General features: G+C 39.0%; 2 protein-coding genes across 2 annotated transcripts; both read left to right on the top strand.

The window, feature by feature from the left end:
• Nucleotides 1-78,903: 78,903 nt before the first annotated feature.
• Nucleotides 78,904-226,539, top strand: DMD (dystrophin). Its single transcript, NM_001132294.2, is given in 16 exon segments — nt 78,904-79,058; nt 84,846-84,907; nt 123,140-123,214; nt 136,621-136,822; nt 139,673-139,758; nt 142,247-142,404; nt 162,797-162,963; nt 165,216-165,327; nt 166,905-167,041; nt 172,115-172,180; nt 173,306-173,371; nt 176,120-176,278; nt 198,293-198,536; nt 199,397-199,520; nt 211,637-211,729; nt 223,892-226,539. Coding segments are annotated over 16 exon segments (1,869 nt in total). The 5' UTR covers nt 78,904-79,038; the 3' UTR covers nt 223,990-226,539.
• Nucleotides 226,540-273,644: 47,105 nt separating this feature from the next.
• FTHL17 (ferritin heavy chain like 17) lies at nt 273,645-274,470 on the top strand. The gene has a single exon (XM_002831500.2). The coding sequence runs from the start codon at nt 273,767-273,769 to the stop codon at nt 274,316-274,318; it is 552 nt and encodes a 183-aa protein (XP_002831546.1). The 5' UTR covers nt 273,645-273,766; the 3' UTR covers nt 274,319-274,470.
• The last annotated feature ends 13,888 nt before the right edge of the window (nt 274,471-288,358 follow it).

The raw sequence follows: 288,358 nt of genomic DNA, 5'->3' as shown, positions 1-288,358 counted from the left end.
AAAACTGCCTTATCAAAATGGTACCGATAGTGGTTAAGCGTAAAAGCTGTAAAATCAAACTGACTGGGTTCAAATATTGACTCAGACACTTTATGCTTTATTCTTTTTCTTTATTCTTCATCTTTAAAATAGGGATAATAGTAACATATTTGGTCAATTGTAAGACACACTTTTCCACCCATGTTTCAACAGTTCTGAAATCAGAATGCACCTTACGACCAATGAGATATTGAATTCAGTGAAATATGGTTGTATTATTTCATAGGGTTACAGTGAAGATCAAACAGTTAATATTTGTAAAACCCTTAGAATAGTGTCTGGAACATAGTAAGTGCTATTCAAGTGTTGGCTATTAGCTTTAGCATTAGTATCATTATTACTATCAGCTTGATAGTATAACTTAATGCATGCCTGTTAGAGTCAAACTAGTCATGAAAGTTTCATTCATTCTCTTGCATTTAATGGTCAGTATAAGTAGTTCCTCTCCTTTCTGAAGATGATTTCCAAGGATCTAATCTGAAAGTCCAGTGTTTTTGCACAATAGAACGGCTCAATAGTTGTTTGTGTAACTAATGAGTGATAAATAATCAAAAAGATAGACCTTAATCCCTAAAAGGTCAGGATAGTATTAGTCTTGTTGACAGTTCTATTCTACAGTACCTAATGTGGTACATGGTACTTAGTAGATGTTCAGTAAATATTTACAGAATGAATTATGTCTTATACCCAAAAGAAGAAGAGGTAAATTCACTCTTGACATTGATAATACACAGAGGCATGAGATTTAGCATAGTGGCTATCACATAGTAGACACTCAATAAATAATGTGACCTTTTATGTTGCTTCTCAGCAAAGACTAATAGCATTCATAACTTTATATGGTCGTTTTTATCAAAGTCTACTGTACTATGTAATACATTAAGTGAAAAGGCTGACTTCACAATTACAGCATGATCACAACTATATTACAAAATAAAATAAAAATAACAGAAATGTATACATAAAAGAAAAATGGAAAATAAAAAGACACCAAAAGACAAACAGTTATTGCATCATTTCTTTCTTTTTACTTTTACAAATTTTCTGGTAATAGCATGTACTACCTTTGTAATGGAAAAAAACAATAAAGGTAACATTTTATACTCTCGCTTTTAACCAGTGACCTCTTGCAGTGGCAATGGGACTCTGAAAGACAAATTTCCATTTTACTATTTATTCTGAATTTAAAAGCTGTTTCATTGAGTGACCTTCTTGTTCTCAGATTATGAGACACTGTAAAAAGAAAGAACTGATCAATTATTTCTTGCAGGCTTTACAATCTTAACTGCCTTAATCATATCCCTGGTTAAGTCTTTTTCTCTCTTGTCAAAGTGACTCAAGCTTTTACAGTTTCTCCTTGATACATAGGGCCTAGCAATTTGTTTCCATCTTGAGGGTTGCTAAGCTTTCATCCTGGACATTGCCCACTACACATACACACTTAATTTTAAAAAATAGGGGAAACCTTCAAGCATATCTGATAATTGCTGACATTTCACTTAACAGTGCTCCAACCTATGCTACCAGTGTCCTCAGGGGACAGATAATTTGAAATATGAGTGGGCCAATAATTTAAAGCTTCAGAGTGGCTTAAATAAGCCATCATGAGGCCGGGCGCGGTGGCTCACGCCAGTAGTCCCAGCACTTTGGGAGGCCAAGGCGGGCAGATCACCTGAGGTCAGGAGTTCAAGACCAGCCTGACCAACATGGAGAAACCCTGTCTCTACTAAAAATACAAAATTAGGGGGGCATGGTGGCATGCATCTCTAATCCCAGCTACTCGAGAGGCTGAGGCAGGAGAATCACTTGAACCCAGGAGGCAGAGGTTGCAGTGAGCCGAGATTGCGCCATTGCACTCCAGCCTGGGCAACAAGAGTGAAACTCCATCTCAAAAAAATAAAAACATAAAAAGAAGCCATCATGATAAAAGTCAGAAAGAATTTTGCAGGTCCAATGTGAGATGATTTGCAGGCTAAAATTCTCTTTCAAGTAAAATCTCAGGGTGAAATGATTTGAGCCAGTTTCTTCAGCAGTCACGTGTTGTCCCAAGTGTTAGGAATTTGGGACAAATGCCATGTGACCTACCAGTGATGCTGACAATGCCCCTATAAATTCAAAGACAGCCTTTCCAATGCCCACAAAAAGCAGCTACAGCGGTAATAATTATATTCTCTTCTTAAAATGTATTGTCATGGCCCTCTTCTCCTTTAGCTCAAATGTATACTCCCCAATAAGCTCTCAGATTTATTTGCTTTACAGTATCATCAGCAACGAGATTTTGCATCGTTGACCCTATATATCCCAACAATTTGAACACATGAGGAAACAGAACATTTTTGTTTCTGCTATGGGAATTTCTGTGCTGGGACTGGCTTACAATGGCTCAAGAGAGCCAATTGTAAAATATACAGGAATTGTGAGCTAGTTATTAAACCTACCTTTGGTAACTCGAAATCAGGCATAGTGGGAAGATTTATCTCATGGAAATTGGCAAATACTACAAATTGGGGCGCTGTTTTTTTTTTTTTTTTTTGCATAGATGGTTTCCCAGAAATTACTAATTTATCTATGTTATTTGGATCACTCAAGTCCCTGTATACAAAGAATCTTCTTAAACTTAGCAGGAAGGATGCTCAGGATCCAAATATTTATCTGCCTTGCAGAGTGACCACTCATCCTGGTTTGTCTGGGACTTCCCCGGATTTAGCACTGGAATTCCCGTTTTCCAGGAAATCTCTGTAGTCCCAGGCAAACCAGGATAGTTGCTCACCCTAGCCTTAAGTAAAATCCCTAGAAATAGAGCCCTATTTAGATAGATGGGGCTTCTTGTAGAAGTAGTTTGTTCAGGTGAAAGGGAGTGAGGGAAGCAGGATAAAGTAAGAAGGATGCTGGTCAAGGAGTTAAGTGGGAAGGAAGAGACTCACTTCAGCTTGATCCCACACGGAGCTCTGGAGAACAAATTGTCCCTACCTTGAGATAAGGGGGCTGGGCTTTTTGTTTGTTTGTCTTGAGACAGAGTCTTGTTCTGTCACTCAAACTGGAGTGCAATGGCGTGATCTTGGCTCACTGCAACCTCCGCCTCCCAGGTTCAAGCTATTCTTCTGCCTCAGCCTCCCGAGTAGCTGACTACCACGCCCGGCTTTTTTTTTTTTTTTTTTTTTTTTTTTGTATTTTTAGTAGAGATGGGGTTTCACTATGTTGGCCAGGCTGGTCTCGAACTCCTGATCTCGTGATCCGCCTGCCTCGGTCTCCGAAAGTGCTGAGATTACAGGCGTGAGCCACTGTGCCCAGCCAGGGCTGGGCGTTTATTTTCCCATGTGAATTAGTCATTGGCTGTGGATTTCTGGGGAGTAGGAGATAGCAAAGCGGTTCCCGTTTGGCCAAGGGAGGATTTCTGGTGAAAGGAGCAATGAGGCCTTAGCAACCAACACTCACAACAATTGCGGCTGGGTGAACCAGCTCAGTAAAAGGGATCTGAGTGGAACAACAATAGTATTAACCTCTCCTAGACTTTATGAAGCTGCTATCATACCCCATGCGTAATCTGGCTTTAGAGCTGAATGGGCTCATTTAGCTGGATCACTAACCACCACTCCTTCGTCACGTACTTACATGGAAATTAGCCCGGTGGCATGGAAGAGATGAGACAAATGTCTGTTTCCTTCTTATTTCATCTTCCTCATTGTGACAGATTCTTCTGGGCCTCATGAGGACCTAGGGCAAGGAGACCAGCACCAGAGTTCGGAATCAGTTTTATAACATGGGCACTATTTTGGTGGAATGCTGGCTCTGAAAGGTGTATTTTTACACTACCCAGAAAATGAAGGCATTTGTGAATTTGGCCTGGGGTAGCATTTTGTCATCTGTCCAAAATACAAAGCTTTGCACAACAGAAATAGTGGGATCACATCCCTGTGGGCAAAAATCATTACTTTCATTTTTCCATTTGGATGTTTTCCATTTTCAGAACAGAACCAGTTTGGGATTACAAAGTACTTTCTGGTGAGAACTTTGAAGTGAGGACAAAAGGCATTTTGTTCTTTTGTAGACTTACATAAACTGTTCCTGGTTTAAAAACCATTCTAGATTTTTAAATAGACTTTCAGATATCTGCAGTAAAAATCATCTTGATTTCAGTCTACTGCAGGTACTGCTCTGTTATGTGCTATGTCTCCTTAAGGCTGTAAGGGACAGGGATAGGCTTAGGTGATAAGGAACATTTTCAGGATACAGAGAAGCATAAAGAATAACATGGGCTGGGCGCGGTGGTTCACACCTGTAATCCCAGCACTTTGGGAGGCTGAGGTGGGCGGATCACGAGGTCAGGAGTTCGAGACCAACCTGGCCAACACGGTGAAACCCCATCTCTACTAAAGATACAAAAAATTAGCCAGGCGTGGTGGCACACGCCTGTAATCCCAGCTACTCAGGAGGCTGAGGCAGGAGAATCGCTTGAACCCAGGAGACAGAGGTTGCAGTGAGCCAAGATCACGCCATTGCACACCAGCCTGGGCAACAGGGTGAGACTCCATCTCAAAAAAAAAAAAAAAAGAATAACATGGAACAACAGACACCATGAAACATGTTTGCTTCTTTCTGTATATGCATTTGCTGCCATAGACTTCAGACTGTTACAGTATCATATCTTCTCTCTTCTCTCCACCTAACACCTTCTACTTATAGTTTCTACTTTCTTATGACTTCCATTTTCTTCCTTTGTTACACGCCTTTTTAAACTTCCCCACCTATCTGTCATCTCTGTTTATCTCTGTGTATTACATTCAAGCTCTCCAAGAAAAAGCATCTGATTGGATTAGTTATTTATTATTCATCTAAGGGTAATGCCACCTCACAGGCCACAGGCCAGACTGTAAACTAGGCTTTCTTGACCTGGGCACTACTGGCATTTGGGCCAGATAAGTAGTGGAATGCTAGCTCTGAAAAGTGTATTTTTACACTACTCAGAAAATGAAGGCATTTGTGAGTTTGGCCTGGGGTAGCATTTTGTCATCTGTCCTAGAATACAAAGCTTTGTGCAACAGAAATGGTGGGATCACATCTCTGTGGGCAAAAATTATTGGGGGCTGTCCTGTGCATTATCTCTGGCCTCTACTCACTACATGCCAGTAGCACTCCCCTCCCTTAGTTGTGACAACCAAAAATGTCTCCAGACACTGTCTGTCTGATGTCCCCTGTTGGGTGAAATTGCCCCTAGTTGAGAATCACTCCTTTATACCAATGCCTGCACAATTTGTAGTAATGAAAGTCATGTGGAACACTAAATACAGTGACCTATGCCTGAGGAATTATTTGAAGTTGCTTTTCTGCATCCTTAGGGACCCTTTGGTCTCTCGATGAAAGGGAGTGTCCTCAGCAGACAATCTTCAGGAATTGCCTCAGCTGCCTCACCCAAGATCATACCCCTTATAGGGGCAGCTCTTCCTGATCAGTGTAGGAGAATAATGACCTGGCCATTTTGGCCCAACTCAGGAGAACATTAACATTCTAGCTCAAGAGCTCCCATGGGGTTGAATGAGACTGTCACTGGGTCTGCATTCACCTTGACTTCTCCCTATTTCTATTCCTGTTTCTTTCACTTCCCTTCCACAGTTGTCTATCCTGCTCTCTAATCATTGCCTTAGAGTTGGCTTCCTGGAGGAAGCCAGTCTGTGAGGGGGCAATGAAATCGACAGGCATTTAGAAGCATCCAAGAAAAAGGTATTATAATAGGCCCATTACAGTCACTGGGTAATTTGATTTACTCTTGCTTTCATAATGAGGTTGATTATTTTGTGCAGGGTAAGTAGTGATTATTATTATTTAAGGTGTCCAGCCTCATGTTCTCCATTAATAGGTGAGGACTTTGGGGACAGCATAAAATTACATGAATCTCTTACCTTAAGCTCAGCAGCATACATGCCCATGACAGGCAAGAGTTAGAACGTAAGATGGTCAGTAACATAGATCTTGAAAGGAAATACGTTGGAGTGTGAGCACTTTAAGGGCATAGGGCCTGCATTACTTTTTTATTAAAAATAATTTTGCATCTAACACAACATCTTGCATATTAGATGCAGGATATGCCTTGATTGAATGAATAACTGGGCACTTAAAACATTGTTCCCAGTCTAATAAAATGAAAGAACTTAGCCTAGTGCTTAGTCTAATGTCCAGAAAGAGTTAATGAACTTCACTTTATTTTCAGTCAGTTAAGAATTGATTCACTTTGTTACTCAACAGATGTCTATTGAATGACCAATATAAATCAAACTGTGATCTAGGAACTGGGGAAACAGCAGTAAATAAAACAAAGTTTATTTATTGTGGAGCTTACATTTTAACAAGAGAAGATAGACAATCAGGTCATGATAAGTTTGATTTAAAAACAAAGAATAAAGCAGGCTAAAGGGGCTAGAGGATGGGAGAAGGGGACCCTTTTAGTGGAGTGGTCAGGAATGGTGACATTTCAGTAGAGATGTGAGGAGGTACACCAGTCAGATATTGGGGGACAAAGTGTTCCAGGTGGAGGAAACAGTAAAAGTAAAGGATCCAAGATGGAGCATGCTTAGAGGGTTTGAGAAATATTAATAGCAAGGAAGCCAGTATGACTGAAGCCAAGGAAGAAAGATGGTGAATGACAGGAGGTCAGTGAGTGACCAAGGGCCGGACAAGGAAGGGTCTTATCAGCTATGGTTGGCTATCATTAAAAGCCTTTGGCATATATGCTTTGTGAGAAGGGAAGTCATAGAATTCTGAGCTAAGAAGTGACATGGTGCCTGTAGCATTCTTACTTACTGTGCCTGTAGTATTTATTCATTCATTCCTTCCTGTATTTATTCACAAAAACGAGTCACCTGAAATATGAAGATAAAAAAGAGAATTATCGCCTTGGGACATTTAAATACCAATCACAAAAGACAGACCTATAAAAAATGACCTCCTACAGTGGTAGTAAATAGTGGGTGCTATAGGAGTAGAATGGAAGGAGGAATCCATTCCACAGTGAGGGAAAGGAGATGTTCTATCTAGATGAGTATTCATGCATATTGTCCCTGAGGCTACATGCAAATCCAAAGTAGAGGGTATTCCTCTTGATAGGAACTTAGCAAAGAATGTTTATAATTGCTTGGTCCCTGATCTCACTTAGCAAGAGTCACAAGATGCATTCAGTGATGAAAAATCAGTTTCTCCCTTCTACTTAGCCATTCTGATAAGATGAATATCTCGGGCCGGGCGCAGTGGCTCACGCCTGTGATCCCAGCACTTTGGGAGGCCGAGGTGGGTGGATCACCTGAGGTCAGGAGTTCAAGACCAGCCTGACCAACATGGTGAAACCCCATCTCTACTGAAAAATACAAAAGTTAGCTGGGCATGGTGACAGGTACCTGTAATCCCAACTACTTGGGAGGCTGAGGCAGGAGAATCGCTTGAACCCAGGAGGCGGAGGTTGCAGTGAGCCGAGATCGCGCCATTGCACTCCAGCCTGGGTGACGGAGCAAGACTCTGTATCCAAAAAAAAAAAAAAAGATGAATATCTCCCTTTCCACTTTCGTGTGTAGTCTCCTTATAGCCCTTCTGTTCAGAAAAGGGATTTCTTATGTATGTATAATGAATATAAATATAGGTTTTAGAGAGCGCTAATGTTTTAATGAGATAGAAATAGGCAGACGAGAGAGAATAATTGAAGGATTAGTCAACATGAGGGCAATTTGATATGGAAAGAAAAAGTCTGAGCAGGAAACGTCTGTGAAAAAAAAATTCGAAGAGGAATGGAATTAAATGAGCTCATTTATGGTGTGAGTTAGGGACAGAAGGGAATTATTCTCAAGAGGTGAAAAGTGAAGGAGTTCATGTTATAGAATTTGACCTAGACCAGCTATCAAGGGAAAGAAAGTAATTCAAAAGACTTGGTCCAGGAGATCTGGAGCAGATACATCTATTAGAGGAAGAGTCAAAGTTTTGAACTGCATCTTCAGTTATTCCTGGAACCCAACACAAAAGCTCATGACAACCGTGTTATCTTCAGGCCAAAAAAAAAAAAAAAAAGGGCAGCAAGGCTTATGTCTTAAACAAGACAGCACATAACTTCAGGTCAGAGAATTCCATTAACATGAATCACCCACACCAATTTAAATAGGAAAAAAAAATATTAAGTTTGGTAATGTAAAATTTAGTTTAAAAATCAGAACCAACAATTGAAATTAAAGCAAGAATGTTTTATTTCTTAAAATATTTAGCTATTTGTTTTGAATTCTGAAGTAATACTAATATAGTATATAACGATAAAACACACTTGATTTTCATAGTAAACATCAGCATCAGAATGCCAAGAGGAAGATTTGTCTCTGTTCATGTTTTATTACTCTGAGAACCGCATATCATTTTTTAAAGAGTCAGAAAATGGCTAGAAAAAGAGGAAGAAAGGTTATTTCCTTAACTAGTTCCCTGGTCCCATTCTTTGGTGGTTAACAGTCAGTTTAACTCTAGAACCATAGAAAGCCTCTGTCATTTTCCTGGTTACCCTGGGATTCCTCACATTGGCAGTAAGTTAGTGAATGAGATAAATATCCTGATAACTAGCTACATTAATGATGTAAATAATAATAAATGTAGGAGTTGGAATTTTTAAAAAGTATTGAGCGCTCTGTGCTCTTAACACAGAGGAAGCATTTTGCATAGATTAACCCATTTAATCCTCACACCAACCTTGTAAAATAAGGACTATTATTGTCTCCATTTCACAGAAGAGAAGACTGAGACTAGAACAATTTACTAACATATTCAAATTCATACTTGTAACTATTATGGATTATCAGCCTTAGAAAAGGGGTTCCAGACACCAGTGAATAGCAACCCACAAGTCTCAACTGCACAGACCAAAGAGGATGATAATCCGCATTAATCTTTGCATGTTAGTAGAGGCAGTGGCTAGTAACAAATGGGAGAGACTTTGGCTGGAGGATATTTTTTATTCTTTAATCTTTATGACACTGTTTCCCCTCTCCCCTTCTCTCTCTGCTCCTCTCTCTGTCAGCTGTATCCACAATAATGCCACAATATGACTACTATACAAGAATACAAAGCTTCTATTCTCATGCTTATGGATCTGCAGGTCAACTGTAATTCAGGTGATCTGGATAAAACTTGACTGGAAAGCTCTACTTCATACTGTAGCATGCCTGGGTTTGCCTCTAGGCTGTGAGTTCAGTTTAGATGGTCTCTAAATGTGTTGGGTTGTGAGCCCCAGACTAAAGGATCAGAAGCAACCTGGGGCATGTTCTCATGGCAGATTGCCAGTGTGACAAGCCTCTGTTCACATCATATCTGCTAAAGCAAAGTCACATGGTCGAGCAAGCGAAGGTCAAGGAGCTAGGAAGCACACTGTGCTCACCATGAGGCCATGGCTAAGGTATACATGTTTAATTCTTTCACAACTGAGTGAAAAATGGGCCCCAAATTCAATCTCTCCTATACTCTTTTTGTTTTAATTGCTGTCACAGCTTTAGTTCTTTCTCACTCTTCTCGCTTCCTAATGGATGTACATCCCATCTATAATCATTTGCTTTTTAATATCTGAGTTGCTCCCTGCTGTCTCAGGTTTCAAATTTTACTTTCCTTGAAATTTCCCTGGTGCCTAATACAATACCCTTCACACAGAGAGCGTTCAGCAAATGGTGTTGACTGCCTGCCGCCTTTTAAAAGCACATCTGCAGAGACAGTAAAGGCACCTGGCGATATTGCATTGACTTGTTAGTAACCTGACTTAACCCAGATGGCCCAAAGACTGTAACCACCATTACCTGGAGGAAAGTTCCCTGGTAATGCAGTCAGCCAATTATGTTCAAATTTACTCAAAAATTCCTTGAGCATAAATTATTCATGGCTCTATTTATGTAGGTATCTGTCTTCCTATATCTGACCTTAGGAAGCTTGATTGCTTTCTTACTCTTCTGATAATCACCATGATGTTTTTGAAGTTTTCTGTAAGTCGGTTAGAAGAAGCTTTTTTTTTCTTTTTTTTTCCATGAGTAATGCCACCCAACTTTGGCTATTAGACTTTGTGTGACTGTGCAGCCATCAGCACTGGATATTAGATATAGTTTTATCTCTGCAACTCAGTCACCTTGCCAAGAATTTTAGTATGAACTCTTGACTTCCCAGATCAAATGTGAGCCTGATACTCTAAATGACTTGGCAATCTACTGACAAATCCCATGGTGTGGTATTCTGTTCACCATGTGCAACGGTCTCAGAGCTCAGCATTATCTGTCTGACAGCTCATATAATATTTACAGGTTGTTATTCGTGAGGAATTTTAGTTAGCCATAAAGATTTTCACAGCTATGGCAGACATTAGAGGTCTCATTCATCACTCTTGTGACCTTCCTCTCTGGAATGTAGCCCATCTGTCTCTGCTGTTGAAATCTTTATGGAAAATCTGCCCATCTTTGAAAGTTTAGTAAGTGATCTTAAAGTTTTCATTGAATCTTTACTTTTGATATACGATATAGACATATAAAGCACTATCTTTATTTTAATTTAACGTTTTGAAAAGTGTTAAATTTAACTTGGCCTTTCATTTAAATGACAGAAAACTTACTCTTGCTACAGGAACTATATGTGTCACATCAAAAGAAAATAGAAATCATACAGAAAAAAATTGGAATGGGAAAAATTACACATACATACATATACATTCAACACTAATAACTACATGAAAGCTTAAATACTATATTATAATCTTGATTATGACTTTAGGAAATGAAAAAGGTAGAAATACATTTTGCATATAATTTAACATTATGAAGAAACCCTAAGCAAATTCAGTAATGAAGTGAACTGAATAGGCTGGGTTACAGAGCACAAGAGAGGGATGACCAACAATCAGATGTTGCCCCTTTCCGTTTACATTTTCCTCTTTTTATACGCAGCTTCTCAAATGCTTGCTTCCCCTCCATCTACTCCCTCCTTCAGCCTCTGATCACTAGTGTGAAATTGCCCTTTTGAGGTCACCAGTGATCATGGGATCAAATACATCTTCTTCTTCTACACCCTTAGTCTGTCAGGCTCAAGAATTGTTTATACTTCACCAGCTAGGCTGTTCTTGTGTTTCATCCCACTTTATTCTAGCTTCTGTATTATTTTTCTTTGACAGCAGTTCTACTGCCACCACCATTTGGGGTGCATTTGCCAGGGTACATTCCCTTTTGTTTTCCTCCACTGTACTCATCTTTTTTTTTTTTTTTGTACTTTTATAGCTTTCTTGGGGTATAATTGATATGCAAAAATATGCATATTTAATTTATGTAATTTGGTAAGTTTGGACGTATGTATACACCCAAGATACTATTGCCACAGTCAAACTAAAGATAATTAACATATTCATTACCTACAAAAGTTTTGTGTCCCTTTGCTTTTGTGTGTGTCTGTGCATGGCAAGAACACAATATGAGATGGACCCTCTTTTTTTTTTTTTTGAGATGGAGTCTTGCTCTGTCGCTAGGCTGGAGTGCAGTGGCACGATCTCACCTCACTGCAACCTCCACCTCCCAGGTTCAAGCGATTCTCCTGCCTCAGCCTCCCGAGTAGCTGGGACTATAGGTGCGCGCCACCTCGCCCAGCTAATTTTTGTATTTTTAGTAGAGATGGGGTTTCACCATGTCGGCCAGGATGGTCTCAATCTCTTGACCTCGTGGATCTGCTCACCTTGGCCTCCCAAAGTGCTGGGATTACAGGGGTGAGCCACCGTGCCCGGCCGAGGTGGACCCTCTTAATCCCCTTAAGTGCACAACACAGTATTGTTAACTATAGACACTATGTTGTACAGCAGATCTCTAGAACTTACTCATCTTGCATAAGTGAAACTTTATACTCATTGAATAACAATTTCTCATTTCCCCTGCCCTGTCTTCTGGCAACCACTTTTCTATTTACTGCTTCTATGAGGTTGACTATTTCAGACACTTCATAAAAGTGGAGTCATACAGCGTTTATCCTTCTATGACTGGCTTATTTCACTGAGCATGTCTGCAAGGCCCATCCACATTGTCACCAATGGTAGGAACCTTCTTTTTTTAATGCTGAATGATAGTCCATTGTATGAAAATGTGGTGTATACATGCAGTTCTCGTTGTACGATCTTCCTTCCTTAAAGAGTCCAGCCATTCTCATAGCATCTGCTATGATTCTAGTACTTATGGTCTTGTCCTTTCACTTGCATTTCAGTGAAAAGAACCAAACTTATGCTGATGCAAACACCTGTACACAAATGTTGATACCAGCTTTATTCATGATTGCCAAATGCTAATCAGTCTTTGGGCCTCTGATTTTCACTGCATAAAATATAAACTAATCTGTTTATCATTCATGCTGATGAATGGTGGATAAATGGTCTAGCTAAGAATGAAAGATCTGTTGTATAGATGTCATTGGTCTAGGAAGACAGAGATGTAGAAAGAAGTGCCATAAGCCCAGGCAGTTAGATACTATTCAAAGGCATTTCTCTCTGCCATACTTTATACTACACGTGGCACATTAACAGTAGTTAGGAGTGGATTCAAGGCCAAAGATAAATGCTGCCCAGGTGAGAGAGAAAGAATTGATTCCACAATTACCATCATTCAGACAACACATCATAGCTATGTGATTACAAACATTATTTGTGGGGTGATTAACATTTTGCAAAGCAATTTCATATTGATTTTCTCATTTTATCCTGACAACATTTTGGTGAGGGAGATATCATTATTCCCATTGGAATATAAGGAAAATAAGGCTTAGGCAGGAAAAAGACTAGCTTAAGATCATGAAGTGATAGGGGAGTCAGGACTCAAATCCAGTTCTTCTGAATCTGTACTCTGGACATTTTCTGCTTTATCCAGCTCCCTCTCAAGATGCTGGATTGGGCTTTGAAATAGAAAGCCAACGTCCTGACTGCCTTTCTAAACTCTGAGTTTTACAGTCTATCAGGGGAAGAGGAGAGTGTGAGAGGAATGTTCCCAAATAATCTACTGTATCAAGCAGTATATCTAACTTGCTTTGAGAATTATGCCAACTAAATACTATTGACCTGCAGAAAATTGATTTTTCTCTTTACACTTATATCAATAAAGAGAGGCTTCTGCTGCCATAAGTGTAATTTATGTAAAATGTTTTTAAAACATTCATAGCCTTTAATCAAGTAAATATACTTCTAGGAATTTTGCTTTAAAAAATTAACTAAAATATGTGCAAAGATTTATCTACAAAGATGTTCACTGTGGCCTTACTTAGAACAGTGAAAAACTGGAAACAACTTATATGTTCCCAAAGAGGGAATTTCTTCAATAAATCATGGTAGATCCATAAATGGGAATTTTTTAGCAATGAAAAATCTGTTGCAACCCTACAAGCCCACTCTTAAGCATTCACCTTAGAGAAATGAAAACTTATGCTTATGCAAACACCTGTACAGAAATGTCGATACCAGCTTTATTCATGATTGCCAAATGCTAAAAGCAACCTAATGTCTTTAAACAGTTGAATGGATAACTAAGCTGTAGTACACCCATATAATGGCATACTACTTAGCAATGAAAAGAAACAAATCGTTGATACAGCAATATGGATTATGCGTTATGCTGAGTGAAATAAACCAGTCTCAAAAGGTTACATACTGTATTTATATGACATTCTGGAAAACACAAAACAAATCAGTAGTTGCCAGGTTTTGGGGCTGGAGGAGGAGTTGACTACAAAAGGATACTATGAGGAAATTTTGGGCATGAGGGAACTGTTTTGTCTCCTGATTGTGATGGTCATCACATGAATCTATACATGTGTTAAAAATCAGAACTGTATATACGAAAAGTGACTTTTACCATTTGTAAATTTTTAAATAATAAGTCAATTACAGAAGAATATTTGAGCATGTAGAAAAATTGTTCATATTATATATCCCATAATATATCTTGAGAGAAAAAAGGCAGTGTAGAAACCTTTGTCTATGATAGGATCTGAATCTCACAAAGTAAATATGTGTATATGTGAAATAATGTATATGAAAACGTTAACAAGTTATAGCTGATTGGCGGGAATACAGAGGGTTACAGGGGATTTGAATTTTCTTCTGGGTGATTTTCTACAACCATGATATTGTTTTTGTAGTCAAAAAGAAAAAGAAATATTATTGAAAATTAAAGAAAAAATAAAAGAAAATTAAAGAAGGGCCAGGCACTGTGGCTCACGCCTGTAATCCCCGTGCTTTGGGAGGCTGAGGCAGGTGGATCATGAGGTCAAGAGATCGAGACCATCCTGGCCAACATGGTGAAACCCCATCTCTACTAAAAATACAAAAATTAGCTGGGTGTGGTGGCGCACGCCTGTAGTCCCAGCTACTCAGGAGACTGAGGCAGGAGAATCGCTTGAACCCGGGAGGCGGAGGTTGCAGTGAGCCGAGATCATGCCACTGCACTCCAGCCTGGTGACAGGAAGAATGAAAGGCATGATGTAAGGGATGGTGTCCAAGCTGAGCCAAGAATCATGTGAGCAGCCATATGGTTTGCTAGTGAAGGTTGGGTCAGGATATTTCAATTAGAAGCAGGCTTGGCTGCACCTAATTAAACTAAACAATGGCTTAAACAAGGGAGGGGTTTAATGTTTCTTGTATAGAAAATCACAGATAAGCTGGAATGGTGACTCATTTTCATCAGGAACTCAAACATCTCATGTCTTTCTTCTGAGCCACTCTCTTAGTGTATGGCTTCTGTAGCATAAGTTGTCAGAGTCCTGCCCATATGCCCTCTGGCATTCACCGTGCTCACAAACACCAAGCCTAGACTTCCATCTACAAACACCTGCAACTCTGACTTTAGGCCTTTGCTGGCCATTGGGGCCTGCTCATCAGCACAAGGAGCAGGCCAGAAATGCCAGGGATTTAATGACTACCCCCTCCATACTCCAGGAGCAGCCCTCAAGCAATAGTAGATAAATAACCCAGTTCCCTCATCCCTTGAGTGAGATAACTCTGAAGTGTGCTCTGCACTGAAGTGCCCAGCTGCTCCGAGCCCCAGGTGACCCCAGGAGCAATGCGTCGTTTATCAGCTTTCTTACCTTTCTGCCTTACTTCCCAACTCCTCTACCAGTGCTGCCTTGAATTGCCACCAAAACTACTTACAGTCACCTTCTCTCTCTTTTTTTTTTTTTTTTTGAGACGAGTCTCGCTCTGTCACCCAGGCTGGAGTGCAATGGCGCAATCTTGGCTCACTGTAACCTCAGCATGCCAGGTTTAAACGATTCTCCAGCCTCAGCCTCCCAAGTAGCTGGGACTACAGGCGCATGCCACCGTGCCTGGCTAATTTTTGTATTTTTAGTAGAGACAGGTTTTTGCCATGTTGGCCAGGCTGGTTTTGAATTCCTGACCTCAAGCGATCCACCCACCTCTGCCTCCCAAATTGCTGGGATTACAGGTGTGAGCCACTGTGCCCAGCCCCACTCACCTTCTTGTCTCATCTACTTCTGGAGGAATGCAACTAGATGGCTTCCATTATCCTGGTTACTATAGCTCTTCCCGTCATCATATCTGTGTTCCAGGCAGGAAGAGGAATGGGAAAAGGGCAAAAGCTGCCTCTCCGTTGGGTCAGCCACCTTTAAAGAACTTTCCCAGAAGCCTCACACAAATACCCTTTAGTTGACGTGCATAGTCCTTGGGAACATGGCTGCATCCAACAGTTAGAAATTCTGTTACTAAAGAAGAAGGAGACTGGGTATAATACAGGCAGCCTGTCTCTGTCATGGAGCACAGGGGTCTGAAAGCAAGGATAAATAAAACCATTAAGGTCATGTAAGGAAGGACTGGGATAAAAAAGTGAGGGGGAGTCAGGATGTAAAGGGCCTTGAATACCAAAGGAAGGAATTTTAAATTTAGTTTATTAGCTTACATATATGAGTGGCTTAAAATTAGTTTATAAAATATGGAAGGTTTTTGAGTAAAAGCAATGTGCTCCAAATAGTACTTTGGAGAAATTAATCTATTAGTGCTACACTGGATTAGCTGAGCAGCTAGGGGAGAACCTAAAGACAGCTATGAGGCTATCGCCATGACAGCAGCATGAGAAAGTGTCTGCACTTTGTCCTGTAGTGTGGGTCCACTCTCCACACTTCCCTGCCTTGCCCTGGGCCTTGTGAGGTTGACCTGTGTGGGCTGCATGAATGGAATCTCCAGCCCTCCTAGCTTCAGGCTGGGCTCAGCCACTGGAGCACCATGGTGGGAGACAGTGGGAAATGGAGAATGAGGTTGGAATGCTTATTCCCCTGACTCCCTCCCTACCTACTTCCCTTGACCAAAGATCCTGTCACATGACCAAAGATCCTCTTTACCCTATGCACATGCTCAGTGGCTCCCTTTTAAAAATATTACCCCTTGTGATCTCCCTACACTCTGCAGACACCTTTGTGAACAGCCCGTCTACTGAAGTCTCCTCAGCTTACCCAACTTGATTGTGCCATCTGTTTCCTGCCAGGACCCTGACTGATACAGTCCCATTATAATGTATGTTCTTGTGAAACCTGATCCCATTTGAATCATAAGGCCTTTAAGGGTGAGGGACATGTTTGGACTTCTTTCCCCAACCCACCCTTGCCTGCCAATACCTAGCATGGAGCTGAGCACATCATATGTGTTCGGTAAATACCACTTTATTGATTTTAATGCTGGAGTGGCAGATGTGCTCGTTGAAAGATATCCTCAGAGACTAAAATTAAGAGCAAAGTAGCAGGAGCTGTGTCTGTCTTACTTACTGCAACAGTGCCAGAACTTTGTACAATGTGTAACACAAACAAGGCGCTCAGTAACGAAATGTTGCATAATGAGTGAAATGATGTTAGTTACCTTTTTTCATTGGGAACTGGGGCTCTGTTTTTGTCTTTATCAGGTGAAAATAAGCCTCATCTTAGCTCTTTTGAAATTAGCATCTCTGAAACTGATCAGATAATGTATTTGGGACATTTGAAACAGGAGCTATGGTGGAGATTACATATGACAGGGAGGCAGTTTTTGACCAGAATAAAAGGAAGCTGTTTCTAATCATCACTAAAGCTATGAAAAATTCAAAAAAAAAGCTCCTCCATAATGTGATGGCAATCAAGTTGTTCAAGCAGCTCCTGGAAAATCATTTGGTGGAAATGATGTAGAGAGTAAATGTGGATATCAGATATAACGTAGCAAACTTGGACTAGACGATATAATAATCCTTTTGAAGATGTATGTATTTACTTGGCTTTTTGGCAAAATATTTATTATCGGTTATGTACCACACATGATAAAATAGAGTGAAGTTCGAAGGCTAAACAGACTTCGTTGTAATCCTGGTTGCCCTCTCTACTAGCTGCATGACCTGGATTAGTTTACTGAACGTTTCTGAGCCTCGGTTTCTTCATCTGTAATAATGGAATAGCATGATCTCACAGGGTGCTTGAGAGAATTACATCAGATAACATACAGTGCAGGGCACCTAGTAGAAATACAATATATTTGTTTTCCCCTTTATTTCCTGGATCATCTATCTGATTTCATCTTGAGTCATAAATCAAAATTAGGATCTAATTTACGACCTTACTAGCTCATTTGATCTCATGTGATCTAATGTGATACTTCAACATCTGCAAAATAAAAATGACAATACCTACCTCACAGGTCATTATGAGTATGAAATGAGCTAGTTTAGGTCATGTTTCAGGTACATAAGTGGTTTTCAATAACTCCTTGTTCCTTTCTCCTCTGCCCACCTTCCCCCTCACTTCCTCTAGATCAAGCATTCTTAATGAGTGTGATATTGCTCCCAAGGGGGTGAAAATTGTTTCCTGGAAAATGAAAAAAACTTACTCTTTTTATGTGTAAAACACAGATACACATAATCCATAAACAGACATACAGTACATCTATAGTATTAAAATTTTATGAGGGATAAGATGACTAGAAAAAAAAATGTCTAAAAAGATTCCTAGGGTGTGGGGTGCAGAGATAGTGGGGAAAAGATTAAGAAGCATTGCCCATTTTATCAATATGGAATGTGTCCATAAGACCATTATCAGAATTCGAGTACTTCTGAGGAGCTAAGTGCCAGTGGCTAGTAGATCCTCCCTAATGCCTTTTGTTCAACCCCAGAGGTGAGTTTTCTATTTTACCCCCAGTGATTGCTGTATCGGTTATTTATCTAAACTGCCCCCACTTTTTTGTCCCACCTATGTTATCAAACTCCAAGTCCACCAAATATGAGAAAAGTACAGAGATTAATGAATGTGTTTGTGTTGGAATTCCAGAAAGTGCTCTTTTGGCATGTCTTAAAATAACATTAGCATTCTTTTTAATTTTCTGGTTAGGCCCCTGTGTTGATTAAAATATGACTTAACACCAGGGTGCATCGCTTGGAACATTCTGTTCATCATGCATTTAAAAATGGTCGAAATAACAACTTCCCCTAAATAATGTGGCCTGTGCTTGTGAGTTTCAAATCTACCTTGGGCACAATATTGAATCCTGTCACCTCAAGGAAGGAAAAGCATTTGAAGGTAGAATTGCTACCCTTTCTTGCTCTTAATAACATACTGTATCTGTAACACAAAAGGAAATTCAGAGGTTGGTTTTGCAATAAATAAATGCATGTGTAGTTTGCTATTTAAATTCAGTGGACAATACCCCATGATGCCGGTGCCGTATGATAATGGATGATTTGTACATTCAAGAATCTGAATCACAAAGCTGCCCTGGAATTACACGTAGTGGTTATAGACACATCTGTATAAGAAAATACCAAAGGACAACCCAGTGTCGTATAAAAACTATTTGCCGATAAATTTGCTTTTGATGGGCTGCTAACAATGGACACATCAGGTATAAAAGATGTGTGTGTCTATTACATAGGCTAGCTTTATGAAGAATGACAAGCTTCCACTGGTACACTGAGATAAGAAACAGCTGTTGTAGGCGTCAGTACTGCTACAAGAAATGAAAAAATTCTGTGGCACACTTATGAGCACTACCACATATTTGATCAACTTTTGAATAGATGGAAGACCAGAATCATCTGGCAGCCCCGAATGAAATTGCCGACAACCCTTAAGAATCTCTTGAGAAGGAGCACTGAACCCAATTCCATAGAACTATCATCCAATTGTGTGTTATTTCTAAAGCAAGTAGTTCCAGTGTGTGTGTATGTGCTTATGATGGGGCAGGGAAAGAATGAGGGGAGGCTGTTGTTATTTTCCTTTTCTTTTTTTTTTTAATCGTGTCGAGGACATTTTTGAGCATAAAATTGTAGGGTTTCAAACAATGACTGCAAAGCAGTTGCTTAGGTGAATTTATAAACTGTGAATCAAAGGGGAAAAACATCTTTCAGAAAAAAAATACGCTGAATCTCACCATTGGACCTATTTGACGGCTACACATTAGACAAAAAGCTTTTTTTAAGGAAAATAAATGAACACTTAAGAACTGCAATTACAAAAGCTTGAAATTTCATATTGATCTAGAATTTATAATATTTTTAAAATTCTTTAAAAATATTTTCAGCTATTTAGTTCCAGCATATTCTGATAACTTCTCTGACATTTAATTGAAATTTTTCCCCTTTTAATGTAAACATAAAAAGTCAACTCTAGATACCCTACGTAGGTCTTCCCATTAGCTCAGCCAGGCAACACCAATTTTCCTCTGTCTCTCGCTGCTTAGAGGTTGTTTCTTTCAGGCCGAAAGCCCCTAAGCCAGGCCAGGCAACCAGCAGCCCTCTCCAGCACACTTCTTTCTGAGAGACACCTAAGAATAGTGTAGGAAATCCAAAGTGATTCTTCTGCTATCAGAGGATGGTCTAGCATCCTCCAAATTAGAAAGAATTTCTGGACCACTAGAATGATTAAAAAAAAAAAAAAAAAAAAAACCTAGAAAGGTAGAATAAGAGAAATTGTGAGGCCTCAGCCCATAGATACCTTTAAGGAAAGAATAGCCATTCTCTTCTCAGTTTAGGTATTCACAGGCTTAGCATTCACAGCCACTGAGGGCTGGACCAAGAGCTCTCTGGAGTTCTCTTCTTCCTTTTATGATGCTGGTATTTTAAGAAGAAGGTACACTGAGCAGCCAGGAGCTATAATTTCTGGCTCTCCACCATGTTTCCTGCTATAGAGGGCTAGCTTTTTAATATTAAATAGGTCAGGAAGTCTAGCCCATGGTTGGTTGGTTGGTTGGTTTGTTTTTCAGACGGAGTTTCGCTCTTGTAGCCCAGGCTGGAGTGCAGTGGTGCAATTTCACCTCACTGCATCCTTTGCCTCCTGGGTTCAAGCGATTTTCCTGCCTCAGTCTCCTGAGTAGCTGGGATTACAGGCACCTGCCACCATGCCCGACTTTCTTTTTTTTTTTTTTTGTTAGTAGAGATGGCGTTTCCTCATGTTGGCCAGGCTGGTCTTGAACTCCTGACCTCAGATGATCTGCCTGCCTCAGCCTCCCAAAGTGTTGGGATTACAGGCGTGAGCCACCACGCCTGGCCTTAGCCCATGTTTTTAAGTCAGATCTTATTTACTCTGTGAACTTATTTGGACAGGAGAGCTGTATCCTACAGAAGAAAAAAGGACAAGAGAAGAGTTGGGAAGAGAATGAGAAAGGCAAAGATGGAAAGGGAAGCAGGGAAGGCAGGAGGAAGGGAAAAGAAAGGAGTAGAGAAAGAAGGACAGAGAGAAATTGAAAGTCAGAGACTACTTCAAAACAGCAGCTAAATGTCTTTTTTCTCCATATTAAAAATTTCCTTCTGCCAAAATGAAAAAGCATAATTACTGGCCAAATACAAATCCATTTCCTATATCGTTTAAATGACATATCTCCAAGGTACAAAACAGCATGTCTGGTTAAAGGTTGGGTGATTTGATCCCTCTATTACTCTATATAAAACAAAGAAGCTGGAGTTTCATTACGCTTAAATTGTCTGGCAGTGGGTGAAGTTAACTTTTATTAGAAGCTGTTCTTTCATATTATACAATGTAGTCAAGAATATATTAGCTTTGACGTTTTCTTACATCTCAATACACTGTGGAGTGAATTTACTGTGACACTAATTTAAAAGGGAGTTTTTCATAGGAGGAAATAATGGTCAGCATCAGCTGTGCTTCAAATTATTAGCAGAATGAAAATTCAGGGAAAAAGTATAGACACATAAAATTGCTAGATATTAATAAGAATGCTTCTTTTATTTCTGTTTCTGATAATATTCTGTGTTTCTTAAAGCTCCAGTGTCTTAAAACTATATTCAGGAGGAAGATTATATTGTTGAGGAAACATTATAGTGCCTCCTCAACAAGATTATGTTGTCTTAAAGAAAGAAAAAAATCATCAGATCAAACAGTGTATAAAATATATTTGTAGAGGTTCAGCTTTAGGGAAGAAATCCTACAACTTAAGCCTGAAAAAAAAAAAAAAACAATGCAAAGATCATTCATTTGACCAATACACAGTGAAGTCATAATAAAACAAATTCCTAGTACGTGAAATGAAATTTCACGTATAGGATTCATCACTCATAACAAAAGTCTTATTACGCTCTGATATCAGTAGACATTCCCTCACTTTTGGTCACCTTTTCTAATAAGATCACACTGGTCAGCTGACATTTTGAGGCACCAAATTAAGCATCCATTTGGTAAGTGAATTTGGATTCTCTTTAAACCAATAAAGATAAAAACAAGCATATCAGAATGATAAGCATGTTACTTTAGCTTCGATAACTTAGAATGTAAATATATCACAGAGGGATATTTCAGCTACTGAAATAATAAAATCCAGTCAATCAAATAGTAAAAAATATTGAGAACCAGCAACAGGAAGTATTATTTAAAAAAAGCACTCAAGGGAGACAAATACAAGAAACCCCGTCAGTCTACTCATTCAGTTTCTTATCTGTTCTATAGGTTTAGCAGTGGAAATGTTTGTGGGTTTTTTTTTCCTTTGCATTTATCTTTGTGCCTGAATGAGTTCAATTTCACTTAGATTAGGACAGAAATTTCAGAACAGCAGGTTAATCCATCCTGTCTTCATGGGCAGCTGAGCAAACAGACCAGTATCAGTGTAAAGTTGTAATTCTGGAGATTAATGTTGTCTTTCCTGTTTGCGATGAATTTGACCTCCTTGCCTTTCTTTTTTTCCTCCCTCCTTTTCAGCGTCTGTCCAGGGTCCCTGGGAGAGAGCCATCTCGCCAAACAAAGTGCCCTACTATATCAAGTAAGTTGGAAGTATCACATTTTTAAAAGAGCATTTATTGTGACTAATCTGTATATTCACAAGTGAGTTTATTTTTAAAATGCGACATTAGCCTGGCCTACAATACCTATTTCTTTTTTTTTCCTGAGGAAGCTTGGATAAAAAACTTATTCTAAAATTACCATTGTAAATTTGCTGATGCAATGGGGAACCACTTTTAAGAAAAGTTTATTTAATGCAGGATATATGGTGTGTTTTGTGACAGAGGGGGCAGATTTTTCACAATAGAACAAAAAGCTCCAGATAATTTTATTGATAGTGGGAGTCAATCTTTGCAAGAACAATTTCTTTTATTTAGGGGTTTTCTCACATTTCTTCTTCCGTCAGAGATAGAAGATTTCCGCAGGTATATGTACACAACTGTCTTGGGTGAATGAATACTTCATGTTTCCAAGAGGCAGAAAGCAGCAGTCCTCGACTCGTAGGGCTTAGTTGTTCATTCTTGATACATAACACTCAGTATTTGTCACCTAACAACAACAGAATGATACTGTTTTCTGGAAACATTTGTGCCAGTCAAAAGAATACGAGTGCTCGGAAGCACCTTCTGTAGTATTTTGCATGAAATATAAATGACAATACATTGGGTCAACATGGAAGAGACAGGAGAGAGGATATTGAGTGATTACAATACCTTCACAGTCTCTCATCCATTGTGCAGTAGAGTCTAACTTAAATTTAACTTTGAATTGGAAACCTCAAGAACAATTACAATTTACTGGGTTCATAAAATAGTCCTCGATACCATCTGAAGTCTTTGAACTTGCTTCTGCCATGAGTCTGACTAAAAATATTAGATGTTTTCCCATTTTTTTCCGCCTGCCATCTTTTATCGAATCTGTTTTTATTCTTTCACTGCCCATCAATTCTTCTTAATTCAGTTCTAAAGCAATAACAGCAGTCCTAGATCTTCATTACTACAGTCCTCAAGAAATTTGATTTTATGCCTCTGTTTTGTTAACTCAGAAAATTGGGAGTGAAGGTAGTCTTTTGACTCTTTCAGGAGAGATATATATTTTAGGAAACGGTTTACCATTTGTCTCATTACATTTTTCCAGATGAAGTATCTCTTAACTTGAAAATTCTTTTTTAGTATGCTTTGATTCTGCTTTTTAGTTTTCTTATTTTCTGAATTTAATTTTATTATTGTTATATTTAATTCATTAATTTAGTCACTCAAAACTGTACATTTTAAATACCTATTTAAATCACATGCTTTATTAAATAATATATTGCTGTAGACATGCACTGTATATTACCTTACATCCACTGTATATTTTATGGAACAATTTTCTTCAAACTCTAGACAGTGATTTCCTACATCAGTGTCTTTGTCCTCACAAATTTTTATTTCTGACTAAGATGTTTGAGACCTGCTACTTCTTCAACCAATTCATAAAGCTCTCACTTTTATCCAATTCCTTTATGAGCTGAAATAAAGGCTCTTTTTCTCCTTTCATAGATGAGGTTTTAGGATCACTGGCGAATTCAAGACACCTTTAAGCTATTATTCTCCAAATGACTACTTGTTTGGGGCTCACTAGAGGTCTCACATGGATTGCTAGTGTCTCCCCGGTCCCATTGTCCTTTCCCTATATATTCATCTTCTTCTCCCTGATGTTACTTCTACTACAGGAGATCCCAGTACATTGCTGTGAGGGAATGGAGATGAACTCCGTCCAAAAAATAAAAAAGAGACAAATTCCAGAGAAGCGGTATTCCCTTCTGTGTATTAGTCTCTTGCTGTTTCTCAGTGGAATTAGAGAGCAGCTACATGTCCTATTTGTCCAATGCCCCTTCATGTACCTAAAGACCGTGGTGATGGTATTGATAAGGGCACAGATCTATGAATAAGAAAACTTCAATTTTAGTCCTCCAGTCTAGTCTTAGAGGCTCTGTCATTAGGCGATTGTATGGCTTTAGGCAAGTCACTTAACCTATAAAAATCTTGGTTTCTTTCTTTCTTTTCTTTTTTTTTTTTTTTTTGAGATGGAGTTTCACTCTGTTGCCCAGGCTGGAGTGCAGTGGCCCGATCTCGGCTCACTGCAACCCCTGCCTCCAGGGATCAAGCAATTCTCCCGTCTTAGCTCCCAAGTAGCTGAGACTACAGGCACCTGCCACCACGCTTGGCTAATTTTTGTATTTTTAGTAGAGACAAGGTTTCACCATATTGGTCAGGCTGGTCTCGAACTCCTGACCTCGGGTGATCCACCCGCCTCGGCCTCCCAAAGTGCTGGGATTACAGTCTTGAGCCACCATGCCCAGCCAAACCTTGGTTTCTAATTTATAAAATAAAGAGTTGGACTAGATGATATTTAAGATCCTTTTTAGCTCTAAGACTTAATGAACATGACTCATTCAGTTGTCCTGTCCAAACTTAAAAACCGAAGATCTCAGCTTTTGTTCGATAATATCTTTATTTTTAAAATTCATTATTTTAATGAACATAATATAAATTCTTACTTTAAAAAATAGGAATTTTATTTTTCCACTGTTTAATTAGCTTTAGATATGCCCTATCAACCCACTTCAATTTCACCACACACCTCTTTAAAGAGCTCAAATCTTGGTATATAATTTAAGACTATTATTCTTCCTGGCTCATGATAAGAGAGATAGAACAATAGGCAGGACAAATTTGCCGAAAGGTGAGTATGGAGACCTTAAAAGCCTCTGAAATAATCAGTTCCTTGGAATGAGGGAATTACATAATTTCTCAAAAATATCTCTGAAACCTTATGGAGAGCAATTCTCTCTACAATTATAATCTCTTTGAAATTAGGCATGGTATAATTTCTCAAATATAAGTGTAAAATGTTAAACTGCAATATAGGGAACACATACATGTTTATAAAATGAACATTGTCAGTAAGCAGATGATTAATGGCACTTGTGTCTTATTAGCCATTGCTATTATCTAAAATGTTCTATTGAAACCAAATTAATTTGATGTACAAGGTTCGGTGGACTTTATGCACAGCTTAATGCCGTTCGTAATCTGAGATGCCGTATTGGTCTAAAAAGAACAAAAATAAGTTTACAATGACAATGCTTCAACCAGTCCTCATTTTTCCTCTTTTTTATCTTGTTTGTCTTGACTTCCAGTCAAGAGTTTTTACCACAGATACCCAGCTGCAAAACCAGGTGTCTTCTCTGGCTATGTTTTTAATGCTTTATAACTTTTTCTTTTCAATGCTGGGATAAAGGGATCGCCCACATAACAAGAGGTTTCTATACCAATGGCACAGTTCCTGTTGGTTGTTGAATTGTGCACTCATTCTTGAGATTTTAAGTCATTAACATCTTTTGCTCCAGTTTGCAAATCAGGCAGTGTTTATGCCTGCATCCTGACATCAGCTTTTCATATGATGCTAAGAACCTTGATTTTGATACTTCAAACTATGGGTTTGTCTAGTTTATTTGTCCACAACATACATCATTGTTACAGTTTACATATTCCCTCTCCCTTGGGGCTCCCTTATTCCTGCCAGCATCTCTTTCAGGTTATTTGATTACAGTTTTCATTGCCACTGAAAAAAATAATCACCAACAATGTTCAACCTGTTACAACTGCCTTTTCTACTCTCCGCCATTTTGTAGTTTTTTGGCCTACTGTCAAACTCATGAAAATTTCAATATAATAGCCTTTAACCAGCTGCTGCATTCTGTTAGGATTTCTTTCACCTTTTTATGTTGCATGCTCCCATATGGGTAAACCAAACAGAGCCAAGAGCTGGGACTCTCTTGCTTTCTTAATGAGTTAGAAAATTATTCTTCTGTATTCTGGACTGTCAAAAGAATTTAGGAATCCCAAACATGCATGCAGGATGTTCCAGCATAGATGTCATAATAAAAGCATAAGAAATATCACACTGGGTCAGACCAACAGGGCAACTAGCCCAGAACTCTGTCCCAGATGAAGATACCAATGGTTGTTTTGTCAGGTAACCTAGCACATTTTACCTTAAAAATTCGGATACATCGTGACCACTTCTTAAGAATGCATTGTAAATCAACTGGCAGTGAGTTTATCCAATGGTGTCAAACTTTTCCTATTCCCCACTTCAGCTTTGTCTTAATAATATGTTCCATAAATGTACCGACTTCTATATAAATATAGGCATTTTAATTTCTCTTGAATCTGCATCTTTTAACCCCAAGGAATGGCCTCAATTAAATTCTTTGAAATTCAGTAAAGACATTTATATTTATCCAGAGTCGACTTTAGCCTCACATCCCCCTACTAATGCTTTTCATTTTCATCTTCCCAGTCTGAGAAATTCTAATCCTTTTTAGTCTTTTAGTCTGTCCTTGACTGAAAGATAAGCTTTCCCCTTGATTATCTTAGTTGTTTTTCCCTGGATCTTTTCCAGCTCTGTTATATCTTCTTTGGGAATGTCGTGACTAGACTGGCCCAAATATTGGTTATGAAATTTGTTAGCATTGTCTCTAGTTTCCACTCACTCACGAAGAAAGTAAATGTTATTTGCTGTCTCCCATTGGTGCAGAAATGGAGAGATCAATTGAGGTCATAACCTCTTCTACATATATTAGTTCTAGTCGAAGGTTGGTTTTCTGCTACTTTTCTGTTAATACCAGCAGAAGTGTTTGACCTTATATTTCTGCCAGCTGTCCCTTAGGAAGGATTTGATTTTTAGACAAGCTGGTCCTTTCCTCCTTCAAAGATGCTGTGGTTGCTAAATATTGGGAAGAATTCACTAACGAAACTCAGGAGTAAACCTGCTGACTCCATCAGCAGTAATGCATTTCATCAGGTTCCCTTTCGAAATATCTCTGAAGCCCTTCACAGAAGAGTGAAAGATGGGGTTCTTGGGAACTTGCTAACTGCTCAGCTTTTTTTTTTACATGCAGTGCTCAAGAAGCAACTCATGTCCAAAGGAGTGTTTATCTTTTCCTGCTGGTAATTTTGAATGTTGTATATACATTGCTGTATATGTTGCCTGAAAACCTTGATCGACCCTTCTCTTCACTCTCAATCTCAGGCATGTTTCCACAACCATTTATTGCATCTGAGTTGCTCACAACTTTCTGCTGCTTCCTGCTTAGCAAAATGCGATATAAAACCTTACTGGATGAAGTTAACAGTTGCTTCAGTCAACATTTCTTATTACTGTTGCTGTGTGTGCTGACAAAATTGCTGATTTGGGTTCTGACTGACCTGTCTTCTTATGGCCTACCATTCCTATAGCTCTATTAGTACGAGTATTTGACTCTCTGCATGGAACTGTGGCCATCTGTCTAGGTTTACCTTTTGGTATTTGTGGCTGTCTGTATCCTGTTGGTCTACATTCTGGTTTCAACTCACGGATCTTGCTCTGGTTTTTAGTACCAGTGTTCCCCTAACTCCAGTAGCATCTGAATCTTGACACCACCTTCCCCTGCCCCCTACTGTATTGCCTCTATTACTACTTTCATGGCAATTTTTTCAGATTCCAAATATGTCCCATGCTTAAAGCATATCTTGCTCTCATTCTTGTTCTAGCCCCTGTTGGTGCCAGGCATTGCTCCAATTCAAGTTTTGGTTGGTTGATTTGTTCCTTCAAAATATTGATTGCTATTTCAGTACCTGTATTTATATACAGAGGGAGCAGTGCCTAACTACATCTTAGCCTTAACAGCAATCAACGTGTTAAATATCCCTGTGTTGGCTGGTTTGCAGTAGACACGTCTTCTGACGATGAGATGGGCTCTTATTATAAAGAAACCGGAGTATGATATCAACATAGAAAACATTTCCTCATTTCTCATTCCAGACACCTCACTCTTCTAAGAATGATACAAGTCTTCTGATGTTGGGTTTGAAAATCGGTTGAACTTTGTCATAATCTTTCATATAATATGAACACATCATGTAGTATATAATTTTGTGCTGTTTCTGGTAAGATCTTTCTTATGTATATTTTTCTTCAAAATATACCTCTTAGCAGCTAAGACAACATTAAATAGGGGAAATTTTAAATAGACTAGGCATCACAAGACTTGAATTCTAGTTCCAGCTTTACTGTCACCTAGCTATTAATACTTGACCAATGGGAAATTGCTTATTTTCTGTGGGCCTCAGTTTCTCCCTCTGCCATTTAAGGAAGCAGAATGACATGATATCACAGATCATTTCCAGTACTAATGTTTTCTGATTTTGTGAATGTTGACTTTGAAATAGAAATTGTTTGTGATCATTTTCCAGAGAAGTGAAAATGAATCTTCATATTGCCCTTGAGGATTCTTACTGCACCATCAATCTTATCAGGATAGAAAGGACAAATAATATTAAATGTTTCACTTAACTATTTAGCACTATTGATGATAAGAAGTGGATGCAACAGAGAATCAGCTGTCTAATTTGATCTGTCAGTCTTTGAGGATGCTGGTAAATATTTTGGGGTAATTAAATTTTTGAAATCACTGCCAAAAGCCTGATGCTCTGACTTTTCAAAAGGCTTTAGTACACAAAGATAACCCAGAGGTCAGTCTCCTCTGCTGTGTTTTCTCCTCTGCCATTTGATGGTTTCAAAGGTCACATTACCTGAGACTCAGTAAGCTCTGGAACCACAGTGAAGGAATAGTTGGTAATACATTATTGATGATATAATCCTGAAAACAATTCAGGTTAAGATAGTAACTGAAAGAGAGCGAAAGGGGTGCCATAGTGTTGTGCAGAGTACTGAGTCTGGTTCTGGTTTTATAGATCTTGTTGGGAGATGTAGATGTTGATATCATCTGTGTCTCATAGGTTCGTGAAAAAAACCCTCACATCCTTTTTTGTAGTTTCATAAGCTGATTTGTATCACCTTGACTGAAATAACAGACTCCAGGAGGATAGCTGTTGTTATCTCTTTTTCTAGCATAGTGCCTCACAGATAACAGGTACTCAGTAAATATTGGAATGAATTCATGAACATATGTCAGTAATTCTATGTGCTTTTTAGTTTGCTGACTCATTTCACCTTCAAAAAAATCTTGTAGTATTTGTGTGTCAGTTTAGATGTACCACTCAAATCCATCTCTCATGCCCTCTAGACATGAACTTTAGTGTTAGAAAGCATGCCGAGTGTTTGATAGAGTTTCTCATAGCTCCTACAGTTTGGTGCTTAAGGGACAGTCCCTAGCATGGATGTATGAATGGTACATACCAAAACGTGAGTTCTAGATTCCGTTCTATCTTAATCTAACAATATGATAAGGAGTATATAACTTAGCTCAACCTCAATGAGAAGGTTGAACTAGATGATGCCTGGGACCACTCTCAGCTCTAGCTTTGTTTCAGTAGAACTGGAGTCTGTTTTTCCTACATTATCATTCATGAGGCTTCTTCTGGTTTTCTAGTGGTGAATAGAGCTTTAAATTGATCAACTACTGTTTTTCACTGAGCATTGTGGACAGGACCTACTTTTTGGGCCAGGATGTAGTAGCCACTGAGTCTTAACAGAATGTCATCAATGATACATTTTTATTTTACAGAAAAATGTTGTAACATTCTATATGGCATATGTAATGTGGAAAGGTGACAACATATGTACATACACCTATACATGTGGCAGCTAAAATTTAATGTGTATATGGGCAAAATAATCCTCTATTATAATACACATGGTATAGCATTCCCTGCCTCACTCGTGGCACTTTTGGAAATGTGAGAATGAGCATAGAACATATTCAAGTTTTTTGGTTTATCCAAAAGAAGAGGAGGAAATTATTTCAGCTATTTCCCCATTTTCTTTTTCTAACTTTCTTAAACATGCACTTTCTTACATAACCACGTGTTAGAAAAAAACCAGTAGTCTCATCAAATAAATCTGCATTTGAAACAACTGTATCATATCCCAACTCTGTTCGTTTGAACCATTTGCTTAACGTGACACCCATTGTACTTTATGACACATAAGGAATATTACTTAAGAAATGTTAATTGGCTTTCCTTCTCTCCTCTGAAACTGGATTGAAGTCTTATTGACCTCTATTAGATACCGAGTGTTCAGGTTTTTAGGAAAACACTCATAGAGATATAGCCCCAGTGTGAGCTGCATTTTTAGAATATTTTCTAGAACCCAAGTATGTCCCTAATCAAATTAGTTTATTTTCATTCTTAGCGTTCCCACGTAATTTGGGGTATGTGTGAATTCCCAAACATTCCCGAGCCTCTCCTAGGCTTCTCTAATTGCTTCTTATTCTGTTCCCCTGGGAAGCAGCATCCTGTTCCCTTCACAAAGGTCAGCAGCAACAGCGCAGGCAATGTTTTAAAATAACTTAATAACCCTGAACTGCCTCTCTCTTCTTTGAATAATTTCCTTAGAGCATTAGTCCTTTGAACACTGACCTGGTTGCAGAAAATGCCCCTTTCTCAGTGGGAAAACTCCAAATCCCATTCAGTCTTCCCCTCCTTCATTCCAGGGGATAGGGTGGGGGAGTAGGGGGTAGGGAGAGGGTATTAAATACTTTTTTCAGGAAAAATGTTAACACGGTAACTCTCTCTCTCTCTCTCTCTGTGTGTGTATGTATTCTTTTTTAAAAGAAATAGACTGTGAGTGCATTGTATAAATCAGTGCTGTCACGTTGCAAATTTTTTAAACCGTTGTACAAGATAGAAAAACAGTATCTCTGGATATTGACTCTGGAAAGCTTCTAAGGGCAGGTCCTAGATGAGACTTAGCTCACTGTCGGCATTCGGCAAATGATCACGTTTTCTGTGATACCGTTAACTCCTGGGGGGATGAAACTGAGAAGCCTCGCTGCTCTTCCTGAAACTCTCAACTGCTTTTTTCTGTTTTTCTTTCTCAGCTTATCCACATCCATCTTGGTCCCCAAAGCCATTGCATGTCAGATGGTCAGTGCAATGTGTAATTTTTAACTTGCTTCTTTGTTGCTTTAGAAGGAATCGTTTTGTTGTTTTCTTTCCTTTTGGTCACTATTTCTTGTTCGTGAGTTTTCTGTAAACAGTGTATCTCATAGTTAAGACCATGTAATCTGCTAGACAGGAAGAAAAGCAAAGTTTAATGTGTGCCTACTATGTGCTAAATGACAGACTAAGTGTTTCATCTGTATCTTCCCATTTAATCCTTATAACACTCCAGTTATTATCCAATAAAGAAAAAAACTGCTATCAGCCGGGCGTGGTGGCTCATGCCTGTAATCCCAGCACTTTGGCAGGCCAAGGTGGGTGGATCACTTGAGCTCAGCAGTTCAAGACCAGCCTGGGCAACGTGGCGAAACCCCATCTCTACCAAAGATACAAAACAGTAGCTGAATGTAGTGGCTTGCACCTGTGGTCCCAGCTACTCAGGAGGCTGGGGCAGGGGAATCCCTTGAACCAGGGAGACGGAGGTTGCAGTGAGCCGAGATCACACCACTGCACTCTAGCCTGGGTGATAGAGTGAGATCCCGTCTCAAAATAAATAAATAAATAAATAAATAAATAAATAAAAGTTAAAAAAAAAAGACGAAACAGCTGAGATTCAAAAAAGTTGGAGGCTTATCCAAGTCATTCTAATAAAGGGGAGGGGGGAGAATTGATACTTAAAATCATCATGATAAGAAGGATAGACATTGGAGATTCAGAAGGGCAGTATGCTGGGTGAGGGGTGGATAATGAGACATTACTTAATGGGTACAAGGTGCGTTACTTTGGTGATGGATACACTAAAAGCCCAGGTTCACCACTACGCAATACATCCCTGTAATAAAACTGCACTTGTACCTCAGAAATTTATACAAATAAAAATAAATAAATCAAATAAAATCATCATCATCATCTCAGCTACTGCTTCCAGCTGTTTGAACTTTCTAATATTTTTGGTTGAAAACTGGCCATTTGTATAACCAAATGTGGCCAATCCACCACTGTGAGGCTGCCATCTTGGGCATCACCAAAACTACTTTAGTAGTCCTTCCTTGCACTGTTAGGTGGGTTTTCCTTGGCGTATCTGCCCAATCAAGTTGCAGAGACCTAAGTTACTCTTTGCTGCTTTGGGCAATAAAGGGGAACAAAAAACAACATGAAACAAAAACTTGGCCAGCCCTGATGTAAGCACTCTTCTACCTCCCTGCAGGCTGAGAAAGCAAAGTATTTCTTTTTTTTTTTAGATTTTTAAAATGTTTTATTCTGGTCTAAGTCAATTAAAATGAGATCTACCCTCTTCTTTTTTCTGTTTTTCTTCTAAAAAAAAAACACACACACCAAAAAACCGGGATACGTGTGCAGAACGTGCAGGTTTGTTACATAGGTATATGTATGCCATGGTGGTCTGCTGCACCTAATGACCCATCCTCTAAGTTCCCTCCCTTCAACCCCCAAACCCCAACAGGCCCTGGTGTGCATTGTTCCCCTCTCTGTGTCCATGTGTTCTTAATGTTCAAATCCCACTTGTGAGTGAGAACATGCAGTGTTTGGTTTTCTGTTCCTGTGTTAGTTTGCCGAGGATGATGGCTTCCAGTTTCATGTCCCTGAAAAGGACATGATCTCATTCCTTTTTATGGCTGCATAGTATTCCATGGTTTATATGTACCACATTTTCTTTATCCAGTCTATCATTGATGGGCATTTGGGTTGGTTCCATGTCTTTGCTATTGTAAATAGTGCTGCAATAAACATACGTATGCATGTGTCTTTATAGTAGAATGATTTATATTCCTTTGGGTGTATACCCAGTAATGGGATTGCTGGGCCAAATGGTATTTCTGGTTCTAGATCCTTGAGGAATTGCCATACCGTTTTCCACAATGGTTGAACTAATTTACATTCCCATCAACAGTGCAAAAGCGTTCCCATTTCTCCACGGCCTAGCCAGCATCTGTTGTTTCCTGACTTTTTAATAATCGCCATTCTGACTGGTGTGAGATGGTATCTCATTGTGGTTTTCATTTGCATTTCTCTGATGATCAGTGATGTTGAGCTTTTTTTCATATGTTTGTTGGCCATGTAAATGTCTTCTTTTGAGAAGTGTCTGTTCATATCCTTTGCCCACTTTTTGATAGGGTTGTTTGTCTTTTTCTTGTGAATATGTTTAAGTTCCTTGTAAATTCTGGATATTAGACCTTTGTCAGATAGGTAGATTGAAAAAATGTTTTCCCATTCTGTAGGTTGCCTATTCACTTTGATGATAGTTTCTTTTGCTGTGCAGAAGCTCTTTAGTTTAATTAGATTCCATTTCTCAATTTTGTCTTTTGTTGCAGTTGCTTTTGGCGTTTTTGTCATGAAGTCTTTGCCCATGCCTATGTCTTAAATGGTATTGCCTAGGTTTCCTTCTAGGGTTTTTAGGATTTGGGGTTTTACATTTAAGTCTTTAATCCATCTTGAGTTAATTTTTGTATAAGCTGTAAGGGAGGGGTCCAGTTTCTGTTTTCTGCATATGGCTAGACAGTTTTCCCAGCACCGTTTACTGAATAGGAGATCCTTTCCCCATTGCTTGTTTTTGTCAGGTTTATCAAAGATCAGATGTTTGTAGATGTGTGGTATTATTTCTGAGGTCTTTCGTGGATAGGAAGAATCAATATCGTGAACATGGTTATGCTGCCCAAAGTAATTTATAGATTCAATGCTATTCCCATCAAACTACCATGACGTTCTTCGCAGAATTAGAAAAAAAGAAACTATTGTAAATTTCATATGGAATCAAAGAAGACCCCGTAGAGCCAAGACAATTCTAAGCAAAAGAACAAAGCTAGAGGCATCACACCACCTGAATTCAGTAACCAAAACAGCATGGTACTGGTACCAAAACAGACATGTAGACCAATGGAGCAGAAAAGCAAAGGATTTCTAAGTCATATTCCACCACCTCCATCAGCGCTTCCCTAAGATAGAGAGTATGGCCAAGACCATACTTAATAAATGTCATAGAATGTGTTTCTCTTCATACCCTCAATTGTAAGTCTTTTTGAAAGGTAGTGCATGGTCAGTTTAGATGGACAAGAAGTGCTCTGCAGGAGCCTTTGCAACATTTGTGCGTGTCCTTGAATTTGACACCACCCCCGCCCCCCATTCCAGAGCAGATAATCTCATCCTTCCCTTAAGCCAGAGGCCTATTATGGTTCTAGCTTTACTAGGCAAATATATATGGTCTGTGGCTATAAGTCACAATTTTTCCCAAGCCTTGAGCACTGAGCCTGGCCATGTATTACATGCAGAACGTTTCATCTTATTGCAGAATGATACTTTATTCTTATCGCAGAATGATATTCATTATTGCAGAGTGATATTCTTTATTCTTTATTTTTTATCATTATAACTACATGATGCAAAAGAAGTATTTCTCATACTTTCTCTTATAATGACTCAAAATTACAAAACCAATCTGGGCAATTAATATGTTTTTGAAGATAAATAATGGCTTATGTTTTCTGAAGATTAAGAAAAATCTCTGTCTGAATATAGCCGGGCACAGTGTCTCAAGCGTGTAATCCCAGCACTTTGGGGGGTCAAAGCAGAAGGAACACTTAAGCCCAGGAGTTCAAAGCCAGCCTGAGCAACAAAATGATACCTTGTCTCTACAAAAAAAAAAAAAAAAAAAAAATGCTTGGCATGGTGGCATGTGCTTGTGGTCCCAGGCACACAGGATGCTGAGGCAGGAGGATTGCTTGAGCCCAGGGGGCCGAAAGTTGAGGCTATAGTGAACCATGTTTGTGCCACTGCACTCCAGCTTGGGCAACACAGCAAGACTCTGTCTCTAGGAAAAAAAAAAAAAAAAGAAAAGAAAAGAAAAATCTCTATCCGAAAAATGTAGGCACCCTGTGTTAATATGTAAATACAAGTGCTTTATCAAATAAAGGCTAGATTAATTGTTTTTTCTCACTCCTACTTATATCAATACTACAAGAACTTTTCTGCCAAAAAAAAAAAATCAAGTAATAGAGAAGAATGAACCCTAGGTAGAGCAGGAGGGGCTGAGCAGGCACAGCAAAAGTTCAAGGTGGAAATATCTTTATGCATCCAATTAAAAATAATTTGCGTACGTTTTACTCACGTATCTATATGTGTACATACACATGCACACATATATTATATATATGGAGAGAGAGAAAGAAAGAGGACGAAGAAGAGGAAAATAAAGAGAATAAAGGGTATTAAAAGCGGGTCTGTGACTTATTCCCTGGGGGATGTGAAGGGAATGAATGACCTTAATAGAACACTTTATAAACATGTTAATGACCTCCCGGACCTTCTTGTTAATCTTGTTAATAGTGGTTAACTAGAGGAAAGATACCTGCAAGTCCCTATCTGTAAAATGATTTTAGTAGGGTATACCTGGCCTGGCTAGACAGCTTATTGTAAATAAACCTGGAATGTTTGAATTTATGAGTCATGGCTGGCTGGAGAATAGGGCATAGCTACATGAACGTTTTTCTGTTTTTGTAATTGACAGATTATAAAATGGAAAACTTTTGAGACTGAAATGATTTCCTTTCAATGTTTCTGTGTAAATTTTTAAAAACACATCTGTTAATATGAAACCAAAGCACATCATAATGGGAAATAACATGGATGTTTTGGAAACACATGTCTGATTATTTCAGGTTCCCCAGGGAAATAATGTTCTATCTGTGCCCAGCACTTCCCTATAATTCTTTCAGTCATTAATAAAGATTGGTACTAGATAAGAATCTGGGATTTGTGTGAGTCTGATGTGAGATCCAAATGTTATACTTACACAATTTGTGTTTATTTTAGTTTAAAAATTATCTTCGCCTTGAGCCAGAGGGAAAAAAAGGAGGATGAGCGGGCCCACGTATTTTTCCCTAACATGTTGTCCCAAGTTTTAGGAAATCACAAGTCTAAGAAAAGGCCAGGGTCAGGACTAGGAAGTGATGTAACAGTTATACATGTCTACATTTAAAAATTATATAAGTAATAATTAATTTTTTAACCTCATTTTAAGCAGATCCTAGAAATAGCAAGAGCCTCTATAACGTCCCAGCTAAGACCCCAAGATTTCTTTCTTGTTTAACTCTTGAAATATTTTTTAATTTTCAGATCCCTTGTCTCCTCAGTTAGGCTGTAAACTCTCTGACAATGCTTGTGCCTTATGCATTTTTGCATCATCCCTAGCATGTGTTATATATCTCACATGTAAAAATAATAATAAATACTTGATTATTTGTTTTGATTTTGATGATTAAGCACTGGAAGCTGAGCTGTGATCCCAATAGGTATGCTTATTTAAAAAAAATAGATGGCATTCCAGGTGTGGTGGCTCACACCTGTAATCCTAGCACTTTGGGAGGCTGAGGTGGGCAAATCACCTGAGGTCTGGAGTTCAAGACCAGCCTGTCCAAGATGGTGAACCCCGTCTCTACTAAAAATACAAAAATTAGTCTGGTGTGGTGGCAGATGCCTGTAATCCCAGCTACTCAGGAGGCTGAGGCAGGAGAATCACTTGAACCCTGGAGGCAGAGGTTGCAGTGAGCCGAGATCACACCATTGCACTTCAGCCAGGGCGACAGAGTTGAGACTCCGTCTCAAAAGAAAAAAAAAAAAAAAATCACACACAAAAAAATAGATGGCACAGCACAGCAGCTTACGCCTGCAGTTCCAACACTTTGGGAAGCCGAAGCAGGAAGATCACTTGAGTCCAGGAGTTTGAGACCAGGCTGAGCAATATAGCAAGACTCCATCTAGAAATAAATAAGTAAATAATTTTAAAAAAATAGACAATAACAGATAAAGAAGTTCCATGTTATTTTTTTTTTTTTAATTCTAGATAGCCCCACTGGTATTACAGTTGATTAAATTATATTTGGAAGCAATTTTTTTAGCAGTTCATTTATTTTCTGTATTTCAGTTTGTTGAGAGCAGAAAAAATGCTTGATGGGGTTGATTGCCTGGCTAGATTATGCTATAAACTATAAATCTTTGAAAGTTACTGTTTTGAAGAAAGCATCTTTAAGTGAATATATTCCTTCAGTAGCTCCTATTACCCAAACTGTTGTGAGAATATCTCAGGAAAACACCTTAAAATCCTCTTCTATCAAAACTCCCAAGCTGCCTTCAGGAGCCAACATTGTTCAGTGAATGCATGTAAGCCTGTGTCCTAATAGAGGGACCCCCAACCTCTGGACCATGGGCTGGAACAGCAGGAGGTGAGTGGTGAGCAAGTGAGCATTACTGCCTGAGCTCTGCCTCCTGTCAGATCAGTCATGGCATTAGGTTATCGTAGGTGCACAAGCCCTATTGTGAAGTATGTATGCGAGGGATCTAGGTTGTGACCTCCTTATGAGAAACTAATGCCTGATGATCTGAGGTGGAATGGTTTCATCTCGAAACCATACCCCCACCCCTGCCTCCCAGTCTGTGGAAAAATTGTCTTCCAGAAAACTCATGCCTGGTGCCAAAAAAGGTTGGGGACCACTGTCTTAATAGATCTTGAAAAAAGTTGGAGTAAGGTAAGTGGTAAATCCTAAGACATACATGGAGGCAGAGCTGTAATGGTATCCAGTAGGGAAGAAAAGACTTCAACTTTAGGATTTAGTTATACTCAACCAGTTTTTGCCTTTCTCTGTTAAATATTAGATATCATTACCAGACACATACAAAAGATTTTAATTGCATGAATGCCTGATGTTGATACAAGAGAGCCGATTTTTTTTTCACAGATAGTTTTTTGGGGTTTTTTTGGTAGGGAGAAATATCATCTCATGGTATCTTTTTACAGGTGCTTTATTATCAAGGACCTTAGAGCTGTTTCTCTAACTCATATTTCATATACTCTTAGTCCTCAAGCCATTTCTTTTTACTGAAAGCACTATAAAGTAGCAAAAGGCATCAGTATATTGCTCAGCCTCATTCATCATCAACAAAATTGCCAATTATATTCCAAGTCCTTGAATGTATTGCTTAAAAAGATGTATAAGCTGCAAGGAAGCAGCTCAATGTTGAGGTGGAAGATGAAACATACTGGCTGGTAGATTCAGAGCATACTAATCTTGTTTTCACTTGTGAACTGGAAAAAATTAACATGGAGGGATGGAGAAAACATGTTCAAACTACAAAGTCATTTCTTCTGAGAAGTTATCTGACTGTAACTGTAACTGTAACTATAACTCAGGGTATATCAGAGGGCTCAAATGTGGAACACTTCTTTAAAATTAAAACCTAAAAGTCCTGATGTCTAATAGAACATGTAAAAATAGCAGCCTCTGAAGGATCTGAGATGAGCAGAGGAACACTGAATGATATAATCTGACAGTATGGGCCATACCCTTACAGTAGTTGCCGTGGCCTGGAAACTACAGAATTAATTCAGTAAAACATCAGAAAAAAAGCAACATAAATATAAAATATTTTAAATTAAAAAGACTGAATAAGAACAGAAAAAAATCCCCCAGCAAATCAATATTGCTTGGGGAAGCATGAATCCCAGACCAGCAATATTTTAATCCAAATAACTTTTAGTTCCATCGTGAACACCTTTATCACCAAGTTTTCCAAGTTTGGAAACACTTCTCAAAGTTGGTGGCTTTATTCAGAGATTCATGCTTGACTGTACCAACTTCTATTTAATTTATACATAGTACTTTGTCAATTTAGGAATTTGGTTTACTTGTCCTCTCCTAAATACGTGTATTTCAAAACAAAAAATAGAGAAATGATAAAATAATTACAAAGATGATTAAGCAATAGTGTTGGCTACAGTGAACAGATTATTGCCATTTTATAGAGTAATAATATACCTAAGGAAATCCGTGGGAAATTTAATTTGGGATATAAAACACGGAAGTCAGGCGGAGATGAAATAATAAACCAATAGGAAATTAAATTTAGGCATGAGAGTCCAAAGATGTAAGTTCTATAGATGTTATAAAATAATATGTATGCCCTTACATAATTTTATTACTCTCTGAACTTCATTTCTCAGTGAAATATGGGGAAATGATACTGAACAATGCAGCAACTCTTCTGCTTATAAACCAATCAGAAGATATATAAACAACTCTTAAGGGTTATACATTATAAAGATATAATTTAGTCTGGGTTTTTTTTTTAATTTGAAAACTGATTTTATATAAACCCTAATTGGGCAATTCTCCATTCTTTGACTTGAATATTATAGTAAATATGTTTTCCCAATTTCCGGGTTTCATGTATTCTTTTCAAAGAAAAAAGACAAACTTTTAAATGTCCAACTATCTGGGACTTCCTCTGATTATCTTTGAAGATAGTTCAAGTATATACAATTTCAAACAACAACAACAGCAACAGCAAAAAGTATTTTGCCAGACAATATGTCTTGTTTGTTTTTAATGTTCACAATGTAAGGTACTTATTGCCAAACCTCACTTTCAATGGTCTTACAAATTAGCAAAATATAACTAGTTTGTCAATACTAATAAGAAGGTTGCTGAAATTCAGCTCTGAATATTTCTTTTCTGCAACTCCAAAGAGGAAAATTTTTGAAATGAAACCTTGACCTTTATCAAAGCCTAGGTGAAGTTTGTTGGAGGTGTTTGGTTTTTTGCTGGTGCTTTGTTATAATGCAGTTTGAAACTAGACTAGATTGGCAAGACGTAACTGGCTGCTGTGTGGAGAATGCATTTGGTGGAACATGTGAGTTAGGGGCCAGAGTGGAAGCAGGGAGACCAGATAGTGGTGTGGGAAGCGCTGATGATAGATAAGATCTAGATAATGGCAGCAGTGCAGATCACGAGAGGTGGTTGGAATCAGGGAATATGGTTTAGAAACAATCACAGGTCTTGCTGATGCATTGGAGGTTGGGAGGGACAGAAAGAGGGCAATCCAGGTGTCTCCTCGGCCTTCAGCAGGAACAGGTACTTAAAGAGGAACGAATTTGGTAGGGAAAATCAAGTTTTAGTGATCCATTGCAGTGCATGGTAACCATGGCTAATAATAATGTCTTGTATATTTCAAAATTGCTAAGAGAATAGATTTTTAATGTTCTCACCACAAAAAGTAAATGATATGTTGGTGAGGTAATGGATATGTTACTTAGCTTGATCAACTTTTTCTACAATATATACCGAGATCAAAACATCACATTGTACCCCATAAATATACAAACTATTATTTGTCAATTACAAATAAATAAATAAAATAAATAATTTTTTAAAGAGATGTCTTAGACACCACGGACAGCACCAAAGGGTGGCTTGAAGAGCTTCTACGCTCCAGTAATAGCTGCCCATTAGCCATACTTTACTTCCAGCAACAACAGGAAAACATTTAATCTAAACAAAAAAAATTGCTTGTCAACTAGATAGCTACTCTTCCATGTAGAAACCCTAGAGCTGCTTGGGTTTAGACATGTTTAAGTTTGAGGTACTTATTGGGTATCTAGCTGTGCAGCTCAAAATCTGGATCTGAAGCTGGGGGAAGACGTCAGGACAAGAGCTTTAACTTTTGTAATCATCAACATATACATCCTTCTTAGAGTCACGGGGTGGGATGCCATCATATTGGAATGAGGGAGGAAACCCTGGGACTTCACAATATCAAGCTAGTTTCTGTTTTGCAAAAGGCAAATGTATTAATGAATTCATTACATTAATTAAGCAAACTATATTTATTGGGGGCTATTGTACCAGCTATTGTAAATTTTATGTTTTATTTTATATATATATATATATATGCCCATGAAATAAAGGAGCTAAGTCATAAATATGCATATGATTTACATAAAGGAGCTAAAATAAGGATCTCCGTTTCTATTTCAATTCTATATTAAAGATCTGTCTAAGACTATAAAAACATATATAACAAGGTACAGGAGGTAAAGAGTATTTTCTTAGGCATCTAAAAATTTTTCCTATGCTTTTGAAATCTGTGTGATTTACTTTCTTGAATCGGCCTGTAATATAGGAGTACAATATCATTGCAGAGATTAATTAGTGTGTTTGTGAACTGTTCTCAAATGCTAAAATGAAAGCATAAAACTATAAAATGGCATCATTATTCATTAAACAAGCGTAGTTTCCAAGGGTGTCTGTGATCATTGTCACAGCATAAATGACCAATTTCACCCATAATTAGCCAAGTTAGTATGAAGTTATTTTTTTACTTGGTATATTTTGTTTAACCTCAGTTATATTTGTAAAAGTAGAAACTGCTATTTGTTACTGCTTTCAGAATTTCTCACAAATGCTAAAATGCTTTTTAAATCTAATGCACTTAAACGGTTTGATTCTCCTTACCTAAGAAAAACATCAAGTAGTTTTATCTAAAGATATACTCTTGACTGATTCATTCATTGATTCATTTGTCAATAGATGTTTATTTATCAGAATATGTGCACCAGATACATTGCTAGATGTAAAGGGTACATTTGGTGAGCAACATCCATGATACCTCCAAAGTGTAGCCAGGGAATAGATAATGGAATTGACACTAAGAATGAATACATATTAACACAAAAAGAGAGAGAGAGTCATGTGTCAAGGCAATTTAGCAGGAGGGAACTTGTCAATACAAGGGATTAAAAGGACAGCATGACTAGTGCTGGAGGAGGTGAGGAGAAAACTCAAAAAGTCCTCTGGCTGATGCAAATGAATTGAATGGGGAGCCCATGAATACAAAGGTTTGAAGGTTACTGATGAAAGCCAGGTGAGAGATGATGGGATTTGGACCAAGATGATGATAGTTTGGATATGGTGAGAAAGGCATAGATTTGAGAGATTTTTAGGAGGTAAAAATCCTTAAGATTTGAGGATAGATATCATAGGAGGAAGGGCACAAAGAGAAAGCAAAACATGTCAAGGAATCACACCTAGATTTCTGAGCAATGCACAGTTGGTAATTCTTTACAGTGAGTTAGGGAACTCTAAAGAAAGATCAGATTTAGGGTGGCAATTTGATTGTAAATGTTTGGATTTCAAATGATTGGTGACATCCAAAAAGCACTGTAAATAGATAGTGTGCACCTAAAGAAAGAAGGAGGCACGTCTGGGTTGGAGTTACTAATTTACATATTATTTGTATATAGCTAGTAACTGAAACCATGAGTGTGAATGAGATTCTGATGCTAAATTTTGGAAGGTCAATTTTTAAAGTGTTTTGCTTTTTGAAGTACAGGTGCAATACTAAAAATAAAAAAAGACTAATTTTAAAAAATTAAATTAAAATGAAAAGCCTGGAAAGATAAACACCAAAGTTATCATACTGGTTGTAGTATAGGAGAGGGGGGCATCAAAGAGGATCGGAATTTCATCTTGAATGGTGTATTTTATTTAAAAAGAAGCTTTGAGCAAAGATAAAATGTTAATTCTAAGCATTAGGAGGAACACATTTGTTATTTTGTACTCTGGATCTTTTTGTATTTCCTAGAACTCTTAATCTAAAACAAATATTGCAAAATATATCACTGTAAACAACTGGATGGGCACTAGCTTATTAAATACTTTGTAGCAACTTGGTTGCTTGTCAGAGGTCCTCTTTGAGTAAAATCTTTAATTTGTAGTTCTTTGTACTTGATCAGCATAATTGCACCAAACTGTTACTTAATCTGAAAAATAGCTGTTTTCTAGAGCTCTACTTAATACTGAAAACCTACTGTGTTTGTATTGCAATTGCGTTTTTTGTTTTTACTTTTCCCCCCTGCTTTTCAGTTTGTATAATTTCTGTTACCCTATATTCAAGTTCACTGATTCTTTCCTTGTCTGTGTGGAATCTACAGATGAGCCCATCTAAGGTATTTTTCTTTTCTATTACTGCTTTTAATTTCTAGCATTTCCATTTGATTCACTTATAGTTTCCAGCTCTATACTGAAATATACTGAAATATAGAGCTGGAAACTATAAGAGTGAATCAAATCTAATCTTGCATATTGTCTTCTAATCCTACATATTTTCTATTTAATCTTGCATATTGTCTTTCTTTTCTCTCAAGAGTCTTTAAAATATTAATTATGGTTATTTTAAATTTCCTGTCTGATAGTTCCAACAACTGTTACATATCTAAGTCTGGTTCTGATTCTTGTTTTGTCTTTTTAGACTGTGATTTTTCTTGCCTTTAGGCATGCTTTGTATCTCAGGGGTAAAAATCAGGCATCTTAGATAGAGTAATAGATACTGAGGTAAATAAACCTTTGTCATGGTAATTTATCTTAATCTGACTGGGAGCTGGGCTGTGTTTGATGTTGGTAGTTGCTTTGGTTGTCATTGTTGAGTTTTGTTGCTGCTATGGCCACCAGAGACTTCAAAATCCTCTGGTAACTTTGTTTCCTCATTGAAAGCTTGTTAGTGTAGTGGTTGAGTGTCGGGCAGAGGCATTCTCTAATGTTTGAATTAATACACAGTTGGCCTGGGTCTTGGGGATGTGGTCTTTACAATTATTTCTTTCCCTTCCTCCAGAGGTAGAGTATCTTCAACCTCCCATTCCCTTCCTGGAGCTGCAGTGGATATCCACTAGTGTTATCAGTCTATGGCCCCAAGGCCCTTTCTCCTGCATAAGGCTGAAAAACAACAACAACAATAACAAACAAACAAAAAAAGAACAAAACAAAACCACACATAGATGAGATCTGGTGTTCCCTTCCCCTAAAATGCAGCGGTATTTCCTCAGTGCCTGATATGGTTTGGCTCTGTGTCTCCACCCAAATGTCATGTCAAATTGTAATCCCCACACGTTGGAGGAGGGGCCTGGTGGGAGGTGAATGAATCATGGGGGCAGATTTCTCCCTTGCTGTACTTGTGATAGTGAGTGAGTTCTCAAGTGATCTAGTTGTTTGAGAGTATGTAGGACTTTCCCCTTCACTGTGTCTATCCTGCTGCTGTGTGAAGATGTGCTTGCTTCCCCTTTGCCTTCTGCCATGATTTTAAGCTTCCTGAGGGCTCCCCAGCCATGCCTCCTATACAGCCTGCAGAACCGTGAGTCAATTAAACCTCTTTGCTTTATAAACTACCCAGTCACGGGTAGTTCTTTATAGCAATGTGATGTCTTTTCCTCTGAAGAGAAGGGTATAAGCAGATTCATGGTGACTAGCTACTGTGACCCTTCCCCAATCAGCAACACAGAGGGTATTGGGGAGGCTTGCTCTAGATTCTTCGCATCCTCCTTGTGAAGGCAAGGTACAGTTCCTGAAAGAAAAAGCTTGCAAAAGGTTGGGACTCCACCTATGGCTGTAGCCCCCAGCATCTTCACACTCTCAGGCTAGCTCCCACATGTCCCCCAACAATTTAATCTCCCTACTAGTTTATATGGCATCTGCTCCAGGGATCCAAATGCTCAGGCACTGCTTCTGGCTAAAGGCCAATCTCTCTCCAGATTTCTGGTTGTTCTATAATGTCATTTCTCTGACTGATTGATGAAAAGTCATTAATTTATCTGTTCAGCAGTTTTCTTGCTACAAGTATGGGAGCAACCTCTTTGCAGCTCTCTACATCTCCAAGTTGAAACTGGAAGTCTGAGCAATACATTTTAGAAATTAATATTTGTAAGTTTTCCGTCTCATAACAAAATAATAAATGTTCACTGTGAAAAACATAGAAAAAGATAAAAAATATTTAAGTGCCCATCACCACCTGGACAACCGCAATGAACATGTTGGTAATGCCTTCTTCCAGTTTTTTAAAATCTGGTGATAGAATACAAAAGATATTGTTTATATAACTTTGTATCCTACCTTTTCTTGAGCAATGCAAGTTTAAACCTAAATACAAAGAGACTCTAACTTCCTACTTTACATTTTTGACGGCAGATGTCAGCTGTCTTCCCAAGTGCAATACTCTTGGCTTAATATCAGGTAGACAAATAAGGCCACCACAAATTCACCTTTCACCTCAATAACACAGGTAATTTGATAGTTCTACAAACCCTATAATACTGCTTGACTGAAGACCCAGAATACAGGTCTTTCAAGGATTACTCTAGAAACTATATAAAGTATTGGTATCATCTCCCTTCATCATATCTTGCCAAATCCAACAGGTTTGGAACTTCTGTAGGAAGATTTTTGTAACATGAAAAATGCGTGTTGCACCTTCCATATCCAGCAAAAACACCATCAGTTTTTTGTTGGCTGCACCAATGAGATAAAATGATTTCACTGAATAGGGGGTGACCCAGAATGGAAATTTAGAGCATCGAAAATAAAATCAACCAACGCAGTCTTTGCAGCAAACCATGTGGAAACAAATTTAAATATGGAACATACTCTTGCCAATTCATCTTCAGATGAATTGCTTTAAAATTTGTGCAGGTGAAAAAAAATCTTTATTTTAAGGTAACTCAATCTTTCGCCATTGGAGAGAATAGAACTTATTTTTGTTTCCTCTTGTATATTCCCAGTTGTTTAAATGTTCTCTGTTTCCTTGTGTGGACACATAAATCCAAATATACCTAATAGCAAGGTATTTACCATACGCAGCACTTTTTCCTCAGATAGTTATTTTTTGAAATATTCAAATAGCTTACCTGTATCATCCCCCCCCTGTCCTATTTTTTTTTTTTTAAGAGGGAGTCTTCCTCTGTCACCAGGCTGGAGTGCAGTGGTGCGATCTCGGCTCACTGCAACCTCCACCTCCCAGGTTCAAGCGATTCTCCTGCCTCAGCCTCCCAAGTAGCTGGGACTACAGTTGCATGCCACCATACCCAGCTAATTTTTGTATTTTTAGTAGAGACAGGGTTTTACCAATTTGGCCAGGATGGTCTTGATCTCTTGACCTCATGATTCACCCACCTCAGCGTCCCAAAGTGCTGGGATTACAGGTGTGAGCCATCACACCCAGCCTACCCTATTTTCTAAACAAACAATTAGTTGACTTTTCTTCAGTTCTTACTCAGAAATATCAGACCCTAGGTTCCAACTTTTGTTTTGCTCTTTGCAGTTAGTTTTATGTGGACTGCTAGGGAGGTGTGCTTTTCTTTACCTTCAAATTTAAAAAAAACCGAGTTTTTAATTCCTTTTAAGTCAAAATACAACTGTTCTACTCTAAAGCTTTCTTTAAAAAAAGAAAAGTACCAAATCCTCATCCGTAGTAATTAATTTTGACAGTGTAGGCTCAGTAGTGATTCACAAACCTGTATTTTGTGCATCAGCATTCCTTATTATTCTAATTAAAGTGGAACATTGTGCCCTCGCTAATCATTAATGGGTTTTCATTTTGTAAATGACATTTGCAGAAGTTAAAACAGCGAGTTCATGTGAAGTCCACAGGCAACGGTGTTGAAATTAGCATCACCATAGCAACAGTCTTCCATCATTAGCATTCAGGGCAACAGGAGGTGTTTTGTTGTGTTTTGTTTCCCAAAAAAAGAAAAAGAAAAAAACTTCAAAGGTAAAGCCTACAGAAACTCTGTCAGAAGATATTTATGTTCCTTGTGTGTATGTGTACTGTACTAGATCTCTAAGTCTATATAGAATTTTTTTAAAATTACAATGTGGATCATCTCCTTTCCAGATTTGTGTTTTGCCTAGTATACTAGCTAAATTTCATGATCGTTCTCCAGCTGTACACGTCTGACCTGCTGAGCAGCATTTACTCATTGCCAACCCGCTGCTCACCAATACGGTTTCCTACGTGGATGAAGAGAGTCTGTATTCATGAAAATATTTGGTTCAGTCTAAAAGTATTATGTGCATTCATGAGTTTTTCATTTAATTCATGGAAAATAGATTTATGCTGTTAGATCCTCTGGTGAACTCATTTAGTCATGTTGTAGATATAGGTCAATGATTATCCTCATTCATCTTTAGACGGAATTAAAGAGGAGTCAAATAGAGAACAATATTATCTTAACTGAGTCTCTGGCAGTGGTATTACCACTATTACTCTGTGTGTGTGTGTGTGTGTGTGTGTGTGTGTGTTTGAATTCTAATATTCTGGGAAACTTTAAAAGTGGCATATCTAGCATTTATGTTTTTCTCAGTACTAAAATGCATAAAAGAGCACCATATTGACCTACCAGCTGCTTCTAAATCACACCAGTAGTAGGTAATTATGAAATTCAAATGAAGTTTAATTTTCATTTATTATACAAAAATGTCATAGCTCAAACCCAGAAGTTTTACCCCCAAGCTTGGATATAGACAGGTATGTGTGTACATTTTACTTTTGAAGATGAATCATAGCAGTCTTCTCCATTACATGTAAGGACTAGAAGTTGTACATTCCACTCAGGTGCCTAAAGGCAAGCCTGTGCTAGCCCACACCAACAAAACAAAATGAAGCAAAGGCTCTGGCTTTCAGTCAGGGATGCATCTATGTTATCATCAGCTCTGTCACATAATAAATGAGTCTATAGATAACTTGAACTACTCAGCCAATGGGCTGTAACCCAGTGATTCTGTGGTATTGAAAGGCAGCAACCCCCAGAAGCCACATGTCTCAGTGTGTACTCCAGTACTGGAGACCCATAGAACTCGTATGTATGCACACATGCATATGCATTCCCCACTTTTCTAATGGCAATCCAATCTATGCCTAATCCACAGCTAGTCCAGAAAAGAACTTTTTTAGGTTTTCTGTCTGCCATGACTTTGTTGAGAGGCAGTACAAGCCAATCAGGTGTCTGTATTTATAATATGAACAATGTTAGGATAACTCAAACTCATAAGGGAAAGATTAATGGCTGACTACTATGAAAATCACTTCTAACCTTGTGATACCAGCACCTACTATCTTCCTTTTTCTCTTATATGATGAAAAGATTTCAATGTTGGCTTTTCATTCTGATAGAATGTGCAAGCCAAAATCTAAATAAAGTCCAGTGGCAATGATCCCCTTAAACATTATATCTTTCTTCTCGATATGCTGATGTTTTCTCTTATAAAAATCTATATAAGTTTCAAGATTTATATGACAGACAAAGAAACCACACAAACAGGAGGTCCCTCACATTCACCACTAGTCACTTGCTCTATCACTCTGGGAATAGTGGTCTTCAGATTGCATCTCTACTCTACCTCTTGCTCTTTTCAACCCCTCTCCTCTTTTTTAGACCACACAGGGCATCAGACAAGGTTTAGTTTACCACTAAATTTTGGAATTTGGAACATGGTGTATAAACTGATAAAGGTAGTCCACTCACAGATGTAGTATATAATTACAGACTTGAGTTTCCAGGGGCTCTTCTCCAGTTTCCTATCAATCAATTTCCCTGGCTGAGACATTAGCATTTGTAAGTGACCATGCTTACTATATACACAATTGTATAGTTAAGTACGGGCTTTAGAAGAGATTATTTTTTCTTAAGAGTAGGTTACTCTATAAATGCCAAAGCATGTGTTATGACATAGAAATTCAAATACCTAAGAATAGCTAATTGTTTAGAAACGTCTTACTTGATGTCTATTGTTCCAAAATTTGATCCAATTTAGAGTGGTACCAATCCATGGTGTAGAATATAAAAGCTAAAGGATAACAAAAAGCCTAGGAATCTCATGCCAGTAAGAAAGTTCTACCAGTCAGATGAGATGTTGAGAGCATTTATGACTTGGCATCAGGAATATTATAAGTAAAATTCATGTGAGCAGTGATTGCAGCTATGAGCCATGTTATTTGTTCCCACTTGTCCAACTGTAATTCTTTCACTTAGCTCAGAGTAGTTCTTTGTAACATTAGGGCCCACTCATCTGCCTTTAGATAGGGTTTTAAAAGATGCCTAGAAAATAGTTCTGTGCTAGAAATCAGAGACTCTTGACCTACTGTAAAGGGAGCAGTAAGCATGTTTCCTCAGGAGAATCTTTCTATATACTGCAGATCCCCATAAAAATCTCTGTGACAAAATTGCCTTTACTGAAGCCATCATCCATTGGATTAAAAAATAGCTTACCATTAGCTTTTTGAAAATAGAAAACGTTGAGCCTTTTCAATGATACTTTCAATAGTTTTTTACAACTATGAGTCCTCAAGCTATCAGTCTTATTTTTAGATACCATACTTATAAGATAGTTATAGAATTTATAGAGTATGGTTTAAAAGACTATTCAATTATAGAGCAATCATTCAGTTTATTCCCATGGCAGAGGTAAATGGAAACCACTCCAGATCAACGAGAATCTACTCTCTTCTGATTCAGAAAGGAGATTTCCTATCTTTTCATGAATAATCCATGTTCAATGTTTAACACCTCAGGAAGATTTTCTTAATAGCTTCTTCTGGTCATAAATCCTTGGTCTGTCATCAGGGACATATTGAAGAGTTAGTTACCAAAGTTCTTAATGTCTCCCATTGTTAAAAAAAAAAAAAAAAGTCACTTTTTGGATTGTTTCTTTCATATAGAGTCCATGCTTCTGTATGCTTAATACTTTAGCTTTTGACTTCAAGCTTTAGGTAATGCAAATGAAGCTATTACATCACCAAAGTTAAATTTCTCTTGTAAGTATATTCTCAACATTCATAATTGAGAGCTGCCTCTTCTTTGGCTGGTATAAGGTTTTAATTTATCTTAGCACTTTCACCCTAGAATGGCAAAAAATGTTAGAATCAATTCCATATGTCACCAATACAAAGTACTAACTCAAGGCCGGGTGTGGTAGCTCACGCCTGTAATGCAAGCACTTTGGGAGGCCAAGGCGGGCAAATCACTTGATGTCAGGAGTTCGAGACCAGCCTGATCAACATGGTGAAACCCCGTCTCTACTAAAAATACAAAAATTAGCCAGGCGTTCATAGCGAGAGCTTGTAATTCCAGCTACTTGGGAGGCTGGGGCAGGAGAATCGCTTGGACTTGGGAGATGGAGGTTGCAGTGAGCCAAGATCATGCCATTGCACTCTAGCCTGGGTGACAAAGCGAGTCTCAACAAACAAATAAAACATTGAATTGTACACCTTAAATGGGTGAATCATGTGGTATGTATACTATATGTCAATAAAGCTGTTATATGAAAAAAATATGCTAACCCACACATTCTGAAAGTATATTAAAAGCAAACCTACGGCTGGGCGCGGTGGCTCACACCTGTAATCCCAGCACTTTGTGAGGCCGAGGTGGGCGGATCACAAGGTCAGGAGATCGAGATCATCCTGGCTAACACGGTGAAACCCCGTCTCTACTAAAAATACAAAAAATTAGCCAGGTGTGGTGGTGGACGCCTGTAGTCCCAGATACTCGGGAGGCCGAGGCAGGAGAATGGCGTGAACCCGGTGCCGGAGCTTGCAGTGAGCTGAGATCGTGCTACTGCACTACAGCCTGGGTGACAGAGCGAGACTGCATCTCAAAAGAAAAAAAAAATAAAAAAGCAAACCTACAATGTGTCTTACAAACACAGGCAACTATTCAATTCTGAGTTTACACTACTGAAACACACATGAATATGACACTAAGAGAAGCACGTAGATCTGCACTGTTCAATCAACACTACATCTCTGAGCACAAGAATTTTACATCTGATTTCCATTTGGGGAAATAGATTCAGAATGCCATAAACCAGATACTTCTTGCCTTCCTTTAGTGGTCATTTCTGTCATTATCATTTAAGAGAATGGGTCTCCTTCTCCCAAAACTGTTACCGTAAGATTACAAGCTTGTGCTTTAACTTATCTCTGATAGCACACCTCTATAACGGGTCATCAGTATTCAGTCAGCTAATTAGACTGCAGAAGTAAGTTTACTCAAATGTGAGGAGATAAAATTGTGAAATGTAAGAGGAAGAAAGAATGTTAAAGATAATCCAACCCAAACTCTTCATCTTACAGATAAGAAAATGGAAGCCCAAAAGGGGAAAGTAATTTTAGTAACATGGCTAAACTGGTCTAGAAAACCAGATCTTCTGATACCTGATCCCATGGTCTTTCTAATGCCATGGTTGTTCGGGTTGAGGATATATTCAGGTAGATAACTTACAGATAGCCCCATGGGTTTGTATAGCACTTTATCAAACACTTTCACCTCTATTATCATATTTGATTCTTACAGTATCCCATGGAAGGTTTGAGTATCATATATGACTATTCTTATTCCTACAGACTTGGAAACTGAGGCTTTGAGATGTCTGGATCTATCTCAGATCATTTGCTATGGACTAAAATCTGGGACTAAGTTGCTTTTGTCTAAGCTGAGTGCTTGTTCTGTTGTGCCATATTGTTAATTCATTTCTGTTGGTAAACAACACAAAGGAAAAACTTCTATAATTGTTTCTTTTTCATCCTCAGGTCATCTATCCTACTTTTTATCTAAGCTTTGGAAAATATTATGTGCTTTCCTTTTTTTGTATTTTTTTTTTTTTTTTTTTTTTGTAGAGATGGCGGCAGGGGGTAGTCTCACCATGTTGCCCAGGCTGGCCTCGAACTCCTTGGCTCAAGCGATCCTCCTGCCTTGGCCTCCCAAAGTGCTGGGATTACAGGCGTGAGCCACCCCACACCTGGCCTATTATGTCCTTTCTTTAGCTTGCTCGTTTAACCATTTGTTTGGGGGGTCAGAACTGTGTTTTACTTAGTCGATTAACTGATAGGACAATTTAATGTCTACCCTACACTGGCAGTAACCCCCATAGCCCTGCTCTGTGTCTCATTCTGTGCCCTGAACAACCTTGTCTTAAAAACATTTTAAAAGCAGCAAGTATGGGGAGATTTCTTATCTCTGTATAATACAGAGGCAAGTGTAGAGTATGGCTATGGAAAACAACCAGCAGGTGAGGCTGTGACATAACAATTTTAACCCAAGCCTCATTGCTACATTGAGGTATCCTTGTTCAATAAATGGATCAGAAAATATGGTATAGTTTTTCCCTAACGCTGTCTAAACAACAACAACAAAAAATCATTACCCATAGTATTTCAGTAATGTGTTGTACTGAATGCATTGTTTTCGAGGGCGTTTTCAAAAAATAAGTTGATTGAATCTCTGTTTTTTTTTGCTTGAAGAATGACACACATTCAGAAAGTATACAGATGATACATGTTCAGCTCAATGCAATTATCACAAAATGAATACACCTATTTTCACCATCTAGGACAGTAAATAAAACATTATCAGTAGCCCTAAACCAGACTACATACACACACACACACACAAAACACACACACACACACACACACACACACACACCGGGTTGTGGGGGTGGTGAGAGAGAGAGAGAGAGAGAGAGAGAGAGAGAGAGAGAGAGAAAGCGAATATTATGTTAACAGTTGGGGAGTCTAAGTGAATGGTTTAGGGGTGTTCTTTTAACATTTCAGTTGGTTTAAAATTTTCAAAATGAAAAACTTGAGGAGAAACATAGAATATAACCACTACCTCAGAAATCACCACCCTACCTCACCCACATTCCCTCTCCCAATCACTGTTCCTCCCTCATCTTAAAGGTAGCTGCTACTCTGCCTTATAACACTATGGTTGAGTTTTGCCTGTTTATTTAAACTCTATAAAAACGGAATTGTACAGTATATAACCTTTTGTATCTAGGACTCAACATTGTGTTTATGAGATTAACTCATGTTGTTGCATGAATCTGTCATACATTTTCATTGCAATTTGATATCCCATTTAAAATATATACTATAATTTATCCATTCTATTGTTGGGGAACATTTTGGTTCTTTCCAGTTTGAAGACATTATGAATAAGGCCTCCTATGAACATTCTTTCATGTGTTTTTTGGCACACATGTGTGTACAGCTATGTTTGGTATATACTTTGTAGTAAAATTGCCTACGTTGAGGGTAGGCATATGCTGAGCTTTAGTAGATACTCCCGGTTTTCCAAAGTGGTTGTACCAATTTACAGCATCATTAGCAGTATATGTAAGTTCTGGTAGCTCCACATCTTAACAATACTTGATACTTGTTAGTCTTTAAAATTTTCGCCATTGCAGTGAGTGTGTGAGTAGAATCTCATTGTTATTTTAATTTGCAATTGTCTGATTACTTATGAGGTTGAATATTTTTACATGTATTTATTGACAATTTTGGATATCCTGTTGTGTGAAGTATCTATTCAGTCTCTTGCCTATTTTTTTTGTTGATTCATCCTTCTTTTTCTTATTGATCTGTAGGAGCTTTTTTACGTATTCTAGTTTGTAGCCCTTTGTAAATTGTATGTGTTGCAAATATCCCATTTTATAGCTTTCCTTTTAATTAAATTGTTTCTTTTGATTGATAGTTCTTAACTTTAATATAGTCCAATATACAAATTTTTCTTTAGGGTTAATTCTTTTGTGTCCTCTTTAAGAAATCTTTCCTAATACAAGATAATGAATGTATCCTCTTGTATTATCTTCTAGAAACTTACTATTTTTTAACTTGTACACTTAGATACATAGTACACCTGGAATTGATCTTTTGTGTAATATGTGAGATAGAGATTAAGTTTTATTTTTCATAATATGGATATCTAGTTGGCCCGGTACTTGATGCTAAACATTCATTATTAGAATTCATTTGATAGTATTTCCTTTAGAGTTATTGCATCTGTGTTTATTAATTATATTGGTCTGCCATTCTTGTCAAGGTTTGGTGTGTGGATTATTCTGGTTTCATAAAGGCAAGTACGGAAGCATTGCCTCTTCTAGTCTCTGGAAGAGTTTCTTTAAGATTGGTATTTCTGCCAGTGATATGATTTGGCCTTGGAATTTTCCTAGTGGGAAAATTTACAATTAAAGTGTTCATTTCTTAAATAGTGCAGGGCTATTCCAATTTTCTATTTCTTCTTGTGTCAGTGTCAGTTGACTTAAAGCACACTAAGATACTCTAAGATTGCTATGGTCAGCCTTTGCTGGTCTAAACCAGAGGTTGCAAACTGAAATGCCAACAGGGGCTAGCCTGCTACTGTAACTGGGCAAGGCTAGCGAAGCGTAAGTTAATGGGAGCTGGTAGGGACTATAGAATACATGTGCCATTATGGAATGGTGGCTCCAGAAAGTTATTGTCATGCAAGAATAGGAGCCCAGCATGGACAAATCATTCCTTTTAAATGAGAAGTCAGAAGGTTGGATTATTCTGTAAAATATCTCTGAATATTTAAATGTTGAGTAATTCAGATTAAAAAAAAAAAAAAAAACTGTGTGGGCTAATCAAAACATTTGTGCATGCCAAATTTAGCCCAAAGTCTGCTAGTTTGCAACTTGTACTTCAAACTAATGAAAAGCATAATAGCACAGATATAATTCCATTTTCAAATAATATAATTCATTTATAGTTGACATTTATTTAATTTACACTTGAATATGAATTTGTCATTTAATTTACCATATTAAAAAAAGTTCAGATTTTAAGACATCCAAGTCTGCAAATAACTAGAATATTTTCATTTACTCTCATGTTTGTGTACTTATTTTTCCTTAAATCTTATTTTGTGATATACTTAGTGTCTTGTGGACATTCCAAAAGACTGATTTGACTTAAATTGTCCTCACTCCAAGCTTTAAAATGGCTTAGTTCATAGCCTACCTTTCCTAAAGCAACCCTGATAGTCTCATTTCAAGTTACTGGATTTTTTGTTTGTTTGTTTGTTTGTTTTTGCCTTGTTTCTTTTCAAGGTTATATAGAGTGAAGGAATATCAGACTTCTTTTAATTTTTGCAGGGAATTCAGATTGCTGTGGATTAAGATCCTATATATAAGATGCTTAGGATAAGAGGCATCATGAATGAAAAATTATTCATATGAACACACTTTTTAGAGTATTATTTTTATTCATTCAGCAAATAATCATAGCTGCCATACTAGGCAGGTAGGCACCATGAAGACTACTGTCCTTGTAGTCTAAAGTCTTGTAGACTAATAAGATATGCATAACTATTAAATAGTACACTGAAAATACAACCTTAAACAATCAAAATATTTGCAAATTGTATTTAGTTGACATGATTGCATAATTGTATTTATGTGACAATTATATTTATTGTTCACATATTTAGGGAGTCAATATGTACTTAAGGGAATCTTTGAGCTATTTTCAGGATGAGGTATTAGCTCATTACTATTAATACTACCATCACCAAATGCATTACCTACTTATCTGCATTTCCAGGAAAAATTCAAGAAATTAGAATTTTAAAAATAATAAAATAATAATAAATATGACCGGGCACGGTGGCTCACGCCTGTAGTCCTAGCACTTTGGGAGGCCGAGGCGGGTAGATTGCTTGAGGCAAGGAGTTCAAGACCAGCCTGGCCAACATGGCTAAACCCCGTCTCTACTAAAAATATAAAAAGCAGCCAGGCATGGTGGCGTGCACCTGTAATCCCAGCTACTCGGGAGGCTGAGGCATGAGAATTGCTTGAACCCAGGAGGCGGAGGTTGCAGTGAGCAGAGATCATGCCACTGCACTCCAGCCTGGGCGACAGAGTGAGACTCTGTCTCAAATAATAATAATAATCATAATAAATATAATAATAACCTAAGTGACTATATTTGATATATAAAGCGTTAAGTGATGTTTTTGTAGACTTTACTAAACTAAAAAATAAATTAGCAGTTATTTAATTTTCTAGTTTACAAAGTACCTACTTACATAAAGTTGCATATATTACTTCATTTAATTTTAAAAGAGTAACGTAAAATATGTAGATTTCCATTTTATAGTCAACAATACTTATTATTTCAATACATTATGTGATTTTTTTTCCCTCAGTATCACAGTGTGAGAGCCCAGGTTCAAACCAGAATTTTCTAACTGTAAGTCTGGAAGTCTGTCTGCTTATTCTATGTAAGATGCCTTATGAAGTTCATAGAGGAGACAGCTCAGTGGATTCAGGCCTGGTCTTATATTTTGCTGTTCATCTTGTTTTAAGTGTTCTGTTAAGCAAATGAAATAAAACATAACTTTAAATGTTCTATTTACTTTTAAAATTTGATTTAGAGCTAACAAAAATTAGAATTTGTACTCCATTTACAATGAACAGAACAACCAAATAAGCAAAATTGTATTTGCATTGTCAATTGCAATAAATAATTATAATGGTATATCAGAATGTTAAATTTTGATGGCTTTTTGTTTTGTTTTGTTTTGTTTTTGAGATGGAGTCTTGCTCTGTCACCCAGGCTGGAGTGCAGTGGACTGCAACCTCCAACTCCTGGGTTCAAGTGATTCTCCCGCCTCAGCCTCTCGAGTAGCTGAGATTACAGGCACCTGCCATCATGCCCAGCTAATTTTTGTATTTTTGTAGAGATAGAGTTTCACCATGTTGGCCAGGTTGGTCTCAAACTCCTGACCTTAGATGATCCACCCGCCTCGACCTCCCAACGTGCCAGGATTACAGGTGTGAGCCGCCACGCCCAGGCTAAAATTTTATGTTCTTATATTTCTTTAAGGAAAGCAAAAATGTTGACAGAGAGGGTTAATACTAGTTATACATACAAAAAACCGAAAAATAAGATTTTGGATTATTCTATTATATGATTATCCATTTATTGAAAATCATAAACTAATTGAATGAATAAGAGCAGCACAAATGTGATTACTTTGGTAGGAATCTGTCCTCCAAAGTTGTCAGTTGTCAGTTATTCTTAGCATTTTGAACAGAAGTCTATGTAATTAAGTCACCTGTTGTTTCTGACAAAATGAGCAAACACACATAAAATCTCTTGGTTCGTCTTCATGTCTCTGTGGCAGAGAACTGACCACATTATTCAGTTCCTTTGTCCTTTTTAGACAAAAGCCACCTCTACGTGGCCCTATAAGTCTTCAATTCAAGGATTATAGCCGTTATCTTAATGGGATTGTACTTGGTTATCTGATAAATTGTTGGCAACATATCCACATTGCTTCCTTTACCTGACATAAAATTTAGTCAGCTGGGGCTCAACGATTGACCAGCTTTATCTTGCATGTAGTGAAGGGAAGGACTTTCTTACTCCTGGATGCGCCTAAATTTAAGCCTTTGAAAAAGACTGAAGATACCAATTGGCCTACCTGCCCTAAGTAGATGATTCCCACCGACTTAACTGGTGAAGTGCTTGTCTAAGGTAGACAGAATTTTTTCTTTAGAGAGGAGCAAACAAAAACCCAGAAACACTGGCGTGTTCTTTTGATGTTCTATTTCCCAGTTGATTTCCAGGTTCACACTACTCCACAACATCTTACTGTCCCATTGCCTCTTAACCCTCTCTCCTCTCCTGCCCCCACTTTTTTTTGTTTGTTTCTTCTGCTTCCACCATTGCTTCTGCTCTGAAGCAATCATTTTCTCTCCCTTCAACCAAGGGTGGAATTGGCACACAGTCAATTGGCTTGGGAGACTTCTTACTGATCTGTCTTTTTTGAACACTGGAATCTTGACACTGGTTATCATTTTGAAGACAGCCTTGTTTGGATATTTATCTATTAAGAGGAATCCTTAATTGGTGTCTTTGACTGGAGTATTTGAAGGAGTCTTTAATTGGGAGGTTTTAAGGCACCAGAAAAGATTCATTAGGAATAACTGACCTCATGTTATATAAATGAGAAATATTTACCATTTGCTGTACACTTAATTGAAGCCTGATTATATATAAAAGCATATAATTAAAAATTGTAAATAAATACCTAAATAAATAAATGCCTATAACTAGCATGGCAAAGGATTCTGATATCAGCTTTCAATCTCTTTTAGTAGAGACTGGACAAATCAGAAAAAGAGGATTTATACCTATCCTCCTATAGATTATACTTTCTTCTCCCAACATCCAGTTTTAATTGAATCTCCTCTTTGTGCTTTCTTTCAATCTTGAGCTGCACAAGTTGTTTTCTCCTGTCAGAGCTTTTAATACACATTGACAAGAATTATTAGTCTCTGTCTGCATTTGCTCCAAGTGCGGGTTTGAAATAAGGAGTCGTCATCAATGTGCTAACGCGTGCTACTTTTGGTATTTATACAAAGTGCCTGCTGCCAGTTACTTGCCACTTAGAATGTGGTGGTTTTTTTTTTCCTCTCTTGCGTTGTGGGAGTAGAAGGATTCTCTATTTCTTTTGGCAGACAGAGAAATGTTCAGATTGGGGTCTAATAAAAAAAAAAAGGTTCCATTATACAGATGTACAGATGTTCTAAGGTCACGATACCTCCTATAATATTCTTATGTGAAACCTCCTCTTTATGTTCAACCTGTGTGCGTTACACTTATACATAGTAGGCATAGTAGCCATCAATATTAGTTGCTTTAAAACCCAGGCCTCCTAGGCTGTGGTTTGTACTAAAACATCATGTTCAAATAAAAGCATTCCAATACAAAGTGGAGAAACAGGGACAGGCATGGTGGCTTAAGCCTGTAATCCCAACAGGCTTTGGGAGGCCGAGGAGGGCAGATCACTTAATCCCAGGAGTTTTAGACCAGCCTGGCCAACATGGCGAAACCCATCTCTACTAAAAATACAAAACTTAGCCAGGCATGGTGGCGCATGCCTGTAATCCCAGCTGTAATCCCAGGCTGAGTTACGAGAATCACTTGAACATGGGAGGCGGAGGTTGCAGTGAGCCAAGATCACGCCGCTGCACTCCAGCTTTGGTAAGCCTTGGTAACAGAGTGAGACTGTCTCAAAAAAAAGAAAGAAAGAAAAAAAAGTGTAGAAAGAAAGAGAGGATCTGATTAAGCTCACAGGAACATTGCTTCTCAAATTTTAATGTGCATACAAATTGCCTGGGAATCTTGTTAAAATCCAGATTATGACCCAGTGGGGCTAAAATGAGACATGATGTTCTGCATTTCTAACAGGTGATGCTAATGCTGCTGATCTGTGGACCAACCACACTTTGAGAAGGAAGGAAGTAGACTATTATATTTACTCATTCACTTGTTCCATGATGACTCTTCAAACAGACTGGTGACTTTAATACAATTCAGAGCACCAAATAAAGATTGCCATATGCCTTATGTTTAACCTATCGTCTTATATCAAAATTATCTGATAAACTTCCCAAGTGTGCATATATATTGTCATTTTAAATAGGTTTCAGTAAAATGAAGATTCATGAGTAGGAATATAGGAATAAATGACATTAAAATTTTTCTTTATAATTTATATTTCTTCTTTCTTTTGAAAGAATTTGTAGTGGCTTAAACATAAGAGCACAAGATGAGCCAGTGACAGGAAAAACCAAGTGCATCTGACATCTTAGCTTATTAAGTCTAGAAGACAACCTCCATTACTTGGTAGCAAGCGACTGGGAATATTGGCGTTCAAAGCTGTGCTTTCCTGAAGGCAAAAACAGCATCAAAATATGAAAAGCTTTTTACTTCTGGCATGAGTGATAAAGATGCAGATCTGAGAAGCAGGTGAAAAAACTTAGCTGATACTTCTAAAGGCTAATTTTATGTAAGTGTTCTTGTCCAGCTGTTCTTGGTAAGTCCAGCTGCTAGTTGAACAGGACAGGTGGTAATCCCTGTTCAGTGGCTCATTATCACACGGAGGCTTTGATCTGGCTAATACATAATCAATCAGCTTCTGAATATTAATATTCTTCCTATTTTCATTTCACTTGTTTTACCTAAATTTATTTTCCAAAGTTCCAATATGTTTTTGTTTTTTAATAAGATTTTTGATCATTTATTTATTTTGACATAGCTAGGCTCATGATATGCCAGCTGGAGTTTATTACACCCCTGAATCACAAACTTTTTTTCTTCCCTCTTTATCTCCTTACAAGATCCAAATTGCAAAACCTAAGGATAAAGTTTTAATTTTGGAAGCACAAAAGACTGAAACTATTTTAGAGGAGAGCATTAATGAAAATCAATATCTAAAAGCCTCATTTTAAGACTGTGAGCCCTATAGTCTATACTTTTAGTCTCTTCAGAGTTGTGATGTGCATACATTAAGGACTAAGAAACATTTTTTTAAATAGTCACAAATGTGAAAAGTTAACTCTCTTCAACTACTTATGTATTCTGTAGTGCATACATTGGTGGTCATTAATTAGAAAGGTAGCAATTAAGATATTTTCCAATGCTTTCTCCATCTGTTAACTTATTTTGTGTTATATAGCTATATGTGTTTATATGTAACATATATGTCCCCGTAGTTTTTCAAAATTATGATATGTTTCTCAGGTTGAAAGTACTAGCTGAGATTTTTGTCTCTTCAATCACAAGCTGAGAATTTGCTTCTTTTTACACAAATAGGAAATGTCTTGAGTTGTTTTACTCCCCTAGAAAAGATCTTCAAAATTGGAAGAACCAGGGGCAGGGCAGGGGTAAGTAAAAGACCCAGTACCCTAAGTAGGCCAAGGCAAATAGACTAAATCTATAGGAAAATTTTACATTATCCCACTGTATGATTTGGGAGCATTAGATTTGTTTGTAGGGGAAAAAATCAATTTATGATAAAAATTATTGACAATGGTTTAATTTGTATTAGTTTTGCCTACTTCCCTGTTATCTCAGAATGGCACCTCCATGGACAGTGGAATGGTCCTAACAGCCTAAATATGGTAAGCTTTAAAAACAGATGGCTTGGGGCCATTCTGTTTATTATATCATTGCTTTCAATAGCATAACTGTTCTTCTCCAATGGCCCTCTTTGTTTTTTGCTTCATTACTGGCACGTTTCTTTAATATGTAATCTATAACATTAACATGAAAATGGCTCTCAAATACTATTACTTTCTCCATCTGTGACCCAGTACTGTTTATCATCATCTAATGATCATTCTTATTGCAGATGGCCCTCTTTAAATGTTTCAGAATAGCATTTTAAAGACATTGAGGGTGCTTCCTACGTAGATTGGCAGACTGAATGTTTTAATATCTAAAATCTCGGTCTACACGATGTGTGATAAATGACTGGAGATGCAAGGCACCAGTCAGTTCCAAAGCAAGGTGTAAGAGGGACAGGAGGAGAGTGATAAAAAAGAATACATACTATGTGTGTGTGTGTGTGTGTGTGTGTGTGTGTGTTTAAGCCATTAGATTTATCTTTAAGGAAGCATTATCTTTAAGGAAAGTTGGAGTAGGAAGAACAAAATTTAATCAGAAGAAACAGTTCTTGGCCAGAGGAGGTGGCTAATGCCGGTTATCCGAACACTTTGGGAGGCTGAGGTGGGAGCATTGCTTGAGGCCAGCAGTTCAAGACCTGCCTAGTCAAGGTAGCGAGACCCCACCTCTGCTAAAAAAAAAAAAAAAAAAAAAAAAAAAAAAAAAGAAGAAGAAACAGTTCATTATTGCAATTCTTAAATAAGGAGTTTGTGTTTCCTTTCTGATCATTCACCATGGCAGTGATAGAAAGGAGTGATATCAAATTGATAAATGAGTTCCCTAAGGCTCAACATATACTAAATGCCTATGCTGAGCTTCCAGGTTTCCAAGTCCCTAGAGCCTCTCTGTCTGAAAATCCTATCACCAAGGATTCTTTGTCTTCATCTAGTACTTTCTTTCTCCTCTCTCTATTCTTTCCTCATTTGCAGATGCTTGCTGGGGTCTGTCAATCAAACATAGATGATCCCTGACTTACAATGGTTGGATTTAGGATTTTTTTACTTTATAATGCTGCAAAAGTGATACACATTCAGTAGAAACCATACTTCAGGTATCCACACAACCCCTCTGTTTTTCACTTTCAGTACAGTATTCAATAAATTACATGAGCTATTCAATGCTTTAGTATAAAATAGGCTTTGTGTTAGATGATTTTGCCCAACTGTAGGCTAATGTAAGTGTTCTGAGTACGTTTAAGGTAGGCTAGGCTGAGCTATGACGTTGAGTAGATTAGGTATGTTAAATGCATTTTTGACTTAGAATATTTTCAACTTATGATGAGTTTATTGGTACATAACCTCATCGTAAGTTGAAGAGCATCTGTATCTGGGGTGGAGCAGAAGTATTGCTAGTAATGCTTCCATGTGTCAACTGTTTGCTTAACTGGTATGCTACCACACATGTCTTGAGCTTGTTCATCCCATGGCTTGCCATTGTGTTGGAAAGGAAGGTGTTACAGCATTGCCATTAATAGCATTTCTAAATGGGGCCAAAAACAATATTTTCTTTATCTGCTAGATCTTTTTATTGTCTTCTTTCTCTGTATATGTGAGCTGTTCCCAAAATTTAGCACACATGTTTTATGATTCTCAACATAATGTTTATGGTCCTTAACATTAATCTCATATTAGAAAATAAATCATGATGAAGGTGAAATGTAGACCAAGCAAGGGCAGTTATGAGGACCAAATTGTCAGTATAAAACTTTTATAATTAATATTTTCATGAATTGATAGCACTTGCTTCAGAGAGCTAAAGTCAGAAAAAAGAGAAGTATTCTAACCTGAAAATATATTTTTAAAAACTCATTATTTAAGGTAGGGGGCAAGTAGATTTGGCCATATTTTGGGCTTTCTTCACCAATTCGGACACGATAATGACTTAATTTGTATCCTAGATTTAAATTTGCTAGATGGAGAAGAAACACATAAACCCAGTCTGTGCGAACATAACCATTCACATTCTTATGCAGGATTTTGGGGTAGGGGAGGGCTTTTGTTGTATTATAATATAGCATGTTAATTTTTAAGATAAAATGGAAATATTTTTGTGCTTTTGTTAATTTTTATGTTAAAAATGACATTTTAGGCACCTAATCAAATTCTCTGAGTTCTTTCACTAAAGAATTTTGCCTAATATTTGATTAAATTCATTATTACTAAAGATCAATGGAATTTCTTTCAGTTTGAAAAGTTGAAAAAATGAGTTGACACATTGATTCATAGAAAAAGTTATGAAATTTGAGAAAAATTTTTGAACCCATTTTATTTAAAATACATATAGATATTATGCGTATCTGCCTTCATTTTCAGGATAACGAATGTCAAATGTGAATGTTAAATGTGGAAACATTCTAAAATTGGAAATCAGACTCCACTTGGTTCAAAGAACACCTTATTTTAGATAAGCCTTTTAAAATAATGATTGAAATCCAGTCAATCCATACCCTCACACATAATCCTCATGCATGATCTTTGTTTTTCCCTATCTCTCCTCTAAATGTCCTTTACAAAGATGAGAAATGTTCTTCCCAACACAAAATTCCTTTGATTATATATTAGAAAGAATTGACACTTTGCAGCAAGGTTTAGGAAAAGCTAACGTAAGTAGAGCTTCTGTGAAAACTGTTTTACCAAAACATACTGGATTTACTGCTGTTAAATAATGGATTTTTTTTTTTTTTACTATTTATATTTGCTCTTCATTGAAACTTGTAAATGACTTTATTAGTCTTAGGCAACACATTTCATTTTGCATTGGATAAAGATGCTTCTTCAGTAAAGTGTTCATTTATAGCATTGAGAATCTTGAAATATAACCGGTGTCATCAAACGGTAGGAAGGTAGAGGCACAGAGAAGTGATTAATCACTTTTCCCTCCAATGAATGATCTACTGTCAAGTTCAATAATCATATTTCATCTATAAAGAGCACTTTGAGCAAAGCCTGTTTTGCACACATGTCATTACATTTGATTACAATTAAGTATAAATATATGCCTATTATTTAGCTCTAGTTAAAATCTGCAAAAATATAGAAGGCTTGTGGGTGATGCAAATTGGAGATTTGCATAGGTTTAGGGTACAATATTAGAAAACACTGTAGTTTTATTTTTGCTTTATGACTAAAAGGCACTAGCTGTGTTATCTTGTTTGTTCACCAAACTAAAAAACAACAGCTAAAAAGCAACGTAACAAATTTCCTCTAACCTTCTTAACCCATCCACTGCTGTCGCGTGACTCTCACAAGTCAGAAATAAAGAACCATTTCTCTACTGAAGGTCATCAATTCATTTGAGGGCCATAGATAAGTAAAAAATAACTTAGTCTGAGACATTCAAATCACTTGCTTTTTGGGTAAATATTTTGGCTTTTAAAATGACACAGATCTGACCAAAATATTATTCAGTTTTATGGGAATGGGATTCTTTTCTAGATAATCTTAGGGACGATCTTAACTCATATTGTTTTTGTTCAGAGACTAGGTCTAATTTGTTAGAAGTGCTGCCGTGGGCTCTCATTCTGCTCAACGGGAGTGCATTCTTCTTATCCAATATCCACTAAAACTCACTCCTCCTCCCATGAAAACAGTTACCGGTGGAAAACTCAGAGAAAACATGGGAAGGGATTGGTGATGTCATACAAGGAGATTAGAAAACATTTTTTTAACGTTTAAAAAATAAAGAGATGAATTTTAAAATTGACAAACCAATAAGTTTGATGTTGATGAGCAACAAAATCCTGGAAAATGACATCGTACTGATTATTAATGATTACATAGGATAACATGCTGCTGGGAATCAGCATAATACTCTCAAAATTTGCCATATTACATGCACCTCATTTTCATTTTTGTTACGTCTACTTGATGGTTAGATGAGAAGACTGTTACAGACGGCATAACTTATGATTTTATACCACATTGTTTAAGTTCTCTTTTGAGAATATTGGGTACAAGATACAGAACAGTGGGGCTGGGTAATAGGCTGAATTTGAAGCCGATTAAATAATGACATCTAAAGAATGTCAATTAATAGATCTAGATCAACACAAAATAGAGTCTGTGTCGTTGGCCCTGTATTTAAGATATCCATGCCTTTGCACATGGCTGTTTCTTCTCCAGTCATCTGTTAAGCTCAACTCAGCCCTCTGCCTGAAGACCTCATTTGGCCAGTTTTGCCCATTCATTACCACTGTGAACTCTCTTTTGTTATTTTTTCTGTTTTATTCTGAGAATGGATTGAGCCAGATATGTGGAAGTTACAGGAAAGCATATTTTGACTAAATATTAAAGAAACTTTTATAATCGAGCTCTCCAAAAAATAAAATCCACCACTTTGAAAAGCATTAAACTCCCTGTACAGTAGATATTCAAGACTGAAATGACTGTCTCACCCCTAAAGGCAATTTCTGTATTGGATGAGAGGATATAATTCATTAACCTTTAAGGTCACTTGTGAATCTAATGTTTTGATATTTTCGGAATTAATCAGAAGGGAACTGACAGCATGACCTGAATCTGTCCTATATTTATATAAACATCCTGTGTAGTGCACCTCATTCTTTGTGCAGTTGTATACATTTTTGAATGTTAAATTTGATTTTAGGGCAAACGCTTTTTTAAAAAAAATTTAAAAATAAACTTTATTAAATAATAATTTACACACAATAAACTGCCTCCGTTTAAAGTGGTTTAGTGATTTTTGGCAGATGTGTACTTGTGAAACCACCACCACAGTCAAATTATAGAACGTTCTTACTCCCCCAGAAGCCTCCTTGTGCCCCTTTGCAGGTCATTTTTCCTTTCACCCCTGATTCTAGGCAATCACTGATTGTCTTTCTCTCACTATGTATTACTTTGCATTTTCAAGAATTTTCTATAAATAGAATCATCCAGTACTTTTGTATGTATCTGGTTTCCTATATTCAGCATAATGATTTTGTTTCCAGCTTGAGGATATTATGAATAAGACTGCTAAAAATTGTATACTTGTTTTTCTAAATACCCTTTTTAAAAATCTTACTTTTGAGAAGCGTATTACTAAAATAACTTCCCAGGTTATATGTGTATTTGTTCTTTCTATTCATTTCAGCGTTATCTTATTAACAAGCAACTGGAGGACATGCACCAAGGATAAATTGACTAGGTGCTAACTGAATTTGTGAGAAAGTCCTAGTTTCTAACATTCTTTCTTGGGAGCAGATGTGTAACAGCTACTTTTGCTGTATAACAAACCAACCCCAAAACTTACTGGCTTAACACTGAGGTCAGCAAACATTTTCTGTAAAGGACAGCATAGTAAACACTATAGGCTTCGTGGAGCACTTTGCATCTTTGTTGCGCGTTCTTTTTCTTTTTACAACTCTAAAAATGTAGTCATACTTAGCTGAGAGGCTGTACAGAAGCAGGCCATAGACCAAATTTGAACAATAGTTCATAAACTCTGTAACACAACGGCCAGTCATTTACTTAGCTCACTATTTGATGGGTGGACTGGGCCATTTATGTGGTGTGACCAGTTGTACTACTGTTTGCCAGGCATGCTTATGCATCTGTAGTCAGCTGGCAGCTGGATAAGCTATCGTGACCTGACTCATATGTCTGATGGTTGGCAGGCTGTCATCTAGGAACAGATGCAACTAGGTCTGTGTGTATCTCATCCTCCAACATGCTAGTTCAGGCTAGTTCACATGGAAACTTCTCAGGTTTCTGCTTGTGTCATGTTTGGTAGTGTCCATTAGCCGAAGCAAGTCATGTCATAGGGCCATCCCAGATGTAAGGAGTGGGGAAAGACTCCACCTGTTGGTGGGAAGAGATACAAAGGCACACTGCAAGAGCTGGACACCAAGGAGAGGGCTAGAACTTTTGGCCATTTTGCAAGATATCACAAAATATTCAAGAAAAATTACACGAAGGTTCCTCTGTGGACTAAATTCTTTTCTGAATTTAGATGTAGGTAAAATGGAGTGTGCTGTTAAAATTCATGCTTTGTGAGTAATCGTTGCTAGGCTAAACTGTTTGTGGCTTCACAGCCAATGGTAGACAAACAGCATCCATAATCTAGTGCTTTTAAAAATATAAGAAATACTGATTACAAACATAGTTAACCACTTATTACTACTGGGAATTTAATGAAAGCTGCTGTGATTAAATACTGAAAAAAGAAAGATTGCGGGTTTCTTTCTGGTAACTTTCAAAGCTGGTCACTCTTTTGAAAGGAATTTTATTCTTAAAGCTGTTATTTTTACTCATAATATGCTTAATATCCCCATGGCTGTAGACTGTCTAAAATGTTCCTACAATTATATGAGAATACTTTTAAAAATCATGATAATTATCAGTCTTCATGGACACTTATTCAGATAAATTTCCCCAAGCACTTAATAGGATGAATTTATAAGCATTAAATAGAATGGGGACCATCCAGCCCTAAAATGTGACCATTCTGTCAGGCACACACTTGCCAATTTGTTGGCGTGGACCTGAGCACACTAGCAAGGACTTTGAATTAGGTCTCACTGCAAGACGGAAGCAGAAGGGCATTTCTCAGTTTATGTTTTGAAGTGTTTTGTTCAGACAGGCAACGTGCAGTTGTGTTTAGTAGCGTGAGCTACCTGTTACTCCCCTTAACAATACTTTTAGCAGCAATGTTTTTCCTCCTGCAATGTGACAATATCACCATGCCATTTGGAAGAAAACAAAAAGGCTGAGTGATTCCTGGTATACTCCCAAACAGCCACCCAAACGAACAGCTGGCAGAGAAGACACCCCCTAAGACTTGGAGCAGATTCTCAGCCCCTGCAGCATCTCATGTGGTTAGAACTTCAGACTTGATGAACGCCTCCCCAACTTGCTCCCCCTCCTGAATCTTTTCATCCTCCTCCAGTCTCTTGTAATGTTCCAGCCCTTACCAGGGAATAAGACTGCAAACTGTCTTCCATCAACTTCTTTCCAAATCCTAGTCTAGAGAAATTATAATGATGCATGATTGTCCAGTGGGCATGTATAGTTCATCCATTTCTTTATGCAGTAAAGCCTGTAGCTTTCATCTTTTTTGCCAATCCACTATAAAAATTACGTTTTATATGTCATCCTGGTACACACACACACACACACGCACACACGTATCTGTATCTGTAAATCTTTTTCTGTCTATTCATGCTTGTATGATTGAAAGAAAAGTTTCACAAAACATTACTTACCCATACCAAATAGTACACTTTCATATTTTCTCTCTTTTTTTTTTTTAATTTCAACTTTTATTTTGGATACAGGAGGTACATGTGCAGGTTTGTTACATGGGAATGTTGCATGATGCTAAGGTTTGGGGCTCATGACCTGTTACCCAGATTGTGAGCATAGTACCCAATAGGTAGTTTTATAACCCATTCTCCCCACTCCAACCTCTACACTGTCATAGTTTTCTATTCTTTTCTGTTTCATTAAGAACAATACTGGTAGTGATCCACTATATAGATTTCATGACGTACTAAGGGTTCATGACCTGCAGTTTGAAAAACACTGTACTTAGTTTTATCTCCACCTCAGGCCAGGCCATCAGAAAGCTGCATTCTTAGCCCACTTTGCCTTGGCCCCCGTTAAGATTGCCTCAACTCAGGTGTACCTCGGCATCGTGTTCCTGGCTTATGTCGAGGGGCACTGAAAACTGCGGAAGGGATTTTTCTGAAAGTCGACACCATGCAGTGTCTCCCACCTTAGATCCCATGCAGATCTGTTTATTCAATCTAAGTCATTCCAGACTTGGATTTTCCTTTGTTTCACTTACACTCTTTCCTCCTTATCAATAATCCAAATAATAAAATCTATCATATTTCCTTTTATATTTTTTCTTTTGCTTTGACACCTACAAAGGCCACAACCAAATTATACCCACCTTTTAAAACACTTTTTTACTGAAATATATTAGGCATATAGAAAATAAGGGAGATGCTGGTTAAAGGATACGAAACTTCAGTTAGGAGGAATAAGTTCAAGAGCTCTATTGTACACCATGGTGACTATAGGTAATGAAAATCTATTATATTCTTGAAAATTGCTAAGAGAGTAGATTTAAGTATTATCACCATAAGAAATGATAAGTATATGAGGTAATGCATATGTTACTTAGCTTGGTTTAGCCATTCCACAGTGTATACATATTTCAAAACATGTTATACATGATAAAGATATACAATTTTTGTCAATTTAAAAAAAATAGAAAAAAATGGCTTAAACTTAAATGTACAGTTCAGTGAATTTTCACAATCTGAGCACACTCATTTAACCAGCATCCAAATCAAGAAACAGAACGTTACCAGCCTTTAGAAGACCCTTTGTGTGCCCTTCTGATAGTTACCTATCCTCCAAGGGTAACCACAATCTTGATTTTGAACACCATTAAATATTCTGGCCTGTTTTTGTCCTTTATATAAATGAAATTGCACAGCATGTACTCTTTTGTGTCTGACTTCTTTAAACCTGGATTCATCCATGCTGTTGTATGAAGCGGTGGATTGTTCATTCTAATTGCTATGTAATATCCCATTGTGTCAATATCCTGCAATATATTATATACTGTACTGTGGATGGGCATTTGGTAGAAAAAACGATGTTATAAACATTCTAAGACATGCCATTTGATGAGTATATGTATGCATTCCTTTGAGGACTATATCAAGGGGTAGCATTTCTGGGTTATAGGGTATGTGTGTGTTCAGCTTCTGTACATTCTTCCAAACAGTTTTCCAGTGTGGTTGTACCAATTTGCACTCCTACTGACAGAGCATGAGAGTTCTAGTTGCTCCACATCCTTTCTAACACTGTATTGTTTGTCTTTCTCATTCTGGTGGGTATGCATAGCAAAATTTTCATAACCACATCAAGCACTGTGATCTTCAAATCTGTGTTCTGGCTGGGCACGGTGGCTCCCACCTGTAATCCCTACACTTTGGGAGGCCAAGGTGGGCTGATCACTAGAGGTCAGGAGTTCAAGACCAGCCTGGCCAACATGGTGAAACCCCGTCTCTACCAAAAATACAAAAAATTAGCCAGGCATGGTGGCAGGCACCTGTAATCCCAGCTACTTGGGAGGCTGAGGCACGAGAATTGCTTGAAGCCAGGAGGCGGAGTTTGCAGTGAGCTGAGATCACGCCACTGCTCTCCAGCCTGGGTGACAGAGTGAGACTCCGTCTCAAAACAAAAAACAAAAGACAAAAAACAAATCTGTGGTCTAAATTTTTCTCCCTTCTTAAAGTTTTATGCTATTTATATTTCCTTAATGCTGGGTTTTATTAATTTTTAAGAGTTACACATTGTTATAAGTTGCCCTAAAGCCTTTACAGAACAATGCACGGTATAAATATGTACATAGTATATACACAAATATGAATCCATGAATGCACAGCTAATAGGGCCATTATCAAGAATCCTACACTTTTCCTTTTCCTCTAGCCCTCACATTCAATTGGCTCAAAAGTAGCATTGATTTTATTCTATAACCTGTCATGAATTCAGCCTCTCCACAAATTCCCAGTGCTCCTTTCTTAGTTCAGACTTTCATCCACTCTTAACTGGGCTGTTGTCATCATCTACTTGGCATACATTTCCATTCTGATCCCTACCCTCTTTTCCACCCTTGTTTCTTCCCACCTCAAATTTAATTCTATTTTAAAAAGAAAGATATTCAAAAGTACGGGTGGTGCCAATTTTTTCTCCTCTATCCATCATATGCAAAGAGGCTTCCAATTCTTTGTGAACCTGTTTCTAAGAGATGAGAGTAGGTCAAGCTGTGAGGACTTCAATTCCCACGTGAAGGTCTTATTCATATTAACTCAATAATGTGCTTTGATGTCCTAATGGGAAAAGTAGTATTTTCTGCCAGTTAGCCTTCCCAAGGTTTCAAATCCAATATTGGCCAAATACATTTTTGAATTCCTAAAAAGCATAAACTGATGTCATAACACAGCTGTATATTAATATAAAAACTCTGTACCTTAGTAAATTATTAATATGAGCGATTAGCTCACAGAGTCAATGTAAGAAACTTGTTTCAACTCTTCATATTCTAGCAAAAAGAAAACACACACACACACACACACACAACCTGATTTAAGAACTAACTAGGTGATTAAAGCTTACTTAGTTTTTAATTGAAGTGCATATTGTCTAATCCCAAGAGGCCAAACTAATCACCTTTCCCTTTTTGCTGCTTTTTTTCTCACTATTTCTGTAATTATTATAATCTGTCTGATATTGTGTTTAGCTATATATAGGTCTATCTTCCCTCATTAGATCATAAGCTCCTTAAGGAAAAGGCCATATTTCCTTGGGATCCCACTAGTAAAAAAAAAAAAAAACTGGATTACAATGTTGAAATTTTTATGTATTTCCGTGTCATTCTCCAAACACTCCCCAGTTTTTAGCAACCATAAAGAAAAAATGAGAAGAGTTTAAATGATAAGCAAATACATATGTAAGTGTTCCATAAATACTATGTTTGAAGTTATTTAAAGAACTTAATATAGGATAATATTTAATAGAGAAACTTAGTCTAGATAGAGCACATAAAAAACATTTCTTGGAAATTTGTGGATAAATAAAAGTTTCTTGCATCTGTATTTTCCTTTCATCTTCAAAACATGCCTTGACAAAAGTAAGCCAGAGCTGGAGTACAAGATTCAGACATTGGTAGATCATTAATTGGTTAAAGTGGATTTTATCTTATTTCCCCTTTTATGGATCCCTGTCTTTGTGTGGAATTCCTACCACATGCTGCCTGTTCAAGGCTTGCCACCAGGAGACTTTCTCCATCAAGCTAGGGGATATTTCTCCCTCACTGTCCCCCACCAAATCAATATTCACTTGCTCTCTGGCTACTCCAGGTTTCTGCTGTCTGAGAATATGAACATGGATATACCTTTTAACATGCGTGAATACTATTCATATTTTAATCTCAGCCCCACTGAATGATAGCAAATGCTGTGAATTTTATGCCTATCTCAGGCTATAGCTAGTGCCTTATCTTGCAAAAAAAAAAAAAAAATCTTACTTTTCCTACTTGCTTCCTTCTTAAATGTAAAAAGCAAATAGAGGAAAGGTGCCTTTTGTAAACCGCTAAAGAGCAGTTTACAAAAGAGCAGTTTACTAAACTCAGACCTCTCATTTTCCCCTCACACGACAATCTAAAACAGAATGTTAAAGTGAATTTATTTGGTTCTGTATACCTAACTATTCCTGAACATACTGAGTTCTCTTTTAAGAAATCATACCTGCCTGACAGGCAGCTTTGCATGAACACAGCATTCCCCAGCCTTCAAATTGCTGTCAGAGTCATTGTGTCATTTTGACCCACAAAATGGCAGTATTATCCACATTCTATAGAGGAGTTAACAAAAGCTTCCAAGTGGTTAAGTGACTTGCCTGTAAAGGGTTAAATGACCCTCCTCTAAGGGGTGGAATTGGTCTGGACACTCGTCCCCTCTATCTTCATGCCTTTGCTATAATACACAGCTACGCTTGCTGAAGATTAAGGAAGCTGCTTTTGATAAAGCGTGATTCTTGTAGATATTCATCTCAGAAAAAAAAAAAAACGCTGGTGTCTTCATCTGTAGCATTTGATTATTACATTTTCTTTATCTGTTTCAACTTAGGATGACTTCCTTGTTCACTTAATTGACTGGTAATTCCTTTGTTTACTTTTTTCCAAATCTCAAGAAGCAAGTCGAGAGTATTAACAATGGTTACATTAGCATTTAAAATTTTTTTATGAAATTTGAGTATTTCAGAAAGGGGTAATTTAGGCAGGCATGTATGTAGAACTTTGCATTTTAATTAAAAAGACTCAAAATGAAATGAACCTCTGACAGTAACAGATGACTACTTCTTAAAGCTGCATTACTACTTGATATATGCTCAGTATTTTCTTGTGGATAAGTCCTATGACTTGTTTCAAGAAAAGTGACAGGACTAAAACAATTAAAAAAGACAAAGCTGCTGTTTTTTAATCATATGTTCATAAATAAAACTAGGTTGTGAATTGTTTCCAGAGAAGCAATTGACAAAGTATGAGTAAATCACTCTAAGAACTAAAGCTGCCTTGATTTTTTTTGATGTTCAACCAAACCTGTATCCTTGTCCAATGGTGAATTTTCTTTGACAAATGTAAATATTTATAAAGTATGAAATGTAGACTTTGTGCCTTTCCTAAGGCCAAAGCATACTGTTTAAACTAAAATTTAATTTTTTTTCTCACCTCAAATACACCAAAATAAGAACATAACTAAAAAGTAATTCTCTCTTGTAGTAGACTGTCCATTAATCTTTTGTTAGATGATATTGGCATTGTGAGTTTCAGGTAGAAAGAAAAACTGTAATTTCTAGATTGATCAGAAAAGCTGAGAGTATTTATGGATTTGAAGAAAACAATCAAGTCTGATAAAATAGAGTTTTCTGTAACCTCCCTTATGGAGTCAAGAAGGAGGAATCCTTCAACATCCTCCCATTTTGCAGTGAAAAGTCTTCGTGCAGTACATAGTTTGATTGCGTAGATCAAAGGGTTAATTTACTTCTGATTTGAGAAGAGACCCAGACTTCCCCGATTTTTTTACAAAAATGTGTTGTGTGGGAGGAAGGTACAGGCCTCAGAATGAATTCACTAATTGGGGTTTTCACCTGCTGTGAGTCTAATCGAATACAAAGCCTTATTTGTAGCTGAAGAGGAAGAGAGATTATGCAGAGTGTAAGAATTTCTGCCTAGTTTTGAAATTCCGCTTATTTGGCACAATCGGTGGGGAAAGGCAGACAAATAGTTACAAGTTTGAGCTGTTGTTAAGGTAGACCGGGAATGCTGTAGTCAGACATACTTGAACCACATTAACCAGTGATCCATTTTTAGCAGGAGGTGGTGTGGGTCATATACGTGGGTTATCGCTATAGCTGGCAGGCTAATAGGTACTCCAAATTCTTTCCCATGAAGCAACCGTCGGCCTGTGAGGTTAATGAAGTATGGCTTTATTTTAGTGAAGATGCTAAAATTCGCATCTTTTTAGATGTTCGGCTTGATATAGGTGGCTCTGTGAAGCTTTGAGAAATCTTATTAAAAGAAAACTGCATGAGAGTGAAGCAGAGCTCGACTTTATCTAGAACCTGTCTGGTGAAATCTCTGGTTTAGATGGCAGCTGGCTCACAGAGAACTTTCCTGAGCCTGGCTTACTCTGCCTCCCTAAAGAGACAGGGCCTGGAAAAATAGGCTTTTGTGTGGGTGTGAAGTGCTCTGTGTCTGAACGTAGAGGCCTCTTCATTTGCTGGTTAATGTGAACTGGCTGGATATTCTTACATCCAGAAGATGTTGGTTTCAGATTGATCTAGGGGGATTGTTATATATATTTCAATTAGTATGCTATAATATTTGCCCTAACCAGCAATGATTCACCATACGCCAACCCATTTGTTAGATGTCTGAATCACTGTTCATGGTTAGTACTTGTACTATGCAAAGAGGAACATGGAATTCTTATGTCTTTATTGTATACCCAAATGTTGACATTTTACTATAGAATATGTATTCTACTTAATTGAAGTGATACCTATACTCTAAATGCATTTTTATAAAGTGATGCGGGTTATACTTAAACTTAGGGCACACTATAGATAGAGAGAAGCTGAACCCTAGGAGTTGGTGAAGTCTCTCGGAACCATCCCTCCAGGCAAGTACCCAGTTCAAACCATTCCTTGTCTTTGTCCTTTCCTATGCCACTCCTCATTTTTACACAGCTAGCATCAGGCCAACATTGAAAGCACGTGCAACCCAGAAAGGAAAAAGATGTGTTTGTGGAAGGTACGAACAGCCTAGCTTCAGCTGTTGGCCCTTCACACCCTCCACTAGATGGGCTCATTCGAACCCAAGACCCTTCCAACAGTACACTGCAAATCCATAGCTCCAATTCAGACATCTTCCCTCTGAGCTCAAGACTCAGATGTCCAACTGTCTCTTCGATACCTGCACTTTTACATCACCACCTCCAATTCATTGTGTTCAAGACTGGATTCATCATCTCTTTCCTAACCCTCTTCTGCCCTCTCCTCCTGAAATTCCTAGCTCAGAGAATGCTACTCATCCAATCTTGGTTATCACTCAAGGACAATGGTCCTTAACCTTCACTGCATATTAGAATCACTTGGAGAGTCTTAGAAATCCTCATGTCCAAGACCAATTAAATTAGAATCTCAGGGTGGTGAGACCCAAACATCTAAATTTATTAACAATCCCTGAGTGATTCCAAAGGGCGGCCAAGCTTGAGGACTATTGCTTTCTTCTTCCCTCTCTTCCATTCATACATCCAGTCAGTCAAGACTCCTGTAGTTGGAACCTTATTGTATCATTTCTCCACCTCCTCTGCCACTGCTGTAATTCAGATCCTCCTCATACTGCAATCTCCTTGTACCTGATGTCTGAATTCCAGACTCTGTCTTCTGATCAAGCCCCCCCCCACACCATTGCCTGAGTGATTTTTCTAAAAGACAAACCTGACAGAGCCACACTCATGCTTTAATTCTTTCTTCCTTAAAAAGCTCCCTCATACCTTTCAGGATACAAGTCAAACTCCAGATTGTCACACTAAGCCCTTTCCAGTTGGCCCATTTCTCTAACCCTTATCTTGACATTCTCTCCAAAAGATCAAGCAGACCGTTGAAGCTCTTGTAAAGAACAAGCTGGTTGCATCCTTTTTACCCTCACACCTGCTGTTGTCACCATTCATAATTGTTGATTTGCCTTTACCCTCAAAAGGCCAGAAGCTCTTTGTGGGCCTACAGAGGAGGCTTCTATGAATATTTATCCAATGACTGAGTCTCATCTGCTTTTTAGCCCCAGTGTGGGGGGATCTGACTTTCTCCTCTATCAGTAGTCCCCACTCAGCATCCAGTCTATTGCCCCAGAGGGTGGCTTTGGCTGGATGGGTCTCAGTTTGGTCAGGGTCCTGGGAGAAACAGATGGTACATTCAGACCGAGCACTTGAAGAGAGTATAATGAAAAGGCTATTTACAAGGCTCTAGGCAGGCTAGGAGAAGAAAAAAAAAACAAGGAATGGTAAACTTTTGCCCAAAGGGGTAAAGGGAGGAATGGTTTGCGTAACTGGTGGAATACTGTTGCTGTAGGAAAGGACTGGCCAACAAGACTTGTGGCTGCAGGTCAAGGAACTCAGCAGCTGCCAGGCCAGAGATCAGTAGAAGGGAACCTGAAGAATAAATACCCAAACATCACTCTGCTCCTGTCCTTTCTTCTCCTTCTATAGGCCTTTCATCACTGCCTCCCAATTGGCTGAAAGCAAAAGGAAGCCAAACGGCAGGAAAGCCTGATTGATGTCCCCACAGAGGTCCGACCTCCTGGGGCACAGAGCAGAATGGAGAACGACAAAGAATAGAGATGGAGGGGAGAATGGGGAAGTATCCTGCACAGTCCCTTAGGTCAGAGATGCCCTTATTCTCTAAAGATACCCTCAAAGTTTAAGTGGTTCAAAGACCAGAGTTTTGGCTATGGGAAAATGTACTGGGTCGCCTTCTTTGACCTCATCCCATTTCATTTCTTCTTTATCTCTATTTCTAGCAAATTTACTCTTCTCTGCTCTGAGCCATCAGTGAGATTGTCTGTGAGTATATTAGAAAAAACACAGACCTTTCCCACAGGAAAAGAAGCCATGTCTCTTCATGGCAGCATAGCAGAATAGCTAAGCGCATGAGTCTTGGAGCTGGATTCCCCAATTCCAATCCTTGCACCATTCTAGACAGTGGTACTGGAAACAAGTAGGTCATGGCTGATTCTGAAGTCAAAATTTCAGCTGAAGTTTGTTCTGGTAGCAGAGCTGCAGGCTCTTTTCATGTCCGTGGTTCATATCAAAACAGTAATAATAATAATAATAATAATAATAATAATCAGAAGGAGGAGAAGAAGAAACATCTACTATAAACAAACAATATATTATCATACATGGCATCACTACATAATTTACATATGACACGAAGGTATATCAGTGATGTTCTTTTCCAAATGCTTTCCTCCAATAAGCAAAATTCATAATCTGACTGCAATTGACAACAAAACAGTCTCTGTGATGTCCGCGTCATTTCTTAATAGTTTCAGTATTTAATTATAATATGACATCAAGATTTGGGAACAAGTCTTCAAGTGCCTATAACTCCAGTCTAAAAAAGAACTTAAAGATGTATTTTTGAGGATTGCCATCTGTCAATTTAAAAAAAAAAAAAGTCTGAATAGTGATTTCTTATTCCATTCTTTTTTCTTGTCAACAGATTATTCTTAGTAGTTTTCTAATTGGACACTGAGAAAAGAGACTTAAGCATTTATAGAGAAGCGTGTCAGAACTCCTGAATTTTGAGCAGGTAATTTAAAAGTGTAAAACAAACAAACAAAAAACAGGAAAGGAAGAGAGTGACAAATGTCTTACTATCCAGGTGTTACAAATCCTTAGTTTATCGATTTGTAATATTTACAAATGTCTATGCTCTGAGCTTCTGTCTTTTAGTTGAAATAAACATAAACAGTAGTTAAGTGATTTGCCACACTGACACAGAGATTGTTGTCTCTGATTTACTGCAAAGGGCACTACTTCCTTATTACAGGACACTAATCCCTCTTCCCCAAAGATAGGAGCAGACCTAGAATATACTGTTAGACCAAGGGACAACTTCAGCCAAAGCAAATCTTAGTGTGCCCCCCTCAGACTGTAATAGCAGCTGCCTCCACAACTCACTAGCTAAAAATTGCTAAAGGGCAACACTAAGTAATCTCAGTGTATGAGCCAGAATGCCAGAAGAAGTGCCATATTTGCTTAAAAATAGCAATACCGATCATACTTATATGCACATATCTTTAGTGATAACATTTACCTTTATATTTGGTTTGTTAAAGGTAATAAAGAATCCTGGCATTCCCTTTTGCTTTTGTCCACATACTTTATTTTTGCCTCATTTGCCATGCTGTAGCATTAGATAAAGCAAAATGGGTGTCCTTCCACCTAAAACATTCTAGGGGGAAAAATGTTGAGCCAGAAAAGGATTATTTCAAAAGAAGCCGGACATGGTGGCATGCACCTGTCATCGCAGGCACTTGGAGGCCAAAGTGGGAGGATTGCTTGAGCCCAGGAGTTGGGAGACCAGCCTGGGCAACACAGTGAGACCCCCATCCCTTAAGAAATAAATTTTAAAAAGGGGACCACATTTAAACTGTAGACCGAAGTGGAATGAATCAATCAGAAAGGAGAGTGGAAAGCAAATGTTTGGAAGAAAATAAAAAGAAAAGCAAGCCAACAAAATAAATGGACAAAGAAGGACAGTGAAAATATCACTAACAGTTTATCGTAAGATGCTCTTCGGATGCTAATCTAAGGTGTTATGTGAAGTTTGCAGAAAAATCTTGTGCTAATGAAGGCTTTCTTCTTCTTTTGAATATTTCCAAGCTTGAAATAATTGTGTGTAGTTAACTTCTATCATCATATTGCAAACTCTAAAATTAGAATTATTTGAACTGTTCAGGCCCTGTAACTTTTCCAATAAAATATTCTATTGGAAACGAGTTCCTTCTAGATCTTCCTAAAAGAATACTAAAGGACCAAACCGTGCAACAGCACTGGTGGTATTGTCTTAATTTAGAGAGTCCATACCAAGTGACTCTCAAACAGTATGCTCAGAGTTTCTGGTTCAATAGGTCTGGGCCGGGCCCAGGGAATTTTCATTTCTAAGAAGTTCGCAGGTTATACTGATACTGCTGTTCCCAGGGACTACATTTTGAGATCCGCTGCTATGTCACAAATCCAAATACAAAGTCTTTTTAACAATCGCTTTTAGCCCGGGATGAGCCTAACGGCAATTTCACGTCCTTATCGCCAGCCACTTTAATCTAAAACTGAGGAGGAAGGGAGAGTGAGAATTATGTATATAATTTTTTTTCTTTTATTTTTTAAAAAGAAAACTCCAAGCCCACACTCTTAATTATCTGGGATGAGGTCATTTGCACCTGGGTCATTTATTTAGGCAACAAGTAGTTTTGCTAGAGGCTTTAAGGAGGTGTTAACAGAGCGGTGTGTGGCTTCCAGGTTCCTGGGTCTACCTTAAATCCCCATCCCCTTTCTTTCTTTCTTTCTTTCTTTCTCTTTTCTTTTTCCTTTCCGTTTTGAAAGCCCCAAGTGCCCAGTCTCTGGGTGACCGGGTTCCCAGGTCCCTAGGTGGGGGGCGGAGCTCGACACGGCCCCGCCCCGTCTGGCCGCAGCGCCCCCTCCCCGGCCCGCCCGCGCCGGCTCCTCCGCAGTGCTTTCAGCTGTGAGCTTGGGCGGCGGCGGCGGCGGCGGCGGCGCTCCACTTTCGGGGAGCCTGGCGGCTCTGGGAAGCTCACTCCTCCACTCGTACCCACCCTCGACCGCGGAGCCCTTGCAGCCATGAGGGAACAGCTCAAAGGGTAAGTGGATCGCGGCCCCGGCCCCGTCTGATCGCCGCAATCCGTGCACTTGTGGCGCGAGCAGGGGGCAAGCTGAGGCGGTCAAAACTTGGACCGCCGCGGCGGCTGGACCCGGGGCGCCGGGCGGCTGGGCGTCTAGGAACCTCTCCCGCGGGTTCCCGCGGCGCGCCTGCAGGTGCGCCCCCGGGGTTTCTCCCCAGGCGCCGGGCTAGTGGGGGAACCTCTTCCCTCGGCTTTGGGACGGGCTCGGGGAGAAAAAGCTGATTTCTCCCCGTCCCCAGAGGAGATAACGCGTTCCTCACGCGGGGATTGGGGCCGGGGGAGCTTTTCGCTCCTTTCCAGGCTGCCAGTGTGGACGTGAGCAAGGCTGGCTGTTGCTAAATCGTCGCTCTTACTCGCAGAAGGAAGGGGCGCACGCGGCGCTACCTTCCATTGCACTGCAAGTGCCAAAAGGTCAACTTTCTGCCTGATTTCTTCCGAGGATTCCAACTGACATTTCCCTCGCTGCATTTTCTACCGTGCTCATTCCATGCCCCAAGACCTGCAGAAATCAGGAAAGAAAGAACAACTAAAGCCCAGAAGTCAAAGATTTCAGGGGGGGATTTTTGTTTGTTTGGGCTTTTCTTTTCTTTTTTTTGCCTTTTGGGATTGGGTGTGGAGTCATTTCTAGGGTGTTCTCTCGCATTTCTCCAGGTGTCTGTGCTCATCTTCAAGCAAAGTTTGTCACTCCCAATCCGAGCACGGCAATAAAAAGGGCAGAACTAATATAAGCAGAATTTGCTTATATTAGTCAAATTCGAAGTTAAGTTTGAAGCTTTAAATTGAAGGGGTTTAGTTGCTTGAGGGAGGCATAATATTAATTATAAACTGTTTTTACATCGTGAAAAAAATCCATCCGATTTAAGTGGTGAACTTTTAAGTGGCGTCTTTAAGTGAAATCTACATTTTTCCTTGGGCAATAAACTCTTCTTGGTCTTCTGCTTTATCCCTGTCATCTCTCCTTGTCATCCACCCCCCCACACCCCCAATCAACCTTTCTTTTTTTGCCTAGATTTTTTATTGCCTTTTACTCAAGCCCCTCTTTGGAGGATACATTTGCTGTTGGAGAAGCGAGAGGAGCAAATGAAGCAACACGGTTATATGAAAGGTCTCTGACCCTTGAACACCGTGGAATTGGTTTCAGTCATCATTGTTTGATCTCCGATTGGACACGACCCTGAAAAGAAATTGCTTTGGCCAAAGTTGAGGGTGGGTGGGAGTTAAACCTTGAAAAGCAAATAGAACGGAGGACAAGTAACAGCTGGAACAACCACCGAGGCAATCATCTTTGCCCTGGCTTTAGTCAAACAGAATAAAATGGTAAATATCCCAGGGAACAAGAAATGGGAACTAGAATGGATTTCTGATGCTTATATTGATGCCCACCCCTCCAAACCCCTGCCCCACGGTAGCAGAAACTTTAAAATATATTTTACCATCCACACCCTGCCAGTATTCCAGCAATGCAAGCCAAGTTCAACAATTCAGCATGCAAATGCCAAGGTTCCTCTAGAAAAAGAGTCTGATCCTCAGATTAAAGGGAAATCATTTGTGTGTGTGGATCAATGGGCTCCAGATTATATATGAAACCAAACTCTAATCCTCTGCAGATCGCAAGAGAACGCTACCTTTTTATATTGCTGCATAGCGATTAGTTTTCTCCCTGGGAAGTAGTGGACAGATAGTTTTTTAAAAAGGCAACTGTTCGGAATATTTTCAGTACCAAATAACAATGGTGGCAGAAGAAATCTTATTTTAATTAGGCAACTGCCATTTTCCCAGCCACAGCAGTAGATATTTGTTACTTTTTATAAGTGTTTAATGTTTGTTTTTAAGAAACTAAAAAAGCAATTCCAGTAAGTCTGATTATTCCAGCACTGACAGCAGGAACAGCTCTGAGGCAGTTATAATAACCTTGCACACTACTGGAAACTAAAGACGGTGAGAGAAAATTTAAATTGTATGGTAGGAAATTAGGTCAGCCTTGTGCTCAGTAGAGTCATGCTTTAATTTCTTATTAATGACAAGTAGGTGTTGCTGGGGTCTTTTGTCATAGTCGATGACTTTATATTGTAATTTGCATCAGGGTCCTATCACAGCCTCAAATAAAAAGGAAAAGGAGAGATTACCATGGTTTGTACAAAGAAGAAGAAGAGGGGAAATCTTCATATAAATACTGCTCAGAGAGGCATATCTGATGCCAGGCTTTGGAACCAGCAGGGCCAAAATCAGTAACATTTTTTAAAGATGTAAAGAGCGTTTTAAGGATTATTTATGAAGCTGATCTCTGTGTTAATGTACATACAGACTTGTGATCTATGTTGAACATTATTGTTCTCAGAAAGGCCAAACAAAGATGTACCCATTAACATGTGAACAGGTTTCAGAATTTCCTTTTTGGTTGTTCATGGTATATGGGGAGTGTATTTCCGATGTGGAGAGTGAAATGCAGAAAAGAGGCAATTACCAAAAACAGTGCCACCCACCCTTCCACTTTCTCCTCCCTAGCACACCATGTTTTTCTATATTGTCTGCATATTCCAGGTAAATGTGGGCTCTTCTCATGGAGTTATTGAGAATTCTCTACTGTTTTTGAAGGCAGGCACAGAGTAAGAAACGAAACTGTAAAATCGGTTTTGATCACAGACAAAAATTTGGTGTGTCCTTCAAGGTACAAGATAGATATGAGTTATGCAGATTTGTGCTTACTGTTTCATCCAGTCCATATTCATAGTTCTTATCTATTTTGGAGGGTTAAATGTGTCCCAGTAGGGCTCTGGATTCATCACAGGTAGAAAATAACACGCCGTGAAGTGAATATTTGGTTCATCATATAGTTTCCAAAAAATCTGAAGGTTTTTCGGCTACGTTGCCAAGCATTTTTAGCATTAAATGATTAAAAGACTGTTTTTCTCGTTTTAAGGATTAGTCACACCCTTTATTCTTTTCTTCTTTCCACTTGTGCTCACTTCTTTTGCTTAGAACTGGTTTGCAATTGAAGTGAAACTAAGACTGCAAAGGTGAAATCTAAATCTGTTTTCCTAGTTCTTTTGCATTGCTTAAAAATAAAAGGTTTGTGTGTTGAAGGTGAAAAAGGTTAGCTTCTGGGATTGTTTGAGGAGTTCATTTATCTATGTTATTCAGGTCCCCCAGAATCACAGATAATTGGGAGAATAGTACCTATCAAGGACTAGCATCTTAACTCACAAATGGGCAATGGAATTGGGGGCTTAGAATTTCTTCCTTCTTCCAGTAAAGGAGATTTTCAGTTTTGCCGACGACTGATGGATTAAAAAAAATAATTTCTAAAACCCTTTTCATAATTCTAACCTTCAAAATAAATTCTTTAAAAAGGCAGGAATGTATGTATGCCAACAGTCATGAGATTTCTTTAGAAGATGGGGAGCTACATGAAGCCCTCATTCATTCTATGTGGGATTCTCCTGTAAATTGTATACACTGTTTCCCTTTCCTTTTAGAATTGTGTTTGGTACAAGTTTATTTCTTGCCTATGTTCCTCTAATTTGAAGTCCATTCCAGATGGTGACTTTTCTTGGTGGTTCCTGTCTCTGTCTGATCAGGCTTATCAGCTCAGCTAAATGTTTTTCTGCAGACCTATAGAAGATGCTACGGTCCTTAAAAATATCCTGGAGATGGGACATTGTTGTTACACAGTGTGACTAGTAAGGACCTGTGTGAGCCCTTGTACATGTGGGCACACATGTGTGTGCTTCCTCTCTTTGCTCTTCCTTTTTCCCTGGTGCTTATATCACATCTGGATGACCTTTGGAAATAGAGGAGGCCTGAATGCAGGGTGGTCTCAATAGAAGGTAACCTTTCCTTGCTCTGCACTTATATGCGGAATTGGTATACACTCACTTTCCGAGCTGAGAAATGCCTGAGAACAAGCAACACTTTTTCCATGAAGCTGCAAGCTGCAGCCTCCTTGTGCTGCGCATATAAAGTACCAGTCCTGCCTACCCCTTCTCCAGATCATAAACCGGCTTGGTCATGGGGTTTCCTAAAACCCCTTGAAGCATGGAGACCACATCTCCTGCTCTTCTTGCTCTCTAAGACTTGAATGTCACTCTGTTATATTCCCTCAACTGATAAGCCCTTGTTACAGTCCTCAAATGTGAGTTGTCTCTATGGAAAAGTAAAACAGAAATAAACATATTTGGAAGACAGTGAAACAGCACTTCACAAGTGAACATTTTCTTGCAAATTGATTTCAGTAGCCCTCACTGTTCAGTCACTGACTAATAAATATTACAGGGATGGTCTTTGAAGTTGTACAGTTTGGGTGATTTCCATATGTCTTTATGAGGTTTATGATTGTATTCCATTTCTTAAACCAACTTAAATGGTTGTTTTAACTTATTTTTTTTAAACATAGGTGATAACATGTAGTGTGTTGGTTTTGCTCTCTAGGAAGGGTCTTTCTTCGCCTTGATTGACTTAACTACAGTTGGATCCACATCTATATTGTAATCAACTAATAACAGATTTGCTTTTAATAGATGACAATTTGAGGGGCACATGATACCAAAAGCGACCACATATTGAGCACCAAATGGTGCCGGTCGCTTACCTATTTCAACTAATCCTTTAACCCTCCAAGGTAGGCAGGCTTGCTTTAAATTTCACCGCCAGCAGGGCACAGAGCCCTAAAATTCAAAACATACGCTAAGGCCATTTGACATTGTTGCCTCTCCAGACTCCTCTTTTTGTGTGAGGCCACTGTACTTTCTGGTCCTCTGGAAATGCCTCAATTTAAGCGATTTCTCTTTTTTCCTTCCCTCCCCTTCCCCCCAAAAGTTTATGAATAGGCTCTGCATATGAGTACCCAAATATCATTCAAAACTGCATTTTACTGTATCAAAGCCTGTCATGCAATCCTTGAAAACTGGAAATACGACGCTATGGTGATTTATGTAGATGGGCCAAAGTAAGGAAAAGTATATGTAGTTATTTCTCCAGGGTTTATTCATGTAATTGAATGAGGAACAAAGGTGTTTTGTTCTTTTTGTGGCAGGAGCTGATAGCCAGCAACCACACTTCAAGAAATGGAAGACAGCTGTGAATGCTTCATTCAGGCCCAAGTAAATATAGGAAGAGGTGTAGTGGTGTATAGCGTACTGAGTTTAAAGAAAAAACACTCTGAAAGTAATTGGGAAGAAGGAAGTTATGATATATTAGTCAGACAGTAGATATACCTTAAGCTGAAATGAAATACAGGTATCATGGATATGAGATCTGTATATGTAGAGGAAAGAGTAATGGAAAAATGTCAGGGGCAGTGAAAGCAAATGAGAAGTGGGATGATTTATATTTATTGAACTAATGTCCGATATCTCTTTGACAGAGTTGAATAATCATCAGTTGTCGGTGTCCTTTCTGTAGTGTTCCACATTGGATAGGTGAAGAAATCCTGATAGTCGATTATTGATCACATAACAAGGTCAATTTATCATAACTGAAGCGCAATCAATTTGTGGGTGCAAAGAAGAAACAAATTCTGGAACCGAATAATGTTTATATTGCTTTTCCCTTTGGAAACAAAGCAGAAAGGGGCCTTTCTGCTTGTAAGATAAACATTTCTTCAATACACTATGGAAGTGCTTTGAAATAAAGATTCCGAATGGTTCAAAAGCAAATCATGTTGTTGTTATTGTTGTTTTCTTTTTTCCTGTTTTCTTGACTACTCATTGTAAATGCTAAAGTCTTTATTTATGTTTTGTGTTTTAGCCACGAGACTCAAACAACTTGCTGGGACCATCCCAAAATGACAGAGCTCTACCAGTCTTTAGGTAAGGACATGGCCATGTTTCCTCCAAGTTAAATGACAGGTGACTTTTAGGATAGTTTGCAGTGTGAAAGTAGTTTGCAGTAGTTTGCAGTGTGAAAGTTACTTGCTATATAAATACATCACTAGATTGTTTCCAGGGTGAAAGCAGTGGCACCTTCCTATCCAAAACTGACAATCAGCTTTCTTTTTTTCAGAGGTTCCTTAAAAACAAGTTTTAGAAGTTGATTGATTCCTAAAAAATTCAATATACCTGAGAGGGCCTAAAGGTCTTTGTAGTTTTCTTTGGTGCCTAAAATGATGGAAAAACGTTGCAATTTACGGCTATTTTTTTTTTTTTCTTCCCACGAAGACAGAGAACTGTTTCAGGTGCTTATTGATTTCTTCCGTGTGAAACCAAGACAACCCTTTTGCCAAACCACAAATGTTGTGTAAAGGAATTTTCTGCCGTCTTTCCGGTGCTCACAATTCCTAAGGCCTGGCGGGTCATTAATGTGAACACTTAAATGATTTCTTTAGTATGGCTTGTTTTGTGTTTATGTAAGAGCCTGACAGTTGTGTTTTCTTTCCCCTCATAACTTGAATTTTTTTGAATAAGTACAGTGCATACAAATAAGGGTTTGAAAACACCAGTCTTTTTACACGGGACAAATGTCCAGATGTCTGGTTTGTCGTTTTAGATCTACAAGGAATATTCTGAAATGAATTATCTTAAGTTGCAGCTTGTTTTGGGTGTTGTTTTGGGGCAGGGTCTTGCTCTGTCTCCCAGGCTGGAGTGCAGTGGTGCGGTTATAGCTTATGGCAGCCTCGAACCCCTGGGCTCATGCGGTTCTTCTGCCTCAGCCTCCTGAGTAGCTGGAACTACAGGAATGCACCACCACACCCAGCTCATTTTTAAAATTTATTTTTATTTATTTTTGTAGAGATGGGTCTCACTATGTTGCCCAGGCTGTGTTTTTATATATTTTTTTAATAGAAAAACGTCATGTCTTTTCTACTTTTTCAAGCCTGCATTTCTGTGAATGGACATGTTGATAGACAAACACATAAGGCCATCTCTTTGGATTTAGGGTTATGTAATGAACACCGTGGGAATCAGGGTACTTAAACATAAATTCTGTGTAGGTATATGTAAGTGGGGTGTGCGTGTGTCAGGGGGTACGTAGCTATTACTGCTTTTGTTGTCATAGATTCTCACAAAATGAATTGCAGCTATAGAGACACCAAGGTCTAGAGAAGAGATATTAGCCAAAAAATGGTTTTATTAAACATTTTTCTAATTATACACGATTAAATTTCTTCTAGAAAACCTGAAAAATGTAAATAAAAAACTTGAAAAAGGAAAAACAAAGTCACTTATACTAGCCAGAGAGATCCAATACATTTCGAGTAATATGTCATTTCAGTCTGGTTATAAGTGTGTAAACGTTTAAAATTTTAAATAAAATTGGGATCAGCTCATTTTCAAGTGCTACATTTCCAGCCCCTACGGAATGTTTTTGGCTTATAATTGTGGACTGTTTATACCACAGGTGGAAAACGTGAATGCTTATCTTTTGGCAAATGAGAGAATGAAAAGGCTTCATCTGAAGTGGGCAGCAGCTGTCCTGAGCAAGCTGGTCTTTCTATCCCTGTACTCCCAGGACCCCTGATTGTACAAGAGAAAAACTAGAAATCTGTCCACAAAGAGCTAATTTAAATTTGTCTGTGGGCCTCCTGATCATAACCTGTGGTTTACACAGATTTAGCCCACTTCCAACATTTCCTACGCTAATTACAGTAGTTTCTAGTTGTAATATTTTAATTCAGTCTTATTTTAAAATCATTATTATTATAGAATTAATACCTATTCATATTTTTTAAGTTTAAAAATATAGACAGGCTAACAATAAAGAAGAGACAAATCATTCATAACCCCACTTCTTAGAGTTAGCTGCTGTTTAATAATCTAGGATCTTCAAAAATGTCTTTCTATACATATATTTTTATAGAAGTTGAATCATTCTGTCTTATAGCTTGCTTTTTTTTTTTTTCCACCGGAAAGTGATGTATTACCATGGCCATATTTCCATTTTGTTGTATAGTATTCTCTACCACTTTCAATTACTCTGTAATGAGAAATTGCAAACACGTTTGATGAAAAGCTAATTATGGACTATCAATGAATACATGTTTGCTCCTTTAATACAAATTAAATATACATTTAATCATTATATTTCTAAAATTTTCTCCATAGTTTAGATGTGGTGATAAACTCAAAACTGATAATCTCTCATGGCTTGTGACATTGGGCTTTTGTGACATCACTCAATTTTGAATGATAACAGAATTTTACAGTTGCAGGGGATTTTAGAACTCATTTATTGCAAAGTTTCTCTTTTATGAAATCAACTTTCAGGTATAATTTTTATATAATAAAAGGAAGTCATCGTAAGTGTGTGATCAATTCCAGCCCCCTTTGAAATTCTGTTTCTTGCTAGCCCAATAACAAACCATTTGCAAGTGAACTAAGTGTTGAAATTTGCTTTTCACCTTTCAGAGTTAATATTTCCAATAGTTTTGTAACAATCAAACATTCGTTGGGCTTTTATCCAAGTGGTGATTCATCAGATAACATCTCCCATTTATTGCGGGCCTATTGTATGTTTTCCACATGGGACGTGCCAGCAACCAACCTGCATGGTGGATGGTATCAACATCCACATTTCACAGGACAGCGAAGCCAGGCTCAGGGAGGAATTGATCAGGGCTACACAGCTATGTGGGGCTACACCTGGATTTGTCCTCAGTTTTCTGTTAGTACTTTCACTGTTCTCATTGATTTTATTTACTAGGTAGAGTATATTTATGTTGGTTACTACATACCTGCTACACGTATATAGGAATTGATAGTTTTACCTATGAATGGTAAGTTACTTGAGTGGTATTTCTGGAAATGGTATGGTGGGTTCCTAAACAGTGGGCACTCCTTTCACTGTTGCCTGGCACACATAGAATGATTGTTGTATGGCTACATCCTTTTTTGTTTGTTTGTATTTTGAGACAGAGTCTCACTCTGTCACCCAGGCTGGAATGCAGTGGCAGGATCTTGGCTCACGGCAACCTCCGCCTCCCCAGGATGAAGCGATTCTCCTGCTTCAGCCTCCCAAGTAGCTGGGATTACTAGGCACCCGCCACCATGCCCAGCTAATTTTTGTATTTTTACTAGGGACGGGGTTTTGCCATGTTGGCTAGGCTGGTCTCGAACTCCTGACCTCAGGTGATCCTCCCACCTTGGCCTCCCAAATTGTTAGGATTACAGTTACAGGCGTAAGCCACCGCGCCCAGCCTGCCTACATCCTTGAGATCCCATATAAGATTAACTACCAGCACTGCCTTTCCCCCTCTCCAAAATTATAGTGTTTCAAAGTCGAAACATAAGCATAAAATACTGAAAAGAAACTTTTCATTGATTTTTAGCTTTTACTCACTAGTTTATATTTTTCTTCTTCAAGAGGTATCCCTTTAGGTCCAAATTGCTCTTTGAGCTGGATGAAATGGTCGGAAGCCTTCAACCACAGTCAGTTCATGAAAGGTACCTTGAAAGCAGAAATGGTGTTGTGGTCTGGCGTGTCAAATGTTTGAGACCACATCTAGCCCCCTCTCCTAATCGAACCTGAACCTCATGTCTCTGGTGAGGTGCTGAAAATATCGAGATGTTGCTTTTTCCCTCTGTACCCCCACTCCAGACGTACTCTACTGTGGAAGCTACTACAGTATGCATGGTAGGTTACACGTTCCTAGAGACACCCACTTCTAAGGAGATTTCCATTCTCTAATTTGCCAAAGTTCCCAAGCAGCCTGTTCAACACATGTTTATGTTACCTGCCTTGCCCTCAAAAGCATTCAGGTGTTCCCCTGCACCCAGGGTTTGAACACAATAGGATTAGAAGCTGAAAACATTTTGTTAGAACTGAAAAAGTAGCAAGTATTTACTGATGAAAAGCTATAATATTGCTTGAGATATTACCATTGGAGCTCTCTAATACATTCTAGGTGGTTTTCTTTTTCATTCCTTTTCCACTGATTTTCTACAATGAATTTATATTATTTACAATTAGATGTTTGGTAAAAAAGTTTCTTCGTCAATACCCCCATTCCATTTCTTACTTAGTGTCTCTATAGCTACAATTCATTAACTAATGAGAACTTCTGACAGAAAAGCAGCAGTAGCCACATAAACACACACACACACACACACACACACACACACACACACACACACACACGCCCCACATATATGTAGATAATTTATACTTACCCTGATTCTCATGGACTTTGTCAGGTAAGCTTAAACTCAAAGAGATCATCTCATGTATTTTTAGTCTGTATGTCCAGTCGTGAAAAATGCAGATGTAGACATTTTAGTGGTAGAGAAAATAGAACTTTTTTGATTAAAAAATAGATAAAAAACTACATAAGATAATTAATTTCAGATTATTTCCAACAGATCTAAAATGGCTTTGCAGAGGAGGTTTCCATCAAGTGTTAGAAATATTGTGTTTCCCTCATTTTTCGGCTGTGTACCTACACAAAAAATTGAGAGAAAATATTGCCAGAGTCCTACACAAACAAAGCAAGACATAGCAAAGAAATAATTTAAAGGTTCACTATGATGACTGAACAGTCATTAGGAATTTGAGTCCCCGGAAAATTTTTTACATCACATTAATGGTTTGACAAAAGCATTCTCTTGGATTTTCACAGGGGAGAAATCACTAAAAGCAACTGGAAATCAGTTTTCTTTCAGCATTTGTCTGTGACTATCCCCAATAGTCATAGAATGCTAGTAGAGAATAGTAGTGGAGTAAGTGGGATCTAAGAGACCAAGTGTCTCATGTCTATTTTTTGTAGACCTTGGTGCTTTATCTTTAAAATGTGAGGATATTGGGGCTGGGCACGGTGGCTCACGCCTGTAATTCCAGAACTTTGGGAGGTCGAGGCGGGCAGATCACCTGAGTCAGGAGATCAAGACCTTCCTGGCTAACATGATGAAACCCCATCTTTACTAAAAAAACAAAAAATTAGCCAGGCGTGGTGGCACATGCCTGTAATCCCAGCTACTCAAGAGGCCGAGGCTGGAGAATCACTTGAACCCAGGAGGCGGAGGATGCAATGAGCTGAGATGGCGCTGTTGCACTCCCTCCTGGGCAACAAAAGTGAAACTCCATCTCAAAAAAAAAAAAAAAAAAAAAAAAAAGTGAGGATATTGGACAAGTGTCTAAGAATTTTGTTTTTCTTTTACTTTGGGCTGAGGGTGGGGGGCAGGCTGTTTCTAAACTTGCTGTGATCATTATTTTTCAAGAGGTACCTTTCAACTAACTCTGCAGACAAGTGGATTTCTAAAAGTGTAATCATTCCTATGTTTTAAAATGTACATTCTGAGAAAACAAACAACAGGAGAAGATCATGCCACCCATCCGTGTCTTACAGGCTGAGTGAGGCAAGCTGTTGTCAAATAGAGAGGCTCTTGAGATATTTCCCATTAGACTCCTCTGGTTCATTCATTTGTTATTGAGAGGGCACATTCTTCGTCACTCCCTAGAAGTAATAATATGTTTGATTCATGAGGTGAATTTTAGATTTCTATTAGCATTTTTACAAATGTAATGGAAAGACTGTTCCAATAGGTTAGCTTGGTGATTTAAAACTCTGAGCTCTTCAAGGCTCCAGAAAGCATTTACAAAATCAGTAGATGTTAGATAGTAATATGCTCTGGAATTTATTTTGAAATACTAATATAATATTGATTTACATGAAGTGCAGTTATGTGGTTAAAAGCCTATCCTTTTCTCACAATTTATGTCTAGGTCCCTAAGTTCATTACTGAAATTTTAAGAAAATATTTTTTAAAAAGCTCACCCTGCCCCCACACACATAATATATGCTGCTTAAAGATACTTTTATTGGGTGTTTTTTTTGTTTGTTTGTTTTTTTTTGACAGCATCTTGCTCTGTCACATAGACTGGAGTGCAGTGGCCTGATCATGGCTCACTGCAGCTTTGAACACCCAGGCTCAAGTGACCCTCCCACCTCAGCCTTCCAAGTAGCTGGGACTATAGCCGTGTGCCACCGTGCCTGGCTAATCTTTTTTTAAATTTTTTGTAGAGATGGAGGTCTCACCATGTTGCCCAGGCTGGTCTCAAACTCTTGGGCTCAAGCGATCCTCCCACAGCTCTGAGATTCCAAGGGTGAGCCACTGCACCTGGCCTCACAATTTCCAATTACAAACTTAAGTAATCAAGAGAGTATTTACATATGGACAGATATACTGACCAACAGAGTAGAATTTAGGCTGGGCACAGTGGCTCACATTTGTAATCCTAGCACTTTTGGAGGCCGAGGCGAGCAGATCACTTGAGCTCAGGAGTTCAAGACCAGCCTGGGCAACATGGTGAAACCCCGTCTCCCCATCTCTACAAAAAATACAAAAATTAGCCAAGCATGGTGGCATGTGCCTGTAGTCCCAGATACTCAGGAGGCTGAGGTGGGAGGGTTGCTTGAGCCCGGGAGGTTGAGACTGCAGTGAGCCGAGGTTACATCACTGCACTCCAGCCTGGGCAACAGAATGAAACCCTGTTTAAAAACATTTTTTCTTAGCCTGTCTTATTGGGCGGGGGGGGGGGGGGGGTCTCTTAATTATAAATACAATAAAATATGTGGTTCCCCAATGGTTCCTTTTTAAATTACAATGTGAGTTTTTTTGCATTTGTGATACTGTCAGTATAGTACAAGAAGACCAGTTTATGAAGGAGACATGTAGGTAAAAATAGGATAATGTGAAGAGAGAATCACTGCACTTCAGAAAGCTGATTTTATTTCAAGCAGTTTATTAAAATCTAGATGCACCATATGTTCTGATGTTACTTATTCCAATTTCCTTTTCCTTCATTGAAGCCCTTTTAACCACAAGTTTTTTCTCAAGGGGTACTGGTTTTCCTTTTCTTAAGTTATAGCATTCTTCAGAAGGATCTAGCCCTTTTTAATCTGTTGCCCAATTTTTGGATCCTACTATCCAGCATGATGCTCACCTGAATGATGCAAAAGCTCTCAATGTTCAAAAATGGACTTCTGAGTGTTTTTGGAATTCTTAGGAAAAGTGGTCTTTAAAAACCATAAGATTTGAAGGCAGTCTATCAGCACGTGGCCCTTAGCTTCATGTCTGTGGTTTGCAGAGAGCTTCAGAATGTTAAAATGAGGGTTTAATTTTAGGGTCTGCTGGGCCTGAGGTTAGGGGTGTGATTCTTCAGCAGTTCTAGTTAGGAGAACTAGTTAAATCCTAGTTAAGTCAACGGGGCTAAAAGCTTTTTAAAGATACATCAGTATCATTATAAATCAGCAATTTGCAAGAGAGTTAAAAACACTGCTATCAAAATCCTTGTACCTCTTTCCTCAGCTTGCCCAAGAGGAAGGGATATTGTAGTTATTTGTTAATTCTCCTCTTTTGATAGGCTTTCTACATTCCATTAAGTATTCCCCTCCTGAGGATGCTCTTGGGTTAGGAACTGCAGGATTCTGAATGACTATGAATTCCTTCCTTTTGCATTAGGAGCTTGTCCTAATGCTTTTCTCTGCATATTTTGTGAACTAAACTGTTCTCCACTAAGCTACTCAATATTTAGCTTTCCTTGGCTCTTGCTTCTAGTTCCTTAACATATTGCTCAGTGTTAAAACCTCTGCCTTTTGACTTTTTACTGCCATAACGCTTTGAACTGGAAAGGATATCTAGATTCAGATGCCCGCTTTGGTGTGACCTCGGGCAAGTCCCTTGCTTTCTATTGGTCTTCATTTTCTTATATGTCCTGTTGGCCAGTGATCTTTCATCATTAAATGACTGGTTTTGTTTTAACTCCTGGCTAGAGTAAAGCTTGGTTGTATGAATGTTGTCAGCCCTAAACCCCCAGTTCCTCTTTGTCACCACCAACCTAAAGGATATGAATAATAGGATAATCATATTTATTAATTAAAAAAAATTTTTTTTTTGAGACGGAGTCTCACTCTGGCGCCAGGCTGGAGTGCCGTTGCACGATCTCATCTCACTGCAACCTCCACCTCCCGTGTTCAAGGGATTCTCCTGCCTCAGCAGCCTCCCGCCACCACGCTCAGCTAATTGTTGTATTTTTAGTAGAGACGGGGTTTCACCATGTTGGCCAGGATGGTCTCGATCTCTTGACCTCATGATCCACCCACCTCGGCCTCCCAAAGTGCTGAGATTACAGGCGTGAGCCACTGCTCCTGGCCTATAATCATATTTGTAATAATTGTACTTTATTTGTGTAGCAGTTTACAATGGCGAAGAGTTTTCAGAAATAACCATATTTAATCCTCACACAGCTGTAGATTAGCTGGCATATGACCTGGATTTTCTATCAATTTCAGTTTCAGATTTTTTGTCCTGTCATCCCTTTGAGTATCCTTCCAGTTTTTGATTTGGGAAATAATGCTACCATATTGGTGGATGGGGCAACTTTTCCCTTCTTTCCATTTGGACTTGAGCAGACTGAGACTCAAGACTTGATTTGATTTATACTCACTGTGGTAGAAGATAAGGAACCAAGTCCAGAACACACATTTTACGAACTCTGAGTTCTCTATTCTCAAAGGAACATCCATTACTCTTAGCATGATTTATAAAACTGCTTTATCAGCATAATTAAACTGGAATCCATATGACATTCTTTATTCCCTAGCTGACAAAATTAGCACAGGATATTTACTCAAATTTGTTATTAAGGCTGTTATAAATGTTCTCCCTTTACTCTACTGTTCAGCTTATAAAAGAAAAAAGAAAGATAATCTGCTCTTTCAACTTTGATTAGAATCCATTGACTTTCCCCATTTGTAAAATAGAAATGTAATTTCCAAATCAAAATTTATGGCATTTTAATGGACTGTTCTAAATATTATAATATTTTTTCTTGTTCAAATAACTTGATTTAAAGCTTCTAATTGAAGAACATAAATAAATAGATATTTCTGAATTGCATCTCTCAAAGCTTATTTCAGAAGGAAACTCAAAAAGAATTGTTCCTTAGACTTTGACTGGTTTACAGTTTTAAAAGAGCTGCCAAATTGTAGTTTACTGATCTAAATAAGAGGAACATTAAGGTTACACCTGCAGCTAGAAGAAAAGTGCTGGATGTGTACAATTTTATGTAGCTGGATCTGCAGAAGATGATTTTTGCACACAGAATAAAGGCATCTAAAAACGTGTCTGCTCTTATTCAGACATTTCCAATATTTCTTTTTTAAGCCCACAAGTCTGATTACCTCTGTATGTCTCTTGGGAGCTGCAATTTTGCTGGAAAGAGATTCAGAACAGTCAGAACACTCACATAAAATAGATAGAGAGTTTTTAAAGTCTGTACCCTCTACGGTAGTAATAAAATGACCTAAAAATATTCTGAAAGTCTCTCTTATGACATAGTGGATGAATCATTAGCTTATTTATGAATTGGTGATATTCTGTGAGAATGTTTCAAAATTTGCTATTCCACAAAGTGTTCATCGCTTGCATAACTCCAGGAAAGTCATTACACCCCCTCATAAATAGAAGCTTATATAACGGAGACAAATGTTGCTTATATTGACATATTTACATACAGATTTCTTTACCAAGCATTAATTTTGGTAAGAAAGTGATTGTTTTTAATATTTTACTTTCTTGGTCTGTAAAGAGGCTATCACTTTAAGGCCAGGCATGGTGGCATGCACCTGTAGTCCCAGCGCCTCCAGAGGCTGAGGCAGGAGGATCCCTTGAGCCCAGGAATTTGAGTCCAGCCTGGGCAATATAGCAAGACCATGTCTTAGGGGAAAAAAAGAAGCTATCACTTAAGAGCAGTGCTTCTCAAACTGGTGAAGGGCCGGGTTTTTGTTGGTGGTGGGTTTTTTTGTTTTTTTGAGACAGGGTCTCGCTCTGTTGCCAGGCTGGAGTGCAGTGGTGCGATTTTAGCTCACTGCAACCTCTGCCTCCTGGGTTCAAGCGATTTTCCTGCCTCAGCCTCCCGAGTATCTGGGATTACAGGTGCGTACCACCACACCCAGCTAATTTTTGCATTTTTAGTAGAGATGGGGTTTCACCATGTTGGCTAGGATGGTCTCGATCTCTTGACCTCATGATCCGCCAGCCTCTGCCTCCCAAACTGCTGGGAGTACAGGCGTGAACCACCGCACCCAGCCACGGTGGTGGTTTTTAACATACTACACATCACAGATTTTTAGGTGATTCTAATGAAACTGACAAGTAATGCATTCACACCACATGTAACTCAACAGTCAAGCTCAACAACCCTCGACCTCGTCTGTACCCTGCTCCACGAGATGAATGCATTGATCATGAATTTGGATGTCATGGCAATGTCAAATTGCTATAGAAGTTACTTAACACACTGTCCATATCTATGCTTGTGAAAGACCATATTTTGAGTAGCACTGTTCTAGAGCACTTAATTTTTGAAAGTATAAATGTAAACTCAAATCAAGTGACTCAGGTCGGGGGAGGATAATTAACCAAACAGGAACACCTGACAATGTTATTGATATGGTTTAATGTTTTGCCAGTTGAGTCAAGTTCAGGCAGAGGAGGGATCTATCTTCTTTCCCACTTGGTAGCTCGCCTTAGCAATTATTTTAGAAGACAAAGCATAGAAATCATTGTGTTACAGGAAGGAACCAGAGATTAAGTGGCAGAGCCACTGCTGCCTAGTTTAATGTCTCTCCCACCCCCTATAATTAAATATGATGTATATAACGTGATAAATTTAAAATACAGGTTTGTTTTTATCTAGAATATAAACTATGATATGTGCACTCTTTATGGGGTGCATTCAGTGGGGAACTAATTGATTATACTGTGACTTTCCTATTGTCACTTTATGAGTTTAGGTTTGGAGGCAATGTTTTGTAGCATCAAAATTGTTCATTGACTTTGAGGCTGGATTTAAATTCTGATTCTGTCACCAGTTCTCTGTGGTCAAAAAGGAAGAAGGAAGCCACTAATAATTTGGAACCTCAGTTATGTGATGTATTAAGTAGTTATGATGAGACTTGTGTTGTGAGGATTAGAGATGACATATGTAAGATGACAGAATGTCTGATGTAGTAACTGCTCAAGGAATTATAATTGCTATTAATAGTGATATGCATTATTATTATTAGTTATCATTATCATATACCAGTGTCTCTCCTTATTTAATAATCTATTGGGTTCCTGAATTTAGATATGAAGAATTCAGATAATGAGAGACACTCAGGTTTAGGTCTTCACATTTGACACTCAAGGAGCCACTTAATTTTTCTGAAGTATTTTACTTCTTAACTAAGGTGATAAAGATCACCTGATCACAATTTAGCCTAACTTTTGGAAAGCATACACTTACTTTAATTTGACATGCAAATTAGAATAATACATTTGCTACTGTGTTGTTTGCCCTACCCCAATTCTAAAACAATATATCATTCAGGATAAAAAAGACTACACTTGGGAGGCCAAGGCAGGTGGATCACCTGAGGTCAGGAGTTTGAGACCAGCCTGGGCAACACGGTGAAACCCCATCTCTACTAAAATAAAAATTAAAAAAAGCCAGAAGTGGCGGCGTGTGCCTGTAGTACCAGATACTCAGGAAGCTGAGGCAGGAGAATTGCTTGAACCCGGGAGGCACGGGTTGCAGTGAGCCAAGATCACGCCACTGCACTTCAGCCTGGGCAACAGAGTGGGACTCTGTCTCAAAAAAGAGCATAAATATCTAATAAATGATGGCGGTACTAGTCTATGGTAGTGGAGGTATCACAGAATGGCTGTAGAGATGAGGAGGGCTAAAACTGTGAAAAGCCTTATATGGTATGTCGAAGGTTTTTATACTAAGGTTTTTGATTTGGGAGATGTATCAATCAGGGTCTGCCTAGTCAGAAAACATAAACCCTCTAGTTATTTCAAACAAAGGGAATTTAATGCGGGAAATTGGTTACTCAAGAAGCCACACACACGGCATGAAGTTTCTGTTATACCTAGGGCTGGAGGGACAATGACAAGAGGTGGTATCACCAGAGCCCCAGATGTCGTGGGCATCAAGGTGGAGTTGGAACCATTGGCCGGCTGGGACCAATGAGGGAGGGGCTCCGAGGGAACTGGGGCCAGGAAGGAGACACAGTTAGCCAGACCTATTGCTGGAGGTAGAACGAAAAAGGAAGTAGGCCCGGCTTCTCCTTTCCACCTGCCCTCTAGGCTTCTGCCAGTGACTCCTATTGGCCAAACTTACTTGGAAGCCAATAGGTAAGGGAGCAGGAAAATGTACAGCAATAAACAGCAGAGCAGAGAAAAGGCAGAGAAAGTATCAAAAACCAACAAGCAAATGATTGAAGTACAGGAGATCCCATGGACAGTAAGGCAACCAACCCTCTATGCAGATATTTCGGGAACAAGAAACATAAAAAAAACTAAAAAGCTTTCATAGGAGTTTGAGGTGACATAGATAAGATACCAGAAGGACACCCTGGGTTCAAAGGAAACTCATCTTAAAGGAGAGGAGGTAGCAATTAAATCATCTGCGGAGAAGTCCAAACACTTAAGGATAAGCTTCCATGCATTTGATGAAAGTACTTGCAACGTTTACAATTGTTTATGCTCATGACTCTCAAGACTAAATACAGACATACCTTGGAGATTTTGCAGGTTCAGTTCCAGAACACTTCAATAAAGCAAATATCACAATAAAGTAAGTCACACAAATGTTTTGGTTTTCTAGTACATATAAGTTATGTTTACTCTATAATGTAGTCTAGTAAGTGTGCAACAGCATTATGTCTTAAAAAACAACGTACATACCTTAATTTAAAATACATTATTGCTAAAAAAAAAACTAACAATCACCTGAGCCTTCAGCCACTAATAATCCTTTTGCTGGTGGAGGGTCTTGCCTCGATGTTGATGGCTGCTCAGCATGGTGGTTGCTGAAGGTTGGAGTGGCTGTGGCAATTTCTTAAAATAAGACAACAGTGAAGACTGCCACTCAGTTGACTCTTCCTTTTGTGAAAGATTTCTCTGTAGAATGTGATACTATCTCATGAAACCACTTACTTAGCTCATCCATAAGTAGCAACTCCCTATCCATTAAAGTTTGATCATGAAATTGTAGCAATTCAGCCACATCTTCACGCTCCACTTGTGATTTCAGTTTTCTTCCTGTTTTCACTACATCTGCAGTTACATCCTCCACTGAAGTCTTGAACCCCTGACAGTCATCCATGAGGGTTGGAATCAACTTCCAAACTCCTGGTAATGTTGATATTTTGATGACTTCCTATCGATCACAAATGTTCTTAATGGCATCAAGAATCACTTCCAGAGATTTTTTTTTTTTTTTTTTGAGACACAGTCTTGCTCTGTTGTCCAGGCTGGAGTGCAGTGGCATAATCTAGGCTCACTGCAACCTCTGCCTTCCTGGGTTCAAGTGATTCTTCTGCCTCAGCTTCCCGAGTAGCTGGGACTACAGGTGTGTGCCACTACGCCCGGCTAATTTTTGTATTTTTGGTAGAGACGGGGTTTCATCATGTTGGCCAGGCTGGTCTCAAACTCCTGACCTCATGATCCACCTGCCGCAGCCTCCCAAAGTGCTGGGATTACAGGCATGAGCCACCGCACCTGACTTCCAGAGATTTTCCATTTACTCTGCCCAGATCCATCAGAGGAATCACTGTCTATGGCAAGCTATAGCCTTACAAAATATTTCTCAACTAATAAGAGTTGAAAGTCAAAATTTTTCTCTTAATCCTTGGGCTACAGAATGGATGTTGTGTAAGCGGGCATGAAAACGTGAATCTCTTTGTACATCTCCATCCAAGCTTTTGGGTGACAAGGTGCATTGTCAGTGAGCAGCTATATATATATGTATATATATATATATTAGGAGCTCTATAGTTTTAATAAGTTATTTTGCTTTTAGCAGTTTAAATTAAAGAGAGTTGGTGATTGGATCAAAACCCACAGTGTTTTATAATTAAAGGAGAACATTATATCCTTATATCCACCGGTGCAGTGGGAGAAATGCTTGTATTCCTAAAGCAATTCAGTTCAGTTTTTAAAAGCTCTAATGGCTAGAAAGTTTATTCTTTTGTTCAGTTGGAATGTTGCCCTTGGTAATGACTACCCATTTTATCAAGGTCCTCTTAAAACTCAGAGTCTAAAATTAAACTTCACTTATGTGCAGAGTGGTACAGAGTGTAATTGACTGATAGTTTTTTTTGTTTTTCCTTTTCATATAACCCAGAATTAAGCTGTTAATGGACGCCATGCTATCTTTGGGGCTCATCTTGAGTTTGTTATCAGTGAAACCCCTCTCTTAACAAGAGTTTCTAAGTGCATCTCCTGTTCCTTTGAAACACTACAGTTGTGAAATGTGCTTTGCACCTATAGATCTGGACTCATCTCTGACTGCTTGACTGCGTAACCTTAGCCAAAACACCGTTTCTTTGATCTCAACTCGCTTTTCTGTTGAATGGAGTTAATTCCTCCATTTTTGCAGTATTGGATGATTAAACGAAATGATTTGTGTGTGTGGGTGCATATGGCTCTAGCACACACAGATGAAAGTAAGGCTTGTGAAAACAGCCTTCTGTCACAAGCAACCCAAATGTCCAACAATGATAGACTGGATTAAGAAAATGTGGCAAATATACACCATGGAATACTATGCAGCCATAAAAAATGATGAGTTCATGTCCTTTGTAGGGACATGGATGAAATTGGAAACCATCATTCTCAGTAAACTATCGCAAGGACAAAAAACCAAACACCGCATATTCTCACTCATAGGTGGGAATTGAACAACGAGAACACATGGACACAGGAAGGGGAACATCACACTCTGGGGACTGTTGTGGGGTGGGGGGAGGGGGGAGGGATAGCTTTAGGAGATATACCTAATGCTAAATGACGAGTTAATGGGTGCAGCACACCAGCATGGCACATGTATACATATGTAACTAACCTGCACATTGTGCACATGTACCCTAAAACTTAAAGTATAATAATAATAAAATAAAATTTAAAAAAGCAGTTATATTTTGAAAGGAAACTTTTTTTGAACACTAGGTCTTACAGTGAGCTTGAAATATTCAGTAAACCATGCTGTAAACAGATACGCTGTCATCCAAGCTTTGTTTTTCCATTTATAGAGCACAGGCAGAGTAGATTTCACATAATTCCTTTTTTTTTTTTTTTTTCCCTTCCAAGACAGAGTCTTGCTCTGTCACCCAGGCTGGAGTGCAGTGGTACGATCTTGGCTCACTGCAACCTCCGCCTCCCGGGTTCAAGCAATTCTCCTGCCTCAGCCTCCTGAGTAGCTGGGATAACAGGCGTCCGCCACCACACCCGGCTAATTTTTGTATTTTTAATAGAGACGAGGTTTCACCATGTTGGCCAGGCTGGTCTCCAACTGCTGACCTCGTGATCCGCCCACCTCAGCCTCCCAAAGTGCTGGGATTACAGGCATGAGCCACCGCACCCGGCCCGATTTCACATAATTCTTAAGGGCCCTGTGATTTCAGAATAGTAGATGAGCACTGGCTTCAACTTAGTCACCAGCTGCATTAGGCCCTACTAAGAGAGTCAGCGTGTCCATTGAAGCTTTGAAGGCAGTCATTGCTTTCTCCTCTAGAGCTATGAAAATCCTAGATAGTGTCATCTTTAAATAGAAGGCTGTTTCATCTATGTTGAAAATCTATTGTTCGTTGTAGCCACCTTCATCCATGATCTTAGCTTAATCTGGAAAACTTGGCTGCAGCTTCTGCATCAATGCTTGCTGCTTCATCTTGCACCTTAATGTTATGGATATGTCTTGTTTCCTTAAGCTTCTTGAAGCAAGCTCTACTAGCTTCCAACTTTTCTTCTGCAGCTTCCTCATCTCTTTTAGCCTTCATAGAATTGAAGGGAGTTAAGGTTTTGCTCTGGATTAGGCTTTGGCTTAAAGAAATGTTGTGGCTAGTTTGATCTTCTATTCAGAGCACTCAAACTTTCTCCATATCAGCAATAAGGCTGTTTTACTTTCTTATCATTTGTGTGCTCGCAGGGTAGTACTTTTAATTTCCTTTATTAACTTTTCCTTTGCATTCACAACTTGGCTGTTTGGCATAAGAGGCCTAGCTTTCAGTCTGTCTCATCTTTCAACATGCTTTCCTCACTAAGCTCAATCATTAATAGCTTCTGATGTAAAGTGAGAGAGGTATGGCTCTTTCTTCCCTTGAACACTTAGAGGCCATTGTAGGGTTATTAATTACCCTGATTTTAATATTGTTGTGTCTCAGAACAGGAAGGCCAGAGAAGAGGGAAAGAGATGGGGGAACAGCTGGTCGGTGGAGCAGTCAGAACACATGTGACATTGATCAATTTAGTTTGCCATCTTACGTGGGTGTGGTTAGTTGCACCCCAAAACAATTTCAGTAATAACATCAAAGATTACTGATCACGGTTCACCATAATAGATATAAAAATAATGACAAATTTGAAATATTGAGGGAATTTTCAAAACGAGACACAGACCCAAAGTGAGCACATGCTGCTGGAAAAATGTCCATCGACATGCTCAACACAGGATTGCCACAAACCTTCAGTTTGTAAACAATGCAGTTTTCACAAAGGGCAATACAGCAAAGTGCAATTTAATGAGATGAGCCTGTAATGAGCCTCTTTAAAGCAGGAACTGTCTTCCTCATCTTTGTCACCAGTGCCTGGTGCATGGTAGCCTCTGAAAAAATAATTGTTCATTGAATGAAGCACCGTAGAGCAAGGGAGAGTGATTTTGCTCGGGAGGAAAACGAATACCACTCAAGAAGATGGAAAGATACAGATGAGGGTTTTCTAAGGCGGATTATTAAACTGGCAAGATGGAACTCTGGAGAGATGGAGTTCTTTCCAGAAAGTAGAAGATAAAGCCTCAAAGTAATTAAAATAGGGAATATCAATTAAGTTGTAGATTTTATTGGCAATTTGTTATCTTAGCAAAACCAAGTGAACTGCTGTTCTGGAATTAATTTTGCCCTAAAAGGAATAATTAATTGATAATTAAGGAGAAATAAGACCCTTAAAAAGTGTCAATATGGATTCAGAATTTATATGACAAAGAAAGGAAACACTGAACACAATTTGATGTGCCGATGGCCTCTTTCGTTCATCGGTTTCCTGCTTCAGTAAACATTTAAGAGCGTGCCATGCATTTTCAAACTTCAGGGCAACAGGCTAAAAATATCAAGGAGAAAAAGGTTTACTGAGGGTATAGAAGTTTTTATGATCTTACTTTTATTGAACATTAAAACATGTATGTTCATTCTAGAAATTTTAGAAGATGAAGTGCAAAAACAAAATGAAAATCACCTCACATCTCAGTACCCAGAAATAGCCACTATTTACATTTTAAAAGATTGCTTCCGGTCTTCTTTCCTATGCATTTTTATGTAGTTGTTTGAGATAATATCATGTTTAAAGTGTTGTATCCTACTTTATTCACTAATATCATAAGTCTTCTCTTATTCTTAGTTCCTCAGAGATGTTATTTTTTGCTAGTTGCATTTTATTGGGGTACCACTTTTGTAAAAAAAAATTTCCCAATTTTTGAAAATTGTGACAAAGAAAAGTCAAATTCGTGTTGAATTTATGGAAGGAAATCTTTAAGAATCTGGAGGCTTATTACTAACAAGCTTCTGAGAAGAAAGCCAAGTAAAGTGTTATAATACCTTCTGTCCAACAAGCTACTTATGTATAAGTGATGTTACAGAATAAAGTCAGTGTGGTCAAAAACAGACAGTCAGTTATCAGAAAGTTGATAAGTAACATTTATCCTACGAAAAATATAGCTATGAATTTAAATCAATAGTTTTCTACCACAAATATCTTAATGGATAAAATTTTCTTTACCAAATACGTATGGTGTCAAGGTGACAAGGCAAGTATCTTTGTAAACTTTCTGAATTACAGGAACAGCTTTGCCCTTCTTAGCAAGCAATTTTATACAGAAACTCAACTGTATGATGGGTTTCTGTAAGTTTTAATTTTTATAATAACTGATATGTAAATATTTAGTTACTTTTAACTTATCTCTCCAGGTAGAATGGCTAGCAGACTGTTTTATCTTCTCAAGACATTTGTGTGTACAGTTCCCATGTTCTTTTCAAGGTTCTTGCTTCTAACTGTCAGTTAAGGCTTGTAGCCTCTTACTTCAGTTACATTTTCTGGCCAAGATGCAATGAAAGAATATGGAGCTGATACTTATTTCCATAGTCGTTTCCAATTTTTCTACCGTTCCACGTAAGACTTTGAGGAACACCTTTATGCATAACACCTTTCTACATTTGATTCATGTAAGTGGAATCACTGAGTCGAATGGTGTTAATGTTTCTAAGCTTCTTGGAATGCACTGCCTGAAACTTTCTCAAAAGGCTGTAGCCATTTACACTCATAATACTTCAAAGTGCCAATCTAACCATGTCCTTCCCAGCATGGAGTTTTGTTTTTACTTTTGCTATTGTAGCAAGGAAAATTAAACCATCTCATTGTTAATATTTGTGTATTTTTTATTTCTAGTGACCACAAATGTTTTCTTTTAAATATCTGCTGGGTGTTTTTCTTCTTTTTTGAGTAATGTGAAAACAAAACGAAGTTAACCCAACACAACTCTTCCAAACCTTTCTGATATAATACACACTTTTTTGTGTGTTATGTTGACGGGCTCTAGTTGGTAACAGCCTCCTGGTTACATAAATACTGTACAGTTTAATTTTTTTTTCAGCTAAATAAGCCTTATCCCTTTATCCATCCTTAGTGGATCTATTATCTACCCATTAAATTAAATTTTATTCTCTATACCAACTCCTGTTTTTTCACAATTTTTTAATATATGCAGAGCCCTAAATTACAGTGGCTCTCCTAATAAAAGGCTATTCAGTTATTAATAGAAAAGGAAGATTGCTTCCTGCCTCTTGGGTGAGGAAGACTCACGTATACCATAGATATGGTCAGTTTACATTTACAGTTTTCTGTGAGGCATTGATTTTTTTCCCCCGATAAATATGGAGTACTTAGAAGGTTCAAAACCTTTCTCTGGGTAACAGAACGCACAGATGTATAAGGCATGATCCCTGTTCATTGCCCAAGCTGGTGTGACTCAGGACATGCAGCGGACCTCATGATGTGATAGAAGTCCTTGACTGTGAGAGTGAAGGAGATGGTACCAGGTCTACCTGTGGCCAGTGGTGGAGCACTTACATTATTCTAAGTCCTTTCTGTCTGTAGAACCCAAATGACAACCATATTATTTTATCTTCTCTTATTGCTAGTGGTATCGTTTATTAATGCCAACGTATACCCATTTTGCTTTTCAAGGTTACTTTAAATGTCTTAGGTTGGGATGACCGAAGGCTTATACATTCAAATTTATAACACACACACACACACACACACACACACACACACACCTTATTGTTGCCTGCTATCTTTCTACCTGTTGTGTAAGAAATCCTTTGAAAAAAGCCTATGTCAGCTTCACAAAAGACCTTACTGTGTTTTGGGGGAAATAAAATTGGGAAATAATAAAACAGTTAATAAATGTTACAAGACTGTGTACACCAACTTAAATAAGATTAAGGTCAAATGTACGGTACCTTATATAGGTAGGAAGAGCAGTATTAATTAGAATAATTAGGGAGAGTTGTTTGGAGAGTGGAAAAAAACATTGCTCTAGGAAGGAATTTTGTAATACTCAGGTAAAGTAAAATGTAGGGCTAAGATATTCCAGATAGTGTAGCAGCATAAACAAAGGTATGAAAGACTGGCTTGTTTGTGAGTCAGTGAAGACATTGTTCTCTGAGAATCTACTCCAGAATTTTTTTTTTTTTTTTTTTTTTTTTTTTTTTTTTTTTTGCTTTTTGAGACAGGGTCTCACTTTGTCACCCAGGCTGGAGTGCAGTGGTGCTGCCACAACCTCCTGGGCTCAAGTGATTCTCCTGCCTCAGCTCCCCAGGCAGCTGGGACTATAGGCACACACCACCATACCTGGCTAATTTTTGTATTTTTGGTAGAGACAGGGTTTTGCCATGTTGTCCAGGCTGTTCTCAAATCTTGAGCTCAAGCCATCTGCCCATCTCGGCTTCCCAAAGTGCTGGGATTACAAGAATGAGCCACCGCGCCTGGCCACTCCAGATTTTTAAAAGGGAAATCTGATTCAGTGCCACTGGGGTGAACTAAGTGCCTTAAATTATAGAGTGAGAAATTTACATTGCATTTGATTGGCAATGGGAAAAACATTGTTAAATCTTCAGAAAAGAGAGATAATGAAGTCCGTCTTCTGTGTTTTGGAATAGGAATTTGGTGGGTGAGTGTAAGGACAGTTAGAGAGGGGGAGATTATTTCGTTTTGTTTTGAGGTAATTGACATGATGAGGGTCTTAGGATAGCAATGGGGGAAGGAAAAGGGAACATGACTCCAGAGGTTTTTCTTACCAAGGTAGAATTGCTGGAATGTAATCACAGATTGGACAGATTTTAAAGAAAAAGGGAGTTATATGTCTTCAAAATTTGAAGGCGTGGTGACACAGAGAATGGTGATACCATTGAAGAAAAGAGGAAATTGCAAACTGAGTGGAGCAATAGGGAATAGATATGAATTTGATTGAACTACATACTTATGGGTTTATTTACAATTTGTCTTCTTACAAAAATTTATTTTTGGTGGCTCATATAAATGTATGTGCTTCCATACCATAAGCATATATTTCTCATTAATCCTTTCAAAAACCCTGTAAAAGATATCTGTATCTCCATTGTGCAGATGAGGCTCAGAGAAAATAGGTAATTTTCTCACATTGCAAAGCAGGGATTTACATGTACTTTTAACTCCTAAACCAGTGATTTAGCCCCTCAGCTATACTTTCTTCCTGAGAGGGGACAGTGGCATTTTGAAGAGGAAATACTCTAAAGCCATTTGAAAAGGGGAACCGAAGACAGAGTTTATAGTCAACAGCATGATAAAAATATTACTTGCACTTTTATTATACTTTATAACAAGTACAGGGGCAGAGAAAGGTTCCTAACTTTTACTGAGCAAGTATATATCCAAGATATATCTCCTCTTTGGAGCTTTTGAGATACACCATCTCTTTTAGTTTTGCAACAGCCCTAGGAATAGGTACTATTATTGTTCCCTTTAAAAATGAAAAAAAAAAAAAAATGAAGCTTAGGAAAGTTAAGGTTACTTGCCCAAGCTTACTAGGAGACCATAGTGATGAAGAGGAAGGGCTTTAGGGTCAAATGGATTTGAATTTTACTTCTTAGGCCTTTGGTTTCCTTATTTATAAACTGGGATTGAGATAATGATATCACAGTTGAAGGTAATTATATGAGAATTTATGTTATTTATTGCAAACATAGGGTAAGCACCTAATAAGTGATAATCATTATTACTGTTATTTTACAGCAAAGACATAAATAGAGGCCATCAAGTTTTCTTCTCTACCCACTAGTTTTTCCATTGTACGGTAGTACTCTCCTGAAAGACAGTGGGTGAAGCCAAGAATTTGGAAGAAATCACAGATAGAGAAATCTCGAAAAGAAGATAGATAGATTTAATACTCAATCATTAAAAATATGTGCACATGACTTTAAGAAATCAAACATTGTAAGAGGATAGTATTGAAAAGTAAGTCTCCAACCACTCTTGGTATCAATCCCCTAATTTTACTTCCTAGAGACAATTAACAGTATAGTTTTTGTTTGCTTCTGTAAATATTTTTGCATATACAAACATACACATAAAAATATGCCCATTTTTGCACAATGAGAGCATAATAGGCACAGTGTTCTGTTCTTTGATGCTATCACCTTTTATATAATTAACCTAGAGTTTTTTTTTTTCCTGTAGAGCAATAGACTGACATTGTGAATGAAAACTTGCACTATGGAGAGTTATGTTAGTGTTTTAATAAGACAGGAACCCAGAAATAAATGTAGGAAGTTTAACATCAGCATCTCGTGGCCTTTAAGTCAAATTGGACAACCATTGAAAGCTTTATAAATGCTAACTGCTTCTCATGACTTCAGAAGCAAACAAAAAAATCATTATTCAAATAGGAAATTAAGATGATCATCAGAAGTACAGAGAGGATGTCCTTTTTAAAAGGCGGCACATCTAAGGGAGTGTCTGAGACCTGGCTTCTTCATTCAGGATGGAGCCTGCTGCTACTCTTTAAAAGAAATGTTCACATCCTTGCTTCCTGACTTCCTTCTATAACACAGTCTGCTTCACAACACTATGACTTTATATGTCAGAGCGGGTTAAGAGGAGCTGAATCTTAAAAATTTAAGAAGATGCCAAGGTCTAGTAACCACTCTTAACAGGGGGAAATTAGACCCTGCTTGCTTTTGGGAAAATTTGTTTTCCAGTTAGACCCTTGTCAAGGTTAAAGAAATTCACGGGCCCTCTGTTCGAATTGGGAGCAATTGGGAGCCCTTAAGCTGAATGAGTAGACTTGAAGTCCCACTTAGAATGAGCCTTTATATTTTTGTTCTGTGGCTTGGTCAGGGAAGGGATACACACTTGGGGAGAAAAAGACTTGGATTCTAGTTGGTGTTTTTCTCCTAGCTGACTAGGGAATTCAGAACAAGTTACTAAGAGCTTTCTGGTCCTTAGTTCTCTCTTTTGGAAAATGAAAATTTTAAATTAGAGATTCTATTTCTAAGGCACCATATATTTCATTTTCTTAATAAAAAGTATATATATATTCCCCTAAAGAATACTCGTAAGAAAAAGGTAAAGTTAAAATTACCCAAATTATTTAATTCCTGGTTGCCCAGTAACCATTAACTTTTTCAGCAGTCAGGCAAGAACCACATTCCCACCTTGAGACAAGATTTAGGCCTTTCCAAACTTACCCTCGGGCTCTGTTCCAAGTTTATTTGTAAGTTAGTTGCTTACAATTTGGAATGAAATGTGTTATAAATGGTGGTTAGGTCCCTAAGTCACGGAATCTTAGTTAACCCTCAGAGTGCCTGATATACTGCACCACGTAAATAGAAAGCAGCTGTATGTTTCTATGGGAACAAAAAACTTCTGTGGGAAAAATGTTAGAAACTCGTACTGCAGGTGTTGATTATTCAGCAAACTTCTCTAGATAAGGAGGACTGGGAACTTCATCATTATTGGTCTAGTTACATGCCTGGTCACTCCCTCATCCCATTGACTGGTCAGTTTCCCTCCCTGTGGTCCTTGTGCAAGGGTTTCTGCCTCACCCCATACCCTCTGCTCCTTGCCCTATATCATGGTTCTTCTGAGGGTACTACTGCCCATTCACCCTTGTGCTAATTAGGATTACACACACACTGGGCAAGGAAAGACATTTCTTCTGTAGCGGAGAAGCGGGGAAGGCCGTCAGAGGCTTTGAGTGTCAGAAAGATTTGGTCTTGAATGCAGGCTCTGGGATGCAACCGTAGGGAAGTTACCAAACATTTGTGAGCCTCATTTTATCTTTAACAAAGCTGATAATACAGAACTCAGGGCCTTGTAAGGACTCGATGGTATCAGGTACATACGACATTTGCCCTTGAGTGCTCAGTGAATGTTGGTATTCCTTCTGCCATCGGCCCGTCACTTCCGTTTTTCTCTTTGGCTCTACAGGGAATACTTGGATACAAAAAGAGCTGAAGTAAGAGTCACCTACATCTTAGGAAGAAAGGGCTGCTTTAGGTTTATCCTCAAGTAGTTTTGTCCAGGATTCTGAGGAGAACAAAAGCTGGGTCAGATCCAGTGTGTTGAAGAGAAAGCTGAGGTGAGAAGTGAGAGAAACAGAGAGGCAGAGAAAGGGGGAATGAGCCCTGTCTGCTATGAAGTAGGAGGCAATCCAAAAGACGAGGAATCCCTGGTCATTGCCACTGAAAGGAGAAAGAAGGCAAACTCACTCCTGTGACTTCAGGGCCGTCCATGAGGTGGGCAGAGGAACTCAGAGTCTGCCCGATTCTTGGATTGAACCTTCAAATTGGTAAAGCTTTATATCAAGCAACTCCCAAATGCAATATAGTTTTGAGGAGATAAAGAAGAGTCTTTTCGAGGCTGGGCACAATAGCTCACGCCTGTAATCTCAGCACTTTGGGAGGCCAAGGCAGGCAGATCACTTGAGGTTGGAAGTTCGAGACCAGCCTGGCCAGCATGGTGAAATCTCATCTCTTCTAAAAATATGAAAATTAGCTGGGCGTGGTGGTGGGCACCTGTAATACCAGCTACTTGGGAGGCTGAGGCACAAGAATCACTTGAACCCAGGAGGCAGAGGTTGCAGTGAGCCGAGATCATGCCACTGCATTCCAGCCTGGGTGAGAGAACGAGGCTCCGTCTCAAAAAAATAAAAATAAGAGTATTTTCCCGGAGTACCGGTAATATTGTTTCCAGATTCAAATGTATTGTCCAGATACACAGAGGGTAAACAGGAAACCTTCAGGCATCCTTTATTAAAAGCACCTCAGTCTATGTCAAAGGGCCGGGCAGTCCATTATCTAATGAAAATCTCCTACCATTGATTTATTTGATCATAAATGCAGCTGCCAAGTGATTTTTTTTAAGGAATGATTTACATATTAGTGGCTTCAGCAGGATCTCATCATTAGCATCTAGTCTCCAGAAAAGTTAACACATAACAGTGCAAAGAAAACATTCTCTATCACATGCTTCTGCATGCATGGGCAATTTGAGTCATACCACCTGTTCCCCTCTTCTGTTATACTAGAGTATACAAAAAGCAGAGATACGCATAGTTTACTATGATCCTAGATGCTTAAATATCTTGAATTGTGTTCTATCTTGGACTAATTATTCATGCATAAAGACTCAACAGATTCTCTTCTTGCACCTTTCAAACAGCAACATCAACAAAACCCAAACACTATCTTTCCTAATGAGGTGAAAGCATGCGTACCAGCCTAAGACAGAAATGTTGCAAAAATGTTTTTTGCAAGAAGGTCAGTTTGCTTTTCCCATGGTAACTAAGGTTAATTTCTACTGTGGTTCATTTTGGCATCCATTTTATTCATGATGATTATTAGAGGGCATGGATATTGGGGGTGTGTTGATGTTGGGGACCAGAGAAATGGAAAGAGGCAGATGGAGGACGCAAATCATTTTCAATCAGAACCTAAAATTTTTACTGTTAGATAAAGGGTAGAGAAGAATCTTAATTTGACTTTCAAAACATATGATTAGTTGAAGCTACCAAAACTATTTTTTTAAATAACATTTATCTTAAGAGCTATAAATAAAGAGGAAATTTTGCACTAGAGATGAAGTTATGAACATTTCATTAACTCTAAAGAGTTAATGAAAAACTAGTTGATTATATGTGTTCATTTATAGATTGGCACGTGAATTTCCAGACAAGTAACTTGTATGTTTTTAAATTCCAACCCTTATCTTACATCTGGGCAGAATCAGACTTGTGAACGTCCCATTCAAAACAAACGGCTAAACACTTTGCAGACTTTGTCTAGAAGAGTGCCTTACCCATGTAAGTCCTCTATTATAAAATTGTTTTAAACGTTAAATTAGCTGTCAAGCTGTTCTGCATCAGTGGCACCACCTGGTAGCAAGGATGGAGCACTCTGCCACCCAAGATCTCTTTACTGCTAACTACATTTCTCCACCGCAAGGAGGATTGCGGGGGTGGACGATGCTCCCTATTTAGTCTTCTGCATTTTGTTGCTTACAGTTCAATTAACATGTCAGTTAGAGATGACTTTTGGTTGCAGTTAATAAAATATCTGACCAATTGTATCTTAAACACATAGGAGTTGATATTTTTTGTATAACAAGAAGTCTGGAGGCAGGTAGTTGAGAGCTATGGAAGAGTTCCGTGATGTCATCAGAGACCTGGACCACAGTTTATTCTGCTGTACCACTTTTAATGAGTGACTTTTGTCCTGATGGTTCCAAGATGACTACTGCTGCTTCTCAGGCAGGAAGAAAGAGAAAGGACGTTCAGCCTCAGAGTCTCTTTGTCTTTCCATTTGGGAAGGGAAATCCTTTCTTGCAGATATCTTCTCAAGCATTGGCCAAAACTGTGTCCACACAGCTTCCCCTGGCTGGATTAGGGAATTGAGATCCTCCAGCCTTTGTAGTAGAGAAAGACCAATGAGAAAGAATTTGGGAAGGGGTGTTGAGTGAACCAACATACAGTTATCTGCCACAATTAAATACAGCGGATTCACCTTGCAAATAAGCATTCTTTTTAGACCATTTATTTTCTTTCTCCCTTTGTCTCAATTCCTTCATTCCTTAGGAAAGTCTTGATATCTCTGCGAGGTGTGTTTCAAAAAAGAAGCTCCAGCTCAGGTTGTAAGGAGTAAGCAAAAATAATAATTCCAGTGATTCACCCATAGAAGTGGAAAATTATATTATTTGAAGAAAAATTAGATGTAAAATCAATGTCATCAACAGCTGAAACCTGGTAAAAGCAAGGAAGTTCCTTTCAGAATCTAATTTTATTCCAAATACATTTATTGAGCACCATCATTTATTGCCCTAGATGCCAAGGATAAGTGAACACAACATAACCTCTTCAGAAGTCTGCATTTTTCTCATCTTTTTTCCCTCAAGTATAAGAATGAAAAATAAAGCTATTTCTAATTAGTTACAGCAATCATTTCTATCAGTATTGCTATAGCTTTTATTTTTATTGTATACTGGGTATTTAAACTAAATTTAAGCCTTTGTGGGCTTAGAAATCACTGTTTCATAAATAACATGGCTTATATAGGAAATTTCCAATGCCATTAACCTTAAAAATGTTCATTGGAATACTGCGTATATCATCTTGGAAACTACCTTTGCGGTTGACGTATAAACTGCACGGTGGTCTATTTTCATTATATGTTTGTGTATGTACATAAGCATCCTCACGATAAAGATTGTCTACTTGATCAAACGTTAGTCAGACTCCTGAACCTTCTCCTAGGCCCACCTGTGCACTTCTTAGTAAAATCCAGCTGTAGCGAGAATCCTGCTAAATCAGTTTAGCAAGAACCACCTTCCTCTTATATATCTGATCACTTTCCATATCTGATCAGGTTCCTCATCCTCCACCATCCCCCACGTGATGTCTGATCACCCTGGCCTGTCTTCAGCAAGACTCCTGTTAAGTTTTTTTTAGCTAGAATCCCCCTTACCCCCATGCTTTCTCTTAGTAATTTTCCGTGCACCAAACCCCACCCTGCTCCTTGGCTTTCAATTCCCACTTGTCCATGCTGTATTCAGAGTTGAGCCCAGTTCTATACTGAGGTCTCTTTCCCACTTTTGCAATATTCCTGAATAAAATCTGTTTTTACCACTTTACTGTCCATCTCTGGTTTTTCTTTGACACTCACTTAACCAGAGTTTTGTATGTGTATATTGCTTGACACATCACAAATACCTAGGATATGTGTACTGATTTTTTACAGGGTGAATAATCTTTTTGTTTTCCCCAATATTTTAGAAACCTGAATCTTTAACCCCTGAGCTTAGTACACAGTTAGGCATATAATAGGTGCTTAAGTAAGTGTCAATTGATGATTTTAAATGCAGAAGTAACTGTCACTTAATGAAATATAGTCAGGAGACTCATGGATTTTGGCCTGTCTTCCTATCTGTTCTTGTACTGCAACAGTAAGTGTATTAAGGCAAGATTTTTGGCAGCACAATCATTAGTAAAAGGTGGAGTCCAAAGAATTAATCACTGGAAAGTTTTGGGAAAACCCAGTAACAACTGTTCCCGTAGAGTAATTTGAGTGACAGCCAGGTAATAGCTACTTATTGGAGGGACTCCACAGTCAGAGCCTTGACAGGGACCTGAAAAAGAATGTAACTGAAGGGTAAATGTAAAGCTTTTGGGAGAACAAGGGAGTGGTCAGGCTGAGGCAGAGATCTAAAAAGAAATGCCTCCTGGGGCCAAGCTGGTAGTTTGAATGACTGAAGGTGACTGGGTGGGAACTGGGGCAACCTGAAAAGCTTCTGTTAGGGCTAACAGAGCCTCCGTTGCAGCTGACTGTTCTATGAGAATGTGAGTCTCTATTGTCAGGTCTTCAGGTTCTTCCAGAGAAGCAAGATAACGGAAATCGCCAGATTTTTAACTAATGGCTTATCATTCAACAATTTCAAAAACCATTATGTGAGCCCAAACCCACCAACCAATCAAACACACACAAGAAAAAGAGTCTACAGACTAAATTCAACCAGTTTGTGACCTCTGGTCTGTGGTTACCAGAGAAGTAATTGAAATGGAGTTTTGGGAGAAAGATCACGTGTTGAAATCTTGGGAGATAAGGGCAGAGAAATAAGTAAGCTGAGACGGTAGAAAAGGTAGCCTTTAGGAAGATTTGGTTAACACTTTTTAAAACAGGAAAGGGCAAAAGACGAGGTTAAAGCAGATGAGGAAATTTACTGTTATTTATTTTCATCATTAAAATACGCTTTCCACAAATTTTTCAACTGTAAGAGAGAGTGATAAATTCAAAATAGGTAATGTCAACCATATTATGAAGAGTATGTTTTTGCAATCCGAAAAAGCTAAGGCACAACATTAAAAAAAAAAAAAATCTGTAAATTTGGCTTTACAAAGGTATAAAAATTAAGTCACATCTGATAATTTTTAGTGTCTTACCTTTTATAACAAAGAGGAAAATTTAATTAAACTGGCTCTGCCCTGGAGAATCTGGGATGTGTGTTCACTTATGAAGAGAGACTGTTAAGATTGGTTAATTAATGAGGTTCAGAATAGAGTTGAAGGAGCTTGGGGTAAATTTGTAAGTTTGTGTCATTCTGAGAGTTCTGTAAGTAGCTGAGTTACCCATGTTGTGATTGAGAAAAACAGGAGAGCAGTGACTGAAGTTTCTGAGCCAAAGAAAGAAAATAGTATTGTTTATTCCAGCAGCCAGAGTGGCCTGTGTGACTGTAAGTCGCTTGTCAAGAGGGAGACTGCAAGGAAAGTGCATTGATTTGATTTGGAGTAGTTGTAACTGCAGCACAAAGAAGATGATACGTAAGGATGATAATTCAGGACCAATTTAATGGCTGCATACCTTGCTGAAGTTGAAGTTCCTTCTGGAGATAAAGGTGGCAAATAAGAAAGTGCTTAGGTAGAAGAGCTTTTTAAAATGAGTTAACAGAAAACAGCAGACTAAATATGGAATTGAGGAGTAGGAAATGAAGGAAATGAAGTTAAAGATTTAATTTCTTTCAGTATGCAGAGCTGGTATGTAATCCCTCTGTTTCCAGTGCCTTCTCCCACTTCCAAATTTCACTGCTCCTCATGCGCCCTGGTGTGTGGTGCAGCTTCGAGATTAAGCCTCCAGCCTTCTGTCAGGGTGAAGCAGCAGGTGGCTGAGATGCTAGGCTCCAAGTAGGGGAGATGTTTAGGGCTCTAAAGACTTTCAACTAGTCCTTGTATTTTCAGCCACATTTCAGTCTTCAGAGGAACCTGGAGCCTTTCATTTCTGAGACTTCTTGGCTACATAAACTGGCATGCTTCTTGTTAGTTCCTCCCACTCCCCGCCCCAATCTCCTTGTCTCCCCAACATCATTAATTGAGCTGGGGATTTCTCTGGTCTCCTAAGCTGGTTACCAGCAGGTCATTTTCTAAGCCACCAAAATACTGGAGCTCTGATCTGTTCTCATCTCCTCTCCTGTTTTGTTAATATTTCTTTTGGGTAAATGCCATTTTTTATTCCTCTTCTATCAACCTAGTAGAGTTTCAGGGATAAAGAGAGAGAAATGAGTCTGCTCCATCTGCTGTGTTTAACAAGAAGTCCCAACACCCAAAATCCTTCACAGGATGTGCAGGGCTCTGCAGTGGGCCTCCCCCTGCCTACCTGTCAGGCCTTATCTGTGCCCACTCTTCCTCCTTCCTCTGAGATTTCAGCAATATTGGCCTTCTAAGGATTCTTAGAGCCCCACATTCTTCTCTGCTTCAGAGCTTTTTTTTTTTTTTTTTTTTTTTTTTTTAACATGTGCTGACCTATTACGCTGCTGTGTTCTTACCTGGCACGCTCCCATCATCCTTCAAGTCTTTGCTTCAATGTCACCTTCTCCAAGAAGCCTCTCGGACCTCTGTTTCCCTATATATACAGTCTCATCACTTCCTGTGTGTTTCCTTCACCATTTTACCACAGTACATATGAATATTTGTTTGTTAGTTTGTTTGTTTGAGACGGAGTTTTGCTCTTGTTGCCCAGGCTGGAGTGTAACGGCGCAATCTCGGCTCACTGCAGCCTCCACCTCCCAGGTTCAAGCGATTCTCCTGCCTCAGCCTCCCAAGTAGTAGCTGGGATTACAGGTGCCTGCCGCCGCATCCAGCTAATTTTTTGTATTTTTAGTAGAGACGGGGTTTCACCATGTTGGCCAGGCTGGTCTCGAACTTCTGACCTCAGGTGATCTGCCTGCCTTGGCCTCCCAAAGGCGGGGATTACAGGCGTGAGCCACCGCGCCTGGCCTACATATGCATATTTGATTATTATCCATCTCCTTCGCTACACTGCAAAGTCAATAAAGGCAGAGATTTATTTTGGTTACCAGTGTATTCCATGTACTTGGCATGGTTCTTGGCTTACAGTACATGTGCAATAAATATTGAAAGGATAGATGAAAGGATTATGGATAGATGAATGTCTTTTAAAAAGTTATAAAACAGTTCTGCCTAAAGAGTCTTTTTTAATCAGTAGTAGTATTTCAAATACATATTTGAATACACATATGTTATAAATATATAAAATATGTATTTAAATATGTCATTTGTACTATTTTAAATGTATTTTAAATAATATATGTTATATATTAAAATAATACTAATGATTTTTTAAAGATTAGGCAACACCGCTTTGTAGCTTTTTAGAAGACATTTATCCTTATGGATCTATATTATTATGGATTGTATATTTTATATATAATAAAGGTTTTGGGAATTAGAGCCCTGATCCTTCCGCTCTTGAAGCTTGATTTAAAGGAACATGGCAGAGTGGTGCCTATATGGGTCAGTCCCCCATTATCTGGGGGAGAATTCAGGCCCCAGAAATGGTACTTAAGATACACAGTTCTCCCCCAAAAAAACTTTATATCGGCCATTTGTTACAGAAACTGCTTTCTCAACAAACCTTTTACCAGAGCAGCTAACAATGAGCAAAACTAATTTGAATTTCAACTCTGCCATTATTACAGTGTTGCTAAGAAGTAGTGAGATTCTGCTGAGGAAGGCCAAGCAAGAGGAGGGAGCCAGAAATGCCTTAAACAATCCACAGCCAGGATTTTGTGCTATCTTTTATTTCACAGTTGAACTTCTCAGTATTTTTTGGTTCATAACCTTTTTCTCTTTTCCTCAATTCTGAGTCTTCCACATTTGTGCCATACTAGGTACTTTATTGCTTTTCTCCTTTTTTTTTTTTTTTTTTTTTTTTTTTCTTGAGATGGAGTCTCACTCTGTCGCCCAGCCTGGAGTGCAGTGGTGTGATCTCAGCTCACTACAACCTCCGCCTCCTGGGTTCAAGCAATTATCCTACTTCAGCCTCCTGAGTAGCTAGGATTACAGGTGTGCACCAACACACCCGGCTAATTTTTTTGTATTTTTAATAGAGACGGGGTTTCACCATGTTGGCCAGGCTGCTCTCGAACTCCTGACCTCGTGATCCGTCCGCCTCGGCCTCCAAAAGTGCTGGGATTACAGGTGTGAGCCACCGCACCTGGCCCTCTCCTTCATTTCTTAGAAGAGTTTTAGAAAGTCATTGGTGATAAATAAGTAATACCATTTCACATCTGGAAACATAACTTGATAGTAATTATAAATTCACAGACTGTACTTTCTGTACTTCATCTAAGTATGAATGCATAATTCCTGTTTATCTGTGTGTAGGTTTATTTTTCCCCCCATTTCAGTAAAGCTCTATGTTGATGATGAAGTTTTTACGAGTTTAGATTTTAAGAGGCCTCAAATATATCTAAAAAATTATAGACCAAGTATGATGTGCTAGTGTTCCTCTTCTCTCAGCTAATTCTTTAAAGATACGTTCCAGAATTCCTGGTCTGTTCTTGAAGATCTCCCAATAATTCTAGACTTCTGAAGCCTGGATATTTTGGCTTAATTTGCTTTCAAGACAGACTTGATTTAAATTACTCAATTTATCTCAAGTCTCATTAAGAGCCATGGTTCTTGTCTGTTCTAGTGAGTTTGAGCTGGCAAGAATAATACTTGTCATGTGAAAAGTCCATTAGAATCCTTTGGAGGAGTGAGACTGGAAAATTGGAGACATATTATTATATTTTAAAATATGCCACCTTTCTATAATAGGAGTATGTAGGGAGACTGCCTTGTTTTGGCTTCTTGGGAAAATTTGGAAAATTAGTAAAATAGGCAGGCAGTAGTATTTCAATGCATATTGTATGCCAAACACTGAATTTAGAACAATACTCCCCCAAAAGCATATGTGCTCTAAATTGTATTTTTCACTTATCACCTGGGAGTTTGGATTAAATTTCTTCTGGGAAATAGAGTTGGTATGAAGAAACAAAGACCACTATACCAATTTATCTGTTGGAATAATCATTTAGCCGTACGGCTCTTTCTACTCATAAAGTTAATGAGGTCATTATTATTCCTTCTAGCTAATAGATAGGCATATTGAAACCTTAGGCCTTTCCAAAAAGTCTCCATAAGCCATTGGAAAGATAGACTAAAACACTCCTTGTTTTAAATTCTAGACCTCAGTTCAGTCAGAGATAGTAGGATTTTTGCAGTATTATTAAAAAGACAGAAACCAGCTATAAAATTGAAATGAAGGGACTTAATGTTTTCTTTCTGTAATATCTTTGGAATGCTTGCATGGCTTTAAAACGCTGAGGTGTTTCTCACTATTTTTTTCAAAAGCATGTAACATGTAGATTTGTGACGCAAACTTGACCAGTTGTTCCTCTTTTCTGGTGAATTTTGACACCTGCTACTTTTACACAGAGTAAAAGTGAAAGTCATAAAACAGAAATACTTACCAAAGTCAAGAAAAATGCATAGACTAAACAAAGGGGCAAGAGAAGCCTATTACTTGTTTAATGTTTCAGAATAAAAGATGAATGGCCTATCACTTCAGTAGTTGGAAATTCAACTTGAGAAGGTAGGTGGTTTGATGTTTGCCCTTGTTCCTTACGTTTCTAGATTTCTCTATTCATAGGCTAGAACCAGCCCTGGATAAAATAATACAAGTTATGAAGAGAAATGTGCAGTTCAGCATTTTTACCCTTCTGAAGTGCGCTTTCTCCCAGCTGCCATGGAAACATGGCGTAACTGGTTTCTTGGATAGTCTCACTCCTCTTGAGTTCCGGCTGTGAGAGCTAGTGAGCTCATTACAACTTGGATCAGAGTCCTGGAAAGTCAGCTCCCAGGGAAAGTGGAGGCCAGTCTCTCATGGGGCACGGGAATGGGGGGCTTTAGCTTAATGAAACTGCATACATACTTTCACTACACAGTCATCCCAAGCTTTAGCACAGGACAGTGTCACATTGTTCACAGCTGTATTGCATCTTGAGGTTTCTGTGTGCATCCTACACACTTTCCTAAGGCAGAGACTTATCTCTTCCAGCTGTAAGCCAGAGGGAGTGGTGCTGCAGACTCCTAGCAACACATGCGGACTCAAACAACACAGGCAGTTAACTCTCTTGAGTAGTAGACTTTTAGGGCACCAGAACTCCGTTGTAGTTCACTGACAGTTAGTTACCAGATATACATTTGTATGGCTTCGGTAGCATTGTGATGGAAACTAAACGTTTTCCCTGCTACTTTATTCTGGTATGCCTGAATCACTGTTTGAGAATGGATTGGACTTTGGTGCATAGAAAACTGGTAGCAGAAGGCTTATTCGCTGCAGTGGGTTGGGGGTAGGCTGAAAAGATGTCAGGGAGGATTAACTAGAGGCAGAATGTGTCATAGTTAGAAGTATTTAGAAGGGAGGAAAGTTTGAACTCTGATACTGTTCCACACTAATATTCATGCCCTGAAAGAATCAGATCATTCTTGCCTCTCCCACTTGGATCTCTAGCTACTGGAATTTGCCAATTCTTGATATGAACGCTAAGATTTGGATGGAGCTTGTGACCTCATTTAGACCATTTGTTCTGAATGCTGAATAGAACCAGGAAAATAGGAAAAGAGGGTAGAACTGGGGCCATAAGAGAGGAATCGTCCTATGAAAGAAGAAAGATGATGGGAAACTAGGCACATGAGTTAAGAGGCAGTGGAGAAGGAGGATTAGAAAGGGAAAAAAGAAGAGAAACTTTATGCCAATATCTTCTACAAGATGTTTGGCTGGCACAAAACTAACACTCAATACTTTTGCATAAGTAAAGGAATGAAAGAAAATTTGGGATTGGATGCTTATCCCTTGGAAACTGCTACAGGCTGGTGTTAACGGGAAAGGGATCTGTATTTGACCAAAAGTGCATTTCCACGTGTCTACCTTTCTTTTTATAAAGAGTCAAAGGGACTCAATTATGAGTGTGTGTAAGGGAACTCCACACTAGCAAGTATAGGAAAAATTTGATGGTACTGGTGAAGGATGTTGCACCAATCTGGAGGGGAGGACAGGAATTGGTTTCTCATGGATTAATGCCACAAGACAATTCATACCATGAGTTGGCTGAGACCACTTAAAAAAGTAAGCAATGATGACTGGGCAAAAGAGACAAAGGAAGAACCACATCTTTTAGGAGAGAGAGAGAGAAGGACAATTAAAGGGACCCAACTAGATCAAGTTCTACTCACTGAAGGACAGTGTCCAGGCAGATGTTAGTTATCTTCAAGAAGCAATCTGTATATATAGCATTTCAAGATACTCCGAGATGCTTTTAATTTATTGAATACTTTTTATTGGTGTTTATCATAAACAAGAGACTCACAAATATATCCCAGAGGGGAGGTTTTGGTGTAATTGACTATAGTAGTTATTAAATAATCTATTAATAAAAGCCTACAAAATGGAAGACAGAAAGATAGAAAAACAAAAGACAACACAGGATGGTGTTGGTGTACAGAATTTATACTTGAACTTTAACAACACGGAACAAGAAACTTTATTAAAATATTCATTTAAAGAATTTCCGCATGAATCACCAGAGGCTCTTAGTAAAATATTGATTCCGATTCACAGACCTGGGTGGGGCCTGAGATTCTGCATTTCTCATAAGCTCCAAGCAGATACTGATGCTATTCTTCCTCAAATCACACTTTGACTAACAAGGACCCACATAGCTTCTCTGTAATTGGTGTTGGTAGTCATTCATGGTTAGATGTAGGTGAGGACTGCCCTCTTAACTACCTCTCGGCTGCCAGGTAATAAAGAATGCAAGTCTCAGAATAAGTTCTGTCACTTATTAGCCAATGGGTACAAAACAATCTTACAGCCTGTGCCAGAGACACAGTGAAGTCACAGTTCTGCCTTTTGGGGTGCTTGGTGTGAGAGGCTCACAGTCTACACAGGCCACAGTCCTCTATTAGAGTGGTTCTCAAAGTGTGGTCCCTGGACCAGCAGCATCGGCATCACCTGGAAACTTGCTAGAAATTCAGATTCCCAGGCCCTTCCCATACTTACTGAATTAGAAAATCTGGAGGTGGGGCCTAGGAAAGCTGCATCTTTAAACTATCCGCTCCAGGTGATTCTGATGTTTGCTCAAGTTCGAAAACCATTGTTCTAGCAGCAGGAGTCCCTCAACCATCTAACTGAATTCTGGCAACTAAGAATCCAGTGAACCACAGCTGGACATTTTGGAATTCAGCCTAGGGCACCATTTCTAAAGATGGAGAACCTACTGGATTCTTCTTAAACTCAATTTAAAGGCAGGGAATGTTTCTAAATGTTTTTCAACAATCTTCATATTTTACAAGCCACTAATATCACTACACAAGCCCGTCTAACTATTAATTAGGATAATTAATGAAACCCCTGGTGTAATAAGAGCTAAATATAACTGAATCACTTACAGTGGCCGCTTCTGGCGTGAGGCTTTTTGATTAATTGCTAGCCAACCACCCTTGGAGTTCATTCCTGATTAAGACAGCTGACCACCTCTACAGTGTAGCTTAAGCTAACACACACATACATCATAGTGTACTGTTCATGTGAGGGTTTTTAAAGACTCTTCAAATTTACCTTATCAGGGCATAATTTAAACACTATAACATGTTTCCATTTTAAGTGTTCAGGTTGGATTTTGGCAAATGTATACACTCGTGTAACCACCGTGCCAATCAAGATATAACATTTCGATCACCTAGAAAACACCCTTGTGTTCCTTTGAGGTCAGTTACCTACTGCCACCACACCCCAGGCTACCATCTGGCATAGTAGCTGAGTTTTGCCTGTTCTAGAAGTTGATATAAGTGAAATCAAACAGTATGTACTGTTTTGTGCCTGGCTTCTTTTACCCAGCTTAATGTTTTTCAGATCAGTTCACATTGTTACATTATCAGTAGTTAGTTCCTTTTTATTGCACTTTGCACAGTAGTATCCCATTGAATGACTTTACCACAATTTGTTTATCCATTACCTTACTGGTTGGTTCCCAGTTTTTGACTATTATGAATAAAGCTGCTATGGATATTCATGTACACATCTTTTTGTGGACATACATTTTTATTTATTCTGTGCAAATATCCAGGAAAAGAATATTTGGGTCATAATATACATGTTTGTTTAATTTCATAAGAAACTGCCTAACTGGTTTCCCAAAGTTGTCGTACATTCCCAACAAGCAGTGTCTGAGAATTCCAGTCGCTCCATATCCTCACCAACATTTGGTATTCCAGTCTTTTAAACAAAATTGTATGCTGAATAGTTGAAATTACAGACATTGTTTTCTTTCCCCTAGTTGAAATTCAGGCTTTTATGTTTGGTCTCTGCAATGGCCATAAAGCTGAAAATGTTGACCCAAGTGACTTGGATATGGATTGAATTACTGCCCTTTCCTAACACCTCATTAGAATTGGTTTCGTAGGTGCCATTTGATTATGGCAGTCATGTATATCAGTGTACTTTTTCTTTCTTTCATTCTTTTGTTTATTGATTCATTCAGTTGGTCAGTCGGTCCATGATCTGTATTAAAACAGCTTTTTCAGAGAGCAGTTGCATATTAAGTTGCTAGGAAAAATGACAGAAGTAGGTGACAGAGTTCTTGTCTTCAAGGAGCTTTTTGGAGCTGAGTTCCTGAAATAAATGTAGCCCAGTATCTATCAAGGCTTGTGCAGACCTGAGTAAGAGCATCATCTAAATATAGCTTCCTGCTAGGTGACGTGAGTCAGGGCTTGATAGACCGGTGACTGCGGAAACCACAGTAACATATATTGTTGTTATTCTGTGCTGAACATTAGAATGATTGCACCTTAGAATATAGAGCCAAATGTTTATTTTATTCCTAATTATATTTTTAAATACATATCACACACATAGACACATATGTTGGATAAAAAATACTCAAAATGTTAACAGTGCCTATTTAAAAGATTTATATAAACTTTTTTTGTAGAGATGGGATCTCACTATGTTGCCCAAGCTGGTCTTAAGCTCCTGGCCTCAAGCAGTCCTCCCACCTTGGCCTCTCAAAGCGTTGGGATTACAGGCATGAGCCACTGAATCCAGCCAATTGTGCCTATTTTTGAGTTTATGGGCTTGTGGATGATTTATGTGATTATATATGTATATATTAAATGTCTAAGTTACCCAAAGCGAGCATGTATAACTTCTACAGTCAGAAAAAATGTTATATTGCCACTTGATTGTTTAAGGTCTTGTAGCTATTTAAATAATGTATTTCTTGTTCTCTTTAATCTTGTGCAGAAAAGATTCACTACAGTAGATCCAGATTACTTTCTAGAAAAAAATAATGCCTGTCCATCTCTTTCCTCTTGGGAACAGGACTACACGAATGCCCTTCAGGCTGTATACCACTGTAGTCTTCACAGAACTTAGCCTTTCTGATTGTCAAAGGGCAAAAGGAATTATTTTTTCTTTTCCCCACATTAACAGAATTTTCACCTCCGAAAGCTTGGCGCATACACACAATATGTTTTCCAGGCTATTTTTGTGGTGGTTGCAGTTATTGGCTATTCACTGGGTCGAGGGGGGGTTGTCTATTATTTCTGATGGAATAACAAATGATCTTTGTTTTCCCTCTTTTCAGCTGACCTGAATAATGTCAGATTCTCAGCTTATAGGACTGCCATGAAACTCCGAAGACTGCAGAAGGCCCTTTGCTGTAAGTATTGGCCAGTACTTGAAGATCTTGATACTATGTCTTTGCTTAGAATAAAAAGTAGGTTGGGTACATTTTTACTTAGAGAGGGGAGAAACAGCTGTCACAATTCCTGTTGCAACATATAATTCATTCTTTAATGTATCCTTGGCCTAGAGTTTGCCTAGAATGTTTTGTTTTATTTTTAGAATCATTCCTGTCACCATTCCTCAGCTACTGATGTTGAATTAAGATAGTGAGAATTTTTATTTTCCAACTACTGGCATTGGCGTCCATAATTACCTTTGTGAAACTTGCACTATCCTTGGTCTACCTTTGTTTTTTTTCTTTTTACAAACTGTACTTAATATTAGAAGACTATGACTATCTGATCTAAACCAAAGTTCATAGACAATTGTGGTTTATTAGCTTGAATGCTAACGTGCAGATGAATGAAGTGGGAGAGGAAAAATGACAGAATTGCTTTCCTCCTTTTTTATCATACATCTGTGGAAAAATCCTGAAGTGTTACACAGCTCTATCATGTCATCAAATAGTTTATGTATAACTCCACTATCGTCTGAGGGTCTGTGTGCATTGATGACATGCCCATGAAACAGGCACAGTTTCTTTTTCTTTTTTTTTTTTTTTTTTTTTTTTTGAGATGGAGTCTTGCTGTATTGCGCAGGCTGGAGTGCAGTGGAGTGGCGCGACCTGGGCTCACTGCAACATCCACCTCCCAGGTTCAAGCGATTCTCCTGTGTCAGCCTCCCAGGTAGCTGGGATTACAGGCATGCACCACCGTGCCCGGCTAATTTTTGCTTTGTTTGTTTGTTTGTTTTTGAGATGGAGTCTCGCTCTGTCACCCTGGCTGGAGTGCAGTGGCGCGATCTAGGCTCACTGCAGACTCTGCCTCCCGGGTTCATGCCATTCTCCTGCCTCAGCCTCCGGAGTAGCTGGGACTACAGGCGCCCACCACCACGCCTGGCTAATTTTGTTTTTCTAATTATAGTAGAGACGGGGTTTCACCGTGTTAGCCAGGATGGTCTCGATCTCCTGACCTTGTGATCTGCCCTCCTCGGCCTCCCAAATTGCTGGGATTACAGGCATGAGCCACCACGCCCGGCCTAATTTTTGTATTTTTTAGTAGAGACGGGGTTTCACCATGTTGGTCAGGCTGGTCTCGAACTCCTGACCTCAGGTGATTCACCCGCCTCAGCCTCCCAAAGTGCTGGGATTACAGGCGTGAGCCACCGCGCCCGGCCCAACAGGCACAGTTTCTACTCTGATGGAACTTACAGTCTAACAAGGGATAACCAGAATGTTCATAAAATTTGTAGACATAAGGAAATATATGTATAATGTATTTGGAATGTCTACAGTTGGTTAAAAAAAATAAAGTGATCTTGTCTCTATTTCCAAGACCATTTCAATGTCATATATTTAGTTGTGCAACAGTGGGACAATGGGGTACTATGTGAACAGCTAACTGTGTGGAATGAGAGTCAAAGAATGTTTGTTTGAAGAGGTGATGTCTAAGCTAGGTAAGTCTAGAAGAGTAAGCAGCTCTCTCTCTAGGAAGAGCGTTCTAGTCAGAAAGAAGAGCATGTGCTGAAGGGCCCAGAGAAAGCATGACACATTTAGGAACTGAAAATATGTCAGTATGGCTAAAGCACAGAATTCCAGGGGAAAGATCTATTGTGAAATAATGGGCTGGAGAGAGAAGCAGGAAGCAGATTGTGCAAGGTTTTTAAAACCCAAGTTAAGGAATTTAGAGGTCAGAGGATTTGGCCCGGGGGTGACATAATCAGATTGTCGCTTAGAAAGATGATTCTTGCTGTGGAACCAGAGTATGGATTGGTGCACTGTGGGAGCGACAGGAGAAAAACCTGTTGCAGTAATCTAAACCAGCAATGTGGTGGCTTGAATTAGCACAGTAGTAATGGAGATAAGTGGAGAGAATTTAGAAATATTTAGGAAGTAGATTTGACAGGCCTCAGTGATTCATTTGATGTGGTGCAGGGATGTCCAATCTTCTGGCTTCTCCAGGCCACAGTGGAAGAAGAATTGTCTTGGACCACACATAAAATACACTAACACTAATGGTAGCTGATGAGCTTAAAAAAAAAAAAAATCGCAGAAAAAAAATAGAATGTTTTAGGAAAGTTTACGAATTCATTTGGGCCTCATTCACAGCCGTCCTGGGCTGCATGTGGCCCACGGGCCACAGGTTGGACAAGCTTGATGTGGTGGGTGAAAGGGAGTCAAGGAAGACACTTAGGTGCTTGGCTTGGAATGTCAGGTGAATGCGGGACTTGTCTGGTAAGGTTAGACACGGAGCTGTGGTGCTCAGGAGAAATATACAAACAATGTTTAGGGATCATGAGCCTGTAGGTGCTGCTTGTAACCGTGGAGAGGATTGGATAGCTCTAGGAAAGTGTAAAGTGAGAAGGGAAGTTATTTAGGACGCAGGATAAGCAACCTACAGAAGGGACTGCAAAGGAATGGCCAGCAGGAAAGAAAGAAACTTCCAAGAGGTTATGATGCCACATACTCCATGGGAAGAAAGAAAGAACCCGTTACCAGGGTCAAATGTTGCTGGGATGTCAGCATAAAGTTGCGGAAAATGCCCGTTGGATTTAGCAACAGGAAGGTCCCTAGTAACTTTGGTGAGATTTTAGAGGCACAGCGGAAGTGGTGTGGTGAGTTCAAAAGTAAACCAAAAGTGGAGAATTAGAGAAGGTATGAATGATTCTTGGAGAAATTTACTTATGAAGGGGAGAAGAGTGGGGTGGTAGCTAGTTGGAGGGGGCTGAGGAGTTAATGGAAATGTATGTACAGTCACGTGTTGCTTAACAATGGGGATATGTTCTAAGAAATGTGTTGTTAGGCAATTTTGTTGTTATGTCAATATGGGAGAATACTACACAAACCTAGATGGTATAGCCTAGTACACACCTAGGCTGTATGGGATAGCCTATTGCTCCTAGGCTATACACCTGTACAGCATGTGACTGTTCTGAATACTGTAGGCAGTTGTAGCACAATAGTAAGTATTGTGTATCGAAACGTATTTAAACATAGAAAAGATAGAGTAAAAATGTAATGTAATCTCATGGGCTCACTGTCATATAGGCAGTCCATTGTTGACTAAAATGTCATTATGTGGCACAATATGTGTATATAAATGTGTGTGTGTGTATGTGTGTGTATACATTGATCCTTGAACAACGTGGGTTTGAACTGCTTGGGTCAACTTATGTGGATTTTTTTCAATCAAATGCAGGCCAAAAATATACTATTCATGGGAATATATTTATGTGAGTATGAGAAGACAGGGTGAGATTACAATTATTGGCCCAAGAGGAGATGATAAATAATGTGAGTTCTCAGAGAATATGGGCAGGTAATCCAGAGCCCAAGGGAGGGAAGAGATACCTCTCTTCCACTGTAACGGGTGTGGTAGAGGGAAGGATCTGGGCAAGTCCAGGTAACTAAGAAACCAGGTAGCAGCAAGGTGAAGGATGTCTTACTATAAAGGCTTCCATTTTTTGTATGGAGCGGAGAGTCCCTGCAATGCAGTTAACAGCAGGAGATGATGAAGTTGGGCTTATCTTTGTGGAGAATAAGAGAGAGGGCAGAGTTGAAAACCAGCTGTGTGAACCCAGAGGCGGCTGAGTGTTTCACGGTAACACCAATCTGCAGGGGTGTCGTATTTCCCCAGGCACACTTAGCAGTTAGGAGCCAGATGCTTCTGTCCTGGGGTAGGCAGAGAACAGCTGGGCAAGAGAAGTGAGGATTTGGGCAAAAGAGTGATTAAAATGATACTGACAAGTCCCTGTTGGGTAGGAGAAGCTGTGAACGCATATGGAAACTGGTAATTAGGAGGTAGAGGGATGAAAATGCTAACTCTTCAGGGAGGTAGGGGAAGAAGTAGTAAAGGAACTGAAGGTCAAGAAGTTGTGGTCAGAGAGAATCATAGTTGAACATTATTTTGAAGGTGGAACAGTTTCAGGTGATTAGATCTAGGATATAGCCATTTGAGTAGGTGGCAGAGGTAGAGTGGATATGAATTTCCATGGAGGTGAAATAGCAAGTTAAGGAACTGGGAGGCTACAGTGATGCATGAGTTCCCCATGCCATTGTTGAAATCATGCAGAATTGGAGCGAGAACTGGGCAAAAGAGAAGGACCGTGAACCCTGGCTCCCAGGTCTTCAGAAATAAAGGGGTTCAACCAGAGGATCTGCAGAGGCTAGCAATAAGATAGTCAAGGAGTCACTTGGCATATGGTTCTTACACAGAGATAGAGAAGAAATGCCTTAGAAGTGAAATTATTTGGAAAGAGAGACTAGGCCTTTTCCCTTCATCTTGGTATCCCCAATGCTTAGCACAAAACCTGGCACACAGCATGGTTCAATATGTTTTCATGAAATGAATGCATGAATGAAAGTAAATCAAGGCTTCCATTTCCTTATAGCCTGAAGTTATCATTTTTCAGCTATATAGTTGCCAAGTTTAACTGGTGTTTAAAGGGCTTTCCAGGTCGAGGATTTCCTTAGGACCTGTTAATACATCATAGCTGGGAAAAAGTAGTTTGGGATGGGATCGAGTCAGGGGGCTGAATAGAGAAAGTTTTCTTGCCTCTGTTTCTTCTCCTGCCCCTGCCCCATCCCAGAGCTACTGCTTTCCTTTAAATAAAGGAGTAATTAGGCACTGGTTATTATGAAGTGCTATCGAATATTCCTGTGAGATCCTAAAAGTTCGAAAGATAACCAGTTGTTCCAGTTTATACTATGGAAAAAAAAACCAGAAATAGACCAGATGGAAAACCTTATAATGACTGTTCCTTTCTATAATGTCTATTTTCACCCTGGATTTAGGCATTATTCTATTTTCCTGCTCAAAAAATAATTCCATTCACATATGTGTTTTATTGTCTGTCATTTCAACTTATAGTTTCCAATAAACATTGGGAAAATGGGGGAATTTAATAATATACAACATTTTGTCCATTTGAGGTGATAACCTTGTAATAAAGGTAAGCTCCAAATGTAGAATAATTTCTTTAAATTTTCACTTTTAAATCAATTTGAAATTCTCTGCATTTCCTTTCTGAGCGTGGCTTTTCTAATATGTGAGAAAAATTCAAGTATGCCAAAATTAAGGTGTATTTACCTAAATTAAGTATTGAATTCTCATTAATGCTAGGAGGGTGCCATACATAGTAAGACTATGGAATGAAGAGTTCACCCCAGCCTTTTATTGAACATATGTGTGGTCACATTACTTACTTTCAATATATGATTTAAGAATTGTCTCTTAATTTTATATTTGCTTAGATTTCGCTCCCAGGCTTTTGTCATTTCTAAGCCTGCAAAGCCATGATAAAGAGCTATTGTCTGTGGTACAGGCAAATAAAACTTGCCCTGGCCAGCTTTCCCTACCAAAGGCCACTTCTACCAACTCTAAGGAAAATTAATGATGTTATCTCAGTGATTTCCTGATGCCAATGAAGAGTTTGATTTACAGATGCCTTGGAAATAATGCGCTTCCACCTCTATTAAGCACTTGATCTTATTTTTTTTCACTTCCCTATCAATGTTTCCATATTGCAGAAAGCCAAATAACACAATTGTATCCACTATAGAGAATTCACTATTTAAGTGGAGAGCATCACCGTTGGCCTATAATGTCCCCAGTTTGTAATCAGTTAAGTGTTGCATGACTCCTTACTGCCTCTCCACACATTGTGAATGAAAATGAAACTTGATAGAAAAGCAGGAACAAAGATAAAATCTTGGTAAGAAGGATTTATAAACTGTTTCATATAGCTGATACTCCATTGAAAGTGATGAAGAAGGTAATTTAAGCATTTTCTTTCTCCCTTTGTAGTTCTGATGACATTCCATAGGTATGTGGCTTCTAAACTTAAAAAGATAGCCAACTTGTAAGAGCAGAAATAAAAACGCACTTAACAAAGCAAGTGTACTTAGTTTATTAATGTGTGGTGGGTTGGAGGGAGCCCAAACCATAGGGCTAGATATACTGCAGTTGATAAGTGTGACAAATATTCTGCAAACAATAAGAAATAGAGAACAATTTGCCTCTATTCAGCAACTGAAGCACACATTATAGAGATTTGGTACAGGCTGGAGTTGTGTGAATAGTCACGGTTTCTGGGCTCGCCCTCACCATGACAAACTAGGTGAAAAATGCACCGCCTTCTCTGTAAATGCACCTCATCTTTTGATAGTGCACTAAGGGTGACATTAGACAGGCTTCAGTTGCTAAAGAAGACTCTCAGGACCCACAATAACATGGCTTACAAATCCATGCTCTGTTGCCAGAAAAGGCTGCATTACAACAGCATTACTGTCAGGATATGGATCCACAGCCACAGGCTGCCTCCACAGCAAGGGGGTCTCGAGAGGCCAGTGTAATTATTTTGCCGCTCTCCTACAAAAATCTACTTTTTCTATATACCATGTATTATTTTTCACATAGGTTAGAGGCCATGTCTCTGTTAGTTCTGAGTTTAAGACATCTTGAGGACATAGCCAAACTAATTTTCTCAGGTTATATGGTTTGACAGATATTAGTGCCCAAGAGAGGTCTCATAACATGACCCATCTGTCTCCCAGGGGAAACACTGTAATCTTGTTTAGCTGTTACCTACTAGGGAAAGAATGGTTTTCTCTCAGTCTTGATGCTAAAGAGGTTAAAGAACACCTAGTAGGTTCCGTTTTCCAGTAATTATTGGTTCCATTCTCCAGCTATCAACCTTGGCAGCTTGCCATCCCTATCCTTCCTCCTGGAATTGGATGCCCTTGAAGTGCCCTTCTTGCACTAGGAAGTCTTTTTCATCAGTTTATCATTTCTCATTCAAAGCAAATTCTACCTGGCCAGGTATCTCTAGCCCAGTTCCTAATTCTCCCGTTTCTTTTATTTCAAGTGGATTCATGCCCTTTGGTCCACCAGACATGTTGCCATTGAGAAACAACATCTTTAATGGGAAATGCACATGAGACACAAAAATGTGACTAGGCTAAAATCATATGAATAGTAGTCACTCCTCAAAGGACTTTGGTTTGGGTATGTCACAGCAATTTCTGTAACCATCCATATCAAATTTGTAGCTTTTCAGTCTCAGGAAAGTAGGCCCACCAAATTCAATTTAAATATCTGTCACTGATTCAAGCTGTCCCAATTGTCCCTCCACCCACTAGTGGCTTTCCACACGGAGTGATGGGGCAAATAGCTATTTTTTTAAACACATAATGTTATAACAGATGAAACATACAGCACGTAAGCCTTCTATCACATGCCCAATACCTTTGTTAAACCTTCATCATCACAATTAATGGCCACACAATGTTCATTGAGATTGTTATAAATCATTGTTCTTCAGATTTGACTGGGTAAATATTCCCTCAGGGTATTTCCTGACACAGATGATAAATAACAGGTATGTCCTGTGAAAGAAGAACCAAAAGACATTAACGAAAACGAACCAAAAGCCACATTAATATTGCTCCATGGTGTTGTGGTCGCAGTTAGAACTCCCATCTCATCATCCAGTGTGTTGGATAGGTTGGCTGACTCTCCCACTCACATCTTAGCTCTTTCAAGGAGGAGGAGGTTTTAGCAGAGTCCTCCACCCCAAAAGGCATCTGAGTCTAAGCTAAGGGAGCATATTATTCTCTTATTTTAAACCTCTCCCTAGGCAGCAACATTATATTAGGTTTTCCCTTTAAAAAAAAAAAAAAAAAAAAAAGCATCGGCTGGGCTCGGTGGCTCACGCCTGTAATCCCAGCACTTTGGGAGGCTGAGGCAGGCAGATCACGAGGTCAGGAGTTCGAGACCATCCTGGCTAACACGGTGAAACCCCATCTCTACTAAAAATACAAAAAATTAGCCAGGCGTGGTGGCGAGCGACTGTAGTCCCAGCTACTCGAGAGTCTGAGGCAGGAGAATGGCATGAACCTGGGAGGCAGAGCTTGCAGTGAGCCGAGATCGCGCCACTGTACTCCAGCCTGGGTGACAGAGCAAGACTCCGTCTCAAAAAAAAAAAAAAGAAAAAAGTATCTTTGGTGGTTTCCTTCCCCTTGCAACAATCTCACCTTTTTCCTTTTATCATTAATTTTAAGCCAAACCTCTTCCCCAGCTACACACACATACACACACACGATGCAGACAGTCCCCAACTTGTGAAGTTTCAACTTAACAATTTTTTGATTTCACAGTGATGCAAAGTGATATGCATTCAATAGAAACTGTGTACTTCTAGATTTGAATTTTGATCTTTTCCCAGGCTAGTAATATGCGGTATGATACTCTTCCCCCCTTGCTGGGCAGCAGCACTGAACCTCAGCTCCCAGTCAGCCAGAAGATCATGAGGCTAAACAACTGACACTTTACTGTGTAAGGTGTTGCTAGACAATTTTGCCCAACTGTAGGCCAATGTAAGTGTTGGGAGCACATCGAAGGTAGGCTAGGCTAAGCTGTGAGTTTCAGTTAGTTAGGTGTATTAAATGCGTTTGTGACTTAAGATATTTTCAACCTATGATGGGGTTGTGTGATAGCTTCAATTAGGCAAGGCACAAGGAAGGAGTAATCCATTCCATTGATCCTTGTGGAATTCTTGTGCTTAAGTACCCACTAATAGCCATAGTATCTTATTTTGGAATATTACCAGCCTTTGAAACTCTTAATTGTAGCCCTAGTTCAGGGACTAGTAGGTCTGGCATCAAAAAAAGAAAACTGTAGTGACATAGGGAATACCTGTAAGTGCCCCACTTGAATTATCTTTTTAATTGTAATTGGTCTCACAGGTGTAGCCCATTTCTCAAAAATGATAGTTGCTTCGGCTTTTTGGTTGGGACTCCACCTGCAGGCCAGAGAGGGTGAAGCCCAATGGAAAGAAATTCTGAACTTACATTAGCTTTTGCCAACCCAGCCAAGGAATTGGATTTTTTTTTTAGCAGCCTTGCCATCAGTTTGCAATTGCCTCCTAATCCATTTTGTTAGCTCCTTAGGTTCAAGTTCTCTCACTTCCAGATTCCACTAGAAAGTTATATCATCAGTAACCAATCTCAAAGCCTGTGTTACTTTCAACCAAGCGTAGCTTGTTGAGCAACTTCAAAGGTTCTTTTTCATCCCTTTTATCAGAATCATCTTTTTTTCTTTCTAAATAATGCCTCAGTCATACTTTTAGCTAAGAATGAGTTGGAGGTGTTCTAAACAATCTTGCTTCTGACACTTACTGCCCTGACAGTGGAAGTTAAACAGGGTTCAATTGCTAAAGAGGACTCACAGGAACCAAATGACAGTGCTTACAAATCTAGAGTTCTTTGCAGAAAAAGGATGCAGTATACCCACAACATTAAAACCACAGTAAGTGTCACAGCCACAGCCTGCCTCACAGCATAGGGTCCAGAGAGGACAGGTACAAGCTATAATTGCCCTCTGTCTACAAGAGCCACACCAAGATGCATTTTCTCTCTTGGAACAAGAGCTACTGATGCGAGCACAAAACACCTTGGAAACCAGGGAGCACAAATTGGAGTTTCAGCCAGGGTTTCTTATATCCCGTGAGTAACTTAGGCCTACTGTTCCTATGTAACCAGCCTCAAACTCAGTGGCTTCCATTGGTCTCACTGTACCCGGGTAGAAATGGTCAATGTTATTGTTAGCAATAAACAATGGTGATAACCTGCAACCCGTGGCTACACTTCAACACAGTAAGTCACTTTGAAAAGCAAGTGCTTTGACCAGGGCTCTGCACTGTGTAGATACTTTAGCAAGGCATCTCATGCCAACTCCAGCCTCTCTGGAATTAACCCTTACTGCACAGACAACTACATCAAAGTGCATTGACTTTCTTAAAGTGCAAAGATTTGCTTGGGAGGTCCTTCAGCCATAAGTGTAAGTTGCCTGTAGAATGGCATGCCTGGGCAAGAAAGATCAGCATACATACAGCAGTTCTTCCACCATTACTCACCTCTTTCTGTTTCTGTGCTAATTAGATCACAGAATTATTTATGCATCAACATAGAATATCCAGGTTGACCTATAGGACGAACTTGGGGTTATATAGGCACCATGAGACTTTTTTTTTCCTCCACTAACCAACTTTTTAGTGCTTCTATTTTATCCTACTGTTGTCATTAGCATGGAATGCAGAATGGTTTTCCTTTTCTTTAAAGTCAATAAGGACACCTTCTGCCACCCACTTTCCCCCCTTACAATATGTACCTCCATGAGAAATCAGAAAACCTAGATATCCTGCCATAACACCCAGAGCAAGTCTCCATATCTCTGGTCTCAGTTGTCTCAACTGCAAAATGATTTTAAAGCAAGCTTCTGGTTCTAAGAGTCTGTCACTCTGTAAAAGACAAAAAAAATCTGTCTTACATAGAAAGGAATAGCAAGAGTTAGCTACTGTGGCATACATAGAAAGGAAAAGAATTAGCTTTTGAAGCTAAAGGTTGAGAAGATGATTAGGCACAACCAGAGCCTCAGGAACCATTAGTGGGATCCCTGTGCTGAAGTCCTGCCTGCTCGCCACCCCCCAACCGCCATTGTCTGCTTTTCCTGCACAGCAAAGAGGATCCTGGGGAGTCAGCCATTTTCATCCTGTCCCCACCCTCTCTCACCCCCATAGCCCTCATGCATAGGGTACCACCACATGGTCCCTGTTCTTCAATGGCTTCAAAGCCTATAGCATCCTCTACTGTAAACATAATTTAGAAAGTAAGGATGTATTAGACTACTTGGGTTTTTATATAGCTTTAAAGATATATCTACTAGTGAATACACACACACACACACACACACATATGTATATATAATATATTTAATGGAAATTCCTAGCTTAAGGAAAAAATGGTTTCACACAACTGTATCTGCTGGTTGCTTATTGAGGGTCCTAGAAAGAGCTAATCATTACATTTAATGTTTCATCAAAAAGTCTAGGTGTGTTCTCTAAGATGCTCATTTTGAAAAGCATATGCATGGCAATTAAATTGTCCCTATTGATATTCTCACCTCCTTTTCAGGTCCATAGCATGGATTGTGTATACCTAAATAGAATTCTTTTCAAAATAGCTCCATGAAAGTTGAATTCTGTTTGACATGTTTGTTTAGGGAAATGCGCTCTTCAGTCTTCTGTGATGGATTGTTCTTGTGTTTAACCACATCCAGTTTTAGCAGAGCACACTGCACAGTATTTCTCTCCTAACTGTGTCATCTTCTGCTCCTGTAATTTCAGAGCAATTGCTTTGCTCCCCTCTGGAGCTATTTATACTCAACATTTGCTGTTCTATGTGTTACCCATTCACCTGTACAGAGATAAGAGCAGGCCCAATAAAATGAAATTCATGCAGTTTTTCTCTTTGTTCGTTTCCATCACACGGCTAAATAAGACTCTTAATACAAAAGTGATTCTAAAAATTCGCACTAGTTACTTCTTAAATGCCTGGATCAGAGGCAAAATATTTATGATGACTAAAGCAGAGTAACAAAAAAGAAAATAACTGAAAAACTTCAAACCACCCATAGCTTCCTTCAGTTACTTCCTAAATGCCTGGATCAGAGGCAAAATATTTACGATGACTAAAGCAGAGTAACAAAAAAAAAATAATTGAAAAACTTCAAACCACCCATAGCTTCCTTCAGTATATAAGGAAACATGTTGGGAATATTGGTGTTTGGAAGAAATCCATTCCTCTCTTCCAGTAATGGAGCTGGTATACTGCTTCCAGTAATGGAGCTGGTATAAGTGTTCCTACTGCGTGCACTTGAGTATGTGCCCTCTGAGGAAAACAAGCACACAGAAGAGAGAGAGAATAAAAGTTTGAGTCTTTTGTCTCTGGACCTCTCTCCAGCCTCCCACGCGTTCCTCTTTCAGCCATTCCCTCCTCCCGTCCTCCCGTCCTCCCGTCCTCCCGTCCTCCTGCCTCCTTGCATTGCTTTTTTAAATTCTTTACTATTTTTCTCACTTGACTCCTCAGATCAGTCTCCCAAGTTATCTTCCTTCCTCCCACTTTAAACAAAGTCTCAGCTTCCATGAAAAGGGTCACTTCTCTATCTTTAGAGTATTTCAGAGCAAAAACAGAGGGGCCTTCCCTTCCAAGGGAGGAGTGCAGACTCCTGCTTCCACCACCATGTCTGTTTCATGTTTCTGGGGAAACTCCAGGATTTTCTGTTTTCCTTTTTTTTAAAAGAGAAAAATGTGTGCGCGATATAGGTGCAAAAGTATTTTTGCACAAACCTACATAGGTATTAACCACTATTTTTGTTTTTTTCTTAATATTAGAACTGGCCATGAATAACTTGTCAAATATACTAAAGCCTTAAGTTTACATTTCTTTATTACTGGGAAAGCTGTTTACTGAGCGGGATTTACCTGTGTTTATGTGAACTACGTTTATAATTGAATTGCCCCTTCCCCTTAGATGCATGACAGATTTACTTAATTAGCATTGATTCCTTGTCTCAAAGGACTGAGAATTCCAACCAGAGCTTAGGTGTATAAGGTAGTATAAAAGCAATGTTGTTGTGTTTCTAGTTTGGCTAATAAATTGGCTGTAGAGAAGTGCATCTTTTCATGACACTTGGGAATAAAGCTTGTGATTTGCTGATGTTGGACAAGGTTGAAGTTTCACTTTTGTTAAATTTTTGTCCCCAGCATAAGATTAAATACCTCCTCAGATCAAGAGAATTTTCCTCCCTCAGCCTTATAAAGTTCTTAGAGGACTTGGAAAGTGTATTATGAAATACAATTTGAAGGTGAAAGGAGAAATAAGCGAGCCTCAGGTCTGAAAACTGGATAGATTATACAATTACTTTAGTTTGCCTATAGAAAATTTTAGTGGAGAGTATTTTTTTCACCTAATATTAGGGTAGCAGAGAGATGCTGAGGTGACTGATATTTCAAGGAGAAAAGCGCTTAATGATTATAAATGCATAGCTAGAAATAGTTTACACAACCTTAGCCATACAGATTAATCTAACAGATCTTCTCTAATACTAATACAAGAAAGTATTATCGGATCTCTTTAAAAATTTCTGCTAAAACATTTTTTTTTTCTTATTCAGGTGAAAATTGACTCTGTTTATGTAGAACAGGATAGGTCCCCTTAACTCTCAGATATTCCCCAGTAATCCAAGGATGGGAATTATATCTTTGCCTGCATCTTCACCCAGTGCCAGTGAGATTTAAGAACAACTTCAGATCCTGAATACTGATCAAACTCATCAACTTAGAGTCGAGGCATAAAAATAAAACACCTTTCAAAGAGAGTGTGGTTCACGTTTGGTGTTTATTAAAGGGTATGAGGGAGTCCTAGCTAGGATTCTCAAAGGAAAAACGACACTGAAAGGAAGGTTTTACTCTTTGAATCATTTGTGATTTTATTTGTTTTTGCAGTGGATCTCTTGAGCCTGTCAGCTGCATGTGATGCCTTGGACCAGCACAACCTCAAGCAAAATGACCAGCCCATGGATATCCTGCAGATTATTAATTGTTTGACCACTATTTATGACCGCCTGGAGCAAGAGCACAACAATTTGGTCAACGTCCCTCTCTGCGTGGATATGTGTCTGAACTGGCTGCTGAATGTTTATGATACGTACGTATGGCATGTTTTTATTTCCCGGGCTCTGTCACAGGAGGCTTAGCGTACAGAATGGTGACAGTGTAATTAGCATTACAACAGGGCCCCAGAAGCTGTGGACCTAATGCTGTTCCTGTGAGAAATCATTTTTGCATTTGTGACTTGAAAAATATTTTGATAAACTGGGAGTTAAGAGCCAGAACGTAGATTGCTCTCAGATTAGAAAACAAACAAAACCCTGAGATACTCATTTTTCAAATAGTGGAATGAGTCAACACATAGCCCTTGGTTCTCTCCCTTTCTCGCCCACGGATTTTGGAATTCTTCCACACGCTTCAGGGGTGGCTTCCTCTCACTGGCGGCCATGGCTGTGCTCCTGGAGATACTGGCACACCTGTCTCCAGATCAGAATGGTCTTAGCTGATACTTACGACACTTTTGCAGAAGATTATGAATTGATAGGCCAAACAAAATGAAAACAAGCCCTTGATACAGCAAACTTAGCTCCTCAAACTGAGAACATTTTTCGTGTTATTTTGTTTTTTAATAAGATTTTATGAAGTTTCGGTTTGGCGCCTCCATTCATCACTCTCTCTTAGAGAACAATTGTTTGTTTGTTTTGGATTGCACACATGGGACGTATCCCCAGTTCTGATTTTTTTTTTTTTTCTTGAGCTTAATGAAGACAATTGAAGAAGGGAACAGAAGGAATTGGTCTTAATTTTGCCTAAATTCTTCTTAGATCTCAAAATTATTACATGCCTCATTTCACCAATCAAGAACATATTCCCATTTGGAAATCTGGGAAGGTTTTCTAAAAAGAGTTGCATAACAACTGTTTTGCCTTTTACCTTTGTTGTAGACTTCTACCACCTTTTTAACTAAAATTTATACCTTTTTTTCTTTCTTATTTTGATAAGATATTGCTTTTTAAAATTTCAGGACCACCTGACTATTACATTCATCATGGTTATCTACCAAGTCCTTGAACATGTCGGATTTCAATTGTGAACTACATTTACATTAGTTTTGATAAGAGTTTGTATTCAGGTTTCCCCTCAAATATATTTTGGCACTGTTTTCTTTGCAGATGACATGTGAATGCATTCTGAATATATAACTTCCTTCTACCTGACTGAAAATTATTTGGTGACAATTTTAACTCCTTGAAGACCTGAGTTGCTGTATAAAGTGGATTTGTTAAATTTTGATCTACCTTTCCTTAAGAGGGAAAAAGATAAGAAAATTTTCCAGTGATGGGAATTTGCTTAGTCCATTAGTGCCCAGGATTTCTTTTTGACTGAGGGATTTAATAAATTTTAGTAGCTGGAAGTTGAGCATATTGTTCACCGAAAATAACCGCAATTGGGACCTATCCTTTGTGATTTTGAAGTGCTAATGGGCGAATTATTCTAAAATATTTTCTCCTTTCTCTTTTTACCAATGTCTAAGGGCCAGTACCTTTCCGTAATAAAATAAGAAGCCAAAAAGCTATTGAAAGACACTTTTTAACTTTAATTTTAGATTTGGGGGTATTACGTGAAGGTCTGTTACATAGGTAAACTCATGTCACGGGAGTTTGTTGTACAGATTATCCCATCACTCAGGTATTAACCCATTTATGCCTAGTGTTCCATTATTGGAACACTAAGCTTGTGGGAATTATTCATATCCTGCTGCTCAAGGTCATCGCCAAGGTCTGATTTTCACAAAAAGTAATTTGCAACCTCCAGCATAAATGGGTTAAACGCAGTACCCGGTAGTTGTCTTTTCCGCTCCTCTCCCTCCTTCCACCCTCCACCCTCAAGACCCCAGTATCTGTTGTTCCCTTCTTTGTGTTCGTGAGTTCTCATCATTTAGCTTCCACTTAGAAGTGAGAACATGCAGTATTTACTTTTCTGTTTCTGCATTAGTTTGCTAAGGATAATAGTCTCCAGCTAATCCGTGTTCAAAAGACATGATCTCATTCTTTTTTATAGCTGCATGGTATTCCATGGTGTATATGTGCCATATTTTCTTTATCTAATTTGTCACTGATGGGCATTTACATTGATTCCATGTCTTGAAAGACATTTTCTACAAAATGGAAAACTTTTCATTCTTATTTTTCCTTTTTTTTTCCCATGGATAAAATTAGCTTATTAATAAATTTGTTACATGGAATGCTTTCTTTCAGTTTTCTATATGCAAATATAGAAAATAATATGCAAATAAAAGCAATCTACATTAAAACACTGATATAGCAACAGGTTATTTATAAATTTATTTTTTAGATCATATATTTGAATGTTGTTTAATAGAGTATGATATTTTTCTTACAGAGATAAACATTTATATTTTATGTGTTATGTGGCCTGAAGTAATTAATTTTCTTTCAATAAGGGGCAATCTGATGAAGATCTGAGCATTTAAGAGGGCTGAGCAGTTAGTTGCTTGTAATTTTTTTGGCTTCAATGACCAAAGTAGGTAATTTGCTTTAGTAACCAAAGTAGATTGGTGAAGAGTAGTAATTCTTCTGCTTACCAACTTAAACCAAGGTGGCTTTCCATAGGTGAATAGAATTTTTTTTCTTAATTTATGTAGAACTGTTGCAGTTCAAATAAGGGTTTTTAGGAATTGAAACTTGGTAAACATTCAGTGGTCAAGTTGGTTGAATTTCCATTGCATTGTAGGTCATCAGTCAAAGAGATAATGAATTTGGAAAAGTTCAAAACAATCTTAATAACACCGTGGTCAATAGACTTCACACATCATTGAGCACTTTACTCTTTTATTTTTCCTTTTCAAGGCTTTATTCTTAACTAGAAGTGTTTACCCTCTAGGAAAGTGTCAGTAATTGTTTTCTGCTTTGATTCTTTATAATAGGGGACGAACAGGGAGGATCCGTGTCCTGTCTTTTAAAACTGGCATCATTTCCCTGTGTAAAGCACATTTGGAAGACAAGTACAGATGTAAGTCGTGTATACTAATGCTGTATTCTTTTATTAATGTTGGCTAATTACCCTAGTTCTAGATGGGAAATGACAGACTGTTCCTATTTGACAGCAGGTTCCTCATGTTAAGATGTAGAACTGCTTTTTAGAGTGTCATAAAATTTGGTTTGTGCCATTCCTTGTCAAACATTAAATTGCAGGCATTTAAGTAGAGAATGAGGATTAGCTTTTCCAGTCCAAGTATTATTTTACATTACATTGACTGTGTCTGAATAAAACACATGTTCCTCGGGGATAAAGTCTGATTTTCTAACCTCTTTCTGTAAGTCGGAAAAATAAGTGTGAAGATTTAATCCCTGCACTTGTCTAGTCTTTGGGTTCTTATTTAAAGAATACTATGTGACATTCATGTTCAAGAAACATTGTTTATTTTATAATCATCTTACTGCAAGTTGTACTGACACATCCAGTTCCGTGACGTGACTAACATTTTATTATTTGAGAGACAGATAGCTTGCTGTTTCTTAAAGGGTAGATACATACCACCCTACAGAATTTCCTTTTGATTACGCATTGGGTTCTTCTGCTTAAAAATTGTAAAATCAAATTAAAAGCCAATGCTAGAGGAGTGACGGTTCAGATGACCAAGTGACCATCCATTCATATTGTGAAAGGCTGCACTTGGTTTTCCCCTTGAAATGCTTATAAGCAATCTTTTCAGTAGGAATATTAAACAAATCCAGCCTAGCTTGTCTTTTCTCTCTTCCCCTAAGGCCTAGCCACACATGTGAGGAGATGTGCTAAGCTTCAGGACAGGCAGGAGATAAAAGCCACTCTGTCTCCTACGGATCATTTCTCCTTCAGGAGCAAGCCACAAAATACACAAACCATTTTGGCTCTCACTTTTATGTAGTTTCCACTTGAGTTTTCTCATCCTCAGAACCAGAGAAAAATAACTGAACAGCTTTTGTTAACCATTTTAAAATGTATTTTGGATGAGATGGGATATCTGTGTGCTTTTCTCCTTTAAATATTGTAGTTACTTATTATAGGTTAGGTTTTAATCTACCATATATATGGTATAGTAACAGCACATTGTAAGTATAGTATTAAATTGAATAATTGAGGAAGCTTTGAGCTGGTGTTTCAAATAACTACTAAGAGGGAACATGTTTTTAGGTTGGTGAAACAAAAATATTAAATTCAAAATGAGATGTTTGAAAGTAACTCATAACTTTGAAAATAAACATCTAGGTATGTATATCGGAGAGAAGATAAAAAGCTGTGCGTACAATCTCAATTTTTAGTGCCATCTTAAGTATCTTGTTAAAACATTTAATTTCCTAGAGTTTAAAGTGTGCTTATGGGTACAGAAAGCTTTCTTGGATTTACTTTTTTTGAGGGGCAACTTCTAGGTGAATATAAGGTATGATTAAAATTTTATATCTGAGAACAAAACATAACATTGCAAGCATTCAGTATGTTCATTCATTCTGTTACATATATTGGGTACCTACTATCCACCGGGTACTGCCATTCTACTCTAGATACTTCTGGCACACAACTGACCAAGGTACGGTTCTTTCCCTCAAAGGGATATAATTCTCCTGCCAAAAAAGATAGTCACATATTAAATCAATGCCAGCATAACATGATATGAGCTATTAATTAGAAATATACAGCCAGGCGCAGTAGCTCACACCTGCAATCCCAGCACTTAGGGAGGCCAAGGTAGGCGGATCACTTGAGGTCAGGAGTTCAAGACCAGCCTGGCCATCATGGTGAAACCCCAGCCTGGCCAACATGGTGAAACCCGTCTCTACTAAAAATACAAAAATTAGCTGGGTGTGATGGCATGTGCCTGTAATCCCAGCTACTCAGGAGGCTGAGGCAGGAGAATGGCTTGAACCCGGGAGGCAGAGGTTGCGGTGAGCAGATATCGTGCCACTGCACTCCAGCCTGGGCGACAGAGCAAGACTCTGTCTCAAAAAACAACAACAACAACAACAACAACAACAAACTATGCACAGTATCCTGTGGGAACACATACATGATAGACTAGAAGCTCAGTGATCTTATGACTCCATAAAGAAGTCCCAAGTGTGGTACATTTTTGAATCTCTGGTGTCCAAAGAGGGTGGTGCTTTGGGCCAGTTATATGTCTCTTAATGCTAAAACACTTATTTTTTGATGTAGTTACATCCTATATATAATAATTCCCAAGGATTATGTTCTGGCTTAGAAGAAATTTAAGTGTCGAGGGTACATGTAAGCTTGCGCTTCTTGCAGTGACATAGTTTATGTAAAAGTTATCACACTTCATATATATACAGTGATCATTAACTTGATTCATAAAAATAATAAATATCCAGATTAGCACAAATTAGAAGTAACCCCACTCTGTGGAAATATTGGCTCCTCTCGAGAATTGCTACTAGGATTGAGTTGGACGTCAGGTTCTGCTGGCATCCTGTTTGACTGTTGCAATTTTCGTCTTCCTTTGTAGACCTTTTCAAGCAAGTGGCAAGTTCAACAGGATTTTGTGACCAGCGCAGGCTGGGCCTCCTTCTGCATGATTCTATCCAAATTCCAAGACAATTGGGTGAAGTTGCATCCTTTGGGGGCAGTAACATTGAGCCAAGTGTCCGGAGCTGCTTCCAATTTGTAAGTTATTCACCTTCTAGGTTACATATGTATTCTTTCACATTTTAGAAATTAATTAAAAAACCCACAGAGTTTCAGTTTCTCATATTAGCTCTTCAGTAGGCAGTAGGTATGGGATCTGGGATATTTGGAACCTCTGTAGTAAGCAGCTTCTGGAACTCTAGGTTTTAGGAAAGAAGACAGTGCTGAGGAAGGAAAAGAAATCTCCATCTGCAGCAGGGACCCCACAGTTATTGAGGTGCTGGAGGGGAAGAAGTTCAGCAAGGGAGGAAATAAGTCTCTAGCCACAGAAATCCTATGTATATAAGAAAATGGCCTTTGTAGGCGAGTCTCTTAGTCTCTGAGTCCTTTCTCTAATTCTATCATTATAGCCTCCTTTCAGTGGCTGTTGGTAAATTGTTAGCACAGCTATCCTTTTTTTAAAACTTTCCTTTGTACCTTTGACATTCCCCTATTATTCCAAAGTCTAGAGGTGTATACTCTCTGCTAATGTCCATCACTAACTGAACACACTGTTGTCCATTCTCTTTCCTATCCTGTCCCATTGCTTTTTCTCTGTCGTAGTCAGTGCCCCAGAAACACCCTCTTCTTCCCAAATGCCTGATCACTCCACCGATAGACATTCATGTTGTTCTAATTTTTTTCTCTTTCTTTTTTTTTTTTTTCTTTTTTGAGTTGGAGTCTCGCTCTGTCACCTAGGCTTGAGTGCAGTGGTGAGATCTCTGCTCACTGCAACCTCCACCTCCCAGGTTCAAGTGATTCCCCTTCCTCAGCCTCCTGAGTAGCTGGGATTACAGGCGCCCACCACCACCCCAAGCTAATTTTTGTATTTTTAGTAGAGACAGGGTTTCACCAGGTTGGCCAGGCTGGTCTCAAACTCCTGACCCCAGGTGATCCACCTGCCTCGAACTCCCCAAGTGCTCGGATTACAGGTGTGAGCCACCGTGCCTGGCCTCTAATTTTTATTAGGTAGATAGTTCTATAATGAACATCCTTATCATTTAGCTTTTATCTTTGAAGCTTTCTTTATAGGATTAATTCTCAGGCGTGTGATTGCCAGACAAAATAATATAAACATTTGTTGTGGCCTTTCTTCAAAAGTTGTTCTAATTGTAACGCTATCAGTATTGAAGGAGTAAGATACTTTCGGTATCACATTATTCACAGTGTTCTTATGTTTTTGTTTTTGTTTTTTTTCAAGTGCTAAGAGCTGTTTTTCTTATGTAGGGTTTCTCAATCCATTCTAATTCTATTAACGATGGCTGAGATTTACAAAATGGAACTAGCTGTAGAACTAACTGGGTTATATCTGAAGTCTTTGACCACAGACTAGGATGAAACTATAGAAGGTTTCCTGGGCAGAACACTGTGAATAGTTAGGTGTTTAAAGCAGTTTGAGTATTTATTTCATAGTTAGTTGGACACTTTTACCGGATGCACACATAAGTTCATTTATGTAAAGTGGGATATACTGTTTGAATTATTTTGCCAAAATTATGGCAAATTAGTTGTAAATGTAAAATACATGTGGAGAAATAAATATCTTTTCCTCCTCATACCCAAACCTTCCAAAATGCAGATAGATGATCAATCCAGTCAATCATCAAAATGTAGACACAAGTAACTTCCATACAATGAATATTAATGGCCACAGGCAATCTAGATTCATTTTGATTTCTTAAAATCCAGTTATAAAACAACTTGCCATAAACGTGAGTTATTTCCTAATCTTTTGGTTGTGTGTGTGTTTTTTGTTTTGTTTTGTTTTGAGATGGAGTCTCCCTCTGTCGCCCAGGCTGGAGTGCAATGGCGCGATCTCGGCTCACTGCAACCTCCGCCTCCCTGGTTCAAGCAATTGTCGTGCCTCAGCCTCCCGAGTAGCTGGGATTACAGGGTGCCTGCCACCATGCCTGGCTAATTTTTTGTAGACACAGGGTTTCACCATGTTGGCCAGGCTGAGCTCAAACTCCTGATCTCAAGCAGTCCACCTGCCTCGGCCTCCCAAAGTGCTGGGATTACAGGTCCTAATCATTTTTCCCCTTTAGTCAAGTCTCAGTTACTTTTTGAGTTCTAGTGAAACACACACACGTGTTCATATATAGGGATATATAAACATATGTGTGTGTATTGTGACTTGGGTTAAAGGTAAGGCTCAGTGATGGTCCCTGCTGCAAAGTAAACTAGGCTGTATTCAGGGCCAGCTGGATTCTTTGTTTTCTCGCCCGAGTACTGACTCATCAGGAAGCCACCACCATCCTCACTGCAGCCTCTGGCCCTCTTGGATTTGGTTGTCAGGATAAGCGGTGGCCAAACAGAAGCTCTGCTTTCCCTGGGCTGCCCCCCTTCTCAGGAGACCAACCTATTCCATTTCTGCCTGCTGCATCCTTTTGCTGGATAACCTCCTACTCCCCTAAGCCCATGTCTCTGGTTTGGTTACATTTCTGTCTCTGTAATAACAACTCTGTATTCTCAGTCTCAAAGCTTTAAATTCAATCCATCCTTGCATATTTATTGAATGCCTCCTGGTTGGCCAGCCAGTCTCCAAGCTCTTTGAAATGTGAAATGTGTTTTGTTTTGTTTTCAGAAGGGGTCTAACTTCGTCACCCAGGCTGGAGTGCAGTGGCACGATCACAGCTCATTGCAGCCTCGACCTCTGGGCTCAAGTGATCCTCCCACCTCAGCCTCCTGAGTAGCTGGGACTACAGGCATGGACCACCACGCCTGGCAATTTTTTGGTGTGTGTGTGTGTGTGGGTGTGGGGGTGGGTGTGTGTGTGTGGGGGTGTGTGTGTGTGTGTGTGTGTGTGTAGACAGGGTCTCTCACCATGTTGCCTAGGCTGGTCTCGAGCTCTTGGGCTCAAGCTGTCCAGCCACCTCAGCCTCCCAAAATGCTGGGGGTACAGGCGTGAGCCACGGCATCCAGCCTTGAAATGTTTTCTATGAGACGGGGGGGGAAATCAGTCAAGACATGAATGGTGGTAACAGGTGGCTTTTGATTTTCTCTGTACTATTTTTATTTTCTGAGTTTTCTTCTTTGAACATTTATAATTAGAAAAAAAATTAGTAAAGTGCTGCCTCTTTTTTTAGGGAAAGAAACATGTTTTGTTTGATTGCTTTCCATTGCCATTCTTACATTGTTTCCAGGCCTTCTCATCATTGCACTGGCTTCCTAGCAAACCTCCACTTCACACTCCAGTCCTTTTCATTGGTCTTATTGCCCTCATACTAGTTTTAGAGAAAAGCATTTACCTTATGATGCCGTCCTTGAAAATGTCAGTATTTTTTTGTTGTCTACTGAACAAATCCTAATTCCTCTATTTAACTCTCAGACCTTTCCTAATCTGGTTTCATAACCACCCATAGTTTGCCTTCACTATCATGAAACAGCTTCTCCTTACCATTTGTACCTATTATGCTTATAAATAATATTGTTACCGTTGCTACTAACAAAACTTTGTTCACATGAATTCTCGCATTTAATCCTCACCAAGTCTTTGAGGGGAACAGAATAGTCAAGCTTTGGAGATTTTGCTTTTATTATTGTTTAAGTGGATGAATAATTTATCTGTGCCCTTAAAGTCCCTCAGCTGGTGGAAGGGTTTGATTCCTAGTCCAGTATGCCCACCGCCACATTGACTACCTCATTCCCAAATATGTAGTTTCTGATGCTTCTGCTCTCCAGCTTCCCGAGGCCAAACAACACCTACTTTTCCTGAGTCCTGGATAGAATAAGAAAAGGTATAACAAGACAGGGGACCTTGAAGGGGAAGAGGAATGAGTTTGAAGTGCTGGCAAATTGAGTATTTCTAATCAGATGCTAGTAAATTCCATATGTATGGTGAGGCTTACATTACTTAGATTTGGGGAGCCTCTCAGCGTTTTAGCAATTTGCAATCAGGTTGAATGGATCCATTGTAAATACTTAGGAATCCACGTCCTGGCCCTGGCATGCTTTTCCTCGGCCAGGTGCACTGGCAGTCACCTTGCCTTTCATTGTGCAACGTGCATAAAAATACAATGTTTGCTGTAGGGAAAGATAACAAGAGTGAAAATGTCCTCTGCCCTTTGTTTGAAGTATAGGACCTTGAGAATGAGGCTGGGCTGGCTCCTTCAGCAAGCTTGTGCTCAAAGGCTGCTATTTCTACCAGCCTGAGGTAAACGGTAATAAAGTACTTGTTTGTCCTACAAATGCATTCCTTGCATCGCAGATTTTATTTCCTTTGATTTATTGTCACCCACTGGAAACCTTACTTTGTTTCAAGTTGGTACAGTTAGAAAGGTACTGAATCTTCTGATTCAGACAAGGGCCCAGTAGTGGCAAGAAGAGAGGTACGTTTTTATGTGCCACACTCTCTGGATTATCTATTAAAGGTTTTCTCATATCCCTCCCCACTAACCACTTAGAAAAGGAAATCACCTATCAGGTCTAAATGAAAAATTTGGCTTATTTAAAAATCACTGTAGGTCTTCCAAGGAATTATCCATTAAGCCAGGAAATGAAGTCACATCCATGGATATGAAAAAGGAATAGTCACTATAAATTTATGGCTTTGACAGTGGTATCTTCGTAGACACTAAATGAGGCAACAGGATATGTTTCCACATTAATAGCATATTGCAGTCAACACATTTGCTGGGAAATTGACTCATTTTGGTCGTGATAGAAGTAAAGTTTTGCAACGAGTTTGTTTAAGAGATACAGCTGTAATTAATATATTGCCAGCTTGTTCCTTTCTCATATTCCATGGAAACAGCCCTGTTGAGAGATTAGATTGATTTTTATGACCTTAGTAAGGCCAAGCCTGCCCTGGCAGTGAGTCACATAGACTGCTTGAAGGAACCTTGAGGATTTTCTGTACCTCTCCTTTTTCAGATGAGAAAACAGGCCCACAGTGGCACAATGAATCTAGTCTACATCATGCAATTTGTATCATGTTATGGCTTCAACCAGTTCAGGGACTAGATTGAAATAACAGAGTGTTAATGTGTCAATGTGATCCCCTATATGAATTTTAGATTGTAATAGAATGAGATAGATAAATAAACACCCCTACTCCAAAACACATATATGCACACACACATCCTTATTGAAAATACTCTAATCCCAACATAGCTGTTTACTCTATCTTCAGACAAAACCAAATATCACTTTTAGGTGGGAAAACTTTATACAGTCATGTGCTGAAGAATGACGTTTTGGTCAATGACAGGCCATATATACTATGATGGTCCCATAAGATCGATGTAAGAAGAGAGTATAATGGAACTGAAAAATTCATATTACTTTGTGACATTGTAGCCATTGTAACATCATAGCACAAAGAATTATTTCACAAACCTGCACTGCCAGTCATTTAACAGGTAAAAAAGTATGTTTTAAAATATTTTTAATTATTATGGACACATAACAGTACTTATTTATGGGTTACGTGTGATATTTTGATACAAGCATACAATGTGTAGGGTAACACAGTCAGAGTAATTGGGGTGTCCATCATGTCCAACATTCATCATTTCTCTGTTAGGAACATTCCCATTCCACTCTTTTAGTTATTTTGAAATATACAGTAAATTATTGTTGCCATGCATGGTAGCCTGCACCTGTAGCACCAGCTTTTCAGGAGGCTGAGGTGGGAGGATCACTTGAGCCCAGGAGTTCAAGGCTGTAATGCACAACAATTGCACCTGTGAATAGTCACTACACTCCAACATGAACAGCATAGTGAGACCCTATCTGTAAAAAGATTTAAAAATATATTGATTACTATAGTGACCTTATTGTGCTACCAAACACTAGATCATATTTCTTCTTACTGTATGTTTGTACCCATTAACCATCCCTTCTTTATCTCCCGATCTTCACTACTTTTCCCAGACTCTGGTAGTCAAGATTTTACTCTATCTCCATGAGTTCAATGTTTTTTTTTAGCTCCCACACATGAATGAGAACATGGGATACTTGTCTTTCTGTGTGTGGCTAATCTCACTTAACATAATGTCTTCCGGTTCCATACATGTTGCTGCAGATAATGGGATTTCATTCTTTTATGGCTGAATAATATTCCGTTATGTGTTTATAGCACATTTTCTTTATGCATTCATCCACTGATAGGCGCTCAGGTTGATTGTATATTTTGGCTATTGTGAACAATGCTGCAGTGAACATGGGTGTGCAGATATCTTTTTGTGGTTTTGATTTTGTAGTATCTTCTTCAGTAAACATTTTAAGGACTTTATTGTTTAGATAGCATCAAGTATACCAACTTTATATTCAATATGCTTCACCTATGAGAGCTGGAGTGTCAAAATCTGTTTATTTTACATCTGTTTTCTGCCTCCTGTTGTATTTAGTATTCCAAATGAATAAGTTGCTTTTCCATCTATCTTCTGAATTTCCCTATTTGTATGACCAAAATGAATACCATCTATGCACAGTTGTTGTAATAATGTAGAATGATATGAAAATGAGAATAAATTACAGTCTCAACTGTTGAGAACAAGTATTTCTCTATGTTAGAAACATTCCCAATTCCACTCTTTTAGTTATTTTGAAATATACAATGTATTATTGTTGCCATGCATGGTGGCATGCCCCTGTAGTCCCAGCTACTCAGGAGACTGAGGTGGGAGGATCAGTAACACATAAATGATAAAGCATTCCAGAATATCTGGAATAGTGACTGGCAGAGTGGTTAAGTGCATAGGCTTTGAAGCCAAACTGTACCTGAGTCCAAATCTCAGATCTGCTGTTTGCTGGCTGTGTGACTGTGGACACATTTCTTAACCTTCCTGGCCCCTGAACTCTTGGAGGTGATTGTGAGGATTAAATGAACCAATAGAAGCAAACCACTTAAGAGCTGTGGTGGATACATAGAAGGTGCCCAGTGAATGTTAGCTATGATTATCTAAAGTGTGTTGTGGCATGAAAATATCCTGCCAATGTTAACAGTTGCTTTTATCTATAACAAAACATCATCTGTGGATTGCATTTTAGAGATTCTAGAGATTCTGTTTCTCCGCAAATGTTAAAATGCCATACCAGGAGACTTTTGGCTGGTTAGACAGCATTCCCCGGGTCAACCGATTCCTTTTTTTTTTTTTTTTTTTTGGAGACAGAGACTCGGCTGGAGTCCAGTGGTGCCATCTCGGTGCACTGCAACCTCCGCCTCCCGGGTTCAAGTGATTCTCCTGCCTCAGCCTCCCAAGCAGCTGGGACTACAGGCACGTGCCACCACACCCAGCTAATTTTTGTATTTTTAATAGAGACGAGGTTTCACCATGTTGGCCAGGATGGTCTCAATCTCTTGACCTTGTGATCTGCCCACCTCAGCCTCCCAAAGTGCTGGGATTACAGGCGTGAGCCATCGCACCTGGCCGGTTCCATTTTATTAATAGATTTTCCATCTTGAAAGGAACTCCTAAAAACCCTACTTCACTTAGGTTTCCTTTGGCTTTTTGTTTATTAATCAGACTGTAGGCCCTTCGGTTCATAGACATTCTTTTTCCACCCCTTTTGGACGGATGAATACTCACTAGTAACTAGGAAATTAGTAAGAGTTACTACAATTCGGTATTTATAAAGAGGTGGCCTTTCCCAGAATTGAAGGTAGACCCTAATAGTCCAATCAGCCTTCCATAGAGATAGCTGGCTGCCATGAAAAGCTGAGAGATATCACCGACCTCTTACTGGGCCTGCTCATGAACAGTTAGTTAAAATTCCTGCAATTTTCAGAAAAGACCCTTATCAGAGTATTATCAGTATTGTCTTAAGTTTAATATTGGTTTCCAGTTGTTATTTTTAAAAATTATAAGCTACCGTGGGTTAAGCTTTATGATGATCTGTTTAAGTGGTTTGTTTGATTAACTTCTCTATTGGAGTAATGGATGTTTTCTTCACCAGAATTTTGAAGATAGGTTTGTGTTGTAGTTGAAACCTGTTTTATTTATACACTTACTGCTAAGGAAAAGCACATGTCATTTTGTTTTCCATCTTCATCCTTCTAAAGTAGCACTTCATTGTTATGACCAAATCTTTTTTTCTTCCTTCCTTCCTCTCACCCTGTCTTTTCCTTCCTTCCTTCCTTCCTTCCCGCCCTCCCTCCCGCCTCTCTTCCCTTCCTCTCCTCTCCTTTCCTTTCTTTCTTTCTTTTATCTTTTCTTTCATTCTCTCTCTCTCCCTCCCTCCCTCTCTCTCTCCCCTTCTCCTTCCCTCCTTCCTTCCTTTCTTCCTTCCATTTCTATCACCCCTAAAATTCCCTCATGCTTTATCATCTCACTAAGTCCCAATCTCTGGAAACCACAGCTCTGTTTTCTGTTCCTATAATTTTGCCTTTTCCTGAACTGGATTTTAAAGGATTGTAGGAGGCAGTAGTGGAAGAGCTATAACTTTATATCTTGTTCTTTTACATAATGCACCCTGATCTACACTTTGGAAAGTCTATTCCATGGTACCTATAGACAGATATATGTGCTTTAATGTATATGTGAAACTTCTAATTTAACTTTCCTGTTAAATTAGAACTCTGTAGCATAAATTAATACTGTTGAGTAAACTTAGGGATTTGCATAGATTTAAAATTGTGCATATGTTCCCTGGGGCCATGGTGTTAATTGGTTTATTAGTCAGGTGGAGTGGAGAGCCTGAGGTCAGGACAGTTGTCCTTGAACGTGGAAATGAAGAGCGGATAATCACCATGTGTTATTGTTTGGGCTGATTTTATCTTTAATGGGTGATTCAGAGTCCTGATTAATATTTGGAGCAGTGACTGCTGGCCTCCTACCTGCTCATTATCTTTAGAACTTTAAATGAAATGCTTGATTTCTACCCAAGATGGTAGTTATGGGAAGCCTTTTACTTCTTCTTGTCTCACAAAGACAACTCTTGACCTCTCAATCCTTAAACAAAAAATTCTGCACATGTGGGGACTCTTAAACTCATTTTCATGGCTGGAGGTTCACATTTAGGGATCTAGGAAAAGCACATCTAGGCAGAGTAGATGAGGAGATGCTTTAAGAACCATGACAAGGACAGGAAGGAAATCAATTTTGCGTTAGGTTTGTATTTTTAGAGAAAACGAACCCTGGGGAACTTTTCACACTCATTACTATTGACATTAATACCATTGTCCTGTCCCTTTCACACTCATTACTATTGACATTAATACCATTGTCCTGTCCCTTTCACACTCATTACTATTGACATTAATACCATTGTCCTGTCCCTTTCACACTCATTACTATTGACATGAATACCATTGTCCTGTCCCTTTCACACTCATTACTATTGACATTAATACCATTGTCCTGTCCCTTTCACACTCATTACTATTGACATTAATACCATTGTCCTGTCCCTTTCACAGTTACTAAAATGACTCTTGCCCACCCTCCTGCCTTGCCTGCAACCCCTTCCCATGAAGGAGTGACTTGGGAGAAATAACGGTTTCCAACCAATGTTGTATTTTGGAAACGTTTCAAGCACAAAGAAGAGTTGAAAGGATAGTCTAAAGAACACTCATCTGTGTCATACATCTGTTCAATCCATGGTTGCTTTTCACTCTGCTTACCTCTTCCACCCTCTCAGCTCTGTTTATGTATGTGTCTGTCTGTGTACATAACACACAAACACATTTTCCCCCATGCCATTTAAAAGTAAAGGAGCATCACAACATAAACCCCTAAACACTTCACCATACACCATTTTCTTAAAGGATGACATTCTCTAACATAACTGCAATGCTATCATTACACACAAATGTAACAGCAATCCAGTAATACCCTCTGATATGCAGTCCACACTGAAATTTCCCCAGTGCCCCAGAATTGTTCCTTATAGCCACTTTTTTCTTCCAGCATCTAGTCAAGGTTTTTGTCTGTCATGTTTCTGTACCTTCATTTAGTTTTGAACAGTCTCCCAGCATTTTTTTTTCCTTTCATGACATTGACTTTTTTGGTAGGGGGACAGAGTCTCGCTCTGTCACCCAGGCTGGAGTGCAGTGGCGCGATCTCGGCTCACTGCAACCTCTCTGCCTCCCGAGTTCATGTGACTCTCCACCTCAGCCTCACGAGTAGCTGGGATTACAGGCATGCACCACCACACCCGGCTGATTTTTGTATTTTTAGTAGAGACGGGGTTTCACCATGTTGGCCAGGCTGGTCTTGAACTCCTGACCTCAGGTGATCCACCTGCCTTGGCCTCCCAAAGTACTGGAATTACAGGTATGAGCCACCACGCCGGGCTGACGTTGACATTTTTGAAGAGTTCGGACCAGTTCTCTTGAAGAATGTCCCATACTCTGGGCTTTTCTGGTGGTTTCCTTGTGATTAGATTAATGTTAACATTTTTTGGCCAAAAGACGATAAGATGATGCTCTGTACCTACCACTGTATCACAATCTGGAGGAACAAAATGTTATTTTGTTCCTATTGGTATCACTAAGAATGTTAAGGTGGTGTCTACCAGATACTTTCCTTGTAAAATATCCTTTTCCCTTTGTAATTAGAAAGTAATTTTTTGATATTTGACATATTATAATATCCATTCCTTAACCTTTTACTCTATGGTTTTAGCATTTATGGATGATCCTTGTCTAATTCAGTTATAACATTGGTGGTTGCATAACAGTGGTTTTCTAATTCTACCGTACTTTCTGCACATATTAGACCATTTTCTTATGTAAAGAAGAGCTTCTACCTCTCCCCCGTCTATTCGTGAATATCACTGTGGACATCCAAGGTGGTTCTGAGTGTACAAAGAATGATATCTCTCTGTAATGAACTGCCATTGGATACTATGTTTGTCTTGGAATTGTTTAAAATGGCAGTGTATAGAATTGAAAGTCCTTTCTCCAGAGAGCAACATAAACATATGTCTAATAAATACATTTCCATATGAACCAACTCTTCTATGGGAACAACACATTGACATAATTAAAACATGTAACATGAAAACTGTGCTGAATTGAGAAGCCCATAGAGTTTTGTTTCTTTTTTTCTTTTTTGCCACTTCAATATATATGGACCCGCACCTGTCAGTCCAGGTAGCTCATACATGCCGTAGCATCTAATGGTACGAGGGACATGTAATGCTGAAAAGAAGGGGGAAAGGAGGTGATCAGATGAGATATAAGTATGCATTTATCAGTGTTGTGGGGTATTCACCTGCACCTTCCATTGGCTCTCGCAGCCATGTTATCAGCATAGAATTCAGTTGAAGATTTATATTCACCTGGACATTGTCCTAAGTGGGCGTTGCTTACTTGGCTATCAGACTCAAGTACTTTCAAACAAATTAAAGATTCAAAAGATTTTAGGGATCACCCTGCTTTTTCCCATAGGAAATCACTTCTGTCCTGTCTTTTTAAGACTATTTTAAGCATATATTTAAGTATTAAAATCATAGATAATCTTAAGCTGTTTCCTTAACCTCTTTGGGCCTTTTCTTATCTGTAACATAAAGTTAAAACAGGTTATCTCAAAAGTTACTTATCCCTAAGTTTCTTTGATTCTATGCTAAATGTTATAAAGGCCGAAAGGGAAATGGATTATTGTACTTATTTCAAAGCTTGGCCATGATCAGCGAAGTCTTACCTGATCTTCTGGGTAACAACTCTTGTAACAGAGCTATAAGATTTAGAAAACAGTCTTGTACATAGAGTGTGGCATTTCACATGAGACCAACTGTTCTCTGAATGGAAACACACACTAAGAGCAAGATGTGAAAAACCATTGTGTACAACCTCATATAAATGATCCCTTGTGTCCCTACACTATAGTTTCCTCAGTAACTCAAAGGTAAAACCCAAGTATCTTGTGTCTAAGAGGATCAAAATGTCACCTTCCTTCTGTTTTATTTGTTACGTGCAGGTTTTGTATAGTTTTATAGAGTTTTTTTTTATCACTCATTTGATTTTCATAAAAATTGGGATTGTTTGGAAGAAGAGTCATTAATATTCTTTACAACTTGTTCTTGTTCCTCCTTTTATGTTCTTTGCTGGTGCAGACTTCTCTCTTATGTAAAATATTCCACTGATGCCCTTGGTAGATTTAGAGGTTGTTAAAGAAATTGTAACAACAGATCAGGGAACAGTCAGGGACTGCCTGTCCTATACTGTCTGACCCTGACTAACCATTTTCCTTGTAGTTTTAAATCTTTGTGTACAGACTGTAATTCAAAAAACAGTTTTTATAAATTTAAATTCAGCAAATCTTTCCAAATGCTAAGGCTTTTTATAATGAGGGCTAGAAAAGTTGAGTTGTCAGCTATTAATGCCAATACCTATTAACAATGGCAATGACATTGAAATGATTTTTTGGATTTATGAAGGGAACATGTTACTAATGAAAATAGCAAATGAAAATGGCCACTGTATTAGTCCGTTTTCATGCTGCTGATAAAGACATACCTGTGACTGGGCAATTTACAAAAGAGAGAGGGTCATTGGACTTACAGTTTCACATGGCTGGGGAGGCCTCACAATCATGGCAGAAGGCAAGGAGGAGCAGGTCACAACTTACGTGGATGGTAGCAGGCAAAAAAAGAGCTTGTGCAGAGAAACTCCCATTTTAAAAACCATCAGATAGCGTGAGACTCATTCACTATCACGAGAACGGCGCAGGAAAGACCAAGCCCCATAAGTCGATCACCTCCCACCAGGCTCCTCCCATGACATGTGGGAATTGTGGGAGTTATAATTCAAGATGAGATTTGGGTGGGGACACAGCCAAACCATATCAGCCACAAAGGAGAGATCACCCTTTTTAAAAATCTGTGGTTTGCCCACAATGTTTTCCATAAATTTACCTTTTTCTGTCAATAAAAATGTTTAGAAATTCTATTTATGGATATGTATGTATTTAATATTTGCATATTTAGTTCTTATTTTTTCTCTAAATGGTTATGACCTGTACTAAGTAAAATCAAAACACACACACACACACACACACACACACACACACACACACACACACACACACATTGTACTAGCAGACCTGCTTTACCTTGCTTGGGATAATTATTTGCCATGATTAAATAAATAAATTTCTGCAACTGTTTATCCTGGAATACACTGCATAGAGTTGTCAGTTTGAGAAGCAACTTGATTTCAAATCTGAGTCTACAATTTTAGCATGTTTCCTTGTGACTTCTAGTTTGGGGCTTTTAATTTCCCTTTTGCTCTCTCTACGCTCAGTTTATGAACCAGTGTGGCATTTCGGCAGTTGAATAGGCCTATGGTAGCCTCCCAATTTCTGTGTTGTAGAGGATAGTTGCCGGCTTATTAAATGCCCTGCAGGACTCTCAGGGAAGTCTGTTGTTCAGTGAATAGTGATGAATCAATGTTGATTTCTTAGTTTTGACAAGTGAACCATATGGTTATATAAGATGTTAACACTGGGGCAGGGTTTCTCAACCTTGGTGCTACTGATGCTTTGGCCCGAATCATTCCAGTTCTTTGTTGTGGGAAGCTGCCCTGTGTACTGCTGGATGTTTTGCAGAATCCTGGCCTCTATCTACTAAATGCTAGTAGCACCCCCTCCCCCCGCCCAGTTGTGACAACCAAAAATGTCTCCCGTAAAAGATACCAGGATGAAATCACTTTTTGTCAGTCCCAAACTAACTAGAGCCAGGACAGCATGAAAGGAGGAGGGTTCGTGGTTACATGCCTGAGATAAAGACTGTCTCAAGGACTTTCTAAAATCTCCCCACAAGAAATTCCTCTGTTAGGACTGCAGCAGTGCACATAATATGCTCTCAAAAGAACATCTGCCCAGTAATGGCATCTCCACTAATAAACTGACACCAGTTCTGGCGTTGAGCATCTGAAACGAACTATGTTTCCAAGCAGTTTATGTAAACTTCTGCTTTTACCAATAAAAGTTTCCCTCTACAGTCTCCTCTTCAGATGCATCTTGGGTTGTAATCCTCATTTCTAATTCCAAAATAAATTCAACATATTTGGAGATGTTTTTCTCTGATGTTTTTTGGTCGGCACTCCAAACATTGTTATATTTCCTCTGGGGTACGGCATCATTTCCGTTTGAGAACCACTGACCTAGAGAAAAGCTATCTGCCTGTGCAGTTCCTTTCAAGGGCCCCAAGTGTGAAGTTTGTGTGTACGTATATTTTAAGCCAGATCATTCTGTACATACCTTCTAAGTCCAGATGACGTCTGTTAGCCTTTTATGTGTGATACCATCACATAGAAACCAACACAAGGACATTTACTTTAATCTATAAAGTAAATTTTGGACAGTTTGAGAAAGTAACTTATTTTGTCTTCTACTCTTTACAAAATCTTTATAAGTGTATGTTTTTGCTCTTCAGGATGACTAGGCAGGTTTTTAAAATTCTGACTTCATACAGATTTTATAATCTTCCTTTTATTTCTTGCGATCATATTGCAGTGAATTCCCACCCACTGTTCAATTCAGCAGATTTTAACAGAGACTCCAGAAGTATAGTTCCTGTCTTTAATTAATCTGCAATTTAGGAAAGAAATTGAGGAGGTATCGTTATGTATTGTTTCCAGGATGGTGGTTTCTTGTTATCTGAGAATTACTGGGCACAGTCTCTGGCCCAATGTTTACTTGTCTATATAGAGTTGACCCTTGAAAAACATAGGTTTGAACTGTGTGGGTCCACTTATAAGTGGATTGTTTTCAACCAAATGCATATCAGAAATACAGTATTCAAGAGATGTGAAACCTGCGGATAGGGGTTCAGCTGGGCCTACTGTGGGACTTGCGTATGGGTGGATTTTGCTGTATCTCAACAGCCCCGTGGGAGCGGGGCTGCGGGGGGCCAGGAAGCAACCCCTAGCATATACTGAGGGATGACTGTACTAATTATTGTAGTTTATTAAGTATTCACATGGTTTTCACAAACCTCACAATTGAAATGCCAATTGCCTTCTCCTAAAAATACAACATATATGTTTATGGTAGCTGGGATGCAGGGCTTGCTGAGAAATACTTAATTGCATTTCTTCTGTAGCCATGAATTAATTTTATTACCTTGAGAGAAAAATGAATATTCAGGTGGACCTCCTGGCAGGCAGTTGGTCCATCAGTGTCCAAGGATTTATGGAAAGAAAGCACAACATCAAAGAAATCCAAAAGTTACTCGGAACCCCAGCAACTCTCCTACCTCCAAACTTGCCATGTAATGCCCTTTGAACTTATTATACTGATAGTTAAATCCCTTTGCTAGAAATTCTAGATATTGAGAATTCTTTAACTGTGTGTATACCTTGTTATATTTGTATAAAGGTGATATTTGTATGAAGCCACCCTCCAGTGTGCTGTGACAGAGCAGTAGTAATGACAACTGATTCCTTCCCCTAGCTTTTATGTTATGGATGGTTTCTGGCAGGTGAGGACCAACAGAAAAAGAGGAGAAACCCAACATAATTCCAAACTGTGACTATCATAATGGAAGGAGCTGTGATAGCTTTGCTTTTTGTGTGTGCATGACATAGAAGGGGAAAATGGAGTTATTGCCAAAACAACAGCAAAAGCAAAACAAAGCCAACAAACAAAACAACCCAGGGCTAAATGACCTTTCCAAGAGATTTTGCTTGCATGGCTTGAAACTGGTGTTTAGAGATGAGGACAAGGTCACCCTTGATACTGAGAGGGGATTATATCTGAGACTTACATGTATCTCAACAAATAATGGTACTTACAAAGATTATCTCAGTCCAATGAATTCCATCATACTTATCTTTTGACCTTAATAACTTCCTGCTATTCCAATCTATCCCTATATATTTTTTTCTGGAATGATCGAAATGTAATTTTAGCTGGGTTTAATTCTAGTTCTGTTAGGTCTTTACAGAAGCTTGCCTGGCTTTTAATTCTTTCCTTATTTATTGCCAGACAAAAGGAGAGGGAATATACCACTAGGATACAGAATAGTTTGTCATAAAAATGAAAGATTGAAACAGAATGAGAATGTGAATCCCTGTACCTTGTCTTCAGTGTTGTCAGTTGGCATAGGTGAGCAGTTTTAAAAGAGCCAACATGATGGATCTTGCATCTTAGGGGCTAGAAAGAAATTCGAGAATGTTCAACCTTTAAAGCACAGAAGAATCTATAGTATTTTGAAAGAGTAGAACATTCTACAGCCTCCCTTGGTAATTCACACTAATGCTTTAACAACTTTCAGCATCAGGAAATTCTTCCGTATGAGCTACAGCCTAAATTCTTCATGCTGCTTAAGTCTGTTTCTTCTTGTTCTGTCCTTACTGGAGAGATCGAACAGCTGGTCACAGGCCCCTATGCGAGAGCCATTCACATAATTGAAAACTGTTATTAAATCGCCCCTTCAGAAGTCACTCTTGCTTGTTCTCTCTCTCTTTCTCTCTCTCTCTGAGAATCTGAGAAGATTCCAGAGCTGATTAACATGTTTCTTTACTGATGACCTTCTCAGCTTTTAATATGTTAACGTGCACTAAGAATTTTAAGAGGCAGATATAATGTGCAATGTTTCTTTAATTAATTTGACCTTCTCATGAAGCATTTTGCTGGACGATTGATCTGCTGGACATACTGGGAAACACTGACTCAGAGATTTTAGTTGAGTGGGAACCCTATGTGAGCCTACGGTACAGAACAAAAGAAAGTAATCCAGTTACACTGTCCGGAGAAATAGAGGTACATTCTCAGCAATCATATTTGAAGAATAGTTTTCTAAATGACAATGGCAAACTAAGCCATGTCATGTGAAGAAGAAGTAAAAAGAATAGGAATGAAGAGGCATGGACAGACAAGACAGCTCTGGTAAAATATTTAAAGGGCTGTTCAAAGACCAAGAACTTCTGGGTTGCTGGTCAGATGGATAATAATAATGACAATAACAATAGCAAACATGATTCTTGCTATGTGTGAGACACGGTTCCAATTGCCTTTCATTTGTTGACTCATGTAATCGTAAAATAACTCTATGAAGTAGGCACTATTAATATTTCCACTTTGTAGCAGAGAAACATTAAGACACAGAGAGTTAAAGTTATTTTCCTAAGGTCACACAGCCAGTGAGTGGTGAACTCCAGTGGTTTAACTCTGGAACTTCTATATGCTGTGCTGATGGATTTCAGCTCAATGTGATGCAGCACTTTTGACAGGGGTATCTGGACATAGGTGTTCAAGATCACCTTCTAAGGATGTTTCCTAGCTCTCTCACATGGGTGGTGTAGTGGCTGTAAGCACACACTGGCATGGGTAAGTTTGGACTCGATGAATCCTGAAAGTCTTACGGCTCTGTGGTGCCATGCCAAAAGGATGAGTTGACTTGCATGATCTTTTTCATTTTTAGATTCCATAAATCTTTATAAACACTTTTTTCCACAAAGTACCTCTGTGATGGAACTCTACACAGAGAAAAGTGCTCAGCAACAGCTTTGTAAAATTTAACTTTTAAGTTCAGGGGTACCTGTGTAAGTTTCTTATGAGGTAAACTTGTGTCATGGGGATTTGTTGTACAGATTATTTTGTCACGCCAGTATTAAGCCTAATACCCATTATTTTCCTGATCTTCTCCCTCCTCCCCCCCTCCATCCTCTGATAAGCCACAGTGTGTGCTTTTCCCCTCTATCTGCCCATGTGTTCTCATCATTTAACTCCCACTTATAAGTGAAAACATGCAATACTTGGTTTTCTGTTCCTGCATTAGTTTGCTAAGGATAATGGCCTCTAGCTCCATCCATGTTCCTGCAAAGAACATGATCTCATTCTTTTTTCTGGCTCCATAGTATTCCAGGGTGTATATGTACCACATTTTCTTTATTCAGTCTACCATTGGTGGGCATTTAGATTGATTCTAGGTCTTTGGTAAACAGTAGCATTTGATCAGAAGTTTGAACTGATACCATTTTGCAGCTAGGAAATCCAAAGTTAAACAGTTTATTATAGTGTTGCTAAATTTAGAAATAGGGGTAATGACTGGAGTACTGTTGAGGTGATCAGTGTTATAAGCCAAATGACCTGTCAGTCTAAACCCTCCTGTCTTTCTATCTGAAATGTGGATATGTCCTTTATTAGCAAACCACATTATAAGAGAAGCAACTTGGGTTTGCAGCTCAAATACCCATTACTTGTGTGATACTAAGTATTCCCATGTCATATATTCAACTGAAATTGGCTGTGGAATAAGTAATGCTTCTTGGTTCTTGGCAAAAGCAAATGAAAATCATCTCTGGAGAAAGCACTTTTTATTCTAGGCTCAAACTTTTATTTATCTCTAGAAAATATTTGTAAGGTCAATTTAGTATGTAGTAAAAAAAAAAAAAAAAAACATATTAAGCACACAAGAAATCAAGGTGGAAAAAGAAAGAAATCAAGGTGAATGAGAACCAGAAGAAATAGCAAGCCGTAGAAGCAGACCTACGATAACATCATATTCCAGAATTATTAGACAGATTATTTTCTTAATTATGTTTATGCAGTTAGAAAAATAAAAAACAACATTGAAAAATATCTACAGGGAACCACAAACCTGAGAAGTTACCTTAAAAATGACCCAGTAGTATTTCTAGATATCAAAAGTACAATAATCAAAATTTAAAACTTTATGGGTTTACAGCAGACTGCCAAGAGAAATGGATACCCAGATAGTAAGGCAGAAGGGATTAATAAGAATGAAGCACAGAAGGATGTTTTAAAAAGATGTGGGGCAGAGAGGGGGGAACTAGGAAAGTCCTGTTCAGAGAAATATAGATGGACGAAGTCTAACATTTATCTAACAGAGTTCTGAAAGTAGAATAGAGAGGGAATGGAGAAGAGGCACTATTTGTTGAGAGAATGACTGAGAAGATTCCAGAGCTGATTAAAGACTCTAAATCACAGGTTTAAGAAGTCCAGTGAATCCTAAGCAGTCTAAATCAAATCCTAGAAACAGCACAAGATAGAAAAAGGATAGATTATCTTTAAAGGAGCAACAGTCATCTTTACTATTGACTTCTCAGCAGCAACACAGATAGACGAAAGTGGGGTAATATTTCAGTATTCAAAAACAAAATAAAAATGAGACCCCAAAACCATTCAATCAAACATTTTATTGATTGAATAAATAAATCAATCAAACAGGCCAGGCGCAGTGGCTCACGCCTGTTACCCCAGCACTAATGGGAGGCCGAGGCGGGCGGATCATTTTAAGTCAGGAGTTCGAGACCTGCCTAGTCAACATGGTGAAACCCCATCTCTACTAAAAATACAAAAAGTAGCCAGGTGGGGTGGCGTGTGCCCATAGTCCCAGGTACTTGGGAGGCTGGGGCATGAGAATCGCTTGAACCCAGGAGGCGGAGATTGCAGTGAGCCGAGATCACGCCACTGCACTCCACCCTGGGCAATAGAGATAGACTCAGTCTCAAAAAAAAAAAATTATATTTAATGAAGATCACTATCAGGAATATGGATTTTTAAAAAAAAAAAAAAAGAAAGGAGGTATTTTCAGACAAACGAAGGTTGAGAAATGCACCACCAACAGCTAAAGGAAATTCTAAGGGACATATTTCAGGCAGAACCAATCCCAGATGGAAGATTTGAGATGAAAGAAAGCAATGAAGAGCAAAAAAGTAGTCAATATATGGGTCAGTCTATCTAACAATATAAAAAATTAAAACAATCCTATAGGGTTGAAAAAAACAAGGTATAATTAAAATTCATGAATATAGTAACATATAAATCAAATGATGGTATTTTGAGATTGTTGAGATCATTGTCCTGTCTGGGATGAATGGTATTTCTTACATTTAGACTTTGAAAAGAGAGAGAAATAGAGAGGCAGACAGAATCAACAGGGCATCATGAAAACAGCGCTAAGCCAAGGGGTTTGGATTCTATTATCAGCTCTGCTGCTAGCTGTATGGCCTTTGAAAAGCTACTTTTCTGGTCTACAAAATCAGTTTGCTTGTCTATTAGATGAGGCTTTGGAAACAGATGATTTTTAAAGCCCCTCATTATGATTCTGTGAGAAACAGATTCTCTAGAAGAAAAAAATCAATTGTCCCCCTCCTTTGAAATTTTATCAGTAAACACCTGCATTTCACTTCTGGCTAACTTTTTATGTATCAGTTCAAAAATTAAAGCTAAATATAGTCTCGCTCAGGTGTGTAGTTTGCTTACCTTTCTCGTTTGTTGGTTTTGTTTTCTTTTGTGGTCATCTAGTAGCCAAAAAGAGTAATGGCAGTTTACCAAAGCCTTAGGAGTAGGTAGCTCTTTGGATATTAGGGAGCATTTGCAGAAACAAGCTGTGAAAAGCCAGCCTAGCTTTGCAACCATTGTTCTTTCTTTTTTTATTTAGCTTATTAATCGAACTGATATACACCTCCTTTGCCATCTTGCCTTCTTTCCTTTCATCCTTTTGCCCTCCTTCTCTCTCCCTCCTGTCTTTGCAGGCTAATAATAAGCCAGAGATCGAAGCGGCCCTCTTCCTAGACTGGATGAGACTGGAACCCCAGTCCATGGTGTGGCTGCCCGTCCTGCACAGAGTGGCTGCTGCAGAAACTGCCAAGCATCAGGCCAAATGTAACATCTGCAAGGAGTGTCCAATCATTGGATTCAGGTATTAGGAGCAAAAAAAAAAAAAAATGTCATTTTTTTCTCATAATTTTTCACCTTTTTATGACTTGATCTTTTATCTCCTGTGCCAGCTGCTGTTAGTTCGTCCCCTCTCCAAAGTGGGAGAGAAGGTGATTGGGCTGGAACATTGATCATTCCTGTCACCCTCCTGATCGCTAGGTTATTTTGGTGGATCTCACTTATTAGGCTGGTGTCCCTTCCCACCTTCACTCTTCAGCTCTTCAGAGCCACATTTTTGGTTAAGCGGGCCAAAGTGCGTGTCTTCATGGAGGTATCACAGATGAACTGTACCTCCTTCCTGGAACCAAAACATTTTTACCATCTTTCCTTTTTCACGGTCTTTCCTGTTTATAGAAACTTCCCAAGAATCAGTTATAAAACTGAGAGATGATTCTATTCTGGGAGGAACCATAATAGTAGCTCAGTCTCACATTCACTTTACACCATTTTTTTTCCTCCCTTAAGTAACAAGAATTGTTTTCAGCATCTTAGAACTTGCTTCTTTATCTGTGAATCTGATTACATTCTTTGTATAGTATCCCAATGAACTTCTAAAGGAATAATAAGTATGCAAGTAAATGGAAGATTCACAAAGCAGCTAAAAAACAACCAGTCCTTATACATTCATAAGTGAAAGAGATAGGAAACGTAGCAGGTTATTCTGATAGTCTTAAAATATCATGGAAAACAAGGCTAAATAAATCTTTAGCCCTGCTGACCTGTTTGGGGAGACAGGATTTTTTAAAATGAATTAATCTCACTTAACATTAATCCTAAATCCTAATTCTGAAACTGTGATGTCCTTAAATGTGTGAATCAACATCAAGGTTTCTATAGTGATGAACAGGCCACAAAGTTGTAAACTAGCTATATGGTCTATGCCTGTGCAGAATCCACTTAGCAGCTAAGTAAACACTCTTTTCCAGTTACGTGTGAACTGGTTTTGTTACTTTATTTTCTAATAACTGCCTTGTACTGTTCATGCTTTTTATTCATAGTGCTTTTGTACTTTTGGTGTTTATCCTTCCATAGTCATGCTGTTTACAAAGAGGTTTTACAAAAACTTTTAGAGGTTTCTGAAGCCTAGATAGACAACAGTGAGTAGGTACTGCTTGCAAAGGATACCTTCTTTCCTTCCTGGTTTCCTGGCAGGTAAAAATGATAACATGGGGGTGGGGAGTGGGGAAGGGAAGCCACAGTGACTGCATTAGATTTCTTAAGCTACCTTTTCTCTGCTTCCTTAGCTAAGTGGGCTTTGTATACAAGGGAAATTTTTATAAAATAAAGAAGAAGAATGCTTTGGAGGATCTGAAAGAGCACTTTCACCTTCAATTCTTTTGCCCTTATCATATTATATTATTTTAGGACTCAGCACTTCTCATTCCTCCTTTCCCCCTCTTGAAAGATGGTTGGAATCTAAAAAAGATAGCTTTCCTTCCCACTTCCCCGTATGTGACATAAGAAATATGTTTATTTGAATTGGCTAAGGTTCTTATCTGAGAAAGCAAAAGGCAGGAGAGTATGAAACAAAGAATATCGCATTCTGATAATGGAGGAAATGTACCAACTAGTATTTACAGATTATAAATTCCTCCATCTAATCCAAATTTCATCTTCTCTTGGGGCTTCAGTTATCATTTGTAGGTAATGTGGTGAGAGATTTCTGAAGAGAGAGAGCTAAAAGAGGTCATTTGAGTAACTGAAGATGAATCGTATCAGTCAATTAGAAAACATTATTAAAGCGAGACTTGTTTTAATTGAAAGTTCTTTTTCACATTTCTTTTGTCTTGTGAAATTGCTTTATCTTGACAATTTTTTGAAAATAATTGCTTCAGAAAACTTTTGTCCCATGATGGGTAAGGGGCATGCACAGCATAAGTCTGTCTCTCCTGGAAGTTCTTTTAAATTTGAGTATTTGGTTTTCAAAAGACTGGAAATTTGCCAGTACCTTCCTACTTAATCTCAAAGAGCTCCTAGTGGAGTTTAAATAAGAGCTGAGTTTTTCTTCCCTCCTTCCATGTGTTTATAGGATAATCTTTCTGCCAAAATGTTTTGATACTGTAGGAAAGGCACCGGAAAAATCTGGAGGTAGGAAGTTAATCACTTACCTTGTGGGACTAATGAACATTGCATTCTGTTTCTCAAATTAGAACGTGGTAGAAGGTTTATTAAAGAGTGTTCTTTGGGAATTTGATTCGAAGAAATACATATGTGTTTGTTTTTGCTCTTTATCAGGTACAGGAGTCTAAAGCACTTTAATTATGACATCTGCCAAAGCTGCTTTTTTTCTGGTCGAGTTGCAAAAGGCCATAAAATGCACTATCCCATGGTGGAATATTGCACTCCGGTAAGTTTGAAGCCTGCCTGATGTGAGAGTTAGTTCACCTGGGATAAATTTCAGTTTTGTACAATACTGCAGATCATGTATAATGCTGTGATTTGTCACTTCCCCAGATGTTCCCCAGCTAAAGTGGCTCTCAACTGTAGGCTTCAGGATTTACCCTATCCCTGGTGCCTAGGGGAGTGCCTGGCACATATGGAACATGATAGACGCTCAATAAATATTGTTGGATGAATAAATAGGGTTTTCATTCTGTGTGCATGGTTGTATTGAAGACGTTTTCACATTTATTTTGCACAGCCTTAGAGGTCGTGTGGGGAGATCTTATGGCCATGAGGCGTGTTGAGTATGGGGGATGGTTCTAGGTTCCCCCAAATTCATAACCTACCACTTTTAATCAATGTTGCTCGCCTATTATCTGTCCTGTATACTAGTGACATCTTAAAATCCATTTTAAAAATCCATTTTATATGCTAACACTTACTAAATGCTAGGCATTGACCTTTTAAACTAACCTGTGTAAAATAAGTACTATGATTTTTATCCCCTCTATACAGATGAGGACTCTGAGGTCCTGAGGTTAAATAATTTGCTCGAGGTTCTATAAGTAAGAGTTGAAGCCATCTCCTAAGATGTTATTTTAGGAAAATGTTAAGTGGCCAATAGAACTGTGAAAAATCACTAGTGAAATGGCAAGGATGTAGACTTGGTGGCCAGACAGACCTGAGTACAAATCTCCGTAAGAATTAAAGACAGGCTCCTCTCAGGTTTGTTTTCTCTAAAATAAACCTTGTCCCTGTTGACTGTAGAGCCACCCTTCATGTTTCTCTTCTCTTTCTTTAATTCTTACAATCTCCTCTTCTCTAAACTTTACATGCTTGCTATTCAAGATATGGTCTGTTGACCAACAATTATATGTCTATTGGCATTACCTTGGTCTTTATTAGAAATGCAAAACCGCAGGCCCCAACTCCTGATGCTCTAAATCAAAACCCGCATTTTAGCGAGATCTGCAGCTGGTTCCCATACACAACAAAGTATGAGAAGCTCTGCTTTAGAGCATCTCTCTCTTCCATCATCAGAGTGATCCTCCCAGATATTTGCCTTTCTCACTTTTATTCCTCTTATAGAGATGGTCAGTGATTGAGAATGTACCATGCTATGAATAGACCGAAATTTAGTGGGTGAAGCACGCTATCATTATGTACTAAGTAGTTTTTAAAATACCATAAAGTGTGGTAAAATTTAATGTCACCTTTTTGACCTTAAGACCTATAAACTACCATTTATTGAGTAGCCTAGTAAGCTTGCATGTTTCTTTTATTTATCATAACAACGTGTTGAGTTGTTGTTGCTCCCATTTTACTGATGATCAGAGCCTCTGAGAAGTAAATAACTCACCCAAGTTAGTACATGCCAGACCTGATTTCAGAGCCCCATTTGTCTGATTCCAAAGCCTTTGCTCGCAACCACAACACTCTCCTTAATTACAAAACAAGTGTCATGGGGCAGAAGACTGGAGTGGTCATTAGTTTTGAAATCATACTGTCCTAAATCTGATCTCACCATGATCTCCCTTTTAGACTACATCAGGAGAAGATGTTCGAGACTTTGCCAAGGTACTAAAAAACAAATTTCGAACCAAAAGGTATTTTGCGAAGCATCCCCGAATGGGCTACCTGCCAGTGCAGACTGTCTTAGAGGGGGACAACATGGAAACGTGAGTAGTGGCAAAAGCAGAACAAACTCTTGTTTGATGTATATTTGAACTCCTCTCAGCTGAACACCCTCCTTCACTCCCAAATGCAAACAGTCTCTTCTATTTCTTTCTTTTTATTTACCTTAGCTGAAAAGAGAAAAATAAGCTGATGTCCACTTGCCACTTTCCCACGTCACTTGACAATTTCTTTTTCCAAAAGTTAAACTTTATCTCACAGGGGAAAAAAAAAAAAAACAAAAACAAAAAAACCACAACACAATACAGCCACTAATTGCCTTACAAGCCTTATAAGAAATATGGGGACTGTTTACAAATGAGTGATTCCAGTATTTCATTTTGATTTTCCTCTCTCACAAGTCAGTAAATGTGTGTCTTTTTGTATCTCATTGTGTGGTCATATCTAGTCACTTGTTTCTACTCAAAAGAAAATATAGTCACAGGAAACTACTTCACAGTAAGTAGTAATGATTCTCAAGATCAAAGGGGACGTCTTCACCTCTTTTCAACCTGCCCCTCTTTCTTGCCTTAACTCTGACGGCAGTCACACAACTGTTTGTTTTTCTTTTAATTCACTTTACACCTTGGTTTGGCTATTGCTTTCCATGGTTCATACTTAATTGGCTGGATTTTATTTATTTTGACCTTTCAGTAAATTTTTTTGCGGCTGAGTTTGCATGTGTCTCTCTTCACCACCTCATTTTTTGTTTTGCAGTCCCGTTACTCTGATCAACTTCTGGCCGGTAGATTCTGCGTGAGTACTTTTGCTGAAGGGTGCTGCTACCACCAACACATTCGCTCGCTTGGTTTTCTTTTGTTCTGTTTATTTGTTTGTTTTGTTTTGTTTTGTTTTATGGACATATTAATTCCCCTTACCTTCATTTCAGTTTTTTTTTTTTTTTCTTTTCTTGATGAGACTTTGAAAGTACCATCTACACAGATCAGGAGAATCAGAGTGGGTTTTTTGGTTCCTCCACCAGGTGAAATTCAAACCAGCAGAAATCCTGGCTTGAATTCAAATTATAATCAAAGAAGTTATTGGAGTTTTAGCTGTATTCCTGGGAGACATGTTTATATATTTCTTCATATAAAAGCAAGGAAGAACCTTCTGATTACATAATAACATTCTTTAGCCATACTTCTTGAGATTCGATGCTTTTTAGAATCTTTAGGGTCTGTTATAAGTGGACTATTAAAAATCAGCAGAATTCGTTTTAAAGTATGATGTTGAGTTTGGTTGAATAATTTTAATGAGGTGTGCGGACTGTTTATCAGGTTATGCCGTGCTATTTGACTAATCATTATATACAAGGTTTTCTAAATTTTGAACTAAACTCACTTTGCTCTCCTCTCCAAACTAAATATTCAGCTCATAAACAATCATACATTTGCTCTAGGAGGAAAGTATTTCTTTGTTATTACTATTGGTGTGTATTAATAATACTGAGGTTAGATACCAGCAGATGATTTATCTCAGAGTTTATAATGTTAGAAAACTCTTTTTTGGGGCCTGTGATTTCTATATTAGCAAACAAAGTGCCTATTTTAAAACTACATTATGTAGGGTTGTTATAACAAACTTTTGGTACTTCAAAGTATGCTTTATTAAAATATTTATTGAAAATCAGACGGCTCTATTATGTATAAAGGGGAAAGGACCAATTCGGAAGATAAGCTTATGTAAGAATTCAATTTCTTTTTATTAAATCTTTTTTATTGTTCCACCATGTAATTTAATTTAAACTAGATCCTTTTTTTAAAAACCCTGTCGTGATAAATGCAAATTATTAATTGAGGTTTATTTTCAGTCTTTAATGGGCCTAAAGGAAGTGGAAGGCTACTCTTTCTTTTTTAAAACTTCGTTATTGCACCCCTTAATTTTGAGCTATGGTAGCTATAAGTAGTATATTATCTGATTTATTTAATCATCATGCTTAAAGAACTTTGGGAGTTATTTAGATTCAGTTATGTCCTCTGCCTCTTGGAAATTGTTTTTCCTAACCCAGGTAGTCTGTTATAGAAGTTAGAACCTTTCATAAATAAGAAACTTTTAAAGAGTTGATACACTACAGTTTCAGCTTGATTGGATCCTGATAAGTGAATGGATCTACTCTGTGTTGAAATAAGTTTAACCAAGTAAGAAATCCAAACGACAAATATGCTAAAGAACAGTTGTTACAAATACATAGATGAAAGTATCACTAAATAATAAACAAAGAGTAATTAATAGTCCTTGAAAGGCAAAAAGGAGCTACACGTAAGCTAATGAGAAAAAAATTTTGACAATCAGTTTAACTTATTTTAAGTAGAAGATTTTGTCTTTCTTAAACGTTGACATACTTTAAAATTAATAACATCTTTTATTTAAAAATATTTTCTAACAACTAAAACACACCTCCCAATTTGCCTTTTTATGAAGAGTTGGTTAGATTATTCAGAAATAGTGGGAAGTTTTAATTTTGAGGAAGAAAACAAACCTAGCAGACTGAAGTCTGTGTTTTCTTTAATAGCAGTAACTGTATTTAAAGTATTTATTCATAGGATTATAAATACTATATAAAATATATTACAAAGCCGTCCTATTCAGGCATAAGAGCCAGATCCTAACGTGTTTTATTTTGCAAGAATTTTATCTGATGTTAACAAATCCTATGATGATTACAGTATTTGATCCATTTGATATGGATCACAGAATTTGAAAGTTTCCAGAGATACAGACTGTTTAGTTTTCCTTAGACTAAACTCTTATTTGCTTGTGTTTGTCATATTATTTTTAACTAAAGCTAACATAGGCCTTTATGTTGTTTGTCCATAAGTGAGCCAGTCAAACAATATTCTTTGAGCGATTCTGCATTGAAACCTAAATGAATGTCAGCTTTTAATTAATAGAGTTTTCGTAAAAGATAAGGTGGTGGTGGGTGGGATGGAATTGACCAAGTAGGTCATTAACTCTTATAGTAAGTAATCCTTCTGGGTATATGGTTTTGTGTTTAGGAAGTGGGAAGCAGGGAACAGTATTATTACCTTCTTTTGGAAGTGTTTTAGAAGGCTTTGCACTTAGTTTTGTTTGTGGACTAAGTGGCTTTGTATTTTTACTAATTCTTGGTTTTTAAATGATTCATCTCTGACCAGTACTCCCTTTTGGCTCATTTTCTGGTTTAATAAGTGCCTCTTTTTGTGTATACTTTTTAAGATTTCTGGTTATCATAAGTTCTTGTACTTATGCATGCTGTGATAGGCGCCACGGATATTAATAAGAAAAATAACATGGAATTATCCTCGAGGCTAAGAATTAAAGCTCTGTATAAGATTTTCTCTATAAAATGGTATTAAAGTGTTTTGGATTTATATGCCTACTTTTCTTGGTGTACTTATGCTCCAAGGTCTTAGGCTTTCTTTCTTCTACACACTTCCAGGATAGCAACTATTATAAGGGAAAACACTACTGATGTATTTTCCCTGATGGTAGGCTTTTTGCTTATTAAAAAATATGTAATTGAAAGACTGGTCTGTTCCAAAAGATAGTTCTTATAATACAAATAATCCAAGTATTAATTTATCTTGATCTGCAGTGAAGATTTCAAAACAGACCTTAGCATTTTTCTAATAATGGGCTATGCCAGGGTTCTAGAAGATTAACAGATTAACTCTCCAAAACTATAGTGAAGATTCACATGGAAATCTTTGGATCTGCTTATGAAATTGAGTAGTCATCCTTTTGTTTCCTCTTGACAATTTATATGTCTTTATAACTCGTTTCAATTTAATTATGATTACATTTGACCTAGATGACATTGGTTTCATAAATAAGACCTTTATCTCTCAGGGAAGAATTCCATTTCCCTAGTTATTTGCTGTAGTGTGTCGTAATTTTCTTACTGTAGTATATTAAGAAACATGAATTTCTGGCACATTTTCTAATGCAAGCTTAGCTACTGGTAACTACATCTTTTTCTTTTTTAATGTAATCAGAAACAAACACATTCTCCTTAGTGTTTCAACCAAGTCCTTCAGTGCTACTTGGACACTGGGCTAAACCAGGGTCCTCTCTGAATTACATTATCGTTGACTTTTGGATTTATGCCTTTACCTAAGGGCTTTCTGTGTCAGCAGAGAAATGGAAGAGACCTTTTGTGCTATTCCAATTAAAACAAAAAGTACAAGCCTAAACTGGTTTTCAGAACAGATGGTTTTTTTCCTGAGGTTAATCCAAAAGATACTATAAAAACTTCAAGGATAATTAATAGATCAGATATGAAAGGATGAAAAAATGTTAACCCTACCAGAATTCTAGCCTATGGAGATAAGAAAAGATAGGTGTTTATATACAAAAAGCATATAGACTATTCCTGCTAATGATCTCCTCTTATTTTCTCACCTATGTTTTAGCACACAGTATCTCTAAGAAATATTCCAGATATCATGATGTTCTATGACATTTAGTCATTCTTTTTTAAAACCTCACAATATAATCCAGGGTCATTCTATTTTGTGCTAGAAATTAGTGGTATAGTCTTGCTGCTGGATTGGAAGATACATTCCTTCTTTACAAAATTGCATAGATCAAGACATCTTGATACATGGAGTCTTAAGAAGTCTTGTACTAGAGTAGCCTCTTTGAAGCTAAAATAATTGTAAGTATCTAGGCAAATGTACAGCTTTGATTCAGTAAGAAGATAGCCTATAAATGGCGCAGGTGTAAACTATTTAAAACTTTAAACCACATAGTGCTAACACAATTTCAGAACTATAGGATGTGAGAAATTACAAAGTAGGAGGACAAAATGCTTCCTAGAAACTGTCTCCCCCAACCTTTTCTACGATGGGAATTTTCCAGAGAAGCTTTTGGCCTCTCTTCATGGCTTTTAGTAAAAGCAGAAGTATGAGAAATCATCTCTCAAACCTGGATTTTAAAATACTTGATAATATTTAAGATACAGGAGCAACTAAATGTATACATTATCCATAGAATTAGAATACAAGCATTCTAGGCCATGTGTATAACATAACTGTGTGGTGGGTTTTTTCTCCATTATTGGATGGTATCTGTGACTAATCACATTTTCTGCCTTATAGGCCTGCCTCGTCCCCTCAGCTTTCACACGATGATACTCATTCACGCATTGAACATTATGCTAGCAGGTATGAGACTAGTTGAATGCCAGGCAAATATTGATTGAAATAACTAACCAAGGAAAGCTAACCTATAATATTTTAAACAAATCTTTTCTTTTCTCCCCAAACTTGTCTGATTCCTACTAATCAACTTGCCCTCTAACGTGCATGCCGTTCCACTGCATGTTGTTTTTGGTCACCAACAAGAGCATTAGTCCAGAATAGTCTTCCCTAACCCTGGCTTTTAAACATTTCCGGTAGCCTTGCTATGTTTTTGTTTATACTGAACACATTTACTAAATTGGCTTACAAATAGTTTAACCTCCTTAGAAAACTGCTAGACCAGACATTCATATATGAAAAAATGATACTATATTATGTGGAGAATATGAAAGCATCAGCTTTCCATTTGTGTATTTATTTTACATGATATGCTGCAAAGAAGAGAATAATTAATTTTCCTAATCCTTGGACTTTTCTGTCTCACCTTCTTTGTGTTTGAGATGATTTTTATACCTAAAAACTGAATTACTAATTTTAAAATATTTTCTGCTTGTTAAATCCGTAAGAGTTTGGTTAACTTTTTTTTTAGTTGTAAACAAACAAACAAACAAACAAAAAAACCCCTGTGTAATTGCCTGAGGTGAAGAAGATTTTAAAGGTAAAAATTGGCGGCAGAATGTTTAGAGAGCTTACTGTGCATCCATCCTTTGTCAGTATTCTAACTGCTGGACATGTTTAGCAATCGTGAAAAGCATTAGCTAGCTGTGTAAGTCTGTCATCAGTGGAAAGTAGTAATTGTCTTAAAAGACAAGGGGTAGTGTAAGGTAGGGAGTGCACTTATTGTTAGGGAAGCTTTTCTTCTGGAAACAAAGACCTGTTCTCAGTGAAAGCAAGACTGATCTGTAGGGGGAAAACAGTGAAATATAACTTTCCTTAGAATTTATATCATAAATGTAGTGCTACTAACTAGCTGTGGTCTACCACACACTGCCTCAAATGGTTAAGCCAACACACACATCCTTTAATTTGAAGGATTCCTTTCTCTTCTTGCCATGATTTATCCTTTAGTTTTCAGGAATGTTCGATTAGGTCTTGAATAGATTCTAAGACGTCACATAAGTTTTAATGAGCTTTTACGTTTTTTATCAGGCTAGCAGAAATGGAAAACAGCAATGGATCTTATCTAAATGATAGCATCTCTCCTAATGAGAGCATGTAAGTATCCCATCTCTTTTTACAAAATGTTCCTGACAATGAAATTGCTTTGAGGGATTTAGAGGTAGGATAGCACAGGATATAGGAATTAGCATCATATTCATTTGATCTTTTAAGGAGCCATTCATTTACTTTTTTCCCATAATTCTTAATGCCCTGGCATGGAATGAGCTCATCCAAATTCTGGCATTATTAGTATTCAGAGTAGCAAAAATAGTTTGCCTTATTCTTATTTAAACTTATTTCATACCATATGATTACAAATTGCAGAGTCCCAAGTATTTATAGTAATGCTTAATCTTTGACCAAACCTGCCAGATATTTAAAGGGATAGGATATTAATTTTAAAGTCATGGCTAAGTAGTATTTTCTCCACTCATGGGGAGTGGAAACGTGATCTTGGTGTAGCATGGCTATTCACATATGGTAGGTTAGTTGGGCATTTTCCTTCAGAAATCCAGAGAAGTAGATTTTTGTGATTTAGCATCTTCACAAGATAAATAAAGTGAGGCAATCTTTTGAAGGGTTTCCAGAGGAGAAGTACAAATTCAGGTTGCAGGTTGTTAGCAGGATGATAAGCCAACCCTGTTAAACTTTATGGACGGAGATGGAGTGGTGCTAAAAGCAGCAGGGAACACAGCTATGGCAGGGAAACTGAGGCTTCATTATAGAGTAAGGGCAGTGTTCACAATACAGAGCACAAAGGAACATTGCCATGAACCAAGTAAATGCTGACCAGGGCTTGAGGTAGAGAGAGCAGACATTGAAGCAAATATGAAGGAAAAAATAAGGATTTGCCAATTGAATAAATAACATAAAGAGAAGAAATCTAGTCAAAGTATTATGATGCCTTTTTAGTTTGATGAAGTATGGATATCTCACCCATCTTGGAGAATATAGACAAAGGGAAGAATGGTAAATGTATCATATGTAGTTGGTGTGGCAACACAAAGTCATGCTCAGATGAGAAAAGAAGCTTCATAAGGATTAGGCCAAAAGAAATAGTATCAAAGTGGCATATATATAGCTAGTTATTGAAGATATGAGAATAAATAATCTCATCTGGTACATAAACAATCAAGCTAATAATAAAGGATCAAGTCAACCCTCAGTCATTTGTATATGACTTAGTTCCTTCAAACAAACAAACAAAAAAGCCTTTCCCCAACTGTAACTGTGATGCCTTATCTTTCTTAGCTATGGGAAAAAGTATTAATGGTACTAATATATAAGATACTTCAACAGTAAAATGTGTGGCCAAAGAATCAACCAAATGTAAATAGCTTGTGCTTCTTTGGCTCACTGATTTTGGTACTAGAAGCTCTAGCACATTCAAATTAATTCAAGTTGTATCTGTGTAACAGTGGCTGTCATTCATTGACTGCCTAAGAGAACAGGAAGAAAAGTGTAGTTACAACTCTAGGTTATAATTAAACATGGGAAGTTCTAGCAGTACAATTTCAGAATTTGGAATGAGTGTGATAAATTAGGTGGTAAAACTGCTTTTGTTTTATTTTAAAATAAGCTTTAGCTTATTCTGAGGACATAAAATCCATTTTGACTCAATGTTGGATGGCAAAAACTCATGGCATTTTAGGGGCAGGTTTGGGGAAGTGGTTTGGTGGATTGGTTGACTTCACTTAAATGTGTGTTTTTAATACCCAATAATTATTTTTAGTCAGCTTTTCACATCTAAACCAGGTAACTGGCTTGATAAACAAAAATAATTCAAATGAGGAGCACTTTTTCCTAAATTTCTGATATTTTTCAACTTAAGTGGGTATGGAGAGGAGAACATTAGTGTATCATCTTAATGATATCTAACCAGAAACAATGAGCTTTAGCCTGTCATTACGGACAGAATAAAATTCTTATAACTTGGAGGTAAACAGGCCTTTCAGGAGCTTGGAGCAATGCATTCGGAAAAAAGTTTGTCCTGTGTATTAGAGAGTTCCTAGTTTCCAGGAAAGATTGTAGCTGCCTCCCCAAATAGAAGCCTTTTTGCCTCCTTTTCCCCCAAGATTAGTCCTTAAAACCATTATGTATAAATTTAAAAATAAATAAAACTTATATTTAAAAAAACTCTGCCCTGAGGAATGAGATGTTCAGTCTTCTTTTAATCAGTCACCTTAATGGCTTTTTTCCCCTCAATTTTTGTTTTTCTGTCTAAACGATAACTGAATGAAACAATCATTTATCTCCAGTTTAATTGTTGTTGTCATTCTGCCTCAATGACTTATATAAGTTAAAACCGACTTACTGAAGCAATACTTTTTGGTTACACTGCCTTCCACTTAAGAAAATATTTCCTCTGTTACTTTTAGAGTTGCAAGGTATTTTTTCCTACTCAGTACAACAATAGCGTGGGTTAGTGAACAGATTATCTTGACAGGCTTGGTGGCCAAAGCATTATACAGCCATTATTATATCTTTTAATATTTTTTAGCTATTGACTAACATCAACGTAGAGTCCCAGTATTTCTGTAATTCTGCCTTTCATTTATCCATGTAAATAGGCCAATCAATTTCATTTGAAAATTTGAGCAAGAAAACACTTTGATTTGTTACCAGTAGAACGGTAGATCACAACCTCAACAGTACCAAAAGGTCTTTATAAGCAGGAAAAAAGGTCTAATTAATTGTTAAGAGCAAATAAATGTTTCTATTTTCAAATAAACTCCTGAGTCCCTAACCCCCAAAGCAAAATAAGGGGGGGAAAAAACCAAAACCTTTGATTTTATTTTCCAGAGATGATGAACATTTGTTAATCCAGCATTACTGCCAAAGTTTGAACCAGGACTCCCCCCTGAGCCAGCCTCGTAGTCCTGCCCAGATCTTGATTTCCTTAGAGAGTGAGGAAAGAGGGGAGCTAGAGAGAATCCTAGCAGATCTTGAGGAAGAAAACAGGTGAGTTTTCTTTCTAGCTTTGTCATTGGTATGCAGAGTGCATACACTTGCACACATAGAAAAGTGCCAGGAATCTTCACTTAGAGTCATTTTATGTCTAATTGTTTTCTAAAATAATCTGTTTAGCTCCATTTGCAGATTCTCTTTTTTTGTTGTTGTTGTTATCTGAAAGAAGACAATGGATGCAATAGTATGATGAAGAACTCATATTTTAGGTGTGAAGGAATTAATGCTGATGGTGGTATTTGACTTGTTGCATGTGTCTCCAAGGCTTTGATTTTATATTTCGGAATAGAAATTAAGAAAAAAGTAGGTTATTTAATTTTATGATTATACGATTTTTTTTACATGTGTTTGGCCGTATTATCTACCTCAAACATTTAAGAAAGTAGGGTTATTGGCTTGATCATATTGGGAAACCAATTGTTTCATCTTATTTTTCATCATCAAACGCAGAAATTATTATTTATGCTCACCATCATAGCAGGTTAGTGAGACAATTCCAGTTGTCAGCCATCACCTGTAAAACACAGTCATGTAAAAACAGCAGAAATTGTAGAAGAGAAAAAGGCTAAAGAACTCTCACAATGACTGCAGGGAGGACAAAGATGTAAACATCTGGGGTATTGTATTGTGTCAGGATAATGCAAATCATTGGACTTTTAGTTCTGTATTACATTTCTTATGACACATGTCCCTTGGTTTAAAAAGTCTTCTCACATGATCACTTCTAACTCACAATGTGCCTTCTTCAGACAAATGCCACCAAGCAAGGATTTAAAGTAGATGTTGCTCAGATTTGTGGGTCTTAAGTACTTTCATCTCTTTGGTTGAGCCCAAGGCACCAAAAGCTCTTAATGTAGGCAACACAGTGCGTCTGAGATCAGTGCCCTCGGGAGTATGCCACTTCAGGATGAAAAAGCAAACTGCCACTCATCCATTGCTTCCTGCTGCCACTGCGAGCCTTCTAGCTCTTAACACCTCTGACCTATGGCCATAGCTCCTTATCTGGTTGGCTTCCCTTTAGTCTCTTTCCCACCCTTCCAATAAATCCTCCATAATGACTCTACTTGTACATCTTGCCAGAACCAAGACCCATCATGGCATTCCCCTTTCACTGGATTTCTGCATGTAGAAAAAAATCAAGCTTCTTAGCGGGGCATTCAAACCCTTCCACAATATTCTCTTGACTTGCTTTTTCGATGCCATCTTCTTTTGTTCTCCCTGTGTTCCGGCCATGCTGTTGTAGCTAGTATTTCTGAATACATCCTGCCCTCATCTACCTTTGGGGTCAAGCTCAACCTTGAGTCTCAGCCTAACTGCTAACCTCTAACCCACCACTGCCATATCTGACAAAGGAATCCCACCTATCCTCCGTCACATTGCTCAAAATAACTTTCCCCATGGAGCCCTGCTAGATGCCTGCAGTTGGAAGAAATCTGTCTTTTGCCTCTATTCCCAGAGCACTTCGGACCTTTCTCAGAAAATTCCTTGACAGTTTGCCTTTTTATCAGTTGTTACCAGCGCCTCTCTTTAATGAGCCAGTGTGTGTCTTTGGGGCGTGGACCGTATCTTAATCATCTTCATATCCTCCAGAGTACTTAGCATGGTTTGAATATTTAACGGCTACTCAGGAAATGTTTGGTAAAAACCTGAAAATACAGCAAGAACATCACATGAGTACCATCCACGAGATAATATTGAACTTTTTTTGTCGTTTTAATGATAGCTTTATTTTTGGCCTTACTTTTAAGATCATTTGTCAGTGAAGACGATGGTAGAGAAAACATTTCTCTCCACTTTATTGAGAATAATCGGTAATATCCATTTATGTTAAATCTATAATTATTGTAGGGGTCAAAGTCAAATTGGAATAAAAAGTTGGAACTCACACTGTAAATAGAATTTGATGTTACCAAGGAGTAAATATATTTTTGAAGTACATGATCGTGTAATATATCTTTTGAGCTCATTGGTCAAGAGCCCTGCCTTGTTTGTGGTTAGCATAGTTTCTCTCCATAGCATTGCACCTGGGTCAAAGAATGTTGGTAAAGAGTACTGATAACTATCATTCATATATCATTTTGAGTGCACTTTCACATATTTTAGATCATTTAATCTTCTTACAAACTCTATGGAGAAGAGACTGTCGCCTTTCTGTGAATGAGACACAGGTTCAGAGAGGTTCGCACAGCTTGCCCCAGATTTCCCAGTCAGCCAGTGGTAGAACTAAATTGAAATCCAGACTTTTGTGACTCTAAATAGGCAACTCTACCTTCAACCATTTAATAAAGAAGATTAAGTCTCTGTGAATGTCATTTACATAGAATTGCGGCATATTCCCCAGAATGTGCCTTAACTTAAGGGACTATCTATGAGGACTAAGTGTCCCTGAATAAACCTTTTCATCTACTTGTAGCGCAGCGATAACCACTTTACCCTGGAAGATATCCAAGACCATTTTCCAAGAATGGGATGGTTTGTTCTCTAAAAGAACAAAAAACATAACACCAGGGCTACTTAGAGCTCCAAAATGAGGACTCTGGGGTTGATGCAAATCTTTGTGTAAGTTACCTTGACCTTCACAAAATGATCAGGATGAGCTTCCTTCATTTTCCCTTCATTTAGTCCTATTTGACCTTCTACCAAATTCCAAAGAAATGTCTCCACAGAGTTCCCTTCCTGAAAACAGCCCGTGTGTTTTCTTTGATCTGCCCTGTCCTGTCTTCTTTTGCAGTTCTGCGCAAGGAGCTTCAGAGCCCTAGATTTGCCTTCACTACCCTTGAATTCAGTGTTGCTTAAGGAGCCTTTAATTTGCCATTTCCTGTTGAGAAAACCCAGGAATTCTTTAGATGCCCTCTCTGTGCATGTCTAGCTGGCTGTGTCCCAAGTCAGCATTGGGCTATGCAACCTGACAAATACGAGCATACTTTTAGAGAAAATAAGAAAGTATATTTAAAATTGAGATTACCCCAAGTCCTTTGGATGTGTACTCATTGATCTGTTAATATATATATTTTGTGTTCCTTTAGCTGTGATTTATCTCCAAATAACAGTTAGCAAAAGAGAGAGAGGCCTGGAGAGCCCCATTCCTGACTAGATATTTATTAAATTCCATTAATTGTTCTTATTCATGACACCTCCCTACAACCCCCTAGAAAAACAGAGGATGGCTGTTTGAGAAGTGTCTCAGAGGTATCTTATCTCTGTCTTTAGAATTCCATTTCTTCTGGTTGTTGCACATAGTATTCAATAAATATTTGTTGAATGCATTAATGAATAAATGAATTGAAGGTGAATTTATTTTAATTGTAGCAGACATGCATGCACTTTTGACTAAAATTCTTTTACAAACCTAATTTCATAGAGAAAAGCCTTTCAGAGGCTTTTTTTTCTGCTTGCTTTTCAAAATGCTCCCCCTTTTCAAACTGCCTTGATTAGCACCAGGCATGGCTTTGTCATAAATTTAGAATGTTAAGAACCCATTTGCCAAATCCCAGGCACTGTATGTATCCCATATTGGTGTTCTGTGATTCTTGGTTTATGCCACAAAGATAAGGCTAAAGCTCTGAGTAAAAGCTAAAATCTGACTGAGTTTTTCCCATAGTGCCTCCCATAAGTTTGGATGACTAATGGCGTTAGTGAGATATCTAATCTTTAATATTTCACTTCTGCATCATATTTCTCCCTCATTACCACATATAATTCAGATACATCTTTATTTGGCAAAGAGCCACTGGACGTTGGGTTTTTGCCCCATTGTGTGTCCTTAGCATTGCAAACTCAAGGTTTACTTTTTTTTCTTGCATTGATTAAAGCCTTCAGTCTCCTGACTTAAGCCTATAGTGTTCAAATACAGAGATGTATTTTTCTCTGCACTGCCTAAATTAACCAAGACTTGCTCTGAAATTCAAGGTATGATCCTAGCAATGAAAAGGTAGCCTTTCTGAGAGACAAAGACATTGTCATTCTACTACCTGCATAGCAAATTGATTAGATTGTTCTCAAGTCGAAAAGGTGGCTAAATATTAACCTAATTCACCATAAAGTCTAAAGTTAAAGTTGTTAGTAGATGTTATATAACAGGAGGGAACTCTGTAGATTCTTAATACCTACTCAGGACCTTTCATATGTCTTGTTGGGCAGTAAGACCTTATGAAGCCAAAATTTGAGTTTTCTCTTGTTCCTTTAAATTCCTCCAGTGATTGTGCAAGATGATTACTGTTACAGTCAAAGAAGTTCTAGATCAGTTACTGATACCACTGAATTAAAGTAGCTGGAAATCATGGTCCCGTTGCTTTACTTTGTAATTGACTTGATGACTTGGGACCTAGTCTGGTAGTTATCAATCTTCATAGCTACGGGATATCTTTATTCAATGTTCTTTCATTAGGTCTTTGTGCAAGTCTCCAATGATGGTGAAAAGATAGCCAAAATGAAGGGAATCTGAAGAGGTTAGGAATGGGCATTCCTATGGAATATAAACAAAGGTGCCAGGGTGAGGAATGGCAGAGTTTATTTGAGGGAAACTGCAGTTGTATTACCTTTTTTAAGAAGGCAAAGAATGAGAGGAGATGAGGCTGGCCAGGTCAGCAAGGGCAGGTCGGGAAGGGTGTGGTACCCACTGCAGAGTTGCTGACTCCATGCCTAGTCTAGGGACCCACTCAAGGGTGTGAGCCAGGAGTGAGACCATGATATTGACATGAATATACACCACACAGGCAGCTGTGTGGAGGGTAACTTTGAAAAGAGCGATGCTGGAACAAGGAAATCAAGTTGGGGGGAGTTACATGGGAGCCCAGGAAAGAGATGATTAGAGCCTTAAGTAAGGTGATAGAAATGAAGTAGACAGGCTGATCTGAGTGATATTTCCGGGGACGGTAGAGCTGTTTGATTTGGTAGTTCTGTGGGACTAGGGTATGAAGGAATGATTCCCAGGGCTGGTAACTACAAAACAAGATGATAGTAGTTATTTGCAGCTGGGACTGATAATTCAGGAGGAGTTGCAGCAGGTCCATCCTTTAATGCAGCAGTGTTTATAGAGGTCCTTCCTGAAGGGCTGAATAGCTGGAAGGTGATAAATGAGGTATGGAAGAGGTCGAGTTGAGGTCCTGGTGACATCTCCACGTGTAAATGTCTGACAGTCTGAGAGATAGAACTCTGATGCTTGTAGAAAGGATATAAGCCTGAGATATTAGGTCTGTGAGTCGCCAGCTCACAGGTGGTAGTTGAAACAGTGAGAATGAATTTATATATCCCGGGAGCATGTAGCAGAAGGAGAACACTGGATTTGGTAGAACTCTGGAAGATGTGAACATTAAAATGTGTATTTAGTTACTTTTATTTTTAGTAGAGAATACATGTATATTATTATACAAAATCCAAAGGGTTCAAAAAGACATATAGAGAAAAGTGAATCCTTCTCCAACCTTCTCCCCTGGCTGTGGTGTTTCCAGCTCTGGAGGCTACCATCTTTCTTGGTTTCTTGTGTTTCCTTCCAAAGATGCTCTCTACACATGCAAATATTTGCAAACATATTTATGGTGGTTGGGGTTACTTCACACAGTGTCGTGCAGTGTTCACTCTAGTTTTCACTTTTTTACTTAAAAATCTCTAATTTTCACATGCTGGAGAAAGGTGCCAGAAGAAGAGGAGGGCAGAGCTTGGGAATGATGGGAGCATTTTCCCACAGGAGGCAGGAGAGAGAAGGGTTAGGGAACTAAAGTATGGGAGGAGGCGTGACCTTGAATGAGAGAAGGACTGCCTCTGAAGACAAAGTGGTAGGTAAGGAATTTTAGGGTAAGGAAGGGAGGAAAGAAGCATAATGGAATGAATGTTAAAATGTCCGGTAGACATCACTGGAAATAATTCAAGACTGATTCCTACGGCTGTTCCCACATATTTTTAAAGTTGGAATGGAGAGGAAAGCGTGGTATATGATACATTTAACGAAACTAGGCATTCAAGTTACTTGGTGTATTAGTCCATTTTCATACGGGGCAATTTATAAAGAAAAAGAGGTTTAATGGACTCAGAGTTCCATGTGGCTGGGAAGGCCTCACAATCATGGCAGAAGGTGAAGGAGGAGGAAAGGCATGTCTTACATGGTGGCAGGCAAGAGAGCATGTGCAGGAGAACTGCCCTTTTTAAAACCATCAGATCTCATGAGACTTACTATCACAAAAACAGCATGGGAAAACCCCACCCCCATGATTCAGTTACCTCCCACTGGGTTCCTCCCATGATATGTGCGGATTATGAGAGCTATAATTCAAGATCAGATTTGGGTGGAGACACAGCCAAACTATATCATTTGGTGACATGGGCCCCAAAACAAAGGGCTACAGAGCCCTTCTTTAGACAAAGGGAGCTAGTTTGATCACAGAAATCAGAAAGCCAAGACCTTTTATGGCAAGGATGAATAAGCGCTGAAGGGCATACATGCCACATTTAAGAAGCTGTGTTAAGAATGGGGTCAACCATCTCAGCTCTACTCAGGCAGGGAGGACAGGAACATGGTAGAAGTGGAATCACCATTATTCACAGACTCAGTTTCTAACTAGCAGGGCCAATGTAACTAAATTTCCTTCAGTTTATCCAAAGTTAATTGAAGTCTGAGGGGACTGATTCATAGTATCCAGTTCATGGAAGTGAATGGATAACCCAGAATGAAAGTTTATTTCTCCCTTTATCCTAATTATCTCTTTTTTTAACTGCCTTGTATTAAATGTTATCAAGGTTGCCTTAAAGCTTTTTTAGGGGGAGACAGCATCTGGTTTAAGTGCAAATACTAGATCTATTAAAATGAGGAATATATTCATTTTTTAGGCACACAGCATCCTGTGTCTTAGAATCCAGTGTCTTAGGAATCACAGTACAAATCAAATTGTGTTCTGGTGAGCTTAGAATCTTGGCATCTAAAATTGGATGTTTGTGAGGACTGCTTCATACTACCAAAAAATTGAAGCACCCCTCTGGCGATTAGAATATTCACATCTTACAAGTACAGCTGCCATCTCCCTAGAACATGCTGGATAAGAGTTTATGTTCTTACAATCCAATTCCTCCCCCCCTTTTTTTTTTTTTTTTTTTAGAGTTTTCATGAAGACCCTCATCCTCCTGTTGGCCTTCATTTGCCAGTTGTCCCTCTACAGCAGAATTGATTATGGTCATAACTTTCTTTAGCTACTTTCCAGGCCTGAGGATGTAATTCTGTCCAATTCTGCAGATAGTTACTGAGTGCTTAATGTAATTTTAATGTTATGAGACTACAAAGATGAATAAGCCTTGGTTCTTACCCTCATGGAGCTCAAAATTTATTTTAAAAAAGTTAAAATAGAAACAACCACTTATATCCTGGTGTTACAAGTGCTCTGGGGGCACAGAGGTGAATGATTTATTATATCAGAGGGAGTAGAGAGGCCTTTACAAAGAGAGTTTAAGAGTTGAAGACTGAATGGGAGTTTTCCAGTCTGAGAGATGGGGGAAGGATGAGTTTTCCAGACTGGTGGACCAGTGAGTAATGTGTGGCATGGAATGAGGAGAATAACAGGGCAGTGGAATGGTAGGTGGGGAGTACTGTTTAAAGGACTTTGTGCATCATACTAAGGATTTTGGGTTTTATCCTATAAGCAGGTGAACAGTGACGGCTTTTTGAGGGGGGGGGAAGATTGAGAAAAATAACTGAACTGGCAGAAAGCTAAAGCCATGGAGATTGGTAGCAGCACAGTGGAATAGTCCATTAAAAGATGCCAGGTTCTTAACTAAGGATGTCTTAGGCAAGTGAAGAAGGGGATGGAGAAATTAGAAGGTCACTGAATGAATGAGACCAAGGAAAAATGGAGAGGGGGAGGCATCGGGTGTTACGGAATGTTTTAATTTGGGAACTGGGAAATGATCATTGAAAAACAAACAAAAGCAACCTAGTGCACCCAGGAAAAACTCCTGATTTGTAAAGGGTTAGTGCGTGGAGAGAAAGAGCTACGTATCAGACATACTGAATTCTATTTGCCCGAGGACATTCAAGTGGAAATTTCCTATGTTGATTTTATGTATTCAGTTTTCAGAAAGGATTCTTTAAAAAGTCATAGCAATACAATTCCTGCAATATAAATAAGAGATCAATGAACATCATAGGGATTAGCATAGTTGATATGACTGAGCTTCAGATTCAGTTTGAGCTTCCCTGTAGCCAGGGATATAATAGGAAACAAAGATTTGTCTGTCTCTTAATATTGAATTAAAGAAGCATGCAGCATCCTAAAGAAACATCATTGTTTTCCTGGCTCTACGTAATAATAATAATAACAAAAATAGCTGTCCTTTGAGTGATTGCTATGGACAGGAACTGTTCTGAGTACATATGAACTCCTATTTAATCCTTAAAAGAACCCTATGAAAGAGAGGCTGTTTCCAGAAGATTACGTGGCACAGAGTATTAAGGACACTTCATATGGCCAGCAAGGAATAGGACCTGTATTCAAACTTGGGTGGTGGTCCTGAACTCTTAAGCAGTGTTACACTTGAAGTGATTATTGGCTAGTGTCCTTATCAACATTTTTATAACAAATCCCAAGGGAAATTATATGTGGCTGTTTCTCATGGCCTTTGATAATTGTGGAAAGCTTAACGTTAAACACCAAAGATAGGATGACAGTTCTCCAAGGATAAAGGTCACTGTTGCCTAAAATGTATTCTGCAGAATACCACTGAGATACTCTAAGAAAAGAAGGATTCCAAGGACAGAAAAACTTTGAAAGCACTCATACTGGAAAGTCATCATTACATTAGCATTTGCATCGAGGAGTTTGGAAGTGAAGAAACCTGATTAGCTTTGTCTAACCTCATGTCGCTCCCGCTTACTCGACCTCAAGCCCAACTGCAATGTTATATGGAACACACTTTGGTAAAGAAATTCAAGTCTGAACTAAACTTTGAAAACCAGTTCTAGGAGAGAGCATAGTTGACTCTCTACTGTAGTTGTTGAGAAGCCTATCCGTTGTGTCTCTGGGAACATCAGAAGATAAAGCTGTAACAGGTGCCCACAGAGGAAGCCTGCATTTTTCTCACAAAAGTAACTTTTGATATGCTCTAGTGGTGAAGCAGTTACCCTGTAGACCCAGAAGCCAGAATGATTTAGTGTGAAATATCTAAAGATAGGTATGAAATTCTCTCTCATGACCATAGAAAATTCTTTGCACCACTTTTTAGAATATCCCACTGAATAACTTGGCTTTTCACCCAAACCACCAAGAAAAATGGCCACCAGTGACTTGATGCAATTAACTTGCTATCGGGAGTTCTTACTTGTTAAATGATTGAACTTTGAAAGATGTTTACCAAAGACAGCACCTTTAGCTTCATCACAATTACCGTGGAATCTTTCTTTGTAAGTAGTTAGATGCAAAGGCCAGTTGTTGCTTGAGGCCTCTCCTGGATTGTGATTTTAAAGTGTATCATCAACACGTGGGAAGATATTTCTCCCTCTTTATCTTATGACAGAAATGCAGGTATAGCTTTCATCTCAAAGTAAGATTAAGGTATAAGTTACAAAGATGCGTAGCTACTATATGGTCCTGTGTAACGCTACTTGAGGAAGGCTGTTCCTTTCCTGGCACTGAAATTTTAGAGGTTGCGTAATCAGTATATCAACCTCATGTGGCTTGGTGCTTAGCAAGTTTCAGTTTCTAGAGCCCATGGCTAATGGAGATATCCAGGAGAATGTTGGAGAGATAGGTCTGAAGCCTTAGAAGAGAAGTCTTGATTAAGGAGTAATGAGTTGCGGGAGGGGGTCATGGTTGTGGAGGAGATGGAAGCCTGGGGAGAGGACAGAGACCTCCTAGGAAGAGAGTTTGTGTAAAAAGAAGACCAAGGACCTCCTGATGTACTTGATTGTAATTGGGCATGAGCAGCCCGGTTAGAAATGGTTTCCTGTTGGTATTACATATGTACATGGATGGCTTCTGCAGATGGCTAAACTCACCCATTTTATTTTTTTACTATCTTAATAGTTAAAATATGACCTTTTCTTGTGTCTCCAAATTCTGAGTGACCTTATGGTGCTAGTCTGTCTGTTGTAACTACAAGTCGTAAGTAAATCCATATGATTCTTTTCCTGTAATTTCCTAGTAAATCAAGGCGATAATTTCAAAGATAAAAAATCTGTATTTTTAGCTTTAGCAGTGAGCATGATTCCCAGTCTTTTTGCCTTCAAGTAAGGTTTGTTACCATGGTGGAACTAAACAATATCCCACACTCTAGGATGTGAGCTCTTCAAGGGTAAGGGACAGTGTCCTACACGTATCTTTATCTCTACAGCACTGGGTGCATAAATGTGTTATAAAAATGAATGGGTAAATATCCTTTGGAGTTTTTCTGTTACTTGATGGGTTTTTGGGTTGATTTTCAGGTATCTCCTTGTTTTTCTCATTTCTTACATTATTTTCTTTCCCAAAATCCCTTAATATATACCTGTTTAGTTTGTGATGTCATTTTCCATTAGATTGAAACCATCCGAGTTGTTTAGGCTAACCCAGACTTAAGCATTTTCTGGGCTTATTTTTGGACTCTTTTTAAAACTCATCATCTGAAAATATTTAATGTCCACATGGATAATTCTGAAGACATGTGCATACCATTTTTCTTTTATGTACATGGGTTAAACCTTGATTTTTCCATAGTAGGAGTAAGCATTATAAGATTGTATTGTCTTCACTGGGGAAATATCTTCTGTGCTATAAGAAATAAAATTTTGAATCTAGAACTTAGTTTTTTTATAAGAGCTTTATTGAGATATAATTCTCATACCATACGATTTACCCATTTAAAGTGTATTAGTCACTGGTTATTAGTTAATAGGTTAACCAGCATTAGTAATCACTGGTTATTAATTACAGAGTTGTGCAACCATCAGCGCACAATTTTAGAACATTTTTATCACCCCGCAAAAGAAATCCCATCCCCATTTTCAAGTCACTCCCCATGTCTCCTGCAACTACTCTTTTCAACCCTAGCAGTAGACAATCCCTGATCCACTTTCTGTCTCTATGGATTTGCTTATTCTGGACTGTTAATGTAAATGAAATAATATAATATAAAGTCTTTTGTGACTGGCTTCTTTCACATAGCGTAATCTTTTAAAATGATAGCTATATTATAGCCCGTATTAGTATTTCATTCTTTTTTTAATGCTGAGTGACATTTCATTGTATGGATATACCACATTTTTTAATCTATTCATTACTTGATGGACATTTGGGCTATTTCTACTTATTGTCTGTTATGGATAATGCAGCTATGAACATTCATGTACAAGTACTGGTAATTATTTTAAAGAAATTTTTCTGGGCTGGGCATGGTGGCTCACACCTGTAAACCCAACACTTTGGCAGGCTGACGTGGGAGGATCACTTGAGGCCAAGAATTTGAGACCAGCCTGGACAACATGGGGAGATACCATCTCTACAATTTTTTTTTTTTTTAATTAGCCAGGCATGGTGGCTCATGCCTGTAGTCCCAACTACTCAAGAGGCTGGGGCTGGAGGATCACTTGAGCCCAGGAATTTAAGGTTACAGTGAGCTATGATTACACCACTGCACTCCAGCCTGGGTGACAGAGCAAGGCCCTGTCTCAAAGAAAGAAAGAAAAAAAAAAAGATTCTGTAGTTTCTGTCATTGTAATAGAGGAGGCCATGGGATCATATGTGGCAAGAGTATATAGCAGTGCATGCCAGGGAGTGAAAAATAGGCCATCAAATTGAATTTATTGGGAGAACTTAAGACTACGTCTAACTACGCATGAGGGATTCAAGCTAGGACACACAAAGCTTAAAATTATGATCCTTCTAGAGACTGTTATGGCTTTTTGCTGACCACAGACAATGAAAGTCTGATATTTTGCTGTATTTGTCTGAAAATGGAAACACACTTTTCCCAATGGCACTATTCCTGAGGACTAGACTTTCTTCACCTCTAAAACCTCTCCAATCCTAGTTTTTCCTTTTGGCTGATGATGACCAGCCACTGGCATTTTTGTCTTAGGTTTTGTTAGTCTGTCTTATTTCCAGTTATAAGTGGTTAAAATTTCTTCTGAATTCTTCTTTTCTTGTGTTGAACTTTTGATTAATACATTTAGTCTATAGACAGTAATGAATTAGCACCTGATCAGGAATTTGTGAAAAACATCTCAGTCATTAAAGATTAAGAAACTAAAGCCAATTAATATTGTCATGTTCTGTCTCGGAACTTGAGCAAGATATAGATCTATGTGTCAAGGACATATCCAGAAAATAGAGTCCACCTACATACATTAACCCTGTACCCTTGGTCCACATGTTTTATTTCAGCAATGATCCATGGACATATTATAATTTGACAGTTTCATCACATACCTAGCGTATTGGGTCAAATCTAGGAAATCTCATCCTAGTGATCTTAACTCAGTGATTTCATTTTGCCCAGACGTTCAGCTGTGATAAACTTTACTAAGGCACAGATGATGGATGATACACAATAATTCCAAAATTTGGGGGTGGCTACAATGTGGCTAGGGGCTAGAACTCAGGTATCTACAGGACAAATATTGAGTGATTAGTCACTGTCTAAGCACTAGATATGCATATATTTTGCCAAGCTCAGTAAGTCTAAGTAGATTGCTTTCATTTCAGATAATTTAAGTGCTTTCATTTTATAGGAAGTTTTTAGCACATCTGAGGTTCTAAATCCAAAAAGTAAATAATATATAGAGAAAGAACTAATAAGAACAATAATAGTAACCAACAGTTATTGAACACAGTATGGGCTGGGCATGGTTCAAAGAAAGTTTGACATATAGAGTGTCGACCATACTGGCTTAATAATCGTCATAACTGAATTAGTGCTTAAGTCAGTTGCCCAGCCTCAGCAAGCAGCAGAGGCAAGTAAGTCATAAATCAAGATCTTCTGAATCCAAAACCATCTCTCAAGCCTTGTTCTAAATCTGTCCTCAGCCATGGATGGTGAAAGGCACCACAAAGGCAGCGTGTCAGAAAGTGGCATTGTTCAACCTTTCCCCTGATGGGGCAAAGCTTTTATTTTTTTCCTTTACATTCTTTGACATCTGTTTTAAAAATGCAGATATCACTAGAAGAAATGACGCTTTATTATAAAATCCTGGTAAAATTTAAATGTCTTATATAAAACTTTTATACTGAGCAAATTTCAGTAGGAAAGGGCTTGGAAGTAAGGCTCTGAATGTTTTAAAGGGGGACAGTGCTAAGAAATGATTAGAAACAAGAGCCTGGAGGGGTTCTGCCATTTTTACTGTTTTGCTTAAGGCTGACCTAAAATATGCATAGTCTTACTTCTCACCCTGTGAGCTTATCCTTATTAATGTCTTTTTCCACCTAGTTTAGGGGTATTTTTGACTTTGTGTTTGATAAAGATGTCTAAAGCTGTACTGTAAAATTTTATTGTCACTTTTTTTTTTTTTAAATGGAGTCTCCCTCTGTTACCCAGGTTGGAGTGCAGTGGCATGATCATGGCTCACTGCAGCCTCAACCTCCCAGGCTCAAGCAGTCCTCCCACCTCTGCCTCCTCCTCCTGAGTAGCTGAGACTACAGGCTGTGTCACGACATATGTGTCACGACATATGGCTAATTTTTTTTCAATTTTTTTTGTAAAGATGGGGCGGGGGGGTGGGTCTCCCTATGTTGCCCAGGCTGGTCTTGAACTCCTGAGCCCAAGTGATCCTCCCACCTCAACCTCCCAAAGTGCTGGGATTACAGGTGTGAGCCATTGCACTGAGCTTTATTGTAATTTCAAGGGCTCAATGCAATTTCCAGTTTTTAAAATTCATCTTGCTTGCAGAATTTGTCTTTCATTTAAAAAAAACTGCTAATTTGCTACATTTATAGCCGCTGTAATAGTTCTGTATGATTTACTACATTTGCCTGAATTTAGATTGGTGGATATGATTTAGCTGCTTTTAATATTATATGAGGGTAAAGCCAGATTTCGTCGGATCTATTCCTTTTAGGTGGCAATCTTTGTAGTTGTTCTACTTTACAAAATAAGCCCTGTGTGTGCTCATGCTTTGGTATACAGTTAAATGTATGATACTGTTAAGAAAACATTGATCACTGGAAAGTGACCTTCATTTCTTTATTTCATAAATATCATTATACAACTATATAACTACACGTAATAGGAAGGCTCCATTTAAAGAGTAGATGACTTACACTGAAATCATTTGACCTTTATAAAGTAGTTTAAATTACACAGAGATTGTTGTAATGTTCTTTATCATACATAATAGTTATGATTGCTAGAGAGGCACTCATAAATCATTGCTAAAAGGGCCAGCTGCTTTCATGTTTTCAGCAGGTTGAGTTAAGGGAACAAGCCTTGGCAATTTGATTAATCTCTTATGTCCATTAGTTGGTTCGGAAGTTTTTTTGAGTGTAAATTTGTACGTAGACAACAGTTTATATTCTTTATGACATAAAATTAATCAGATATATCTACATATTTGTAGAATGGGGGGATTCTTAGCTCTATAGAGAATAAGAAATACTGGATGGAAGACTTTTTTTAGGATGACTGGCTACAGGAAGAAATTGTAGTGACAGAAGCCATGTGTAGTGAATTTGAATTAATGTTCCTTAGGGAGCTATCAGAGAAATATAATTTACGAGATAATCAAGAACGTAAATAGATTCTCTGTGGAGTCGTTGTCTGATCACTGATATATATTCATCTGTATTGAAATGACTTCATGACTACATTCTAACAATTGGAGAATCATTAGGGGTGAGATGTACGTGTACACCTTCAAGAAAAGCAAAATATGTATTGGTAATAATATAATTGACAGCTGTTAAAACGAGTACATTGTATACTTGTTAAACATTAGAGGCTGGGCATGTTGGCTCACGCCCGTGATCCCAGCACTTTGGGAGGCCGAGGCAGGCGGGTCACAAGGTCAGGAGATGGAGACCATCCTGGCTTACACGGTGAAACCCTGTCTCTACTAAAAATACAAAAAAAAAAAAAGCCGGGCGTGGTGGCAGGCGCCTGTAGTCCCAGTGACTCCAGAGGCTGAGGCAGGAGAATGTGAACCTGGGAGGCAGAGCTTGCAGTGAGCTGAGATCTCACCACTGCACTCCAGCATGGGCGACAGAGCGAGATTCCGTCTCAAAAAATAAAAAATAAAAAAATAAAAAAAAAACATTAGAATAACTTACCTTGGAACAGTAATTCTGAGGGAACCTTGATCATTTATGAGAATGATCTCCCCTACATTAATACTGCGTCAAAACTAACATTATGGTATACCTCAAAAGGTATTGGCATAGATGTTTTTAAATATAAGAACATTCAAATGCATAATTGATAAGGACCAAATGGCTCAATTTCCCAACCCCTAAGAAAAATATGCCCTAACACAGCTCTGTGACTATGACTGCATTTATTAGAAAACATTTAGTAAAAATCATCTCTAGTTCAAACCCTCGAGCACCAGTTCTTCTTGATAATTCTCATGAACATTTAGAAATACCTTAAAAGAGAATTTAGACTCAAATCAAAAAACTTTATTTCATTTGGTTGCAGGCCAAGATACCTCTTTTAACCATTCCTGGCTTTTAGAATCCTCATCATGACAGCTTGTCCTATCTCAGAGCTTCAGGAGGAAAAACTAGTCCCTCAAAATCAAGTTTGCTATTGAGCTTAATAAGGGGTTTCTGTATGTCATATGTTTGTTTAGGAGAAAAGCACTTGTTCGACTCATTTAATCCTGGCCTGATGAATTAAGGCTTGAATTAATACTGAGGGAACCTTGACTATACATCTACAAAATCAATGTGTCCTGGTAGGCTTCTGATTAAGATAACATTAGCTCTTGCTTGAAGGCATCTTTCTCTGCTCCTGCCATTTATCCAGTGGTAGATAATATATGGAGTGAAAAATGAAGAAGACATAGCTGGGCTTTAAAGCAAGATAAACATCTCTGTGGACCAGAAAGGTGAAAGAAAAAAAAAAAAAAAGCAAAACAGGACTTCGTGAGTCGTAAGTGGGGCTGAATTTGTGGGCTTTCAGCTCCTGCTGTAGTAACAGGGATTAAAATTCTTCTTACAAGGTAGTGGCCCAAAGCCAGGATTACTATTTGAAATCAGAGCCCCACAAAAACACACCTAGAGAGAGACACATACACACACTTAAAAGCAACATGAAAAGAAACAGTTTGCTGCAGGGGTCTACAGCTTATATGCAGCTATGGCCCTAATGCATAGAGCCAAGGGAAGAGGCAAAGATTCGTAGTTGGGAAAGAGAGCATCACAGCCTTGAAAGCAGGACCTGAACCAGTCTACCTACTGCCTGGCAACGAAATGAGTGATATCTCTGTATCACTCAGTGTAGGAACTGCAAACTACCAACAGATGTAGCTCTAAACTCTATGCCCCTGGGTATGGCTGGGAGCAGCCATAAAACCACCTGAGAGAGAGATAATGAGTTTAAAAAGAGAGGAAAATATAAAAGAAAATACACACACACGAGAAAAATAGAAAACATACACATGCATATGTATGCACATGCAAAACATCCCTGACAAAGTTTGTCTCCAAACCACGATCCAAAATACATGAAGAAATGGGATAGCACCCCCCACCCAAGTTAAACATCAAAAAGTGAATTAGGCTGGGAACAGTGGCTCACACCTGTAATCCTATCACTTTGGGAGGCCAAGGTGGGAGGTCTCCTTGAGCCCAGGAGTTTGAGACTAGCCAGGGCAATGTAGTGAGGTGCCATCTTTACAAAAAATAATTTAAAAAATATTAGCCGGGCATGGTGGTACATGCCTGTAGTCCCAACTACTCAGGAGGCTGAGATAGGAGGATCGCTTGAGCCCAGGAGGTTGAGGCTGCATTGAGCCATAATTGTGCCACTGCACTCCATCCTGGGCAACAGAGTGAGACCCTATCTCAAAAAAAAGATGAATTAATTCTAGAAGAAAGCAAAATGATAGACTAGTACAACGAAGATTTTTACTTACATTTAAGATGCTTAGACCAGGTGCAGTGGCTGACGCCTGTAATCCCAGCACTTTCGGAGGCTGAGGTGGGTGGATCACCGGAGGTCAGGAGTTCAAGACCAGCCTGCCCAACATGGTGAAACCCTGCCTCTACTAAAAATACAAAAATTAGCTGGGCATGGTGGCAGCCACCTGTAATCCTAGCTACTCAGGAGGTTGAGGCAGGAGAGTCGCTTGAACCCAGGAGGCGGTGGTTGCAGTGAGCGGAGATCGTGCCACTGCACTCCAGCCTCCATCTCAAAAAAAAAAAAAAATGCTTAAAGGCATAAATAAGGGGTACCAGTCACTGAAATAACAAGAAACTAAGAAACAGAGATGGATGAGATGTGACTAGGTTTGAAAACAAAGATACCTTTGCCAAAAAAACTAGTCATTGAAGTTACTAAACTCAATATACAGGATAAATTCTAGACTTTGCCCTGTCAGAGAAGGCAAGAGAATTAGAAGATGATGCTGAGAATGTTACTGTGTACAACACTCACAGAAAAAGATAAGAAATATAAATGAGCAATTAGGAGAAATGGAGAATTGACCACAGGCTCTACAATATACCTTACTAGAATTTAGAGGTTTATTTAGGAGTGTTATTTGAGAGGTTTCAGAAGAAGAGAATGGAGGAAATGGTAGAGAAGTAATATTTGAAGCTGTAATAGCTAAGAATCTTCCAGAATTGAAGAAGGATGTGAGTCTTGAAGGAAATGTGCTCCCAAGAGAAATTTCAAACATCTGGGAAGGAAAGAAAGGCCTGCATTGAGCAATTGATATTCTTTACAGCTCAGCTTTGAGAAGCTTTGGCTGATTAAAATGAGCCTTTTCTGTTTTTCACTGGAAACCACCAAAACAGAAATGTCATGTGTTGTATATACTAAACCATGCCTCTTGAACAAGGGTCCTTATAAATGAACCATAAAAGAAGAGCCTTGTGGACAACTAAAACCACAGGATCAAGATACCAAGGAAGATCTCTCTAGAAAAGGCAGTCTCCTGTCAGCACCTTTGTGAAAAATAGGTGGGAAGACAGTAATGGCCTGTTGTACCATCCTGAGGTCCATATCTAAAAACTGTTTTCAAAAGGAACACCATGGCTGCCCCAATCTGGTGGAAAGAAAAATTTAAATAGGATTCTACACAAAAAGTGTTGCCAGTTAGAACATTTTGTTGAAGTTTTCTTTTAATGAAGAGGGAAAAATAGAAAGTAATTCCTATGGAATGAGACCTTGTGAACATTGGATACCGCTTCAAGTTCACGGAAACATTGAACTGATTGCCAGTTAAGTTGTCAGAAATTAGATTTAATTAATGTGGACAGTTACATACATTGGTGCACACCCAGAGGACCCGTGTGCAGAATCTGACTGAAGGTATACTTACTTCGATGAATCTCTTCTCATCACTACTTTGTCAAAGCAGATTGCTATGAAATAAACTATACAAAGAACTACCCTTGAAGACTGATAGCAACAGGATTTCAATCAGTACAGATAGGAGATTCTATTTCTGTAGATGAAAAAGATCATACATTGATCTTCTGCATGACTTTAAATAAATTCCTGGAAACCTCGTAATGTTAGGTACTAGGTAGAATGAAAAAAATGAAGCAAAACAAAACAAAGAAAAAAACAAGAGTAGATAGGGTTTTATTTCTGCTTCAGTGTGGAGATCTAGCCTTTTGAAACTGAGCATTTTGGAAGACATGCCGGCCCCTGTGGAATGTTCATTCCGAGTATGGGACAACAGAAAATATTTAGCAGACCTGGTCATGAGATGATCTTGCTTTCTCAAACTGGACAGTGGGAAAACTCTTCTTGGCTACTCACTACTTACATTTCATGTCTTTTCTTATTGATATAGATCTCCCACATTTGTGGGTAGGAATTTCTCTCACCTGATGAAATATCATCTGTGAACAACAGAAATCTGTCATCTTATTTTGGTATTTATCACAACTGGAAGAAAGATGTCAAGAGTTCTAATCAGTCACTGGATATCAAATATCAGAAGTGTCGTCAATTGGAATTGTATTCTCAGTAAATCCTAAAGCATTTGGGACCTTCACATGTGCTAATACTGTTTATATTTATTTGGAAATTAACCAAATATAACCAAAAGAAAGTGGAATAACCATAGAAACCTTTAAATGGAATAAAATTTATGGCAATAAACAGTAGGAAGAAAAAGTATACTACATAGAAACAGTGCAAGAACAATGAGGATCTTCTGTGCATCTAACTATATAGGTCTAGAAATATATAAAGTAAATTATGATTGATAGAATTAAAAGGAGAAACTAACAAATCCATAATTATATCTCAACATGCATCTAACAAAAATTGATAGCTACAAATAATCAAAAATTAATAAAGATATAGACAACTTTAACAACAAAATCAGCACACTATGTATTTAGAGACTCCATCTTTCCAGTGGAAAAATACACATTATTTCAAGTACTCAATGAACATTTTTAGAAAGTGACTGTGAACTAGGTCACAAAAAGAAGTATTGCTAAATTTCAAAGGCTCAGTATCATACAGGTGTTCTCTGATTGAAACGCAATTAAATTAGAAATGCACTAAGAAGTGAAAATGGAAATATAACCACTGTGCTCCTAAATGACTATGGGTTAAGTTAAAATAAAAATCACAGTAAGAATTACAAAACATGAGGCACTGAATTGAATCAGGTGATGTATATAGAAACTTCTGGTATATAATTAAAGTGGTACCAAGGAGGAAATGTATAACCCTACATGTGTTCATTAAAAATAAAAAATCGATGACTTAATCATTCAACCTGTAAAGCAAGAGGAAAAAAAAGAGTAACAAGTAAAACATTATTAATGGACATAAAATGAGACCATAGTAAGTAAGGAGCTTCACTGCATTCTTGGATGTGAAGACTCAATTATTATGAACTTAGTTCTTCCCAGTTTAACCTATGAATTCAATGCAATTCAAACTCAAAATTTCAACAAGCATTTTCATAAAATCAGAAAACCAGACACTAAAATCATGGAGAAGATCAAAGGGGTCAGAATAGTCAAGACAATTTTGAGAAAAAACAAAGTGGGCTGAGAAGGCCTATCAGACATCAATTGATTTAAAGCTGGAGTGTGGGATCGACACAGGGATATACAGATAGAACCACAGACTAGAATAGAGAGCTCAGAAGCACACCTGTGTATTTATGGACACTTGATGTTTCGCAGAGGCATTGTTAGAGATCAGTGGGAAATAGATGGACCATGCAATGAATGAGGCTGGCTTCATAGTTTATCCATGGGGGAAAAGTAAAATTAGATCGCATGTTCACGGCAAGCACAAAAATAGATTCTGGGTAAATTCAAGTCCTAAATGTGAAAAACCAAATTTTAAACTTTAAAATGTAGGTGTAAGAAAAGATTTTCGTGAACAAAACATAAAAAGCAGAGAACATACAGGGATATGTTAAAATTTACATATTTTATACCATAGGATGCCATAAGCAAAGTTAAAGATAAGCTACACTAACATAAGGGTAGGAGATCATATTTGCCATGCACATAACTAACAATGGATTAGCATCTAGAACATAATCCAAAACTTTAATAAGAAAAAGACAATCCAGCAGGAAAATGGGTAAAGGAAGCATGAAAAGCCAGTTAACATGGAAGAAGTTTAACCTCGCCAGTAATCAGGGATGTATGTGCAAATTAAAATGCACCCATCAGGTTAACTAAAACTTAAATGTCTGATAACACCAAGTATTTGATGAGGAGGTGGGCCAAATGGAAAACCTCATTCACTACTGAAGAGAGAGTAAATTGGTAAGACCACCGATTTGTCCCCCAGAGCAATTCGGTGACATGTAGCAATGTTGAAGATGTTGCTAAGCTCCAACAATTCCACATCAAACTATATTCTGTAAAGAATCTCTTAAACAGGTATCCAAGGAGACAGGTATAAAAAAGAATTTCATTGCATCATTGTTTGTAATAGAGAAAAGTTGGAAACAACCTAAATGTCCATGGACAGGAAAATGTTGGCATATTCAAGCAACAGAATAATAATACCTTATGGCAGTTAAAATAGCAAACTATTATGTATCGACCTGGAGAAATCTCCCAAATGGTGTTGAAGGCAAAAAGCAACTCTTAGAATGGTATGTATATTCTTAAACATGAAGTTCTTAAATTTAAAGTTTAAGAACATGCAAAATAACGCTATTAGATTGAATCACATAAAATGGGTGTTTTTGTAGGTGAAAGAAAAATACAGGCAAACATCAGCATCTTTTTTAAGCTCAACCTAGTATTTGTCGATACATTCATGGTCACACTGGGCATGAAATTCAGTGTGGCATTATCTCCTTGAGGGCAGCGGGGAGGAGAGCATGGTATGGTGTTGAGGCGGGCATGTGAGGGAGCTTCTGCTTTGGCTGTTAACTTTTCTTTCTTCAAAAAACTTTTGAAGAAAATTTGGCAAATGATAAACTTATCAAGGCGAGGTGGTAGGAACATGGGTATACTTACTCCATTCTTACACATTTCTGTTGAAAATATCTGCTAATGTTTAAAGCAAACCAAAGTGTTGATAGAGGTATAAAATTTTTAATCTCATGACATTATAAAGAAATATTTACAAAGTGATTAAATCCTTTGCCGCTTACTTATCTGAACATAGCACTCATGAGGCTTTTAGTATAACATAAAAAATTGAAAAGCATGGCTCCCTTCACACACCGGGCAAAAGCTTCAAATTTTGTTTTGTTCTTTTAGCACTGGTAAGATTGTCATCATTAAAACCATTCATTAGTGCCTCTTTTGCTTGCTGTTCTTCGGTGGCAGTCAGATGCATCTATCTACCATGGTATATAAAATTTGGTGATGATATTCAAATTACTTTTTTTCTTCTTTTTCTCTTTCTTTTTTTTTTTTTTTTTCTTTTTTACTTCTTTGATGCCAATAGGAATCTGCAAGCAGAATATGACCGTCTAAAGCAGCAGCACGAACATAAAGGCCTGTCCCCACTGCCGTCCCCTCCTGAAATGATGCCCACCTCTCCCCAGAGTCCCCGGGATGCTGAGCTCATTGCTGAGGCCAAGCTACTGCGTCAACACAAAGGCCGCCTGGAAGCCAGGATGCAAATCCTGGAAGACCACAATAAACAGCTGGAGTCACAGTTACATAGGCTAAGGCAGCTGCTGGAGCAAGTGAGGAGAGAGATGGGATTTTTTACAAACATTCATTTTTCCCTCTTAAAACTAAACCTCAGAGAGCACTTTTTATAGGTGCAACAAGCATCAATTCTTAAGTGCTTGGTATGTGCCTGCAAAGTGATAGTATCAAAGGATCAAAGTAGAGGAGACAGAAAAACTAGTGTGTCTTTTTTGTATTTGTTCAATATTGTTTCCTACCAAAGTGGTTTTTTCTTGACCAATTTGAAATACATCTTGGGGAAAAAACGCCTAAAGGTTTCCACTAGTTCTCTAAAAGTGAATATTTCACTTCTTGAAATGGAACTATATTTCATTTACAATTAGTTATATTTTCTAGTATACCTTTGTGTTTTTTTTTTCTCCTAATCCCTAACACATAGTTCTTTAAGCCTCCATTGAAAACCTAGCAAGATACTGCATCGTAAGAGGACCTACCTGGACATAGTTCTGGCTTTCTGGGAATTTTAAATTTTTCAATTATGTTCTCTCTATCTTGTTACTTAATACTTCACGAAGATATGAATCTTCCATCACAGTTTGGAGGTCTCACATAGTCTCATCGTTCTCACATGACCTTCTAAATCTTCCAGTTATTTAACATAATGATGTATAGTCTCATTCCAGTGTATCTCTAAGTTTTTTCTCAAATTTATAAGGGAGCACAATTCAGATACAAAGACAGTATCCATGGATTATATCAACACTGAAATATCCCAAATTAAACAATCTTTGGGAGGGCTTCTAAAGTAGGAAGGGTCAAAATTTATGAGTCCTGAGTGTCTATAATATTTTGAAATGTATACATTTGTATGTTTATTATGAAAAGTAATTCGGTTTTCTTTTGGATGACTTAGCCCCAGGCAGAGGCCAAAGTGAATGGCACAACGGTGTCCTCTCCTTCTGCCTCTCTACAGAGGTCCGACAGCAGTCAGCCTATGCTGCTCCGAGTGGTTGGCAGTCAAACTTCGGACTCCATGGGTAAGTGTCCTAGCTACTCTCAGATTTTGTTATCTGAAGAAAGGTAGAGTCATATTACAGGGACATGAATATTTGGCCACAGGTGTTTGACTCATTTTGGTATCAGGGAGCCGCTGAAAATCATATACCAGGTGAAAAAAGTCTAAAAAGAAAATTCTAAAAAGGTGTATTCTGGCAGCTCTATCTGGCCCACAGAAAACTAGTAGAGGTGAGAAGACCAGTTAGGAGGCAATTGCCAAGGCCAAGATTCGTGAGTTCCGAGGGCCTGCACTTGAGAGATGTGGGAGGAGAGGACTGTGAGACTATTCTATAAAAATAGACTTGCCAGGGGGCTGGGCGTGGAGGCTCACGCCTGTAATCCCAGCACTTTGGGAGGGTGAGGTGGGCGGATCACAAGGTTAGGAGTTGAAGACCAGCCCCGCCAATACAGTGAAACCCTGTCTCTACTAAAAATACAACAATTAGCCAGGCATGGTGGTGTGCGCCTGTAGTCCCAGCTACTCGTGAGGATGAGGCAGGAGAATCACATGAGCCCAGGAGGCGGAGGTTGCAGTGAGCCAAGATGGCACCATTGCACTCCAGCCTGGGTGACACAGGGAGACTCTGTCTCAAAAAAAAAAAAAAAAAAAAATAGAGTTCGCAGGGACTGGGGACTGACTGCAAATTGTAAGGAGAGGAATGAAGGGAGAGGATTTGGTTGGAAGAAGATAGTGAAACTTTTGATTGTGGACATAATGTGTTTGAGAAATTGACAGGTCTTCTAAGTCATGTCCCAAAAGAAATTAAGATACACATCTATACTTGAAGTAAGAGGGCAAACTGGAGAGATTTGAGAATGAGTTTCATAGAGTTGTTTGCTGAAGGGTGTGAGATGAGAAATCTATAAAATCTATAACACAGGTGCTTCGATCCAGTGCCTTGGGGAAGACCTCCATTTGGGTAATGGGATAGTAAAGGATGGATAAGTAGGGAGGTTCAAGGAAGATGTGACGAAAAGGTGAAATGCTAAAGAGAGCTCAATGGAAATTAAAATAAATTGCAGTCCATTGGGTCACTGTAAATGCATTGGGTAATTTTGAGAAACCATTTTAGGCCAAGAGAAGGGAAGGTGGAAAACTTCTGTTTCAATGAAATGAAAGACTAGGTAATCTTAAAATGAATGAGGATTAAGGAAAGTGAAGACAATTTGGAGACATTACCAAGTAAGAAGGAAGCCTTAGGCAAAAGTTGGATGAATTTGTTGAGGAAATGGTCCACATGGTCTGTTCTCATTCTTAGCAATGTTCTCTGCCTAGGACTAGGTTCCAAGAAAGGTGGAGCTGATGAGGCATAAATGATCAAAGGTCAAAACAAGAGTAGGGCATTTTACAGTGGTAATGAATGGCTAGGACAGGGGTTCCTAGCCAGCTGCTCATTGCTTTTTCCTGCTGTGTCTGGCTAGACAATAGAGGGTTTTATGAAGGCCACAAATACTTGGTCCCCCTCCCTCATTTCTCTTTCTCTGTAAAGGCCCAGTATGAGTCAGCTCCATCCTCTATCCTTACTTTTCCCTGGGTCCTAAACTGGTTATATACTTGGTCCTCTCAATCTTACCTCACAGAATAGAAAAGACCTGTGACTCCTTGATTCCGTACACTTACAGCTCTATTGCCTGATATGATGATGTGTTCAGGAATTCATTTCATACTTGAGCTCTTCCATGAGGGTAGAATAAAGGGAGGCAAAGTGCCTTAACCAAAATGGATAGGACAGAAAGGAAAAGTCAGGGGTGTGGGTGAGTTTTATGGCGAAAAATTTGGAGATCACAGTCGGGAAAATTCAAAAGTTGGATATCATGGAAGTAAAATACTTTCAAGCAATTTCTACATCTAACATGGTGCCTCCCAGCGAGCTGCTGAAGATTTTACTTGGAGATCACTGAGGGGTAAGGAGTGCAGTTCATGGAGATGATGAGACCAACGTTGCTGAGCTTATCAGCAGAGGGGTGAGGTCCTTATCGTGACGACAGTGGTAGATCAGGATGGAAAAGATGTTGAAGAAGATGGATGAGGGCTCTGAGGAGATGAACATTTCCGAGGAAAGAGACAGGGTGGTTGAAATAAATGTGATGAAGTTCAAGAACCTGGAGCAGTGGGAAGAGGCACATCCTCCTCTGGAGAAGCCAAACCTTGTAGGAAAGCCAGGTTTTGATTTTTTTGAGAAGGAAAAGGATATGTTTGAGGTTGTTTTCCTGAATTTACTACACCTCCATGATTTAAGGCAATCTCTGTGTCAGGTTCTCTCTCTCCACCTGAGATCTGAATATAGCTAATAAACTGTTGGGATTGTAAATGATAACAGACTACATGAAAAACAATTGTATGCATTTGCAAAGTCTGTAAATTCTGAAAACAACTGAGCTTTAGTACCTCTTGTTTTTTTTCTACTTCAGGATTTTCCCCCTTTTTTAAGTAAGCAAAGCATATGAAACTAAGTCACATATTTTAGTGGTGAGATTCAGAGCCCTGGGTGCCTAGAAGCATTCATTATTTAGGCCGTTCACAATAGGGAATAGGCAGCATACTCGTTAAAGCACCCAAATTAAAGTGCACATTAGGATGTGGTCCTGATGATCTGTGGAGCTAAAAAGATCATGGTAGAACTGAATACCATGACAAAAGTGCTATATTCCAATGGCTAAGTTAAGCTAAGAGATAACTTGCTGGTATAAAATGGATAAGCTGTGTTGTTAAATTTGTCCTCTGAAAGAAAAGACTGAATTCAAAGGTACTTTTTCTTGAACTGTGTATTAGTCTGTTTTCATACTGCTATAAAGAACTACCTGAGACTGGGTAATTTATGAAGAAAGAGGTTTATTGACTCAGTTCCCCAAGGCTGGGGAGGCCTCAGGAAACTTACAGTCATGCGGGAAGGTGAAGGGGAAGCAAGGCATGTGCTACGTAGCGGCAGGAGAGAGAAAGCGAGGGGAGAACTGCCACACTTTTAAACCATCAGATCTTATGCGAACTCACTATCGTGAGAACAGCATGTGGTAAACCGCCCCCATGATCCAGTCACCTCCCGCCAGACCCCTCCCGCAGCACATGGGGATTACAATTCAACATGAGATTGGGATGGGGACACAGAACCGAACCATATCAAACTGCATAAGCTAACTTCATTTAAAAAGGAAAAAAGCCTTACCGTCTTCTTGAAGGATGCACACAGGTGTTTAAATAAATGCAGTGTATATACTCGTGCTTTGAAGGTTTGAGATATAAGGCCGGGATTTGCTGAACCACATTCTGGATAGAGCTGCATTCTTTAAATATACAACCCCGACGACTGATTTTCTTTTAAGTGAAACATGAGACAAGTCATATTAGGTGATGTGTCTAAAGAGTCAACATATTTCTTCAAGCCATGAAATACTTATCACTGAGTCTCTATGTACCGTTTGTATTCTGTACAGTTCTTACTGAGACGATGTGCTAATGAAACGTACATTCTATTGGAGGAAGCAAATACAGAACAAAATAGAAATTAACAATGTTTATCCCCTATTGGCTCTCATGGGCTCCCTACACAAATCTATGATGTCCAAACAACTCCTTATCTCTGATGACTCCTAACTTTCCACCAGATTACTGTTTTTTGAAGCATTTTATATTTTATTTATTTAAAAATTAAACTGTTCCTTCGCTTTTTGAAAGATTTATCATGTACATTTGAGGTTTATGACATAATGGCTCCCTAGGTTTTTATTTAGAACAATTTCAAACTTACGGCAAAATTGCAATTAATTCAACAGTTTGCCACATTTGCTTTATATCTATTTATTTATGTACTTTTACATTCATGTGTTGTTAAATGGATTGCATATATTCATTTAGATTAACATGTATATGTGTATGTTAACATATTTTGATATACTGTATGTGTTTATATTTTATGTGCATATTTAATCATATTCATGTGTGTATATAGTTTGTGGATTTTTTTTTTTCACTGATCCACTCAATGGTTAGGTTTCATACATAACACTTCACCCCTAAACACTTCACCCCTAAACACTTTGAACATGTGTCTTCTAAAATGAAAGATATTCTTACATAAGCACAATTATCACGCTCAAAGAAAACAATACTGTTATCTAATGTAGAATTTAAATTCAAATACATCCAATTCTGCCAGTTAATATTCTTTATAGCGATATTTTTCATTCAGGATCAATGAAGGTGCAGCTTTGCATTTTGTTATGTCTCTGTAGTCTCCTTTAATCTGAAGCACTTTCCCAGCCTCTTTAAATCTTTCATGACATTGATATATTTATTAGAAGAGGTCGGGCTAGATGTTTTGTAGAATGTCCCCCAATTTGAATTTGTCTGCTTGTATCCAAGTGATTGGGTTCAGGTTAAATGTTTTATGCCAGATTACCATATAGGTAAGGTATCCGCAGTACATCACATCAAGGTTTTCCTCAAGATTCTCCATCCCCTTCACCGTTCTTCACTCTCCCTGGGCGCTCCTTCCATTCTTTGGCTTCTGCTGTGTTGACAACTCTTAAGTCAAGATTTCCAGCCCAGACCTCCCACCTGAGCATCTTCTGGATAAAATTATAAATAAAAATATAGCCTAATCTGAAATCATGATCAACCTTTGGAACATCTCTTCCAATTTCCCAATCTATAAAAAGTCATTTTCTATACCTTCTTCCTTTACCTGCCTTCCTTAGCTATGTTCCACCACCATCAATCCAGTCACCAGGGTCAGTGTGTTTTGCTACTTATAAAAAAGAGCAAAATTCTTCAATTCAGCTACTTCTGCCCAAATTTAGCCCTCATCATGTGTTACCTGAACAGACAATATGAATACTTTCCTAATTGGTTCCTCTGCCTTTGGTCTCTCTCCCTTTCTAAGCTATCTTCCAGATACTTCAGTTCCTCTTCTACCATTCAAATTATATCATATTATTCCCCTCTTTAAGCATTTTATGCCTTCTGTTTGACAACAGAATAAATGTGCTCTTTGGCCTTGAGTACATTATGTTCTTAACCTGAAATATAGCATCCTTTCTTTTCACTCAGTGAGTTTTCCTTTGGAACTTAATCATGCATTATATCATTCTGGTTTTGTTGTTGTTGTTGTTTTCTTTTGTGTGAGACGGAGTCTCGCTTTATTGCCCAGGCTGGAGTGCAGTGATGCAATCTCGGCTCATTGCAACCTCCACCTCCTGGGTTCAAGCGATTCTCCTGCCTCACCCTCCCGAGTAGCTGGGATTACAGGCTCGCCACCATGCCTGGCTACTTTTTCTTGTATTTTTAGTAGAGATAGGGTTTCACCATGTTGGCCAGGCTGTTCTTGAACTCCCAACCTCAAGCAATCCACCCACCTCAGCCTCCCAAAGTGCTGGGATTACAGGCATGAGCCACCACACCCAGCCATGTTTTCAGACAGTTACTAGTACTTCTTTCTTCTGCCTACAACTCCCTAGAACTTAAGCTCCTTAAGGACAGGATGTAAGTCTTGCTCATTGTCATTACTATATGAGGACACTCTGTGCAACAAACAATCAGTAAAGTGCTTGTTGAGTTAATATTTTAGAAATCAAGCATAATACATTCTTGTGTACACATGGAACAGCCCACACGTTTAGGAAATTTAGCTACTAGTTTCAGTATCTTTCACCACAATTCACAACTGATCAGCTAATAATCAGCAACAGCATTGTACACCATAATATATTAAAGGTGTTACACACAGACTTTATGTGAAATTGAAAGCATCTGTCCAATATCATATGGAAAAACATTAATTGAAGCCAAATATTGGGTATTGGATAAATCATTGTGCTTTTTCTTCTAAAAAATACTGGAGAAAGGCAGGAAATACACATGTACTAAGATAATAACACATCAAGTCGGAAAGTGGTTAAAATCCAAAGAAAAATGTTGGTGGGCGTATTTGTTCATACACAGCCCCCTTTATAAGAAAAAATAATTTCTTGTACACAGCTCCTTTTTAAAAAAAGAGAAAATAATTTGTTTAGATTCAGACAAAAACACAGGAGTAATTCTTGTGTCTATTCTGCATAGGCTGCATAGGTTCTGGCTAAAATCACTTTTTAAGCAGATAGAACCATTATCAGCATTTGAATCAAAGGGAAGTGAGTCAGATGGGATATCATCCCTTCAAGAAAGGGATCTGAAACCATCGTTATGTTTCAGAAGACTGAAGAATATCTTGCCATGGCAAAGCATTCCTTTTCTTTTTTCTCAGATTAAATTGAGTCATCCCACTTCTTTTTTCTTCACTTCAGCAGTGATTAAAGGAGACTATCATATTTTGCTATATCATGGTACTATTTAACTTTGACTGTGTCTTTCCTTATTTTAAAAAATGTTTCAGTGATTTATTTGGACCACAATCAGACAAGCCAAGAAGACTAAATAGCTAATAATCCAAAAAACATTATTTTTCTCTTTTTATTATTTCAATAGTCTTCAGGGAACCCAGGTGGTGTTTGGTTACATGAATAAGTTCTTCGGTGGTGATTTCTGACATTTTGGTGCATCCATCACCTGAGCAGTGTACACTGTACCCAACGTGTAGTCTTTTATCCTTCACCCCCCTCCCACCCTTCCCCCCGAGTCCCCAGAGTCCATTGTATCATTCTCATGCCTTTGCATCCGCATAGCTTAGCTCCCACTTATAAGTGAGAACATACAATGTTTGGTTGTCTATTCCTGAGTTACTTTACTTAGAATAATGGTCTCCAACTCCATCCAGGTTGCTGTGAATGCCATTATTTCATTCCTTTTCATGACTGAGTAATATTCCATGGTATATGTATGTGTGTGTGTGTGTGTGTGTGTGTGTGTGTGTATATATATACACACACATATATAAACACCATTTATATACTGTATTTTCTTTATCCACTCGTTGGTTGATGGGCATTTAAGCTAGTTCCATATTTCTGCAATTATGAATTGCGCTGCTATAATCTTGGTGTGCAAATATATTTTTCACATAATGACTTCCTTTCCTTTGGGTAGATATCCAGTAATGGGACTGCTGGATCAAATGGTAGTTCTACATTTTAGTTCTTTAAGGAGCCTCCAGTGTTTTCCATAGTGGTTGTCCTAGTTTACGTTCCCACCAGCAGTGTAAAAGTGTTCTGTTTTCACCACATCCACACCGACATCTATTATTTATGCATGTTTGTGGAAATCACCTTGGAGTAGAGTCAAGTTTAAGTGTTAAAGAATTGCCATCAACTAAGTTTAAAATCCCCCAAACACTAGCAAGATGCTATTTGAGCAGGGGCAATGAATCCGTGAAGTAGGGATAAGGGCTGTGCAGGTCTCTAGTGTGCAATTGGAACTCAATAAGTACTTTCTTGTTCAATAAGTGAAAAAAGTGAAAAGGTGTTTTTGTCTTGTTTTTGGTGATGAGGGGCTTGTGATGACAGGTATTATTGTTAGAGTCAGAAACATTTTGAGGTTGCTTATTAATATGGTTTGGCTCTGTGTTCCCACCTAAATCTCATCTCGAATTGTAATCCCCATGTGTCAGGGGAGGGACCTGATGGGAGGTGATTGGATCATGAAGAAGTTTTCCCCCATGCTGTTCTCGTGATAGCGAGTGAGTTCTCAGGAGAGCTGACGGTTTTAAAAGTGTGTGGCACCTCCCCCCTTAACTCACTCTCTCTCTCTCTCTCTCTCTCCTGCTGCCATGTAAGAGGTGCCTTGCTTCCCCTTTGCCTTCCACCATGATTCTAAACTTATAATCATGAGGCCTCCTGAGGCCTCCTCAGCCATCTGGAACTGTGAGTCAATTAAACCTCTTTCCTTTATAAATTACCCAGTCTCAGGGAGTATCTCTACAGCAGTGTGAAAATGGATTAATACACCTATTATGTTGCAGCTACATAGTGTATGATTAGACAAACAATAAATATTATATCTGGCTTGTTTCATGCCCATAGTAGTGTATCAGTCAGCTGTTGCTGCAGAACAAATAACCACAAAATTCTCAAGTTGCATATTTCTCATTCACGCATCTGTTGTTTGGCTGAACTTTTGCTGGCACTCAGCTGGACTTGACACCAATTTGTGGTTTGGGTTCAGGTCTGTTCAACATGTCTCTCATTCTTCTTGGGCTAGCAAGCTACCTGGGCCATATGCTTCTTGTGCACATAAACACAAGAGGGCAACCCCAACCATTCAAAGACATTTTAAGCCTCTACTTTTGTCATGCCTGCTTACATTCCATTTTCCAAAGCAGGTTATGTGGCCAAATCCAAATTCCCAGGCCAGGGAAGTACTGTTTTCCCAGCTCTTGTTCACTCTGCTTTATCTATATTAGACTTCTTGCTGTACTGGAGGAAGCCAGTCACACTCTCCTCTCAGAGTCTTTGCATTTGCCAGTCCTTCTGTCTGGAGCACTTTTCCCTCAAATACTTGTGCAACTCATACCCTCCAGTTCTTAAAGCTTTTGCTCAACTGCATCTCATCAATGAGGACTTCGAAGACTCCACTTTCTGGTGACTCTCATTGTCCCTTGCTAGCCCTCTCCTCAGAGTGTTCATCACCACTCAACATACCTATATAGTTTACTTATTTACTTGTTAAGCCTGTGTACCTCCATAAGAATGCGAGTTTCACAGAGAGAGTGTGTGGGTGGGGTTTGTTGGCTTATTGCTATATCTTCAGTGAACAATATGCCAGGCACTGTTCAACCCTTTGAACAGTGCCTGGCATATATAGTTGGATTTTAATAAATATTTGAATAAATAAATGAATCTTACTGTTTTTAAACTTTTGTGGTTTTTAAAAGGCATTTTAAAAATCTGGGTTAGTATCAAATATTACAATGCTGTTCCTTTAACTTCAGGTGTCATTTAGCTGTTTTAACTTTTACACTATATTCTGACACAGAAAATATTAGGCAGTAAGCATTTTTCAATGACCTGATTCACTTCTACTCATGCACATATGTGATGTCTGATTTCGATTCTTAAAAAGAGATGAGCCCGGGCGTGGTGGCTCACGCCTGTAATCCCAGCACTTTGGGAGGCTGAGGCAGGCAGATCACGAGGTCAGGAGATTGGGACTATCCTGGCTAACACGGTGAAACCCTGTCTCTACTAAAAAATATAAAAAATTAGCCAGGCGTGGTGGCACGCGCCTGTAGTCCCAGCTACTCAGGTGGCTTAGGCAGGAGAATCGCTTGAAACCGGGAGGCAGAGGTTCCAGTTAGCCGAGATTCCACCACTGCACTCCAGCCTGGGTGACAGAGCAAGACTCCATCATCTCAAAAGAAAAAGAAAAAGAAAAAAAAAGCAATGAGTTAAAACCATCTTGAGAAATCATGAAAATATTGAGAAAAGAAGAAAACAAGATTATACTCTACTTGGTTTTATACTACCTAGAATGTAATAGGCACTCAAAAAAATGTCTGAATGGATACAATTATCAGTGCTATAAAAGTTTTCCATTAAAGCAAATAAGCCAATTTTACATTTGTATTATACTTGGACACTCATATTAAAGACTCACAGAGAGTTTATCTGGAAAGATAAACTTGGCTGACATCATTAGGTTTATACTTTATAATTTGATCTTTGAAATAATTCAGGAACAGGAATGCCAGTCACTTCATCGAACTGCACCTCAATTTTAACACAGTACAATTGAGTTCCTAGAGCTCCGATATGATGTAATTAAGCTGTCAGAAATATTAACATCGATGTTCATGAGCGTCGTTCATGATGTTCTCTTGGTTCTGATTTATTCGGTAAGGCATACTGTCACTAAAGTGGACTTGCTGCCATTAAAAATGCTTCATGTTTCCCAGTTCAGCAAAAATTTGCATCAGTAATGGAACAGAGAGATGTAATCAGCCCTGCAGTTGTCAGGATCTTGATCCTCTTGGTAGTATTTCATTCATTTCATCTTCACCAGATAATGGTAGTTTAAAACCGCAAGAAAAATGAAACTAAAAATACTGAATTTCACTTCTTTTTCTAAAGGCATAAACTTAAGCAAATAGTGCATGTGTGTGAGGGGGGAGGAAGAGAGAGAGAAAGAGAAGAGAGAAAGAGTTTGTAACTATTCCTTTTCTGCTTTGTGACCTTAATTCTTCAGCACCCATTTCCTGTACTTAATATTGCAAAGAGGTTTCCTGTGGTATGTTACCAGGACGCTCACGTAGTCTGAGGCTTTTTATCTACCTTACGTTCTTATCCCTCCATTCTAATAAAAATATGAAGCCTCACATCCACCTAGAATATGATTTTGTCTTAATGGTTGGTTAGCATTGGCAATGATTCTTTTAGCTTCTGCTGTTAAAAAAAAAAAGGAATAAATGCAGGATTATAATCATACATGAAAATCCAAGTGGCATAGACCAAAGGAAATGAGAAGCATATTTAAGTCATTTAGTCACTGGCTTCCGAAGCAGTTCCAAGTCAGATGCAAACCTGAGGTTGTCCCTAAGCAAGTTCATTATGGTTGACTTGCTAAAGCAAGGTCTTGTTTTAGATGGAAGTGACAATGTGCAAAACAAACAGAGCTTGAATAGAAGTTATTTTCACTATTGGAAGATTGTATATTATGAAAAATTAGTTTCAAAGGACCTTTAAAGTTTAATTTTGTTTGCACCTAAGAAATTTCCCTTTAACTTGCAAATGCCGTTTGAAGTGTATTTCTTTAACACATGAACAAACAATAGAGACACAGATTCACAAAATCTACCAGATTTCCATTCCCAGTGAATATCATCCATCCATAAGGTTCTTTGCTTCCAGACCATCATTCTCTCCTCACATAAACAGTCAAAATTTTTGTAATGTCTTCTTTATAAAACCGAAAACATAATTATGATAAAGTAGTCCTATGTAACAAAGAGGAAAGGACCATAACTCTCCAATATATGCTATATCTACAGTTTTTAGAATATTCATATTTCATTACCTATATAGGACACATACTATTTTTATTTCTATTACATTGGAGTTTAAAGGTACTTGAGTTTCATTTGTATTTTTGGTTAAATGTCAAAAGAAAGAGTGAAAAAAAGACCTCAGTGTCTCAACTCCCTTCTTACCTTCATGAAGTGACTGCAAAGTGTGCAATTCTTATTCTTTTGTGTTGAGGAGACAGCACTGTAAGTGTGCAGTAATACTTATTTTATTACATAGAACAAAGTTTCACATTTGTTAATGGGGCACAAAAGAGAGTCTGTCAGTTTTACCTTTTTCAATTGACTTTTTTTTTTTTTTTTTTTTTAAATAGAGACAGGGTCTCACTATGTTGCCCAAGCTGCTCTCAAATTCCTGGCAGCAAACAATCCTCCCACCTCGGCTTCCCAAAGGGCTGGGATTACAGGCATGAGCGACCGCCCCCAGCCTGTTTTTTACTGACGTATAATATTTGTACATATTTACGGAGTACATGTGATATTTTGTTGCATACACAGAATCTGTAATGATCAAGTCAGGGTATTTAGAGTATTCATTATCTCACGTATTTATCATTTCTATGTGCAGGGCACATTTCAAGTAATTCTTCTAGTCAACTTTTAAAAAGATACGCAGTAGGCCGGGCGTGTTGGCTCACGCCTGTAATCCCAGCACTTTGGGAGGCTGAGGTGGGCAGATCATGAGGTCAGGAGTTCGAGACCAGCCTGGCCAATATGGTGAAACCCTGTCTCTACTAAAAATACAAAAATTAGCTGGACGTGGTGGCGCACGCCTGTAGTCCCAGCTACTTGGGAGGCTGAGGCAGAAGAATCGTTTGAACCTGGGAGGCAGAGGTTGCAGTGAGCCAAGATCGTACCACTGCACTCCAGCCTGGGTGACAGAGCAAGACTCCATCTCATCTCAAAAAAAAAAAAAAAAGATATACAGTTTTTTTTTTTTTTCTCCAAGGGTAATGATATAGATAAACTACTGTATGGAATTCTTCTTCCCTTTAAAAATTACTTCCTCATTATTAAGCTTGAGGGGTTTTTTTTGTTATTTATGAGCAAGTGAAATGAATTTATAATGGTGTTAAAAATGTAATCATGGCCCTTTAATATCTGTTTTGTATAAATGTAATTTTCCATTGTTTGTTTTTGCTTTTATTAAGGTGAGGATGATCTTCTCAGTCCTCCCCAGGACACAAGCACAGGGTTAGAGGAGGTGATGGAGCAACTCAACAACTCCTTCCCTAGTTCAAGAGGTAAGCTCCAATACCTAGAAGGGACTCAGATTTGCTGGGATCAGTCCACTCGCTTCCCTACCCAACTGGTGTGTGTATTTTCCATATGGAAGCCAACACGTGGTATCAGAATGGCAATTTGGGTCCATGGTGAAAAGATTTTATTTTTAAGTGTGAATTTGTGGTTTAGAGTATTCTGAATTCAAATACCTGTGAGGTCAACATGTTTCCAAAAATAAAAATACCACCTTCTGTTTGTCAAGTATTTTACTTGCTTCACACATTAGTCTGAAGAGTTAATTATGAGGTGCCCTTTACTGAAGAGCAATTATTATATGACTTTTACAGACGAGGAAATTAATGCCCTGATAGTGCCTTTGCCAGGGACATATGGCTACTACGTGCTACAGCAAGGCCTAGAACATGCCCTACTGATCGGTAGTGGTGGAGATTCTGACTTGCCATCTGATGCCCTTTATATTTAAAAATTGTATCTTACTCCATCATTTAAATATAGGGGCAATTAAATCTTCATAGAGTAGTTGGTTATTATGTTTTACTTCGATAGAGGTAATACAGGCTTAGCAAAGAAAGACATTAATATTTTTCTTTTTCTTCACCACTTTGGCCTTGCGTATTTTACCCCCATACAAAAACAGCATTTTACCCTGCAGAATTTTCCCACTGGCTTGCATGAGCTTCAGATGTCTTGCTTCATCCAAGATGATATTTTGCTGCTACTGTTCGTTTCTGGGGGCATTTATTTGGTTTATTGCCCTCACATAAAACAAAGTCACTCTCTCGCCTTCCTTCAACGAATAAAAAGGATGGTGGCAGTCACCTGTGATCAAATAGAAGAAAAGCCTAGAGAAACAAAAGGGAGAAAACACAAGGCTTTGTGGCCAGTGATTGATTGGCACCTCTAATGGGTAGCCTGGGAGGGACGGGCAGCAGGAAATCTGGGCTGTTTGTTCCTCTCCATAAGGGCAATGAGGAGGGTGTATTGAGTGTAGTGTGTTTTTCCTATCTTTTTGTTCAGTGTCAGTTAACAATGGCCATTTCCTAGCTATTTGATGTGCAAGTAAACGTTGTGCAGTGCACATTAAAAGCAATAATGTTCTGGTAGAGCGTTGCTAAGGAACCGTCAGGGGAAGCTAATTTTAAATGTCTGCACCAGCCATCTTTTTCACTGCTGAGCGCCACTGATGTGTTGATTTTAACAGATAAAAATCTTATCTGTCTTCCACCCACCTCCACATGCCCCACTGCCACCCGCATCCCCATCCTGACTATCTTAGGTATCTCCTTCTTCTAGATGTCATAATTCATAATGAGAAGATCATACACAGGCTTGACAGAATCAGGTGCTTTCACGTTTCTCATTACTTTGTCCTGCCTGCTTTTACTAGCACCTACTACGTACCAGTGGAGGTAGTAGGGATGGAAAGAAGAAATGACAAATTCCTTGCCTTCAAGGTACTTACGGTCAACTGCAGATACAGAACTCCAAAGAAATTCAAATCACAATACAATCATTGATTACTGTATGATCCTGGCCCCTTGAACTGGTAGCTTGCTTACCTGCTCTGGAAAGTTGGTGGCTGCCCTGTTGGCACCCTGGGCATTTCTTCTACATCTAAACAAGAGGTTAGCAGAGAAGAAGCTACATCAAGGCTCATGACTCTGCTTCTTCATAGGCAGCCTTGACTTCCTAGACTCCTTTTTGTACCTGAGTCTCTGGTCCACCCTAATTAGCTGTAAGGTGAAATCCTTTGCACCGTCTCCCTGCGTCCCGCTTTTAGAGTCCTTAAAGCTAGATACCACATGGGTGTCGAAGCTTCCTGGAAGACAAGAAATATACCTCCTCTGATATGGTATTTAGCAGTCAGTATCTCTGATGTTGATTTACTTGTATGGAAACTTGGGAAACTCAATTCAGGCCACCTGGATAGTGTTTACTAAATTCGTGCTTACGGAAGAATTTCAGGCCTTAAGTGCTGATTTAAGTTCTCAAATGTAGGATAAGGAAGCCTTGTCCGATACCAATTCCATTAACTGAAGTTCCTGCTTACTCAGTGGTACCCTTGTGGCCTGAGAAAATTAATTCACATTCTTAAAAAACGAAACAATTAAATACACAAAAAACACAAGAGAGTAGCTAAGGTATTGGAAAATCTGGTCAATCATTCTGTAATACCATGATCTTGGCATTTCCTCACGTTTTGCTACTTTCAGCTAACTCAGGCTTTCTTACAGGACTTTTTCTCCCCGAATTCAAGTGGATAAAAAGTTTCATTATTGTAAAAAATTAGGCCAATTATTGATGCACTGAAAAAAGTGGTTTTTGGATGCTTTATTTCCAACTAAAAGCAGTTTTTTTTTAAATTTTGAAAAATGGCATATGTGTGTGTACACACACATATACCGTCAACTTTGGCGGGAACATCTTACCAGTTGGTAGATGTGTTCAGCTGATATTAAGCAGAAATTCTTGAGAATCTTAACATCTTGGGATTACAAAGTCTCTCAAATGGAAGAGCCTTGAAAAGTCATTTTAACACTTTTGACATCCAGGACAGTGATTTTTTGACTCTGTTTTGATGGTTATCCATATCAGAGAAACATTTTACATCACAAATTGGGGTAAAGATATAAAATAAATTATACATGTGTTTATGTACACACATGTATATATACACCCACCATATGTACACACACACATTTACAGTCGCATATGCATACAAAGATCAGAAACATACTTCCATACTACATACAATGCATGCTGTTTTTCTGTTTTATTTATTTAAAAACAGAATGCTGGTTGCAACCCACTAAATGGATTTTCTGAACCAGTGGTTTAAAAATAGTAATCTATGTGATCTCAGTTTTTCTTGCCTGGTTGAATTATCTTTTAAAAAAATTTAAATTTTGAGACTTTTGCCATGGAAGTTTCTGCCAAGAAGTTGCTGATGTCTCAGAGACCTTTATAGTTTTATTATAACACTACCATCCATGTTCTCATTGTTGTGTTACAAAAAACAAAGTTCATGGTTGCTAGAGCTGTTTTGGACAGCTGTTTGAGTAACTCAAAACATGTGAGAGCCAGAGGTCTGACATTTAGTGGAAACGTGCTATGAAATACCACCTCGTGGTTTACTTAACCCTGCTAGATAATTGCCCACAGAGGAAAAGCCGTTTTTAAAAAACTTATGCTTTTCATAAATATAAAGTATATAGATAGGTAAGCTATCGTGTACCTCAAATTTACAACTTTTCTGTTGCCCCTTGCCACAGAATTGGTCCTGAAGGTGTCAGCTAACCTTTATCTTTTATTTTCACAAAGAGTACCTGGAAGCCAAGAAAAGTCAAGTGCCTTGTTTATGGCCATTCAGCAAGTTAAGTTAGGCTTCTAATCTTATCTTAATGGCTTTGCTAAACTGTTATCAAAATTAATAAATGAGTGGCATGCTTCTCCATTTAGTGATAAACCGATGGCCAACACTATCCTGCATAATAGGCGATATAAGCAGGAGCATGTTCAAGATTTGAATGTGTAAACATTCAGCTTTGTGATTATATCTTTCTGGTTGGTCTCTAGATGATATACTTAGTTGTTCACAAACACTTGGGAGATTTGAGTGGCTCAGTGTATATGTGAACACTGAATATTGGCCAATTTCTATCTAATCTGTCTATCTATCTATCTCTAATCCCTTCCTTTGTAAGCATATGTGTAGAAATTGAATTCTAGTGTAATAAGTCATTGTCTACTTTACCATAAGGTACTTTCTAAAGCTCTGCCATTCTACAGGAAAACTACATGGGTAGAATAAACAAACGTAATTTAAAAAATAACCCTATTAAGTGATTTGTCCATAAGTCTCTGATCATTTAGCAGATTAACAAAGATATTTTTATATGTATGTGCACTGATGAAAGAAATGCCCTCCTAGTCAGTAGTACGGTATTAGGCTCTCTAAAATGTGGTACCACTTTATACAGATGAATGAATAATAGGAGCCAAGATAAGCTCTTAATGCAGTAAAACAATCCAGAAAGCAGTTAGCAGTGCTACTATTTCTGCTGCCTGTACAATCTCTTGCCTACTGACCTGTGCCACATTATTTTTATCTCCACCAGCCCATGCCATCCTCTTTTTTTTCATACCATCCCCTCTCAAATAAGCCCACATACATTCTATCGAATACCCCTAAATTACCAACCCAACAGCTTTGTAAAACCTGCCATCTTTTAAAATGAAAATCTTATTCTGTGGTTCTTTTATGGAAGAGCAACATAAAGAACAAAGGCAGATAGAAATATGGTGTGCCCTTTTTCAGGCACCATTCTGTTTCCTATATGCTCCCACAAAGGATTTGAGCAGTTATCCCTTTAATCCAGGACTAGCAAACTACATACAGCCCATATGCCAAATCTGGCCCACTACCTGTTTTTATAAAGTTTTATTGGAACACAGCCATACCCATTCATTTACATGTTGCCTATAGTTGCTTTCTCATTACCAGGGCAGAGTAGTTGCAGCAGTGTTGAATAGCTGGTACAGAGACTGTGGGCTTGCAAAGCCTGAAATATTTACTATCTGGCCCTTTATGGGGAAAATTTGCCAATCCCTGCTTTACACTATTATTTTGTTGTCCATTCTGACTCATTACATGTATAGAGTCACAGGCTTCTGTGCTGATCAACTTTCAGCTGAACAAGATTATTGAGCTGAAATTGAATTGATTTAAGGATTTATATTCATGTTCACCAAAGAGCCTGCAAGTGTGGCCATTTGAATTTTTTTGACTTATAAAATAACAGAAATCCTAAAAAGGGACTCATTCTTCCTTAAGTGTTTTAAACAGTCAGTGAATTAATATAAAAGAGGCTAAAAGCACCCAGAAAGAGTACTGTCCTGCAATTCCAACTCTAAAATAATGAATTACAATCAATAATGTCAATTTTATACTGCCCGAGGAAATTAGACTTCTCTGGACCTGACCAAGCCCTTTATTTAGACTCAGGACTGCCCCAGCACACTTCCCTTTTGTCTTGATTCATTTCCTGACAACACATCACATTGCCAGATGGACATGGTAACTGAAGGTCTACGGAAACTCATTTCCAAAAAAAAAAAAAAAAAAAAAAAAAAATGTTTATAAAATAAAACTTTTATCTGAAACTTTATTCATCGGACAAGAACTTTTAAAAATGTTGTAATCAAGTAGCCTCTGTTTTGTCAGTGTAGAACTAGTCCTTATACAGTAGAAAATATCCTTTGTTTTTAACTTTTTCTAAAGTGAAAAAAAGGACCTTCCTTTTGTAATGTATTAATGAATACATGGGGACCCAAGTGATGAGGGAGGATTTTAGAAGAGATTAGAGTTAGCTTGGCTCTGGGAGGTCCATTTTCATAAAATATTGTTTCTGAAGAAGGATCTGGAACCTAACACAAGTCATTTGCTGCTACATATTAAGCAATAATCAATTGATAACCGAGTTCTGAATATGGCTTAGTGTAGAATTACTACAGATAGGTGACATTAAGCATTCTAAGAATCATCATTACCTTCTGAAGTACGTAACCATAATTACATTCTAAATCACATGGCTTTCTAACAACACTGTCCTTCCTAAAGATCTCAAGTTTCAAAAGTAGACCAAAGATACATGCCAAAACAAGTTACCCACCTTTGGCATCCAAACTAAAGTGTACCAGTGAAGGGCAAGTTACTTATAACACAGAAGGACTCTTGGTCATGACCCAACTACTACTTTACCAATTCACTTCAGCCAGTATTTATCAAATACCAAAAGTGTGTATATACAGTACAGGGCATTGGGGATAGAGAGGTGGATGAGCAACATGTGGACCCCGTCCTCAAGAGGCGTATAGTCTTACAGAGGAAGAGAACTAATTCTGCCACCAGACAGTATTATGAAACATAAAGATACTTTTTAAAAAAAAAACCTTGCTAAAGGAATCAAAAAGAAGGGGTGAGTAATTCATACTGGGATTTCAGCCATCAAGGACAGAATGATGTTCTCCTCCCCAAATAATGGGAACATCATTTGGTATGGATCTCCCACTAGTGACACCCACAGCTGAGGAGCTAGTACCCATTTTTCTCCCTCTTTTCCCTGGCTTGAGGAGCATCATAAATACCTGGCCCTTATGTGGTCAAGCTGAAAATCTGATACTCCTAAGAAATCGCTGAGTCATGTAGGAAATTCAGAAGGAAGAGAAGAAGGGAGAGAAGGAGAAAGGGAGGGAAGAAAGAGAGAGAGAGAGGGAAGAAAAACTTAGAAACTATCTTTAAATGTATACTAGAAGTTTTGAACCCTAACCTTGAGTTTTGAAAGGTTTCTGTTGGTGTCGTAGCTCCATACTTCTTCATTCCAGACTAGTAGTTCTCAAATTGTTTCAGGGAGTTTTTAGTCTTGTCGGAGCCACTGAGAATGATGGGTGGAGGGGAAAGGGAGATGCTGTACAGGATCTCTCACAGCTCTGCTTTGAACTGCTCCAAATATTGGAATTCCATATAAGATTGTTTCAGGAGATGTCCGATTGCTATAGTTAAAACAGTTTGAAAACCAAGATTTTAAAGGAAATTGCATGCCCAAGACATGCTATTGACATGTATGGTCAGAAGTCCCTACTTTTCTGTCCAATTATGACTTGTCATAGAACACTTTCTCATCAGAGTCTACTTTTGAAATACAAATAAATGCATACAGATGTAGGAATCTATGAATCAAGGCCAGTGGGTCTTTAGCCATTGCCTCTTAAGGCTCCTGTTATTTGCTGAATTGAGGAGGAAGTTGAAAGCTCATTCCTGGATCTGGATCTGGCTCTGTGGCTTGCCCATTAGTGGGACTTACCTCTTCCCCTCATCTGTTCTTTCTGTTTTCTCAAATGCCTCCAGTTTCATCATGGAAATGCTCAGCTTCTATCAGATAGAACACATTCTCCCAAGAGGATGAAGTCCAGCCTCTATGTCGGGTTCTACCTTGCATTTGATGTGCAGACTTTGGGCACACAGAGTCAACTACTGTTTATGTTTCAATGTGCTGATTGTCAAGAGTGAAGAGATTCTGAGATTTTTTTTTAACATTAAGTTTGAGTTGTCCTTGAAAACAATGCCCAATTTGTCAGATTTCTATTCTGTGCCAGTTTTCATCCAGTTTAATGCGTGAACTCTATGGATTTTACAAATGACGTCTTCTGGATCATGTTATCTGTTTACACTGATCTTAAGTGTACGTAAAGGTTACTTGACTAGATGTGTCTTTTGGGTTTTTTGTTTCTGTTTTTTTTTTCCAGCAGAGAATAAATGGTCATCTCAACATTTGTTTGGTAAAAGAAGCAAATTGGTATGAAATTGTATATTTATGCATGTTTTTTTTCCCCTTTCTGATATATCTGCCTCTTCCTCTCTCTATTATTAAAGGAAGAAATACCCCTGGAAAGCCAATGAGAGAGGTTAGTGAGATTCAGGCTCACAGCCATGGCTTCTGTCTGTCTCATCCTGCTTTTTATGTTTGGCGTTTGTGTAAGAATTGTGTGTGTGCACGCGCATGTGTGTATTACACATTGTGTCATCATGTAAGGATGGTAGTCACCTCTCCACTTGCAGCTCATGAGGAACATTCCTCAAATGTTCATTGCTGTTGTCATCACCATGACGACAAGACTGGGGTTGGGGGAGCAAGAATCTCTTTAAAATGGCAATCCTTTGTAGTCCCTAGGTTGGAATCCTGCCGTTCATCATCTGTTGCCATTTGCAACACAAACTAAATCTTCAAAATAAATTTAGCCTTGAACATAACTGATGAGTCATAAAGCTTTCTTCCACTTCCAGGACCTTAGCATTTTCTGCCAGCGCCCTTAGTTTTTATTCTTCTGGGATGACTTCATTTTGCTTTTGTTTCCTTTTTTCTTGGTTCCTACGCTCTTTCTTTCCCATTTTAGCGAACATTTTTTGAGCACTTACTGTGTGCCAAGCATTGTTCTCAGCACTTGCCATCTTTTTCATCATGTCATCTTCATGACAAGCCTGTGAGGTAGGTACTCTTATTAACCCCGTTTTACAGATAAGGAGACTGAGTCAATGAGAGAGTAAGCAGTGTGTCCCAGGTGACAGAGCCAAGGATTTGGATCCAGGCAGTCTGGCTCCAGACCCACACTCTTAACTCTCATTTGAAAGGCTTACATCATCTCAACGTACCCTTCAGAAGATGATCTTTTTTATTTGGTATTTGAAGCCACACAGAACAATAACCAATTCGATTAAAAAAAATTAAATATTGGAATTTTGAGAGTTTTTTAAAATGCCTATTTATGGGTTGAAAGGGATAGGGTGCAGTCTTATCACTGAATGTGGTTTCAGGTTTTACAGTGAAAGGTGCTTCTTACTCCTATTCCACCAGGAATATTGTCTGAATATCGAATTACCTAATTAAGTGACTGTTGGATGACAAAGTGTTAACTGACAGCCCAAGTAAAATCAAGGTTGTCTTTACCAAGAATTTAATCTGAAGGAGGAGAGAAGGAAAGCTCTCCCATGGGATGGTAGTGTTCTGGGAGACAGGCTGGATGGGTGGAGAGTCCTTCTTAAATGAGAAGATTCTGGAGTCCTTAGCAACAGGATGGACTAGAGAGACCACCGATTCATTTAAACACAGGAGTCGTAATGAAAACTCTGCCAACTTCGTGCCATACAAGTCTAATCAATTTAATGATTCTTCAGTGTGTCTGTGCCAGTGCCTCCTTCCAAGGCTTTGGGCAGTGGGGCCAGGGAGGGAATGGTAGGCTGGGAGGAGAAACTGAGGAAACCTGACTTGGTGAAGGAAGGATTGAATGCTCCTGACGGTTTGCCTGGTTCATGTACTTCGTATGTGAGACTTCTTGGGTTCATTCTTATGGTAAGTGCCCCTTAAAATTTATTCATTTTAACTTTTTGTAGAAAAATGCACCATAATTTTGACCACCTTAAACATGTTTCACTCACAAATGAATTTCAGAAAAGGCTAGCACATGTAATTGAAGTTATATAGGCATTTGCAGACTTGACTACCTGAGGCGTATGGTGTTCAGACAAGTTTCCAGAAGCCAAAGAATCAAAACAATAATGACCTTTTCTAATGCTATGAAAATATCCCAAATGTACGTAAATCAGATTTTTTTCAGAGATTAAATTATAGAGAAGAAAAGATAAGCAAATTTCACTGTAGTATTCTGGCTTTGCTTTGGACAATTGAATGCTAACAATTTTATTTGGGAATTGTATTTTTAAAAAATAGAGCACCAGATTGCTATTGAGGTCTTGGATCTTTGCCAGAAAGTCTCAATTCCAATCGCTGTAGAAAACAATTCCCTCAGGCGGTGGTGGCCTGTGAGACTAAATGTGTTGCAGTTAGCGCCAACTTGAAAAACATACAACTGCCCTAATGTTCAAGGCATAGTGCCTTTGTGTTCAATAATCCTTGCTTAAGAATGGATTAAATTAATACTTTCTATAGACATAGTTTTCTGCCACCTTGTGCCTGAAGGTGATTGCAAATGCCTGAATCCTGGCTGCTCTTCAGTACCTCTCATACTTCATAGTATGAGATTGTAATTTTGACTTTAGAAAAATCTGTCAGGTAAAATTAATGACCTCCCGAATGCTCTGCCTTACACACATGGATAATAGAACTAGGATACAAATCTGCTTTCTATATTCATGTCACAGTGCAGTCTTACCCCTCCAATGGATTAAAGTATGATTCTCTGGGGCAGTAGTTTAGTTTGTAAAAAGAGATTGACTTCTTTCTTTTTTTCTGGATCTAATGAAAAACTCCATGGAAAAAAATTAGAATTATTTATTCTGGTAAAGCAGGTATTTAGTGAAGTAAGCAAAGGCATAATATAGATGATGAGGTGACTCTAAAAGTTCTTTATTTTTATAGCACAAAGATGGCCACAAGGTCATTTGTGAAAATGCAGCAGTGTAAACCGGTTAAAGGCCACCCAACTTTTTGTCGGAGTGTGCATGGCACATTAAGAATAATGAACCTCTGTTTTCCCTGGCAAATTTTTAAATAGCAGATACCCCTAGAACTTATGCTTCTTGAGAGACTCAAGAATTTTCCTTCCAGTTAGTAACTGAACACCATTTCAAGGAAGAGAAGCACCACTTGGCTATATAATCCATAAATGCATTTACTTGTTTTGTCATATTTTGAACTGCCATCTACATCCCCTAGCACACAGCCTAAAAAGACACTTTGTGATTATTGATAAGCTGACAAGAAAAAAATGAGTTTTCCCCCCTTTTTTGTTGATGTTTTGTAATACGTTTTCTAGCTACTAGGTGGACTATATACTATAGTCACATGTGGGTCGTGAGAAATACTTCTAATTACATTCAGGCATCATGTTGTAAAGGTCCTGGACTTTGTTTTTACTGATTTTGTTAACCGTAAAGATTGCTAGTAATTAAAAATTTGCAGTTAGTCCATCTATTTTCAATTTATGCATGAATAATAATTATGCAGATTTCCCAGGGTTGCTGGACAGTCAAAAATAGATACAGGGGAAGCCCTCCAACTTGATAGCAGCAGTTATATATTTATTTGTACTCTGAGCTCTAAGGAGCAGCAAAGGCCCCACTGTGTCGTCTTCCTGTGGTTTTTATGGCACAGAAAGCCAAAAATAATTTCAGTTCTTCACTGAGGGCTGCCAAACTATTGGCCCACATATGCTTTGTTAAAAAATTTTTATACTTGCAGTCTCAACCAAAATCCAAAGTGATGTTCTAAAATATAATTAATACTCCATGAAATTCTTTGCACTAATAAAGCACAAAAAGATATATAAAGCACAAAAAGATATACAAACTTGGTCACCTTAATAGAAATGCCTGAATGACATTAAACTTTTAATAAATCTTCAAATCTTCAATTGATCTGGTGCCATCACTGTTTAAGTGCCTGCCCATGAATCCGCTTCATTTTGTAGAGAAGCTATATCTATCTCTTGAAATAAATATTAAAACAAAATACTCTCCCTAGTCTATATCTTTAATTTTTATTGGGATTTTTAACAATTATTATGGGAATCTGTAAAGTTGATACATGGCAAGGTAGTAATAGCCTAGTAAAGCATTTCAGTTCCAAAGACAATACTTGAATAGTGGAAGGATTTGCCAATGCGCAATAATTAAAATTAGCCATATAAAACTATGGGACATAGATGAAAAGGCAAGCCATAAAGTATGTCTCAGATTATCTTACTCTAAATCTGAATTTTGCTACAAAGTACCCAGGGACATTGTGCTGTTCTTTTTCTCCATGCTGGGAGATTCGTGCTAGGTCATGCTGCATTATTATTAAAAGGCTATTGTGATTGATAGTTAACCCTTATTTAGGAGGAGATCTAAGATGGATTCACAGAATACCCAAATGCATACAATACATGTGGGTCACCTGTAATTTGGAATGGAAAGCAATTTTTATTCTGAGGTTTCCTAATTCAAATGTTAATAGTGCACCAAAAGGTCAATTCAAGAGTTTATTATTTTTCAACCCAAGTAAAAGCAGAGAGAAAAATAGCCACCTCCACCATAGCCTCAGAAGCAAGCCAACAGCCTGAAACAGCTTTGAAATGAAAAGTTGGTGTGGTGGTGATGGTGGCAGTGATAATGGTGATGGTAGTGGTAGTTGTGAGGGTGGTGATGGTGGTTTGATAGTAAAAAATGTTAGTGCAAGTAGAGAGTAAGTAAGTAAAGTAAAGTAATCACTCATAGCCAAGGTGGAAAAGATGTATCCCATCATGGAATATTCCCGTTCTGAAAGAAATCTTGTGCTTATCTATGGGAAATCTTGTGCTTATCTATGGAATTCTTTTGATATATATATTTACATTGGGAACATGAATGTAGCTTGACATTTTTCCATTTAAACACCAGTAGCCTGATCCAACATTAAGCTGATACTAACAACGTGTAATGGCTTCATTAACAAGGCTTTGCTTCTTCCTGGAAACTGGTGAAAAAATCAAACCTTGTTGTGTATACCCTCGATGCAGCTTCTGTGTTGTCGTCACTCAGAAATGGGGAATGATTTCCCAAATGGCAAAGAAACAGAGTGATGCTATCTGCCCCTTTTGTAAAGTCTGTCTTTCTCTTTGTTTTCCAGGACACAATGTAGGAAGTCTTTTCCACATGGCAGATGATTTGGGCAGAGCGATGGAGTCCTTAGTATCAGTCATGACAGATGAAGAAGGAGCAGAATAAATGTTTTACAACTCCTGATTCCCGCATGGTTTTTATAATATTCATACAACACAAAGAGGATTAGACAGTAAGAGTTTACAAGAAATAAATCTATATTTTTGTGAAGGGTAGTGGTACTATACTGTAGATTTCAGTAGTTTCTAAGTCTGTTATTGTTTTGTTAACAATGGCAGGTTTTACACGTCTATGCAATTGTACAAAAAAGTTATAAGAAAACTACATGTAAAATCTTGATAGCTAAATAACTTGCCATTTCTTTATATGGAACGCATTTTGGGTTGTTTAAAAATTTATAACAGTTATAAAGAAAGATTGTAAACAAAAGTGTGCTTTATAAAAAAAGTTGTTTATAAAAACCCCTAAAAACAAACACACACACACACACACACACACAACTTTGAGGCAGCGCATTGTTTTGCATCCTTTTGGCGTGATATCCATATGAAATTCATGGCTTTTTCTTTTTTTGCATATTAAAGATAGGACTTCTTCCTCTACCACCACACCAAATGACTACTTCACACTGCTCATTTGAGAACTGTCAACTGAGTGGGGCAGGCTTGAGTTTTCATTTTATATATCTATATGTCTATAAGTATATAAATACTATAGTTATATAGATAAATAATAGATACGAATTTCTATAGACTTTTTCCATTTTTTAAATGTTCGTGTCACTTCCTATAGAAAGAAATTACTTCTAGTCATCCAGGCTTACCTGCTTGGTCTAGAATGGATTTTTCCCGGAGCCAGAAGCCAGGAGGAAACTACCACACTAAAGCATTGTCTACAGCTCCAGATGTTTCTCATTTTAAACTTTCCACTGACAACTAAAGAAGTATTGAATTTTTTTAAAGGGAACATGTGAATGAATACACAGGACTTACTTATTATATCAGAGTAATCGGTTGGTTGGTTGATTGATTGATTGATACATTTGGCTTCCTGCTGCTAGCAATGCCACGATTTGGATTTAATGATGCTTCAGTGGAAATCAGAAGGTATTCTGACCTTGTGAACATCAGAAGGTATTTTTAACTCCCAAGCAGTAGCAGGACGATGATAGGGTTGGAGGGCTATGGATTTGATTGATAGGGTTGGAGGGCTATGGATTCCCAGCCCATCCCTGTGAAGGAGTAGGCCACTCTTTAAGTGAAGGATTGGATGATTGTTCATAATACATAAAGTTCTCTATAATTACAACTAAATTATTATGCCCTCTTCTCACAGTCAAAAGGAAGTGGGTGGTTTTGTTTTTGTTGCTTTTTTAGATTTATTTTCCCATGCGGGATGAGTTTTTAAATGCCACAAGACATAGTTTAGTTTAAAATAAACTTTGGGAAAAGGTGTAAGACAGTAGCCCCATCACATTTGTGATACTGACAATTATCAACCCAGAAGCCCATGAACTCTGTTTCCATCCTTTGTATTTCTCTGCGAGTAATTCCACACAGGTTTGTAAGTAAGAAGGGCAAATTGATTCAAATGTTACAAAAGTAAAAAAGCTACTCCAAACCTTCCTTGGTGGATTAGACAGGTTAAATATATAAACAAACAAACAAACAAACAAAAATTGCTCAAAAAGAGGAGAAAAGCTCAAGAGGAAAAGCTAAGGACTGGTGGGAAAAAGCTTTACTCTTTCATGCCATTTTATTCCTCTTTGATTTAAAAATCATTCATTCAATAGACATCACCGTGTGACCTATAATTTTGCAAATCTGTTACCTCTGACATCAAGTGTAATTAGCTTTTGGAGAGTGGGTTTTGTCCATTATTTTATTAATAATTAATTAACATCAAACACGGCTTCTCATGCTATTTCTACCTCACTTTGGTTTTGGGGTGTTCCTGATAACTGTGCACACCTGAGTTCACAGCTTCACCACTTGTCTATTGCGTTATTTTCTTTTTCCTTTATAATTTTCAAAAGAAAACCCAAAGCTCTAAGGTAACAAATTACCAAATTACATGAAGATTTGGTTTTTGTCTTGCATTTTTTCCTTTACGTGACGCTGGACCTTTTCTTTACCCAAGGACTTTTAAAACTAAGATTTAAAACAAGGGGTTACTTTACCTCCTACTAAGAAGTTTAAGTTTCATTCTAAAATCAGAGGTGAATAGACTGCATAATTTTGTTTTAATCATCTTTTTGTTTTTTCTTTTAGACATTAGCTCTGGAGTGAGTCTGTCATAATATTTGAACAAAAATTGAGAGCTTTATTGCTGCATTTTAAGCATAATTTGGACATTATTTCGTGTTGTGTTCTTTATAACCACCAAGTATTAAACTGTAAATCATAATCAATGTAACTGAAGCATAAACATCACATGGCATGTTTTGTCATTGTTTTCAGGTACTGAGTTCTTACTTGAGTATCATAATATATTGTGTTTTAACACCAACACTGTAACATTTACTAATTATTTTTTTAAACTTCAGTTTTACTGCATTTTCACAACATATCAGACTTCACCAAATATATGCCTTACTATTGTATTATAGTACTGCTTTACTGTGTATCTCAATAAAGCACGCAGTTATGTTACAAAAAAGTATTGACTGGACTGCAGTACTTTGTTTTTATTTTAATTTAGTTGTTATTTACTTTTTAAATAGGTAATACATGCATATGAGTAAAAAACTATAATCCAGAAAGACAGTGAAAAGACTCCCAACTACCCTTTCCCCCATATCATCCTCATTGCCCTATGAGTAGACATTATTAATTTCTTATTTAGTCTTCCAGAGTGTCTTTATTATTATATAAGCAATTAAAATATATATGTTCCTATTTTTTTTCCTATTATTTCACAGGATATAGCATTCTCTGCACCCAGTGATGCACCTTGCTTGTTTAAATTTAAATATGGACTCAAGAAATCCTTTCATTTAAATATATAAAATGCTTTCTCATTCATTTTTATAGCTGTATAATATTTCATTATATGTTCATAGGATATTTTATTTAAGCAGTTCCCTTTGGTGGGATATGTAGTCTGTTGTCAGTCTTTTGCTATAACAAACAATATTGCACATTTCTCATTACATCATTTCATTTGTGCACAAACATATCTGTGGGATACTTCCTAGAAGTGAGATTGCTGGGTCAAAGGGGGTAAGCATTTGTAGACTGGGAGATGATACATTTTGTGCAGTGACTGATAGTCATAGTGTTTGTTGCGTTTTTTGTTTTAATAATGACAAGTATATTAATTAAGTCAGTTTGCAGTTCATACTTTGCTTCTCAAGAGAATTTCATATCACTTCTATTCCTGTGAATGTCACCATCTAAGAGGATGCATGAGTAGTAAGAGACACCTAAAATGATGTCTCACAACTGGTTCTGGGGAAGAATCCCTTACCATAGTCAACCACCACCATGGGGAGAACCTCTCCTTTGCCCCTGCCCTGCTCTGTTTCTTGCCCTGGCTGCAAAGGAGGCTGAGAAAGTGGGTAGCAATGTCAGCACTTCTTAGGGAGAGGCTATCTTTACCTATTCCCAAGGTTCATGGATGGGGGGGTTCCCCCAACAGTGTTCAGATGCTGGTGAGCCGAAGGAATAACATAAGTCCACTAGGTGCAGCCTATCCTAGTGATTTCGGAAATAATAGGAGATGATCCATCTCGTTAGAAATGATGTTAGTAGATGTGGCATCTCTGCTGTGAATCAATCACTTGCTAATTTTTTGAAACTAGGGTGATGATGCTGACCTAAGTGACTACCACATTGAAACACTGCCCTTGACATCCACATATACCAAGAAAAATTTTCATCCTATTTAAATAAACAAATCATTTATCCTTCCCACCATTACCCAAACCTACCTTTGTTTGAAACACCCAGACTGGCTGTTTTGGTGACACTTAAAGAGGTAACTGAGGAATCTTCAATACTTCACCATGTCTAAGACAACTGTGTGTGGATGACTCTGAAGAGGGCATTTGGTTTTCCATTCCATACTTGGCACACACTAGAAGAGACAGAATTAATTCAGTTAAAAATTAAAATGAATCGAGCTGGCACAGATTATGCACCGGCAAGCAAAATGTGTGTTTGGGAGAAAGCACCAAGACTAATGGATGTGTTCTGTAGAGCTGCAATGGGATTTCCCTGAATTTGTAATGCTCTAATGGTGGAATGAATACAAAGGCAGGCACTGGCGCACTTGCAAAGACTGCCTTCAAATTAAGTGTAGGAAGGACACAAATCAAATTCTTTCCCACAGTAGCAAAGCCACTGGAGTAGGAACTATAAACATGTTCTTCAATGCCCCTTGCACGTCAGTGTACCGTGATCTCATGGACTTAACTGACAACACAAGAGTGGCAGCGTGCCCAACATTCCATAATAAACAATATTGTGTGAATGTGTAAAGTCTGGGGATGTTTGAGAGTAGCTTTTGTGTGCAGAAAAGGTTATCTACAGTAACTTGAGGTTTAAATGTTATATGTACATACATATGTGTGTATGTACATGTGTGTATTTTATATACATTCAGGATTTTAGCTCTTCTATAACTTTATTTTGAAATCATTCAAACAAGAAAAACTGAAACAGAAGAAAAATTGCAAGAACAGTACAAAGAAAGAACCCACATATACCCTTTACCCAGGTTAATGAATTGTTTACATTTTGCTTCATTTACTTTATCGTTCTCTCAATGAATAGATGATAGTTTTTCCTGAGCCATTTTAAGAATAAGTTGTAGACATCATGCCTCCTTACATTTAAATACATCATGTACATTTCCTAATATCTAGGACATTCTCTTGTATAACCATACTACAATTATCAAAATAAAAAAATTATATATAGCTATCATCTACTCCACGGTCCATATTCAACCAAATATTGTCAATTGTGCCAATGATGTCTTTCATCATTATATATATTTCCCTAGTCTGGACTCTAATTCATGATTTCATGACATTTAGTTGTCATATCTCTTTAATCACCTTTGATCCGGAACAGTGTCTCTGCCTTTCTCTGTCTTCAAAGACCTTGACATTTTTAAGAGTACAAGACAGTTACTTTGTAGGATGTGCATGAATTTAGGTTTGTCTGATGTGTTCTCATGGTTTAGATTCAGGGTATGCATTTTTGTCAGGAATACTACACAAACAATGATGTGTCCTCAGCATGTGATACCAGGAGGCATATTCCCATTCTTGGTGCTGTTAACACTGATCATTTGGTAAAGGTGGTGTCTGCCAGGTTTCTCCAGTTGGTATACATTTTAAAACCTAATTTTTCATAAATCTTTAGGTTCAACTTAGAAATTTTATTTTTAGATATATAAATGTAGACAATTTGTATGAAGTAAGAACAGTCACTTTTAGTGAGCAGACTTAGCCACGTTGAGTAGTCTGAATTTTTTCGTTCTAAGCTGTATTTATACACTTAATGTGCTTTATTTTCAAGCCTATCTAATATCTCACAGGGAAGACCAACGCCAACCAACAGCACCTCCACCATACCTAACTCACATATATCGAGACAAATTAAACATACAAATACAGCGAATCTCAAGTCCTCTGAAACATTCCAATAGCATATACTGTATGAACTGAGTCCAACTTTTTTTATTCATTTTGAAATCACATGTGTAAAATTACACATTTTACATTGGAACCTAAGACTTATCTCTCCAATTTTCTAATATGTCAAATTGCCACAAACATCTTAAGCACTTTAAACAAACACAGATTATGCCTAAATTCAACATAAAAATATTAAAACCAAGGGTTAGGTTTACTCCACCATCTCTTTGTTTCATTTTAAAACTTCCTAGGCTTTCAAGACTTATTTGATAAGGTGTGTATTAAAATGTGACCCAGGAGTGTTAAAGTCTTTGAATCTCATAGTTTTGAGGGTGGCCACATGAGGTCTGTAGCCTTCAGCCTCCTGCAGCTAATCAAGGATGCCCTTCAATTGATAATAAATTTATCTGTGTGCCACAACGTGAAAACATTTGGGAAACTCTGCACTAAGAGAATACTTTTATCATCACAACAAGAGTTCAGGTTACTGGCTCAACAATTCCTATCCATACTAAAATTAAGCATCCTGGGCATGTTGACAATTTTTATCAGCCAAAAATTTGTGACCGGACTGAGTAACTCTTTTGATGCCACAGAAGGATAAGCACTCAATCCCTTTTTAAAGTCAACATGACACTTGGGGGACTCCAAGCCTGCACTTTCCAGATACGATTGATTTCACACCCGGTGTTCCTGGGTTCAATTTCCCCCTTTATACCTGTGTGGGTAGCTGCAAGCTCCTATACTAGGACTCCCCTAAGTCCTAGTTTGCCTGCTTCATTGATGGCTACATCTGTTGTCTTGACATCATTACTGATAGCACCCTTTCACTCTCAAAAATGCCCTCGTTAGTAGGTACACCTAACGTCTTTCAAACACACTGTTTCTCAATAGAAGTGTTGTTGGTATTTGGGTTGGGACAATTCTTCATTATGCACAACTGTCCCTCACTTTGTAGTTCTCCCAGTTGCTGTGATGACAAACCTGCCTCAATACATTCCCAAATGCCTCCTAGGGAAGCAGTAGAAAATTGCTGATTCTCTTTACTGCCTGAATACAGGCTGTGTTCTTTTCATACTCTCCCTAACTGGCAAGCTCCAGCTCTTAGAGATATTTTAATGGCATTCGTTCTTGCATACTTTTCCTATTTTGTCCAGCCCTCCAGTCACTTCTCTAAAGTAATTTAATGATACTACCCTAGCTGAAAACATTGACCATCAGATAAAAGCCAGCAAATAAACAAGTATTTTTCAACAGTAGAGAAAGAAGCTATCCCCATTCATTCGCATTCATTTAAATGTAACATCTGGACTCTTGGTGCGTTTTGAGCTTGTAGATACACCCTAGCCACATCCCCTCTTGTCTTCAGAGACAGTGCATCCATACCCTCGCTTCTGGGAATATCAGCTGCTGATGGCTCACAGCTGTGTCCCTCTCGCGACCTCCCCGGTACTGTCAGAACAGAGAACTGCCTTGCCCAAGGTAACACCACCTGTCACAGGGAAATTGCCTGGGCCAATACTGGCTGATGTAGAGAAACAAAAACCCAGTCCCCTTGCCTCAATTTGGGACAATTCTGAAGGGCCATCCCAGCTCTGGAGCACCGCCTGGAATCCACCAAGGTCTTAGTTGTAATCACGCCACAGTTCAGCTTCTCCTCTGCCCCTCCTGCCTTCTCACTTTCTTCAGGTGTCTCTGTTATGAGCACCCCTGCCCCCAGTAAACCTTCTGCAGAGAGTACTCCATCTCAAAGGCTGCTTCGAGGGAGTCTGGTCCAAAACATTGCTGTTTGTTTCACTGAGAGAGTTGTGAAACAAAAGAGTAACCTAAGTCATTCTACCTCTTTCTCCATCCTGCTGCTTACTACAGCCAGACTGCCCCTTCCAACTGCTTGGAACTGTGAGCTTAGCCTTCTTCACTCACTGCTGTATTGTTTTTAAAATAAAACCAAAAAAAAAGATATACAATATTTTACATCTTTATGGGGCTACATGTGAGATTTTGTTATATGCTTAGAATGTGTAATAATCAAGTCAGGGTATTTGGTGTGTCCATAACCTTAAGTTAATCATTGATATGTGTTGGGAACATTTTAAGTTCTCACTTAGCTACTGTTAAATATACAATACATCGTTGCTAAAAGTTGGTCTGCTTTAAAAAAAAAATTTAGAGACGAAGTCTCACTATGTTGCCCAGGCTGAACTCAAACTCCTGGGTTCAAGGGATCCTCCCATTCTCCTGCCTCAGCCTCCTGAGTAGCTGAGCCACACCCAGCTCACTGCTGCATTCTTATTCTTCAAGGTTTCATGGCAACAGTCACGTTTCACACATCAGCATCCTTTCTTTCCTCCATCCTAAGTCGAAACAGCCTGCTTCTCCAAAGTTTACTCACTCATGGTTGCTTCCACCAAAATGCTAATGTGTAATGTTCATGCGTATGTGCTTACATTTTTTACAGTCTATTCCCCGACCTGTTAACACTTGTATGCCCTAAGGCTCAGTTCTTGGACCTCTTTTCATTTATGTTTACACTCGCCACCTTGGTATTCTCATTCGGTCTCAGGGCTACAAATACCTTCTACATGATGATGACTCCACGATTTGTATCTCTAACCAGATCTTCACCCATGAACTCCCGACTTGTAGATCCAGCAGCTTCCTCAACAGCTCCACTTAAAGGTCTAATAGTCTTCTCTAACTTGTCATATCTAAGAGCAAGCTCCTGATCAACCCACTGCCACCACCTCCCATCACTATCTAAAATATTCTCTCCCCAAGCCGTTCATGGCAAGCCTATCCTTCCAGTTGCTCAGGTCAAAAACCTTAAATACTCTTGACTCCTTTTCTTTTGCACCCACAACCATCGCATCAGCAAATTCAACTGGCCCACCCTTTAAAACAGATTAGAACCTGGCCACTTGTCCTCATCTCTACTTTCACTGCACTGGTCCGAGATATCATAATCACTCTGCTGCCAAATCATCACAATAGCATTTAGCTGGCCTCCCAACTTCTACCCTTTCTTCCTTCAGTCTGTCCTCAACACAGCAGCCTTATTATGTTAAGGCATAATAAGGTCTTGTCACTCGTTGGCTTAAAATCAACCAATGGCTTCCCATCCCAAAATAAAAGCCAAAGTTCTTCTAGAGTTCGAGGGGTTCCTACACGATCTGACCCATACCTCTCTGACTTCCTCCTTGCTACCCTTCCTCTCCTTCACTCTGCTCCATCCATGTACCTGACGCTTTATTGTTTCTCTAACACACCAGTCAGTTCTGACCTCAAAGCCTTCATGCTTGCGTTTTTTTCCACTCAGCATGCTCTACCCTAGCTGCCTGTTTCGTTGGCTTCCTCATTTCCTTGAAGTCTTTACTCAAAACACCTTCTCGGTCAGACCTCTCCTAGCCAGTATTTAGAACTGCAACCCCCAACTACCTTTCCCTGTCCCAGCTCTATTATTCTACACCACATTTCACATTTATTACCAGCTGGCATACAATGATTCTTTACTTGTATATTTTGTGTATCATCTGTCTCCTCTAACTAGAATGTAAAGTTAGGGAGGGTAGGGATTTGGGTCAGCTTGCTCACTATATTATAGTCCAGAGCACCTAGGACTCCTGGCACAAAGGATGTTTTCAGAGTGAATGGCTGAACTAGGGAGGAGACAATAAAGGACACAGGAAAAGTGACACTTGGGGATTTCATATTCTAACTTTTCTTTCCTAGGCATTAGTCATGTTCTTTTTATGGGTGGTGTTCAGAACTCTGGGATGAATAAGACAGCTCAGGGACATTCCAGCAGAGAGTCAGAGATATGGCTGCTTAAGAAATAAGACCCTAAAAGAAATAAATAAGAGAACTGAAATTTCATATACAAGGGGAAAAAAATAAAACTGTGAGGTGATTTAACATCTTACATTGAAGGTGATGACCAGTTGTTCTCCATTTCTTCTGAGGAGAGAATCAAAGAAAAGGAGTTTAAAGCATAGCTTGAAGAATTTGGGATGCTATACAAGAAAGAATTCAGTAACAACCACCCTGGCTAAATTGTGAATGCAGTGGATTCATCTTCCTCTGGAAGCTTTTATAGAAGGACAGATTCCCCTTCAAGTCTGCTCCTATACGATAGTAATGTGGGCAAGGTAAAAGCTAAAACAAGAATGTAAAATGGCTTCATTACCAACCTTTCCTTCCTCTGATCCTTTTTTTTTCTTTTTGTGAGACAGGGCGTCACTCTGTCACCCAGGCTGGAGTGCAATGGCACGATCTCAGCTCACTGCAACCTCCACCTCCCAGGTTCAAGCGATTCTCCTGCCTCAGCCTCCTGAGTAGCTGGGATTACAGGCATCTGCCACCACGCCCAGCTAATTTTCTTATTTTTAGTGGAGATGGGGTTTCAGCATATTGGCCAGGCTGGTCTCGAACTCCTGACCTCAGGTGATCCGCCCATCTCGGCCTCTCAAATTGCTGGGATTACAGGCGTGAGCCACCACGCCCAGCCTTCCTCTAATCCTTTAGCTTGTCTTTTGCTGTCTTGTTTGGCTGAATGGCTTGTCTAAGCTCAGCCTTTTTCACATATGATAGGACCTTCTGCTCCATGTTATACAACAGGTAGCACTGATGCCCCATTCTGGCATTTTGCTTAAATACAGGTCAAAACCTGTGCCTTTAAAGTGATGATAGATTCTTCCTTAAGTCTTTCCTCAATATCCTAGCCTCCTACCATGTTTCTCCGAAAAATTTTTGGCATCCTAAAATGGTACCATGATTCTAAAACTGACGTAGTGATACAAAACCTGATCTGTTTATATATGTGTGATGATACAAGTCATCAAAAATTGTAACTGTAAAATAGGTATTTATTTTAAGTGGTTTTTCTAATTCTAAAATCACAACAGTTTAAATAATAGTGTCAATATTCATTAAATAAGCATTCACTCAGTTTCTGCTTCAGGCCAGACACTTGGGATATTAAGTTAAAAGGGGATCTGTGTGTGCTGTTTTGTACCTTACAGTCTGCTAGAAGAGAGAAATATTTGCCATAGGTCATGATATATGACTCACGCAAGCTAAAGCAGTAGCACAAGGAGGGTGTCCTAATCAAACATGGAGAAATCAGGCAAAATTTTAAAGAGAAAATCCCTACACTGAATCAAATAATTACATTTGCAAGCACTATGTTAATATTCTTTCACGTGTTTTGTTTGCAAAAGATCTTTCCAATTAATCTGGTCTTCAGAGTAAATTAACGCTCCCTGCAGCGTACGATGGTCATGAAAAGATACTACAGAGAATTGGCAGCCAGATGTCTAATAAAGTTATACGCAGCCCAAGGATTATAATTGCCAATAAAAAATTCCACATTTCTGGCCACATTTAGCAAAGATTATTTAACGGACACGCATTACTATAAGCAGCCTGAGTCCACCAACATCCCCATCTGAGTACCAACCAAAAAGAACATTGCTGTACAACAAAACATACGTAGTAGATCTTAGTCACTTTTTGGTTGAATTTAATTCTTACATAAATTAATCAATAAATTAAGCACATATTTGCGTGTTTGACAGATTTGTACAACCCTCCTTCAACAAAAAGACAGCATATTTGGAACTTTCTATTAAACATAGCAGATTTCTAAACTATGAAAAAATAGAGAAGAAATGAAAGATTCATATTTATAGTAAGAATTGTTATGCTAATTGTGAGTTATTTGTGTTCTGTACTATTTTTTGCTTTCTACTGAATAGTCATTATCTTACTCCATGTTTGTTTCAAATCGTTTGGAAAATTCAAAATGAAGAAGCTGAATAAGGAAATATGCTTATCTGCATATCTAATATGCATTCTGAAGTGTCAAATTAAAGTGACCATATAAGTCCTGCCCAACTCAAAACCAAGTATAGTTACAAAAGTTTCTTTGGAAGATGATGCAGTTAGGAGAAGTTAAATTTTGCTACAATAACAAGTAGACCCCAAAATCTCAGTCGCTAAACCCAACAAAGGTTTATTTCTCATCCACTTCACTGCCCAGAAGCCAGGCTTCTTCATTCTTACAAATCCACCATTTTGGAGGCCTTCCAGTCCAGCCACATGGACCAGAAATGAGAATATACAGAAGGTAGACTTGTGGAAGGGACAGATCATATCTGTTCAAATTCTCATCAGCCACAATTCAATCACAATTTCCCAATCTAACTGCAAGGAAGGCTAGGAAATATAGTCTTTCTGGGTGCTCAGGTAAAGGATATTGGCAAATGTCTAGCCAGTCTTGACATAGAGAAAAAGAACTTAAAATACACTTTTATATTCAAATTATGTTATATATTATTATTAGCTTCTCTAGTCAACCCAACTCAAAATGCAACTGAAGAACAATGTTCATAGAATAACAGCTCCAAGACTTCAATGGCACCTCTCTAGCCACTGAAAACTCATTAATAGTCATAACAGAGGTTCTGTACTCCATACATTTACTCATCTTTCATCCAGAAAATATTTTGCCAATCTGTGGCAGGCACCATTATAGGCACTTAAAAAAAAAAAAAAAAGAAAGAAAGATTAGATGATTAGATCTAGTTTCTAGTTATTTCTCTCAGTGGCAATAATGAACTATAATCAGACTGAAATAACTACCGGGGCCCTTTCAGGAACTACAGATAGATCAGTGTGGCTAGAACAGAGTGGGAAGAACTCCTAGTTCTTGGTGGACTAAGAAAGGGGGAAGCAGTTCTTAGAAGGCGCTGTCTGCCATGCTGATAACAATTTGGGCCTTAAATGGGAACGTACTAAAAATTTAAGCACATGAGTAACAAGACCAGATGGGTACTTTTGAAAGACCACTCAGATTGCCTACTGCATGCAAAGTGAACTAGCAGGACACAAGGAGAAGGCTGTGACTACTACATGGCTGCCACTGTTTTGTCATCAAGGACATTTTGATGGAGCCGCATTGACCTGGACATTTTGACATGCAGGCAGTATAAAAAAAGCAAATCATTCTCTATTTTCAAAATAAAAATTTCTTTGTTGTTTTCCTCCTTCCATTTATATGCTCATTGTGAAATATACAGAAAATACATGGACTTACAAAGGAAAAGTAAAAATCACCCATCACCCACTGCCTGGAGAAAACTGCTGTTAACATATTCAGTGTATATGTTTCCACAACTTTCCCCACGCATACTTTTTCTAAGAGAAATGTGATAAAAACAGAAATGAAGGTGTAACCCTTCTTTAACAATGCATTCTGAACATTTTTCTAAAGTAATACATATAGTTTGTGCCCTAGTCTACTCTGTGTTGCTATAAAAATACTTGAGACTGGGTAATTTATAAGAAAAGAGATTTATTTAGCTCATGGCTTTGCAGGCTTAGAAGTTCAAAGGCAATGGCCCTGGTTTCTAGCAAGGGCTTTTGTGCTGCGTCACAAAATGGCTGAGGTCAAAAAGGAAGTGGACGTGTACAAAGAGGATACCCTTAAAAGTGTCCTGGCTTTATAACGACCCACTCTTGAGGGAAATGATCTGTTCCTGCAAAAACTAATTCAGCCTCAGGAGAGTGATAACTCATTACCATGAGAACAGCAGCAAGGTATTCATGAGGGATCCACCTCCATAACCCAAACACCTCCCACTAGGCCACACCTCCCAACACTGTCACATTGGGGATCAAATTTCAACTTGAGTTTTGGTGGGGACAAACAAACCATATTGAGACCATAGCATTTCACCCTTGGTCCCCCAAAACTCATGTCCTTCTCACATGCAACATATAATCATTCCATCCAAATAGTCCCAAAGTCTTAATTTGTTCCAGCACCAATTTAAAAATCCAAAGTCCAAAAGTTTCATCTGAAACTCACGTCAAGTTCCTTCTAGCTATAAGCGTATAAAATAAAGTTATTTACTTATATGATAAATAGAAGTGGTATTTATCATATAAGTAAATAACTTGGTTTTTTTGGTGGTACCAGCATTGGGTAAACATTCCCATTCCAAAAGGGAGAAATTAGTCAAAAGAAAGGGTAAACAGGCACAGGCCCCACCTAAGTCTGAAACCCATCAGGGCAGACATTAAATCTTAAAAGCTCCAAAATAATCTTTTAGTCAATGTTCTGCTTCCTGGGCACACTGGGGCAAAAGTTGGGATCCCAAGGCCTTGGGCAGCCCTGTCCCCATGGCTTTGCTGGATGCAGCCCATGTGGCTGCTCTCTCAGGTGGAAGTCGAATGCAAGAGTTTTTCTAGGCTGAGGTGGCACACTGCTAGTGGCTCTATAATTCTGGGGTCCCCACATCAGCTCTACTCTCTCAGCTCTACTAGGTGGTGCCCCCATGGGTACTCTCGATGGTGGTTCTGTCCCTGTTGCAAGCTTTTGCTTGGACTTCAAGGCTTTCAGATACATCCTTTGAAATCTAGGTGGAAGGTGCCAAGCCCCCATGGCCCTTGCATTCTAGATCCCTGCAGACTTAACCCTGTGGGAAAGCCATCAAGGCTTACCATTTGCACTCTCTGGAGAGGCCAGGATATGAGTAGCAGCATCCCGAGGCAGCACCCCAGGCCTGTCCACAAAATCATTCTGTCCTCATAGGCCTCATAATGGGAGAGGCAATCTTAAAGACCACTGAAATGCCTTCAGGGCCCTTTTTTCCACTGTTCTGAGTATTAGCACCTGGTTCCCTTTTATATGTGCTAATCTCTTTAGTAAGCAGTCACTGGGCTGCACCTTTGGATTCCTCTCCTAAAAATGCTCTTTCATTCTCTACCACATGGCCAGGCTCTGAAATTTCCAAATTTATACACTTTGCTTCCCTTTTAATTATAAATTCCACCCTTAGGTCATTCTTCTGTTGCCACAACTGAGTGTAAGCTGTTAAAAGTAACCACACCACTTTTTGAGTCCTTTGCTGCTTAGAAATTTCTTCCACCAGATACCCTAGGTCATCATTTTTAAGTTCAACCTTCCAAAGAGCCCTAGCCAACACATCCTAGTTCTTTGCTATGGTACAATGTGTGCACACTTTGCTCCAGGTTCCAGTGAGTTCCTCCTCATTTCCATCTGAGACCTCATCATCAGAATGGCCTTTACTGTCCATATTTTTATCAGCATTTTGGTCCCAACGACTTAACCAATCTCTAAAAAGTAGTAAACTTTCCCTCGTGTTTTTATGTTTTTCTGAGCCTTCACCAGAGTCACCTTGATATGATTTGGCTGTGTCCCCACGCAAATCTCATCTCAAATTGTAATCTCCATGTGTCCAGGGAAGGATCTGGTGGGAAGTGATGGGATTATGGGGGCAGTTTCCCCCATGCTATTCTCATGATAGTGAGTGAGTTCTCCCAAGATCTGATGGTTCAAAAGTGTTTGGCAGTTCCCCTCTTGCTCTCTCTCCCTTCTACCACCCTGTGAAGAAGCATGTGCTTGCTTCTCATGCTCTGCCATGATTGTAAGTTTCCTGAGGTCTCCCCAGCCATGCGGAATCATGAGTCAATTAAACCTCTTTCCTTTATAAATTACAGCAATGTGAAAACAGACTAATATAAACCCCCAATGTGCCATTCATGGCAATACAATATTTTTATGGCCTGCTCCTCCAAACTCTTCCAATCTCTGCCCATTGCCCAGTTCCAAGGCCACTTCCACATTTTCAGGTATCTTTATAGCCACACCCTACTCTCTGTACCAATTTCCTGTCTTAATCCATTTTATTTTGCTTGTAACAGATATCTGAAACTAGGTAATTTATAAAGAAAAAGCTATTTCCTACAGTTATAGAAGCTGAGAAGTCCCAGATCAAAAGACTATGTCTGGTGAGAGACTTCTTGCTGGTGGGGACTGTCTACAGAGACCTAATGTGGTGCAGAGCATCACACGGCAAGGAGGCTGAGCATGCTAATGTGCTAGTTCAGGTCTCTCTTCCTCTTATAAAACAACCAGTTCCACTCCCATAATAACCCATTAGTCCAAGAATAAATTGATCTATTTATGAGGCAGAGACCTCATGATCCAATTACCTCTTAGAGGCCCCACTTTTCAATACTACCACACTGGGAATTAAGTTGCCAACACATGAAATTTGGCAGACATATTCAAACCACAGTAGTTTGGTATCATAACTTTTAATGGCTACAGAGTATTCCACTAGTTGGATGTTCCATGAGGCAGTGTAGGGTAGTGGCTGAGAACTTAAGCTGTAAATTCAAATTGTCTGGATTCAGATTCCAGCTCTTAGCCAGAGATCAGAAAACTTTATCTGTAAAAGGCCAAATAATAAATATTTTAAGTTTTGTGGGTTATATTAGCCAGGATTCTTCAGATGAATAGAACCAACAAGATATATAGATACAGATGTAGATATAGATGTGGAGAGAGATTGATTTAGTTTAAGTAATTGGCTGACGTCACTGTGGAGGCTGGCAAGCTCAGAATTCGCAGGGTATTCCAGCACACTGGAGACCCAGGGAAGAGTTGCAGTTCAAGTCTAAAGGCTATCTTGCTGGAAGAATTCCTTCTTTCTCTGGGAGGGCAGTCTTTTTCCCTTAAGATGCTGAACTGATTGGAGGAGGCCCACCCACTCTATGGAGGAAAATCTGCTTTACTTAAAGTCTACTGATTTAAATGTTAGTCCCATGTAAAAAAATATCTTCATAGAAACATTTAGAATAATATTTAACTGAATGGGTACTGAGGCCTGGCCAAGTTGACACATAAAATTAACCATCGCATGGGCTACATAGTTTCCATTACAAACAACTCAACTCTGTTGATGTATGTCATAGAAGACATATACATTAGGTAAAGAAACGTGCATGGCTGTGTTCCAATAAAATGTATTTATTTGTTTATTTTTAGAGACAGAGTCTTGCTCTGTTGCGCAGGCTGGAGTGCGGTGGCACAATCACAGCTCACTGCAGCCTTGACCTCCCTGGCTCAAGCAATCCTCCCACTTCAACCTCCCAAGTAGCTGGGACTAAAGGTGTGCGTCACCATGCCTGCCTAAGTCTTGTGTTTTTTGCAGAGACAGGGTTTTTCCATGTTGCCCAGGCTGGTGTCAAACTCCTGGTCTCAAGTGATCCTCCCAAATCAGCCTCCCAAAGTGCTGGGATTACAGGCGTCATGTCTGTCCAACTTTATTTACAAAATCAAGTGGCAGGTTGGATTTCACAAGTGGGCTGTTGTTTGTTGACTCCTACTCTTTAGCCACTTTCTGACTGAGACTTTGGGCAGGTCATATAAGTTCTTCAAACCTCAGTTTTCTCATCTGTGAGAAACAGGGATAACAATCCAAAATCAAAGGGTTGGGGTGAGAATCAAAAGAGACAGTATTGCCAGGTGTGGTGGCTCACGCCTATAATCCCAGCACTTTGGGAGCCTGAGGTGGGTAGATTGCTTGAGCCCAGGAGTTTGAGACCAGCCTGGGCAACACAGGAAGACCTCGTCTCTACAAAAAATAAAATAATTAGCCAGGCATGGTAGCAGGCGCTGGTAGTCCCAGCTACTGAGGGGGCTGAGATGTGGGGATCACTTGAGCTAGGAGGTCGAGACTGCAGTGAGCCGCAATCGCACTACTGCACTCCAGCCTGGGTGACAGAGCAGGAAAAAAAAAAAAGAGAAAGACAATATTTGCGGAACACCCGGCACAATATCAGGCACATATTAAGTGCTCAATAACCCTTCTCATTATTACTATTTATCCAATATCTACTGACAAAACTATTTTAAACAACTTTAAGGTATAACTGACATACAATAAACTGCATATATTTAACATGTACAATTTGAAAGGTTTTAACATATATCTATACACCCATAAAGTGATCACCACAGTCAAAAATAGTGAATATATCACCCCAAAAGTTTCCTTCTGGCCCTTTGTAGTCCTGCCATCTCATCCCTTCTATTCCCAGGCCCTACTCCTGTCACCAAAGAACCACTGACCTGCTTTGTGTCATTATCCTACAAACAAACTTTTGATTGTTTACAATCTTGCACTATGAAAAACAACACAGTCATACACATCCATGGACAGATCTTTGCATGTGTTCAGTTACTTCCTTAGGATAAGATGCCACAGGTAGGTTCACTAATTTGTAGAGTATGTGCACTTGATATTGCTATACATATTGACAAATTGCATTTCAGAAAAGTGCCAATGTGCAATGACCGTTTCCACTTATTTCAGATTATGTTGACAGCATGTCTGTATGTGCCCAAGGTAATACTGTGTGGAGTTAGGAGATTGAGTGTGAGTTTACATTTGAAGTATCTAGAAATACTTAAACATCATTTAATTGGCCCTAATTGAGAACCAACACCTTCAGAGATGGTGACCTAGCACTTAGTAATGGGAAGAAATATTTTTATTCGTGAGATGAGAGGTGTTCCAGGGAGGGGACCCACTAGGAATGTTGTACAGGCTTTACCACGCTTACATGAACAAGATAAAATTCCAGCCGAGTGGATATAATTCCACTAAAGCAGTATTCCAGCTCTAGAGCCCTGTTGGTCCTGCCACATCAACAAGACTCTGCTACTCTGACACACCTACAAAACCAGCCAGTCATGTGATCAGGAATAGCGAAGTATCTGCCACAGAATAAGCCTTTTATGCTCCTTTGTACTTGCTTGCTAATAAATTTTTGTATGTTTGAAAGAATTTGAAGAACATAGCCTAATAGCAATAAACCATCTGCTAACAAGGTTGTGCGGGGAAGTATATATAGCTACCACCCATCTTTAATATGTTCACTAAAGGATCTTGACATTGGCTGGACTGCCAAATTGGCTTAGGTCTGTTTGCTAATCTGAAGGGGAGGAAATTATGACTTGCTATTTTCGTTTGCATTTTTAATTAGTAGCTAGATTGAGTATCTTTTCATAAGGCTGCTGAACATTTGCCTTTCTTCTTTTGTAGATTACTTGTCCATATCCACTGATCATTTGTCTATTGTGGTATTAAAATTTTTCTTATTGATTTGTAAAAGATCCTGCTACATTAAGGACATGGTTTTTTTTCCTGAAGTGTAAAGGATATCAATATTTTTCTTTGATTTCTGGCTTTGGCATCATTCTTGGAAATTTCTCTACCTCAGTTTTTTTCTAAGGGTAAGAATGTCTGTTTTATACATTCCTTGGGAACAAAAGTAATAGCTGAAAGTATAACGGTTAGTAAAAAGCACTTGAAGGTCTAAAATTGCCTTTCTGATGGGATGATAAAGAAGTAAAAATGGTTTTGTTGTAATTTCTAAAATTTGATCTCCTTGTTTTATGGTCTCTCTCTCTCTCTTTCTCTCTCTCTCATCCGTGCGAATAACCAATTCAAAATAGAAGAGGAGATGAGTTTGTAGGCTAAGGGAGGCAGAGGGGACAAGGATACAGACATAGAATGCTAACCTTTACCAATGAGACACACCTAGGCCAGAGTTTGAATCAGAAGTTTGTGACCCAAAGAAGCAGGCACTGCCTGGACTCCATTATGATGTGGGCAGCAACGGACACACCCAGTTTCTAGAAGCATCAAGTGGCAGAGTTCCTAGCAGTTGCATCCAACACCTAATGATGTGATCAGAGTTGCCTGTCCTAAGAAATGGTGGCAGCACTGTTCCCACTGAAGCAGTTCTACTGAAGGACTCCAGCCTCTGTGGAGAGCATGTGAACTTTATAATACAGTAGTATCTGCTTATCACAGGGGAATACATCCCAAGACCCCCCAATAGATGCCTGAAACCACAATTAGCATGAAACACATTTCCGTTCGTGTCTTCTATCCACAAATTTAATGCCTCTTCCATCTTAACTAAGCACTTATCACACACGGTGGCGATAACTTTTACAGTCTGAGGTGCGACAATGAAACCAGCATGAATTTCCTTTTCCTTCCTCCCAATTTCACAGATAGGAGATTTGTTCTTATCATAGATTTTAGCAATCTCAGTATATAGGATTTTTTTCTTTCCTTATTAAGTCTAGAAGTTTCACCTTTTCACTCAAAGAAAGCACTTCGTGGCTTCTCGTTGGCATATCCAAATTGCCAGCATCACTACTCTTGCACACTTTGGGGCTATTATGAAGTAAAATAAGGGTGACTTGAACACAAGCAACTGTAACAGTTAATCTGAGAACTGAGACACTTCTAAGTAACTAGTTGGGTGGGTAGTGTCCACAGTGTGGATACTGATGATTTACGTCCCAGGTGGAACTGCATGAGATTTCATCATGCTACTCAGAATGGTGTGCAATTTAACTTATGATTTGTTTATTTCAGGAATTTTTCACTTAATATTTTCAGACCACATTTGACTGCAGGCACCTGAAACCAAGAAAGCAAAACCATGGATAGGGGGATGACTTGTACCCTTGAATAAATCTCTTTTCTAGCTTAAACTAGCAAGAGGGGTTCTGTTGTTTGCAACTAGGAAATCTGACTGATACAGAAACAGGGCAAAGAGTGGCTACTACAAAAAATATATATAACCTCAATTGCTGACCTGGTGGGCCTGAAGGTAGTGAACATCCACCCCAGCATAACCCCCATTAGGAGTTCTTTCTTTCTTTCTTTGTTTTGAGACAAGGTCTTGCTCTGTCTCCCAAGCTGGAGGCAGTAGCACAATCTCAGCTCACTGCTGCCTCCTGGGCTCAAGTGATCCTCTCACCTCAGCCTCCTGAGTAGCTGTGACCACAGGTGTGTGCCACCACTCCTGGCTAATTTTTTATTTTTTTGTAGAGACTGAGTTTCTTCATGTTGCCCAGTCTGGTCTCGAACTCTTGAGTTCAAGCAAGTGATCCACCCGCCTTGGCTTGTGAAAGTGCTGGGATTAGAGGTGTGAGCCACTGGGCCCAGCCTTTTTGGTTTTTTTGTTTGTTTATTTTTGAGACAAGGTCTCACTCTGTCACCAAAGCTGGAGTACAGTGGAAAAATCATGGCTAACTGCACCCTCAACCTCCCCGGGCTCAGTTATCCGCCCACTTCAGCCTCCCAAGTAGCTGAGACTAGGGGTGTGTGCCACCATGTCCAGCTAATTTTTGTATTTGTTGTAGAGACAGGGTTTTGTCGTGTTGCTTAGGCTGGTCTCAAACTCCTGAGCTCAAGTGATCCACCCACCTCAGCCTCCCAAAGTGCTGGGATTACAGGCATGAGCCACCGCGCCCAGCCAGGGGTTCTTAAATACTGGTTTGTATCATGCATTGATTACAAAAAGAGCTACACTATATCTATCAAGCCATACTTCCCAACCCCCAAACTAACTCATTCATAGATGATCAAATACTGTGAAACTCTTGGGTTACATATTAGTGGACAAGAGAAGACCATACTTTGTCTTTACTGAAGCTGAAGCAGCAGCCAGAGTAGCAGGAAACAGATTTCCTTGTAACCAGATTTTTTTTTAACTGACCACTGTGGTGACTTCATACATTATAATATTCTATGCATACCTGAAGCTGACATAGTGTTTGTGCCCCTAAAGCACTCTTTTGCCAGAGATCCTAGAGGACGTTGGGGCTATCTGTATCCAGGGAGCTAAGATTCTAATATAAAACTTGCTAAAACGTGCACACACATACATAATTAAGACATCTGGTTACCTTATGTTGAAAATATGACTGATTCCTTCAGCCTAAAAGTACTCATTACAATATGGTCTGTACCAGGCATAATTTTTTAGCACAAAAATCAGAATCCATTCTTAAAAGTTAGTAAATGAAAATTTATGAAAAATATGTGAAAAATAATGGTCTTGCCTCAACAAGCTGACTTTACTTAACCACCAATGATAATACATATTAGATGTTGAAAAAACTCATGATAAGATTATTTTCTAATGGAAGCTGTATTTAGCCCATTCTATGAAATTGACTTAAAGGTAATATGTTAGGTAAACGATTTAAGAAGTCTATCCAAATTGCTCAAAGTGCTTTGCAGACATGAGCTAATTCAGCCTTATAAATAAGTTTGTGTAGTTGGATTCATGTCCACTATTCCCTTTGAAACTGTCTCATGGGTGGTAGTTTGTTGAGGAAAAGGTGTGGATAACAGCAGGCCCATCCCCAGGCTCAGGGAATCTTTGGAGGCCCCTGGGAGGTCCTCATCTTTTGAGGCCAGACCTCCTGGTTATATCACAAGATCCTGGTTATATCACAAGATCTCCCTGACTCATCTCCTGGGGTTTCAAAATGAGGAAACAGCTGTCAGGGAAGGCATGTGGGGGAAAACACCTTGAGGGAAAGGAGGCTGGTAACTGTTATGTTTCCTTTAAAAAACACCCTGAGACCACACAAATTTGGGGGATTTCAGCCATTACCTCCTTTGAACTTCAGGGTAGTACTAGGAATTAAGTTGAGTGGAAGTAGTCCCTTGGCTCCGTTCTCCTGAAACAGCTGCTAGTCTATTCTCATGGCACCCCACTTTGAAATGACTGATCTCCCCTGTGGTGGGTGCCATGGTGCCTGGCCACATGCCCCTTTCAGGACTGAGGCACTCATCTTCCCAGGTGCTAACAATGTTGTCTGGTGCTGGCTTATGGCTCAGACCCTTTCTGGAAACTACCCTCACTTGAAGGTAGTTTTCTCTTCCAAAGCCATGCCCCTTTCCTGCATTCAATGGTTGGCCAATGAAGGGTAGATACGAGGCTTGGCCCCCTCTCTCCAATATAAGACAACTCTGAAGGACCATCCCGACCCTAGAGCTCCCTGTGGAATTGGATGAAGGGGCTGCATCACAGTTCAACTTCTCCCTCTACCCAGCCCTGCTTCCTTTAGTACCTCCCAGGGTATACCTCCCTGGAGTACGCTTTGATGAACTTCTTTTCACTAATCTCCATCTCACACAGTCTGTTTCTAGGGAACCTGAACTAAAACACAGCCATTTTAAGTACAAGGCTGCATCTCGATGTCAGAATAACTGTACAGCCTTACTTAATTCTTTAAAAATTGTGTTATCTATAATTAAGTCACTTCTGAGGGGAGTACTAACTAGCCTTGCCCTTTGACTTACGATTATAGCAGACAGGGCCCAATGCCAAAAAATGGTTTAGTTTAGGGATAGCAATTATCTATTAATAACTACTGCAAAGCCAGCAGGTTTATTATAACAGGACACAAAGAGTTGCTCATGTATTAGCTGTTGAGGTAATTAATGTCAAATGAGACTTGAAGAAGGAAGAAGGGAAAGAAAGTCATAGATAGATAGGTAGATAGATATCAATAAATAGATATTGAGCACATGTGATATAAGTAATGGGTAACCAATAAGAAAAAATATATCAGCCCCTCCCATATGGAGCCCGCAGTCTAGCTAGGAAAACAAATATGTTATTAAAAGCAAGCATGGTAAGTTGTAATGGGGGAAATGCGGAATGGCATGACAGTACCTAGCAGAAGCATATAACTCTGTCAAGTACAGGGTTGGGGCAGGAGAGAGAAGAAAAAAATGTATATATGGAACTAAATAAACAAGTAATGGACTGGGAAAAAGAGGACTTTAGGGAAGTTAATTCAAGGAAGTAATAATCTGCAAGGCAAAAGAAGGAATTTGCAGGAAGATGTTCTATTTATAATGTTGGAAAATTGGAAGCAACTCAAATGCCCAACAATAGGGGAATTATAATAATAGAACATTACAAAGTCATTAAAATTAAAATAATAAAGATTACATCCATTTGTGGAAATGCAATGTGAAATAATATTAAATGAGAAAAGCAGAAATAGTGCATGTTCACTGGATTATAACTATATAAAAATATGAGTCTTTATAAACAATGGCTTAGAGACTATGTACCAAAGGAACAAAAATTTAATGTTTGTTTCCTTCCTCCCCCTTATTCCCTTGATTATGTCATCTTTCTGGCCTGATTTATTTTTAAAGTTTTCTTTTCTTTGTTATGAAAGCCTTACATATCTATACACTGGTCTAAAAATGTGTTTTTTTTAATCTTTCAGATATACACAGAAGTTCCTGCTCTTCACTACAATGAGGAAAAAAAGTGGCAATATTGATAGAGGCTAGAGGCAGAGAAATTCTAGGCAGACAAGGGTGGGACCCAGCAAAACTCCACCTTCAAGCTGAAACCCACAGCCCAAAGTGAGAACTTCTATCCCTGTTTGCTCGCTCTCTCCCAATTGGCTCTTTCTGAATAGTGTCTTTCTACCTATTGAATGTTGCCTTTTCCCAAAATTACTTATGATCCTCCCTGCCCCCCATCATATCCCTATAAAGACCCCAGACTCAGTAGGTAGAAAAGGAGATACAGCTTGACTGGAGAGAGGCAACTTGACTTCAGAGGGACAGCTGGACTTTGGAGGAGTGATGGCTTAACTTCGGAGAAGAGCTGGCTGGAGATTGCCAGATGTCAGGGAAGATTACCGGCCCGTCCCGCCTCCTCTTCAGCTCCCCTCTCCACTGTGAGCCATTTCCATCCCTAAATAAAATTCTCCACCTCCACCATCCTTCAAGTGTCCATGCAACCTCATTCTTCTTGGACACTGGTCAAGTGCTCTGAACCCACCAAGTATGGGTACCCAAAAAAGGCTGTCACACTGGCCCTTTGCCCTCACTGGCAGAAGGCAGCCACTGCACACGACGAGGCAAGGGTTCCACTGAACTGATAACACTCCACTGTCCACGGACGGTGGAGCTAAGCGAGCATTGTAACATGTCCTTTGAGGTTTCGGGGATTGCAGGCACCCCTACCTGGGCACCACCGCAGAGCCCTCATGGAGCCTGCTCCTGCCAGCAGCCAAAGCAGCTGGCCAGATTCTGCACTTGTTCGCCCATGCCTGGTCTGGCCACGGGGCCTGCACAGAGCCTGCTCCTGCAGGCGCACAATGAGGCCAGCTGGATCCCACACTCACTCACTCAAGTGCTCTCTCCCTCAACAGGTTAAGCATGGTGGGCCAAGTAAACAAGCCACCCTCCGTCCCAAGTCCGACAAACAGGTCGAGAAAATTCCTGCACCAACAACACCCTGGGGAAGAATCAGCATCTTAGACTTTGGACTTTTAACTTAGAGGGAACTGAACATTCAACCCTTACCCCCTTCCCTCTCCCCTGTCTAGTAGCCCTCAGTGTCTATCGTTGCCATCTTTATGTCCATGAGTACCCAATGTTTAGCTCCCACTTATAAGTCAGAATGTGGTATTCGGTTTTCTCTTCCTGCATTAATTTGCTTAGGATAATGGCCTCCAGCTGCATCCATGTAGCTGCAAAGGACATGAGTTCCTTCTTTTTATGGCTGCATAGTATTTCATGTTGTATACATGCCACATTTTCTTATCCAATCCACCAATGATGGGCATCTTCTAAGTTGATTCCATGTTTTTGCTATTGTGAATAGTGCTGTAATGAACATACAAGTGCAGGGGTATCTTTTTGGTAGAACAATTCATTTTCTTTTGGATATATACCCAGCAGTGGGGTGCTGGATCAAATGGTAATTCTGTTTTATGTTCTTTGAGAAATCTCTAAACTGGCCACCATGGCCAAACTAATTTACATTCCTAACAACAATGAAAAGCATTCTCTTTCCTCTATAGCCTCACCAGCATCTGTTGTTTTTTTAACTTTTTAGTTATAGCCATTATGACTGGAGATACACATATTTTGATAAACAAGAAAGTTACAACTGTTTTAGAAGGCCATTTTGACAATATATCTCAATGACTTTTAAAAACTGTGTAGTCTTTGATTCAGCAATTCCTATTCTAGGGTGTATCTAGTGGTATGATGGTAAATATTTAACAACCAGATCTCTCAGGGGAAAAAAAGCCTTGAATCTGTAGGGTTTGTCAGTTTCCATGCTGTAAATATTCCCATCAAGGCCAATTCTAAGTTACCAATAGAATCACAAGAGACATGAAAATATATGTCCACAAAAATCCTCATATACAAATATTCATAGCAGCATTATTCACAATAACCAAAAAGTAGAAACTATCCAAATGTCCATCAACTAGTGAATGGATAAACAAATTGTGATCTATCCATACAATGGAATACTACTCAGCAATAAAAAGGATTGAACTACTGATACACAAAACAACATAATCTGAATTTCAAAATAATCATGTTGAATGAAAGAAGAAAATAAAAGGAAGTATACTGCATGATTCTAATGACATACAATTCTAGAAAATGAAAATTATAGTGACAGAAGGTTTGAGCAGCAGTTTTTTAGGAATGGGAAGGTGCCAAAGGGAGGGATTATAATGAGGCAGGAGAAAACTGTCAGAGGGAATGGCTATGTTCATTATCTTGATTGTAGTGATGGTTTTATTTTTCTTTTTTTCAGGAGTCTCACTCTGTCGCCCAGGCTGGAGTGCAGTGGTGCAATCTGGACTCACTGCAACCTCCACCTCTTGGCTTCAAGCAATTCTCCTGCCTCAGTCTCCCGAGTAGCTGGGACTACAGGCATGTGTCACCACACCTGGCTAATTTTTGTATTTTTAGTAGAGACAGTGTTTCACCATGTTGGCCAGGATGCTCTCAAACTCCTGACCTCAGGTGATCCGCCCACTTCGGCCTCCCAAAGTTCTGGGATTACAGGCGTGAACCACTGTGCCCAGCCATGGTGATGGTTTTAATGGTTACATACATGTTAAAACTTATCATATGTATGATATGTACAGTTTGCTATATGTCAGTTATATCTCAATAAAACTTATTTTTAGAAAAAGCTAGTCAGAGTTTGCTCTACTCATATCCCCTATGATTTCCTTAACATTTTATTGCACCCAGCCTGACTTCCAATGGCTAACACCTGCATTTTCATCAGAAGCCTAACTTGGGGCTGCCAAACCCCACATCGCCATATAAGCTGAGTGGAAGTGCCTAGGAGCTAACAGCTTCCACCCCTCTTCTTTACCCTCCCTCCCCTCTTCTTTACCCCCCCTCCCAGCCTTTAATGATGAAAAAGCATGAGGGAATAAATGCCCAGCTCCCTTGCCCCTTTACCATGATAATTGTACAGTGAATTGTTAATACTGGTGGGATTAAGTTCTACTTCTAGCTAATGGTAGCTGGCCTAGTAAAGTAGCTGGCCTAATAATGAACCCATTGATGGGCTGTCTTTCCTTCCTTGTATCATTTCTCCACTCCCCTGCCCACACCCTTGCACCCAAATAAACTGAATGTACCTTAATCCTTGACCCAAGGTTGACTTCTGGGGGAACCCATTTCAAACACAGTCAAAGCTTTGATGTCTCTTACATTACTGGAAGACAATACTGGAAAAGATGGACAAGTTACAGGAAGAAAAAACATTGGTTAAAAAGATTAAAATATTTGTGTAGTTTGGAGTGAGAAAATAAGCAGTTTTCCTGTTGCTTCTCCCTGTACTAATTTCTGCAACAAATATTTGTTCTTGTCGAGCATCTCATCTCAGCCAGAAACTATTCCATGTGCTGGAAATATGGAACAGAAGAAGACAAATAACACCTCTGCACATATACAACACATAACACGGGGAAACAGACAATAAACATAATAAACACAAAATATCAGAGAGTGATTAATTATTTTCAAAGAATTAAAGTTGGGTGAGATAAAGATAAAGGACTGATGGTATGGCGGTTTTCAATTGAGTGGTGTAGTAGATTACTGTTCAACAATCTTCCCCTCCATAGGAAGAGTGTTTTTCCTCCACATTCATGTTGACTGTGTAAATCGACTTGGATAATGGTGGCAGGGAAATACTGGGTAGAAAAGGGAGGAGGTCCCTGGTGAGGGAACCATCCTCAAGCCTGGACCCATGGTCCTAAATGAGAACATGCATTCCTGTTTTCCCACCAGAATGTTGCCTTTTCCAAAACCACCCTGCCCACCACACTCCCTATCCTGTGCCCATAAAAACCGCAAGCTCCACTGGCAGAGGAGCAGAGCAGCACACCGAGAAGGAGAGAAGAGCAGAAGCGTCTGAACATTGAGAGGAGACAAGGCAGCTGGACATCCGAGACTACTGTCAGAGAGGAGTTTGGCTGCGGACAACTCAATTCCAGGGAAAGATTATCTTCCCATTCCATCTCCTTTCCAGCTCCCCATCCCGCTGAGAGCCACTTCCATTGCTCAATAAAATCCTCCACATACACTACCCTTCAATCACTTCATGTGACCCGATTCTTCTTGGATGCCAGACAAGAATTCACGACACACTGGGTGCAGGAACCCAAAAAGACTGTCACGATGACTTTTCACTGAGCTGTTTAGCACTTAAGCCATCCGCAGATGGCAAAGCTAAAAGAGCATTGTTTGTAACACATGCCCTCTGGGGCTCCAGAGGTCACAGGCAACCCCTAAACGCTGCCACAGGCCAGTACAGGGTTCATGCCAGCACCCAAAGGCACTTGCCCCAGTTCCTGCACCAGTTCACCTGCGTGCTCTCCCTCCCAGAAGGGGTTTGAGTGCAGCAGAGGAATAAAGGAGCCACAGCCCTGTTGTAAGCCCCAGGAAGGGGTCAAGGGAACTCTCCCATCTCAATGGGAGTGGGAGACAGACAGTGTGTGAATTCTTAGTTTAGGCCTTAATAGGATTGAGGGTTTTCATTTGCCCATTTAGGAGGCAATGCAGACCCAAAACTGAGACATAGAGCAAGGCTGCCCCAATCACCCCACAGGCCTATGAAGATCGGAATAAATACTTGCTGTTTTAAGCCACTGAATTGTGAGGTCATTTGCTATGAAACAATATTATAGTAATAGCTGACTGATTCGCCTAGTCAGGGGAGTCTATCTGAGGAGATAAACTGGGATCTGAATGATAAGAAGTCAGTCCTATAAAGATCATTCCAGGAAGGGAGAATATCTAATACAGATAAAAAGATGCAAAGGTGGGAGTTGCCTTGGCATGTTCGGGGAATTGAAACACAACTTGTGAAGCTGAACTGTGTGAGTGGCTGAGTGGGAGAGTGGCATGGAATGAGACTGAAGGGGAATCAAGCAAAGGCCAGCGAACAGAGAGCTTTGCAAATGACAATAAGGATGTTGGTTTTCATTCTAACTGCATTGGAAAGCCCCTGGAGAATTTCAGCAGTGTAGTCACACAATCAGATTGATTTTTTAAAAGATCACCCTGGCTGCTGTGTGGTGAATAAATTAAATGAAGGACATGCATGCTTTTCTACTAAACTAGGCTGCAGTCTCAGAATCTTCCTCAACAGAGTTCCTGAACTACTAAACAGAGTTAAAATCTATATGCCAACTTAAATTTAGGTAGTGATAGACACCTAGATAAAATACACGTAGAAAATAGTTTGAGGAACTGTTTCAGTCATATGTAACAAACCATTCCAAAACGTTAATGACTTAACAATCACACATTAGCAAAAAAAAAAAAAAATCATACATTTGCTCACAAATCTGCAATTTCGGCCAGTCTTGATGTGGATAGCTCATCTCTGTTCCATGTGGAATCAGCTGGGGAGGCTCAACTTAGGATTGGAGGATCCTCTTCCAAGATGACCTTATTAATATAATTGGCAAGTTGAGGCTGGCTGTTGGCCAGGGACTTTTGTTGTCTTCCATGTAGAGATCTTTACGTGGTTGCTTGGAATTTCTCAGCTTGGTGGATAAGTGATCATTCCAAGAGGACAAGCTCCAATACGCATGCCACATTAAAATCCACTGCTTTTAAGAAAAGACTTGCTCTAACAGTCAAGGGAAAGATGGTCTATGTACTCATAATAGGTTCATTTTTTCACTTAGTTTTCTATAACTGCATAGACTTCTTTTTAGCACCTATAACATCCACCTTTTTAAAATGTATTCCATTCATAGTTATAACTATATAAAAATGTAAATACTTAACATCATATAAATGAAGAACACATTATAACAGTGATTGTTCATTTTCAAAATATTAGAAAGCATGAGGGACCAAAAGAAAAAAGAAAAAGACATAAATCTTCACAGCATTCCAAGTTCCAAGGCAGTAAATCAGACAATGGTAGGATTTTTCCTTCTTCATCATATTGTCGTTTTCATATCCCAGTAGGTGTAGAGTAGATGCAAACACAGTGCCACTTCAAGCTTGTAATGCCAACCTTTGTGGCATAAACAGGGAGTATATTTGTCACTCTTCCTTCCCCTCTGTCCTTTCTGAACATCTACCTCTGCAGTCACCACAGCTTTGCCCATATCTGATGTAGTTCCTTTCACCTGAAAGAACCATGCTGACTCACTGAAGATGAATAGCAGCTAGTGTATTCCATTTTCATCACCTGGATGACCAGGTGTTTGGCTTTAATCTTGCAAGGCATCATGTATTGCCATTGATTCTATGTAGACAAAGAGGGAGCTTTTGTGTAATTGTGTCCTGTCACTATTGTGACCCTGAGCTGTTAACAGGAGACAAGCTAAGGAAAGGATGGCCAACCCCATGTGGTGAGAGATTCAGACTCCATTGTAGCTCTTGTATTCTCCCTTGAAGAAAGTAAAGTTGGGACAATTAGGATTGATTTCCTCCGAATCAACTGATCAAGGGGGAGGACATATTCATTCAATATTCTCTGAAAAAAAATAAGTAAGAACACTTGGGGAAAATGCGAGTTAGATCATGGTCCTGTAAAGTCTGAGGTCTTAAATTCATTTTGCATTTTTTAAAATTTAAGTGTAATTTACATACCATAAAAGCACAGATGTAAGTATACAGCTTCCCATGCCACCATTCCAATCAAGTTATATAATATTTCCATTATCCTAGGAAGTTTCCTTGTAGCTCTTTCTAGTCAATACCCCTGTCAGAGGTAATCACTTTCTGACTTCTATCACCGTGGCTTGGGTTTACCAGTTCTTGAACTTCATATAAATGGAATCATACAGTACTTTGTGTGTGTGTCTTAGGCTTCTTTCACTCAATACAATGTTTTAAAGATTTATACCTGTTGTCGAGTGTTATCAGTGGCTCATTCCTTTTTATTGCTGAGTAGTATTTAATTGTATGACTATTTCAAAATTTGTTTATCCATTCAACTGTTGATGAACATTTGGGTTATTTCTAGATTGGAGCTGTTATGAATGAAGCTGCCATGAACATTCTTGTTTTTGTTTTGTTTTGTTTTTGTGTTAGAGTCTCACTCTGTCGCCCAGGCTGGAGTGCAGTGGTGTGATCTCAGCTCACTGCAACCTCCATCTCCTGGGTTCAAGCAATTCTCATGCCTCAGCCTCCTGAGTAGCTGGGACTACAACCGCCTGCCACCACATCGGGCTATGTTGTTGTATTTTAGTAGAGATGGGGTTTTACCATGTTGCCCAGGGTGGTCTGAAACTCCTGAGCTCAGGCAATCTACCCGCCTCAAATTCCCACAGTGCTAGGATTACAGGTGTGAGCCACTGCGCCAGGCCAAACATTCTTATCAGTTCTTTATGTACACATGTGTTCTATTTCACACTCCACATACTTCAGAGTAGAATTTCTGGGTCATAAGATAGGTCCATGTTGAACCTATTCTTAACTTTTCAAAGTGGTTATACTATTTTATATCCTCTCAATATCCTCACCAATACTTGGCACTGTGTTTTAGTCATTATAAAGCTAAAATGTTGTCTTGTTGATGATACATTCAATCTTTACCTTCAAAATCCATGGAGCCAGGAAATTGGAAGTAAAAGAAAATGTCAGCCCAAAGTCTTCCCATTCAACCCGGATATGGGTCCAGATCTGAAGACGTACTCAACTGCTGCTCACTCTGGATCAGCATGGTCTTAACAATCCATAAACAAAGGGCTTTATGGAAAACTGATATGATTCCATATTCAGTAGGACTGAGATACCTTCCATCTTAAACTTCCTTTTCTCTAAATCTCAATGCAAATATTCAACCAAATATATGATCTGTAACTAATAACCAGATAGAACTTGACTGAAAAATCTCCATTTCAGAGTATTATTTATAATACCAAAAAACAACTTGAAAATCCCTGCTGAAATAAAATCCACAGGTTTATCACCACAGGAAAAGCTAAAGGCCAAGGTAGAAACCACAATACTATGGTATTACTTGACCCTCAAAATACCAGTCATACCCAAAATACAGTCACCTCATGACTGTAAGCAAATCTCTTAACCAGCCAATGTTCTAGAGGCCTCATCTGTAAAACAGGTGTGCCAAATCGGAGAGACAGAGATATTTGATGACAACTGGTTAAGTGTGAAGAAATCCTTAAAAAGTTTCCTAAAAAATACAAGACTGTTCTTATTTTTAAATCATTTCACAAATATGCTTTGTTTTACATTTAAAGAAGAAGCAAATAATAATAATAATCAAAGGCAAGAATGCACTGCTTTTGCCTTTTCTTTTTATTTTATATTTTGTCCTTTTTATCTAGCTATTTCTGGAGTACACAACTAACAATAAAGAATGCCCATTGACAATTTCAGTGATGACACAGATCAACTCCATTTAGGATAGCATCTTATTTGCAGAATATATTCCAAAGCTTCCTGGAGTTAAAAAATAGTGGAAAAGAGTACTAGAGAAATTAAGAAGTAAAGAAAGAGGAGTGGTGCTCTTTCTTCAGCTGAGATTTGACAAGCCTTGGTAACCACAGCCGCTGCATATGGCAAAGCTTTCAGCACCCTGGGAGGAGAGCTTCACCTTAGGGATGTTGTTGTCTTAGTACATTGTGAAAGCTCTTTTTCAGCTGAGCAGATGATGTTAAGGGGCACAGTCCATCCACCTAACAAGCCTCCTTGTGCACCTGTAAGTAGTTGTAATCTACCAGCGACCTATTGCCAGAATTCATTTTATAGTATGACCTCACATCGTCAACAATTTCTTGGAAACTGCAAGTTTATGCAAAACAATGCCTAAGGAAACCAATTTTTCCATAAGCTAATTGATATAAACAAGAGTTAAGGCGGCCGGGCGCGGTGGCTCACGCCTGTAATCCCAGGCCTTTGGGAGGCTGAGGCGGGCGGATCACAAGGTCAGGAGATCGAGACCATCCTGGCTAACATGGTGAAACCCTGTCTCTACTAAAAATACAAAAAATTAGTCAGGCGTGGTGGCAGGCACCTGTAGTCCCAGCTACTCAGGAGGCTGAGGCAGGAGAATGGCGTGAACCCAGGAGGCGGAGCTTGCAGTGAGCTGAGATCGCGCCACTGCACTCCAGCCTGGGCGACAGAGCGAGACTCTGTCTCAAAAAAAAAGAAAGAGTTAAGGCAGGGCATGGTGGCTCATGCCTGTAATCCCAGCACTTTGGGAGGCCGAGGCAGGTGGATCACTTGAGGTCAAGAGTTCAAGACCAGCCCGGCCAACATGGCGAAACCCTGTCTCTACTAAAAATACAAAAATTAGCCAAGTGTCATGGCACGTGCCTGTAGTCCCAGCTGCTCAGGAGGCTGAGGCACAAGAATTGCTTGAACCCGGGAGGCAGAAATTGCAGTGACCCAAGATAGTACCACTGCACTCCAGCCTGGGCGACAGAGTGAGACTCAGTCTCAGAAAAAAAAAAAAAAAGAGTTAAGTTCCTATGGCATATTTCTGATCACAAAACATCACCAAACTTCTAAATAAAGACCAAGACACTTCTAATATTAAACCTTGGAATACATGTGAACTATACATATGTTTAAGAAAGATTCAATAAAATAGGTAAGACTATCTACCCAATGATTCCAGTTTACGGTCATGGGTGGCCAGAGTCTATCCAGGCAGCTCAGGGAGCAAGGCAAGAACCTGGCCAGGATGCCATTCCATTGCAGGGCACACTCACACTCACTCACACTGGGACCATGTAGACTTGCCAATGAACCTGATGTGCACAACTTTGAGATGTGGGAGGAAACCACAGTACTCAGAGAAAACCCATGCAGACTAGAGAGAACATGCAAACTCCACACAGGCATTGGACCCAGCCGGGAAGTGATTTTTTTTTTTCTCATTGAGGTTATAATCAAGCGATGTCAAACAAAGACGTTATTCGAAGACCTGAAGTTGCAAGTTGTCAGAGCTATGGGCACAATACTCTGGGCTCAGTGCTCCACAGAACTCTGAGCTAGAGAATATAGGAAACATAACTATACAAATCATTCAGAGTGTTCACCAAATACTTTCTGCTTGCCACTTTCCAGGCAAGTGGTAAGGTGGTATTTCTCTGTCGCCCTTGAAGTCAGACCAGTGGATTTTCTTTGGCCAATGAAATGTGATCAGAAATGATACACATCACTTTCCAGTGGAAGCTTAAAGAGCCAGTGAGCAATCTGCTACATTTCCCACTGCTTCAGTGATCACAAAGTGTGTGTTGAGATGAAGCCCTATCAGTTTGGATCCCTGTGTGGCAATTAACAGAGCTCCTTATTGATGCACATTGGCCACCCAGTATAAGCAATACCTGCACTCCATGACCCTGGAAGTGGGTGCCTCCTGAAATTTTGAATCCTAGGCACTTCATTTGCCTTGCCCTATTCCTGGCCTTGAGCAAGAATTAACCCCTTATTGGGTTCAGACACTGAGATTGGTGCAGTGGGGGGCGGTGGGGGTGCAGGGGACTTATGTATTTGTAACTGAAGCATGCTGTAGCCCATTCTGATAGATAAAATTCCTCTCCACTGGACTGGAATGAGGAGAATAGACAGACTCCAGCACTGGTGGTTCTAAAATGTGCCTGAGCACTCCATGACCTGGAGACTATGGCTTTCAGAAATAATTTGTTTTTATTTGTAAGTAAGCCAGGACACTCGGGGAAATAGAACCCTATTAAATAATCAAATTAAGCGCAAATATTCCTGTATGTGACAGGCAGAGCCAGAAGACTAAAAAATGAGCAAATTAATGACATGATTGGGTATTGTTCCAGAAGAAAGTGACTGTACATAAATAGAAAGCAAGAGAATAAACAGGCTGGTCGAGATTCCAATCAAATGCCCACTCAGCTCTGCTCAGGGTTCATTAAAAGTAGTAAAACTCCATTTATAGCATGCACGCAGATCTCCAACAAATTACCTGATAAGGTCAAATCAAGCTCTTCATGTACATAGTGATGAATATAAACAACTCTCTGTCAACATAACACAGAAAGCCTGTAATACTCTTTATTACAGCGCTTCCGAAACCTGCCTCAAAGTATTCCATTTGTCTTCAAAATAATCACGTAATTAAGTAACATGTGGTACAAAGTTGGATTCTTAGGAATCAATCACCTAATCATGATGAGCTTTCAGAAAAATCAAAGTAATTTCCCATTGCTCCTAATCTTCAGATACCTCATCTCATTGAAAATGACTGGCATATTATGCAGCCTTATGCCAGGAGATTGCTCAGGTGCTTGGAGAGTGGACCTAATAAAGCTAAGACTGAGCTTAAGCCCAGGTGGGTCAGTTAGCTTCATGCAGAGAAAATCTTTTTTAGCCATGAACTACACCCAAATTGTGATCACAAGACAAATTCTGTCATATTAGCCATAAAGAAGCATGGACAAGCATGTCTCTAACTCTCTATAACCTATTACTACTAATGGAAAAATAAGTCCTAACACCACCTCTTACTGGTTACATCATCTCTCCAGGGTCCTGCCTACAAACACAATATCTTTCAGATATGTTTTTCTCTAAAATACTACTCTTTAACAGAATAAATGCCTACAAAGGGGCTTCATTTTTCCACAGGTTCTGGACACCTTTCTGAAAGTTATTATTTTAATTGAGCCCTTTCTCCTGAACTCTGAATCACAAGTCACTTTTTTACAGAACATCTTCTTTTGGATGACTCAGAACTTAAGGGCTTGATTGAATCCCAAGTCATTATCTTCTTCCTCTGGACTGCTTGGCCTCCTGCATTGCCAGTCTCCAAGGATGGTGAACCAAAGCCTGAAATCTGGGAGTCCTAGATTCCTCTTTCTTTCATTACCCACACCCACATTCAAATTCTTTTAGCTGTCCACCTCAATGCTATTTGCATCCCATCTCTCCTCTCCATGTCCCATGTCACTCACTGCCTACTCCACATACCTCATCTTCCTAGCCTTGATCATTACGAAAGTCTCCTGGCTGTTCTTTTTCTCTGCAGTCTCACACCCCTCCAGTCTACCCAGTCATTCATTCCAAAGTAATCTGTCTGAGAGAAAACATCTGATGTTGACACTCCTCTGCTTTAAAAAGACCCAAGCACCCCACTGGATAAAGAATAAATCCCAAGACCAGGCTTCTAGGTTTTCTGATTTCTCTCAAGATATCTGTAGCTCCCCCTTTATTCATGTCATCCATCACAAACTGCTTGTCATACTCTGTAGATGCATAATAGTTTTATACCTCTATGCCTTTCCTTGCGTGGAATCACGAACTGGAAACTCCTTTCTTTCAAGTTCTGCCTGGGGAATTTCTACTCATAAGCTCAAATGGCATCCCTATGAGGGCACTCCTGAGCTTTCTTCATCCTTTTGCTTCCTTTGTGGACCCATTGTACTGATAAAACTATCTGACCCTGTACTTCAGTTATCTTTTGCAACATAGCAACCCCTTCAGTTTAAAACAAAAACCATTTTATTATTGGTCATAATTCTGTACACGAACTGGCTTCATATGAGTGGTTATTCTCTTTGTGATGTCAGCAGGGCTGCAGTCATCTGGAATAGCCAAAACAGCTTACTCCCATGGCCAGCAGTTGGTATTGGCTGCTGTCTGGGAACTCAGCCTTGTTTCTCCTTCTTGTTGCCACTTTATCTGGTTCGAACTTCTCACAACATGGTGACTAGATTTGGGGTAGGGGGACATCCCAAGAGTAAAACCTCTAAGAGGAAGGAAGAAAAAGCTGCCCATTCTCTTGAAAGTCGCAGAATGCCACTTCCTCCACATTCTATTGGCAAGGCGGTCACTGGTGGACAATATAAGTGCCAACTCTAGATGAGGAATAGCATGCTCAAATAGGGACGGGAGGAACTGCTGGGTGATCTTTGAAGGCTAGCTACCACACCATGTTGGTTTTTATTCAGTTTACCCCTAAAATTCTGGAAGAGTCTTGAGGATTGGCACTATGTTTTAATTATCTCTTTATCCACAATTCTTAGCACAAATCCTGGAACATAGTACTTAGATGCTTAGTACTGATGTTTGCTGATGTACTTAGTACTGATGTTTCTTCAGATGTTTGCTGACTCTATGAACCTAATTAAATCAGATCAAATCAGCCCATAGGTTTTGAGCACTTATTCTGTGCTAATCTGTCTAGTTGATTGCTGTGGAGTTGAAGAAAGGGAGTTTCCCACCCATGAGCTTATGGGTCGGGGACAACATTGCACTAAAGGGACAACATTGCACTAAAGGGACACAACAGAAAAGGAGAAGATTAACAGTTCAAGGCAATTACAGTCAAGGCGTCACTGGGCAGTCCATGATTGATTGCCGTGCTAGTTGTGTGGGCACTAATCCCTTTAGATCTTTAGAGGAGGCTGAGTTCACTTTAGACAGAGAGGTTTCAGGTAGAAGACAGGGTTGGATCTGAGTCTAAATGGCAAGCTGAGATCTAGAATGGGAGATAAATCTGGCCAAGGCGGAATACCAGAAGCAATTATGTGGAGATGGGACCACACAAGCTGCATTACATGGTACGTTGCCACACACAAAATATAAATTGTGAAATTCTGTTTTCAAAATTTCAAAATGCACGCTCTAGTAACTAAACAACAGTAGTCAAAAATGTGAGTTCTTTTTGTTGTTGCTGTTTACATTTCCAAAAATTTTCTTTTATTTTTTTCTTTTTGACTTTTAGGTTCGGGGAGTGCACCTGCAGGTACAAACCTATATGGGTAAACTGCATTCCACTGGGGTTTGGTGTATGAACGATCCATCACCCAGGCAGTGAGCACAGTACTAGATAGTTTTTCAACCCCTGCCCACCTCCCACCCTCCCCTCCAGTAGGCCCCGGTGTCTATTGTTCTCATCTTTGTGTCCTTGTGTGCTCAATCTTTAGCTCCCACTTATAAGTGAGAACATGCAGCATTTGGTTTTCTGTTCCTATGTTAATTCACTTAGAATGATGGCCTGCAGCTGCATCCCTGTAATTCAAAGGACATGATTTCCTTCTTTTTTATGCCTGTGATACAACATGTATATGTATCACATTTTCTTTATCCAATCCATTGATGATGGGCATCTAGGTTGAATCCATACCTTTGCTGCTGTGAATAGCACAGTGATGAATATACAAGTGCACACGTCTTTTTGGTAGAATGACTTCTTTTCCTTTGGCTATATACCCAATAATGGGATTATTGGGTTGAATGGTAGTTCTGTTTTAAGTTATTTGAGAAATATCCAAGCTGCTTTCCACAGTGAGTGAACTAATTTACATTTCCACTAACAGTGTATAAGTGTTCCCACTTTCTCTGCAACCACACAGAGAAAGGGGGAACACTTTTTAATAATACCCCCCCCCAAAATGTGGGTTCTAAACAACTTAAAAAAAAACTAGGATAAATGGGTAAAACATGCATGGCAGAGATTTTATTTTTCACCAAATATAACGTTTTCTCCTGCATTTCCCAGCCTCCGTTGAAGGTGGTTTGAGCTGAAGTGCATATGACTTCTGGTCCAAGGCAGCAAAGAGCAAGAGAAAGGTTTCCATGTTTCCTCTTTCCCTTCTGTGCAGTTGGAAGTAAAGAATTCTGAGATGGCAGAACTGCTGGATGGAATTTTAGCCTGCATCTATAAGTTAGCCACCAGTGGACAGCCATAAAAGAGAGTCATTTTAGTTGCCTCAGACTGTGATGTAAGCAAGAAATATTTTCTTGGGGGGTGGAGCCAAGATGGCCGAATAGGAACAGCTCCAGTCTACAGCTCCCAGTGTGAGCAACACAGAAGACGAGTGATTTCTGCATTTCCAACTGAGGTACTGCGTTCATCTCAATGGGGAGTGTCAGACAGTGGGTGCAGGACAGTGGGTGCAGTGCACCAAGCGTGAGCCGAAGCAGGGTGAGGCATCGCCTCACCCAGGAAGCGCAAGGTGTCAGGGAATTCCCTTTCCTAGTCAAAGAAAGGGGTGACAGATGGCACCTGGAAAATCAGGTCACTCCCACCCTAATACTGCGCTTTTCCAATGGTCTTAGCAAATGGCACGCCAGGAGATTATATCCTGTGCCTGGCTGGGAGGGTCCTATGCTCATGGAGCCTCGCTCATTGTTAGCACAGCAGTCTGAGATCAAACCGCAAGGCGGCAGCGAGGCTGGGGGAGGTGCGCCTGCCATTGCCAAGGCTTGAGTAGGTAAACAAAGCGGCAGGGAAGCTCGAACTGGGTGGAGCCCACTGCAGCTCCAGGAGGCCTGCCTGCCTCTGTACACTCCACCTCTGGGGGCAGGGCATAGCCAAACAAAAGGCAGCAGAAACCCCTGCAGACTTAAATGTCCCTGTCTGATAACTTTGAAGAGAGTAGTGGTTCTCCCAGCATGCAGCTTGAGATCTGAGAACGGACAGACTGCCTCAAGTGGGTCCCTGACCCCCGAGTAGCCTAACTGGGAGGCACCCTCCAGTAGGGGCAGACTGACACCTCACACAGCCGGGTACTCCTCCGAGACAAAACTTCCAGAGGAACTATTAGGCAGCAACATTTGCTGTTCACCAACATCCACTGTTCTGCAGCCTCTGCTGCTGATACCCAGGCAAACAGGGTCTGGAGTGGACCTCCAGCAAACTCCAACAGACCTGCAGCTGAGGGTCCTGACTGTTAGAAGGAAAACTAACAAACAGAAAGGACATCCACACCAGAACCCCATCTGTACGTCACCATCATCAAAGACCAAAGGCAGATAAAACCAGAAAGATGGGGAAAAAACAGAGCCGAAAAACTGGAAACTCTAGAAATCAGAGTGCCTCTCCTCCTCCAAAGGAATGCAGCTCCTCACCAGCAACAGAACAAAGCTGGATGGAGAATGACTTTGACAAGCTGAGAGAAGAAGGCTTCAGACCATCAAACTACTCCGAGCTAAAGGAGGAAGTTCGAACCCATGGCAAAGAAGTTAAAAACCTTGAAAAAAGATTAGACGAATGGCTAACTAGAGTAACCAATGCAGAGAAGTCCTTAAAGGACCTGATGGAGCTGAAAACCACGGCACGAGAACTACGTGACGAATGCACAAGCCTCAGTAGCCGATTCGATCAATGGGAAGAAAAGGTATCAGTGCTGGAAGATCAAATGAATGAAATGAAGCGAGAAGAGAAGTTTAGAGAAAAAAGAATAAAAAGAAACGAACAAAGCCTCCAAGAAATATGGGACTATGTGAAAAGACCAAATCTACGTCTGACTGGTGTAGCTGAAAGTGACGGGGAGAGTGGAACCAAGTTGGAAAACACTCTGCAGGATATTATCCAGGAGAACTTCCCCAATCTAGCAAGGCAGGCCAACATTCAGATTCAGGAAATACAGAGAATGCCACAAAGTTACTCCTCCAGAAGAGCAACTCCAAGATACATAATTGTCAGATTCACCAAAGTTGAAATGAAGGAAAAAATGTTAAGGGCAGCCAGAGAGAAATGTCGGGTTACTCACAAAGGGAAGCCCATCAGACTAACAACTGATCTCTCGGCAGAAACTCTACAAGCCAGAAGAGAGTGGGGGCCAATATTCAACATTCTTAAAGGAAAGAATTTTCAACCCAGAATTTCATATCCAGCCAAACTAAGCTTCATAAGTGAAGGAGAAATAAAATACTTTTCAGACAAGCAAATGCTGAGAGATTTTGCCACCACCAGGCCTGCCCTAAAAGAGCTCCTGAAGGAAGCACTAAACATGGAAAGGAACAACCAGTACCAGCCACTGCAAAAACATGTCAAATGGTAAAGATCATCGAGGCTAGGAAGAAACTGCATCAACTAACGAGCCAAATAACCAGCTAACATCATAATGACAGGATCAAATTCACACATAACAATATTAACCTTAAATGTAAATGGGTTAATTGGAAATTAAAAGACACAGACTGGCAAATTGGATAAAGAGTCAAGACCCATCAGTGTGCTGTATTCAGGAAACCCATTTCACGTGCAGAGACACACATAGGCTCAAAATAAAGGGATGGAGGAAGATTTACCAAGAAAATGGAAAACAAAAAAAGGCAGGGGTTGCAATCCTAGACTCGGATAAAACAGACTTTAAACCAACAAAGATCAAAAGAGACAAAGAAGGCCATTACATAATGGTAAAGGGATCAATTCAACAAGAAGGGCTAACTATCCTAAATATATATGCACCCAATACAGGAGCACCCAGATTCATAAAGCAAGTCCTTAGAGACCTACAAAGAGACTTAGACTCCCATACAATAATAAGGGGAGATTTTAACACCCCACTGTCAACATTAGACAGATCAACAAGACAGAAAGTTAACAAGGATATCCAGGAATTGAACTCAGCTCTGCACCAAGCAGACCTAATAGACATCTACAGAACTCTCCACCCCAAATCAACAGAATATACATTCTTTTCAGCACCACACCACACCTATTCCAAAATTGACCACATATTTGGAAGTAAAGCACTCCTCAGCAAATGTAAAAGAACACAAATTATAACAAACTGTCTCTCAGACCACAGTGCAATCAAACTAGAATTCAGGATAAAGAAACTCACTCAAAACTGCTCAACTACATGGAAACTGAACAATCTGCTCCTGAATGACTACCCGGTACATAACAAAATGAAGGCAGAAATAAAGATGTTCTTTGAAACCAACGAGAACCAAGACACAACATACCAGAATCTCTGGGACACGTTCAAAGCAGTGTGTACAGGGAAATTTATAGCACTAAATGCCCACAAGAGAAAGCAGGAAAGATCTAAAATTGACACCCTAACATCGCAATTAAAAGAACTAGAGAAGCAAGAGCAAACACATTCAAAAGCTAGCAGAAGGCAAGAAATAACGACGATCAGAGCAGAACTGAAGGAAATAGAGACACAAAAACCCTTCAAAAAATCAATGAATCCAGGAGCTGGTTTTTTGAAAAGATCAACAAAATTGATAGACCGCTAGCAAGATTAATAAAGAAGAAAAGAGAGAAGAATCAAATAGATTCAATAAAAAATGATAAAGGGGATATCACCACCGATCCCACAGAAATACAAACTACCATCAGAGAACATGATAAACACCTCTATGCAAATAAACTAGAAAATCTAGAAGAAATGGATAAATTCCTGGACACATACACCCTCCCAAGACTAAATCAGGAAGAAGTTGAATCTCTGAATCGACCAATAATAGGCTCTGAAATTGAGGCAATAATTAATAGCTTACCAACCAAAAAAAGTCCAGGACCAGATGGATTCACAGCCGAATTCTACCAGAGGTACAAGGAGGAACTGGTACCATTCCTTCTGAGATTATTCCAATCAATAGAGAAAGAGGGAATCCTCCCTAACTCATTTTATGAGGCCAGCATCATCCTGATACCAAAGCCTGGCAGAGACACAACAAAAAAAGAGAATTTTAGACCAATATCCTTGATGAACATCAACGCAAAAATCCTCAATAAAATACTGGCAAACCGAATCCAGCAGCACATCAAAAAGCGTATCCACCATGATCAAGTGGGCTTCATCCCTGGGATGCAAGGCTGGTTCAACATATGCAAATCAATAAACATAATCCAGCATATAAACAGAACCAACGACAAAAACCACATGATTATCTCAATAAATGCAGAAAAGGCCTTTGACAAAATTCAACAGCCCTTCATGCTAAAAACTCTCAAGAAATTAGGTATTGATGGGACGTATCTCAAAATAATAAGAGCTATCTATGACAAACCCACAGCCAATATCATACTGAATGGGCAAAAACTGGAAGCATTCCCTTTGAAAAGTGGCACAAGACAGGGATGCCCTCTCTCACCACTCCTATTCAACATAGTGTTGGAAGTTCTGGCCAGGGCAATGAGGCAGGAGAAGGAAATCAAGGGGATTCAATTAGGAAAAGAGGAAGTCAAATTGTCCCTGTTTGCAGATGACATGATTGTATATCTAGAAAACCCCATGGTCTCAGCCCAAAATCTCCTTAAGCTGATAGGCAACTTCAGCAAAGTCTCAGGATACAAAATCAATGCACAAAAGTCACAAGCATTCTTATACACTAATAACAGACAAACAGCCAAATCATGAGTGAACTCCCATTCACAATTGCTTCAAAGAAAATAAAATACCTAGGAATCCAACTTACAAGGGATGTGAAGGACCTCTTCAAGGAGAACTACAAACCACTGCTCAAGGAAATAAAAGAGGATACAAACAAATGGAAGAACATTCCATGCTCATGGGTAGGAAGAATCAATATTGTGAAAATGGCCATACTGCCCAAGGAAATTTACAGATTCAATGCCATCCCCATCAAGCTACCAATGACTTTCTTCACAGAATTGGAAAAAACTACTTTAAAGTTCATATGGAACCAAAAAAGAGCCCGCATCACCAAGTCAATCCTAAGCCAAAAGAACAAAGCTGGAGGTATCACGCTACCTGACTTCAAACTATACTACAAGGCTACAGTAACCAAAACAGCATGGTATTGTTATCAAAACAGAGATATAGACCAATGGAACAGAACAGAGCTGTCAGAAATAATGCCACATATCTACAACTATCTGATCTTTGACAAACCTGACAAAAACAAGAAATGGGGAAAGGATTCCCTATTTAATAAATGGTGCTGGGAAAACTGGCTAGCCATACATAGAAAGCTGAAACTGGATCCCTTCCTTATACCTTATACGAAAATTAATTCAAGATGGATTAAAGACTTAAATGTTAGACCTAAAACCATAAAAACCCTAGAAGAAAACCTAGGCAATACCATTCAGTACATAGGCATGGGCAAGGACTTCATGTCTAAAACACCAAAAGCAATGGCAACAAAAGCCAAAATTGACAGATGGGATCTAATGAAACTAAAGAGCTTCTGCACAGCAAAAGAAACTACCATCAGAGTGAACAGGAAACCTACAAAATGGGAGAAAATTTTTGCAATCTACTCGTCTGACGAAGGGCTAATATCCAGAATCTACAATGAACTCAAACAAATTTACAAGAAAAAAACAAACAACCATCAACAAGTGGGCAAAGGATATGAACAGACACTTCTCAAATGAAGACATTTATGCAGCCAAAAGACACATGGAAAAATGTTCATCATCACTGGCCATCAGAGAAATGCAAATCAAAACCACAATGAGATACCATCTCACACCAGGTAGAATGGCAATCATTCAAAAGTCAGGAAACAACAGGTGCTGGAGAGGATGTGGAGAAATAGGAACACTTTTACACTGTTGGTGGGACTGTAAACTAGTTCAACCATTGTGGAAGTCAGTGTGGCAATTCCTCAGGGATCTAGAACTAGAAATACCATTTGACCCAGCCATCCCATTACTGGGTATATACCCAAAGGATTATAAATCATGCTGCTATAAAGACACATGCACGTGTATGTTTATTGTGGCACTGTTCACAATAGCAAAGACTTGGAACCAACCCAAATGTCCAACAATGATAGACTGGATTAAGAAAATGTGGCACATATACACCATGAAATACTATGCAGCCATTAAAAAAATGATGAGTTCATGTCCTTTGTAGGAATATGGATGAAGCTGGAAACCATCATTCTCAGCAAACTATCGCAAGGACAGAAAACCAAACACCACATGTTCTCACTCATAGGTGGGAACTGAACAATGAGAACACTTGGACACAGGGTAGGGAACGTCACACACCAGGGCCTGTTGTGGGGTGGGGGGAGTGGGGAGGGATAGCATTAGGAGATATACCTAATGCTAAATGACGAGTTAATGGGTGCAGCACACCAACATGGCACATGTATACGTATGTAACAAACCTGCACAGTGTGCACATGTACCCTAAAACTTAAAGTATAATAAAAAATAAAAAAATTAAAAAAAAGAAACATTTTCTTCAGCCATTGAGATTTTAGTGTTTTTTTTGTTACTGAAGCATAGCTCAGCCTAGCCTGACTATTATAGTCAGGCTAGTGTTCTCTGTGAAGGAATTGAATGCCATATAATACCGATTATTCAGCCTCTATTTAGAAAAGATAATAAACAAAGGAAACTTTTAAAATATCTTTTTGGCTATCTGAAATTGAAATTGAGGGTTATATTTTCCTTCCTAGGAACAAATAATTAAGAGGCATCAAATTAAGTAATCAGCATGTATAATCTCTTGTGTACATTGATTGGGCCCGCTGACACAGTGCTGTGCAGAACACTCTGTGATAGCTTTAATCATGGGCAATAGAAGGCAGACAGAGAAGGACAAAGCTTTACTTGAAATAAATAAAGCTTTACTCGAGATATTCCTCAAACCTTATTAAGTCAACATCTTCCACAACCAGACTTTTAAACATGGTTACTAACAAGTAGAACCCCTGCTTCATCTTACCTGATCCTCATTCTAATGAATCTACTAATGAGATGAGAGGTAATCAAAACGCTAGTCACCTAAGGAGAGACGGAATCCAAAGGCCACAGAAATCCACAAGCTAGAGCACTTTGGGGGTCTGAGGCAGGCGGATCACGAGGTCAGGCGGATCATGAGGTGGGCGTAGATCAAGACATCCTGGCTAACATGATGAAACCCCATCTCTACCAAAAATACAAAAAATTAGCCAGGCGTGGTGGCACACGCCTGCAGTCCCAGCTACTCGGGAGGCTGAGGCAGGAGAATCGTTTGAACCCGGGAGGCGGAGGTTGCAGTGAGCTGAGATCACACCACTGCACTCCAGCCTGGGTGACAGAGCAAGACTCCATCTCAAAAAAAAAAAAAAAAAAAGAAAAGAAAAGAAATCCATAAGCTAGAAAGCTGGAGCCTGAATCTTGGGTGGCAGTCTCACCTATGCCATTATTATTTTGGCCCGCACCTATCCTAAGTCAGGTACTTTATTTCTCCCATCAGTTCCATTGATCCTCTGGCCTGAAAGAACGTCCAGCTACACACTGGTTTCTGGGACCCCATGAATTTCTTAGGCTGTGCATTAAACTTGAGCCAAAGAATACCTGCTCTTTGTAGTAATGTTTGCAGAAGGCCTATCCTGAGAATGGTCCTACTGCATCCAGGGAGCAAAATGTATAAAAGGGAAATAAAGGCGCCCTCTTAATTATCTGCCCTGAAGAGATGGAGCCAAGAGAAAAAATACCTCAACTTCACTCCTCCCCTGCCCTCCCATATCCTGCCAGTGCCTCCCATTGACTGAATGCAACTAGAAGCCAGACAGCACAAGGGACCTAGGGGTGCAGTACATACAGGTCCACCTCCTTCTCCCAGTGTGCCACGTAAGATGGAGAAAAGCAGACAGTAGTCTTAGAGAGGCAGATGGAGATTATCCAGCACACTGAATAGAAGTGAAAAGTTATAACCTTAGAAACAATTTCTATTTAACTGACGAATATCAGCCATCGACTTACATACAATGGGCATGTCTAAGTTCTGAGGGTTTTCCTTTGCTCCTCAAGATAGTGATTCTTCTTTTTTCCCCCAAAATCAGAACAGCAAGGAATTAGAGACTGGAAAGAGCATTTTCTTCTTTAGAATATGGTATGGGTGTGAGTGTTGGACGTCTCATTAGTGTCCAACCAAATAGGAGCCACCATTGTCCTATGGCCTTTGTGCTAAAAAGTTGTCCCATAGTAGGGCCAAGAAGAATGCATTAGAGCTTCCCTACATCTGATCACCAGCTGGAAGGAAACTTCTCTGGAAGATAAAGCCCATGGCCCAGTCCTGGATACTCCACACTCTTAGTATCTGTGGATCCGAACACCCCTTCCAGGGGTATGATTCAGGGAGCACAAAAGTGCTAATGAGAGGATCCTTCTTCCTGGCTCCAAAAGCTCAGGTTCCTACCTCTTTCCCAGGGTTAACTTTACTCAGACCATGAACCTCAGCCTGTCAAACTCCTATCTGAGTCAATCAACCTTCCACCCCTCAAATCTCTGTTAACTACATTCTCTGCCTGGAAACTCTCATCACTCCTCTGGTTCTCAGCTGGTTCCAGTTTTCTACAGACCTTTACTGGTCACCCCTACTTCTCTATCTTCCCCAGTTTGTATCAGGCCAGCCTCAGCCCCACAGTGGCTACAGTGTTCTGCTGGTGAGGTACCTCTGTGGCCTGCTCCCTGAATATCCACTTCCTCTGCCAGTTTTCACTGGTCTCCTACAACCCTGGACTACTCCCTGCCTCCTTCTCCTCAGAGATGCTATCTTTCCACAGTCCATATAGAATTCCACAGTCAGGAATTCTATGCCTTTAGGTCCTAAGTAATTTTCTGGAATCACATCTCAGGTGAGCAACCCATAAAAGTGCTCACTTTACCAAGTCAACTTCCCTGGGCTTCAATTGTGTTCCTGGTTGGGTAGGGGTGGACTTGGGGAGTGCTAAAGAATAATTAGGAGGAAAAAAGTAAAATCATGACTCTCACATAAATATAAAATCTGTGCATGAAACATTTTATTTAACTTATTAATTAATGAGGAAACCAGTAAGATGTTACAAATGGCTCAAAGGAGAATTCAAAGAGCCATACATATATAGGAACAAGGAATATTGAAATAAGGAATGTACAAATAGATGTAAAATAAGTCAAAAATCAATTGCATTTCACCAGACATCTATTTGCATTTCTGTGGACAAGAACTGTTTGCATTATTATTAGTTTTCTACAATCTGAAGAGTTAGAAAATAACTCAAAGTCAATGAAAGGTGGAGATAACCCAGAAAGGTACTCTAAAAAACACATCCAGGAAATTGTTTTTGCTGATTTTAAAGTCTTTCACAATTTTTTGTGATAGGAGAAAGGTCTCTTCCCTTTCCCACAGAAAACTACATCTAGTATAATAAATAGCACAAGCATTGTCTGTGATGTGAGAACAGGCATTTTTGCTTGTGGAGTCCAATATATGTGTCCTCTTTATCTCTAAACCTTGATGAGATAGAGGCCTCCTCCCTCTTAGAGCACTGCTACTCAGAATGTGGTCTGGCATCACCTGAGATGTTTAGAAATTCTGATTTGGAGCCCCAGCCTAAATCAAAATCTTTATTTTTAAACGTCCTGGACCTAAATAAATTAAAAGACATCCCATGTTTATGGACTAGAAGAGTTAATATTAAGATACCGATATTCCCACAAAAGACCTACAGGTTTAATGCAATCCCTAACAAAATCCCAGTAGGCTGTTGTTGTTTTTTTTTAAAAAAAAAAAAAAAAAAAAAAAAAAAACGAAATTGACAAGCATATCCTAAAATTCATAGGAAATTCAAGGGACCCAGAATAGCCAAAGCAATCTCTGCAGAAGAGCAGAGCTGGATGACTATACTTCCCAATTTCAAAACTTACTACAAAGCTATAGTAATCAAGCCAGTGTTGTGCCAGCATCAGTTTAGACACATAGATTGACAGAACAGAATTGGGAGTCCAGAAATAAACCCATACATCTATGGTCAATTGATTTTTGACAAGTGTGCCAAGACCATCTAGTGGAGAAAGAATGGTCTTCTCAACAAATGGTGCTAGGACAACTGGATATCCACACACAAAGGAATGAAATTGGACAATGACCTCATATCATATACAAAAATTAACTCAAAATGAGTTAGAAACTTAAATGTAAAAGGTAAAACTGTGAAATTATTCAAAGAAAACCTGCGCATAAATGTTTATGACCTTGAATTAGGCAATGGTTTCTTAGGACACTAAAAGCACAAGTGACAAGAGAAAAACAGAAAAATTGAACATAATTAAGAACTTTGTGCTTCAAAGGACACCATTAAGAAAGTGAAAAAAAAAAACAGAATGAGAGAAAATATTTGCAAATCATATATCTGAAAAAGGACTTGCACACATAATATACACAGAACTCTTAAAACTCAACAATAAAAGTACAAATAACCCAATTTTAAAATGGGCAAAGGACTTGAATAGAGTTTTCTCCAAAGAAGATACAAATGACTATGAAAAGATGCTCAACATCAATAGCCATTACAGAAATGCAAATCAAAACCACAGTGAGATACCACTTTACATCCACTAAAACAACAACAAAGACAATGACAGTGTTGGAACCTTCATACATTGTTAGTGGGCATGTAAAATGATGAGGGGACTTTGGAAAATAGTCTAGCAGTTCCTCAAAATGTTAAACAGGGTCTTAACATTTGACCCAGCAATTCTAGTCCCAGGTATATACCCAAGGGAATTGAAAACATATGTCTATTATAAAAATCCTCATAGCTGCATTAGTCATAATAGTCACAAAATGGAAACAACCCAAATGCCCATCGACTGATGAATGAGTAAATAAAATGTGGCCTATCCATACAATGGAATATAATTCAGCCATAAAAAAGATAAAAGTTAAAGACATTTTGCTGAATGAAAGAGGCCATATAAAGGTCGCATATAATATGATTTATTTGAAATGTCCAGAGTAAGCAAATCTCTAGAAACAGAGATTTCATTTGTGGTGGTCGGGCCTGTGAGGGAGGCGAGATGGGCAGTAACTACTCATGGGTAGGGGATTTCATTTTGGAATAAGGAAAACGTTCTGAAATTAGATTTTTGGTGATGGGGTCATAGTTACACAACTTCATGAATATACTAAAAACCATAGAAATGTTTCAGAGGGTGAACTTTATGGTAGAGGAATTGTATCTCAATAGTGCAGTTTGTTGTTGTTGTTTGAGACAAGTCTCGCTCTGTTGCCCAGGCTGGCGTGTAATGGCACAATCCCAGCTCACTGCAACCTCCGCCTCTCGGGTTCAAGCAATTCTCCTGCCTCAGCCTCCCGAGTAGCTGGGACTACAGGCGCACGCGCCAGCATGCCCGGCTAATTTTTTTTTTGTATTTTTAGTAGAGACGGGGTTTCACCATGTTGGCCAGGTTGGTCTCCATCTCCTGACCTCGTGATCCGCCCGCCCCGGCCTCCCAAAGTGCTGGGATTACAGGCGTGAGCTACCGTGCCTGGCCTAGAGCAGTTATTTTTAAAAGATGGTCTTGAAACGTTCAGCGCCAAGTGGCCGGGATTTCCGACGGAAGTCAGCGCTTGTGCCCCCACCCCCTTGCCCCGCAACTCTGTCCCCGCCCCCCCGCCCCTACCCCCACCGACAGAACGCGCTCCTTCCTAACGGTCGCCACTGCCCACTTCCGGTTTCATCGCACACCCGCCTTTCACTATCCGCCATTCTTGTCACCTCAGCCGCTGCCCTCGTTACCGCACCGACTTCGCCCGTGTGCTCGCCCGCACTCGCGCTGCCCGCCATGGCCACAGCCCAGCCGTCGCAGGTGCTCCAGAAGTACGACGCCAACTGCGAGGCCGCCGTCAACAGCCACATCAGGCTGGAGCTCTACGCCTCCTACCTGTACCTGTCCATGGCCTTCTACTTCAACCGGGAAGACGTGGCCCTGGAGAACTTCTTCCATTACTTCCTGCGCCTGTCGGACGACAAGATGGAGCATGCCCAGAAGCTGATGAGGCTGCAGAACCTGCGCGGTGGCCGCATCCGCTTTCACGATATCAGGAAGCCAGAGCGCCAAGGCTGGGAGAGCGGGCTCGTGGCCATGGAGTCCGCCTTCCACCTGGAGAAGAACGTCAACCAGAGCCTGCTCGATCTGTACCAGCTGGCCGTGGAGAAGGGCGACCCCCAGCTGTGCCACTTCCTGGAGAGCCACTACCTGCACGAGCAAGTCAAGACCATCAAAGAGCTGGGTGGCTACGTGAGCAACCTGCGCAAGATATGTTCCCCGGAAGCCGGCCTGGCTGAGTACCTGTTCGACAAGCTCACCCTGGGCGGCCGCGTCAAAGAGACTTGAGCCCAGATGGGCCCCACAGCCACGGGGTCCCTTCCCTGGGTCAGGCCACTAGGCGGGGCGTGCATGTTGCCCTTTCAGAACGTTCTCTTCGGTTTTATCTTTCAGTTTTACCATTGTTAGCAATAAAGTTACCTGGTTCTCAAAGCAATAAAGGTGTCCATTTGATACACCTGCAACTCTCACCTTTTAGGAATCAGGGCAAATCCTCATGCAGGTTTAAAGTAGGTATCCAGCAGTCTCTCCACCCACCTTTGCCCCATCTGCATGCAGCTCAGGATTTGCAGGGGTGGAGGGGAATGGTGTTTTATGGGCCCCTGGAAAACACATTAGTCTTCCCTTTGTAAACTACCAGGGTATGTGGGGTGGGTTGGGGTGGGGTGGTCACTCTTGGGCCCTGGTGGCTGTGGGTGCATTGGCACGGTAAAGTGTAAACATGGTCTGGAATTCATCATAGTGGTTGCCTCTGGGGAAGAAGTGAAGGAAATGGGATTGGGCAAGGATTAAAATAAACAAAGGGTCTTCAACTTTACATGAAAACTTGTAGTTTATTAAAATATGCCGATGTTAATGTTTGTTGATTCTGAATAGCAAGTGGGGGCTCTGGGTGACAGCACAGCAGGGTACCTCTTTGGCAAGCTCACTCTGGGTGACAGTTGTAATGGGAGCCTTAAGCTGGCTTTCCCATAGCCAAGGGGCTGACAAACTAAAATGGTACTTTGCAAGTCCAAGTCTTTTTATTTACATTGTTGTCCTTTGTTTTTGCAAGAATCTCAGGAAGAAGGAAGGACAAGTATCATGACTTTATTAGTGACAAAAAGGGAGGCCATACAGGCAAGAAGTTGTGGAATCTGGACATGAACCTCGATCTTCTGATGCCATGTTCCTTTTTCTTTCTGTTACCCTGCAAGTATATCAAGGGGTTAAAGAAGATTGTGTGGGTAGACTGGGAATCTAGCCAAATAACCAGCCCTGGAAGGGAGGGAAATCCGCCAACACTCTTAAAGACAGCCCTGATCACTGTAGTCTCTCCTAATTACAGGTGTGCCTTCCAGCCTAGGGTGGGGACAGCTTCTAAACCTCAGCCAAAATCCTTCTCATATGAAAGAAGCCTTCAGAATAAGCAACAGACTATATGAGGTAGTAGGGCACCTCACAGGAAGGCAGCCAACATCTGTACACTGGAACCCCTCTGTTCAGGTACTCTCCCTGAAACAGACAGTCACACTGTTGCCTGAGTTGGCATTGAATACCTGAGAAGGCCTTAGGGCTGGAAATCCCCAGAGTGCACCATCCATTCACCACATGTCTTCACTGTCAGTGGCTTCTCTTCAAGCACAGCAGGTAAATGGGGTGGCTACAAAACACACATGCTCTATCTGCAAATCTAGCTCATCTCAAAGCCTGGATAGAGAAGCCCTGTACGTTTACCATGCACAGTGTACTGTAATCTATACATTCCCTGTTGTGGTCTCTTTACTGAGATCTACAGCTGACGTCAGACTAGTTCCATCTTGGCCACGAGGCCCCCTCTTTATTCCATTTTTCCCTTTCCTGTGATTCAGAGACACCCCAGGATAATGCAGAGAAGTCTGCTTAGAACTACATCCTTTTATTTTACCCGGAAAAGCAGGATTTCCTCACCTGCAAGACCCAAAGAGGATTGTGATTACACTCCAGCGCCTATCACAGGCCACTACTTGTAGTGTCACATTTCACAGCTTTTCTTTCAGAATCCCTGGCTGGGAAGTCTAGGTAAAGCAGCAGCTCAATTGTTTCTATTCTTGTTTCACTGCGACAAAAACATGAATGTCCTAAATCCCCTCCTTTTGGTTCAGTTTTAGGGTCCACAAACAGCCTTTTGAATATGTGGGGCAACTGTGGGAAAAACAAGAGAAACATTTAGACCAAGCTGGCCCCACTGGCACTTTTCAATGTCTTGACCTTATCCATCGCTGCAAGTCTCCTCATTTTCCCACCCTCCCTTGCCACATTCCTCTCAAAAGGAGTGAGCAAACTTCTTACAGGTGGGCCACATTCCCACATACACACAGCCTTCCCAATTCTTTGAGAGCCTGACTTTCAATACTTGAGAGTGAGTTGTGCCTCAGTCTTCCAGCCCTGAAAAATACCACCCTGAGACATACAACTGGATGCTTGTCAGTCATTCGTTGTGCTCTATTGCTTGGGGGAATGATGTCCGAAACAGTGGCTGTTGCTATGGGTACCAAAATCTCAGGCAATGATAGTATCGGGACTGAGGGAAAATGGTAAAATTGATAACTTCATCTCAGACTCAAACACGGATTCAAATTAACTGTGTTGAATAATTTACCTCTGGGGAAAAAACCCTCACTCTATGACAAAAGGAAATTTCTTAATAGATGGTTGTCACTGACAACTTGTACTTCATTTTCCAGAAAAAGGAAAAGTATTTTTTTCTTAGAAATGTGTGTGACAAGCAGTACAAAGCACCCATTAATTTCTCCTGAATCTTCTCTACCCTGGAAATTTGCTCTACATTTCTGATTTTTAAATTCTCCTTTAATTTTTCTTTTCACTTACCAGCAATTACAGTTTCTTTTCACAAGCCTGAGAGACATATCTAATCAAGTATTTAGTAGAGAAAAGCATTGTCTGTAACCTCGAAAGTGATACTATGTTTCAGATTTTAAAATAACAATTTTTGTTTTACAAATAATTTGATGTTACTGTTGTTGCTGTTGTTATTGCAGTCCTAAGTTCTGGTTCAGAGAAATATTGATGGAGAATTTGCCTCAGGAAAGCTGAAAGGAAAGGTGAAATGGGAGTAATCATATTAGCAAAGTGTGAGGACACCGGAAAGGTAAAAGGAAAGAAATTTACACCTTGATTCACTAGTCAAGGGAGCTATAGGAGTGGGATGAGGTACAGTAAGAAAGGAAAGTACTAATGGCTATCATATTTTTAGGAATCCTGTGACCGTTTGGTTTGGGTTAGGTTATGAGTAGTAACAAAGACCAGAAAAGCAGAGTCTTAAAAAAGATAGGTTTTCTTTTTTATGTACAAAAGAAGTATGGAAGAAAACAGTTCAGGGCTGCTGTGGAAGAGCTTTCAATCACATTTCACGGATTCCAAGAGGCACGTTTTTTTTCTTTACATTTTAACATATTAAATTGGGATGTATCTTACAATCACTGTCAGCCATACCTGTCATTGCCTGAGGATGCACTGCAAAACTCGACAAAATGATATCATTGGCTAAGAAAAATCCTGGAGATATTAGAAGTGTACTCTTTTAAAAAAATACCGCGTCACCAGCACGCTTGATGGCACAGAGGACGATATTAAGAGATATCAATGATTCTGAGTACAGAAGTGATTTAGAAGAGTTGAAATTTGAATCTGAAGTTCTAGCAGTACTTGAAACAATTTATTTAGCACATAGTTTCCTTTTTATGTGTACACACAAGAGTGATTCAATAACAAAAGTCTGTGCTTAAATAAGTGTAAAAGAGATTTTCCAGTAACTGAAATTTAAAAATCTAAGGGATAAGAAAACACTGTGTTCTAATTTAGTTGGTAGCACTTTCTTTTTGTGTGGTACACAGAATAATGGTGTGCCTTAAATTAGTATGTTTGATTTGATAAAATACATTATCTTGTTGTTCCACTGAACAGGGCTTCCAGTACAAAGGTCATCTCATGATCCACATGGCTATTACAGCTCCAACCATTACATTAGCATGTCAGGAAGGAGAAAGAACATATATATATACATACATATATGTATATATATGTATGTATATATACATAGGAGTGAGGGAAGATCAGGACATTTATTAGGAGGAAAGAAAAGATTATACATCTAAGTGTAACGGAGGATTGATCTTCAAGTTAAGGGCTGGTTGCTTACTGTGATCTCTGATGATATTATTTTCCTCCTAAACCAGAGGATCCAACAGAAGGCCTCAGGCCAGATTCATCTACAGACGTGTTTTACTTGGACTAATGATTTTTTAATAACCTTTTTATTTTGGAATAATTTTAAATTTTATATTTAAATTGCAAAGATGGTACAGTTTCTGCATATCCTTTCCCCAGTTTGCTGTAATGTTAACATCTTACAGAACCATGGTACATTTGTCAAAAATAAGAAATTAAAATTGGCACATTACTATTAACTAAACCCCACACTGTATTCAGATTTCACAAGTTTTTCCACTGACGTTCTTTTCCTGTTCCAAGTTCCAATCCAGGCTTCTACATTGCATTTAATTGTCATGTCTTCTTTGTCTCCTCTATCTCAGTCTTTCCTTATTTTTCATAACCTTCACAGCTTTTAAGACTACTGATCATGTATTTTGTGGAATGTTTCTCAATTTGGATTTGTCAGGTGCTGCTCTCATGATTAGACTGAGATTCTGGGTTTTGGGGAAAAAGACCACTTTACCTCTGGAGTGTGCGTCTCATCACATCCTATCATTGAGGCTACATGACATGAACATGACTTATCATTGGCGATCTTAAACTTTATTGCTTGGTTAGAGTGGTGTTGGCCAGGTTTCTCCACTTAAAGTTGCTATCCCCTTTCCGAACTCTGTTCTTTAAAGTGAGTCATCAAGTCCAGTTCACCCTCAAGAGGCTAGGAGGAGGAGCACCGCCTGGATGGACAGAGTATTTACCTACAATATTTGGAATTCTTCTATAAGAAAAATTTGTACCTTCTTTCCCATTTATTTATTCAATCATTTATTTATCTCACTATGGATTCATGGATATTTATTTAGTACTTTGGGTTATAATTCAGAACTACATTATTTGTTTTGTTCCTCAAATTGTTCCACATTTGGCCAGTTGGAGATCCTTCAGTTGGCTCCTGTGTTCCTTTGATGTAGTCTCATCCTCTGTGTGTATGTATGTAGCATTTCCTTACTTTTTAGCACTACAATATGCTCCAGACTCATGATGTATTTTCCCTGCCCCAGCTCTAGAATTAGCCATTTTCCAGAGTCCTTGTCCCTTTTATTAGATAAATCGTATTTAAAAATGAACGTCTTGAGAAGCCAATGAATTATAACTTTTTTATTTTAATTGACACATAATAATCGTGCATGTATATGGGGTACAATGTGATAGTTAGATATGCATATACTTTGTGTGATGATCAAATCAGGATAATTACATATCCATCATCTCAAACATTTATGAATTCTTTGTGATGAGAACACTCACAATTCTGTCTTGTAGCTATTTTGAGATATGCAATACCTTATTGTTGACTATAGTCTCCCTACCGTGCAACAGGACACCAGAACTAATTCTTCCTTTCTAACTGTAACTTCCCACCCTCCTTTTTCTCCCAGTCTCTAGTCTCTGGCAACGACTATCTACTTACTATTTCTATGAGATCAACTTTTTAAGATTCCACATATGAGTGAGAACGTACGGTGTTTGTCTTTCTGTTAGTGAGAACGTACAGTGTTTGTCTTTCTGTGTCCTCCAGGTTCACCTATGCTGTTGCAAATGACAGGATTTCATTCTTCCTGTAGCTGAGTAGTAATCTATTGTGTAGATATACCACATTTTCTTTATCCATTCATCTGTTGTAGGATACTTAGGTTAATTCCATATCCTGGCTATTCTGAATATGCTGCAATGAACAGGTGAGTGTGGATGCCTCTCTGACATACTGGTTTCATTTCCTTTCGATATATACCCAGTAGTAGTATTGCTGGATTATATGGTAGTTCTATTTTTAATTTTTTGAAGAACCTTCATAATGTTTTCCATCGTGGCTGTACTAATTTACATACCTACCAACAATACACAAAAGTTCCCTTTTCTCCACATCCTCACCAACACTTGTTAACTTTTATCTTTTTGACAATAGCCATTCTAACTGGCGTGAGTTAATATCTCCTTGTGGTTTTGACTTGTATTTTCCTGATGATTAGTGATTGGCTCTTTAGTTTGTTTTTATTTTTGTTGTTGTTGTGGGGGGTTTTATTTTTATTTTTATTATTTTTTGCTCACAATTGCTTTGGCTATTCAGGGGTCTTTTGTGGTTCCATACAAATTTTAGGGTTTTTTTCTACTTCTGTGAAGAATGTTATTGATTTTTTGATAGCGATTGCATTGAATCTGTGGATCACTTTGGGTATATAAACATTTTTAGCAATAATAGTTCTTCCAATCCACAAACATGAAATATCTTTTTATTTGTTTCCTCTTCAATTACTTTTATCAATATTTTAGAGTTTGCAGTAATCTTTCAATTTCATGATTAAATTTATTCCTAGCTATCTTTTTTTAGCTATTGTAAATGGAGTTGTTTTCTTGATTTCTCTTTCAGATAGTTCACAACTAGCATATGGAAACACTACTGATTGTTGTATGTTGATTTTTGTATACTGAAACTTTACTTTCTGTGTACTTGTAAAGTTTCCAAAGTTCTTCTTGTTGTTTAATTCTAGTTTTATATCATTGCTGTCAGAAAAGATATTTGATATCATTTCTATCTTCTTATGTTCGGTATAACTTGTTTTGTGGATAATGAACTTTTAATTGGGAAAGTTCTCATAAAATTATACATTCCTGGCTCCTTTTGAAAATACTGACTATCTGGCTACATTGGGCCCTGTTCCCATGGGAACCTTCATATGGAACTGAGTTTCAGCTGCCGTCTTAAAGCATACATATTCTCCAATTCACCACAGTACATGCCATTAAAGCAATGTAACTTAGGTACCTCAAAGTATACTATGGCAATAAAGTACCTCTTTATTGATTTAAATTACCTGCTGGGCCCTGCAGTCACTCATTTTTGTCTTGTTGTACTTAGACTTTCTGTCCCAGGTACCATGGTGAGTGAAGGAACCAGAAACTTGTTATACAACCTCAGGCCCAGAAAAAGGATGACCCCTTGGGTTGATGTGCCCTTCTGTCTCTGGGCCTCTCATGGTATTTGGGAGGTTACAATTGGGTCCTTGGACTCTTTGCCTTTGCTGCTCAGAAATTAGAAGAGCTCAGGTTATAGTTCAGTCTGCAAGTGTCTCTGTCAGTTTCTCATCCCCTTGTTGGCCAAAGTGTCAGTTTCTTTAACTTTTTGTCACTCCTCCTTGTCATGACTGGAAATTACCTTGATGTTTCTGTAGCCTTCAAATACATTGCCAGACAGGATGTACAGGGAGTCACAAACCAAGATGCTCACAGATCAAATAAAGACACTTATTTCAGTGTTTACTGAATGATATGGAGCATACAGTGAGAAATAAGGAAAGAGGGCAGTGAAGAGAAGAGAGGATGCTAGCAGGATGAAAGGACCATGCAGCCTAAATCCCATGTCAGAAAATGTTCACTCTGTCTTTTCTGTTTTAGCTTTGCCCACTGACTGTATGCTTATGAGGACCAGCAGTGAAGATAGCTAAAGTCAACACACACCTGCTCTAACAGACAGATCCAGGGGCAAGTACTCCTGGGCACAACTATAACTCACAGGTCACCTGCTAAGCAGGTATTTTAATCTAGTGTGTGAGAGAGAGGACATATGGGACCAGATAACTATTACCAACAAGCAGCTGATCTAAGGATGTTCCAACTGTCATGAATATTTGGTTTCTACTTGTTCTTTCCATCCCTTCTTTTTTTTTTTTTTTTTTTAATTTTTGAGATGGAGTTTCACTCTTGTCGCCCAGGCTTGAGTGCAATGGCTTGATCTCAGCTCACTACAACTTCCGCCTCCTGGGTTCAAGCGATTCTCCTGCCTCAGCCTCCCAAGTAGCTGGGATTACAGGCACCTGCCACCACGCCCAGCTAATTTTTGTATTTTTAGTAGAGATGGGGTTTCATCATGTTAGTCAGGCTGGTCTCGAACTCCTGACCTCAGGTGATCCACCCACCTTGGCCTCCCAAAGTGCTGGGATTACAGGCATGAGCCACCATGCCTGGCCTTCCATCCCTTCTTACTCAGCACACATATATTCTGCCTGCTTTATCCATGTCTAATATGTTTCACAATAATTATCTACACTTAGTTTCACCTATCCTTATTTGTTTTTCATATCTATTGCAGAATTGAGTATTCTTAAATAAATTGTAAATAAACATTTTCCTATGCAAACATCTTCTAATCTGTTCTTCAGACATAAACTGGCCTGGGAGGGTGCTATGGATCTTTTGCAGGGCATTGTTGGTGTGGTTCCTGTCATGGTTCTCTTGTCTAGAACTTTTGTAAGCTATCTTGAAAATCACCTGGAAGCCCTCTCAGGGACATATCCAGCTCACAATAAAAATTGTCCTGACCCCATTTTCTTTAAGAACCTTGATTCCTTAGCTCCTAGTTCCCCTAGGAAATCATTTGCCTCTGTGATCTGGAAAAGACAGAAATGCAGTCTTCCTAAAAAGGAGCATATCTGACTAGTTGCCTCACCTTTGTTTTGAGTCTGATACATGCAGTGGATTATTAAGTCCAAGAGGCCCTTGAAGGAAGAGAGGTAGGGGTATGGGGTAAATTCAGTAGGTTGAGAATACATGGAAAGTGAAGGCATGTATACAGCAGGTGTAGACGTGGATGCAAGAAGTGTCAAGAAACTTTGTGGAAACTCGTTGCGTATCTATTATGAGAACAAAAAGTTACTGGCCCTTGATCTGCTTTCCTAATGGGCAAGACCATATTTGGGGCCAACTGCAGGGACAAGTGAGGAATAGAAAGCTCGTTCCTGCTGTCAGAAAGGAGAACAACCATGTGTTCCCTGGTGCAGACAATTTGTAGACTTCACAACCAAACAACTGAGCTACTTTCTCTCACAATTTGTTCTGGAAGTGTCCTAAACGGAATTTCCTCTGATCACAGACAACCTCCACTTCTCCATTAAAAGGTTCCCAAGAGAGACCTACTGGAAGAAAAATCTACTAGAAAAGGTAAAAAAGAAAACTGGAAGCCTCAGGTGTTTGGGGTCTGTTCTCACTCTGGAGAATCTTGACAAACTTCCTTGGTTAGAGGCAATCCAAAATGCAGCAGTCCTTTGATGCAGAAGAGTTGCTTGCATAGAACTCAATGATGCCAAAACTGGACAGGATTCCTGATAAGACAATTAACAGCAGACCCAAGAACCTTCGGTGAGGGCTCCTAAGGCATCAAACTAACCGGATTTCAGGGCCCTCTGATATTTGCAGTAACCCCCACACACGAGTTTCACTATTATCTGTCAACCTACATCTCATTGAAAATGAAGGTGTTATAAGGAAGGAGTTTGCTGAAGTAGAGGAAGGGGATTTTTCCCCTGAACAAATCAGGAAAACCCACTTTACCTAATCTGATCTCTTCCTGGCCCCAGAGGGAGAATGATCTCATTGTAAGTGGTAGCTCCAGGAAAAGAAGTTTGATGCCAAACTTATCTAAGATGTTAGGGAGAGAAGTGGAGACTTGAAGGTGGCAGGAAGATGGAGAGCCCAAACATAATTATAATCATTATGGTCCAACCCATAATGTTATTGAGGTTGGCAGAAATGTAGGCTCTGTCTGGGAGGATTTCCCATATTAAAAATGTGAGAAACCCACATTGAATAAAGCAACTTTAATATCGAGAAAATGATTTGCTTTTTTTCCTCCACTCACTCTTCAAGTCTGTGAATGTGTATGGAAAACAGAGGGTAAAGAAGTGAAGGCGTGTGCATCAAAAAGCAGTGGTGTGGATCATTCTATAAAAGATGCTTAGCATAGCTAAAACTTGTGAGAGAGGAAGAGCTGGCCGGACAGATGTGGAGGTGAAAACAATAGGAGATAGACTTCCACATCAGGGCTTGTGAGAACTGAGGATGAATGCAAGAGAGAGGGTTCATCTAGCATGAAGAGAAGAAGTGTAACTCAAGGGGAGATGATAAAAGGGAGGTATGGAAGATGGGCTCATATTAAAGTTAAGGGTATAGTTTTTATGTTTGACTAAAAGGCCATTCAGAGAAAGCAGCACATTTAGACTAGGGCTTCAGAAGGGGGTTGTCAAATTCCTTTTTGGGGATCTCCTGGGATAATGAGGATGCCTAGTGACAGACACTTGGGATGAATATGAAAATGTGAAACTAATGACTCTGCTTGAAGACGCAGGAAAAGCATTCTCTCTAATCAGGCAAGTGGCATCGAAAAGTTCTGAATGAGGCCTCACTGTCCTTTTTCTTTTAAACTGGAGTTTGACTATTGTTTCAATTTGCTGCTTCAGAAGAATACAAGCCCAGATGTCAGGATGTCAGAGTGCTAGAAGAACATCAAAGCCCCTGATGGTGCCAGCGCAAGTGTCTCAGAGCAACATCAAAGAAATCCAGGGCTTGTACCCTTCCTTTCAGAGAAAGAATATCAGACTCAGCTCTGGCAGCTTTTACCTCCCTTGAAAAACTGTTCACTGTTTTTGTCAGATGTTTGGAAGAAGGAAGTTTATTGGCAACCCCTGAAGTTTAAAAAAATGCCCGTGTACCTTGACCAGTGAATCCTTCCCGGGGGATGCATGTGTATCCGGACAGAATTAGGAAACAATGGCAAAGTTATACAGCATGGTATTGACACGTTTTACTATTCAACTAACAAAATAGGACAACCCCTCCCCAAATCTCCAAATCATCATAGGTAGATGTGAGGAGGGGTCCCCAGAAATCCTTCAACCACCCCAAATTGTCAGCCTCACCATCACTGTCTGCCTTGCAGCCCAAATCCTAATCTCAAATTGCCTTTTATCTTTGCTTATATCCATCAGCGCAAGAGCCACTCCCCGTTGCCCAAAGTTTCCCAGGACATACCTCACCCTCCATGCTGTAATCCCCATAAGAATATGCACCTCTCTTTTTCTGTCCCTTCTCTTATCCCTCCCCAACTTTTGAAAGTTCCCCTGTGCTGTTTGGAACTCATGAACCATTACGAGGTTATCAACTTTTCTTCTGAAGAAATCCTTCACCTTCTTATTTTAAACTCACTCTGGAATTCCCCTAAGGACACTGCTTCCCTTGCACCCTCTCCAGTGATGATCATCCTCTCCACAGTACGACTGGGCCTGAAGGTTAAGGTTGGAATCCTCCTTTCTCCTTGTGGATGTTTCCAAGCCATTCTTGCTCCTGTTCCTCCTCCCTTAAAACCCCCAGTTTAGAATCTAATGCCATGATATTATGCTCCCCTCCATCCCTTCTTGTTATAGTTTTCTAGAGATTCCAACCCCATATTTGTTGATGATCTTAGATCTTAATTTAGAATCTAATGCCCTGATATTATTCTCCCCCCCATCCTTTCTTTAGTTTTCTAGAGACTCCAACCCCATATTTGTTGATGATCTTAGATCTTAGTTTAGAATCTAATGCTATGATATTATGCTCCCCTCCATCCTTTCTTGTTATAGTTTTCTAGAAACTTCAAATGCATATTTGTTGATGATCTTAGCTCCTGGCTAATGGTAATCTTTAGTATCTGCTGTGTTCTAATTCCTGGTCATTTTAATATCCACATAGATGATCCATTAGCAACCTGGCCTTTTAGTCCCTTGATCCATTCTCTTCTCATGATCTCGTCCTCCAGTCTACTCAGCCACTCACTGTTATGGTCATATCATAGACCTTGTCACCTGGGATAACTGCACTGTTTCCATAATCTCTATCTTACGCATCAGACTCTCTGAACACCACCTCCTCTTTTTCTAGTTTGTTATCTCTGGAGTCCTAGTTCATTCTCTCTAGAGTCCTGATGCTCAAAAATTCTATAATCCCCTTAGGAAATCAATCAATTGGTCCACAACATTTTTACTGTACCTCAAGTGCTTGATCTCCTCTATTTGCTCAAGTTAAATCCCATAGTAAATGATGATAATCATTCGTTTGCATACGTTTCCACCTTACCTGACCTGCTTTGTTGTACTTGTTTGGCAAAATCCCTAACTTGATTAAATATATTTTGTCCCTACAGCACACCTGCACCCACGCAGCTGAACGTGGCTGGAGAAACACCCATCCATTCTGACTGAACACACTTAAACTTAATGAGTATGACTCATAAGTGGGCCCTTAGTGCTGCCGACAAACATATTTTCCTATTCCATTTACTCTCCTACCCTCCCTGTTCATCATTCATACATTCTCTTCCGTATTGGTTAGCCTTTGCTACACAGCAAGCCATCCCAATACAGAGCACAGATTGAGCATCCAAAATCTGAAAATTCAAAATCTGAAACACTCCAAAATTTGAAACTTGTTGAGTGCTGACATGACACTTAAAGGAAATGCTTATTGGAGCATTTCAGATTTCAGATTTTTGGATTTAGGGTACTCAACTGGTAAGTGTAATACAAATATTCCAGAATCTGAAATGTGAAACATTGCTTGTCCCGAGCATTTTGGATAAGAGATACTTGTCCTGTAGTTCAGAGCAATAATCATTTTATTTGCTCATGATTTTGTGGGTCAATAATTTGGGTTTGAATGTTGGGTAGTTGTTCTACTAGACTTGTATCTACCTGGTATCAACCATGTGGCTGTGGTTATCTGATGACTCAAATGGGGCTGGCTGGTCTAAGATGGCAGTGGGTGCTTGCTGTTGGCTAGGCCACATGTCTCCAGCTCGCTAGCTTGGGTTTCCTCAAATGCTGGTGGGAGAGTTCCTAGAAATGAGCGTTTTGTATTCCTCTGCTTACATCATATTTGCTAACATCCTCTTAGCTAAAGCAAATCACATAGTCAAGCCAAGAATTAGTGTGGGAGAGGTATAACAAGGGCTTGATGCACTATGAGTTGTTACTGGAACAATCTACTACTTCTCCCAACCTCTAACCACTCGCACCTTCTCCCAAACCCTCCTCACTCTCAGATGGTAACCTCGCATTCTATTTCATTGAAAAGAAGTTGGAAATGTACAAATTTCCACAGACTTCTGCCTACCACGACACCTTCCCACCCACCAGCATCTGGATACATTTACTCTACCTCCTCTCCTGTTACCGGATGAAACCTCCAGGCCCCTATCTAAGTCTAACCTCTCAATTTCCGCCCTACAGCTCCTCTTGCCCACCCAAGGACGTTGCTTCTATTTCTCATCTGAAGTCACTCTTGCTGATGCAGCCATCTGGTGGCTTGAATGGGTTGCTTGCTCTAAGATGGCCTTACTCCCTTTTCTGCATCATCATTTTCTGTCTCCTCATTGGATCATTCTCTTCAGGAAAAAAAAAAAAAAAAAAACCCACAGGATTTTTTTTTACCCTACCCTAAAATATCACTCTAATAACCCTCTGACTAATCTCTTTCATGCTAAACTCCTTAAAGTGCTCTCCGTATTCATAGTGCCCATTTTCTCTCCTTCCAACACCTCTTAAATCCATGCCTACCAGGCATTCATGTCCATAACTCCATAAAAGTTCATGTTGTCATAGACTCCAATTTCCTCCACACTGATAAATACAAGGGTTAATTCTTAGTTCTCATCTTACTTGAACACCTTTTTTTTGTTTGTTTGTTTTTGTTTTGTTTTTGAGACAGGATCTCACTCTGTTGCCCAGGCTGGAGTGCAGTGGTGCGATCTCAGCTCACTGCAGCCTCAACCTCCCAGGCTCAAGCGATCCTCCCACCTCAGCCTCCCAACGTGCTGTGACTACAAGTGTGAGCCACTGTGCCCAGCCTTACTTGAAAACTTTATTGAGGTGATCTTCAGGATATTTCACTCTCCCAGTTTTCTTTCTATCCCTCTGACCTCTCTTTCTCAGTTCTGCCTAATGTTCCTCAATTCCTCTTCATCTTCCTGACATCTTAGTATTGGAATGTCCCAAGGCTCAGTTTTTTATATACTTTTTTTTTTTTTTTGAGACAGGGTCTCACCTGTTGCCCAGCCTGGAGTGCAGTGGTGCAATCTTGGTGCACTGCAACCTCCGCCTCTTGGAATCAAGCAAGCCTCCTGGCTCAGCCTCCGGAGTAGCTGGGACTATAGGCATGGACCACCATGCCCGGCTAATTTTTGTATTTTTAGTAGAGACGGGGTTTCACCATATTGTCCAGGCTGGTCTCAAACTCCTGACCTCAAGTGACCTGCCCACCTCGTCGTCCCAA

This window comes from Pongo abelii, chromosome X, assembly GCF_028885655.2.
Source record: "Pongo abelii isolate AG06213 chromosome X, NHGRI_mPonAbe1-v2.0_pri, whole genome shotgun sequence".
Classification (NCBI taxonomy): domain Eukaryota; kingdom Metazoa; phylum Chordata; class Mammalia; order Primates; family Hominidae; genus Pongo; species Pongo abelii.
The sequence above is the reverse complement of the archived record's forward strand: the minus strand, read 5'-3'. Positions and strand labels throughout refer to the sequence as shown.

Coding starts and splice junctions, on each gene's coding strand:
- FTHL17 (XM_002831500.2), top strand. CDS start 273,767: ATGGCCACAGCCCAGCCGTCGCAGGTGCTCCAGAAGTACGACGCCAAC.